This window comes from Hypanus sabinus, chromosome 25, assembly GCF_030144855.1.
Source record: "Hypanus sabinus isolate sHypSab1 chromosome 25, sHypSab1.hap1, whole genome shotgun sequence".
NCBI classification, from domain to species: domain Eukaryota; kingdom Metazoa; phylum Chordata; class Chondrichthyes; order Myliobatiformes; family Dasyatidae; genus Hypanus; species Hypanus sabinus.
In genome coordinates this window covers 19706306-19994663 of record NC_082730.1, presented here as the reverse complement: position 1 = coordinate 19994663, position 288358 = coordinate 19706306, and the positions used below count along the sequence as shown (strand labels likewise).

Genomic DNA, 288358 nt, shown 5'->3' with positions numbered 1-288358 from the left:
ATAAATTTGACCACAAAGTCATCAATTTCCATCATCCGGATCATTAGCTTATAACACGAAAAGAAGCAGTCCCAACACTAAACCCTACACAACACCACTTGTCAAGAGCAGTTAATCAGAAAAGGCCCCTTTATTCCCATTCTTTGCCTTCTGCCAGTCAGCCAATTTTCTGTCTACACCACTATCTTTACAGCAATACCCTAAACTCTTATCTTGTTTAGCAGCCTCATGTGCAGCACCATGTCAGAGGCTTTTTAAAATCCAAATAAACAACATTCACTGACTCTCCTTTGTCTATGCTACCTGTTATTTCCTCAAAGAACTCCAGCAGATTTTCCAGGCAAGATTTCCCCTTAAGGAAACCATGCTGACTGCACCTGAAATGTCGAACTGTACTCTTTTCCATTGATGCTGCCTGGCCTGCTGAGTTCCTCCAGCATTTCGTGTGAGGTGTTTGGATTTCCAGCATCTGCAGATTTTCCCTTGTTTATATTTTCATATTTTTGCCTCCTTTCTATTTACAACGTTTCATCCCTCTAGAATCAATCCGGAAACTAGTGATTTTTGAAAAATCTTACTATGCCTCCAGCACCTCTTTATGAACCTTGGGGTGCAGTCCATTTTCTCCTGCTGACTACCTACCTTCAAACCTCACAGCTTCCCAAGCACCTTTTCTTTAGCAATAGTGACTCCTCTCACTTCTGCCCCAGTTGGACATGCTGCTGATGTCTTCCACAGTGAAGATATTAAGGAAGAGAGTGTGCTGGAGCTTTTGGAAAGCAACAAGCTGGATAAGTCTCTGGGACCGGATGAGATCTACCCCAGGCCAATGTGGGAGGAGAGGGAGGAGATTGCTGAGCCTCTGGCGATGATCTTTGCATCATCAATGGGGACAGGAGAGGTTCCAGAGGACAGAAGGGTTGCAAATGTTGTTCCCTTGTTCAAGAATAGCCCAGGAAATTATAGACCAGTGAGTCTTACTTCAGTGGTTGGTAAACTGATGGAAAAGATCCTGAGAAGCAGGATTTATGAACATTTGGAGAGACATACAATGATTAGGAGTAGTCAGCATGGCTTTGTCAAGGGCAGGTCATGCCTGATTGAATTTTTTGAGGATGTGACTAAACACATTGATGAAGGAAGAGCAGTAGGTGTAGTGTATATGGATTTCAGCAAGGCATTTGATAAGGTTATTGAGAAAGGCATACAAGGCTTATTGAGAAAGTAAGGAGGCATGGGATTCAAGGGTACCTTGATTTGTGGATCCAGAATTGACTTGCTCACAGATGGCAAAGAGTGGCTGTAGACGGGTCACATTCTGCATGGAGGTCGGTGACCAGTGGTGTGCCTCTGCAATCTGTTCTGGGACCCCTTCTCTTCATGATTTTTATAAACGACCTGGATAAGGAAGTGGAGGGATGGGTTAGTAAATTTGCTGATGACACAAAGGTTAGGGGTGTTGTGAATAGGGTGGAAGGCTGACAGAGGTTACAGCAGGACATCAATAGGATGCAAAACTGGGCTGAGGAGTGGCAGATGGAGTTCAACCCAGATAAGTGTGAGGTGGTTCATTTTGGTAGGTCAAATATGATGGCAGAATATAGTATTAATGGTAAGACTCTTGGCAGTGTGAAGGATCAGAAGGATCTTGGGGTCCGAGTCCATAGGACACTCAAAGCTGCTGCGCAGGTTAACACTATGGTTAAGAAGGCATACAGTGTATCGGCCTTCATCAATTGTGAGATTGAGTTTAAGAACCAAGAGGTAATGTTGCAGCTATATAGGACCCTGTGGAGTACTGTGCTCAGTTCTGATCACCACACTAAAGGAAGGGTATGAAAAAAACTACAGAAAGGGTGCAGAGGAGATTTACAAGGATGTTACCTGGATTGGGGAGCATGCCTTATGGTTGAGTGAACTCGGCCTCTTCTCCTTGGAGCAGCAGAGGATGAAAGGTGACCTGATAGAGGTGTATAAGATGATGAGAGTCAATGATCATGCGGATAGTCAGAGGCTTTTCCCCAGGGCTGAAATGGCTAACATGAGGGGGCACAGTTTTATGGTATTTGGCAGTAGGTACAGAGGAGATGTCAGGGGTAAGTTTTTTTATGCAGAGAGTGGTCATTGTGTGGAATGGGCTGCCAGCAACGGTGGTGGAGGTGCATACGACAGGGTCTTTGTACACTACCTTTACTCAACAGTGATACCGATACATCCAGGTTTACCTTCCCCCCCTCCCCCAAACTGCAAGGTGAATTTTATTATATTATGACCACTGTCTCCTCAGGGTTCCTTTATCTTAAGCTCAACGTACATAGTCACCTACAGCTAAGGTCGTACTATTTCCCCAAGGATTATGAAGCTTCATGATCCTCAGGGAAGAATTCCATCCTATTTTAGCTCTATTTCAATTATGACTCTTTAGTCTGAAACTAAGCACAGCCACCTCCACAGTCCCTCCATCCCCAGTCTCTCAGGCTGCTGACTGAACTATTGAACCTTGAGTTCAAGCTATGCATTCCAGCCAAAGATCTAAATCAGCCTGGTCCTGCTTCTCATCCACCTCCTCTTGTCATGGTCAAGGGCAGCATTAGAAACTGTCTGAGAACAAGCAAAATATCCACCCACTCTCCCAGCATCTGGAAAACACCAGAGTGAAGCAGAAAGGAAAAACATCAAGCTCAGACTAAAATATCTGATCTTCAGAAAAAAAATCACAGCGCAACTCAGCAGCATAGAGGAAAGCAGCAGTGACCCAGGTTCGATTCCCATCACTGTCTGTAAGCAGTTTGTGTGTTCTGCTCGTGACCACATAGGTTTCCCCAGGTGCTCTGCTTTCCTCCTACATTCCAAAGATGTCGTTTGAAGGTTAATTGGTCATATGGGTTTGATTGGGTGGTGCAGGCCTGTTATCACGCTGTATCTCTAAATAAAATAAATAAGTAAAACTCTTTTGGGAAGAAACTAACTTGTCCCACACATTCTGCTTTCTCAGCAGGAGAACATCAGCGTGCATTTCCATTCAATTGTCGTCCATCACATTCCCCAGGAAGAATGCAGGCTTGCAATACTTCTCCCTCCATCTTGCCTACCCCAGCCTTGCCACCGAGTGCACTTTGAAATCCTACTTTCTTCATTCCAGCAACCCCCTCCCCCCATAATAGACCATATAAAATGAGAAAAGCCTCTCTTCCCTTTCCTTAACTCGTGCCCCACAACATTTCTCAATAGTCAGTAGTTTACTGGGTTGGGAATTCAGAGGAACTGGACTCAAATCTTGAAAACCATGCTGAATTTTAACAAGAGATGGATAGCTTGCAGCAAAGCAGTGGGAGGAGAGAGAGAGAGAGAGAGAGAGAGAGAGAGTGGGAGGAGAGAGAGTGGGAGGAGAGAGAGAGAGAGAGAGAGAGAGAGAGAGAGAGAGAGAGAGAGAGAGAGATCTTTGACACAGTAATTTTCTGCAAACAGAGCCATGTCAAACTAGCCAATTCCATTTTCATTGAGGCTGTTTGAGGGGTTAAGCACTGGAGGAGGTAAAGGCACCATTCCCTTCCCACTATATTACAATCACATGGTAGGGTGAAAAGTCAGCACTGCATGGTGGGCTGAACGCCCTGTACTGTGCTCTAATATTCTATGCTCTATTTACTTTATTCAGGGGACAAGATATTTCTTATCTGAAACATGGTGTCTCTGACACCATCAGTGACACACTGGGATCCTCAAACTATGGAGTTGTATTGAACCTCTAAACTACTGATTCATATCTGTGAATTACTCAACTAAGACACAATGGACAAATAGCCAATACACACAATAGTATTGTGTCCAGTTCTGGTCAGCTTATTATAGGAATGACATGGAAGTTTTAGAGAGGGTGCAGTGGATTAGCAATCGTGTCCCTTGAGAATTGGTTGAGCAAGCTAAGGCTTTTCTCTTTGGAGAGAAGCAGGATGAGAGGAGACTTGGCAAAGATGTACAAGATGGTAAGAGATATAGATTGTGCAGTCTGCCAGATAACTTTTTCTCCACTGAGGAAATGGCTAATGCAAGGGAACATAACTTTAAGGTGTTTGGAGGGAAATACAGGGGGCATCTGAAGTCATTTCTTTACACAGAGAGTGGTGGGTGTGTGGAGTGCACTACCAAGGGTGGTGATTGAGGCAGATACATTGGGGACATTTAAGAAACTCTTAGATATCACATGGATCAAAGAAAAATGGGGGGTTACGTGGAAGGGAGGTGATAGTTTGGAGTACATTAAAGCCTCAGCACAACAGCATGGGCTGAAGGGCCTGTACTGTGCTATACGGTATGTCCTGAAACAAAGCCATCAGGTTATAATAGCAACAAATGTGAGCACATAACTTTTGATGAATCACCTTAAATTTAAACCAAATGACCTCACTGAGCTCGATCCCGTAGTCTGGTGAGATGCGGAACCATTCTCTCTCCATGACCTTTGGCTCTCTGACTGTCTGTAGAGCCCTGCGTCTAAAAGCCAGACAGCGTTTTTTTGGTGTCTGTGTCTCCTTTTCTTCGAAGCCGGACTGTACTGTCGACACTCAGTCCAAACAATTTACTTCTAGTCTCGGGAGCAGAGGCAGGCAATTTGACCTGGTGATGAACCCCCCAGTGAGTTCAGGCATATAGGATTGGAGCTGGCTGGAATGTCAGGTTATCTTGCGTTGTATGTGGTGTGAGAGGGTTCGGATGCACTGTCTGAATATGTGGTAAATACCGGCCTGACTAGTTATCCGACAGATTAAACGGTTCTAACATCCTACGTCTTTAAAACAGGACAATGTCCTGGGACGCTTCAGAGGCACCTAACAAGCAGAAACAGTGGTAACTAGCCAAAGAAGCTAGAATTTAAGGAACTTCTTGGAGAAGAGGAAGTAATAAAACGATAGGCTAAAAGATTTGGGAAGGCAATTCTGGAATTCTGGAATCCAAGACCGTGGCTGCTGAAGGCACAGTCAGGAGATCAAAGAAGACAGAATGCACAGTGACAGGGAAATGAAGGAATGCAGAAACCTTGGAGACTTGCAGGGCTGGAGGGAATTACAAAGATGGGAATTTGTAATGCCAAGCAAGGATTTTGCCCCAAGAATGAGAACTTAATACACTTATGTTGCTTTATTAGATTGGTCACAGTAAATCAGACCATCTGCACTTTAGGAAGAAGTTCCCCTCTATCCCTGCTTGCAGCACTGAATGTGTTTTAAAATTGCAGATGCACTTCCAAAATCCAGTTTCATTTGCAGCCCCCTGCAGCTGAAGTTTTAACACCACCGTCCAGGAATAATTTCTAAATACTTTTGTAACTCTATGCTGTGCATCATGAAAAATCTCTGTGATCCTTTAAAGCCCCAAGGACTAATTGTAGTTTCAGGCCAATCAGAGTTTAATTGTCCAATTAAAGAATTCTGTATTCTGCAGCAGAGTTTACACTTCTAGATGTTCATCAGGGGCAGCTATAAAGTGAGCCTAACATCTGGGTTCACATAACAAGCGGGACTGCTGTGTCATCACACCTACAGTCGAATGACTGCGGCAAGAAAGCTGTGCAACCTGGATCAGTAACAACTGCAGTGTGGCACGTGGCATCTCCTTTGTGATATGGATTGCCATGTCCAGCAAATCTTCTGCAATACCACATCTGGCCCAGGAAATTTGGAACACAGTCTGTTTATGTGATATGAACACAGAACATAGCGCAGTGTAGGCCCTTCCGCCCACAATATTGTGCCGACATTTTAACCTACTGTAACATCAATCTAACCCCTTCCTTCCTACGTTGCCCTCATTTGTTCTGTTATCCGTGTGCCTACCTAAAAGTTTCTTAAATCTCCCTATCGTATCTACAACCACTGCAAGGCATTTCATGCATTCACCAGCCTTTATGTAAAGAACTTATCTCTGATATCTACCCTATACTTTCCTCCAATCTCTTTAAAATTACACCCCCTGGTATGAGGGGGACCGACATCTGATATCTGGAGATTAGCATCTGCAGCCAGAAACCTGAGGGTGAACGTCTCGTGCATGATCTTTCGATTTGTCACCTGCATTGTAAAACTTGGAGAACCTTATCAGGGGTAAAAAATTTTCCAGAGAAGTATCTGTGGTGTGATATCTGGGGGACACGTGAACACACAAGATTGCATATTCTTTCCAGCTAAGCTCCCTAGTGACTTCTCATGATCAAACAACTAATTCTGAGGTGAACAACTATTTGATGTGTGAATGAGACCTTGGTGGTGATTGCAAACATACAGGAGGTGTAGCTGGAGACAGCTATGGAGGCTAAGCAACTTAAAGCAGAAGATGATAAGTTCTTGATTAGCACAAGAGTCTAGGACCCGAGGCCACAGCTTCAGAATAGAAGGGGGTCCCTTTAGAACAGAGATAAGGAGGAATTTCTTTAGCCAGAGGGTGATGAATCTGTGGAATTCACTGCCACAGGCTGGTGTGGAGGTCAAGTCATTGGGCATATTTAAACCGGAGGTTGATTGGTTCTGGATTTGTAATGGGTGTCAAAGATTAAAGGGGGAAGACAAGGGATTGGGGTTGAGAAGGAAAATAGATGAGCCCTGATCGAATGGCAGAGCAAACACAATGAGCTGAATGGGGTGATTCTGTTCCTGTCAGTGTGCCCAACTCATTCTAATACAGAAATGTCTTACATTAACTTGTCACAGATTTATACACCATCCCTCTTGGGACATACTGGCATCAATTGAAATGTTGTTACATTCCTCAATGGCATTATCCAGGGATTGAAACTAGTAATAAGAGTGTTAGATATCAGGCATTTCAAACTGAGACAAAACCATACTTTAAAGAGTCTAAACGACATGACCCCATAAGGAAGTCATTACGAGTGATAATCAAGGCCAAGAATTCCCTTCAGGTTAACTAACTTGTAAATCAAAGCACACAATTTTAAATCGCTTGCATCATACTGAGAAAATGAATAACAGTGAAACAAGAAAGAGCTTGGTGTTGCCACGGGAGAACAGTACCCATTCGATACTGAAAGACCTGGGTGGTGTGGACAGGGAGAGAATATTTTGTCAGTAGGTGAGTTCTGGATTTGAGGGCATGGCCTCAGAATTAAGGGATGTCCCTTGAAAACAGAGATGAGGAGGAGTTTTTTCCAGCTAGAATGGAGAATCTGTGGAATTTGTTGCAACACTCGCAAATTTCTACAGATGAACCGGGGAGAGCTGCATCACCATGGGGGTGGGGGGGGGTGTGGCTTCTCCACAGGATAGAAATTGGCTGCAGAGAGTTGTAAACTTAGTCAGCTCCATCATGGGCACTAGCCTCTGTAGTATCCAGAACAACTTCAGGGAGCGGTGCCTCAAAAAGGTGGCATCCGTCAATAAGGACCCCCACTACCTAGGTCATGCCTTGTTCTCATTGCTACCATCAGGAAGGAGGTGCAGGAGGCTGAAGGCTCACACTCAACAATCAAGAACAGCTTCTTCCCCACTAGCATTCAATTTCTAAATGGATATTGAACTCATGAACACTACCTCACTACTTTTCAATTTCTATTTTTGCACTACTTGTTTAATTTAACTAGTTAATATATAATTACTGTAATTCATGTATTTTCCCTTTTATTATGGATTTCATTGTACTGCTGCCGCAAGAACAATAAATTTCATGACATATGCCGTTGATATTAAACCTGATTCTGATTCTGACCAGTGGGCTGTGGAGACCAAGTCACTGGCCATACTTGAGGCAGAGACTGACAGGCTCTTGGTTGGTAAGGGGGGTGGGTAATAGAAGGAGGCCATTTGGCCCATTGAGTCTATTCCAGCACAGACTAAACATTTCAATTCCATGTCCCCACTTATTTTTCTGTAACATATTCCCTGATGTAGGGTGACTTATACCCTCAGTTCTCCTACCATCTAATTAAATTACAGGCAATTTATAGAAGACAATTAATCAAACAACCAGCATTGCTTTGGGATGTAACAGGTAGCCAGAGCACTTAAAAAGAAACCAACAAGGTCACAAGGACATCATGAAAACTCCACCATCAACACCCGAGGTCAGAATCGAACCCAGGTCCCTAGAGTGGCTCCACTATGCTATTCGTCAAACATCCAACACTCCTGAGAGAATTCTGAGAGATACATAAGCTCATTTCTAGGATAGCTATACTTTTTACACAATATAACATCTGTTACTGAAAGTACTGTGGTCAAAGCAATCAAGTTTGGCCACTTTTTTTTAACAACCCCACACTGCACTGTGGGAATAGGCAAACAAGCTGTGCCAACTACATATATATTTTAAGAAATTCTTGATGAGCAAATATAACAATTTGTCAGAAAGATTATTTTCCTAGCCAAAGATCCAGCAATTAAAACAGAGCTATATATTTTTTTACCCTATTGTTCTTTGGTGTGGGAAGCTGAGATGCCAATCTTGTGTCCTGTATTTGTTCTAATACAAAGCAAACTCCATCAGTTTTGTCTGACAGCCTTGCAGAAATTTGTGGAATTCTGTCTGCTTCATTTCGATGCCTCAGTTTCCTGAGCTCCCTCTCCTGTGAGCCACATTCCTGCCATTCCTGGGCTCCATTAACACTGCTCAGGAGCTGGAAAGGAATGTTTATCGCTTTCAATTTGTTACAGCCACTTACTGCTCTGGGACTAAGTAGCATGTGATCCATTTCTGTGATGATTGAAAGGCAGATTAGGAAAGGAAATGGCTACCTCATGTGAAGGGCTGAAGTATTTAACCCTTTACTATTCCCCAGTCACCAAGGAAAGCATTTCCCACTTTTTTGGGGGTATTTTTAAATAGTATAAAATTAAACTATAACCATAACAGCATGCATTTTAAAGGAATAACATCTTTATGCATAGAAGATGTTTAATAGACATACGAGATACTGGAAATCCAGAGTACCACACACACATTGCTGGAAGAACTCTGCAGGTGAGGCAGCATCTATGGAGCGGAATAAACAGTTGGCGTTCTGGGACCAGATGTCCTGTGGAAGGGTCTCAGAGTGAAATGTCACCGTTTAACTCCTCTCCACGGATGCTGCCTCACCTGCTGAGCTCCTCCAGCATTTTTGGGTGTGTTACTTTAGACCTCCAGTATCTGCAGTCTCTCGTGTGTCTGGTTATGGAAAGAAACATTTAGCACATCTCATTTTACCTACTTGCCAAACATTTGCAAGAGGACACTATTTGCAATGAAATGTCTCACCAACAGGCCTTTGTGCTTGTCCTTAGGGAATGACCAGGAAAGGGTTTTGTTCTGGACAATGAATGACTCATGGCTTCAGTACTTCAGTTAACCTTAATTACTCAGTGACAAAATTTGCTGCATTCTAACCTAACATTGAGAATACAGCAATATTATCCTGGTGCAATCCTTTAAGAGATCACATTCAATAACCCACAGGCTCTGCAAGTTCTACTAGTTACTGAACCCTTGAATCTGTAGCTCAAGATCGTCATCTTCTCAGGTAAAGATTCTTGATAAAGATTAGCTTTATTTGTCATGTATACATCAAAACATACAGAAAAATGTGTTGGCTTGCGTCAATGGCCAAAACAGAGGATTGTGCTGGGTGCAACCCACAAGTATCGCTAACGTAGCATGCCCACAAACCACTAACCCTAACCCTAGTCATACATCTCTGGAACGTAGGTGGAAGCTGGAGTACCTGGAGGAAACCCACGTGGTCATGGAGAGAATGTGCAAACTCCTTACAGGCAGCGGTGGGAATCAGTCCTGACTGGTGATCGCTGGCGCTGTAAAGTGATTGGACTAGCCTCTTTGTTACTGTGTTGTCCATCATTTAAAAAGGTTAACTCCAACCTAAACTGAAACAGCCTGACTGAAAGATAATGAAGCAAGAATCTGCTGGAAGAACCCAAAGTTTATTGCAGCATCTGCCATCTCTTATGTCTCATGAAAGATAATGAAAGTAGACTTAATAGCAGTTGCAGAAAAGAATTGGATATGTCTGATGTGACACTCAACTGATCTCATATTTTTATCTTTGAGATATAAATGGGGGGATGGGTGTTCAAATCTCTCACTTGGTATCAGCTCAAAGATCGAAGCTTAGGTTGACCAAGCCAGTGGTTTTCTCCTTGGAACAAAGGAGGATGAGAAGTGACTCGATAGAGGTGATAAGAGACATAGATCGTGTGGAAAGCCAGAGAAAGACTTTTTCCTAAACTGAAAATTGTTAATACGAGGGGGCATAATTTTACACCACTGGAGGTAAGTATGGGGGGGGGGAACATCAGAAGTAAGTTTTTTTTTAACATAAGGAGAGATGGATGTGTGGAACAGGCGGCTAGATGTGGTTATAGAGGCAGGGACACTAAGAAACTCTTAGATAGGCAAATAGATGATAGATAAATGGAGGACTATGTGGGAGGGAAGACAAAGATCTTAAGAGTAGTTTAAGGGGGGAGCACAACATTGTGGGATGAAGGGCCTGTACTGTGCTGTAATGTTCTATGCTTGCAGTAGAAACAAATATATTCAAAAAATAAAAAGATTGTGCTGCAATGCTAGGAAAGTTCAAAGTATATTTATTATCTAAGTAGATATTCCAAATACAACTCTGAGATTCGTCTTCCTGCAGATGCCATGAAACAAAGTAACACATGGAACCCATTCAAAGGAAACATCAAACAGCCAATGCACAAGGAAAGAACAAATTGCGCAAATAGCAAAAAGCGATTGAACAACACAGAGAATATCAAACATCAAACCAGGAGTCCAGGGGTCTTCAAGTTAGTGCAGTTCTGCACTGCCGCGCTAGCTGACTGCAGGCTGCAGAGCCAGTCTTTTCTGGAGCACCCCAGACTGTGTTGAAGCGCTCCAATCAAACTGCTCAAAACAGCAAAACAAAAGTATCCAGAAGCTCATGCAACAAGAACCTCAGAGTCCCCCAGAACGAGTCCACAGCCACGAACCGCGACAATCAATCTTTGCAATATGGAACTCAAGACTCCTGTAGTTTAACAGCTAGCGAGCGGGAGAGCAGGACTGGTCGAACACAGACAAACACCCACCTACCCTCTGCTCTCATCCTCAGCGATTTCAACCTCGCTCGGCCTTTCAATCGGCAAGAAGCATTGGAGCTGATCGGGAACCTCCAGGCCGCACACTCCGCTCCCAACCTCAGCCAACTCCCTTGGAGTGAGCAAAGCACTAGATCACTCAAATGGCTCAAAAGCACAACCTCAGGACATAAATCACAGGCTCCAATCAGTTTAGAAGTAGAAACCTATTTGAAAGAAGAAGAAGTGGAAGGTAGGAGGTGTTGTGGATAATGAGGTGGATTTTCAAAGCTTGCAGGGAGATTTATGCCGGTTAGAAGAATGGGCTGAACGTTGGCAGATGGAGTTTAATGCTGAGAAGTGTGAGGTTCTACATTTTGGCAGGAATAATCCAAATAGAACATACAGAGTAAATGGTAGGGCATTGAGGAATGCAGAGGAACAGAGAGATCTAGGAATAACTGTGCATAGTTCCCTGAAAGTGGAGTCTCATGTAGATAGGGTGGTGAAGAGGGCTTTTGGAACGCTGGCCTTTATAAATCAAAGCATTGAGTACAGAAGTTGGGATGTAATGCTAAAGTTGTACAAGGCATTGGTAAGGCCAAATTTGGAATATTGTGTGCAGTTCTGGTCACCGAATTATAGGAAAGATATCAATAAATTAGAGAGAGTGCAGAGACGATTTACTAGGATGTTACCTGGGTTTCAGCAATTAAGTTACAGAGAAAGGTTGAACAAGTTAGGTCTCTATTCATTGGAGCGTAGAAGGTTGAGGGGGGATTTGATCGAGGTATTTAAAATTTTGAGAGGGATAGATAGAGTTGACGTGAACAGGCTGTTTCCATTGAGAGTAGGGGAGATTCAAACTAGAGGACATGATTTGAGAGTTAGGGGGCAGAAGTTTAAGGGAAACACGAGGGGGTATTTCTTTACTCAAAGAGTGATAGCTGTGTGGAATGAGCTTCCTGTAGAAGTAGTAGAGGCCAGTTCAGTTGTGTCATTTAAGGTAAAATTGGATAGGTATATGGACAGGAAAGGAGTGGAGGGTTATGGGCTGAATGCGGGTAGGTGGGACTAGGTGAGATTAAGGGTTCGGCACGGACTAGGAGGGCCAAGATGGCCTGATTCCGTGCTGTGATTGTTATATGGTTATATAAGTAAAAGGAGTAGTTTCGTGAACAGCTTGAAGGTCAAGGTGCCTTCTGAGAAGATCAGAATAAGGGGCCATCAATTAAATGTGGCTGCTGGAAAACACCAATAAGTTGCCAGCAGCCCTGTGGAGGAACAATGGCTGGGTTCAGTATACCACCTTCTCGTCCTGTCCCTGCTCTAAGGGAGCCAGTTGTGGGTGCTCAAGATGAAACTGAATACACTTTTCAATAATTCTGTTAATTATTTTAATGCACTTCTGTTGCTTTTAAATGCTTCTGATCATCAGCAACATTTACAGACTGGAAAGCACAATGTGCGCGCAAAGATCATTGAGCTGATCGTACAGTTAGCACTCTCTGAGATTTCTTCATTGTTCATGGAGCGGTCATACTGGCAAAGCCATGGAGTTCAGAGGTCACATGGGTGTAAAGTCCAGAGGGATCAAGCAGAAGGTAAGGGAAAAGCTCGGGATGGATCAAGGATGATCTCAATCAAATTCACCGATATAACCAAGAGGAGATTAAGAAAAATCCTTTTAATTCAGGGAGCAGAAGCAAATTATAATCTACTTCAGTGATAAACAGCATTGACAAGATTCTGTTGAGAAGAAAAGGGACAGAAGGTCATCTCGTTAGGATCAGAATCAGAATCAGGTTTAATATCGCCAGCATATGAAATTTGTTGTCTTGGCAGTGGCAGTACTATGAAATACATAATGATAGAGAAGAAACTGTGAATTACAGTAAGTACAAGTATTAAATAGTTAAACAAGTAGTGCAAAAATACAAATGAAAAGTAGTGAGGTAGCGCTCATGAATTCAATGTCCATTCAGAAATTGGATGGGAGAGGGGAAGAAGCTGTTCCTGATCATTGAGTATGTGCTTTTAGGCTTCTGTACCTTCCTCCTACTGGTAACAATGAGAAAAGGCATGACCTGGGTGATGGGGGTCCTTAATGATGGATGCCACTTTTTTGAATCAGCCCTCCTTGAAGACTTCCTGGTTACTACGGAGACCAGTGCCCGTAATAGAGCTGACTGAGCTCACAACTCTCTGCAGCATATTTTGCTCCTGTGTAATAGCTTCATCCCCCACCCCCATACCAGACAGTGATGCAGCCAGTAAGAATGCTTTTCACAAACATCCGTAAAAATTTGAGTGTGTCATAGGTGCCAAACCAAATAGAACATAGAACATAGAATAGTACAGCACATTACAGGCCCTTTGGCCCACAACATTGTGCCAACCCTCAAACCCTGCCTCCCATATAAACCCCCACCTTAAATTCCTCCATATACCTATCTAGTAGTCTCTTAAATTCCACTAGCGTATCTGCCTCCACCACTGACTCAGGCAGTGCATTCCATGCACCAACCACTCTCTGAGTAAAAAACCTTCCTCTAATATCCCCTCTTGAACTTCCCTCCCCTTACCTTAAAGCCATGTCCTCTTGTATTGAGTAGTGGTATCCTGGGGAAGAGGCGCTGGCTGTCCACTCTATCTATTCCTCTTAATCTTGTTACTAGATGTTACTAAATCGCCTGAAACTCTTGATGAAATATAGCCACTGTCATGCCTTCTCGTAGCTGCATCGATATGCTGGATCCAGGTTAGATCCTTAGAGATAGTGATTCCAGGAACCTGAAATTGCTCACTCTTTCCTTTTCTGATCCCTGGTGTGCATTCCCTCATTTTCCCCTTTCTAATGTCCACAATCAGTTCTTTGATTGTGATCAAAGAGTGAATGGGGTTGGTTTTAAGAAACACAATTGGAACAACGTTCACTGGTTCTGGCTGTAAATTCTGTGCAGGTAAGGACACCAAAACAAAGCAATAAAGAAAGATCAACATTGACCTCAACTGTCCTCTTTAGTAATGTCTAATCAAAAACTTTCACTTTCTACTGCACCTTATTGGTCTTCATCTGGCAACGTTCTTCAAGTTGCTTGATAAGGTATTCAAAATAACAAGGCAATGTTTGATGCAAATACTGAATTATTTTATTCATGGGCTCTTATCTCTGGGAACTGCTGACAAGTTTGAGCATATGACTGTTTCATGGCAGTAACCAGCTCTTTTAGGGTCATTGTTCTGAGCTGGGCCATCTCTGAGCAGGAAGTTCTGAGACTCTGATCAAAAGGACTCATTTCAATGTCATTTTTATCTCCTAAAATCAAAATAGGTCACATTTTAAAATATAATGAGTACTGCTCCCTTTATTTAATTACTGTTTGCCTCATGGGTGTTAGTGCTGGGAATTGAAACAATCTCATTTCAAGCGTCCTGTCAGCATTGACAAAGCCTGGAGCCAATGTAGAGGAAAAACCTGCATATCTGCAGTGCTTTCAAGCTCACAGATTGTGCCAGAGCACTCTGCAGACAATGAGTTCCCTTTGAAATGTAGCCTCTGATATAAAGCAACGCTGCAAGCTCCCAGGAATGTCATAATAACCAGAGAGTCATTCAACCAGGTAATTGTTATTGCACCCAACTTGGCCATTCAGCCTAATAAATCTTTTACTGATGCTGGCTTCTGGATAAATATTGGTTGAAATACCATAGAGTCTTACAACATGGGAACAGGGCCTTCAGCCCAACTGGTCCCAGCTCACCAAGGTGTCCTTTCAAGCTAATCTTTTTTTGCCAGCATTTTGAGGCCTCCATCAGTCAGGGTCAGCTATGGATGTTGTGTCCCAGCTGTCTACATATGCAGGCCAGGGCACTACTATTCGCAGAGCGAGCTGTTACCCGTGAAGCAAGCTCCCCCTCTCCACGCATCTGATGAACCCGAAAGAACTGCAGTTGGGCACCAGCAGCACTGGGGGAGCTACCAGGTTCATTGAACTCAACGTAGGGCCGCCTTAGGGACTCCAGCCCCGGATTTTCCCCTCTGGATTTACTCCCGAAGCCTTCCCCATGAGAGGGTTTAGCTGCAAGGCAGCGGAGGTTGGAGATCAGAGTTTTCCTTCCTCTAGAAGAGCTGCCAACCATGGCTGATGAGCTCCATCTGCCCAAAGCCACTTGCTTTCAGGCACCAGTAACCTGCCTTTGCCCCTTCTCCTGTCAGTCAAAAAGGTTCCACTGGGCTTAGGAGCTAAGTCACACGTGAAGGCCAGCAGGTGGACTTGGTTGTCAGAGGCTATTTGAGTCACATGCCATTGGGGGCATTTAGTAGATAGTGGGAGCCTATCCCCACTACCACCCTTGGCTACAACAACCTTAAGAACTGAAAATTTGTCACAGTTTGGCCCATAACTTTTTAAACCTTTCCAACTGTATTTGAAAAGTTGTTATTGTGCCTACCTCAAGCTCTTCCTCTGGGAGCTCATTCCACATATATACCACCCTCCATGTAAAATGTTGCCCCTCAAGTTTCTATTAAATCTCTCCCCCTCACCTTAAATCAATGCCCTCTTCTTGATACCCCAACCCTGGGAAATAGACTGAGTGCATTCACCCTACCTATGATGTTACACACCTCCCTGTAAGATCTCCTCTCAGTCTCCCAAGCTCTGAAAATAAAGTCCTAACCTGCCCACACTCTCTGTAGAACTCAGTCCCTCAGGTCCTGACAACATTCTTGGAAATATTTTCTGCCCCCATTTCCAATTTAATAGCACCTTTCCTATAGCAAGGTGAACAAAACTGAACAGAGCACTCCAAGAGTGGTCTCACCCATATCTTGTATAACTGCAATATGACCTCCCAACATCACCTCTCTGTACTGTGACCGGCCAAGGCCAGCACACCAAAAGCCTTCTTCACCATCCTGACTAGGTGAGACTCCATCTTTGGGGAACTATGCACCCGAACCCCAAAGTCCCTCTGCTCCACCGGAGTGAATTCTCCTCCAAGATAATGCCATGCAATATTTTACATCCAGCTGAGAGGAGAAATGGACCTCTCCCTCAGTACTGCACAGCGTAATTAGCTTAAGTTAATGTGCAATGCGATTATGCTTCAGCTGTAGGCTGTAAGCTTCAGGTCCAAGCTCGGAAGAGAATTCAGAAGACTACTTTTCTACCTCCCACAAGAGCTCTTCTGAATGAGGCTGCCAAATTAGTGGAATACTTAAGGTTGTGAGTTCACCCCACAGCAGCACTAAGTATGCTTCAGATGCCTATCTGATGAGACACTAGGCTTGCTCAAGTGGATCCAAGGCAGCGATTTCAAAGAAGAACAAGGAGTTTCTCACTGATGTCCTGGCTAAGTTTTATCTCTTCACAAACCACTAAAAGTCAGATTACCTGGTCATTATCTCATTGCTCCTTCTGCGCCCTGACAGGGCATAAATAGAAGAGTGACCGCACTTCAAAAGCAGTTAATTGGCCAGAAAGCATTTTGGGCTTATCTGTGGCGATGAAACAAAAGCTGTTCTTTCTTCTCCTGTCTTTTTAGGCTCTGGTGACATGGCTGGGTTTGAACCTGTGTTCCAGAGATGAGAGGGAAGCATTTACATTGATGCCTTCAATCCCTCAGCGTGCTCCCCTTTAACCTTCTGACTGCAGTTACGTTCCTTTAACAACAACAAAAGAAGGAATGGTAGCATAGTGGTTAGCTTTTTGCCAATACAGCAACAGTGACCCGGATTCAATTCTGCCACAGTTTGTAAGGAGTTTTTACGCTCATCCCGTGACTGTGTGGGCTTCCTCCCCTTGATCTGGATTCCACCCACAGTCCAGAGACGTACAGTTAAGTAGGTTAATTGATCATGAGCAGAAGAGATTCCGCAGATGCTGCAAATTCAGAGAACAAACACAAAATGATGGAAGGTCTCAGCAGGTCAGACAGCATCTATAGAAAGAAATAAATGGTCAACATTTCAGGCCAAGATCCTTCACCGGGACTGCCAGACATAATTACACAGCACGGAGTCACTGGGTCACTGGAAGAGCCTGTTACTAAATAAATCAAACCTAGCAAAAGGCAGGACTATCATATTTTACTAGAGAGGTCAGAATTTCAGATGTAAAGTATTGCTGAAACCCCAAACAATAACTTACATAAATCAGATGTTACATTGCAAATGTTATTTAAAGTATGTGTAAAGTGAAGCGCATTGGGAAATTCTTGTGGGATACATTAAGGCGACATTTCCATAATAATTTATCACCTCTCTCTCAATCATCCCACATTTACTGGCAATTATATGGTCACTGTTATTCAAATAAAGGTTCAAAGCCCAAAATAGTTTAAGATGGCACCCATGAATCTGAGAAACTTCTGGCTGGTAGCCAACGAGACAATGAAAACAACTAAATACTTTGATGATGACTCTTTTTCTGGTAAATGATCTCCACAAACAATAGCCTGTAACTTTCCTTTGGACTTGGAGGCAATTTGATGTGGCAGAACCGAGGCGAGGTGAGGCAGTGGGCCTGTCGCCGAGAGCAAGGAAGACCTGAGATTTAAGCGCTGTGCTGAATTGGAAAGGTCAAGTGCAGGCCGAATAGAACTGGTGGGGCTCAGGCCGCAGAGTGTACCGAAGCAACTGAGCCCGATGTTTGGACGATGACTTTAGCTCCGGACTGGATTGCAAAGGTCAGAGTGTTGGGGCCTGAGGCAAAGGGCAGGCCGGTTCAGCTCACTTCTCCATGACGTTGTGCTGAACAATGGATCTGTGGGCAGGACTCTCTTTGTGGATTTCAATTGAGAACACAATTCCATTGCACTTATTGTTTGCTGATTTGTTTTTTTCCTCTCTGCACATTCAGTGTCCAATGGTCTTTTTTAAAAAAATCCGTTCCTTTGGGTTTCTTTGATTTGTGGCTGCCTGTTAGGAGACCAATCTCAAGGCTGCATATTGTATACATACTTCGATAATAAATGTACAGGTACTTTGAACTTTGTTTCTCTTTCAGCAGACGCTGTCTCACCTGCTGAATGTTTCCAGCATTTGCTGTTTTTATTTCAAATTTTCAACACCTGCAGTTTTGCTCTTTGATTTCTATTTACATGGTCACTAACGCTACCTCAGCGATAATATGGCTGAAATCAAAAGCAAACATTAGAGCAGCTTATCCGGGTATTTAATGACACTGCAGATGAAATATACCCTGATAAAGGAACTTCTCCAAGGATCGTCACCTCGTGAGTTTCGAAAATCCAGAGAGCGATGCCATTTTGAGATCAGCCATTTGGCACTGAACTCCTGGTAGGGTCACCCTTGGCGGTTAGGTCAAGGGGAAGGTTCTAAGCGAAAAGCAATCCAACCAAGACCTCAGTGGTGGAGATGGCAGAAGATGATGACACATCACAGCAGTGGTGAAGGTGGAGGAAGGCTGCAGAAGTGAAGGCTCCCTAATTGTCTTGTGTTCCATGCCACTGGAGCCTGACCCTAATCTGTCAAGGACTGTGTGGTGGCTGCTCGTGCATCAGCCTTCCCACATTAAACAAAGTCACACACAATCGTTCTCCATTAAGGGAATCTACCCTAACTTCTCAGAACATGTGGATCCTGGATCGATGTGATCTAACAGCCACCTGAGGACTTTTCAATACTCACCCCTTTTGGAGAACATCCTACTCAACTCGAGTGATTGTGTTCCTGCTTCTACTGCATATGATATATAGGAACAGTCATTCAGCTCTTTGAGCCTCTCATTCTTTCAGTGAGGTTGGACTGACTGTTTGTAACTTCATCCACTTGGTACATTCGCATGTCTTGCTTCCATGCATTTTATGCATTTATCAAATCTATTAATTTTTGATTGATTGATTGAGCCAGAATCAGATTCCTTTCATAGGAAACAGATGTTCAAATCTGCCAACCTGTGCTTTAAGAACTGCTTCCTAATTTCTTCCTCATAAAGCCTGGTTTAGATTTTAATCCCTTTTGCTCTGGACCCTCCTTCAGTCAAAAAGCTTTTTCTACCAAGTCAATTCCTTTCGTTGCCTTAAAATTCTCAATCAAATCATACCTTAATCTTCAGTAAATCCGGGGAATGCCAAACAAATATGTGTAATAATCTAACTATGGATTTCTGATAGAGAGGATCAATGTCAAGATTAGTGTCTTGAAAGGGAAGAGTATTGAATGAGAATCATTGTTCTGAAGGAAGATTGTCTGTCTCCACTGTTGCAGGAGGTTCATCATAGGACAGTGACCAATGATATAACTGATGAGGAAGCAATAATCCAGTAGGGTTGCTAAAATCTTAAACATCACTTTCTGATTTCTCTTTTCATATGATAACCTTTTAAGTTAACCATAAATCACCTTTATTGCGCACACGTTTTTTACAAGGCCTAGCAATTCCTCCTTCATCTCGATCGCTGTACCTCCTTTCGTGTTTGAGTACATGACAGGAACCCATCAAAAGTGCACTATCGATACGTATTTTTAATAGTTTAGATTTTTCCTCAGGCTTTTGTTTCCTCATGGTTTTCTGCCAATCATGTCTGAGTGAAATATTGCTGGGTGTACCTACTTCTTGAATTACAAAGCTAGCTACTTGTTATCATAACTCTTATAAGCTTATAATTAGAGTCAAATTTGAATTGTTGGCTCTTTGGGACCTTGACACTCCATTTAAACTACTGACTAGCTTTGCTAGTATCAACATTTTTTTATTATCTGTTACTGGATTTCACGCAATAGTGGCAACTCTCTGTACACTCAGGTGGTCTCACTTTAGGTACATTAGTGGAAATACCTAAGCAGCCAATCACGTGGCAACAACTCAAAGCATAAAAGCATGCAGACAAGGTTAAGAGGTTCAGTTGTTGTTCAGACTAAACATCTGAATGGGAAAGTGACCTAAGTGATTTAGATCCTGCAATGATTGTTGGTGCCAGACTGGGTGGTTTTGAGTACCTCAGAAACCACTGACCTCCTAGGATTTTTATTCATAACAGTCTCTAGCATTCAGAGAATAGTGCAAAAAGCAAAAAAAAAAAAATCCATTCTGTGGGCAAAAATGTTTTGTTAATGAGAGAGGTCAGAGGAGAATGACCATACTGGTTGAAGCAGGCAGGAAAACGACAGTAACACAAATAATCACAGATCACAACTGTGGTGTGCAGAAGAGCATCTCTGAATGCACAACATGTTGAACCTTGAAGTGTATTGGGCTGCAACAGCAGAAATCCACAAACATACATTCAGTCACAAAATGCTGGTGGAACGCAACAGGTCAAGCAGTATCTATAGAGAGAAGCGCTGTTAACGTTTCGGGCCGAGACCCTTAAGGGCACCAGGACTGGGTCTTGTCCCGAAACGTCGACAGCGCTTCTCCCTATTGATGCTGCCTGACCTGCTGCGTTCCACCAGCATTTTGTGTGTGTTGCTTGAATTTCCAGCATCTGCAGATTTCCTCGTGTTTGCAACATGCCTACAAGTGGCTACTTTATTAGGTACAGGAGATCCTGATGAAGGGTCTTGGCCAGTCGAAAACATCGACTGCTTACCCCTTTCCATGGATGCTGCCTGGCCTACTGAGTTCCTCCATCATTTTGTATATGTTGCCATAATTGAGAAATAAAGAATGATTCAGATGAATAAAGTTGAAGCAGGCGGTGATGTTGTGTGCAATTTGGCTCAGCCCTGGGCAATACGCCTACATTATCCTGCTGCCTCCAAACAGATGGCGGAGAAACACAGGCTGTGGTGTTCTGCAAATAATAATCTCCCCTTCATAAGCAACACACAGAAAATGCTGAAGGAGCTCAGCCTGCCAGGCAGCATCTATGGAAAAAAGTACAGTTGCTGTACAGACGGGTCTTGGCGCGAAATGTCAACTGTACTTTTTTCCAAAGATGCTTCCTAGCCTGCTGAGCTCCTCCAGCATTTTGTGTGAGCTCCTTGGATTTCCAGCATCTGCAGATTTTCTCTCCCTTCTGATTTCTCTCCTTCATATGTCTCAGTGAGTGTATTTGTATCTCTGAACGCACAATACATCAAACCTTGAAATGGATGAGTCACGGCAGAAGGCCACAAACATAAACTGAGTGGCCCCTTTATTAAGTACAGAGCATAACCAATAATGTGGCCATGGAGTGTCTATTGTCTATCCACGTGCAGGAGGGCTTTCTCCATGAATCCTGGTGGAGGTAGGATGCAAAAGGAATTCCAGGATATGGATGAAGAAGTAACGCAATAAATAGCTTAGTCAGTATGGTGCTCTGCTTAGAGGTGGTTTCCATAGCGTTTGATCTTTCCTCCAGGCTCAGGATAAGAGACTCCTGACGTGACCATGACAACCTGCAAGTCAGTATCGATGAAGCATGCTAACACTGAAGTCAACTGCAGTTTGAATGTATACACCCAGTGGCCCCTTTATTAGATGTGTCCGGTACCTAATAATGTGGCCATAGAATGTGTGTGTCTATCTCTCTCACTGGCCTCAACTTGGCCTTTGCTCTGAAGTTGAAAAGAGCCCAGAGACTTTTGTTCATGAAGTTAAGTTTTAACATTTCAAAGTTCAAAGTAAATTTATTACCAAAGCACATATACATTTTCTTGCGGGCATTCACAGTAGAACAAAGAAATACAATAGAATCAGTGAGAAACTACCCACAAAGACTGACAAACAACCAACGTGCAAATACAAATAAATAATAAATAATACTGAGAACATGAGTTCCTGGGAGTAAGGGTTGGACACTGTCCACATCCTACAAATATTGCAAATGAGCACCACAAATATTCCAAGTAATATTTCAAAATAATTTATTTTATTTAGAGACGCAGTGCAAAAAGGCCCTTCTGGCCCAATGAGTCACACCACTGACAGCCTGTCTATTTAACTCCAGTCTCATCGCAGGACAATTTACGATGCCCAATTAACCTAGTAACCAGCGCTTCTTTGTACTGTGGGAGGAAGCCAGAGCACGTAGAGGAGACAGACGTGGTCAGAGAGAGAATGTACAATCTTCTTACAGACGGTGGTGGCATTAAACTCTGAACCACCCTCAGCTGTAATAGCGTCGTGCTAACTGCTACACTACCATGGCGCCACATGTCGTGAGATCATCTTCAGCAAAGAAATAGTTAACCTGCTCCACCAGGTGTACAAAATACTTCATTTTAACTCATTATCAAAACAACTTTCAGTGAAGTGCATCTCATCCACGCTGGAACATGCCTCTCAGTGCTTTTATCAGTTGATTCATCCCTTGTGACATGTGCATGTGATGCCACCGACTGACAGGCTAAGGAGGTATGCCTCATCACTCTGAACTTCAAGACGTACAATCATTGACCAAATCTTAAGTGAAGAATGTGCAGCTGTGAGTCTCCCTTTGCCCGACCTCACACGGCTGGGTGACCACTCTCAAACATCTCAAAGCAACTCCTTTGAACTTAAGCTGCAACCTCCAAACTTAGATGGTGTCTGACTCACAAAGACCAGGTGGGAGCATGTTTTACACTCTGCAATGAGTCAACGTCCATTGCGTTAGAAAAGAGGAATCTTTGCAAAGTTGCACCTTTTAAAACAATGAAGGAAATCAGACAGAATTAGTGATAAACAATAACATGTCTTGCTATTTATCTAGATGTTGTACAAGTTGGTTACCAACTGTCTGATTTTTCTTTTACAGAACAGTCTGGTTGCTAAGGTGCAGTGTTTGGAAATTACTGGAACTAACTTTAAATTCCAAGTGCTCCCCCTTCCCACCTCTGCCCGGCATACTGATTGATGGCTCTGTGCCTGTACTCGCTGGAATTTAGAAGAATGGGGGGTGGGGGCGATCTCATTGAAACCTATCAAATATTGAAAGGCCTAGATAGAGTGGAGGTGTCTCCTACTGTGGGTGATTCTCGGACCAGAAGGCACAGCTTCAGAGTAGAAGGATGTCACTTTAGAACAGAGGTGAGCCGGAATTTCTTTAGCCAGAGGGTGGTGAATCTGTGGAATTCATTGCCGCAGATGACTGCAGAGGTCAAGTCATTAAGTATACTCAAAGTGGAAGTTGTTAGATTCTTAGAAGGGATGTCGAAGGTTTTGGGGAGAAGGCAGGAGAATAGGATTGAGAGGGAAAATAAAGCAGCCGTGATGGAATAGTGGAGCCGATTCAATGGACCAAATGGCTCATCTCTGCTTCTATGCCTTATGGTAAAACCTAGCTGGGATCATTTACCCAGTAGAGCAGAGGTTCCCAACCTGGAGTCCATGAACCCCTCGGTTAATTTTATGACTCCAGGGCATAAAAAATGCTGCAAGCCCCTGCATTAGAGACTAGTCAGCACACTGTACCCCACAACTGTTGGCATCCTTGTTGTCCTGCAATGTGTAGCAGTACATTTATTTACAGAACTAACAGAAGCTTTTCACCAGAACAAACTTAGAATTAAGTTTGGTGTGCTGCATTCTGAATAGAAGATGATGCCTGGGTTTAGGATTAAATTTCCAGAATGACACTCTTCCTTTGCTCACTCTTAGCCCCAAGTATTTGTTTTACAATTAACTTTCCAAAGTAGATTGAGGTCCATTCACACTCCGCCGTATTTCGCACTTTCTGATCCAGTCCACAGTGAAATCTTTCTGCTTTCTCATCTTAACTTTCTACTTCATACCAACCAAAGTGATGGAGGCTATGTAGACCAGTCCATGGTCAAAGCCTTCCTCATTATACTCCCAACTCTTCCTCCGCTACACTGACGATGACATTGGCACTGCTTCATGCACTCATGCTGAGCTTGTCACTTTTATCAACTTTGCCCTGACCTTCCACCCTGATCTTAAATTCACTGGGCCATCTCTAGCACCTCCCTATCCTTTCTTGATCTTTCGTCTTCATCTCTGGAAACAAACTGTCAACCAACACCTTTTATAAAACTATCGATTCCCACAGCTATCTTCTTTCCCATCTTCCCTCCCCATCTCCAGGAAAAATGCTATTCCCTTTTCTCAATTTCCTTGCCAGTATGTGGCCTTCTGTTCCAGGACATCAGAGATGTCCTCCTCCTCCAAAGAACAGGGTTTCCCTCCCTCGACTATTGATGCTACCCTCATCCGCACCTCCTACATTTCCCACACACCCACGTTTACCCCATCTTCTCACCACCTTAAGAATGGCAGTTCCTCTTGTCCTTTCCTGTCACCCCATCAGACCCCATATTCAATACATTATCCTCTGCAACCTCCGCCATCTCCAAATTGATCCTACCACTAAACATACCTTTACCTCCCCCCACCCCTCTGCGCTTTCCTCAGGGATCATCCTCTCTGCGATTCCCCTGTCCATTCGTCCCTCCCAGTACTTAGCACTGCAGGCGGCCTAAGTGCTCCACGTGTCCACACACCTCCTCCCTCACCTCCATTCATGGGCCCCCAGATGGTCCTTCCAAGTGAGGCAACACTCTGCCTGTGAATGTGTGGGGTCATCTATCATGAAAGGTGCTCCCGGTGCAGCCTCCTCTACATTGGTGAGACCCATGGTTATCTGGTGGATCATTTCATCAAGCATCCCCACACCAATCGCCACAGGTGAGACTTTCCAGTGGCCAAACATTTTAATTCCAATTCCCATTAATGTTCCAAGGTGTCAGTTCATGGCCTCTTCTTGGACCAAGCTGGAGGAGGAACACGTTATATTCCTTCCGGGTACCCTCCAATTGATGGTATGATTATATGGCTAACAGGTAGGAGTTTAAGAAGGAAATTAGGAGAGTCAGATGGGGCCTTGGCGAGCAGGATTAAGGAAAACCCCAAGGCATTCTACAAGTATGTGAAGAGCAAGAGGATAAGATGCGAAAGAATAGGACCTATCAAATGTGACAGTGGGGAAGTGTGTATGGAACCGGAGGAAATAGCAGAGGTACTTAATGAATACTTTACTTCAGTTTCACTATGGAAAAGGATCTTGGTGATTGTAGTGATGACTTGCAGTGGACTGAAAAGCTTGATCATGTAGATATTAAGAAAGAGGATGTGCTGGAGCTTTTGGAAAGCATCTTTGGATCAGTCGTAGGGACCAGATGAGATGTACCCCAGGCTACTGTGGGACGCGAAGAAGGAGATTGCTGAGCCTTTGGCTTTGCATCATCAATGGGGACAGGAGAGGTTCTGGAAGATTGGAGGGTTGTGGATGTTGCTCCTTTATTCAAGGGGGTAGAGATAGCCCAGGAAATTATAGATCACTGAGTCTTCCTTCAGTGGTTGGTAAGTTGATGGAGATCCTGAGAGGCAGGATTTATGAACATTTGGAGAGACATAATATGATTAGGAACAGTCAGCATGGCTTTGTCAACGACAGGTCACGCCTTACGAGACTGATTGAATTTTTTGAGGATGTGACTAAACACATTGATGAGGGAAGAGCAGTAGAAGTAGTGTAAATGGATTTCAGCAAGGCATTTGATAAGGTGCTCCAAGGCTTATTGAGAAAATAAGGAGGCATGGGATCCAAGGGGTCATTGCTTTGCGGATCCAGATCTGGCTTGCCCACAGAAGGCAAAGAGTGGTTGTAGACGGGTCATATTCTGCATGGAGGTCAGTGATCTGTGATCAGCCTCAGGGATCTGTTCCAGGACCCCTACTCTTCATGATTTTTATAAATGACCCAGATGAAGAAGTAGAGGGATGGGTTAGTAAGTTTGCTGATGACACAAAGGTTGGAGGTGTTGTGGATAGTGTGGAGGGCTGTCGGAGGTTACAGCGGGACATTGATAGGATAAAAAACTGGGTTCAGAAGTGGCAGATGGAGTTCAACCCAGATAAGTGTGAGGCAGTTCATTTTGGTGGGTCAAATATGATGGCAGAATATAGTATTAATGGCAAAACTCTTGGCAGTGTGGAGGATCGGAGGGATCTTGGGGTCTGAGTCCATCGGATGCACAAAGCAGCTGCGTAAGTCGACTCTGTGGGTAAGAAGGCATACGGTGCATTGGCCTTCATCAACCGTGGGATTGAGTTCAAGAGCCGAGAGGTAACGTTGCAGCTATATAGGACCCTGGTCAGACCCCACTTGGTGTACTGTGCTCATTTCTGGTTGCCTTACTACAGGAAGGATGTGGAAACCATAGAAAGGGTGCAGATCCTTGTAAATCTCTTACAAGGATTGGGGAGCATGCCTTATGAAAACAGGTTGAGTAAACTCGGCCTTTTCTCCTTAGAGTGACGGAGAATGAGAGGTGACCTGATAGAGGTGTACAAGACGATGAGAGGCATTGATCCTGTGGATAGTCAGAGACTTTTACCCAGGGCTAAAATGGCTGCCACAAGAGGGCACAGGTTTAAGGTGCTGGGGAGTAGGTACAGAGGAGATGTCAGGGGTAAGTTTTTTTTAAAACAGAGAGTGGTGAGTGCGTTGAATGGGCTGCTGGCAACGGTGGTGGAGGCGGATACGGTAGGGTCTTTTAAGAGACTTTTGGATAGGTTCATGGAGCTTAGAAAAATAGGGGGCTATGGGTAACCCTAGTGATTTCTAAGGTAGGGACATGTTCGGCACAATCTTGTGGGCTGAAGGGCCTGTATTGTGATGTAGGTTTTGTATGTTTCTATGTTTCTAAGGGTCTCAGCCCAAAACCTGACTATCTATTCAGTTCCATAAATTCCACCAGACCTGCTGAGGTCCTCCAGCATTTTGTGTGTGTTGTTCAGGAATTGTTAATCTTTGTGGAAACATTGAATAAAGCTGCAAAAGTAACCAATCACAAATTAACAGAAAGACTCTGCCCGCTTTTTGTTTTATTTTTATCCAGTCTGAGTTGTATGCATTATTTATGATGTCACAGTGTTGCTAAGTCACTCAAACTCACATCTTTCAACAATTTCATTTTGGGCTGACATATAAATACCAGATCCAGTTTTTAGTCCCACTCTGCACCATCTATCACTCACATACCCAACAACAGGGTCGAGGAACTCACTTCATTGAGAATGAAGCCAATGATTTAACAGCTCCTACCCAGCAACTCCTTCCTTTTCCATCCCCCAACACGGAACCACCTCTTCCTCTGGTTCCTTCCCTACTTTGCTGTCAATCATTATAAATACCAGTCCCAGGAATGAAGGGTCAGCGTAGGATGAGTGTTTGAAGGCCCTGGGCCTGTACTCGCTGGAGTTTAGAAGATTGAGTGGGAATCTATGACCAGATAGCACAGCTTCAAAATAGAAGGACATTTCTTTGGAACAGAGCTGAGGAGGAACTTCTTTAGGCAGAGGGCGGTGAATCATTGGAATTCATTACCAAGGACGACTGTGGAGGCAGAATTTGATAGGTTTTTGATTAGTCAGGGCATCAAAGGTGACAGGGAGAAAGCAGAATGCAGTTGAGAGGGATGATATATTGGCCATGAGGAAATTGTGGAACAGACTTGATGGGCTGAATGGCCTAATTTGCTCTCAAGTCTTATGGTCTCATCATGGTTGATTGATTTTTCATCTCAGCTGCATTGTCCTGCCTTTTTCCAGTAATGGTGACACCCTTACTAACCTCACCTCCCTCTGATGGGAACATCAAAGTCATATCCAACACTGCCCTTACAGAATGTTGACACACTGATTACCAATCAGAAATATAAAATCAAGGGTGCTGAACACCATTACAGTAGATTTCACAGGTCTTCTCACCACAGTGGATAAAAGAAACGAGTTCTAAAATTAAACCAGGCTGCTGGCCAAATCTTTTAAACCCACACCACAACGTATTTTCTTAAATATTTTCAGTGAGGATTAACGTGACATAAACTTGCCACACTTTGTGTTCAGTAGTGCATTATATCTTGCAGACATATGCAGCCACAAAGCATTTTTAGCATCAGAGCTGGAAGTTGCTGGTAGTTCAGCTGTTGAGGGACTTCCTCCCTCCTCTCCATTAAATAGATTTCCCAGGACCTTTGTATCCAATTCAAGTACTGTACACCCTAGGATGAAAGCAGTCTTGGAAGTGAGGAACACATGGAACAGAAACTGCCCAATAAAATACATGAACCGATTCTTTCTTTTAAATCTGCTCTCCAAAATAAACAAAAGCTAATAAATGGAACATTCCTTTCATAATGTGGCAACATAAAAGGCACTTGTGTGGCACGGTTCATGGTCTCAGAATACTCCCAAAGTATTTCACAGACAATGAAGTTCTTCACAAATGTGACCGTTCTTTGAAACGCTATAATTATTAAATAATGTGCTGGTTGGAAGACGACCAGGGACCAGAGCAGCCTGGAGAACTTCCGTGCTCTCATTTCATTAGAGTTCCAGGATGACTTGCATCCACTCAAAAGGTATGGCATCATCTTGATTTAACTTTAATCCAAAAGAATGATACCTCCAATAGGCTCCTGACAGAAATGGAGCAGAACCTTCGAGACAGAGTTTGTGTGCTCATCTCGAGTGAGACTCCAACCTACAAGCTTCTTTCTTGGATTCAAGCTGCAATGTCACTAACGTACCTCACTTTAACCTATCGAGTCATCCAAAGTCCAAAGAGGAAGGGACAGGGTTAATGCCAAGAGATTGTTTTATCCAAGGCGGCATTCTCAACTTAACCTCGAGGTAACGGACATGGCTGCAGGTATACGCAGAGTCACGAAATTGTAAAGTGCAGGAGCAGACTATCTGGCCGACTACAGACCTCTGCACTAATCTATAGCAATACGATTTATCCGCAATGGGTCCAAGTCTTCTGTGCACTGGCAATCCAAGTTCCTGTCTAGCAACTTCTTAAATGTAAAAGCATACTTCTTGCTGCCTTAGTAAAGCAGCCAGCATAATCGAATCAGACCTCACCCACATGGACATTTCCTCTTCTCTCTTGTCCCACTGGGCAGAAAAAAAAGCCCGAAAGCACGTACCAAGGGCAGCTTCTACCGCACAGCTAGTTAATTGATTAGTGGTTTCCTAGTACAATAGCTAGGCTCTTTTTATTAGATTGTTTAATATATAATTTTTAAAAACACATTTATTTTAGTTTAACTTTTGTATATAATTAAGAACATATTATATTTTAATTTTTAAGTTTTTAATTTAGCTTCTAATTGATAAAAATGTAGTTTGTTTTATTTTTTAAATTAAAAAATTTATTTCTTATTGTGGTTTATTATTTATTATGAATTCAGTGTGCTGTTCCATAAAATTAGAAATTTCACATCATAAACACTGAGATTCTGCAGATGCTGGAAACCCAAAGCAACACATGCAAAATGGGGGAGGAATTCTGCAGCTGATTCTGATTCCCATAATCGAACTCGATGGGATCTTGAGCTTTATCCTTTACCTACACTGCACTTTCCCTGGATTCTGTCTTGTTACTAGCATATCCTTCTCTGCCAAGGATCTATGCTGTCAAAGTGACACACACAAAATCCTGAATGAATTCACAGGTCAGACAGCAGCTATGGAAATATAGAGACAGCCGATGTTTTGGTCTGAGACCCTTCTTCGGGACTGAAAATGATGGGCAAAGATGCCAGAACCCTTTTCTGATCGTACGTGTCCTTCCTTTCACTAAGTACTTTGTTCAACAATTTTAGTGAACCGTCAGGCATTATCACCAGGCCTCTCATCCTATTACTTCAAGCACCAAAGTGTGATTGATGTCCTCACCTAATTTCTTGACATCACACATTGAACTCTATCTGCTGCTTGCCTCGTTTTCAATTTAGCCCCTTAGATTATAAGTTATTCAATACTATATAATGTTTAAGCATTGCACTGAGTCCTTTAATGACCTACTGGGTTCTTGAACTGTCAAAACATAAGTAGTTTTGTTTTTTTTTTAAAGTTATACCTTGTGCCCAATGCTATAAATCTCTTTTTCTTCTGTCTTTTATGACAAGCATTTTCAAACTGGAATGATAGAAATGCAAGATAGCACTGCCAAGATTTGCAGAATCCATTTAACAAGCAGACCACAGTTCTATTTTCATTAGTCCAAGTGTCGGAGGAGATAAACTGGGTGGATCTGAGGCGTAGATTTACAGCTCTGAAGTCCACTCTGTTTTGCTGCTGTGTTTCATGAGAAATATGGCTTTCTCAAAGGGCTCAGTGAATGGTGACTATGATGCAATAAGGAACTGTTTGAACAATGGAAGTTTCACGTTGAAAATCAATTCAATGCTGTGTGAAGGACTTTACACGACTACGTGAGTTTTAGAGCAAGTTAATTCCTTCAGCAGTATCTTACTGTCATAATGCAGGAAACAGGCTTGCCGATCTGTGAGGAGCAAGATCCCACAATTAGAACCAGTATCAAATCTTGAGTCAAGTATGATGATTTTCTAAGGCAGGAGTTCCCAGATTTTTTCATTCTATGGAGCCTTTCCATTAACTGAGGGGTCTGTGGACCCCAGGTTGGGAATCCCTCTTAAGACCATAAAATCATAAGACATAGGAGCAGAATTAGTCCATTCAGCCCATCGAGCCTGCTCTACCATTCCATTATGGCTGATCCCGGATCCCACTCAACCCCATACACCTGCCTTCTCGCCATATCCTTTGATATCTCTAAGGGTTTGTCTATTGGTGGGTCCTCAGGTGGCTATAGAAGCCATTCAGAGATCCACAAATTCTGGTGCAGTGTGAACAAACAGAAATGGGGGCTGTGGTCGGGTCTTTTGATTGTTCAGTCTCTCCTTTTATAGCTGCCACTTGTCCTCTGTGGCAAGCAGAGGTCGTTCTCATGTAGCGCAGCTCCCACTTCCTCCAGGTGTATTCACTGAGTGAAATCTCTTCCCAGTTTTCAGATGTCAGGTTGAATTTCTTCACACTGATTTTCATGTTACCTTTGAAGCGTTTTCTTTGCCCACGAGGGGCTCACTGACCTTCCTTCAACTGGGAGAGAAGAGTCTGTCTGGGGAGACAAAGAACGGGTCATAGTTACTTTAAGATGCCAACTGAGGGATAAATATCATCTGGGATCAATTCCCCTGCCCTTCAGCAGAATCATTACAAAGAAAAGGTGGTTTCACATCTCATCCAGAAAGCAGCACGTCTAATAGTTCAGCATTCCCATAGTCCTGACCAAGGAAGTTCAAGGGAATTGCACCCTCCACTACCAAATATGCCATGTTGAACTTTGAACTTCTTCACCTGGATAGCGGTAAGTACCTGCAATGCACTGACTGAGAGAATGGTTGAAGTTGGGTGGCTGACACCATTGAAGAAGTTTCTAGGTGAGCAGATGAGTTGCCTGAGTATAGAGGGCTGCGGGCCAATATCTGAGTGATGGGTTAATAGAGAAGAGTGCCCAAAAGTCAGTGTGGGTGAGTTGGACCAAATGGCCTGTTTTCTTGATGTAACATATTTCATCCAAAACAAGGCACATCCAACATTCTCGCACTACTGCCCATGGAGTTCAAAGGAATTGCACTGGGTTTCTGATTTGGCACCCTTCAAGCACCATGCATCCAACATTACAAATTAACTAAGCAAATATCACGAAGGAATGAGGAACCAAATTTGATTATTTCTCTTCCCTAACCCAGGGTGCTAACACTAGATGACAAGAAGTCTACTGACCAAATAATTAAAATAAAAAACCTTCCTGGAATGCACACTGTAGAGCTGATGTTAACTGACGTATTGTTCCATTGTTTGTGGAATTCCTGAAAAGAGCATCAAATATCAGCAGTCACTGCGTAAGTATCACCATGGCTCCAACCCTCTGCTTCTCCCTGCTTCGCTTCAGTTTGTTCTGCTCTTGATCCTTCTTCAATTAGCAAGCCTCAGAAATGGAGAACAAGATTATTCTCTGTTAATAAGTCTGCCCAAGGGTTAAGTATCTATTACGTAATTGTTTTTAATTGCTGCTTGAACCAGAAAAGCAAATCTAGATTTGTTTACAAAGAATACAATCGATCGTGTGTAGATTCCTGAGGCATAGTCTGCCTCTGCTTTCTCTGTGGAGTACCAAATCTGCTGGAGGTGAACTGTCTAAATTTCACTAATTAAACAGCTGAGGGTTTCTGACTCCACGTTGTCTGAGATGATGTTCCTGCACTGAAGTGAAATTACATCTTAATAAAGTTGTCAGTGCTGATTGGTCAAGTTCCAATAAATTTAATTCTCACGTCCAATACAGAAACCCCAGACTCATGCCACTGGTCATTTATCTCAGTGATGCCCAACCGGCACTGCCTCATGGGAAAATAGTCAGGCTTCTCATTGTCAGTCCAATGGTTTTATTTGCTAAGTGGTTTGGGCCATCGTGAGAGATCATCAGCTATCATTTTAGGGCCTTTTGGTATTAATACAAAAAGGAAGCAAAAATGTTGCCTTTCTCCACATGTTCATTATTAGAACATAGGAACAGTACGATGCAAGAGCAGACCCTTCTCCCCATCATAATGCCTAATGAAATCTCTTCTGCCTGCAGAAGGTTCATTCCCTACAAACTAGTCAGCTCCATCATGGGTACTAGGGTCTGTAGAGTCCAAGACATCTTCAGGGAGAAGTGCTTTAGGTAGGCAGTGTCCATCATTAAGGACCCCCACCATCCAGGCCATGCCCTCTTCTCAGGTAGGAGGTACAGAAGCCTGAAGGCACACACTCAGCGATTCAGGAACAGCTTCTTCCCCTCCGCCATCCAATCCCTAAATGGACATTGAACCCACGAACACTACTTCAATTTACTTATTTCAAATTTGATTTTGCACTATTTATTTTTAACTTAATTATATAATATACATGTATATAATTACTGTAATTCAGTTTTTTTCTATATTTAACATGTATTGCATTGTACTGCTGTTGCAAAGTTAACAAATTTGATGACATATGCCAATGATATTAAACCTGATTCTGATTCTGTTTTATGTGTCTACCCAAGACCCTTTTCATCACCACTATTATAACTCAGAATCAGGTTTATTATCACCAGCATGTGTTGTGAAATTTGTTAATTTAGCAGTAGCAGTTCAATGCACTATATAATATAGAAGAAAAAATAATAATAGGTAAATCAATTATATATATTGAATAGATTAGAAATTGTGCAAAAAAACAGAAATAATGTATAATTGGACACTCAATGCTGCTGCATGTTGACTCTGTGCTTAAGAAGGCATATGGTGCATTGGCCTTCATCAACCATGGGATTAAGTTTAAGAGCCGAGAGGTAATGTTGCAGCTATATAGGACCCTGGTCAGACCCCACTTAGAGTACTGTGCTCAGTTCTGGTCACCTCACTACAGGAAGGAAGTGGAAATTATAGAAAGGGTGCAGAGGAGATTTACAAGGATATTGCCTGGATTGGGGAGCATGCCTTATAAGAATAGTTTGAGTGAACTCAGCCTTATCTCCTTGGAACAGCGGAGGATGAGAGATGACCTGATGGAGGTGTGTAAGATGATGAGAGGCATTGATCGTGCGGATAGTCAGAGGCTTTTTCCCAGGGCTGAAATGCCTAACATGAGAGGGCACAGATTTACTGTGCTTGGAAGGAGGTATGGAGGAGATGTCAGGGGTAAGTACTTTACATAGAGAATGGTGAGTGAGTAGAATGAGCTGCTGGCAACGCTGGTGGAGGGGGATACAATAGGGTCCTTTAAGAGACTCCAGGTTAGGTAGATTGAGCTTTGAAAAATGGAGGGCTATGGATAACCCCAGGTAATTTCTAAAGTAAGTAGAAAAGGCTTGTGAGAAAAGGGCATGCCCTGGGTGCTGGAGGTCCTTAATAAAGGACACTGCCTTTCTGAGACACTGCTCCTTGAAGGTATCCTAAGTACTTTATAGGCTAGTACCCAAGATGGAGCTGACTAGATTTAACACCCTCTGCAGCTTCTTCCGGTCCTGTGCAGAAGCACCACCACACTGCACCCCCCCCCCACCCCCCCACATACCAGACGGCGTCAGAATGCTCTTCACGGTACATCTATAGAAGTTTTTGAGTGTTTTTGTTGACATACCAAACCTCTTCAAACTCCTAATGAAGTACAGTCACTGTTTTGCCTTCTTTATAACTGCATCAATATGTTGGGACCAGGTTAGATCCTTAGAGATCTTGACACCCAGGAACTTGAAACTGTGTACTCTGTCCACTTCTGATCCCTCTATGAGGATTGGTATGCGTTCCTTCATTTTACCCTTCCTGAAGTCCATAATCAGCTCTTTCATTTACTGACGTTGAATGCCAGGTCGTTGCTGTGGCACCACTCCTCCAGTTGGCCTATCACACTCCTATAAGTCCTCTCGTCACCAGCTGAGATTCTGCCAACAATGGTTGTATCGTCAGCAAATTTATTGGCACTATTAGCACCCTGTTCCTATTCATTTCCTTTAAACATTACCCCCCTCACATTAAAAGCGTGTCCTTTAATATTTGAGATTTCTACCCTGAGGGAGAAATGACTGACTGCCCAACCTATCTTTACGTCAAAAGCCAATTACATCCATTCTTACAGTGTATCATGATGTAAGTGAGAGTGGGGTTGGCGTGTGGAAGGAACTTTATGATTGGCAAGTGTAGTGTAGGGGTTGCCCCAATGGGAATAGAATCAGGGATGGAAGGGAGTAGGTTCTGAGGGTTTAAACTGCTGCATTGCCCAATAACACCTGTAGTGTTATTAAATTCAACTCAAACTATCCAGCAGCAGAAAAAAAATGGAGAAGTAACAGCTTAGTGATCTCATTGACCATGCAAGAACTTCTGCAAACTCAAACGTAAACAATCCCATCAGGGAGGGGGCTACGTAGCATCCATGCCGGGACCACCAGACTCAAGACCATTTACCTTCCGCAAACAGTAAGGCTGTTCAACACCTCCACCCACTAACATGCACCCCACCCCACCCATACCCAACCACCACTACAGTATCATTTCCTGACAGTCACCTTATGTACAGACACTCCCATGACTAGCATCAACTTTTGGATGTACAAATAATCCATCTATTTTAGCTATGCTATGTATTTATATTTATTGTGTTTTTTAGTATGATTGTGTTCTTTATCTTTTGTGTTGCATCAGATCTGGAGTAACAATTATTTGTTCTCCTTTACACTTGCATACTGGAAATGACATTAAAAAAATCTTAATTTTTTTTTGAGTGATTTTACCTTCTATTTCCTTAATCCTAAACAACCTTTGTAGTTTTTTTAATTATTAAATCGATGCGACAAGGAGATTTTTACAAAGCCAGGATTTATTGCTCATTCCACAATGCTATCTAAAGATTAATGATTAGCTTCCTTTACCACATGTACATCGAAACATCGCAGCATGCAGTGTTTGTGTCAGTCACCAGCATAGTCTGAGGATTGTTGTGGCGAACTACATATACCTGTCTGGACACACCCCCTGCTGACTGCTCCTGTGGCTCCTCCTACAGACCCCGGTATAAAGGCGATTGAGGTCTGAGCCCGGGCTCTCTGTCTCCAGGATGTAGTATGGTGGTCAACCACTGCTTGTTCCTTCTTCCAGTCAATAAAAGCCGATATCTCACCTTCACATCTCAGAGAGAGTTATTGATGGTGCATCAATTGTGCTGGGCATCCCACAGGTTTTCCCTTGCTTCTGGTGCCAACATAGCGTGCCCACAACTCACTAACCCCCAACTTGGACACCTTTGGAATGTGGGAGAAAACAGGAGCTCCTGGAGGAAATTATCTCTGGGAAAATGTACGAATTCTTTTCACACAGCAACAGGAATTGAATCCTGATCGCTGCAATCACTACACTAATTATTACACTGCCATGCCACCCAGTGAGGCTTTTGACCCAAAGACAATGAGAAGAAGGTGATAGATTTCAAAATCAGGAGGGAAGGAGAATCTGCAAGTGATGGTGTCCCCCTAGTCCTGCTGCCCTTGTCCTTCTTGGGAACAGTGAACAGCCTAGAGAAGTATCTGGAGTTCATTTTGCAGATGGAATGCATTGTAGCCATAGTGGAGCAAAGGAATGTGTGGAATAATGGATGAGTTACCAATCAAGCAGGCTGCTTTGTCCTAGATGGTGTCAAGATTCTCGAGTATTGTTGTAATTGTTCTCATTCAGTGAAGATTACTCCGTCATATGTCTGACCTATATCTAGTCAATGGCGGAAAGGTTTGGAGGGGGTCAGGCGGTACGTCACTCACCACAGGAGTCCTGGCTTTGACCTGCTCTTATTGCCACAGAGTTTATGACTTCCCAGAAGGTTGATCATGGAGTTCTCACTCATGGTAGTAAGTTAAATGTCATGGGGCAAGACTAGACTCTCTCTTGTTGAATATACCCACTAAAACATCTGTGTGGCAAAAAGTTGCCTAAAAGGAAAGGCAACAATGAAGTGGCTTTCACAATGTCCAGAAAATGATCTACAAACAACTAATTTGTGAAGCCCAGTCTCCATTGTATTGCAGGGAGGAGTAGTTCTGACAGAATCTTAAGAATTGAAAGGCCTAGAAAGAGCATGTGTGAAGAGAATGCTTCCATTAGTGGGAGAGTCTCAGACCAGAGGGCACAGCCTTAGAATACAAGGACATCACTTTAGAACAGAGTTGAGGAAGAATTTCATTATCCAGAAGGTGGTGAATGTTTAGAAATTATTGCCACAGAAGGCAATGGAAGTCAAGCTACTGGGTATATTTAAAGTGAGGTTGGTAGGTGCTGTGATGGAAAATAACTGGTTCTTTGAGTCTCAACAGTAGAGGCCTGGACACAGCAGTTTTGATAATAAGGAATTTACTTACAAAGGGAAGTCGGGTCAACACAAGCAACTACAATCCACAGGAAGCGGTGTGGGGACAGGGTACAGTTACACAAACAAAAACAAGGGAAAAGCACTAAGACAGCTATCCCTCTTGACCTTGGATAGCTACGGCTCCCTTACCAGGGCAAACGATAGACCTTCCCAAACATAAATCAATGCACTTACCTTCAATGAGGTGGTCTGTAAGAGAGACTGAGCCAGGCACAAGTCTCACCTTTTTTAGCATGGGGCCGGGTGTGATAATCCAATTAAGGTGACCAATAATCTAGGTGTGCGTTGATTAGTTGGGAGGGACCAAATGTTGATTGGCATGTGGTGTGTCCTCCGACCGGCCAGGTGGCGGTGAGCCTATCATGTGGCCGGTATCTCTGGATACACTAGGTACTTAATTAGGAAGGACATTAAAAGTTATAAGGAGAGGGTTGTAATTGTCAGGGAAAATAAGTCAGCCATGATCAAATGGTGGAGCAGACTTGATGTGGCAAATGGCCTAATTCAGCTTCTATGTCTTATGGTGAAATAAAAATTCATCGTTGATAGAGCTGTTTTTCCATGTGGGGGCTGGGGGAGCAGTGAGTGCTGGCTGAAGTATCAGAAACTGTGTTCAGGTCATTGTATGGAGCTTACTGACCTAAATTTTGGGTTGGGGTGGAGTTGGGGTACAGGATGACCATTCCCTGATTTCCCCCTACTTCGACCTGTTGAACCCATCGAACTTTATTTAGCGATGTTGGTGGAGGATAAATTCTGGCCAGGATTTATCCTTACCCAACACTGAAGGATATTTCTCAAGCACCCAAAAAGCAATGTACAACCAGAGTCCGAGCTTCCCCAGTATTCCACAAGTTGTCCATTTGGAGAATGAACGTTGGTGAAGATTGGATCCAAGGGCTTCTAAATCAATGATGAGATTACTAACAACGCTTGTACGAGACCAGAGCAAGATCCAGTTCTCCAGTTCATATGCAACTAGGTCGATGGATGTCTGTATGCAGAGGCCTGTTGTGAACACGAAGTGCACTTTGCTTTAATGAGAGCTAATCCCCTCCAATGGTCAATACCTGATTTTGTTCCCCTTCTTGATTTGAGCACTTTCATTGTAGACCATGTGCACTGAAACCCTGTTTCAGTTGTCTCTGCAGCAAATAATCTTACAACCTGTGGAAACTGATAACAAACTTCAAAATTCACAGAAATCACGTGTTGTTTTTTTCCAGTGTTAGTGATTTAAGGGGTTGTGAAATTCCATGAGTCATCTTAACTGACTAAGCCATTCGACAGGGTAACATTGGGCCGGAGTCAACCATGAGTAATGCAATGAGAAAGAATGTCATATTGTTTATTACCAGCTAGAAGGTGAAAGAAGTTGGAACTCAGCCTCATAATCAGATATTTTTCTGTTTTGCTCCTTCCTCTCACTTCCAGGACGTGGCATCCTTCCTGACGTACGTAACATGGCCGTCAGTTCTACATTTGGCAAGTATTAGCTTGCTAGTTTAGACAATTTGTGTGTCAGCTTTCAACCAAGTGAGAGTGCGAGGTTGGGTCAGAACATCAGCTGTCTCCACTAACATACATTCACTATGTGGAGAGAGTCCGGAAGAGGTTCACGAGAATGATGCTGGAAATGAAGGGGTTAAGGTATGAGCACCGTTTGATCACCCTGGGCATGTACTCACTCTAGTTTAGAAAAATGCGTGGCGGGACATCTCATTGAAATCTATTGAGTACTGAAAGTCCCAGATAGAGTGGACTTGGAGAAAATGTTTAACATAGTGGGAGAGTCTAGGAGAGAGGGCACAGCCTCAGAATACAAGCACATCCCTTTCGAACAGACATGAAGAGGGATTTCTTTAGCCAGAGGGTGGTGAATCTGTGGAATTCATCACTACAGATGGCTGTGGAGGTCAAATCATCGAGTATATTTAAAGTGGGGGTTGATAGGTGCTTGGTTAGTAAGTGCATCATAGGTTATGGGGAGAAGGCAGGGGATTGGGGTTGAGAGGGATAATAAATCAGCTATGATGGAATGTGGAGCAAATGGGCCAAATAGTCTAGTTCTGCTCCTCTGTCTACACAATATAGCACAGCAAGATGGTCTGTCCATTGCCCTACAGTACATAATGATGCTGTTAAGTCTCCCATATCACTACCATTTACATTACCTCCAAGGAAACTAATTACTTTAGTTGTCAAAATTATTTTATTTGTTTTACTTTCAACAATTTTGTTGAAGGTTGGAAAAAGCTGATGCCATTTACACCCTTACACAAAAGGACTCTAAAACTAACAACTTTAAATTTAAATCTAACGGGAGTCTTGGAGAAACAGAGTGGTTAGAACGTGGAAGTCATTACCACCAGGGCTAGTTGACCTTAAGGTTGTTATAGCCAGGGGTGGTAATGGAGAGAAGATCCCATCACCTATTAATTGCTGCCAAGGTTGTGCACCTCAGATAGCCTCTGTCAATCAAGCTTAGCTCTTGGCCTTCACATGTGGCTTCACTACTGAGCCCAGCAGAACCATTTCTACTGACAGGGATTACTGGCACCTTAAAATCAGTTGCTTTGGTCAGACGGGGCTCGTCAGCCGTGGTTGGCAGCTCATCTCGGAGAAGGAAAACTCAGATCTCAATCCTCCGCTCCTTGCGGTTATACCCACTGATGAAGGTTTCAGGAGTAAACCGTAAAAGAAAAACCAGGAGCTGGAGTCCCTACGGCAGTTGTACATCGAGTTCGATGCTGACTGGGAACTCCTGCGATACAGCTGGTGCCAAACTGTATTGATCAGACCTGCCGTTCCTTTGCATTCATCAGTTGCATGGAGAAGAGGGGCTTGCTACATGGTCAAGAGCTTGCTCTCCATATCGTACTGCCCAGGCTGGCATATCTAGACAGCTAGGACTGGTCAACTCTGACCGACGGAGGCAAAAAATCATACATGCATTAATGAGAATTAAGGTAAAGGCATGAATCTTCTTATCCTTCTTTCCCCTTTCCCTTCATGAAGAACTTCTGAGAAACATGGATCAGTTGGAAAAATAATGTAAAAGTGCTATCTATTACCATTATATACATATACACATAAATAAATAAAGGGGTGGCAGGGTGGAGTTATGTCTCTGCCAGAGGTGGTGTAAGACACTCCTTCCCTCTGCTAGCCTGCAGGTCACCCTTGGGCAAGGTATGGCAACAGATTAGCCCCCCAATCAGAGTCACATGAAGCCAGAGAAGCAGGTGGTGGATGACTGTGAGCGTAGCCGGTGCATTTCCCAAGTCCTGCTTATGTGACCACTGACGCCAGGCGGACAATCTCTGAATAGTACAGAGATTGATAACGCCTGGTGGGTTCGCATGCTTTGTAAAGACACTGTCCAGAAGAAGGCAATGGCAAACCACTTCTGTAGAAAAATTTGCCAAGAACAATCATGGTCAAGACTGTGACCGCCCACGTCATATGGCAGAGCATGTAACAAATGAACTAATTTTGCAAAAGCTTTTGTGCAATGGATGACGTCTTTTTTATCCGTCTCCAGTTTTCTTCTGCATACAATCTCCATTGTGTTAGTCATGGTATGGAACTGGAATTGATTTATTATTGTCATGTACTGAGATACAGTGAAAAGCTTACATTGCATACTGTTCATATAGATCCTATCATTACATAGTGCATTGAGGCATAACAATAACAATGCAGAATAAAATGTAAAACAACAGGGAAAGAGCAGTGCAGGTAAACATTAAGGTAGAAGACAATGACGAGCTAGATTGTGAGCTCAAGATTCAATCTTATTGTACTAGGGAAACATTTAATAGTCTTATATCAGCAGGATAGAAGTTGTTATTGAGCCTGGTGTTACATCCCTTCATGCTTTTGTAACTTCAGCCTGGTAGAAGGGAGAGAGAGAGAGAGAGAGAGAGAGAGAGAGAATGTCAGGGGTGGGTGGAATCTTGGATTAAGCTGGCTGCTTTACTGAGGCAGCGAGAACTGTAAAGAGAAGCTGTACGAAGTGTAGGCAGCATGATCAATACTGATCCAGTTTTGTTACATGTGGGCTGCTAATATGACTACGCATCTCCATGCCGAATTCAGGATTCCTTTCGTAGATCACAGCCATGGGTCAGGAGCTTCCTCCCAGCAGAGCACCTAACAGTGCAAACTGTTGTAATTAACAATAGACATAGTATTTATGGCCCAGAAAGATCACAAAGGGTTCACATCTCTTCCTAGTATATTCCCAAGTGATGACGACACGTGAACTGGGTGGCCCCAGGAGCTGGCGTATCTGCTTCCTTGATCTTTCAGACAGGTAGCAGCGATTTGGAAGATGCACTGAAGCCCATCAATGGAAGAGCCTACAAAAAGTGGTGAATACAGTCCAACCCACCATTGAGCACATCTACAAGATCATTCGGGTTATGGTCTCGTTGTGCTGCTTCCATCAGGTACAGAAGCCAAAGGTCCCACACCACCAGGTTCAGGAACAGTTATAGAAACATAGAAAATAGGTGCAGGAGTAGGCCCTTTGGCCCTTCGAGCCTGCACCGCCATTCAGTATGATCATGGCTGATCATCCAACTCAGAACCCTGTACCTGCTTTCTCTCCATACCCCTGATCCCTTTAGCCACAAGGGCCATATCTAACTTCCTCTTAAATATAGCCAATGAACTGGCCTCAACTGTTTCCTGTGGCAGAGAATTCCACAGATTCACCACTCTCTGTGTGAAGAAGTTTTTCCTCATCTCGGTCCTAAAAGGCTTCCCCTTTATCCTTAAACTGTGACCCCTCGTTCTGGACTTCCCCAACATCGGGAACAATCTTCCTGCATCTGGCCTGTCCAATCCCTTTAGAATTTTATAAGTTTCAATAAGATCCCCCCTCAATCTTCTAAATTCCAGTGAGTATAAGCCTAGTCGATCCAGTCTTTCTTCATATGAAAGACCTGCGATCCCAGGAATCAATCTGGTGAACCTTCTCTGTACTCCCTCTATGGCAAGAATGTCTTTCCTCAGATTAGGGGACCAAAACTGCACACAATACTCTAGGTGCGGTCTCACCAAGGCCTTGTACAACTGCAGTAGAACCTCCCTGCTCCTGTACTCAAGTCCTTTTGCTATGAATGCCAACATACCATTTGCCTTTTTCACCACCTGCTGTACCTGCATGCCCACCTTCAATGACTGGTGTACAATGACAACCAGGTCTCGTTGCATCTCCCCTTTTCCTAATCGGCACTGTTCAGATAATAATCTGTTTTCCTGTTCTTGCAACCAAAGTGGATAACATCACGTTTATCCACATTAAATTGCATCTGCCATGAATTTGCCCACTCACCTAACCTATCCAAGTCACCCTGCATCCTCTTAGCATCCTCCTCACAGCTAACACCGCTGCCCAGCTTCATGTTGTTATGAATGTACCACAGCTCTGAGGGGCCGAAGGGTGCGGGGTAGCCCCCCTCCTTTGTGAGAATCGCAAGATCATTATTGATTTGGGTCAGGAGACCCAGGAAATGAGAGAGAGACGTGCAGGATGTCACGTTTTTACCCCCCCCCCCCCCCACAATAGCGATGTAAAGCTATGGGACATGGCCATTGTCTCCGGAAGACCAAGTTGTGTATTGAGTACTGTACTATTCATTGAAGCCCCTCAGGGGATGACCAGAGTGGGCTGGTTGAGGGATTGCATCATCCCAACCTGATTGACATCTGAGACCCCGTGAGGAAGTATAAAAGAGGGTCTGGGGAACAACCCCTTCAGACGCACCAGAAGAAACGCTAGCGATCCCGTAATAGCGGGAAGCCATTTGAAGGAAGCCACATGCGTTTGGTTCCCTTGCCTGGTGGCTGGTGGCTGGTACCACGGAAAACGACTTGGAACTAACAACGGGGAACCAACTCCCCCCGACTCAACGGATTGGCCTCATAAAAGACCCGGGCAAGTTTAAAACCGTCTCTCTTAAACCCAAAGAGCTGCAGCTTGAAAGGACAGTGACTTTTATCTTTCCATCGGACAATACAATATCCCCTAGACAAACAATAGAGCTATTGCTTAATTGATTACTATTATACCCGCGTTTTTTAGATTGAGTATTGACGACATATATTATCTGAATGTCTGTATTAATCTTCTTTTATGCCGCTTTATAAATAAAGACTTTTAAAAATAGTACCATCAGACTTCAACGGACCTCTCTATCTTTGCTGGTAAGTGATCCAGTTACAGGAATTTCATAACAGTGTCATCCGCAAACTTGGAGATGCTGCATTTAATTCCCTTGTCTAAATCATTAATATACATTGTAAACAACTGGGGTCCTGGCACTGAGCCTTGCGGTGCCCCACTAGTCACTGCCTGCCATTCTGAAAAGGTCCTGTTTATTCCCACTCTTTGCTTCCTATCTGCCAACCAATTCTCTATTCACATCAATACCATACCCCTAATACCATGTGCTTTAAGTTTGCACACTAATCTTCTGTGTGGGACCTTGTCAAAAGCCTTTTGAAAATCTAAATATACCACATCCACTGGCTCTCCCCTATGCACTCTACTAGTTACATCTTCAAAAAATTCTATAAGATTTGTCAGACATGGTTTTCCTTTCACAAATCCATGCTGACTTTGTCCGATATTTCACCTCTTTCTAAATGTGCTGTTATCACATCTTTGATAACCGACTCTAGCATTTTCACCACCACCGATGTCAGACTAACCAGTCTATAATTCCCTGGTTTCTCTCTCCCTCTTTTAAAAAGTGGGCTTACATTAGCCACCCTCCAATCCTCAGGAACTAATCCAGAATCTAAGGAGCTTTGAAAAATTAACACTAATGTATCCACTATTTCTTGGGCTACTTCCTTAAGCACTCTGGGATGCAGACCATCTGGCCCTGGGGATTTATCTGCCTTTAATCCCTTCAATTTACCTAACACCACTTCCCTACTAACATGTATTTCCCACAGTTCCTCCATCTCACTAGACCATCGGTCCCTTACTATTTCTGGAAGATTATTTATGTCCTCCTTAGTGAAGACAGAACCAAAGTCGTTATTCAATTGGTCTGCCATGTCTTTGTTCCCTATGATCAATTCACCTGTTTCTGACTGTAAAGGACCTACATTTGTCTTGACCAATCTTTTTCTTTTCACATATCTATAAAAGCTTTTATAGTCAGTTTTTATGTTCCCTGCCAGCTTTCTCTCAATCTTTTTTCCCTTTCCTAATTAAGCCCTTTGTCCTCCTCTGCTGGTCTCTGAATTTCTCCCAGTCCTCAGGTGTGCCGCTTTTTTTTTGCTAATTTATATGTTTCTTCTTTGGACTTGATACTATCCCTAATTTCCCTTGTCAGCCACGGGTGCACTACCTTTCCTAGTTTATTATTTTGCCAAACTGGGATGAACAATTGTTGTAGTTCATCCATGCAATCTTTAAATGCTTGCCATTGTATATCCACCATCAACTCTTGAAATATCATTTGCCAGTCTATCTTAACTAATTCACGTCTCATACCTTCAAAGTTACCCTTCTTTAAGTTCAGAACCTTTGTTTCTGAATTAACTATGTCACTCTCCATCTTAATGAAGAATTCCACCATATTATGGTCACTCTTACCCAAGGGGTCTCGCACAACAAGATTGCTAACTAACCCTTCCTCATTGCTCAATACCCAATCTAGAATGGCCTGCTCTCTAGTTGGTTCCTCAACATGTTGGTTCAGAAAACCATCTCGCATACATTCCAAGAAATCCTCTTCCTCAGCACCCTTACCAATTTGGTTCACCCAATCTATATGTAGATTGAAGTCACCCATTATAACTACTGTTCCTTTATTGCACACATCTCTAATTTCCTGTTTAATGCCATCCCCAACCTCACTACTACTGTTAGGTGGCCCATACACAACTCCCACCAGCATTTTCTGCCCCTTAGTGTTATGCAGCTCTACCCATATTGATTCCACATCCTCCAGGCTAATGTCCTTCCTTTCTATTGCGTTAATCTCCTCTCTAACCAGCAATGCTACCCCACCTCCTTTTCTTTCCCGTCTATCCCTCCTGAATATTGAATATCCCTGGATGTTGAGGTCCCATCCTTGGTCACCCTAGAGCCATGTCTCTGTGATCCCAACTATATCATATTCATTAATAATTATCTGCACATTCAATTCATCCACCTTGTTACGAATGCTCTTCGCATTGACACACAAAGTCTTCAGGCTTGTTTTTACAACACTCTTAGCCCTTATACAATTATGTTGAAAAGTGGCTCTTTTTGCTTTTTGCCTTGGATTTGCCTGCCTGCCACTTTTACTTTTCACCTTACTACTTTTTGCTTCTACCCTCATTTTACACCCCTGTCTCTCTGCACTTGTTCCCATCCCCCTGCCACATTAGTTTAAAGCCTCCTGAACAGCAGTAGCAAACGCTTCCCCTAGGACATTGGTTCCCATCCAGCCCAGGTGCAGACCATCCTGTTTATACCGGTCCCACCTCCCCCAGAACTGGTTCCAATACCCCAGAAATTTGAATCCCTCCCCCTTGCACCATTTTTCAAGCCATGTATTCATCTGAAATATCCTCCTATTTCTACTCTGACTAGCACATGGCACTGGTAGTAATCCAGAGATTATTACCTTTGTGGTCCTACTTTTTAGTTCATCTCCTAACTCCCTAAATTCAACTTGTAGGACCTCATCCCATTTTTTACCTATATCGTTGGTACCTATGTGCATCACGACCACTGGCTGTTCACCTTCCCATTCCAGAATGTCCTGCAGCTGCTCAGAGATATCCTTGACCCTTGCACCAGGGAGGCAACATACCATCCTGGAGTCTCATTTGCAGCCACAGAAACACCTATCTATTCCCCTTACAATTGAATCCCCTATCACTATAGCTCTCCCACTCCCTTTCCTTCCCTCCTGTGCCACAGAGCCACCCGTGGTGCAATGAACTCAGCTGCTGCTGCCTTCCCCTGATGAGACATCTCCCCCAACAGTATCCAAAACAGTATATCTGTTTAGGAGGGAGATGACCTCAGGGAACTCCTGCACTACCTGCCTACTGCTACACCGTCTAGTGGTCACCCCTTCCCTTTCTGCCTGTGTAGCCTTTACCTGCGGTGTGGCCAACTCACTGAACGTGCTATTCACAACTTTCTCAGCATCGCAGATGCTCCAGTATGAATCCAATCGCAGCTCCAGACACTCAATGCGGTCTGCCAGAAGCTGCAGTTGGACACACTTCCTGCACACAGTCATCAGGGACACTGGAAGTATCCCTGATTTCCCACATGCTGCAGGATGAACAAACCACGGGGCCAATCTCAGCTGCCATGACCTACCCAATACTTGCCTCAACTTTTGAAACTTTCTCCTTTGAAAGGAACTTACCCAGCCTTACCTCACTTGGAGTGAAGCTCATCCTCAGCCTCTTCTCATCCTGACCTCAATTGCCCAATCAGCTGCTTTCTGCTGAGTCAGAGCTATTCAAATCTTGATTGTCTAATCAACGGCTTTCTGCTGAGCTATTCAAATCTTGATTGACTTGATTGCACAGTCCAACTGCCAAAACTGCCAGAATCTCTCGAGTCAAAGCCTCAAATCTCCACTCCATCACTGTTATTACACTTCAACCACCGGGTTTCTAAACCAGCATGGATAACTTCACTCACCTCAACATTGAACTGATTCCACAACCTATGGATTCACTTTAAAGGCCTCTATAACCCATGTCCTCAGTGTTATTTATCTATCTATCTATCCACCTATCTATCGATCTATCTATCTATTTATTTATCTGCCTAACTATCCATCTATTTATTTATCTAGCTATTTATTATTTTCATTTGTAATGACGCCTTCTTTTGCTCATTGGTTGTCTGTCCATCTTCAATTGTGTGCAGTTTTTCATTGATTCTGTTGAGTTTCGTTGTATCTACTGTGAATGCCCACAAGGAAATGAACGTCAGTGTTTTATGTGCTGACATATGCGTAATTTGATAATAATATTCACTGGACGTGGACTGCTTTCCTCATTCAAAAGACCCTTCTAAGCCACTGAGCATGTCCAAAAGAATGAAAGCATTACACCTTTCTCTTTCTAGAATTCAATGTTATTGAAATCAGGAAATCAAATTTCAAATGTACACACATCTTCTGCTCAAGTGCCTGGGGACAAATTTCTAGGTACTGATTGCTCATAATTTTGTTGCTTCTTGTGGGGTCTTACTGGGTGAAGATTGCCTGCCAGTTTTTTTCAGCTTTAGAGCAGTTGCAACACTTGCTTGGCTACAAAGCAGATGATCAAATCTGGTGGGATTGAGGGGCTGTGACAACTTGCGAGTCCTTTCCTTTTGGCACATGTATACTTACTTCCTCTGCTCCCTGCAGAGAACACTTTAACAGGATCAAAGACAACATGTCCGCGGGATTGATCTCTGCTTGTACGGAATCCTCCTTACTACTGTTCCCAAAGATGCGCCATGATGGGTTGCAGATTTGCATCAGTCCTTGGTGGGAAACAAACTGGGCAAATTAATCAAAGGTGGCTTTTGAAATACTCTAGTGATGTTGATGAAATCTTGGAATTTCAGTTGACGAGAATGTCACCTGCCCCACCTATCATGACATCTTTGACTGAGTTATATTTCTGTGGCTTCCTGTTACGCACAGAGTAAGCTACAGTAAATGACCTACACCCTAGCCTTTAACCCAGTTGTTCCCTCATGAAAAACACAACAGAAATATCACAAACAAGAGAAAACCTGCAGATGCTGGAAATACAAACAACACACACAAAATGCTGGAGGAGCTCAGCAGGCCAGGCAGCTCCTATGGAAAAAAGTACAGTCGATGTTTCAGGCTGAGCCCCTTCAGCAGGACTGCAGTAAAAAAGATGAGAAGGTCAGAATAAGAAGGTGGGGTAGAAGAGGAAAAAACATAAGGTGACAGGTGAAACAGAGAGGGGAAGGGTGTGAAGTAAAGAGCTGGGAAGCTGATTGGTGAAAGTGATACAGGGTTGGAGAAGGGGGAATCTGATAGGAGAGGACAGAAGGCCACGGAAGAAAGAAAAAGAGGAGGACCAGAGGGAGGTGATGGGCAGGTAAGGGGATAAGGTGAGAGAGGGAAAAGGGAATGGGGAATGGTGAAGGGAGTGGGCATTACCAGAAGTTTGAGAAATCAGTGTCCATGCCACCAGGTTGGAGGCTCCTCCAACTTGAGCGTGCCCTCATCGCGACAGTAGCGGAGGCCATGGACTGACAAGGTGGAATGGGAATGGGAATTGGAATTAAAATAGGTGGCCTCTAAGTGATCCCACTTCTTCCGGCAGACGGAGTGTAGGTGTTTGGTGAAGCAGTCTTCCAATCTACGTTGGGTCTCACCAGAGGCCTCAATGGGAGCATTAGACACAGTAAATGATCCCAACAGAGTCACAGATGAAGAGTTGCATCACCTGGAAGGACTCTTTGGGGCCCTGAATAGTAGTGAGGGTGGTGGTGTAGGGGCAGTGGTAGTACTTGTTCTGCTTGCAAGGATAAGTGCCAGGAGGGTGACCCTCCAGTAGGAGGGATGAATGGGCAAGGGAGTCACAGGGAAGTGATCCCTGTGGAAAGCAGAAAGTGGGGGATGGGAGGGAAAGATGTGCTTGGTGGGGGGATCCTGTGGGAGATGTGCTGGTCAGGAGGCTGGTGGGGTGGTAGGTGAGGACAAAAGGAACCCTGTCCCTAGTGGGGTGGCAGGAGGATGGGGTGAGGGCAGACGTGTACAAAATGGAAGAGATACAGTTGAGGGCAGCATTGATGGGTGGAGGAAGGGAAGCCCCTTTCTTTGAAGAAGAAGAAGGGCAACTCCTCTGTTCTGGAACAAGAAGCCTTGTCTTGAGAGGAGATAGGGTGGAGATGGAGGGTTGAGAGGAGGGAATGGCAATTTTACAAGAAACAGGGTGTGAAGAGGTATGGTTCAGTTAGCTGTGAGAGTCTGTGGGTTCATAATAGACATCAGTAGATAAGCTGTCTCCAGGGATAGAGTGGGAGAGATCAAGAAAGGGAAGGGAAGTGGACCAGGTACTTTGCTTTTCAGCCAATGGCCTTGGCTTTCCTGAAATAGGCACTGAATGTCTACAGAATCTTTTCTAAGCTCTTATTTTCTAATTGATTCTGCAATCCTAGTAATAGTTTCTCAATCTTTTCCCAGTTGTGAATCGTGGTCCAGGCTGCCATTCTGTGTATTTTAATGAAACAAAATAAACTTTAACAAGTATTTACAAGAATAAACCATTCAAAGCCATTTCATCCTTCCATTCATAGACAGTATTAAGTGTTAAATTACGTAGTTTAAAGCCAGTAGGACTGTTGCCATCCACGTGGCCCCTTGAGTTGGTGTGTCAGTACAATAATCGAGGGCTTTCTCACACAAGCCAGCCCCTCCCTGAGCAGTAGCACAAGAAATCTACCGTGTGGTCATCCTCCAATGAACGTTTGTAATGGCAGCATGAAACTTCAGTGTGTCCCTCACCATGTACTCCTGCAACTAGGAATGTGTAGGTAGGCAGTATTCCTTCCTGGGCATCTCAAAGCCCCACAACATGCAGGAAGCATCACTTTGCCCACACAGTGGCCACTTTATTGGCCACACTTGCTCGTTAATGCAAGTATCTAAGCAGCCAACTACATGGCAGCAACTCAATGCATAAAAGCATGCAGACATGGTCAAGAGGTCCAGTTGTTGTTCAGACCAAACATCATGTAGGGAAGAAATGTGATCTAAGTGACTTTGAGAGTGGATTGGTTGTTGGTGCCAGACAGGGTGGTTTGAGTATCTCAGAAATTGCTGATCTCCTGGGATTTTCATGCACAACTGTCTCTGGAGTTGACAGAGAATAGTACAAGAAACAAAAATACATCCAGTGAGTGGCTGCTCTGTGGGTCTAATATGCCTTGTTAACGAGAGAGGTCAGAGAAGAATAGCCAGATTGGTTCAGAATGAGGTTTATTATCACTGGCATATGTTGTGAAATTTGTTAACTTAGCAGCAACAATACAATGCAATACATGATAATATAGAAAGAAAAAATAAATATGTAAATCAATATGTATATTAATTAAAAATAGTGCAAAAGCAAAAATAATACATATTAAAAAAGTGAGGTAGTGTTGATGAGTTCAATGTCCATTTAGGAACCGTATGGCAGAGGTCAGAGGAGAATGTCCAGACTGGTTCAGGATCAGAACCAGTGGTTCCGGAATCACTGAGTGTGTGCCTTCAGACTTCTGTACCTCCTTCCTGATGGTAACGTTGAGAAGCGGGAATGCCCTGGGTGTTGGGGTCCTTAGTAATGGACGTTTGCCTTTCTGTGACACCGCTCCTTGAAGATGTCTTGAATATTACAGAGACTAGTACCCATGATGGAGCTGATTAATTTTACAACTTTCTGTAGCTTCTTTCAGTCCTGTGCAGTATCCACCCCCCCCCCCCTCCCTACACTGGACAGTGATGCAGCCTGTCAGAATGCTCTCCACGGTACATCAATAGAAGTCTGCAGTGTTTTAGTTGATAAACCAAATCTCTTCAAACTCCTAAGGAAGTATAGCCACCATCTTGCCTTCTCTATAGCTGCACCGATGTGTAGGGACAAAATTAGATTCTCAGAGGTCTTGACATGCAGGAACATGAAATTGTTCTCTCTCTCTCTCCACTTCTGCTCCCTCTATGAGGATTGGCTCGTGGTCCCTTGTATTACCCTTCCTGAAGTCCACAATCAGCTCTTTTGTCTTACTGACATTGAGTGTAATGTTAGTCTGTGACACCACTCAACAAGCTGGTATATCTCGCTCCTGTATGCCCTCTCATTTCCATCTGAGGTTCTGCCAACCATGGTTGTATCAGCAAACTTACAGATGGTATTTGAGCTATACCTAGCCACACAGTCATAGAGAGAGTAGAGCAGTGGGCTAAGCACACACCCCTGAGGTGCACCAGTGTTGATCATCAGCAAGGAGGAGATATTATCACCAATCTGCACAGACTGTAGTCTTCCAGTTAGGAAGCCAAGGATCCAATTGCAGGCAGACAGGACAGTTGCAGTAACTCAAATAATCATGCATAACAACAGTGGTGTGTGAAAGAGCATCTCTGAACACACAACACATTGAAGCTTGATGTGGATGGGCTACAACAGCAGAAGACCACGAACATACACTCAGTGGCCACTTCATTAGGCACAGGAGCTACTCAATAAGGTGGCCACTGAGTGTAATTTCAAATACTGAGAAACAAACACCAGTCCACGTACCTCGGGTGTTCTTCAAGTACTTACACCATACACCCAGGAAGGCAGGCTGGGCCCCATCAAACATTGGTGCATCTGATGGTGTGAATCTTTCTCAGCACTAAGCAGGTTAACTGGAGCTGAGATTCTAAAGTGGGACTTGAACTCACAATCATTGTGGTTGAGAGACAGTGCTACACAGTGAGTCAAAGCAAAGACCTGAAGACTCTGGGTCACGTTGGCTCAGCACCTTACCAAACTGAGCTTGGGCAGTGACTGCTCAAGGGCTGCACAGTATTCAGCTCCAGTCGCCAGTGGATCTCAAGTGAACTTTAATTAGATTATCAATAAAATCTTCCAGGTTCAAAGTTCAGAGTACATTTATTATACCTGATGCACCATCAATAACTCACTCTGAGACATAAAGGTGAGATATCGGCTTTTATTGACTGGAAGAAGGAACAAGCAGTGAGTGACCACCATACTACATCCTGTAGACTAAGAGGCCGGGCTCAGGCCTTGATGGCCTTTATACAGGGGTCTGTGGGAGGAGCCACAGGAGCAGTCAGCAGGGGGCGTGTCCAGACAGGTATATGTAGTTCACCACAATACCACCCTGAGATTCATCTCCCACTAGGCAGCCAAAAAACAAAGAAACCTAAAAGAACCCATTAAAAAAAAGAAGGCAGCCGAACACCCTGTGAGCAGAGAAAAAAAAAAACAAATCGTGCAAACAACTAATGCAAGCAAATCGCATTCTGAACTAAAGTCCACAAAGAAATTCAATTCACAGACTCTTAGTTCAGTGCAGAGCCGAGGAAACGTTGCAGAGTCGAGGAAACGTCACAGAGCAATGAGCGGAACTGGCCTGTCCCTTGCCTCGGGCCCTGACACCCTGACCCTTGCAATCTGACCAACGCCTAAATCATCATCAAAACGTAGGGTTCAGTCACTTCAATACGCTCAGGGGCCTGGTCCCCACCGGCTCGATTCATCCTGTACCCAACCTTTCCATTTTGGCCCAGCTATTAAATCGGTTAAACCTCGGGTCTTCCTCGCTCTTGGCAACGAGCTCACTACTTCACCTCACCTCAGTTCTACCACATCAAATTGCCTCCAAGTCCAGAGGAAAGTTACACGCTATTGCTCGTGATGATCGGTTACCAGAAAAGGAACGATTAACAAGGTATTTAGTTATTTTCTTTGTCTTATCGGCCACCAGCTGGAAGTGTCTGGGATTCACCAGTGCCGTCTTAAACCAGATTCAATCATCTAAGTTAGCTTACAGGCACTGGAGCAAATTGTAAGCACTATGAGCACAAGAGATTCTACAGATACTAGAATCCAGAGCTACACACAAAAAGCTGGAGAAACTCAACAGGTCAGGCAGTATCTATGAAGGTAAATAAACCCTGATGAAGGGTCTTGTCCTGAAACATCAACTCGATAGTAAGCAGCATGAGTGAATTTTGTCAACTCATTGAAACCAGCGAACTAAAACCTGGAACCAACTTGTGAGATGCTGCCCTCTCCTGCATCTCCTCCATTTCCTGGACATCCACACTCATCCCATCTTCCCACTGTCTTTACAGGGATAGAGTTCCTCTTGGCCTCATCTACCAACCCATGACCCTCTGTATCCAACATATCATTCTCTGCAAATTCTGTCATATTCAATGAGTACCAAACACATCTTTACCTACACACCCCCCACACCTCTCTCTCTCTCTCTCCCTCTCTGCTTTCAATAGTGATTGCTCCTTTCATGATTCCTGTGTCATTCGGCCCTCTCTACTAATCTCCCTCCTGGCACATAATCCTGCATAATCCTGATACATCTGCCCATTCTCCTCCCCCCCATCCCCATTCAGGGCCCCAAACAGTTCTTCCAGGTGAGTCAACACTTCACCTGCAAATCTGTTGAGATAATCTATTGTATTGATGCTCCCAAAGTGGCCTCCTCTACATTGTTGAGAACTGATGTAAATTGGGGGACTGCTATGTCAAATACATCTGCTCCATCCACCAAAAGCGGAATTTCACGGTGGTCAAACTTCTTAATTTCCCCATTCCCGTTCTGACATGTCGGTGCATGGCCTCCTCTTTTGCCACAATGAAGCCACTCACAGGTTAGAGGATCAGCACCTCATATTTCATCTAGGCAACCTCCAATCTGATGGTGTGAAAAATTTATTTCTCCTTCTGGTAATATTTTTTCCCTCCCTCTTCTTCTGGCCTCTCACATCGTCTGCTCATCTGCCTATCGCCTCCCCAGTGGACATCCTTCTTCCGTTTCTCCCCTGATCCATTCCCCTCTCCTATCAGATTCTACCCTCTCCAGCCATTTATGTTTTCCAGCTTCACCTATCACCTCCTAGCCAATCCTCCATTCCCTCCCACCTCTTTTATTCTGGCGTCTCCCCCCTTCCTTTCCAGTCCTGAAGAAGGGTCTAGGTCCAAAACGTCAACTGTTCATTTCCATGGATACAGCCTGACCTGCTAAAAATTGGGCACTTCCACAACCTCTGGATATGTCTCAATGTGTTGTACAATGAATTGGTTCTAGTGTAGTTACTGTTTTCAGGGAGGTATTGTAGGCACAGCAGGTTCATTAAAACATGAATGTCATAATGACCAGATAAACTGGTGCTTGTTGACAAATGAATTTGTGCATAGCATCCTGACAGAAGCTGACAAAGGAGGGAAACTGAAAAACCTGGATCATTGCTTCGAGAAGAAATTGGACAATTACACTTAACTAAAACAAGGATCTCAGCGGGTCAGGCAGCATCTACGCAGGCAGAGTGGTAGCCCATGTTTCAGGTCAACACCCTGTACCATGACTGCCCATTTCAGGGGATGGCGAGTCAACTGAAGGTGTCAAATTGCAGCCCCACCAGAGTTTAGGAAAGACTTGAGACAACAAAAGATAAAAAATATCGCAAAGCATCCGAGGACAAAGTCAACCATGACTCTTTTGTAAGAGGAAGGCAGCAAACTCACAGACTTCGTCAGCTCATGAAATCTCATCAATGTTAGACTGATGGAATTCTTATAAGGGCTGTAAGGTTATGAGTAAGATCATTTACAAGTAAGTAACACTTTAGTGCAAGAGTAAATCGGACGACTGCGAGAACCTCCTATATTGTTAATTAGGATCAGCTCTATTTCTAGCTGATTAAAGTGTTGAACAAGATTGTAAAAAACCAGGGTGAGAGCAGAAAGTGAGCGATGATGTCTAGCGCTGTTTGCCTGTGTTTGACCAGTCTCCCTCTCCCACTCGCTGGTTGCTGCCGGAGTCTTGGGCATTGGGCAGGGCTTGATTGGCATGGATAGGATTGGACTCATTTTTAGAAGATTCTTCAGTTCACATCAAATGTGTTTCTGGTTTTTGGCTACTCATTTTTTACAGCTATTTTGCACAATCTTGATCAGGGTGGACTTGCTCTACGGCCTGTAGTCAACATCTGACATAGCGCTAAATTGAACTAAATTAAACTTCACTGAACACTCCGAGACTGTTTCAGGGACTCTGTGTTTGATATTTACTATTCTATGTGTTATTCACTCATTTTTGCTGTTTACACGATTTGATCTTTTTTTGTATGTTGGATGTTTGATATTTTCTTTGAATGGGTTCCATGGTATTTCTTAGTTTCATGGCTGCCTGTGGGAAGACGTAGTTTGGGGTTGTATACTGCATGCATACTTTGATAGGAAATGTACTTTGACAATGGCTTATCTTCCACCTCCCATTCCATATAATTCCCATTTTCCTATATTCTTCTTTCGCCATATCATTGGGATGCCACGGTTCTGTAAAGGTTAGCACAATGCTTTACAGTACAGGCAACTCGGTATCAAATCCCACTGTTACCTGCAAGGAATTTGCACGTTCTCTCCTTGACCACATGCATTTCCTCCATGTGCTCCGATTTCCTCCCACAGTCCAAAGGCACACCATTTGGAAGGTTAATTGGGCATTGTAGATTGTTCCATGATTAAGCTTGGATTAAATCGGTGGTTGCCGGGCAACGTGGTTCGAAGGGCTAGAAGGGCCCATTCTGTGTCGTATCTAAGTAAGTAATACATAAATAAATATTACTACTTTTGAGACCATACTTTGAGCAAAGCAGGCAATGGCCGCATTTCAAAACAAAAAGGACATTGAGTTGGTGCAGCTGGAAGATGTGAGATACTTGTTATCTAAATGTAAACTGCTCAGACCAGGTCTAACCCATAACCCATCATTTGGCCTTGGTCAAAGTAACTTCCATTCATCATGTTAGACATTGGGGTACAAACTTTAAGAAGCTTCAGTTCTGTGAACAACATTATCCGCACAGAACTAGTCATAATACGATACAAAGACACAAAAGTCTGCAGATGCTGGAATCTGGAGCAACGAATAAGTTGCTGGAGAAAGTAAGCAGGGAAATGGACAGTCAATGGTTTGGATTGGGACCTTTCATTCCAGACCATTGACTGAGGGTACACGGGCCCAAGGTTGGGAACCCCGATCTAAAGGGAAATATAAAAATAAGGATTAGATTTATTTGTCATGTGTACATCAAACCATAATAAAGTGAAGTACATCACTTGCATCAAATCAAATCTGAGAGTTGTAACGGAGCAGCCTACAAGTGTTACTACATCTCACAGCGAGCTCACAACTTTTAACCCTAACGGTATGTCTCTTGAATGTGGGAGGGGACTGGAGCACCCGGAGGAAACCCACATTGTCACGAGGAGATTACACAAACTCCTTACAAACTGTGGTGGGAATTGAACCCCGATCTTAGAGTCGGCACTCTAAAGTGCTCCAGTAGGTAGCCAGCAGAAAGAAGTGAAGGTAGAAGTTGGAGCAAGCGAGGAGGGCGATAGGCATTTAGAGGTGGGGAGGAGCGGACGTGGCAGCAAGAGCTGGGAAGTAATAGCGTCATGGCTCACAGTGTCAGTGATCCATGTTCGTTCCTGCCGTTGCCTGTAATGAGTTCGTGTGTTCTCCCCTAAACTGCATGGATTTCCTCTGGGGGCTGTGGATCTGTCGCACACTCCAAAGACATACACAGTGGTAGGCTAATTGGTCTCATGGGTGCCACTGGGTGGTGCAGGCTCATTGGGCCGGAAAGGCCTGTTCGGCACTATCTCTAAGTAATGATAAATAATGAGCTGAAGTAAAAACAGCATCATAATTCAGAGAACTCAGGGAGGATGGCAGAGAAACATAAAGGAAGGAGGGTATGTTATTCTTTCACTAGTCTTGAAGCATGTTCCTGGGTGGGGAGAGATTTGCTGTGGAAATAACCAAACTACATCAAACTAGAATTGGTTGACGCTAATTCCTGGTGTCATTTTGACAGCACAAAAATTCAAGCACAAATTGAAAATGAAATCATGCAAGGGCATTATTTAAAAAAAATTGATATCTTGGTGTATTAGCTTTGTAGTAAAGTGACTCTGAAGAAAGGGGATGGAATTTTAGTGTTTCACTCTTTCCTTTTATCTAAAGCCCTCAAGTTTTATATTCAGTGAAGATCTGCAACTGCAAATCCATTTAATCTATTTGCTTCTTTTTATTCCGCAGAGACAATCAGAAAGGAGACTGAGCAGAACCCTGAGCTTTCAGAAGAAATGCATGCACAAAATCCCAAGGATAAGCTCATAAGCTGCACAGATAAAGGGAAAGGAGGCTGCGACGTGGGCTGAATGAGGTGACCTGCCGCCACGATTACCGATGCAGTGGTGCGTATCACCACAATCTCACAGCTGGCTGACTGTGGGTTGCTGAGCTTAACACTGCTTGCCAGTGTTGGGGAGGGGGTGAAGATGAAATCACTCGGTGCTCTGATACTTTGACTCCATCAAAGTGGGTTGCTACTGAAAAAGAAGAGGGCAGTGGAAAGAGATCACTAACAGCAAGCTTCAAAAGCTGTTCTCTCCTCCTCTTTCGGGCTTTCCCTCCTCTTACATGGTTACTTGCCAGTAAGCATTATCCAATCTCTACTTCATTTATCCCACAGCACGTCCTGCAGCCCAGCCATTAGCAACACATCACACAGCCGAACATGCTTCTAACTTTGTTCCACTGCTCCCATCAACCTGTTTGGTGTCATCCTACCACAGATATTCCCTTTGTTCTCCCCAACAATCCTCCACCTTCTCTGTAACTGAAAACTAATGTTTTTCTCTCCCACGATTCTGACCAAGTGTCCTTATTTGAAACCTTAATTGTCCCTTTTTCCACAGATACTGTTCCAGTATTCCCAGCATGTTCTGTTTTTATTTTGGGTTTCCAGCATCTGCAGTTTTTTAATATATCCCACCTTCTTTTCCCAAAACTGGAGATGAAAGCTGTCTCAACTGAGGCCAAAGACTGGACAGATAATGATAATTATGGATGAACATAGACTGGATTAAATGAATTTGGGTAGAGTACTGTGCAAAAGTCTTAGACACATTAAGCTAGGGTGCCTTCATGTGTAATTTCATGTGTTGCACTGTATTGTTGCCACAAAAAACCCTCAAATTTTATGAGTGATATTGTGAGTGATGATAAGCCTGATTCTGATATGGGTCTCTATGGTGGACTGAAAGGGGATGGGGAGAGGGGAATCATGGTTGGGAAAAGGGGAAGGGAGAGGGGAGGGAGTGGGAAGCACCAGGGCGACATTCTGTAACGATCAATAAAACAATTGTTTGGAATCCAATGACCTTGCCTGGTGTCTGAGGGCTGGGGTTGAATGCACCCACGCCACCCCCCTCGCCCTGGTACAGTACTCCTCTGCTACCTGTCCCTTATCCCTCCCGCAGCACTCCGTCCTCACCATTCCCAACATACTTTACTCCCACCAGATTTACAAACCTGCTCTTCGCTCCACATTGACAATCCAGTACTGTACAAAGGCCTTAGGCTCCCGAGCTATAGATATGTTTCTCAGACCTGTACACAATTCTGTATACTGTACATCTTTCACACCTTCAAGCAATCACAAACTCAACAAGCTTTCATCTATTACCTGGAACTACTAAAACAAGAATTAAATGTTGTCTCATTAGAGTAAGCTAAAGGATTGCTGTTCTTTTTATACTAATAAAACAAGGAATCAAGGGTGAGCACAACATGGTGGGCAGAAGAGCCTGTTATGTGCAGTAGATTTCCATGTTTCTACACCTACGATAAATAAACGTAATAACAGGGGCTCTGAAAATTGCTCCCACATTAACCGGACATCCATTTTACCGAATACCATACAGGCACCAAATCTACTGGGAGAGATTTGCAAAGCTTACTTTCTTAAAATTGATGTCCCACAGGAGAAAGCCGATTATTTCTTGAAGAAAGTTGCCTAGCTCATCCTTTCACTGTTTCCTAAGATACATCTGAATCAAGATTCTCAGTAAAATCACTGTAAATACTCCTGCAGGAAATGTGGCAACTGATTTGTATCCAGGACCTCTCTAATAGCCATGCAACATTTGACCAGATAATATAGATAAGCAATAAATATGATTTATTACTTATTTAAACAATAAGTGAATATTGAAGAAAATAATCAGTAAGTGGTAAACAGCAGTTAACAGAACATTGTCACAGCTCAGGGTGTCAGAGCTGAGAGTTCAATTCGCAGTGCCCTCTGGAAGGAGTTCGTATGTTCTCCCCGTGATTGTGTGGGTTTTCTCCGGGTGCTTCAGCTTCCTTTCACAGTCCAAAGACATATCAGTTGGTAGGCTAATTGGCCATTGTAAATTGTACTGTGACTGATTGGTTTCAAAGGACAATGCGTGATGATCATCATCAACACAAGGCTGGGTGGAAGGTATGGAGATCCGGAGATGTCCAGTCATCAAGTACCCCCTCTCGGACTCACCGTTGTTACCCAAAGGAAAGCTTATGAAGCAATACATTTGGCACCAGCTTGGCTGCAGGAGCTGCCAGAAGGATGTTCCATGACATCCAGCCACCTTAGGGACTGCACTCCGGAATTGCCATTTGGGTTTACTCCCATAACCTTCGTCTATCGAGGCTGCCAACAAGGCTGTGGGGGCTATTTACCCATAGCTGGGCATCTGGTTCATGAGCACCAAAGTGTGTCCACTCACCAGCGGGCCTGCATGCTACTTGTGCAGGGGCCAAGCCACCGACTTAACCTGTACTATGGTTAAATTGGTGGGTTGCTAGGCAGCACTGCTTGGTGGGCTGGAAGGCCCTGTTCCGGGCTGTATCTCTAAATAAATAAATAAATAAATACACACATAAATAAATAAATTGGAGACAGTGCAGAACAGATAAACAGGAAAGCTGCCTGCATTGGTGAGCCTGTGTTATAAAGAGAAATTAGATGAGCTGGGACTGTTTTCCCCGGAGCACAGGAGTCTGAGCAGTTTGTAAACCATTTATATAATAATGATTTAGAATAATAAACTGTTATAATTTATGAAATAAAGGTTTATGAATGGATAAGCAGTTCATATAATTTTATATACCACCTTATAGTCATTTCCAAACTATGAGAGACACAGACAGCAAATTGTCGCAGCATTTTTCCCAGATTAGAGGGCAGAGGTTTAGAATGAGAGGGGGAAGTGTTAAAGAGGATCTGAGCTGCAAGATTTTCAACACAGAGGTGGGTGAGTGTATGGAACAAACTGCCAGAGAAGGTGGAAGAGGCAGGTATGATTATAACATTTATAAGGCATTGTGAGAGGTAATGGGCAGGAAAGATGAAAAGGGATATGGGCCACATACAGTATCTAGGCCTGGCATAAATAGGGATCTTGGTTAGCATGGACAAGATGGCTGAAGGGGCTTTTTCTGGGCTATATAATTCTACAATTCTGTCTGGAAGTTTGCCAGTATGTCAAGACAGTGGCAAAATCTCCCCTGTTTGTCTGTGAGACAATGCTTTGGGATCTTGTCCATTCATCCTGGAGACCAGGATGTTTGACACATCGCCTGGAAGCACTTTGTCATTTCTCATAAACACAAGAAAGTCTGCCGATGCTGGAAGTCCAAAGCAACACACACAAAATGCTGGAGGAACTCAGCGGGTCAGGTCTCTGCCCAAAGCGCCAGCTGCTTATTCATTTCCATTGATGCTGCCTGTTCTGCTGAGTTCCTCCAGCGTTTTGTGGGTGTTCTGTCTGTTCTCAGCCTGGCTTCGACGGCCATGTCCTAGAGTGGACATGGCGTTCAATGCCGACACAGAGTTAGGAGAGAGATCATGAGGGCCACAGCCTGCGCTGTACGTGGTCAAGAACATTGCCGGCACTCACCAGCAGTGGAACAGTACGCTTTGGCATGTGGGACGTCCAAGCCAGCAGTACTAAGAATTACAACGATATCGAGAGCTGCTGTTTCACCCAGAGAGCAGTTTGAAAGTGAGCTCTTCCAACACAACGTGTTGCTGAAGTCAGCAGAGTCATCAGTGAGGCAAAAGCACCCAATGATGGACTGAGCCCTGATGAATGGTCTCGACTCAGGACATTCCTCTCCCTAGACGCTGCCTGATCTGCTGAGTTCCTCCAGCACTGTATGTGTGCTGCTCTGAGTTTTTCAGCATCTGTGGAATCGCCTGTGTTTGCAGCCGTTCAATGCTATGCCTCTGCGAACACCCTGTGAAAGCAGAGTGGAGAAAATCATTTTGAGCATCAGCTCGTTCCCTTCCAAGTTTTGCTGCAGAACCGTTCAACCACGATGTTGTCAGGGGATTCAGACTAGTTTCAGCCTGAGTGATTCTAATTCAGAGCTGGAACTGTACAGGGAGAGGAGCAGGTGTTCACTCGCTATTCAGCCAACCCACCCCTTGGTTCCCTTGGTGCACAGAACGTCACCCAGGGCAAAGATGTCACTTCCCTTCGTGCAAAGTTCAATTGTTTATCCTGCAATCTGTGCATCAGTGCGGGGCTGTGTTCCTCTCTGACAGGGAACAATCCCATTGTGAAGAGCTGTGACTACTCTCCTCCCCTCCCTGACCCTGGTCCTATTGACGAGCGCTGCCATCTCATTGGGTGGCCCTTGTAAAAGACTGAGAAAGAAACAAAAAGCGATTGCATCTCTCTCAATGTCCCCTTCTACTCACTGCCTCAAGCTCACTGAATTACATCACCAAGGACCCCCGCACTATCTAGGCGATGTTCTCTTCCTACTGCTGCCATCGGGAAGAAGGCACAGGAGCCATAGGTCCCACACCAGCAGGTTCAGGAATAGTTATTACCCTTCAGCCATCAGGCTTCTGAACCAGCGTGAATAATTTCACTCACCTCAACACTGAACTGATTCCACAACCCGTGCGCTCACTTTCAAGGACTCAACAACTCATGTTCTCGGAATCATTTATTTACTTATTTTTATTATGATTATGCTTTCTTTGCATTTGTACAGTCTGTCTTTTGCACATTGGTTGTTTGTCAGTCTTTGAGTGTAGTACTTCATTGATTCTGTTGTTCTACTGTGAATGCCTGCAAGAAAATGAATCTGGGTGACGTACGGTGACATTTATATACTTTGATAATAAATATACTTTGGACTTTGAAGGTACAGAAAGCACTCAGCACATCAACGTTGGAGGTAACGTTCCCCGTGAGGAGTCTGGCACTCTGATATTTATTCCATCCGAGCCCTAGTCCCAATTTCCTAAAGCAAACAGCCTTTGCCCATCTGACAGCAGATGGGGAGTCCATTTACTGCAGCCAACAGTAGATCCTTTCACCAGGATGTGGTTGCCACTGGTGTGGTGGTGGTGGCAAGCTGCCTTCCTGATGTCCTTGTGGTGAGAGAGCTCCCACGATGATTTTGGGTGAAAAGTTCAGAAAGTTGACCTGGGAACAATGAGAGACCAGCGGCCCATTTCCAAGGCAGGATAAAGTCTGGTGCTGTATCAGGGTGTGAGTTGTTATTTTTCTTTCAGTTGAACATCCCTTTATTTGCTTGCATTTTAACATCCATACACATGTAATTATTCAGTGACCTTTTCCAGGAATGATGGTACAGTTGCTTCTGTATTTTTCTAGAAGCTTCTTAGTTTCAAGTACAGGTGTCATGACCCTTGAATCTGGCTATTTTATAACTTAATTATTATCACTGGAATTTGGGGTTATCTCAAGTCTGGTATGAGATGACCACAACTACTTTTTAGTCTGGTCTTTTTCTTCATTCTCTTGACGCTTCTTCTTTGCTCTTGTAACATTTAATCAAACAGTCGTAAGCAACAATTTTATGCTTCGTTCTTGACTCCCAAATAAGCTTTGGATCGCAAAAGCGTCAGAATCCAAACAGTGGTGACTCTGCACTACTCATTATTTCTTCATTATAATTTTATTCCGCAGTGTTACTTTACCTTGTATGACCTCGGTGCACTGCTGTGATGAAATGATTTCTGTAGACGGTATGCAAAGCAAGTTTTCCACTGTACCTCAGAACATGTAACAGTCACAAGCCGATTCCAATTCTAAATAACTACTGCCCTTGTCCAGTAGTAAGTGAATGGTTGTGACAGAGATTAAGTTGCCAGTCTTAAAGTATTCTGGGCTAATAGTAAAGAGATCTGAATTCAAATCCCACTACAGCAGCTGTGATATACAAATTCAGATGAATAATCTGGATTTTGGGAAAAAAATAACACCTAAAAACTACCAGATTATTGTAAAATCCCAACCTTTCTCTAATCTTAAAATAACATTCCCTTTGCCTCTGACATTCTTATCCAAAGAAATGTTCCTTCCAAGTTCATCTTATCAAAAGTTTGTATCATTTTAAACAGCAGTTAGATCACCCTTTAATCTTCTAAACCTGAAGGAAGTTTACGTTACCATAATTAAACCCCCAAGACCCAGAATACTTCTTTAATGATTTTTCTGAGCGCTGCAGTAAGTAGCACTGGAGAAAAATCAGAAGGATTTTTTAAAAAGATATCAAATTGCAAGTTTTCTTTGAAGACTTTGATTCTTGGTAATGAAATGATTGGAGAGGCGGCTGGGACGGGCAGCTTGTCTGGGCAAGCAGTTGGAGTTTGTCACAGATGCCAACACCATCTAGTGGGCGAGGCTGTGTACATGGAGAGAACAGACAGTCTTTTCAGACGTGGATCCCTCACTCTGGCTCAGCTCCAGGGCCCACAGACAGCCCTGTGTCTGCTCCTGACTATTGACGCACTAGCACACTAACTTGTCAATTTGGAATCCTTGATTTTGGAGCACGTGATCTGGGATGCTGAATGAGCCCATTAAAAATTCAAAAACACAAACCCAACAAAAATTCTAGAGGTGGGAGTAGGGTAAAATTCTTTCATCTGTGACAGCAACAAGTATTAGAAAAAACAGTTAAATCCTTTGATAAAACAGATGAAGGAAGGCACTCATACAAACCTCTTGTGCTGGTTACTAATGTTATACATGGGCCTTAGAATTCAACTTTTATTTGTTAATAATTATCATAAATAAACTGACATATTTATTTTAGCCATTTGTATATATATATATATATATTTTTTTTTACTACCATACTGAATTTTAAAAATTGAAATTAGGAGTATGGACTGATAGTTATCAATATCAGTATACTATTAAACATCTGAATATATTATTTACCAAAATAAGTAATAAATATACATAAATCAACACTATAAATCTCAGTGGTTTTAAACCTATGTGGTCTTCATCAGCTACTTTGTAAAATACAAACAAGTCCTCCTCATTCTGCTCAGTCCATAACCTATGCACTCATTTTCAAGGATGGTACAACTCATGTTCTCAGTGTTATTTATTCACTTATTTATTATTTGTTTGGTGTCTGCACAGCTTGTCTTCTTTTGGGTGTTGGGATGGAGATACATCTCTACCAAAGGAGGTGTAAGGTGCTTCCCTCTACTAACCAACAGGTCACCTTTGGGCAAGGGGTAGCACCTGCTTAGCCCCCTGATCAAGGTCACGTGAAGCTATGGGAGCAGGTGATGGATGGTTGTATGGGCAGCTGGTGCATATCACAAGTCCTGGCTATGCCACCACTGACGCTAGGAGGACAATTTCTGAAGAGTACCGGTAGTGGCTGGAGTCAGCCATCTTGTGAAGACACTGGCCTGATGAAGACAGTGGCAAACCTCTTCTGTAACACTTGACAAGAACAATCATAGCCAAGGAATGACCATGGTCGCCCATGTCATACGACACAGCACTTAACGAACAACTTCTTTTGCACTGGGTTGTTTGTCAGTCTTTGTGAGTAGTTTGACATTGATTCTATTGCATTTCTTTGTGAATACCTGCAAGAAAATGAATCTCAGGCTAGTATATGGTGACATATTCTGTATTTATTTTGAACATTGAACTTGGCTTCATTTTAGATTTGTATAATAGTGCTATTTACTAGTGAATTCCACTCACTATTAATGGAAGCATTTATTTATTTCTTTCCAGGGGAGAATTAGAAGTGATATTTAATGATAACAATTGAATTCTATTTACTGATCCCTGATAAACAGCTTCGTCCTTATTCACTAAATGAGACATTAATCGGAAATCTCACCAAGGACGAGTATTAATATTTATGACCTGCAATGAGTGAATTTCTCCGAGAGAACTTTGTTTTAATTATATGTCATTTTAAATTTCAGTTCCATTCAGTTGAAAGCACTGAGGTTAAAGGTTATGGGTTCAAGTCCCACTCCAGAGCTTAAGCAACTTGGCAGACACTTCTCCACACATCAAGTATGTTCTGTTCTGACAATGGAAATATTTTTGGATAAGATATTAACTTGAGACTCTGTTTGCCTACCCACAAAATTCAAAAAACAACAGTGGGATAATTATATCCAGTGTCCTAGCTGATATTTATACCTGAAAACAGAACTAAAATAGAAATTCATGTTCACATATTTAGTCATTATCGCATTGCTGATGGTGGGAGCTTGATGTGCGCACATTGGCTGCTGTGTTTGTTACATCATCACAGTGAGTGTACACCAACTGTAAAAAATTTGCTGTAAAGTGCTTTGGGATGATGTGAACAATGCCCTATAAAAGGCGAACGAGTTTTTCTTTCTCAACCCAGTGTTCTCGCTATCCTCATTTCGACAATTTTCGAGACGTTGTACCAGATGCCTTGTCCCCTGGGCCCACCTTACTTTTCCTCAGCCAGCCACAGCACACTTAGCTGAAGAGATTTTGGATGTACGCCATTGTTCTGTGCCACGAAGCATTGCCTTAATGAGAGTGCTCCAACGCATCTCAAATCATTGTTGGCCTGGCAACGAGAAACACCCACAACTCTGCGTACATTAAAGCTGAAACCTGCGTCTTTTCTAAGGATAGGGTTTAGACAAAAACCCATGGAGTATCTTGAATCCCACTCTTCTTGACTAGAAGTTGTCATGTAATTCAGGTTATTTTAAGTGCTAACGTCCCAGTTCCTATGGTATCCACCTTGTTTAACCACATGACATATTTGCGCCAAAAGCAAGGTGGCACCAGCACAGTCCTTGGACAGTATTGGTTGTTGATGCAAAATGACCCAGTCCACCGTATGTTTCGATGTACAAATGAGAAAGAAATCAGATCTTTTTGGAGAATTTTTGTCCCTGTCACACCTCACTATCAGGTGTGCCCAACGAGGGTCACCAGTTGGGAATAAAAAACAGATGGTAAGCCACAACGGTACGTTAGTGCAAGGGGTTTTATTTAGTGTCAGGTGAAAAAAAAATCAGCCCCAAAGTTGTGAAGAAAAATAAAACTATTACAAAGAGAGTGAAAACAAACATGTACAAAAAATTTACAAATATAGACAGGCTTTCTCCACAACATACCTTAATGTTCCAGTAGAACTATTCACCATCTGTCAAATCCAACCCCCACACCTTGGCTCAGGTGGGGGCACCGGTTGCTGGGAGGGAGCACCTGTGTTGGTCCTGCACACCTGGGGGCCCAGATAACAGAGAGCACCGGGGTCCCAGTGGTGGAAGTGGCACTCCTGGGCTTCTGCTTTCCGAGAGGACTGGAGACGCTATGAACCTTGGAGCCCCTGACACGGTGGGTGCTCCTGGGTCAACACTTGTCTCTGGTGGCAAGCCTCTGATCAGGCTGGTACGTAGCTCACGGAACTCCGGCAGAGGTATTTCTTCCTGGCAGCTCTGACATCCCCACAAACATCCCCGGCTCTTCAGAAGGACCCTGACGGGCATTGGGCCATTCATCTGGGGCCACGTACTCTTCCTCAGACTCTACTGTGTCCCACCATCCGTCCTCATGGGGCTCCATCCTTGGAGCAACTCTGACCTTCAATGAGCGCAACCCAGCTCTTTTCGACAGTACCAATTTTGACCACGTAGTAACAAGCACAAGTTATTAATTACAGTGCGCATGACAGTGTTTACAATCTAAGAAGTACTTAAATGTTTGTAAAGTCCATTGAGGACATCTTGAGGTCAGTAGAAATACCATATAAATGCTAGTCCTTTATTTCTGATGGAAAATTTAACTGATTATCTTAAATCTGTTAAATGGTTTCCTTCAATTTTTGTCTGAATAATTAATTGCTTGGTTGACTAATATCACATAGCGTGACTTCTGCACAATTGTGGGAACAGGGATGAAAGAGCTTGCTGCTGCACCCATAAACCATTAAACATCCTAATCTGTGAGTGACACTGGGGCGGGGGAAAGAGAACAATGCACCAGTCCCTGGAATTCACCTCCCTTATCTGTGTCAGACCAAAAATGTATTGCTCCAAGCAGAAATCCACAAGCTCCTTACTCGGCCGAACAGTCCTGGAATCCGAGAATTTACTTGGACTATTGCATTCAGTTCTGCTCGCTTCGTTATAAGAAGGATGTGGAAGCTTTAGAGAGAGTGCCGAGGAGATTTACCAGGATGCTGCCAGAATTAGAGAGCCTAAGTTGTGGGTAGGTTGTGTGGGACAGGGCATTTTCCTTTGGGGAGAAGGAGGATGAGAGGTGGTGTACATTGATCCAGTGGACAGCCGGAGACATTTTCCCAAGTCTGAGGTGACTAATAAAGGGAGACAAAACTTTAAGGGGTTTAGGGATTGAATTACCTTCTCCAGCTTCTGTTTCGTATCTTAATAGCCTGTAATATCTCTGCATACCTGTCTATATAAGACCCAACTCCCGAGACAGGGTTTTGGCCCAAAACGTTAACAACTCCTTCCCCTACAAATGTGTTTCGACTCACCAAGTTCCTTCAATGGGTCATTTGTTGCTCCAGAATCCAGTATCTGCAGTCTCTCATGTCTCACTGTTATAAAGACTTTTGGATTCCTTTAATACTAACTCTCACTTTCTCTCTTTGTCCTTTTTTTTTGCCTTGGCTTTCTACTTACCATCTTTAGCATAATATCCAATTAAACAATATGATACTGACTAGATAATTCAGGTTTTGTTTTAGTGATGCTGATCGAGAGTTTAACATTGGCATGCACAATATGGATAATCCTCAGAATCAGGATCAGGTTTAATATCGCTGGCATATGTCATGAAATTTGTTGTTATGAGGCAGCAGTACATTGTAGTACATAATAAAAAAGCTGTAAATTACAGTAAGTATTTTTATTAGAAATGTTAAATAAGTAGTGTAGAAAGAGGAAAAAAAAGTAGTGAGGTCATGTTCATGGGTTCAATGTACATTCAGGAATCAGATGGCAGAGGAGAAGAAGCCGTTCCTGAATCGTTGAGTGTGTACCTTCTGGCTCCTGTACCTCCTCCCTCTGTGATGGGGGTCTTTAATGCTGGATGCTGTCTTTTTGAGGCATCGCTCCTTGAAGATGTCCTGGATGCTGGGGAGGTGAGAGCCTTGCTTTTCAAAGTAGTAAACACAAGAGTTGCAGATGCTGGAAATCTCACCTCTTCTCTTCTCACCCGTCCATCACCTCCTTCTGGTGCCCCTCCTCTTTCCTTTCTCCCATGGTCCAGTGTTCTCTCCTATCAGATTCTTTCTTTTCCAGTCCTTTATCTCTTCCACTTTCACCTCCCAGCTTCTCACCTCATCCCATTCCCCTACCCACCCTCCTTCCCCTTCCCCTGGTCTCACACATCACCTGCCAACTTATACTCCTTCTTGTTCTGACTTCTGTCCCCTTCCTTTCCAGACCTGATGAAGGATCTCAGCCTGAAACATTGACTGTTTAATCCCTTCCATTGATGCTGCCTGACTTGTTGAGTTCCTCCAGCATTTTGTGCATGTTCTTCAAAGTAGTGCTGTGGGATCTTCCAGATGAATGTACAGGCATGGTATGCAGATGGTACTACAATAGGAGGCATTGCAGACAGTGTAGAAGGTTATTAAAAATTACAGGGCAACCTTGATCAGCCAGGTATGTGGGCTGAAGACTGGCAAGTGGCTTCTAACCCTGATAAAGGTGACGTATTGTGTTTTGGGAGATCAGTCCAGGGTAGGACTTAGACAGTGAATGGTGAGACTTTGGGGAGTATTACAGAACAGAGGTGTACCAGTGTATCGTTGACTGAAAGCTACAGGTAAACAGGGTAGCGGGGTGACACTCACAACATTGTCCTTCAGTCAAGGGCACTGACTATAGGACCATTATATTAATACAAGACATAGGTGATGCTGCACTAGGACTATTTTGTTGGAGTCTCTCAGAGTCACCCTGTTATTGAAGAGATGTCACTAACCTAAAGAGAATGCAAACAGACAGGGTGACAGAATATTCTTTTTCCCAGGAAAAAGAGGGCATAGGTGTAAGATCAAAAGAGAGATTTAAAATGGACAGCTTCTTTGCAGGAAGGTTGGTGCATATTTGAAATGAACTGCCAGGAATAATGGTCAAGGCAGGCATGTTACCAACATTTAAGAGCCCTCTGCAGTACAGTGCAAAAGTCTTAGGCACTCTACCTATAGGTATGTGCCTAAGAGTTTTGCACAGTACTGAACTCAATACATTGATAGGAGAGGTTTAGTGTGTTTCGGGGCAAAAGTGACTAGCAGGCTGGGCAACACAGTCACTGTGGATGAGTTAGACTGAAGGACCTGTTTCCATGCTGCATGGCTCGATAGGCAGAAGAGGCCTCACGTTTGACTCCTAATCGGAAAAGCAACACCTTCAGCAGTGCAGCGCTCACTCAGTACTCATGTGGGAAGGGCAGTCTGGATTTTTGTCCTGAACTACCTGGATTTGGGGCTCGGACCCACAAGTTTCGGAGGAGTAAGTGCTACCCACTAGAGACACACTGGGCAATAGAAAACGGATGATAATTGAGCAGGTAATTACAGGGTAAAGAGACAATTGCTGGATTAAACACAACCGGAGTACATTAATAAAATAAAAAGCTCCTTTCATTCCAGGTCCTGAAAGAAGAAACCTGTGCATTCCATTCCAACCGCTGCCCAACACCCAATACCTTCCCAGGGTCAAACATGTTACAAGAACACCCGGCTTTGAATGGAAGCCGAATACCTTTGATCAATCTAATCCTTTCTTGTTACAGAAACAGACGTGGTATTTCACCACTGTCCCGCCCACTGTCTAAGCTACTTTTTTCAAAAATCATTTTGAGACACGCGCTACCACTGCCTTCTCTCTTTGATCAGAGGAAGAAAGAATCTGGATTTCTGGGGCTGGATTATATTTAATAGAGATCCGGTGTGCAAGTCAGATACCAGGCACCTTGTTAGGTCTGGACTGGGCATCTTAAATAACAACCCATAAAGCAGCCAATCACTGAGCAAGAGATATTGGTTCATTCCAAGTGCCTCAGAACTTTCCTATTATCCACCTGATCGTAGTTATAACTACCATTCTCTCTAAACTGCGCGTCTGTGCAGTAATTGAATGCTCCCGCACACATACCCTTTGTTGAATTTTCTTTTATATAAGTTAATATAATTTGAACATGTTAATATAATTTTGAAATTATGCCAATACAATTTTGAAATCTATGCTAATGTGTTTGTGAAATACCTTGTAATTAATTATAGGTTAATGAATATAATCCACAAATTCTCTAAATATTAAACATACCACAACCTTTACTTTGATATATTGTAGAGCTTCAACATACTTACATTGCCAGTATTTCAACTTACAAGATTGTTACAAATTGTAACAATTAACACAGAATGGAAGTCAGTAGCTCATTGTTAATAAACTGCTGGCCCTTTGAATGCTGACGCTACCTAATCAAAACATTTTATTTTTGCCATTGTGCCTGTCAGTTGTTGTAACTGTCTGATGTCGTTTCTTTGTGTTGTGAGTTGTAGTTTGCATTTGATTGACGTGCATGTTACAAAAATAACATTTAAAGTGCCGCCCATTTAAAGGCCATGTAAACATTTCCTGCTCAGAGCAATAGCTGGTCCATGAAGCTGTAAAAATAAGTTAGAAGGAATGTTGGTTGTAATTGTATATCAAAATTGATTGGTAGACTTTGGATATAAGGTATCTTTTCTTGGACCACTGACATGAGCAACTAGTAAGAAACTAATTCATGCGGTGACCTGTTCATCATCTCTCAGAGGAAGTTACTAGTCACACCTTAAGGTTTTATACTAAGTGTCCAGGGAGGCTTATTGAAATCATTCTTTGTGATCTTAAAGGAAAGACCTAAGGATTTTATTTAGAGATACAGCATGGTAACAGGCCCTTCTGGCTCAATGAGCCTGTGCTGTCCAGTTGCATCCATTTGACCAACTAACTCATCAACTCGCACGCTTTTTTTGGAATGTGAGAGGAAACTGAAGCACCCAGAGGAACCCCACACCCAGTTAAGAGAAGAACGAACAAACTGCTTACAGACAGCGGTGGGAATTGAACAAGGGTGCTGCAATGGTGCTACACTAATCACTACTCTACTGCCATTGTCTGTGGTTCACAAGACACAACGCAACACTGCAGCAAGAGTTGCGGCACAAGTAGGAAGGCCTCCACCTCAAAAGATGTAAACTTCCATGACAGTTCTACTGAGAGCTATAAGTCCTCACGCTGTATCTGCCACATTCTAGAGGCTGAATCAGAATCAGGTTTAGTATCACTGACATACATGTTTCTTGAAATTTGTTGTTTTGCGAAAGCAGTACAGTGTAATACATAAAATACACTCTAAATTACAATAAGAAATCCATATTGAAAACTATTGTTAGTAGTGCAAGGAGAGCAAAAGTAGTTGAAAGTAAGTTTATTATCAAAGTACATATATGTCACCATATACAACCCTGAGATTCTTTTTCTTGCAGACATAATAAATCTATAGAATAATAACAGGATTAATGAAAGACCACCCTTAGCTTGGGTGTTCTATTAGTGTGCAAAAGACAAGAGACTGTGCAAATACAAAAGATAAAAAAGAAAGAATAATAATAAATAAATAAGCAATAAATATTGAGAACATGAGATGCAGAGCCCTTGAGAGTGAATCTTTTGGTTTTGGGAACATTTCAATAATGGGGCAAGTGAAGTTGAGTGAAGTTATCGCCTTTGGTTCAAGAGCCTGATGGCTGAGGGGTAGTAACTCTTCCTGAACTTGGTGGTGTGAGGTAGTGTTCATATTCTGATGGTGGAGGGGAAGAAGCTATTCTTAAAACATTGAGTGTGAAGTTGAGTGTACACATTGAGCCATCTGTTGTATTCCAGACTTAATTCTCCCTGTATAGTTTCTTCAGCCTCCTCCCCACCCACCCCTCGCTAGCTCACTTAATTGACCGTCAATCAAAAGCCCGTATTAAATAATGGAGAAAACTCAGGCACAAGATTGCGATTACTGAGACACCCTACTTACAAAGAAGTTACATTCCTGTTCACAAGTCAGAACAGGTTCTTAATGCCAATGTTTTAAACCAACAGTAACATAGAAGTGATGACAATATCCTGGTGTATAAATACCTGCAATAATTCAGGTACTTTATCAAGCATAAACAAGATAATAATAACACATAATCCTATTGTAAGTAATTTTGGGCCCATATCTAAGGAATGTGCTGGCATTGAAGAGGGCCTAGGGGAGGCTTATGAGAATAATGTATGAGGAGTGTTTGATGCTCTGGCCTATCCTCACTGGAATTTAGAAGACTGAGGGAGAATCGCATTGAAACCTATCGAATATTGAAAGGCCTAGATTGAGTGGACATGGAGAGGACATTTTCTATAGTAGGGGAGTCTAGGACCAGAGAACAGAAATTCAGAGTTAAAGAACATCCCGTTAGAATAGAGATGTGAAGGAACTTCTTTAGCCAAAGGGTGGTGAATCTATGGAATTCGTTGCCAGAGACAGTGGAGTTCGATAGGTTCTTGATTAGTAAAGGCATCAAAGATTAGAAGGCAGTAGAATGGAGTTGAGAGGGAAATTAAATCAACCACGATGGAATGGCAAACTCAGTGAGCCAAATGACCTAACTCTGCCCTTATGGTCTTATTCATCTGAGGGCTTATCGTTTGTTTATTTATTTACTGAGATACCACGTGGAATACGCCCTTCCATCCCTTCAAGCTTTGCCACCCAGCAGACCCCCCTTTTAACCCTAGCCTAATCACGGGAAAACTTACAATGACTGATTAACCTGCTAGCATATCTCTGGACTGTGGAAGGAAACCCGAGCACCTGAAAGAAACTCACACAACCATGGAGAGAATGTACAGACTCTGTAAAGACAGTGATCGGGAATTGAACTGGGTTGCTGGTACTGTAAATCTTTGCACTAATCACTGTGCCACCGTGCTGCCCCAAATGAGAAGATTCTTCATTAAATGTTGATGACAAGGATGGTGCAAAAGGTGGGTAAATGAAGTTTCATGAGACTTACCCGCTAATTCACACCTAGTAGTGGTGGTTGACTTCGGTCATGTTGGTTTATTATAGGGTCAGAGAGATACAACATGGATAAAAGGTCATTCATACACTAATCTTACTTTAAACGACATTCCGATCAATAACCACCAAAGTCTACCCCTCAGTACAGTAGTCAATTAACCTACCAACATACTGTACATATTTTGGGACATGGTAGGAAACATCTTTACTTCCTTAGGAGTTTGCAAAGATTCGGGATGGCATCTAAAAATTTGACAAAATTCTATAGATGTGTGGTGGAGAGTTTATTGACTAGCTCCGTCACAGCCTGGTATGGAAAGACCAATGCCCTTGAATGGAAAATCCTACAAAATGTGGTGGATACGGCAGAGCCATCCCCACCACTGAGCACATCTACATGGAGCACTGTCACAGGAAAGCAGCGTCCATCATCGGGGAACTCCACCAGTCAGGACATGTGCTCTTCTCACTGCTGCCATCAGAAAGAAGGCACAGAGCTCAGCACTCACACGACCAGGTTCAGGAACAGTTACTACCCCTCAGCTATCAGACTCTAGGACCAAGCGGGATAACAACACTCAACTTCACCTGCCCCATTCTTAAAATGTTCCCAGAACTAATAGAGTCACTTTCAAGGACTCTTCATCTCATGCTCTCGATATTTACTGTTTATTTATTCATTATTGTTATTTCTTCTTCTCGTATTTGCAAGTTTGTTGTCTTCTATGCTTTGGTTAAATGCTCAAGTTGGGTGGTTTTTCATTGATACCATTATGGGTTAGTATTCTAGAGATTTCTTGAGTATGCCTACAAGAAAATGAATTCAGGGTTTTATATGGTGACATATACGTACTTTGATAATAAGTTTACTTTGAGGGTTGAACTAGAACACACTGGGGAAACCCATGCAGTCACAATGACCACAGGTAAATTCCACACAAATAACGGAGATCAGAAATGAACCTGGGTTACTGAAGCTAAGGGGCAGCAACACTACCAGCTACCCCACTCTGACGCTGTTATGTCCACTTTCATTTCAAGGATCAAACATCAACTTTATTCAGCATATGCTGTACATTTACATGTCCTGGGAAACTACTGCAGTTGGTTGGTGCAACATACAACAGAAAACAATATTCAACAATTATACAGAATATGTCCATGTTTCCTCAAGGTAAATTACCACTTAATTCACACTTACATGTGTCCAATATTGTTTATTGTCTATTTATGTGTTTTGTTCTATGTTCTATGTGTGTTTGGGTGCTTTTGATTTGTTTTATAGCTGGGCCAGTACATTATTGTGGGCTGAATGGTCAGTTCCTGTGCTGTGCTGTTCTATTCTATGTTCTATGTAGAGATAAAGTGAGTAATAGGACTTTCTGGCCCAATGAGTTACACCGCCCGGCAACCTACTTAGTTAACATGACAATTTACACTAACCAATTAACTTGCCAGCTGGTCTGTCTTTGGAGATTGGGAGGAAACCCATGTGATCACAGGAAGGACGTACAAACTTCTTACAGCCAACACCAGAATTGAACTCCGAAGTCTGACGGCCCAAGCTGTAATTGCGTTGCGCTAAGCGCTGTGCTACCATGGCGCCATTTTTAGAGTAAGAAATGCAGTGATATAAGATGGAGAGACCTTGCAACACAACACCAGAGACACCGATATTGGATCTTTCTATGGCGTTTTGTAATGGCTTCTTGCAGGCAGCCGTTAATATGTGTAAGCATTCCAAATGCAGAATGTTTGTACAGTGGGGAGAGCGTATACTCTCTCTCAAAAATGTCCTGCACCCTTTATACCCATCAATCAAACCTTCCAACCAATTGCAGCCCAAATCTAGATCAGCGTTAGCGCTGGTGAAAGGTCATTGCCCCGAAATATTAACCATTTCTCTCCCCACGAATGAGCATTTCTATTTTATTTTCAGCATTACGAAATCTGCAGTCTTTTGCTTTTGTGTCTGGATAGGGATTGCATACTGAAACTGGGAGTAAACTATGAACATAGCTGTCACTGTAATTGATGTAGATTAAGCCAGAGAAATATTGTACCCAAAACCTGCAATGCTGGAAAAACTTGAGGGGCGACTAATGGCTCTGGACCCATATTCACTTGAATTCAGAAGAATGATGGGGGATTCCCATTGAAACCTATCAAATGTTGAAAGGTCTCGATAAAGTAGATTTGGAGAGAATGCTTCCTATGGTGGGGAGTCTAAGGTCAGGGTACACAGCCTCAGAATGGAGGGACGACCTTTTAGAACGGAGATGAGGAGGAATCTGTTTCGCCAGAACGTGAATATGTGGAACTCGCTGCAGAGGCCAAGTCACCGGGTATATTTCAGGCAGAGGATGATAGATTCTTGATTAGTCAGGGCATGAAGGGATAGGGGGGAGAAGGCAGGAGATTGGGGCTAAGTAGAAAATGAATCAACTATGATGAAATGGCAGAGCAAACTCAATGGGCCAAATGGCCTAATTCTGCTCCGATATATCATGGTCCTATGGTCTTACCGCAGGATACACTTTTATTTTTAGGATACTTATAAACCATACTCACAGACAACCGCTTGCTGCCTCTGCTGCTTTGAGTGTATGTTAATGCCATTGGTATGAGTCACATTCAAATTTGAAAGGCTTCCAACATTGCCTGTTCCTACACATCCTGTGCCCACCGTGGATAAATAATCATGGGAAAGCTTTAAGCTTTAATTTCCAATTAAAATGGAGTACCATATATGGTGTGACTCCTGTACTTCCCTCCTGTTCATACTTGTTCACAATGGTTTAGTTTCTCTGCCAGGTATTGATGAGATTACCAGGAACATTGTTTCAGAGGCACAGAGAAATACAGTGAGGGGCAGACACCTCAGCCCACTCAGTCCATCAATCATCTACTTAATTTCATTTTCTCACCAACTTCCGACAGCTTCGAATATTACACCTGCACATCAGGTGCAATTTACCTTGACCAATAAATCTAATCATCCACATCATTGGGATGTTAGGAGGAAGCTAGAGCACCTGGAGGAGACACACAGTCAGAAGAGCGTGCAGACTCCACACAAACAATACCCTGGATCAGGATTGAAATCAGGTCTCTGACACGACCAGCTGCCCCACTCTCCGCTTTGCCTTGGAGAGCTTTTGATTCCTCTTGCCTACACTCTGTATTCCAACACCGTGTGCCTCAATCCTCCAGTTTGGCGTTCACCAATAACTTCAAAGCAAACAGAATTTGGAACCAGAGATTAAATGCAGGCAAGCACAGGCTATCAGATCATTAATAGGATCTCATCGAAGATAAGAAAAGCATAATCTCTCGAGGGTTTACAGTGTGGATCATTAGGAGCTAAGAAATAAAAAGCTTGGTTTCTACTTTTAATGCAGAGTAAGATTCTGTCACATGGTAAAGTCTGTGGTTTCCCAGGAGTGTTTCCTCTCATGCTGTGTTCTTCTTGCATGGAAAGATTTTTTTTAATTTATTTTGAGATAGCAGGTCCTTCTGGCCTAATTACATCCATGTAACCAATTAACCTGCTAACCTGTACACCTTTGGAATATGGGAGGAAACCCACGTGGTCTCGGGAAGAATGTACTAACTTCTTGCAGACAGGACCGGGAATTGAACCTAGGTTGCCGGCACTGTGGTAGAATATTGCTACTGTGCTCTCCGGAAAGAGAATGAGCCTCGGTCTGTGTGCGTCATCTCTGCCATCACTAAAACCCAGCAGCCAGCCGCCTCGCTGCCTATAGAGCAGGTGATTCACAACCGTTCTCTGCTGCCACACACAGGCCCTGCTATTGTCACATTGCAAATCCCACACAGTCACGGTGCCTTCCTACACAGCCAGCAGCTATTCTCTACAACGGCATAGTAAAAAATCTTAGAAACTAACACTGGACACATTGAGCATCAAGGACATGGGAGGCAGAAATCCGACATTGGGGATATGCACTTAAGGTGAGTGTGGAGATATGTGGGGTATGTGAGATATGTGGAGCTGGCTGCCAGGGATAACAGTGGAAGCCGATATGATAAGGGCATTTAAGAGGTTGTTAGACAGATGTATGAATATGCTGGGATGGATGGAGGTAGATCATGTGCAGGCAGAAGAGATTTAGTTCAATTCAACATTGGGTTCGTTGCAGACATTATGGGACTAAGGACCAGATCCTGCGCCCTAGAGAAGCCATGACAGAACTGAAAGGCAGGGCAGGCTTGAAGGGTCAAATAGTCCACTTCTCCTCCTGTTTTTTTGTACTTATATCCCAAAGCACTCTGTCTGTGTCCACCAGATGTAAATGGAGTCGGGAATAAAAAGCTGTTGGAAAGTCACAGGCGAGGAAGCTTAGACGGGAGCAGACTCACAGTGCCCTGATGAAAGGTCTCAGCCTGAAGTGTCAACAGTTTATTTCTCTCCAGGGATGAGACCTGACCTGCTGAGTTCCTCCAGCATTTTATGTGTGAGTCTCATATAGTGTTTAACTACCAGCAAGGGTTAAATTACCCTTTTCCAGCCTTCCCTTACCCCTCCATCTCGAGGATTTCAGTGAAAGAGAAAGGATTCTGCAATGAATCATGTTTTCAGAGTTACGACTGGCTTGATATGACAATTGCTCTGTACGGCACCACAAAATAATTGTAGAGAGTTGTGGCACATCACAGGAAACAGCCTGCCCTCTTATGGACTTTTCCAGCATTATGCCCAGCCTGGACACTCTCTCTTCTCCTCTTTCCCAGTAGGCAGAAGATACAAAAGCCTGAAAACGTGTACCACCAAGTTCAAGGGCAGCTTCTGTCCCACTAATATCAGGCTCTTGAATGGTAAGATGGACTCTGGCCTCACAAGCAGCCTCACTGCGATTTTACTGTTTACCTGCACTATACTTTCCTGCAGCTTTTACACTTTATTTTGCATTACTGTTATAACACAGTACATTACAGCACAGTACAAGCCCTTTGGCCCAAGATGTTGTGCCGACCTTTTAACCTACTCTAAGATCAATCTAACTCTTCCCTCCCACATAGCCCTCCATTTATCTATCATCCATGTGCCTATCTAAGATGCCCTTAAATTACCCTAATGTATCTGTCTCCACCACCACTCCAGGCAATTCAAACCATTCACTTACCACTCTCTGCTAAAAAATTTACTGCTGACATTCACCTCCTCCCATAGATTCCTTCAATCACCTTAAAATTATGCCCCCTTGTTGTCCTGAGAAAAAGTGTCTGGCTGCCAACTCAATCTATACCTCTTATCATCTTGTACACAATTATAATTATTGTTGTTTTACCTTATTCTAGCTGAAGGCACTGTGTAATGATATGATTTGTATGAACTAGTATGCAAGACAAGCTTTTCCTTGTATCATGGTACATGTGTCAAAAACAAACCAATTATACTGTTGACATCGGCTTTCAATGCCAGATCTGATCAACGTAGGCTACAAACTTCTACAGATGCACGGTGGAGAGAATTCACTGACTGTGCCGTGCCCTGGTTTGGAAATAGCGATGCCCAAGAATGGAAAAAGCCTACAAAAAGGTAGTAGAGCCCAGTCCATCACAGGAAAAGTCCTCCCCACCATTAAACACATCTACAAGGAAGCTTCATCCATCATCAAAGAACCCCACCACCCAGGCCACGCTCTCTTGTCGCGGCTGCCATCGGAAAGGAGGAACGAAAGCCTCAGGTCCCACACCACCAGGTTAAGGAACAGCTATCACCCTTCAACCACCAGGCTCCTGAACCAGCGTCTTCAACTTCACTCATTTCAACTCTGAACTGATTCCACAGCCCCGTGGAACACACACACACACAATGCTGGAGGAACTCAGCAGGCCGGGCAGCATCGATGGAAAAGAATAAACAGTCAACGTTTCGGGCCGAGACCCTTCTGCAGGACCTACGGACTCACTTTCAAGGACTCTACAACTCGTGTTCTCGGTATTATTTTATTTCTATATTTATTTATTGTTTGTTTTATTTTGTATTTGCCGTTTGCCTTCTTTTGCACACTGGTTATTTGTCAGTCTTTGTGTGTAGATTTTCATTGATTCTATTGTACTTCATTGCTCTACTGTGAATGCCCTCAAGAAAATGAATCTCAGGGCTGTATATAGTAACATATATGTATTTTAATAATAAATTTACTTTGAACTTTGATGTAAGCTCGCTTATTACCCTGGAAGGCCAGACTTAAATCTCTTCAGGAGGAAGTGGTCTCAGGAGCTCTTCCCCAGGATTTACAGGAGAATAACTTGTCTGGATTTTCAGTTAATGCACTGGTGTAAAGCATTGTTTACAGGCTCTTTTATACCCCCCCCCCCCCGGATGTCAGTGGAAATTAACGTCTCGAGCGTGATTCAGGAGAGAAATCCGAGAAGTAAAAAGGGCTAAATTCTTGCAAGCGGAAACTCAGCCAGAGTGAGTTATTAAAAGGACACCAGTTCAGGGAGATCAGCGAGACCACATGCATGAGATCAGACACAGTCTGTGCCAGCTGTCCAGAACTCTAGCTCCACACCAGGCAGAGCCAGATCTGTGGCTAACCATGGCAACCTCTCAGCAAGACATCAGAGGCGTGAGGAATGTCAACGATCCCTCAGAACGCTGAATGTCAAGCCACCCAAGGCCTTAGGAATGCAGCTGCCTTTCAGAAGTTGCTTTTGTGTGGTTCTCGCTGGCTATGCAGGTGTATTAAGCAAACACACGCAAAGCTTGTGCCTGGAGATGGGAGCGAGTGCAGAGCATTTTTTTACCTTTTGACTTGCTTTAACTCCACGTTAACCTCCAGAAAGAATGCATTGTCGATTTTGGCAATAAATTACTCTGGGCACAGGAGCTGACATTTAAATTCTTTCAAACAACACCTTCTCACTACAGCCTCTTGCTAAGCCTTGCTAACGTGTTCTTCAGGTCACTGAGTTATACAGTCATAGTCATACAAGATGGAAGCTGGGCCCTCAGTCCATTTCGACCCGGAATCACTCTGAACCTTGTTCCTGCCCAAAACGGGGGCCAGCTCTGTAGCCCTGCCATTAGCGCGACGGTATGACAGCTTGGGGCTTTGGAGTTCGGAGCTGAATTGTGGCATCCTCCGTGAGGAGTTTGCACGTGCTCCCCGTGAACGTGTGGGTTTCCTCCCGCAGTCCAATGACGTAGTGGTGAGTAGGTTAATTGGTCATTGTAAATTGTCCTGTGATTAGACTAGGGTTAAATAGGTGGGTTGCTGGGCAGTTTGGCTGGAAGGGCTTATTCTCCAAATATAAATAAGTAAATATTTGTTAATGCACTTGCCTCAACCAATTCCTCTGGCATATACATACCACATTCTGGGAAAATGATTGCCCCCTCACCTTAAACCTATTCCCTCCAGAACTTGATTCCCTCACCCTGGGTGCATATTCACCCTATCCATGCTTCTCCTGACTTTATGCACCTCTATAAGATCACCCTTCGTTCTCCTATGCTCCAAGGAAGACTCCCACTGGCCACGGGTTTAGTGAACAGAGAAGATCCTCGAGTCTGTCTCCAGTTTCAGCCAGGATATTGTGACAATTGACCTCAGCTCCACTGGGATAGAGATCCAGCCAGGGTCCACCCTCTGGATATCAGCTCCTCATGAAGGCTCTGCGTTGAACTTGGCACCATGGATCACATTTAGCTGCATTAGGTTCTTGGGGGTGGAGGAGGTGGGTAGTGAGTATTCATCCTTGAGTAGAAATGAAGATTGATTAGTACGTTCCAACAGGAGGGAGAATCCATTCTGTCTGCAAATGAAAGTGTACTAGACATAAAGAAATAGGAGTTCAAATCAATCCCACCACAGTCTTGATTCTTTTAACATCTGCAGCCTCTTACAGCCCCCCCAGAAGTCTTCCCCTCTCCAGCTCAAGCTTTCAGTAGACATAAATCGTCCCTCTGTCATGCCTTCAACATCAAGGAACAGTTCCGGAATTTCTTTCCTAAATCTCTCCGTCTGCCTGTCTCTCCCCATTAACACTCATTCCTAACCAAGGTTCTTAAGTGAGTCAAATTCTTCCATAAAGCCCACTGGGAGACTTCAGATCAGGTCAGAATCTAGTTTAACATCATCGACATATGTTGTGAAATTTGTTAACATTACGGCAGCAGTACAATGATATACAGAATAAACAAATACAGAGAACAAAACAAAACAGAATTACATTCAGTTTATATGTGTCCATTAATAGCTAAGTTAAAATAAGTAATGCAAAGGACAGAAATAAAGTAGTGAGGTAGTATTCATGGGTTCACTGTCCATTTAGAAATCGGTTGGCAGAGGAGGAGAAGCTATTCCTGAATCATTGAGTGTGTGCCTTCAGGCTCCTGTACCTCCTTCCCAATGGTAACGGTGTGAAGAGGGCGTGGCCTGGGTGGTGGGGGTCCTTAATGATGGACGTCACCTTCCTAAATCACTGCTCCTTGAACAGTGTGTTAACGACACTCTCCAAGTTAGCACTGTCATTCCTGTACTGTTCTACCAGAATTATATCTTCTCTTTGATACTGAGATTTAAGAGAAAAGTCAGAGAATGGTTTAATACAGGGGGCCACTGAGACTATCAAGACTGCGCTGGTTCTATTAAAGGGATATTAATTAGCTCCATAGGTCTACAATACTACATGCTGTTTTGCACTATTTAATTCTCACTATAACCTATTAATTTTTTATGTATAGCACTGTACTGCTGCCACAAAAGAAAATTTACAGCATATGTTAGTGACAATAAACCTGATTCTGATCCTGTCAGTATTTTCCCCATCAAACGGTTGAAGGCCCCCAACGACTCTGCTACAACCACCCTGTCTAAAGTCAACTCCCCAATCTGAGCTATTTAAAAATTCATGCGGAGGCTACACTGCAGTGGACAAGAAGTCTCTACAGGCGGTCAAAACTGCCTGCCGCATCACCGGAGTCAGCCTACGTACTGTCCAGGACATATATACAGAAAGGTGCCGGAAACGGGCCAGTAACATCGTGGAGGATCCAACCTATCATGGACTGTTTGTCCCACTCCCACCACGGAGGAGGCTATGTAGCATCCATGCCAGGACCACCGGACTCAAAAGCAGTCTCTTGCTGCAAGCAGCAAGGAGGATAAACACCTCCTCCAGGTAACCCACCCCTCCACATTACCCAGCCACCGCTATTGCATCATTTCTTGTCCGTCACCTTATGAACAGACACTAGTGTCACTTTATGGACATGCAATCAATCTATGTATAGTGTGTAAGCTATTTCATGCATTTATATTAATTGTGCTTTTTACTATTATTCTGTTCTTTATCTCATTGAGGTTTTTTTTGTGCTGCGTCAGAGCCAAGTAGTAATCATTTCGTACTCCTTGCATTTGTGTCTTGGAGGTGACATTAAAGAATCTTGAATCTTAGAAGATTAGCTTTATTTGTCACATGTACGTAGAAACAAGCAGGGAAAGGTGTCAGTTTTCATCAACGACTGAGGTTCTGGCTGTGGGGGCAGCCTGTCGTGTTGCCTTGCTTCTGGCGCCAAAGTAGCTTGCCCACAACTTACTAATGCTAATGTCTTTCTGGATAGGAGAGGGAACCGGAACAGCTGGAGGAAGCACACATGATCATGAGGATCATACAACCTTCTCCCAGACAGCGGTGGGAATTGAACACCAATCGCGATCGCTGGCACTGTAGAGCATTACGTTCACTACTACACTACCACGCTGCCTCTATATCTACCCATTGTACTACATCTGCGTCTCTGGTTCCTGTGCCAGCAACTTCTGGGCTCCAGCTTTCAAGTTCAAGCTTACCAATTTGACCTCTGCTTAGAGAGTTCAAATTCCAAGACAGCTCTGTCAGATCCGCAGAAAGAAATTTTAAACATTCATGTAGAAGGTTGCTCCATAACTTGAAGAGTGCTTGCTCAGAATGTCTCACGTTAGCCTTCTTTTGGTCGTAGCTTTTCACGTCAGTCATATTGTTAGGGTGTCACCTTCGAGTATCCAAAAGTCTTATTAGTTCTGTTCATTTATACATGCAGACCTCACGGGGCAGAGGTCACTATGATAGTTCTTTTTGGGGAATTATGGGTGGAACAAGATGGCGATGATGTGGCCATGGTAGCAATGCTGGGTGAGTACACGTCATGAGTTCATTTTGGTGTTTGCTCTTTGATGGGCATGTCCTTACTATGAACACTGGCAGCTCTTCTGTCCAAGATGGGAGCTTTCTCTCTCATTCTTCTGTCCTGCTCTAAAAACCAGAGCAGATGGTGGACACCCATGCGAGAGACTCACAGAGAGACTGTGCAGTCTTCAGAGCCGGATTGAATCCAGATTATTGGCACTGTGAGGCAGTAGTTTCACAAACTGTGCCACCCGAATCAGACAACATGTTAGCCTTTTCCGCAAGAGAATTTGAGCCCTAGAACAAAGACATCTTAGCTAATTAGAGAACACAAAATACTCTGCAGATGCTGGGGTCAAAGCAACATGCACAACATACTGGAGGAACTCAGCAGGTCGGGCAGCATCTGTGGAAACAAACAGTTAACGTTTCGGGCCAAGTCCTGACGAAAGGTCTCGGCCCGAAATGTTGACTGTTCGTTTCTGTGGATGCTGCCCGACCGGCTTAGCTAATTGGAGTTCTGATGAGACCACATCTGGAGCATTAAGTGTGGTCTCCCTACCTATGGACTTCCGATGGAGGAAGTGTAATGAGAGAGTACGCTGGATGGATTCCAGGGACTGCATGTTCATTATAAGCAGAGGAAGTAACCAGACAAGACCCATACTGTCTTGAGATTGGACTATGTCATTGAAATATATAAAACAAAGATGACATTCCTCCAGGATGGGATGTCTGGATAAAATAGTCACAGTCCCATGATAAAAGCCAAACCATTCAGGATGAGATGAGCACAAATTTCTTCAAACAGAAGGTAGCAAATCTTTAGAATTCTCTACCCATGAGGGCTCTGGAGGCACAGAGTATATCCCCATATATATGACATTACAGGGATTCGATGCCAGTGATATTAAACCTGATTCTGATTTTGATGGTGGTAGTGCTACAAAACAGCGCTGAAGCTGAGCAGCCAGGATCTAATGGAGTGGGAAGATAACTTGAGGAGCTAAATAGCCTTCTGTCATCTGCATTTTTTATATTCTTATATCCCAGCAAAAGAAGTGTCACACAGAAGTCTAAATGTTCCTATTCTTCTCGCAATTATTGGTGATGGACTGGTGAACTGTTGTCACATGTACTGAGATACAGTGAAAAGCTTTGTTCATACAGATCAAATCATTCCAAGGTGCATTGGGGTAGAGCAAGGTAAAACAATAACAATGCAGAATAGGATGCAAAAGCTACAGAGAAGATGCAGTACAGATTACCAAGCAGATTGAGGTAGATTTTGAGGTCAAGAGGCCAACCAAAACATAAAGCAATAGCAGTTCAAAAATCAGTCCCACCACAGACTTGAACAAGAGAAACTCTGCAGATGCTGGAAATCCAAGCAACACCCACAAAATGCTGGAGGAAAAGATGGAAATGGAAGATGTGTTAAATAGCAGAGAAAAGGGAGGGGCAGAGAGGGCAAAAAGGGATTCCATGGTAGGGTGGAGACTAAAAGACATTGGGTGACACAAATTGTGGGTGCTGTCGGCTGAAATTGGGAAGGAAGGAGATATTAATAGGAGGAGCTAGATGAATCCTGATGATAGAATATCAATCCAAAATTCTGTTTTGTTTTCCACAGTTCAAAGTTCAAAGTAAATTTATTATCAAAGTACATCTATGTCACCATATACTACCCCGTGATTTATTTTCAATCAGCATTCACAGTAGAACAAAGAAATATAATAGAATCAATGAAAAACTACAGACAAAGACTGACAACCAATGTGCAAAAGAAATCAAACTGTGCAAATACAGAAAATAATAGTAATAAATAATACTGAGAACACGAGTTGTAGAGCACTTGAAAGTGATTCTACAGGTTAAGGAATCAGTTCAGTGTTGTGGTGAGTGAAGTTGGGTTTTGTTGGTATTCTCTGTTTTTACTTCAGGTTTCTGTCATCTGCAGTATTTTGTGAAGGTTAACTGTTTCTCTGGCTCACATTGCGTCAGAGTTCAAAAGTACTGGAAAGTCTGTCACACTCACGTGCTGCTATCAATAGTAACACTGCGCTCATAAATAAGGGTCAGGCACTTAAACCAACTGATGCACAGCTTTCAGCAAGGCAATTTCTGTGCTTGTTTTCAAAATACTACGTCACCCAGGAAACTTAGTGGAATTTAAAACATCTCCCTATTGTACTACCAACAAATGGTCCAATGGAACAGGGAGGTATCACACACAGTCCCTGTAAACAGAGGTTATATATGGGCCCATGGAGAGTGTTGTGCACAGTTGAGCGGTTCTCAAAACCTTGCCCCCACCCCTCCAACCCCCAGCAGGCTCATCAGGATTTCTCCTTCTGTTTCATTGCAGCTGAGGTCATTCATCGTGACACCACTCTCAGTAGGTCCTCCCACTGACTGTGAATTTAGCCGCACAAAGACTTAAAAAATTCTTTACATAACTGCCTGTTAAAAAAAGGTAAAATCAGAGGGTTTCATGTCGTGCTGAAAGAAAAATTCTTAATAATTTATTCCATACTTTGAAATACTTTCATGTCAGAGATTTGAGTCGTGTAATCTGATGAGTATCAGTTCTGATCTCTGGTTCTCTCTCTCTCTCTCTCCATCTTTCTCTCTCTCCCTCTCTTTATATATCTATCCATCTACCTCCCTCTCTCCATCTACAGCATCTAATTCTCCATCCTTCTTTTTTTCTGTCCCTGTCTCCTATTAGATTTGCTTTCTTTCTATCCCCTCTCTTTTTCCACTCTCTACTTTTGTTTCTGTTTCTCTTTGCGCTCCTTTCTGCTCACTGCTCTTTGAATCTCTTTCTTTCCTCTCCATCCTATGCCATCACTTTCTCTCTTCTCATTCTCTCTCTCACCTATTTCCTTTCTTCCTGTGTTTCTTCCCTTTCCTGTCTGCTCCCCTTTAGTACGTCCCTCTTTCCTCCCTCAAATTTCCCATCTCTACCCTCCTTCCTGTGGTCTCTATCATCTCTTTTATGACCTCAGCTCCCCTTCCCTCTCCTTTCCCACTGTATCAATTGCTCATATATTGCCTCATCCACATCTAGAAACACATTAGCACGTTCGAAGTAAATTTTATCATAGAAACATAGAAAACCTACAGCACAATGCAGGTCCTTCGGCCCACAAAGCTGTGCCAAACATGTCCTTACCTGAGAAATTACCTAGGGTTACCCATAACCCTCTATTTTTCTGAGCTCCATGTACCTGTCCAGGAGTGTCTTAAAAGACCCCATTGTATCTGCCTCCACCACCGTCGCTAGCAGCCCATTCCACACACTCACTCTCCCAGTGAAAAAACTTACCCCTGACATCTCCTCTGTACTTACTTCCAAGCACCTTAAAACTGTGCCCTCTCGTGTTAGCTATTTCAGCCCTGGGGAAAAATAGAAGTATCAAAGTACATATATGTAACCATATACAACTCTGGGATTTATTTTCTTGCGGGCATACTCAATAATTCTATAGCATAGTAACCATAACAGAATCAATGAAAACGCCCAACGAGGGTGTTCAACCAGATTGCAGAAGACAATAAATGGTGCAAGTACAAATAGAAGGAATAATAATAAAAAAAATAATCAATAAATATAAAGAACATGAGAAGAAGAGTCCTTGAAAGCAAGTCCATTGGTTGTGGGGCATTTCCATGATGGGGCAAGTGAAGTTGAGCACCGGACTTCGAGGCGAGTGGTCCCGGGTTAGAATCCGGCCAGCTCCTTGCACGCTTTCCATCCGTGCTGGTTTGAGTGTCGAGCTGGCAACTCGGCCTCGTAAAAAGCAGACATATACTGAAGAAATGGCAAGTTTGCCACCTGATGCGACACAAGGCGTGGAGAGGAACGAAAAAGAACTGCCCTTGCCCCTTCTCCTGTCAGTAGAACGGTTCCACCAGGCCAGGAGCTGGACTTGGTAGTCAGAGGCTATTTGAGTCACAATTCTCACTACCTCCCCCAGTGATAACAAACCTTAAGGCCTGTTTCCATTGCTGTATCTCTAAAAAAAACTGAAGTGACAGAGAGAAGGTTAGTGCGCAGTTCACCAGAGCATTAACACGTGGAGTCCCTCTGTAGCTCCCCTTTGGTTCCCACACATGTTGGCTGGGCAATTGCCAGCAAAGATTTAACAGTACTAATGCTCATATTAACTCTAAATCCCCAGGTATTAGCACCAGGGTGCGAGATCTCAGGCAAAAGGGCTCTGGGTAAGAGATTAGGTAATCAGAAATGGACAGGGCATGCTGGACTGAAACTACCCTGTTGAATCACCTCAGATGTATCAACAAGCTTATCAAAGACAGGCAGGTTTTCAGTTGTTGTGCTGAGGGTCAATATTAGCATCAATCATTTTCCCCATGTTATATGTAATCTTTGTTTGTGACTTTGCACCTTTGGCAGACACTACATCTCCCTCTGGCCAAAGGTTCACAGATTCCCTGCTATCAATTTGTGCAGCTGTCAACAAACATTCACGGTTTGTGCAGGGTAATAAAGTAATTCTGGCCCATCTCCAGGGGAAATACTTGTAAAATCCTTTGATATCTTAGGATCTCATGATAGCTTCTCCTTGAGATCTTTTGTCCTATTTCTTACCAAGAAAATACACAAAGAAATGAGGACAGGCATGAAGTGATAAGCAAGACAAATGTTCAAAGCAAAAGGAGAGAAGAGATAAGCTTTATTTGTCACATACACATCAAAACATTGAAACATACAGTGAAATGCATTGTTTGTGTCACACAGCTGGGGGATGTGTTCGGGGGGCAGCCCACAAGTTTTGAATTTAGCTTCTGGTGCCAACATAACATGCTAATGACTTAACAACCCTAACCTGTACGTCTTTAGAATGTGGGAAGAAACTGCAGCACTTGGAGGACACTCATATGGCCACGGTGGAACATAGAAACTCCTTAAAGACAGCGGCAGAAATTGAACCCCAATCACTTAACACTGGTGCTGCAAGATGTTACGCTAACCGCTATGCTGTGTGCGTGAGAGAAAGTGAGAGAATGAATGATTGATTATCAGAACACAAGTGAATCTTTGAATGGGTAAAGTGAAAAGGGTGAAAACAGATAAATGAGTAAATGAGCAGGTCAGGTAACAACTGTGGAAAGGGAAAATGAGTTAGTGTTTCAGGTAAAAAGATGAGGGGATTTCTTTATCTATATCTGAGAGGTGTTCAAATTCTTCCAAAATAGTGTCATGAGCTGAATTTAGTTTTGAAGATTTGTGGAGCCGTGTTGTTAGAGTCTGTGAAAGTGACCACGAAAGCTGTGGAGTTGTAGTCCAAACCCACCTGGTTCGCTAAATCCAATAGTGAAGGAAGGTTGCCACATTCCCTCATTCTGCTCCAGTCTCCACATCTGAACGACTGAGCACATTTGTCCGTGAAGCTCTGAGAAGGACTGCCGGATATCCTGGCTTTTGCCTCTGTCCCTAAGCTTCCTCCCGAAATGCCGGCTGGAAAACTGGCCTTCCCATGATGGCGGCCCTTTGCCAGGTCCACAGTGAGCTGCTGGAGAATGTGAGAAGTTTCTAAAATCGTGACAAGCGTACTTAGGGTAAATGCACATAGTCTTTGCCCTGGGGTTGGGGAATCAAGGTGAGAGGGGAAAGATTTAACAGGAACCTGAGAAGAACTTTTACTCACAGTGGGTGGTGCATATATGAAATGAGCTGCAAGAGGAAGTGGTTGAGGCAGGAATTGCCAAAGACTTTTCTTGGCTCCTCTTGGCTTTCCTAATCCCTTTCTTGAGTTATTTTCTGGATTCTTTAACGTCCTCAAGGGCTCAGTTTGTTCTTAGCATCCTTAACCTTACGTACAATGTGCTTCCTTTTCCTTGAATAAATTCACCATCTCCCCCGGCGTGCAAGGTCCCCTTACTTTGTCATCCTCGTCCTTGATGCTTACTGGAACATGCCTGTCCTGTATTCTGCGCAATTGGTTTTTAAGCATCCCCAACATGTTAGATGTGGACTTGCCCAAAAACAGCTGCTCCCAATGAACTCTTCCAAGATCCTGCCTAATATTCTCGTAATTTTCCCTACTCCAATTTAATACTCCCCCATAAGGTCCATACACATCTATAGCAATCTTAAAAATTAAGGAGTTATGATTGCTGCTCCCTAACTGTTCTCTCAATGAAAGGTCAATCACCTGGCTAGGCTTATTACCCAATACCATGACATTCTCCTGGGGGTTGTCTATCGGTGGGTCCTCAGCTGGCTGTAGAGGCCTATCGAGGATCCACATACTCTGGTGCAGTGTGGGCAAAAGCAAGCGGTGTCTGTGGTTCAGTCTTCAGGTTACTTGGTCTCTCTTTCCACAGCTGCCACATGGCGTCTGTGGCACAGTGGAGGTGGTTCTCATGTAGCGCAGCTCCCTTTGAACAGATTCCCTCCAGGTGTACCCAGCAAGTGCAATCTCTTCCTAGTTTTCGAATGCAATGTTGAAGTTCTTCAGGTTGATTTTGATGCTGTCTTTGAAGCATTTTCTTTACTCACCGGGGCACTGCTGACCTTCCATAAGACCATAAGACAAAGGAGCAAAAGTCGGCCATTTGGTCCATCGAGTCTGCTCTGCCATTTCATCATGACCTTCCTTCAACTGGGAGTAAAGGATCTGTTTAGGGAGACATGATTTAAGCATCCCAATGACATGACTTATCCATCAGAGTTGATACTGCTTTATTGTAGCAGAGATGCTGTTCATGTTGACTACCTTTTGTATGCTATGTGTTAGTGCATCTGTCAAATATCAGCTCCAATATGGCCCCTCCTCTCACTGGACTATCTACATATTGATTTAAGAAACCTATCTGGATGCACCAAACAAATTCTGACCCGTCCAAACCTTTTATACCAAGGTGGTTCCAGTCAACATCACAGAAGTTGAAGTCTCCCACTAAATCAACCCTGTTGTGTTTACACTTTCCCTCGCCTGGCAGCATATCTGTTCAGAATCAGAATCAGGTTTATTATCACTGGCATGTGTCATGAAATTTGTTAACTTAGCGGCAGCAGTTCAATGCAATACATAATATAGAAGAAGAAAAAACAAATAAAAATAATAATAATAATAATAATAAATAAGTAAATCAATTACAGTATGTGTATATTGAATAGATTGAAAATCGTGCAAAAAGCATTAATTATATATATTAAAGAAGTGAGGTAGTGTCACGTGTTCAATGTCCATTTAGGAATTGGATGGCAGAGGGGAATAACTTGTTCCTGAATCGCTGAATGTGTGCCTTCAGTCTTCTGAACCTCCTACCTGGGTGCTGGGGGTCCTTAATAATGGACACTGCTTTTCTGAGACACTGTTCCTTGAAGATGTCCTGGGTATTTTGTAGGCTAGTATCCAAGATGGAGCTGACTAAATTTACAATCCACAACAGCTTCTTTCAGTCAGGTGCTGTAGCAACACCACCCCCGCCCCCTCCCCAATACCAGACAGTGATGCAGCCTGTCAGAATGCTCTCCATGGTATGTCTATAGAAGTTTTTGAGTGTTTTTGTTGACAAATCAAATCTCTTCAAATTCCTAATGAAGTATAGACCCTGCCTTGGACCAGGTTAGGTCCTCCGAGATCATGACACCCAGGAACTTGAAACTACTTACTCTCTCCACTTCTGATCCCTCTTTGAGGATTGGTATGTGTTCCTTCATCTTACCCTTTCTGAAGTCCAAAATCAGTTCTTTCATCTTACTAACGTTGAGTGAAAGGTTGTTGCTTTGACACCACTCCTCTAGTTGGCATTTCTTGCTCCCGTATACCCTCTCGTTTCCATCTGAGATTCTACCAACAATGGTTGTATCATCAGCAAATTTAAAGGTGGTGTTTGAGCAATGCCTAGCCACACAGTCATGGGTATAGAAAGAGTAGAGCAGTGGGCTAAGTACACACCCCTGAGGTGCACCAGAGTTGATCATCAGCGAGGAGGAGATGTTACCACTGATCTGCACAGATTGTGGTCTTCCGGTTAGGAAGTGGAGGATCCAATTGCAGATGGAGGTACAGAGGCCCAGGTTTTGTAACTTCTCAATCAGGATTGTAGGAAAGATGGTGTTAAATGCTGAGTTGTAGTCAATGAACAGCATCCTGACATAGGTGTTTGTATTGTCCAGGTGGTCTAAGGCCATGTGAAGAGCCATCGAGATTGCATTGACCTATTAAGGCAACAGGCAAATTACAATGAGTCTAGGTCCTTGCTGAGGCAGGAGTTTACTCTAGTCATGACTAACCTCTCAAACATCTCATCAATGAGTGCTACCAGGTGATAGTCATTAAGGCAGCTCATGGTATTCTTCTTCCTCAGTATCCTGGTGGCTAACGGGTGTGGGGGGGAGGGAGGGATCAGCAATATAAATACATCAAAGTGATTGCACCTTCCTGATTTTTGATTTCCACCCATATACAGTAAAGTTTAAAGTCTTAGGCACATATACACAGACAGGGAGCCTAAGACTTTTGCTCAGTACTGTAGTAATTTTATGTATTGCACTGTACTGCAACAGCTATATATAAAAAAATTCATGACATATGTGAGCGATGATAAACCTGATTCTGATATGGTTTCTATCACAGACTGAGAGTGGGAAGGAGGCAGGGAAAGGGGTATCTTGGTTGGGGAAAGGGGAAGGGAGAGGGAAGGGAGCAGGAAGCACCACAGAGACAGAAAGACATTCTGTAATGATCAATAAGCCAATTGTTCAGAATCAAATGATCTTGCCTGGTGGTTCAGGTTGGGTGTGCCAACACTCACACCATCTCCCCATTCCTGACACTCCTTCTCTGCCTCACTATGTCCATTATTTTGCCCTGCCTGTTCTTACTGGCCATGAGGTCTGCCTACCCTTTAATCCCCCCACTTTCTGATCTGGTGCTTTGGCTCTCAAATGCTCTAATAAAAACAGAAAATATTAAAAACTCGGCAGATGAGTCAAGCCAGCACATCTATAAAATAGATAAGTTTTGAAGCTCTGTCTGACTTGTTTACAACTGAGGATGAATTCCATTCCTGTCCCAACATGTAGAGAGGTCTACTCGTCTTAATGCAGTCAACACAATGCTTTTTCATTTATGGAGCACCCACACTCTGCCTCCACCCTGAGGTTTAATAATCTGTCTTTCAAAAGTTTATGGATAAATAAGGGTGGAGTAAAAGTGAATACCTTGGTATCAGGTTTTGGTAGAATGAGCTTATTAGGATTCATCCCAACCTGCCAATTCAACCAACAACACCTAGGAACCACCAGATCTCCCTGTTTCTGGGTCCATTTTTAAAAGATGTGCCCCCCGCATTTATTTTGGTTATTCTTTTTCTTCATTCCAAAATATGACAATTCACATTTCTCAGCTTTAATCTGCATCTGCCACCTCTCCACCCAATCACACCAATCTATGCTTTGCACCTTTTGCAAATTGTGGCTAAACCACACAAGTGCAAATCGTTAATGCTAAGATCAGTGTGACCTTAATACAGACCCTGGGGATCTTCACTGTCCACTTCCATTAAGTCAGAAAAAAAATACCCCCCCTCCCATTGTTCCCCTCTGTTCCCAGTTATGTCGCCAGTTTTCCATCCAAGCTGCTGGCTTGCTATTTTTTTCTTCATGGTTTTTAGTCTCATTTAGTAGCTGCATGAATAGTACCTTACCAAATGCCTTCGACAAAAGGTGAATGGCATCAAATAACAAAACATATCCAGGTTGTTGGGAGGCAACTTTCATGTGGGATTTCTCATATATAGATTTACTCTGTTTCTTTTGTGTTTGTATAATTGCATTTAAGCTGTAGATGCGTTATACATCATTAGTGTTTAAAATGCATGTATATATCTTAAGCATGTATAAAAGTCCTTAAGACCATAAGGTATTAGAGCAGAATTAGGCCATTTGGCCCATCAAGTCTGTTCTGCCATTTCATCATGCCATTTCATCCAATTTTCCTCTCAGTCCCAATCACCTGCCTTCTACTCATATCCCTTCATGCCCTGACTAATCAAGAATCTATCAACCTCTACCTTAAATATACATATGTATTTGATGGATTTGATTTTGTAAACTTTATATGTATTAAATATCTACAATACTTTAGTGTACAGTCTTACTTTTAGTACTTTTAGTACGGTCCATTCTGATTAATTGGGCCATTAGTTAATCGAGGCAGCTGTTTACTTGGGACAACTCCTAAAGAACAAAAACTAATGAAGAAAAAAGCCAGAATTCCCTTTCCTTATTTTTGGACATGCTATAACTTAATTGGAACAGTTTCCAGCCAGCATAATTTGCACTGTGGAGTAGATGACGTTGTTCCGTTAAGGTCACCCTGCATCTACAGAGGCTGCAGTGTATTCCTTGATTAAGGAATGATAAATTAGCCATAGGAACAGTGTGTGTGTGTGTGTGTGTGTGTGTGTGTGTGTGTGTGTGTGTGTGTGTGTGTGTGTGTGTGTGTGTGTGTGTGTGTGTGTGTCTGTGTCTGTGTGTGTCTGTGTGTGTGTGTGTGTGTGTGTGTGTCTGTGTGTGTCTGTGTGTGTGTGTGAGTGTGTGTGTGTGTGTGTTCACACATGTGAGAGCTCAAAAATGAAAAGGGACCTAAGTAGAACAATTGAATAAAGAACTATCGGGACTCAATAGGTCAGAGTGTTTCTCTGTGTCACTCAGTGTCTTTACTTATTTATTTGTTTGTTTGTTTGTTTATTTATTATCGGTATGCCACATGGAGTAGGCTCTTCCGGCCCTTTGAGCCATCCAACCACCCAATTTATCCCGAGCCTAATCACTGGACAATTTACGATGACCAACCAACGCGTCTTTGGACTGTGGGAGGAAACCGGAGCACTGGGAGGAAATGCAGACAATCTCAGGGAGAACCAATAAACTCCTTTTGGGCAGCAGCAGGAATTGAAGCCGGGTTGCTGGTCTTGTAAAGTGTTGTGCTAATCTCTGTGCTACTGAGCCTCCCTAATGACGTGAAGCGAAGATAGCCAAATTAGAGAAAACACCTTAGTCAGGCTACACTCTACCCACCTACAAAAACAAGCAATGGTGCATAAATGCACACGTCAGATTTAATTTCCTTAATTGTTGCCTTTTGCAGTTCTTGCAGAATGAGAAGCAGGAAGGGAGGGGATTATGTGTAACTGAGCTGTGAAGATGAGAGCATGGTTTGGCAACATCTGCAGGCTGTTTGCCAAGAACTGGCATCAATTAGGATTAAGCACCATTCTCAGTTCTGTCTGTCCTGGATAACATGGCTGGAACAGAGCAATATTAACTTCACACACCAGCTTGTTAACAACACCAGCAAAAATCAGGTTCCAGGTCATTATACAATGACAAGTCCCATGGTATCAGTGTCAAATGCTAGAGGGCAAAGATTTAAGATAAAAGGGGAAAGTTTTAAGTTGTACGGGTATATATTTTATACAGAGAGCAGTAGGCACCCGGAATGAGCTGTCAGGAGCAATGATGAAATTATTACAGACTCGGGAACACTCAGGGTATGGAGGAACATGGATCACGTGCAGTCAGAAGGGATTAGTTTAAATTGGTCTCATGGTTGGCACAGAAATCATGCGACAAAGAGCCTGCTCCTGTACTATATTGTTCTATGATCTATGTACAGCTGCTGACAGCTTTACTCATCACTATGTTTCATGATTTGATTTATCAAACTTCATTGTACAAACTCAAGTTCCTTTTTTACTAACTTAATTCCATTTGAAACAGTTCTCAGCAAGTCTATAAGATGAGGAATTCCATCGTGGACAGACTGAGCGATTAGCTTTAATTCCTTCCAAATGAGCGAAATCTTCACGGAAGAAGTTACCGATATCATATCCCAGGTTCTTCCTCCACATAATTGTCAGGCTGTGTGGGCCCCACTGATTTTCACCATTACTGTTGGAAGTTATACTCAAGGGCAGCATCCAGGACAAAGCAGCCTGCTTGATTGGCACCCTCCCCATCACACAGACCATTTGTTTTGTGTACCGCTGGAATTCCATGGCTGAAAGATACCATCTACAAAGTATGGAGCAGAGTACTCACCCAGGTGGGTAGGAGGATACTGGCTGGGATGATGACAGAGCAGAGGTGGCTGAAGTTTCTGGGAATAGTTCACAAGGCCCAGTAGATATGTCTCACAGAAGAAGTTGTTCTCAAAGGGCAGGGGTAGGCAACTATAGCTGACAAGGGAAGTTAGGGACTGCATAAAAGCCCAGGAAAGGGCATATAAAGTCACAAAAGTGGGAAGTTGGATGATTGGGAAGGTTTTAAAATCGAACAAAAGGCAACTAAAAAAGCTATAAGAAGGGAAAAGTTTAAATATGAGGACAAACTAGCCAATAATATAAAGCAGGATACCAGAAGTTTTTTCCAGTTATATGAAGAGGAAAGGGAGGCAATAGTTGATACTGGACCACGGTAAAATGATGCTAGTGAGGAATGATGCACCATCAATAACTCACTCTGAGACGTAAGGCGAGATATCGGCTTTTATTGACTGGAAGAAGGAACAAGCAGTGGTTGACCACCATACTACATCCTGGAGACTGAGAGCCCGGGCTCAGGCCTCAATCGCCTTTATACAGGGGTCTGTGGGAGGAGCCACAGGAGCAGTCTGCAGGGGGCGTGTCCAGACAGGTATAAGTAGTTCACCACAAGGAAGCAATGGAGGGCAAAGAAATGGCAGATGAACTCAATGAGTTCTTTGCATCAATGTTCAGTATGTTCAGTATGTGCCAGAAATTAATGAGTGTCAGGGAGCAGGAGTGAGTGCCATTGCTACTACAAAGAAAAAAATGTCAGGCAAACTGAAAGGTCTTAAGGTGGAAATGTCACCTGGACCAGATGGACTACATCCCAGAGTCCTGAGAGAAGTTGCTGAAGAGATAACGGGTGCATTGGTCATGATCTTTCAAGAATCACTTAATTCTGGCATGGTCCCGGAGGAGTGAAAAATCGCAAATATCACTCCACTCTTTAAGAAGGGAGGAAGGCAAAAGAAAGAAAATTATAGACCAGTTTGCCTAAACTAAGTGGTTGGAAAACTATTAGAGTCAACTATTAAGAATGACATTTCGGGGTACTTGGAGAAATCTTGCCTGACAAATCTTTTTGAGTTCTTCAAGGAAGTAACAAGCTGTGTGGACAAAGGAGAGGGAGTGGATGTCATTTGCTTGGATTTTCGGGAGGCATTTGACAAGGTGCCATACATGAGGTTGCTTAAGAAGATAAAATCCTATGGTGTTTTAGGAAAGAGACTGGCATGGATAGGGGAATGGCTGACAGCCAGAAGGCAGCGAGTGGGAATAAAGGGGCCTTTTCTGGTTGGCTGCCGGTGACTAGTGATGTTCCTCAGGGGTCAGTATTGGGACCACTACTTTTCACATTGTTTGTCAATGATTTGGATAATGCAACTGATGGCTTTGTGGCAAAGTTTACAGATGACAGAAAGAGAGATGGAGGGGTAGCTAGTGCTGTGGAAACAATGTGATTGCAGCAGGACTTAGACAAAGAATGGGCAAAAAAGTGGCAGATGGAATATAGTGTTGGGAAATGTACAATAATGCATTTCAATAAAAGGAACAATTGTGCGGGCTATTATCTAAATAGGGAGGAGGTTCAAACATCAGAGGTGCAGAGGGACTTAGGAGTCCTCGTGCAAGACTCCCAAAAGGTTAATTTATAGGCCAAGTCTATGTTAAAGAAGGCTTATGTAATGTTGGCATTTATTTCAAGGGGAATAGAATATAAAAGCAAGGAAATAATGCTGAGCCTTTATAAGACACTAGTCAGACTGCGTTTGAAATATTGTCAACAGTTTTGGGCCCCATATCTCAGAAAGGGTGTGTTGTCATTAGAGTGAGTCCAGAGAATGTTCACGAGGATGATTCTGGGAATGAAGGGGTTAACATATGAGGAGCGTTTGGCAGCTTTGGGCCTGTACTGAGTGGAATTTAGAAGAATGCAGAGGAATCTCATTGAAACCTATCCAATGTTGAAAGGACCAGATAGGGTGGATGTAGAGAGAATGTTTCCTATGGTGGGGGGATCCAGAACCAGAGAGCAAAGCCTCAAAATCAAAGAACGGAGCTATGGAGGAATCTTTTTAGCCAGAGATTAGTCATCTGTGGAACACTCTATCACAGACTGCAGTGGTCACCAAGTCCATGGGTATATTTAAGGTGGAAGTTGATTGTTTCCTGATTGGTCAGGGCATCAGAGGATTTGACGAGAAGGAGAGTGTATGGGGTTGAAGGGATCTGGGATCAGCCATGATGGAATAGCAGTGCAGACTCAATGGCTGAAGGGCCTAATTCTGCTCCTGTATCTTACGGTCTTCGAATCATTCCCACTGCTCCAATAACATCTCTCAGATCTGTAACCTCTATCACTTAGACTCATGGGAACACCTCTTACCTATAGGTCACTTCCAACTCTGACATGAACTTCTTCCCCCCATCCCCTTCCTTCCCAGCACAGGTCTCGGCCCAAGACATCGAGTGCTTATTCCTCCCCATAGATGCTGCCCGGCTTGCTGAGTTCCTCCAGCATTTTGTGTGAAATGCTGGCATTGCCAGTGATGCTGAGATCTTGGAAAAATGAATAATTTTTTCTAAAAAGGAGTAATGTTGACCTACCTCCAGCATCAGCTCATGACATTGGTCCAATGACTTACTTACAATCATTTTTATCCTTTAGTAGGTTATGAGTTTAAAAACCGATTACCTGTTGATTAGACAAACATGAGGAAATCTGCAGATGCTGGAAATTCTATGTCCCATTCCCATTCTGATATGTCTATCCGTGGCCTCCTCTACTGTCAAGATGAAGCCACACTCAGGTTGGAGGAACAACACCTTATATACCGGCTGGGTAGCCTCCAACCTGATGGCATGAACATTGACTTCTCTAACTTCTGTTAATGCCCCTCCTCCCTTTCTTACCCCATCCCTGATATATTTAGCTTTTCTCCCCCTCCTCCTTTTCTTCTCCCTTTCTGCCCATCACTTTGCCTGTTCTCCATTTCCCTCTGGTGCTCTCCTCCCCCTTTCTTTCTCCCTAGGCCTCCCGTCCCATGATCCTTTCCCTTCTCCAGCTCTGTGTCCCTTTTACCAATCACCTTTCCAGCTCTCAGCTTCACCCCACCCCCAATGATCTTCTCCTATCATTTCGCATTTTCCCCTCCCCCTCCTACTTGCAAATCTCTTACTATCTTTCCTTTCAGTTAATCCTGACGAAGGATCTCGGCCCGAAATGTTGACAGCGCTTCTCCCTATAGATGCTGCTTGACCTGCTGCGTTCCACCAGCATTTTGTGTGTGTGTTACCTGTCGATTATCTCATTGCTATTAATGGGAGGTTGCCGTTCACAAAATGGCTGCGGTATTTCCTACATGACAACTGTGACCCAGAATTATTACGACACAAAAATGGCTATTCAGCCTATCATATCTATGCAAGGAGCTAGTAGACCTTCTGTAAATTGTATGTTCCACTCCCTTGCTATTTCCCTGAGGATTATTTTTCCCTTAATCCCTTATGAAAATCCTGATTGGCTCTGTTTCTGTCACCTTTATAAGCAATGAGTTCCAGATAATGACTACTCTATATTCAAAATACATTGCCTCATAAACCTCCTGCAGTATGCCCCAAAGTTTTAAATCTGTGCCTATTAACAGAACCCACAGCGCCAGTGATCACCGATTGAGGTTCAATTCCCACCGCTGACTGTGAGGAGATTATTCGCTCTTCCTATGACCGGGTGCTCCAGTTTCCTCCCACGTCCCAAACATGTTCGAGCCAGGGTTAGTCAGTTGTGAGCATGGTCCTTTGGTGCTGCAAATATGGCCACACCTGGGGGCTGTCCTCAGCACATTCTAGATGCAAAAGATGTATTTCACTGTATGTTCCGATGTGCATGTGACAAATTAAGCTAACCTCTTCACCCTCCTACGATCCCAGCCCCAACCATGTCACTTAAGTTGCTGTGAAACTCTTTGGATATCTTAAGGTCAGAAAGAGCACCATACAAAAGCAGGGTCTATCTCCCTTTCTTTACTTTCCTCAGCTTTCGTGCTCCCTCTGCATAATCAGTTTAATCCATCTACAGGTAGATCTGTCACGGGCATAACTCCTAGATGTTTTGACTATTCCTGTTGGTACCTGAGCCCATTTCGAGTGCAATTTCACGGCTTTCGTAGTGAAAGGAATGTTTATCCCAAACGAGAGATGTGGAATGAGAAGCAGCCGTGTTTATCCGAGTGTGACAGATCAGAATCACACAGCTGTGGGATGTTTTGCTCCCTGTGTTTGTGTGTGTGTGTGTGTGTGTGTGTGTGTGTGAAAACTGAATAATTCACACAGAATCTATCCCCTGATGTTTTGACACACTTCTGCCTTGGGGAGGGCAAGTGGGAGCAAGAAATTAAATCTCCACCAAGTCATGTGCATTGTTTACCATCTCCCCATTGATTGCTCACATCACTCATCAGAGCCTGTTTTGGAATATCTGTGCAGATAACGCCAGGCTTAGACAGCCCAGCTTTATCTGATTGACAAGTATCTGCATCCACAATCCAAGATCAAAAAAAGCATGACAGGAATCTGTTCCTAGGATGAAATGCTTTCTTTAACTGAGTACATAATCATATGATCAAAACAGCTCAGGCCAGCTCCATGAAATAGTACTTTGCAGGGAAATGAAATGCAAAATATCACAAACAGCAACGAGATCCTCAACATATGCTCAGTGGTCACTTTATTAGGTACACTTGTATGCCAATAAAAGTATCTAATCAGCCAGTTCTGGGGCAGCAACTCAATGCATAAAAGCATGGCCAAGGGGTCTAGCTATTGTGCGGACCAAACATCAGAATGGGGAAGAAACGTGATCTAAGTGACTTTGAGAGTGGATTGGTTGTTGGTGCCAGACGGGGTGGTTTGAGTATCTCAGAAGCTGCTGATCTCCTAGAATCTTCATGCACAATCTCTAGAGCTTACAGAGAATGGTGCAAAAAAAAAACACAAAAAAACATCCAGTGAGCAGCAGTCCTGTGGGTTATAATGCCTTGTTAATGAGAGGAGAATGACCAGACTGGCTTAAGCTGGCAGGAAGGTGACAGTAACACAATTAACCACACATTACAATGGTAGAGCTCAGAAGAACATCTCAGAACGCATGTGGCAAATCTTGAAGTGGGGGGGCTAGAGCCGCAGATGACCACGAACAGACACTCAGTGGCCACCTTATTAAGTGCAAGAGGTATCTAATAAAGTAGTTCATGGAGCAGATTGCCCTTTTCAATGAGGCATTCTATAAACGCTGAAATCAACTGTTCAATAAATTCACAGTCACAAGCGAGTTAGAAGGTATAAATATGATTGAAAGAATACAGAGAAAATGTACAGGATGTCGTCAGGACTCGAGGACCTGAGTTACAGGGAAAGGTTGAATAGGTTCGGACTTCATTCCCTGGTAAATGGAACTGAATTGACTTTATTCCTGACATCTTTCACATACATGAGGAGTAAAAATCTTTGTTACATCTCCATCTATATGTGCCTTGTGCAATCATAGTAATTTGTAATAATTTATAATAAATAGAACAGTCAATGTAATATAGAGTACACTCAGTCTGATGGCCTGGTGGAAGAAGCTGTCCCGGAGCCCGTTGGTCCTGGTTTTTATGCTGTGGTACCGTTTCCTGGATGGTAGCAGCTGGGATAGATTGTGGTTGGGATGACTTGGGTCCCCAATGATCCTACGGGCCCCTTTTACACACCTGTCCTTGTAAATGTCCTGAATCATGGGATGTTCACAACTACAGATGTGCTGGGCTGTCCGCATCACTTTCTGCAGAGTCCTGCAATTAAGAAAGGCACAGTTCCCATACCAGGCAGTGGGGCAACCAGTCAGGATGCTCTCAATTGTGCCCCTGTAGAAAGTTCTTGGGATTTGGGGGCCCATACCAAGCTTCCTCAAATGTCTGAGGTGAAAGAGACACTGTTGTGCCTTTTTGATTACACAGCTGGTGTGTACAGACCACATGAGGTCCTCGGTGATGTGGATGCCTAGGAACTTGAAGCTGCTCACCCTCTCAACCCCAGATCCATTGATGTCAATAGGAATTAGTCTGTCTCCATCCCTCCTGTAGTCCACAACCAGCTCCTTTGTTTTTGCGACATTGAGGGAGAGGTTGTTTTCTTGACACCACAGTGTCAGTGAGATGACTTCTTCCCTGCAGGCTATCTCATTATTGTTTGAGATAAGGCCGGTTGGCAAATTTAATTAGCAGATTAGAGCTGTGGGTGGTGATACAATCATAGGTATACAGGGAGTAAAGGAGGGGACTCAGTATGCAGCCCTGAGGGGCTACTGTATTGAGAGTCAGAGGGTTGGAGGTGAGGGAGCCCACTCGTAGAACCTGCTGGTGATCTGACATGAAGTCCGGGATCCAGCTGCACAAGGCAGGGTGAAGGCTGAGGACTCTGGGCTCCTTGTCGAGCCTGGATGGAACTATGGTGTTAAATGCTGAACTGTAGTCCAAGAACAGGGAGAATGAGGGGAGATTTGATAGAGGTATACAAAATTATGATGGGTATAGACAGGGTAAATGCAAGCAAACTGTTTCCACTGAGGTTAGGTGAACTAGAACTGGAGGTCGTGGCTTAAGGGTGAAAGGTGAAATGTTTAAGGGGAACATGAGGGGGAACTTCTTCACTCGGTGAGAGTGTGGAATGATCTGCCTGCAGAAATGGTGGATGTGGGTTCGATTTCAACATTTAAGAGGAATTTGGATAGGTAGAGGATGGGAGGGGCATGGGGGGGGCTATGGTCCGGTTGCAGATCGATGGGACTAGGCAGATTAGCAGTTCAGAATGGACTAGATGGGCTGAAGGTCCTGTTTCTGTGCTGTAGTGTTCTATGACATTGACTGTACAGTGCAGAAGGTGGCATTTTGTCCCATTATGTCCACACCAGCTCTCCACCAAAAGAATTCACCTGTTCCGCCACATGGCTCCCTTTCTGTGGTCTTGCAAACTTTTCCTTGTCCTTTACTTACCCATTTCTCACAGATCATAGTGGAAGCTGCCTTCACCACATCTGCAGGCAGCTCACGCCAGATGTCAACCAGTCGAGACACTTCGCCGGTGCTTCTCCCTACAGATGCTGCCTGGCCTGCTGTGTTCCACCAGCATTTTGTGTGCGTTGCTTGAATTTCTAGCATCTGCAAATTTCCATGTGTTTATGCTCTTAATTCTTTTCACTTTTATTCAACACGTGTGACATCTCATCCAAGATCCCCCTCTTACCCCACCAATGGAAACAGTCTCCCACTATCCATTCTGTCCAGATCCTTCTTTAGTTTGTATACAGATCTCCCTTCAGTCCTCTCGATCAATTAATCTGACCACCCATTCTAGTTAGCCACCTCACCCCCTCTAACTGTAATCACCCCCATATAAAAACTCTAAACTACTTTTTATTATGTTGTTTACATTGCAACTACTTGCTGGTATTTATATACATTTTATTCCATATTCATATTTTACATGTAACTTTGCTTTTTATATAATTCTTTTTCTCATAATTGTTGAAACACCTTCTAGCTACTGCTCTAACCTATCACCTTCTAGCTAACCTCTTTCCGCGACCCCCCCCCCCACCTTTTTATTCTGTTGACTTCTCCTTTCCTTTCCAATCCTGATGAATGGTCTTGGCCCAAAAGTCGAGCTTATACGTTTCCATAGATGCTGCCTGATCTGCTGAGTTCCTCTAACATTTTACAGTGCCTATAAAAAGCATTCATTCACCCTGCCCCCTGGAAGTTTTCATGTTTTATTGTTTAACAACATTGAATCACAGTGATGAAGGGTTTCGGCCCAAACCATCGTCACTACCTCTTCCCATAGATGCTGTCTGGCCTGCTGAGTTCTACCAGCATTTTGTGTTTTTATTTATTTCCCGCATCTGCAGATTCACTTGTGTTGCCTTTGAATCAGTGGATTTAATTTGACTTTTTTAACACTGATCAACAGAATAAGATTCTTTTGTGTCAAAGTGAAAACAAATCTCTACAAAGTAATCTAAGTTAATTACAAATATAAAACACAAAATAATTGATTGCATAAGTATTCATCCCCTTCAAGTCAGTATTTAGTAGATGCACCTTTTGCAGCAACTACAGCCTTGAGTCTGTGTGGATTGGTCTCTATCAGCTTTGCACATCTGGACACTGCAATTTCCCCCCAATTTTTCTTTACAAAACTGCTCAAGCTCTGCCAGATTGCATGGGGATCATGAGTGACCAGCCCTTTTCAAATCCAGCCACAAATTCTCAATTGGATTGAGGTCTGAGCTCTGACTTGGCCACCCCAGGACATTAACTTTGTTGTTTTTAAACCATTCCTGTTAGTTTTGGTTTTATGCTTGGAGTTAGTGGCTTGCTGGAGAACAAATCTCCCAAGTCACATTCCTCTTGCAAACTGCATCAGGTTTCCCTCCAGAATTTCCCTCAATTCTGCTGCATTCATTTTACCCTCTACCTTCAAAAGGCCTCCAGGGCCTGCTGCAGTGAAGCATCCCGACAGCATGATGCAACCATCACCATGCTTCACGGTAGAGCTGGTGTGTTTTTGATAATGTGCAGTGCTTGGCTTATGCCAAACGAAGCATTTAGTGTGATGGCCAAAAAGCTCAATTTTGGTTTCATCAGAGCATTGAACCTTCTTCCAGCTGATTTCAGTGTTCCCCACATGCCTTTCGAAAAACTCGAGCCAAGATCTCATGTGAGTTTTTTTTCCACAGTGGTTTTCTCTTTGCCACTCTCCCATAAAGTTGTGCTGCTGAAGCACCCGGGCAACAGTTGTATGCGCAGTCTCTCCCATCTCAGCCGCTGAAGCTTGTAACTCCTCCAGAGTTGGCACAGTTCTCTTGGTGGCCTCCCTCACTAGTCCCCTTCTTGCACAGTCACTCAGTTTTTGAGGATGGCCTGCTCTAGGCAGATTTACAGCTGTGTCATATTCTTCCATTTCTGAATGATTGACTTAACTGTACTCCAAGGGATATTCAGCGACTTAGAAATTTTCTTGTATCCATCTCCTGAAGTTTTTTTCAATAATCTTTTTCCAGAGTTGCTTGGAGTATCATTTTGTCTTCCTGGTGTATTTTTTGCTTGGATGCTGACTCACCAGCAGTTGGACTTTTCAGATAGAGGTGTATTTTTACTACAATCAATTGAAACACCTTGACTGCACATGGGTCTCCAAAAACAGATCTCCATTTAACTAATTATGTGACTTGAAAAACCAACTGGCTGCACCAGTGATGATTTGGTGTGTCATCTTAAAGGAGGCTAAATACTTATGCTATCAATTATTTTGTGTTTTATATTTGTTATATGTTGTAAAACATGAAAACTTCCGGGGGAGGGGGGGCGTGAATATTTTTATAGGCTGTTTATGAGATTTGTTGTATGTTGTAATTTATTTTGTTGTTTATCACACCAACACATCACAGCAAATTCCTAATACTTTTAAAAGTATATAGCGAATAAAACTGATCTTTGATCCTTTCCGCATTCTCCTCTGGTCTCCCATACCAAGTCTTGCCTTTCTTTTCTTTCTTTTTTCTGCTCTTCCACATTCTCTGCTTTATGAATTGCGTAGAAACAATTAACTGTCTAACTTCTTATTTTCCAGTCAGTACAAAAGCCCACTGACTAGCTGTTCCTCCCTCCATAGATGCTGTTTGACCTACTGTGTGCTACCAGCATTTGTTCTTGTTATTTAATGATTCATCAGTTAATTGGTTTTAATAATATGAGTGGGCACAATTTTAAGGTGATTAGAGGAAAGTACAGGGAGGATATAACAGTTTTTTTTAAAAAAAACATGGAATGGTGGGTGCATGGCACACTCTGCCAAGAGTGGTGGGAGAGGCAGAGTGGTGGGTGCATGGCACACTCTGCCAAGAGTGGTGGGAGAGGCAGAGTGGTGGGTGCATGGCACACTCTGCCAAGAGTGGTGGGAGAGGCAGAGTGGTGGGTGCATGGCACACTCTGCCAAGAGTGGTGGGAGAGGCAGAGTGGTGGGTGCATGGCACACTCTGCCAAGAGTGGTGGGAGAGGCAGAGTGGTGGGTGCATGGCACACTCTGCCAAGAGTGGTGGGAGAGGCAGAGTGGTGGGTGCATGGCACACTCTGCCAAGAGTGGTGGGAGAGGCAGAGTGGTGGGTGCATGGTACAGGTTGGGGTTAGGGAGTTGTGGGCACGTGATATTGGCCAGGCAACACTTGCAAGCTACCTCCAGCACAACCCTTGCTGATCTGTTTTGGAGTAGCTCAACGCATTTTGATATACATGACAAGTAAAGCTAATCCTTATCTTTTAGCAAGCTCCAGCAGCGATATGATAGTTAGCAGATAAACCGTTTCAGGTATACGAATTCCCAATTGGAGAGTCCTCTGAAATTTTTAGCTGTGGGTGACTTAACTTCAGTTGGGAAGGCAGATGGGTTCTTTGAGGGTCAACGAGGACCAGGGAAGAGAAGACAAGAGAGAATCGGGGAACAGGAGATCATCGGACGGGCACAGGTTGTGGGCGTGAGAGGAGGGACAAAAGACTGGAGTAAGAGATGCGAGAGCCCCAGCACCCCATGTCTGGTGTGTTCCAGTAGCAGGAAGACACTGTGAGCTCTTCAGTTCCTACATGTCGTACAGGTGAGTGAGAAAGCCAGCCGCCTGCGTTCCCACACTTATCACACAGAGTCTGAACCGCACAAAGTCTGCCTGGAGGCAACCCGTAATTAATACACATGAGAAGCACTCCCCTAACAAAGGGACATGGGGGGTGGGGGTAGTGGTCATGAGTGAGATCGGAACAGTTAGCGTAGCAGAAAATTGCAGCTAATATTTGTTTCAAAGATACTCAAATTCAGCAGCTTTTGATCATTGTCAACTCCTCACAGGTACCACGTTGTGGTGTTGGGCTTGAAATACATTTCAGAATCAGAATCAGGCTTATTATCACTGACACGTCATGAAATTTGTTGTATTGAGGCAGTATAGTGCAGTACATGTATTAAAAAGTCAGTATATATAAAAACTAAAAAGAGCAAGAAGAGCAAAATAGTGAAGCAGTTTTCACAGACCGTTCAGAAATCAGATAGCACGGGGAGGAAGCTGTTTCTAAAATGTTCAGTGTGCATCTTCAGGCTGCTGTATCTCCTCCCTGATGGTAGAGTGAGAAGAGGGCATGTCCTGAACAGTGAGACTCCTTCATGATAGATACTGCCTGTCTGAGGCATCGCCATCTGAAGATGTCGTCAGTGCCCGGGGAGGCTCGTGCTCATGATCGAGCTGGCCGAGTTTACAATTTCCTGCCACTTTTTCCGATCTCTGTGCATTGGAGCTTCCACACCAGACGTTGGTGTAACCAGTGATGCACCATCAATAACTCACTCTGAGACGTAAAGGCGAGATATCGGCTTTTATTGACTGGAAGAAGGAACAAGCAGTGGTTGACCACCATACTACATCCTGGAGACAGAGAGGCCAGGCTCAGGCCTCGATCGCCTTTATACAGGGGTCTGTGGGAGGAGCCACAGGAGCAGTCAGCAGGGGGCGTGTCCAGACAGGTATATGTAGCTCGCCACAACCAGTCAGGATGCTCTCCGCGGTACAGGACCTTGACAGAGACAGGTGCGCAAAAAGGTCCCGAAGGATCATTGGGGACCCAAATCACCCCAACCAGCTGCTGCCGTTCGGGAAACAATACCGCAGCGTTAAAGCCAGGACCAGCAGGCTCTGGGACAGCATCTTCCACCAGTCTATCAGACTGATTAATTCACTGATACAACTGTATTTTTGTGTTATATTGACTGTCCTGTTATACATACTATTTATCATAAATCACTATAAATTGCCCATTGTACATTTAGGTGGAGACATCACGTAAAGATTTTTCCTCCTCATGAAGGGTGTAATAAGGTCAATTCAATTCAAGATCTGTAGAAATGTGCTGGAGTCTTTGGTGTCATACCAAATCTCCTCAAGCTCTAAATGAAATATGGCTACTGGCATGACTTCTTCATAATTGCAAAAAAATGTGTTGGGCCCAGGACAGATCTTCCGAGGTGTTGATACCCAGAAGCAGCTTGCCCTCTCCACTAATGACCCTTTGATGAGAACTGCTGTGTGTTCTCAATATGCAGAGATCAGATGTGGCTTAATGTCAGCAGTTCATTTTGCTCCTGCGTCTCTGAGCTGATGCCCCAGGCTGTGACTCTATCAAAGGAAACTGACTAAAGGGCTACCAATCTGCCATTCTACCTGCAATTATTCCAGGCCATGACAAAGTACTCACTTTGTTGAGGGTTTATTCTGCAATATTTTCTGTTTCTCAGCGCTGTGACGGGAACTCTTTGCATCAAGACCATGTGGTGAAGATTATTATTCAAAACTTTTGACTTGTTCTGAAACTCTTAGCAAAGTTAAAGTCAAATTTATTGCCATATGTACGAGGTCATCACATTGAAAGGAACAATCCTTATATCACAGTATTACTCTAACGGTAGTAGCAGCAAAGTAATTCTTCACATCATCAGGCTGTGAAGAAGCTCTGGAAATTTCTTACCCCTCTCTTCCTCTGCAGAAGCGATGGAGCCTCTCCTATAGTGAAGATTTTACACTGTTGATGCGCTGGAGGCGACGGCTGTTGTTCACTTCATCCAGTGAACTGAATCCACATTCTGCCGAAGTCTGTTCGAGTGAGTCTGTCTGGGTGCTTGTTTGTCTGACCATGTGTCTCTGTGTGTCAGTCTGTATGTATCTCCGTAGATGAGTGTCTGAAAACTTCTCAATGTGAATGTGTCTTTCTGCCTGCCTCTGTGCGTGTCTGTCTGACTGAGTGTCTCTGTGTCTGTCTGACCAAGTGTCTGTGTCTGTCTGACTGAGTGTCTGTGTCTGTCTGTCTGTCTGTCTGTCTGACCGAGTGTCTCTGTGTCTGTCTGTCTGACCGAGTGTCTCAGTGTGTGTCTCTCTGATTGTCTCAGTGTCTGTCTGACCAAGTGTCTGTGTCTGTTTGTTCGAGTGTCTCAGTGTCTGTCTGACCGAGTGTCTCAGTGTGTGTCTCTCTGATCGTCTCAGTGTCTGACCGAGTATCTGAGTGTCTGTCTGACCGTGTGTCTGACAGAGTGTCTGTCTGACCGAATGTCTCAGTGTGTGTCTCTCTGATTGTTTGTGTCTGCCTGACCGAATGTCTGTGTCTGTCTGACCGAGTGTCTGTGTCTGTCTGACCAAGTGTCTCAGTGTCTGTCTGACTGAGTGTCTCAGTGTGTGTCTATCCATGTGTCTGTCTGACCACATGTGAGTGCGCGTGTGTGTCTCTGTCTGTCTGTATCTCCATGGATGTGTGTCTCAGTGTGTGTCTGAGTGACATTCATATATGTCACCTTCACAAAGGTATATTTGTAACTTTTCCCTCACCTCATTTTGAATTGAAGTCCTCGTAACTTTCCTGTGAGAAATGGGAGGGATCTTTCATTATTAGCCCCAGTTTGAAAGCAACTTAAACACTGGAACCTATCTCGACCAGTGCAGGACAGCAAAAATACACAGTCCCACCGAAAGAACTCTGGAATATTCAGCTGCAGCCTGCAGCTACATTATACTGTAAGAGTGTTTACTAGTCAAAGCCTATTATTAGCTACAACAGGAAATGAGCTTTTATGGCATAACTACCTTCCACAAAAATTGTTCAAAAACTTGTGATCGCTCATTATAGAAGTTAGCAACATTCCACTTCCTAATGGATGGGACCTTTCTGTGGGCACCAGCAATAATAGACCTTGTGGTGGCCTAATTTGACATCCAATGGTACTTCTACAGTCATAATTCAATCCCAAGTGCAGATTGCATTGTATGGAAACTCCAGACGGCTGCAATGGAGAATGCTGTGAAGCCTGCATGGGTTATCCATGGAGAGAGATTTCTCCTGCAGCTGGTCCATTGGGAGGTGCATTGAGATCCCTTCACAAACAGCTGTGTGCTGTCAAATAAATACCTGCCCTAGAGTTTTGTAAATGTCATCAGTGCACCTGCCTCTACCACTTCCTCTGGCAGCTCATTTCATATACCCTCCGCCCTCTGCGTGATTTATGTTGCCCCACAGGTTCCCAGTATACGGGGAAGAAGAATGCTGGGATTTCAGTTGGCTTTCTGATAAAAGACCTCTCGTTGTTTTATAGATGCTATCCGACCTGCTTGCAAAATAGGATGCAACAGTTTTTTTTAACTGCGGGCTGGGGCAGGAGGATTGAGTAGACTCCTGGCACAACATCCAAACGCCAAATCGGACGGCACTTTCAGAGAACATCCATTTAAGGATTGCCTGTTCTGAGCGCAGGACAGTACAAAGGAAGATCCGTTAGAGTTCATCTCAGTAGTGCTGCAGTTGGAGGCATCTAAAAATCAGTCAGAAGTTCACAGTGAAATCCTTAGGAAAGAACCCTGAGGTACAGTCCAACTCAGTGCACATAAACACGCTGAATGGGAAAGTCTAGGAATTTTTCTTGTGTTTGGCAATACCCCTTTCAGAGAATGCTTTTTCAAACATTCGCAAGTGTTGGGTACTTGAAGGTAATTAATGAAATTAACCAGAGTAATTCAGCATCTGCCTCTGTAGTTTTCCCTTCCTTTCACCTGTCTCTTCCTTCACTCCCAGTGAAATACTTATTAATCTGATAGAAATACACAGTGGCCACTTTATTGGGTGTACCTGTACACCTGCTCATGAATGCAAATATCTAATCATGTGGCAGCAATTCGATGCATAAAAGCATGCTGACATGGTCAAGAGGTTCAGTTGTTGTTCAGGCCGAACATCAAAATGGGGAAGAAATGTGATCAAAGTGACTTTGACCACGGAATGATTTTTGGTGCCGGATGGGGTGCTTTGAATATCTCAGTGACAGCTGATCCGCTGGCATTTCATGCACAACAGCCTCTAGAGTAAACAGTGAAATAAATAAAAGATACATCCAGTGAGTGGTAGTTCTGTGGGCGAAAATACACTGTTAATGAGAGAAGTCAGTGGAGAATGGCCAGACTGATTCAGGCTGACTGGAAGGTGACAGTGCGTCAAATAACCACACATTATAACAGTGGCAAGGAGGAGAAGAGCTAGAAAATGTGGCGCCAGAGGTTTTTGTAGACCTAGGTGACTTCTTCCAGTTCATGCGCAAAATTGCTTATTCTTCTTTTCTCACGGCTTCCTTTTAGTTTCAAGGTGGCTGGGGTCCTGTCAGAGTCTGCGATCTACAGCTGAGCTCAGGCTGTGGTTCTCCACGAGCAGTGTGTTCTTGGACTGGCTTTGCAGCCTGGCGTTTCAATATCTCCAGGAGCAGCTTGGAAGGCGTGCGCCTTCGGCTTTGTGGACGACCCGATTCTTCACCGTTTTCGCCGACTGAAGCATGGCGGGAGAGCGAAGCATCGAGTGCCCCTGCGCTCGAGCAATTTTCTCTGTCTCTCTTTTTGATGACGTCAGTCCTCAGTCTGAGGGAGGCTCAGAGAAGCGACGCAGAAGATTGTAACAGGGAGCTGCTGGTCTCCGCTCTAGTTGCTACAGGAGTGATCTCTCGCTCCCTCGCTAGAACGAGAGAGCCTGTCTGAGATACCAACATGCTGGGTTTATGGACTATAGTTTTTGATGGACTCTTGATCAAGGTTTCTTTGGGGGCTTTTGCTATTACTTACATGATGAGGTGGGACGGGGGGGGTTGATGCTTTTGTTGGTGCAGGGAGGGGGAAGGAGAGGGCTGATAGTTCTTCTGCTAGTGCGTGGGAGGGGGAAGGGGGCTTCGAGGTCTTATAGTTTCTGTCATTCATTTTTTGGGGTTTTCTGTTTCCAGGATGTCTGCAAAGAGTAAGAATTTCAGGTTGTGTACCGTATACGTACTCTGATATCAAATTGAACCATTTGAATCATTTGCAGAAGGTCACCTCTCCTGCACAACAGGTTGAACTTTGAAGTGGATGGGCTACAGAAGACGAACATACATTCAGGGGCCACTTTATTAGGTACGAGAGGTATCATGTTCAAGTTTCAAGGTTGTTTTAATGTCATTTCCTGTTCACAAATGTAATAATTGTTATTCTGGATCTGATGCAATACAAAAAAATACAAAAGCTTTAAAAAAGAATTAAATTAAAAAACACAATAATTATAAATATAGATAGCCTATATACATATATTGATTGTATAAAGTGACGCTAGGCTGTACGTTTGGTGACTGACAGGAAACACGTAACAAAGCAGTGGTGGAGTTAGTGGGAGGAGGTATTGATCAGCCTGACTGCTTGGGGTAGGTGGATTTACTAATGCCGCATGTGTTTGTAGAACTTGTGAACTTTGCATGAGTAAAGTAAGCACAATTCAGGGTGGGGATGGAGTGATGGCAAGCATTGCACAACGTTTTGGAAGAGGCTGACCAGCAGCTTCCCGTAATGCTGTCCACACTCTGCACTGATAAGGGCTTTCACAGGAAGCCATGGGGAATTTAAAGCCTGTGACATTCCAAACCACAGAGGTCATCTTCACCAGACGGGGAAGGGGGTTGGTGGTGATTGCTCAGGACCGTCTGAGTTTAGGCTGGGATACAATGTTACAACATCGGAGAAGCCATATATGACATATTTTACAGAACTGGCCCCACTTAAAACTTAACCCACATGACCTCTATGAGGGTGTCACTCAGTCCGCTGAAAATAAGGGTTAAAAAACAGCTAGAGGAACAAATGCATCTAAAATCATAAACTACAGAATTGTTTTGAATGGGAACATCAAAAAGGATATGACAGTGGGGTTCATTACCAGAAATCCCAGAGAAATTTGAAAACTTGAAAGAAACAGGGAAATTATGTTAAATGTGCACGGAATTTAGATTAATATGTAAGTGTGCTCTCCACAGGCGAGAAAGATACTGAGTGGATTCCAGAGAACATTTTTAAGTATGATATCAGAACAGAGAGGCTTGCGTGGTGGAAACACTAGATGAACTGGGTTTTTTTTAAGGATTGTGATTTAAAAGAGGCTTTTTAAGGAATTGACAGGGTAGACGTGCCCTGCATGAAAATAGAGGCTGAAGTGACGCCATGAGAAGGAGACATATGCCAGTAACATTTGGGGCCACAAGGGAATGATTTTAATGTATGTGTAGCGATAAAACCTTTTGGTACATAGACTGAGTGATTCCTCAGTCAACTGCAGTGTTTTTTTCACTCCCCAGGCCTCCTCCCCCACCGCCATCCTTTCTGTGTAGAATCACTTGAGTCAAGAATGAAGTTCTCCTCCAGGGTTGCTCCCTTAATGGAGAGTGCCTGTGTGTGACTTTGCTTAGCGTGGGGAGGCTGAAGCATGGGCAGCCACCACAGGTCCTTCACAGATCAGGGTCAGGGTCCTACAATATGAAATACAAGACATCTAGGGATCCCCCACGTTCACTGCTGTTGTGTTGCGTCATCAACTTTTTCCAACTCCACCATTAATGCTTTGGTTGGATGGCTCTTTAATCGGAACCTTCCCCTTGACCTTACCACCAGGAGCTAAGCACCAGATGGCTAAACTCCAGGCGGTATCACTCTCGGGATCTTTGGAACTCACAAACTTTTCCCATCATGACAAGGAGATGACAGGATCAGCAAATTTGCTGATGATACAAAGATTGGAGGTATAGTGGACAATGAGGAAGGTTTTCAAAGCTTGCAGAGGGATCTGGACCAGCTGGAAAAATGGGCTGTAAAATGGCAGATGGAGTTTAATACAGACAAGTGTGAGGTATTGCACTTTGGAAGGAAAAACCAAGGTAGAACATACAAGGTAAATGGTAGGGCACTGAGGAGTGCAGTAGAACAGAGGGATCTGGGAATACAGATACATAATTCCCTAAAAGTGGTGTTGCAGGTAGATTGGGTAGTATAGAGCTTTTGATACATTGGCCTTTATAAATCAAAGTACTGAGTATAAGAGTTGGAATGTGATGGTGAGGTTATATAAGGCATTGTTGAGGCCGAACTTGAAGTATCATCTGCAGTTTTGGTCACTGAATTACAGGAAGGATATTAATAAGGTTGAAAGAGTGCAGAGAAGGTTTACAAGGATGTTGCCCAGACTTGAGAAACTGAGTTACGGAGAAAGGTTGAATAGGTTAGGACTTTATTCCCCAGATCGTAGAAGAATGAGGGGAGATTTGATAGAGGTATATAAAATTATGATGGGTATAGATAGAGTGAATACAAGCAGGCTTTTTCCACTAAGGCTCGGGGAGAGAAAAAACCAGAGGACATTGGTTAAAGGTGAAGTGGGAAAAGTTTAAAGGGAACATTAGGGGGGGCTTCTTCACGCAGAGAGTGGTGGGATTGTGGAATGAGCTGCCAGTTGATGTGGTAAATGCGGCTCACTTTTAACATTGAAGAAAAACTTGGACAGGTACATGGATGAGAGGTGTATGGAGGGATATGGTCCAGGTGCAGGTCAGTGGGACTAGGCTGAAAAATGGTTCGGCACAGCCAAGAAGGGCCAAAAGGCCTGTTTCTGTGCTGTAATGTTCTATGATCATCAGTGAAGATCTGTGTCATAACCAACCAGAAGTCCATCCCTAATCACAAGCAAATCTTTCATTGAAGACATGAATTGTCTGTTTTTCTTAAATGTATAAATAACTCAACTTGTGTCATAAATCATTCTTAATATGTACACATTCTGACTCTCAGATCTAATTTACTGTTATGCATTTACTGTCTACCATAACAAACGACCACAGAGCCTTCTGGTCAATTATACGCTCATATTTGGGTAGTCCACTCACAAATTTGCAAATAGAGATTCAGTATTAACTTTCAGTTGTTACACAAATTATCATCCATCATCTCAATTGACTCACTACATTGTAATTTAATCACTACCATTATCAGACACCAAAGGGAAAAATAGTCTGATTTTTATCAGGAAAAATCCATTTGGACTCACCAGAAAGTATCAAAATACTCAGCATGTTTAGCAGCGTTAATGGAGAGACTCTACCTGATCTACTAAATACTTCTAACCCTGGAGTGTTTTTATTTCAGCTTTCCAAAATCTGCAAGCTTTTATTCGATTTTCTATTTGTGTTTATTATGAACAGAGCTTTTTGTAATCCAGGCTAGAAAGGTTTACAAGGATGATACCAGAACAAAGATATTACACCAAATCTCCCCACCATCAAGGACATCTCCAGAAGGTAATACCTCAAGAACATGAGATCCATCATTAAGGAGCTTTACCATCCAGGACATGCCCTCTTCTCATTATTAGCATCAGCAAGGAGGTACAGAAGCCTGAAGACACACACACTATATTTTAGAAACAGCCTCTTCCCCAGTGCCATCAGATTTCTCAATGGATCTTGAATCCATGAACACTACCTCACTATTTCCCCTCTTTTTACAATACTTCTTATTTGTTATCGTAACTTACAGATACAACACAATAGGTTTTATGATGTATAACAATAATAATAAACTTGATTCTGTTTGGGGGCCATTTTTTTATATATTGAATGTGACTTAATTGAGGCATTTATGAAAATAACTGGAATAGATAGGATAGAAATAGCCTGAATTATAATAGAAGCAGAAGTGACACATAAAAGGATAAATGACTGCATTTAGGGCTTCCCCCTAACCGACTCGGAAAAACTGGGTCACCCTTGTGTATTTAGCTACCTTCCCTATAAATGCTATTTGTGTAGCAGCATAATTGGGTTCAAAATCCTCTCCGTACCCTAGTTAAAAAAATATCCTTTGGAATTCACTACTTATTTTGTCATACGTTGATGAAATCATGACTTTCTGGATTTGAACTTTCAGACAAATTACATTAATCTTAAGATTTTAGTCCTTGTTCTTCTGCAGTTTCACGTTTTTGATTTTGTCCATTTCCAATGTCTTACCACACACAGCCACTGGCAAAATTTCAACTGTGTCCAGATAAAGCTCCCCTTCCCTCCCTCCCGCTGTCCTAGCTGTCTACATGATATGCAAGCCACGGCCATACAGTTTGAAGAGCAGCAGGCTCCCCCACAGCTGATGAATCCAAAGAAACAGGAGTGTCAGTCAGCTTTGAATTCAATGTAAGACTGCCTTAGGGACTCTAGCTCTGGATTTTCCCTCAGGTTTTCTCCCAAAGCCTTCCCCGTAAGTGGGTATAATTGCAAGGCAATGGACGTACGAGATCAGAGATTTCCTTCCAGATGAGCTGCAAAATGCAGCCGACAAGCCCCATCTCCCTGAAGCCACCAGTAACCTGCCTTCGCCCATTCTCCTTCCAGGTTCTTTAAGGTAGTCATTGCTGAGGGAGTGGGGGTAGTGGGGTTAAGCTCCCACTACCTATTAAATGCTCCTAATGGGTGCCTCTCAGATATCCTCTGACAATCATGTCCAGCTCCTTCACATGTACCCTGGCTACTAATCCTGGCAAAACCACTTCTACTGTCACCAGAGGGCAATAAGATTTAGAGGCAGAATTAGACAATTTGCCCATCATCATCTGACATTCCATCATGGCTGATATATTATCCCTCTCATCCCCGTTTTGCTGCCTTCTCCCAGTAGACTTTCAACCCTTACTAATCAAGAACCCACCAACCTCAGCTTTAAATATACTGAATGACTTGGCCTCCACAGCTGTCTATGACAATGTTGATAGGTTCATGACAGGTTCACCACCCCTTGCTAAAGAAATTCCTTCTCATCTGTTTTAAAAGGACATTCTTATGTTCTGATGCTCTGCCCATTGGTCTTGGACTCCTGCATTTGAAGCATCCTCACCACATCCATTCTTTCACTATTAGATAGATTTCAATGGGATTCCCCGTCGTCCTTCTAAACTCCTTTGAGTGCGGGCACAGAGCCATGAAACACTCCCCAAATGTTAACCCCATCATCCCTGGGATTATTCTCATGAACCTCCTCTGGACCCTCTCCAATACCAGCACGTCCGTTCTTAGATATGGGGCCTAGTCACCTGTGCTACTGTATTCCCATATGGTTTGGTCCCAACTATTTGTTTCAGGTGAAACATTTCCACTAGATTAGAAGGTGCTATATAATTGCCAGCTGTTATTGCCCCATGAAGGATATCATTCAAGCAAGCACAAAGTCTTCACAAGAGAGAGGGCCAATGAACCTGACACTCTCTACCAGCACACACAGAGCATGGATATTTTAAGCATGGCCATATTTAGTTTACAGATCACTGCATTGAATTATTGCTACGCAGGCTCAAGCATTATCTGGGACAGTCTGTCCCGCTGGCTGTTCTGGTTTCCTGCTGATCATAAATTCTAAGAAGAATTCAGTAACAAGGCCAAATTCTGAAAAAATATCATTGCTTTCACCTTTCAACAATACTTTTTCTAAACTACTTCATTTCTTCATAGTTCCCAAAGCAGGTAGAGTGAACCACTGTTGTGATATTTTACCATTTCTCTGAAATTCCCCCGATTTCTCTATGGTTGTACTTGTGCCAGTGTGAAGACTCACTGATTTTCCAAAAAGGAACCTGCATCCTTTTTCCCTGTTCGGTACATTAGAAAAGGCAGTCAGCCATTTGGTGCCTTCGCTCTCTGCTCCTACTCCACTGACTGATCTATACCTTAGCTCTGCTTGCCCACCAGGCCACCTGATCTAACAACAAACCACCAACAGATGTAATAGGTACATTTAATGGCAGAGTAATGTTTACAATATACATCAACATTCAATTCTTCATATCAATTTGTTTTCTTCACTTCCTTGCAGCTAACAGGGGATTCGTCTATAGACACAGGAGACTCTGCAGATGTTGGAAATCCAGAGCAATGCACACAAAATACTGGAGGAACTCAGCAGGTCAGGCAGCATCTAGGGTCCCAGCCCGAAATGTTGATTGCTTATTCCCCTACTGACCTGCCAAGTTCCTCCAGTATTCTCTGTGTGTGTGTATATTGATCTACAGACAGTGCAGCTCAAGTGACCATTCCCCGTAAACAAATCTGACGACGAGTGTAGACAGCTTAACTCCAGAAGGCATCACAAAACTGAAACCCCCTAGCTCACTTCTTTCCCTCTCTCCTGACCCAGGGCCTCAGAATCATTTGCAGATGTCACATTGTAATCTTGATCAAAGGCAACACACACAAAACGCTGGAGGAACTCAGCAGGTCAGGCAGCATCTATGGAAATGAATCAACAGGTGACATTTCGGGCTGAGCCCCTTCTTCAGGACTCCTTCATGTTCCTTGGATTCAAAAAGCTTGCAGTTGAAAGGACCTGTCTTCATTAAGCATTCTTCATCAGCTGCTGAGATTCCAATGTACTTTAAACCCAGACAGATCTATATATTTTTAATGTAGTCATTTCTATAGCATGACAATCAGCTTGTTTACAAAAACATAGTACTTAGGAGCAAAATTAGGCTATTCAGCCCATTGAGTCTGTTCCTTCAATTTTATAGCATGTTTTTATAATGCTGTTTGAGGGGTGAGCTCTCCAATTTTTAATGGTATCATAGGATCCAGTACATCCACCCAAGCTCATTGTCTTAATGCTTCCATTAAGGGCTAGTGCTCCAGTGACCCGGGTTAATCCTGACCTCCTGAAGGTGTGGAGTTTGCACACCCTTGCGATGGCTGTGTAGATTACCTGCAGTCCCTTCCCACGTCCCAAAGGCGTGTCGGTGTGCTGATGCAGGGCTTTGACCCAAAATGCTGACAAATTTCTCCCCCACCCACCCCAGATGCTGCTTGGCCCACTGGGATAATTTGGCCCCCTCCAGATTTTTTTTTGTTGGTCACTGTACGTTGCTCCTTCCAGTTGAATATCGTGTGTGGTGAGGCAGGGTGGGTGGGTGTGTTTTGTACAGTTGCGGAAGGTGAAGGGAGAATAAAATGCAATTATTGTAAGGAGATGTTTGATGGGCCAAAGAGCCTGTTTCCATGTTCTGTGACACTTTTAACCTCTGGAGAACATATAGCTAGAGGACCTAATCTCTCCTTATATGATAAATCCCACCATTCCAGCAATCACTCTTTCCATTGTTACGTACCCCATAACTGGGTCACTTACCAGCAAAGATAGAGAGGTCAGTTGAAGTCTGATGGTACTATTTTTAACAGTATTTATTGATAAAAATACATATACAAAAATAATATCAATGCAAACATACAGATAATATACGTCGTCAATACCGAATCTAAAAGTGCGGGTATAATAATAATCAATAAGAAATAGCTCTATCGTTGTCTAGGGGATAATGTATTGTCCGATGGAAATATAAAAGTCACTCAAGTTCATTCAGGCTGCAGCTTTTGGTTGGAGAAAGACAGATTTTTAGAACTTGCCAGTTTTTCCTTTTTATGATGTCAATCCTTCGAAATGTCGTTGGTGGTGATCTCTTCTTTAGCTAAAATGTCTTCCGTGGTAAGGCCCCAATCCCAGGCAATGGGGAAGGACACACGTGGGCCCTCCACTGGCTGTCGCTATTAAATGCTGTCACGAGATTTCCAGCATTTCTCCTGGTGCGTCTGAAGGGGTTGTTCCCCAGACCCTCTTTTATCCTTACTCACGGGGTCTCAGATGTCAATCAGGTTGGGATGATGCCATCCCCCAACCAGCCCACGTTGCTCATTCCTTGACGGCTTCGATGAATAGCACCGTGCTCAATACACAATTCCATCTCCAAGAGACAATGGCCATTTCCCGCGGCTTTGTATCACTGAGGGGCCAGGACATTCCAAACCCCTTGTGGATTCTGCGTGTCTTTCTCTCATTTCCTGGGTCTCCTGACCTGAATTAATAGCGATCTTGTGATTCTCAAAAAGGAGGGGGCTACTTTGTACCCTTCGGCCCCTCAGAGTTGGGGCACAGGCGTAACACCCCCTTTCTTCAACGCGTTTTTATCATCAGTAAAAACAAAGTAATACAGAGTCTTACAGGATTTTAGAATCTAACACAATACAAAAGTTTTTTTTTCACTACAGAGTAATACAGTTATACATTCAATTCAGCATTTAAACAGTTAACGATCACATTGTCACTTCCTTTAATATCTTAACATCTTGTACCTTATTAAAGTCTTGTAGCATCAGAATCCAATTTAATAACCACCTATTTTTTTTTATTTTCTTTCCTTCATCAAACAAAAACTAAAGAGTTGTGATCTTAGCTTACGCGTATACTACAAAAGTTCATGCAAAATACTAATCTTTATGTTACTTTCAAACTTAACAGTCAAGCTTCCATGGGGGGGGGGGGTTGTCTTTATTATTCACATGCTTTGTCGAAATCCCTTAAAACCGGCTTCTGCTATTTAAAAATGGCGTCCCATTAACCCTCGCCTCTTTTCTGGTTAATTCCCACGTGGTGAGCTTGTGCACCCTGGCGAAATAGGCTTTCGCCCGTTCCTTTCATAGGAGTTATTTTGCCAACAATGTGTTCCAACCTTAGACAATTTTCCGAATTTCCACACAATTCTTTAATTTTACGCAAGGCGCTAGTTTTCTCTTCAGGACCTTTCAGGTGAATAGTTCTCAATGCCAGCGATCCCTCTTTGTTCAAACAGCATTTCAAATTCTGCGGTTTCACACCACACTCTGGAATAACAATAGTGTGTGGGGCCCCTTTACCTTCCAACTCAACCTGTAATTGATTCACAGGCAGCGCAGTACCAAGCCATTGTCTCTGTATCCTGGTTGCTGCTTCTGACATCAGTCCAGCCTTTAAATTTTCTTCATTCAATTTGGGAACTACACATTTCCCTTTTCCTTCAATAATAATATTCACCTCACCACCTGTTATCTCCTCACTAACTTTTAACACACCTTCGAGCACCTGGGAGCTCTCACTTCCCACTATTACCAAGTTTAACCCTTTCTTCACTGAGCCAAGTCCATCTGACCCACAAGGACTGCATTCCTTTTCAACTGAATCAAATACCTCAGACTTTTTCTGAGCTCCATTACTAGGTTCATACCACGTGCATCCATATCTTGGACACACTCAAATGGGACATTTGCCTCTTCCAGGCTTTCAATACCCGTACCCGGTCCAAATTCTAAATTCCCCTGATCCTCCCAGCTACTCTCTGGGCAACTACCTTCCGGAGTAAACTCAACCCCGCGGGCTGAAACAACCTCATCTGCCAACCCAGCAGACTTCTTCAAGGCAAGGGCACCCTTTTCATCTAGGACTGCCCTCATTTCATTATCGGGAACACCTTTAGAATTTTCAAGTTCTTCAAACAGTTCTGCCAAACCAGACAGATCATCCATGTCCAACTCTGGACCTTTTAACAGCTCTATCTGTTTCTCATCTTTATTTCGTGCCTCTAGAACTTTTCTCCTCGCTAAGGGCAGGTCTACCTCCTCTCCCTTACTCTCTTTCACTTTACTACTCTTCGTTTTACCCCCTTCTAAACCCTCGTGGTACAGGGTCGGTAAAAACGTCTCGATACTGGCCGAATTTAAACTGCTCTCGTTCTCAGATGCCTTTCTCGACATGCTGCGAGTGATTGCGCATGCCGGATAGATCTTGGAATCTAGGGGCGGGACCTCCACCGGCTGTCTCGTCAGCATCATTGCTGACCAAACCTTACCACCGGCTAAATCATTACCCAGAAGGATGTCTGCGTCAGTTCTCGGGGATTCTGATCACACCCCCATTTCAACTGGTCCAGATACCAGCTCACAATTCATAATGATCCTATGCAAAGGCACTGTTTCTGTCCCTTTTCCTATTCTTTTCACAGCTACCATTCCCGTCTTGTGACCAAAATCCAGTACCTTACTGTTAATCAATGACAGTTCAGTGCCTGTCTCTCTCCAGATCAGCACGGGAACTGGTGGGTCTCCCTCTCTCACAGACATGGTTCCGTTTGACATACAAGTCTCAGACCCTTCTCGTACTCTGTCTACCCGGGGCTCTCTTGTCGATTTACTGATTACCACAACACATCCGATAGGGACTGCAGCTTTCCCTTTTCCTGCCTCCTTCCTCGGAGCAAAGCACCTAGATGCAATATGTCCCCCCTTTCCACAATTAAAACAGGTCAAGCCCGGAAATCTCTGGTCATCTTGCCTCTCCTCCCCAATCTTACCACTAGCTCCCGGCAGGACCTCTGCCTCAGCCGGCGGGCTTTCTCTATCGTTCCCACGGTCTCTCTGGTAACTTTTATTCGAGGAAAACTTTGTCTTGTGGGTTAGGGCATATTCATCTGTGAACCTAGCAAATTCGGCTTCTCATTCAAATACATCCGGATATCCTCCGAAACACCACATTTAAATTCCTCAATCAGAATTAACTCCCTGAGACACCAAAAATCCTCTTCCACTGTTTCTGCTGTACACCAACGATCCAAGAGCACACCTTTCTCATAGGCAAACTCGGTATATGTCTGATTCCACCCTTCCTTTAAATTTCTGAACTTTTGTCTATACGCTTCAGGTACCAATTCATAACTCCGGAGAATGGCCGCTTTTACTTTGTCATAATTCTCCGCCTTTTCCTCCTCCATGGACAACGCCGCATATGCCCGTTGTCCTTCCCTTTTAACACACTTTGTAACAACGCCACCCACTGCTCTTTGGGCCACTTCTGATTCACTGCCACCTTTTCAAAAAGCAAGAAATAACTATCAACATCCGTCTCCTCGAATGGAGGTACTAACCTCAACTCCTGACTAACATTAAACCGCTCCTCTCGGTCTGACCCTTGAGCTCTTCGCTCTTGCCTTAACTTCTCCATATCCAAGTCATGTTGCCTCTGTTTCTCTGCCTCCCTTTCCTTCTTGGCTCTTTCCTTTTCTTTTTCAGCTGCTTCCAGCTGTTTTAACTGAATTTCATGCTCTTTTTGCTTCTCAGCTCTGTACTGCTCTTTTTTCACCTCTATCTCCTTTAGCTGGAGCGCATGATCCCTTTGCTTGTCAGCCCTTTCTTTCTCCTTCTCAGCTCTTTCCTTTTCTCTCTTGGCTCTTTCTTTGTTTCTCCTTCTCAGCTGCTTCCAGCTGCTTTAATTTAATTTCATGTTCCAACCTTAATTTCTCCAACTCTAACTGAGCTGTCCCACTAGCTGGTACCTTTTCAGGGATATTTTCCAATACCTCAGCTGCAAACACATTCTTCCCGATATAATACTGAGTTATGGCCCTTCGCACCTCCTGCTTTCTCATTGACAACCTCACCTCTGCGAGGTTTAGTCCTTTCGCCATATTTATCAAGTCCAATTTGGTGGCCGCCTCTAGCGCCTCCAGAGTCGGGTTTTCTATCGGGTTTTTATCCATGTCCATCTTTGCTGGTTTCCCGTCTGGCTACCTGTGTACCAGATCCAAGTTTGGACTTACAAGCCCGATTCACTGGCCTCTCAATTTGGTGTCAAATCCTGGATGAGCCCCCAAGTTATACGTTGTCAATACTGAATCTAAAAGTGCGGGTATAATAATAATCAATAAGAAATAACCTCTATCATTGTCTAGGGGATAATGTATTGTCCGATGGAAATATAAAAGTCACTCAAGTTCATTCAGGCTGCAGCCTTTGGTTGGATTTTTAGAACTTGCCAGCTTTTCCTTTTTATGATGTCGATCCTTTGAAATGTCGTTGGTGGTGGTGTCTCCTTTTAGCTAAAGCCGTTCTTCCATGGTAAGGCCCCAATCCCAGGCAATGGGGAAGGACACACGTGGGCCCTCCACTGGCTGTCGCTATTAAATGCTGTCACAGGATTTCTAGCATTTCTCCTGGTGCGTCTGAAGGGGTTGTTCCCCAGACCCTCTTTTATCCTTACTCACGGGGTCTCAGATGTCAATCAGGTTGGGATGATGCCATCCGTCAACCAGCCCACGTTGCTCATTCCTTGACGGCTTCGATGAATAGCACCGTGCTCAATACACAATTCCATCTCCAAGACACAATGGCCATTTCCCGCGGCTTTGTATCACTGAGGGGCCAGGACATTCCAAACCCCTTGTGGATTCTGCGTGTCTTTCTCTCATTTCCTGGGTCTCCTGACCTGAACTAATAGCGATCTTGCGATTATCAAAAAGGAGGGGGCTACTTTGTACCCTTCGGCCCCTCAGAGATGGGGCACAGGCGTAACACCATAGTAAGTGCTGCAGTCTCTGCATGCAGCTTGTAGCAAACACATGGAGATGGAAATCCGAAATGCAGAGTGATCTTGTCTGCAGATCCACGAGTCAGCTGGAGGCCAGACATCCTATCTGGAGTTAGAGGTCTATGTTTGTCAGGGGTGGGATCAAGGTTTTTCCTCACTGGTGCTGTTTTGTCACTTTGCATGTCCTGCTACTGTTCTGCCAAACATAGTGGGCACGCCACAGGTGGAGCCCGAATACGTGGTGACTCTTGCGGGCTTCCCCCAGCACGTCCTCGGTCGCTAATGCAAACGATGCCATTTGCTCTGTGTTCTGATGTACATGTGATGAATAAATCTGAATCTGACCTTACCCAAACTGCAGACCATGAGCTAAGTTGTCACCATCCTTCACTGCCTCCCGGTCAAGGGCTGGGGCTTTCGGGAATGATCTGCGAGAGAAACAAGAGACTTGGAGAAAATGCTGGAACCCTGGTACATATCGGTTATGATTTAATTCAATATCAGGACGAGTGGGATTAACGGTCTCTAGTGTGGTACAGAGCCACTCAGCTCTGAGTGTGTATCAGTCACTCAGAGAGCAGGGCCAACAATCCCACTCTCCGCTCTCCCTATCCTGCAGTCTTTTAACCTTTCACTGGAGAAAGGGATGAAGATGTAAGGTGACCGATGGACTTTCGCTCAGTGAATTTCAAATAATAATCACTCGCTACAGAAAAATCCAGTTATCTCTGTTGATGAAGGAGTCCAGATGAAGGGTCTCAACACGAAACATTCACTTATCTCTTTCCTTAGATGCTGTCTGATCAGAGCTCCCCCAAGCATTTTGTGTGTGTCAATCTGGAGTTAAAGCATCTACAGAATCTCCTGGGTTTAGTTATCCAGTTATCTCTCCCATCTTATGGTATTTTTTATGTCATGCACATTACTACTGCTGCAAAACAACCAATTTTGCGACGAACACGAGGAAATCTGCAGATGCTGGAAATTCAAACAACAACACGCACAAAATGCCGGTGGAACGCCGCAGGCCAGGCAGCATCTATAGGGAGAAGCACTGTCGACGTTTCGGGCCGAGACCCTTCGTCAGGACTAATCGAAAGGAAAGATAGTAATTTTGCGACAGTCAGCCAGTGTCCTTTCCCAAGGTGGCAATGGCTAATACAAGGGGGCATAATTTTAAGGTGATTGGAGGATATGGGGGTTGTTTGAGGCACGTTCTTTACATAGAGGTGGGTGGGTAAAATGCACTGCCATAGGAGGTGGTAGAGGCAGATACATTAGGAATGTTTAAGGGACTCTTAAGATAGGCACATGGATGGAAGAAAAATGAAGGGCTCTGTGGGAGGGAAGGGTTAGATTGATCTTAGAGTAGATTGAAAGATTAGCACAACATCGTGGGCCAAAAGGCCTGTAAGTGTTATACTGTTCTATGTTCTGTGTGTCAGTATAAATAAACCTAATTCTGATTCTGTTCTCATGCAATTACAAAACCATGTGCCTTATGGTTCTTTCAAGAATTGAAAACAGTTTCCCTTTATTTATCTAACTTTTCATGATCTTAAACACCTCTGTTAAATCTGTTCCAGGAGAACAGCCCTGGCTTCTACGCACAGAACAGTAATCACACATTCCTGGAAACATTCTAGTCAATCTCTTATTTATTAAAAGTTCCTATTTATTGACTGTGCAAGAGACAAGTTTGAGGCTGGTTTTCATTCTAAATTCCTTTGAAATTTTCTGAGCAGTATTGCCAATGTCACACACATGCAATGTGACTCCTGCCCAGGAACCGCTTCTGTCAAAAGATTAAAGCCTACCTTTTAAAAAAGTATTTCAAGTTTTGAACTCGCAAAATTCACTTGTTAACATACAGGAGGAATTTTTCTACAATTAACCTGCCAGCAGAATGACAGGAATGCAAGACTTCAAAGTAATAATCTTTAAGAATGCAATTTTATTACTAGGCCATTAATTATACAACCATTTCTCCGGCTCGAGTTAATTTTACCTCTGCTGGATCCAATTGCCCTTTTCCTAGTCCTAGTCTATAGACAGCACCTCCTAGTGGCGCTAGAGAGTAGTGCTGTATTGGCTTTGCAGTTAGGCCACAGATTGTTTCAAGTTCTGGGAACAATACTTATGGAAGGACATGAACATCCGAGACAAGCTGCACAGGAGGTCCATAGCAGTGATATTAGGGAAGAGCAATCACAGTACTGATGCTGCAAAGCTTCTCCATATTTCACTACCTCATTATTTATGCTCACTTTTTGCACTGATTATTTAATTTTTTAATGTACACTTGGAGGCCACTTTATTAGGAACAGGGGAGGAACCAGTGTGGTCTCCTGCTGCTGTAGCACATTCACTTCAAGGTTCGACGTGTTTTGCATTCAGTGGTGCTCTTCTGCACCACATGTTTATTTGAGTTACTGTCAGCGTGAACCAGCCTGGCTATTCTCCTCTGACATTTCTCATTGACAAGGTGTTTTTGCCAACAGAACTGCTGCTCACTTTTTTTTGCACTATTCTCTGTAAATTCTAGAGACTGCTGTGCATGAAAATCCCAAGAGTCAGCTGTTTCTGAGATACTCAAACCCACCCCAAGTGTCACCGACAATTATTTCACAGTCAAAGTCACATTTCTTCCCCATTCAGATGTTTGGTCTGAATAATAACTGAATTTCTTGACCATGCCTGCATGCTTTAATGCATTGAGTTGTTGCTGCATGATTGGCTAATGAGATATTTGCATTAACAAGCAGGTATACAGGTGTACCTAATAAAGTGGCCACTGAGTATGTATCTATTATTTATTGTACATTTTATGTATTGCACTGCATTGCTGCCACAGAACTACAAATTTCATGATATGTCAGTGATAATAAACCTGATTCTGATGGCATGAAGGGGAAATTATATTGAAAGATTCAAAATTAGTAGACAAGTAAAATGCATACAGATCAGCAGCTCATTCACCAATGTGTACTTTAGCGTGTACTTCTGACACATTTCTCAGAAGGTACTGCAAGCAACAGACACAGTCCAGGATACCAAATATTTGCATTTAGGTGCCTGTTTTTCTGCTCTTCAACCCTTACAAAGACTTTACACCCAATAAAGTACTTTGGAAATGTAGACCCTGTGTCAATGCAGGAAATATGGCAGCCAATATTTGCATACAACAAACCCCTCAACCAGATAATGATCAATGCTGGCTGAGGGTTAAATATTTGGCAGGACTTGCAAGCCCAAGTGTTTCTCCGCACACTCAAACCATAATCATGGTACGCCAGTAGTAAGGCAGGGATATTTAGACAATGCGGGAAGATAGCATGGATCTTGTGATGATTGTATTAAAAGTAAATTTAATCCCCTGCTTGTTGTCTGTGTGGAGTTTTCACATCCTCCCTGTGACTGGGTGGATTTCCTCTGGTGAGGCTCAGCTTCCTCCCAAATACCAAAGGTATGCAGCTTGGTCACTGTAAAATCCCCTTAATGTATTGATAAGTAGCAGAATCTGGGCAGACTTGATGAGAATATGGGGAGAATAAATCAGAATTAATGCAAAAGAATGATTAATGGCCACTTTCGAGTTGATGGGTGAAGGACCTGATTCCCTGCTTTAACCATCTTTGACATGAGGGGTACTTCTTATTGAGAGGCTGGGAAGAGTGAGAAACAAGCTGCCAGTGGCCTCTACTTCCTTGGAAGTTTGTGAAGATTCAGCATGACATCTAAAACTTTGACAAACCTCTGTGTGGTGTGTTGGAGAGTATATTGACTGCTTGCATCACAGCCTGGTATGGAAGCATTACTGCCCTTGAGTGGAAACTCCTACAGAAAATAGTGGATATGGCTCAGTCCATCAGGAGTAAAGCCTTCCCTTCCACTGAGCACATCTACATGGAGCACTGCTGCAGAGAGTCATCAGGCACCCCCGCTACCCAGGTCTGCCCTCTTCTCAATGCTGCCATCAGGAAGAAGATTCAGAAGCCTCAGGATTCACACTACCAGGTCAGGAACATTTATTACCCCTCAACCATCAGACTCTTGAACCAGTGAGGATAACTTCACTTGCTCCATCACTGATCTGTTCCCACACCCTGTGTACACTCTTTTAAGGACTCTTCATCTCATGTTTATCAATAGAGATTTATTGCTTATTTATTTTTAAATAGTTTTTTTCTCTTTTGTATTTACACAGTTTGTTGCCTTTTGCACGTTTATTGTCTGTCCACTCTGCTGGGGTGTGGTCTTTAATTGATTCTATTTTGTTTTTTGGATTTACTTCGTCTGCCCACAAGAAAACAAATCTCATGGTTGTCTGTGGTGACATATACGGTATGTACTTTGATAATAAATTTACTTCGAACTGTGAAGGGCCTGTGATGTTTTCATACTGCTGTGATCTATGACTTGACAATCTCAGTAGACTCACATATCCTTGTTTAAAAAGTGGATTGCATTATTTTTGCAGCCACCTGAATAGACAAATAGGATCTTAGTTGAAAGTTTCTACCCAACTAGTCTACCAACGGGGCAGGAGCCCATCAAAATTACCTTTGAATTCGATTTGTATCATTCAAGCCTCTGGAGCAGAGAATGAACCCATAATTTTTTGCATCAGAAGCGAGAGTATTGTCACTGATCCATGGCTGATGTCAAAAGTCTTTAGCTGGGCATTGGCAGGAAAGGAAAATCATGGCACAAAATTTTGTTTAAGATTCCTGTGGCTTGAGGCATGCAGCAGAAAAGGACAGATTGCACATTTGGTGTCAGAGTATTTATATTGCGCAATTCCCTGTGGCAGGAGTGCAAAGAATCTATCTGGAAAAGTTGAATCAGTGAATAGATTTAATATTTTTTCCTTGAATTTTGTATTTTTGGAATTATTGCACAACAGTCCATCAAAATTGCACAAGGCCCAAATACTTTGTCAGTTACTCAAAAACAGTAGAATTCAATGTGTTTTGATCACAGTGCTGGACATTGCAGAGGTAAAAGGTCAAAGAGAGTGCTGGGATTTTTAAAGGCCATTTCTGGGAATACATTCTCAACTACGCATCATCAATTAAAAATTTTAAAAGAGCCAAGACTACAAGTAGTGCAGAACCTCTTAGAGTAGCTTGTGAGGTGATTGCCAAAGGTCTCATTCCATTCTTACTGTATTTAATTACCGCTGGACAGTAAACTGAAATGGAAGTCCTGGTTTACCTTTACTCTCCTTTATTCCAGGGTGTTAAGTATTCACCAGCGGAAAAACTGCACCTCAGCAAAGGCACCAGGTTAAATACTGTTTGACACGCAGAGTTTGTCCTGCGGTTTGTTATTTTGCTCCAGATTCCAGCATCTGAAGCTTCTTGTGCAACCTTGAACAGCAGAATTTTGTGCATATTTTTGGATGCCTCAGTGCATATTGCGAAATTCTCCTCAGTTTTTCATGCACTTTTTTTTCTCCTGGTGTAAAACAACAACAGACTCAGAGATCACAGGATTTGGCAGCGGTAGGACTTCCAAGATTACTGCTCTGAAAAACAACAGGTCTCACTTCCTCATGGAACCACTAATTTTCGCTAACCTTGTTTCTTCTGAATGCATGCTATTAAACAGTCAAGAATTTTCATCCTCATTTTCAGCGAAGATGATGCAATTCCAAATCCACTAACATCCACCATCTAAAACTGCTGAGTGCGTCAAGAAGGGAGTATTGCCAGCAAAATCCAGGGATGGAATAAAACAAGGTATAGAGGTTGCATATTGGATATTTGCAGTTAGGACCATGTTACCCCAGGACAGTATGCTGTTCCAAATAGCCAACACGCTAATTTTCATACATTTTTTAGGCACAAAGCTGATGAGAAGCAGAGGAGGAAATAAAAAGGTGCTGGTTGAGCTCAATGGTTCAGGCAGGAAGTGTAGGGAGATGGACAATCAACACTTTGGGTTACAAAGAACAGCACAACACAGTACAGATCCTTTGACCATGATGTATGCTGGCTTTTAAACCTACTCCAAGATCAATCTAATTCTTCTCTCCCACATAGCCCTCCACTTTTCTTTCACCCATGTCTCTATCTAAGAGTCTGTCAAATTCCCCTAACGTATCTGCCTTTGCCTAACGTATTTGGGTTGAGACTAATTATCTGGACTTCAAATGTTGATTGCCTTTTTCTCATCACAGATGCTGACTGATCTATAGAACTCCTCCAACAGCTCACTTTTTGCTCCAGATTCCAGCATCTGCTGTGTCTTTTGTCTCTATCAATGGAAATAAGTTGCTTTTAGGTTATTCCTTTCAAATCTCATGCTAAACTCGTTGATTTCTTTCGATCAGTGTCCAAGTGTTAATCCTAAATTTCTTTCAACTTTGGCAATGAATTCCCACAATTGTCTCAACCTTTTTAGAAAAAAATAAAGTGTCTGGTTTCATGTGGCACTTTTCACAATTTGGGTATGTTTCAACACTTTTACAGACAATACATTTCTTATAGAACATAGAAATCTACGGCACATTACAGGCCCTTTGGCCCAAAATGTTGTGCTGACCATGTAACCTACTCTAGAAACTGCCCATAATTCCTGAGTGCACAGCCCTCTGGTTTTCTAAGCTCCATGTAGCTATCTAAGAAGCTCTTAAAAGACCCTTTAGTATTTGCTTCCACCACTGCCAATGGCAGTGCATTCCACGAACCCAACACTCTCTGTGTGAAAAACTTACCCCTAACATCCCCTCGTTACCTATTTCCAAGCACCTTAAAACTATGCCCCCTTGTGTTAGCCATTTCAGCCCTGGCAAAAAGCCTCTGACTAGCCACACAATCAATGCCCCTCATTGTCTTATGCACCTCTATTAGGTCACCTCTCATCCTCCATTGCTACAAGGAGAAAAGGCCAAGTTCACTCAACCTATTTTCATAAGGTACGCCCTCCAATCCAGACAACATCTTTGTAAATCTCCTCTGCACTCTCTCTATAGTATCCACAACCTTCCTGTAGTGAATGACCTGAACTGAAAATGTAATGCAGAATTAGAGCACAATATCACACACAAATTTGTAAGCACATTTTTGATCTCTGTGCGTAAAAAGCTCCCCATCACCTACTCAAAAACAGCTACTCATTCATGGATTATAGACAAAATGATTTCTCCCAAAGGATCAGAATTAAAGTGCCTCACCCTACAATTTGTGCAAATCTCAGATTCCTCTACCAGTTTTAAATCTTGTACGGGTTGTCATCATTTGGCCAGACAGCCATCATCTTTTTGAGCACAATCTCATCAGTTCCATTTTTATCCACTGCGTCTTTGTTTTGTTGAGAGGATGATTCTAATTGAATTGAAACGAGAGATGTAATTAATATTTGATTTGACTGCTGCATATCCCTGTTTAGAATTTGTTTTAACCATCCTACTCATAAATGCAGTATTGAAGACTCAGGAGTCATTTGAGTAAGCTGTTTAAAAAAAGGTTAGATAAATTTGTTATATTTTCTGGTGATGGAATTAAAATGGGGTTATGATAACTATACTGTTCACCAATATAATATATTCAGTGGAACAACAGATTTCATAACAAGTCAGTAACCTGATTCTGATGAACTGATTTGAGAATTTTAAATTTTTTTTTACATATTTCTTTACTACACAGTGGCAAAGAAATCTCAGGTTCACTTCCCCTATGTTTATGCTGGATGAACAGAGCTTTGTCCAGAACGAACTGGACAGTTTTCAAAAGGATCTCCAAGGATGTGTGTGTAAAGTTGGGATTATGGAGAAAGTACCATCAGCCACAATCTAAAGCTCCCACTGACATCTCCTCATATCCTCTATTTTCATTAACTTGGTTACATGACAAAGCTCCTCTCTACTTGACATATCTTTATAATCCAGCAACACACACACACAAAGCTGAAGAAACTCAGCAGGCAGCGTCTATGGAGGGAAATGAACAGTCAACGTTTTGGACTCTTCATCGAGTCCTGAGGGGTTTGGACCTGAAAGATCATTTCCCCTCATAGAAACTGCCTGAACTTTTGAGTACCTCCAGAATTTTGCGTGTACTGCTCAAGATTTCCAGCATCCACAGAATATCTTATGTCTCCATCCTTAGAATTTCTCTCTTGCAGCCTGTTGGATATTGCTTCCAGTCCTGACAGACAGCAGTCTCAATTATAGTGAAATTTAGTTATTCAAACTTCAGTGTTTTTCTTATGATCTGTGTGTTTGTATAAGGAATTTTTATTTTGGGCAAAGGAAGTCTGGAATTTATATCTTTGACACAGTACTGAAAAGGGTATGCCATGTGACCAAACTTAAAGGCAAGTGTACCTATTTGAGCATTTTGTTCAAACAGCTGCACTGTTCCTCCTGCATTACTCTATTAATTTCAACTTACTTTGCCCAGTGACATGATAAAAGACCTTAAAAACCTTGAGGGCACTCTCCTGCAATTGTGAAAGAACTTCATTATTGTAACCCAAATATTAGAACAAATTGGTCTTTCATAACCTCAATTATCTGAGCAATCACATAAAGGAGCTTGGCCTCTACACCTTTTCATGGTAATGAATTCCACAGACACACCACCCTTGGGCTGAAGAAATTCCTCCTCATCTCAGTTTTCAAGGGATGTCCCTTTATTCTGAAACTGGGACCTCAGACTCTAGACAATCTTGCTAATGGAAACATCTCTCCAAATGTACTCAGTATTTGGATGGTTAAACACTGTGGAAAGAGGAAGAATTTTTTTTGGCTAAAATCCTTCTGAATAAATAATATAATTTGTGATGGATCCCTTCTACAGTGCAGCTGCAGTCAAAACTATTTCTATCACGGAAATACGTGATGAAAATCTTGCAGCTGTGACCCACAAACACTGGGAAATGGAAAAGACACACCCTTGGACTGTTTGCAGTGTGAAGGATGGACCCTACAGAGTGCAAATGACCTGACTATCCTGTAGCCTCCAGACAGAAAGTACACAAAGTTTCCTGTGAACTGGGTGTACACTTGGCTTGCCATAGAGATACCAGCATACAAGATGCAATTTATTTTTGCTGCTAAGGCACAAAGTGTACAAGCTGCGAACTATTCCCTGAGCAGCAGCTTGATCTTAGGGTAGTAGGTGGAGGAGGAGAACCCAAAACAACAAAGTTGATTATGAAATTAAAATCTGCGCTTCTTCCGCAAATTCGGAACCTGCCCCTTTCTCAGCTGAAAGGACATTTGATGTCCTCGTATCATCACCATTGATCATAAACCAGCTTCAGGAAAGGTGACATCTGATTTTGGCAACAACCTAAGAGTCATAGAAAAGAGCATCCTTAACCATCACCTTCCTGTGACCCAAACAATTCCAAGTCACAGACTGTGCACCTAATGGGGCAAGTGAAGTTGAGCAAAGTCATCTCTTCAATCGTCAGGCTCTTCATGAAAGACTTCACTCAATTTTACTTGGCCTGTCATTGAAATGTTCCCATAACGGATGGACTCACTTCTGGGGACTCTTCACATCATGTACTTTCAATATTTATTGCTCATTTGTTTATTATTCTTTTTGTATTTGCACAGTTTGTTGTCTTTTGCACACCAGCTGAATGCCCAAGATGGTGTGGTCTTTCATTGATTCTATTGTGGTTATTATTCCATTACAGATTTATTGAGTATGCCTACAAGAAAATGAATCTCAGGGTTGTATATGGTGACATATATATATTTGCTTTGATTTTAAATAACAAAATTATTTTGAACTTTTGAACCTGGTTTGGCACGGACTGGATGGGCTGAAGGACCTGTTGCTGTTCTGTAGTACTTTATGACTATGACCTTGATGGACAGAATCCAATATACACATCCTTTATATGACAACTTCCAAAAAAAAACTAATTGCAGGAAGCAGCATCACCACTTTTCATAGCCATGTCAAGCTTGCAAGCCCATCCACAATGTCAAGTATGCAGAAGCTTTCCTGCATTTGATGGCCCTCAGAAATTTGTCTCCATTCCATCTATTACATGAGGACATGCAAGTCATGGATAACTAATGGATTCACCATAGATCCAGTCCAAGTCTAGAGATAGGCTGTGTCATTCTCCAGTGTTCCTAATATTTCTTGCTCACTGACAACAAGCTTCTCACTGGAGAGAAGCTAGTCTAGAGAATGAATGGGAAACTGTTCAAGGTCTGTCAGTCTAATTTCAAACTGCAGTCCATCCTTGCATTGTTCCAAAGGAGGGGGTAACAGGAGAAGTGGAGAAAATAGATGAGATGATATCAACTATGGTAGAGGGATGATATGATTCAGGTAGAGGGAAGACATCTCAGAGTCATTGGTGTGGAAAGTAATAATTCCCACCTTTCTGTCTGCTGCAGATGGTAGGACTCTCAAAATACCAGAGGAATACATCCCCAAAATTTCTCAAATCCATCTGGCCCATCAAGTCTGCTCCACCATTTCATCATGGCTGATTCATTTCCCTCTCAGCTCCAGTCTCCCGACATCTTCCCCCATCTATTCATGCCCTAATAAAAAAAACCTATCAACCTCTGCCTTAAATATACCCCAAAACTTGGCCTCCACAGCCACCTGTGTCAATAAATTCCACAGACTCACCACTCTCTAGCTAAAGGAATTCCTCATCTCTGTTCTAAATGGGCATCTCTCTATTCAGAGCCTGAGTGTTCTGGTCTTTGACTTCTGCCCCATAGGAAACATGCTCTCCACATCCTCTCTCAAGGCTTTTCAGCATTCAATAGGTTTCAATGAGGTCCCCCTTCATTCTTCTGAACTCCAGCAAGCACAGGTCCAGAGCCATCAAATGCTCCTCCTATGATGAGCCTCTCAATTCCGCCATCATTTTCACGAACCTATATAGAATTCTATCCAATGTGAGTACATCTTTTCTTAGATAGGGAGCTCAGAGTACTCCAAATGAGGCCTCACCAGTGTCTGATACATCTTCAAAGTAAAATTTATTACCAGAAATCATACATGTCACCACAAACAGCTCTGAGATTCTTTTTCTGTGGGCATACTTAGCAAATCTATAGAAAAGTAACTGTAAACTGTAAACTGTAAAACTGTGCATATGCAAATATCAGTAAACAGTGATAAATAAAGAATATGAAATAACAATATAACAAGAGTCCTTAAATGAGTGTACCTATACCCTTTTTCTCCCCCAGAGCCTGATGGTTGAGGGGTAGTAACTGTTCTTGAACCTGGTGGCGGAGGTCCTGAGGAACCTTCACCCTTTATCTGATGGCAGCAGCAAGAAAAGAGCATGGCCTGGGTGGTGAGGACCTTTGGTATTGAATACTGCTTTTCTACGGCAATGTTTCAAGTAGATGCGCTCAAATGTTGGGAGCGCTTTACCCATGATGTACTGGGCTGAATCCACTACCTTGTTTTTATATTCTTGCCCCCTTGAAGTGAATGCTAACATTGTATTTGCCTTCCTCACCACCGACTCAACCCGCAAACTAACCTTTAGGGAATCCTGCACAAGGACTCTCAAGTCACTTTGCGCCTCAGTTTTGAATTTTCTCTCCATTTATAAAATAGCCAATACTTTTATTTCTTCTACTAAAGTGCACGACCATATACTTTCCTGCACTGTATTCCCACTGCCACTTCTTTGCCCATTCTCCTAACCTACGTAGGCCTTCTGAAGCTCTCTGCTCCTCAAAACTACTCGCCCTTCCTCCCATCTTTGTATCATTCACAAACATGGCCACAAAGCCATTAGTCACATCACCCAAATCACTGACATAAAATGTAAGAAGAAGCGGTCCCAACACAGAACCTAGTGGAATACCACTAGTCACCGACAACCAACCAGAACAGGCTCCCTTTATTCTGACTCTTTCCTCTAAGAGGACCATAACCCTGTCATGATTTGGAGGCATGCATACCTCAAAGACCCAGAGAGGTATGTTGGCTGGAGTCGGGGCTTTATGCTTTGGCTCTTGGTAGGGTCACCTCTGCCAAATGGGTCAAAGGGTAGAGGAGAGACTGAGTAGTTTACTAGTCTTCTAGGTTAGGGCGTTCAACTCAGGGCTTACAACCCTGACTGGTAAAACAGTATTGTTATGAAGCAGCAATGAAGAATCCTTCTACATCTGTGTGTGACAGTATTCCTGAGTCCCCACCTGGGACTTGCATAACTGACAGGAGTGAAAACCAAGAGGAAGCTACAGACACGATGAAAGAAGCCCTGAACACCGTCAGAGATAAAGGACCTTCATTGCTGCCCTAAACACCACTGGCATAATGAGCCACAAGATAAGAAGGTTCCCACTTTTTGTCTCCTGCCAATAAGCCAATGCTCTATCCATGGTAGTATCTTTTCTGTAATACCCTGGGTACTTTTCTTGTCAAGTGAACCAGTTCAAGGAGCATTACCCTAACAAACATCCTTCAGCACTGAGGCCACATCTTCAGCATGTACAAGCAAAGATATCTGAAACAGGCACTTCTCTTGTAATCACTGACATTGACCTTTATAGCACCTTCTCCAGATTGGGAGCATGTGAATGCATCCAGATTACCAGGGAAAAGAGTTCAAGGATGTTTTCAGCATCTGTCTTAAAAAAACACTAACGTGCTCACTAACTCACAGGAGGGTGTAGTCTGCTACCAATGAAGTTGGTAGAAAGAGCATCCAGGAAGGCAACAAGAATGTGCTTGGGTCAAGCAATGCAGGATGATATGCACCACAGCTCCCAAAAACCATCCACCCAAATATTTCCTTCCCCACCAGTAATAAAGTCTAAATATCCCATACAATTCCCACAGCCCGAAATGAAAGCCAACTTCAACTTAGAGTGTTTGTTTAGGATGGGACAAAACCTTACCACCCTTCTCACACCCTATAAAATGGGCCTTAAACCCTTTGACCTGCTTTTCTTCATTAGCTAAGCCAATAGTGCACATGGCTTCATGTTAAGTATTATTTTTAAAAACAGTGATTAAAGGGCTTTAGGACAATGAGTTCTAACCAATATTGTTGCTGTCAAGTGCACTCCTGCTGGGAAATAGATATTTGCACGACACACGTTTGAAAAAGGACTCAGGCATATCAAACAACATACACAAAATGCTGGTGGAACACAGCAGGCCAGGCAGCATCTATAAGGAGTAGCTCTCCATATTTCTCTCATCCAAGTATCTATCCAAGCATCTCTTATGTGCTGCAATTGAACACACATTCACCACTTCCTCTGGCAGCTCGTTCTACATTCACAGCACCTTGAGTGAAGTTCCCTCCTCAGGTTCCCCTTAAATATTTAATCTTTCACCCAAAGCCTATGATCTCTAATTGTAGTCTTACCCAACCTCAGGGGGGGAAAAGCCTACAGGTGTTTACCCTATCTATACCCCTCATAATTTTGTATATCTCAACAAGCAAAACAGGATTAGGATCTTGCATTGGTCTAACACTGTATCCCAACAGCAGCCCCAGGTGATGCAAAGTTGTCAACACATGCTCTGAACTAGATGATCTACATGAGATTAGCATTGGACTGGAAGTGGAGAAACATTGAAATGCTGAGGTTCAAAGCTGTAGAAATCCTGATAATCACTGAAACCCTGGCTGAAGGGTCTCCGCCTGAAATGTCAACTGTACTCTTTTTCCATAGATGTTGTCTGGCCTGCTGAAATCCTCCAGCATTTTGTGTGCATTGCTGGGATCTCCAACATCTGCAGATTGCTCTTGTTTGAAACGCTGATAAACGTTGTTATATTGACAGACTTTGAAGCCATCTCTGGAAAACAAGGAACATATTCAAACAATTAATGCCAAATTAATTTTAAGATTAATTTAATAATTAATCATTAATTTAAGATTAATTTTAGGACTGATAATCAGGATTAAGTTCATGCACAGTGATCACTGGGTGGCCTAAAAAAATGCAATACACCTTGTGCTCTACACCCTGATTACACCATTCTTATGACTCCACCAGACAAGTTTTCCTTAAAAAATAAAACTGAATACATATTCCATATACAGATAAGTCTTGAGTAGTTTGGGGCTTGTGGAAATGCATCAGTAGGAATTATTTTTGAGTAAAAAATATAATGCAACAAGTAAATGAAGGAAAACTATTTTAAATAGGTATAACCTCGAAATAATAGCATTGGAACTATTCCAATTGCTACATACTATTGACGTTTACACTAGAAATTCCTATAAGCACTACAGAAACAGTCTGAGAGTTTTTACAAGCTTCTTCCCTGGAGCTGGTGAGACAATAAAACATGAAGCAGGTACCTGACATGGATTAAGAGTCAACATACATTAAGGGTGTGTCAGTGCAAGTAATTAAATAATTCAATCAATAATGCACAATGGTATAACTTAACCTCAGGTTATCTCATTAAGTAACAAAATAAACTTTGGACCTTGTATCACATGAAGAGTATTGTGGTGGATTACAGTTAGTTTAACAGCTGAAGGAGTTATGTCTTCCATAGAATTAGCATTTGTTACACATAACCTTTAGGTTTCTATATTTTTAATGCAACACAGTGGACTTTGCCCTTCAATCAATAACACTGTCTCAAGGAAACATCGTGCAAGTTACACACATTTGCTGATGTGGGAGAGAACAACAAGTACAGGAAAATTGTTTGTACAGTATTAAGGCTAGACAGGCTTAATCTATATAGATAGATACTTTATTGATCCCAATGGAAATTCCAGTGTCACAGTAGCATTACAAGTGCACAGATATACAAATATTAGAAGTAAGAAAGAATAAAATACATTACCTCAGACTAACAGGGGGAGGCCATCACTTCCCTGGCTATAGGATGACTCACTTAAGCCTAATGACTGAGGGCAAAAATGACCTCACATAGTTGTTTTAGTCTATTGCTACAAGTGCTCCTTTGTTCAGGCGAAGTGACATGCAGAGGGTGAGAAACAATGTCCAGAGTTGCCAGGATTTTCCATAGGGTTCTTTGTTCTACCACACCTTCCAGTGTATCCAGTTCGACTTCTATAACAGAGCTGGCCTTTTTAATCAGTTTATCGAGCCTGTTGGCATCACCCATGTTGATGCCCTTGCCCCAGCACACCACCACATAGAAGATTGTACTGGCAACAACAGACTGGTAGAATATACGAAGGAGAGACATGCATACTCCAACAGACCCCAGTCTCCTCAGGAAGTAGAGGTGACTCTGGCCCTTCTTGTACATAGCCTTTGTGTTGGTGCTCCACTCAAGTCTGTCATCCAGGTGCACCCCCAAATTACTTGCAGGTCCTCACCACATCCTCACCATCGATAGCAACAGGGAACAATGCAGGCTTAGTCTTCCTAAAGTCCATCACCATCTCCTTTGTCATTTGCGCATTTGAATAGATGGTTTTGTACTTTTTACATGTTCACTAGTTTTAGCCAGTTTTGTATTAGTATACTTTTTATATGGAGGTTTTAATTGGTACTGGCGAGTATACTTAAAAGGAAGGGTCATAGGTTCTTAATTAGTAAAGAAGGGGGGCATAATTTTAAGGTGATAGTAAGAAAGTTTTGGGGGGATCGCAGAGGATTTTTTTTTCCACACACACACACACACACACACACACAGATGGGTGCATGAATTGTGTGCCAGGGTGGTGAGTCAGATACATTTGGGACATTTAAGAGACTCTTAGATGGGCACATGGATGATAGAAAAACAGAAGGCTATGTGGAAAGAAGGGTTAGATTAATCTCAGAGTAAGCTAAAAGGTCAGCAGAAGATAGGTGGGCTGAATTGGGCTGTAACTTTCTATGTTCTAAATCCTGCACTTCATAAATGTGTTCTATTACTTCATTTGTGCAACTGAAGCAAACTGTCTTGTAGTTCAATGTGAACAGCAAACTGATTTTAATACACACTTTGTCTTTGAATGGGATCAGCTATCACACTGCAGCCTTGCCTCAAAAGGGACATAACAGAGCTTTTCGGGTACGAAGTTAAACACAAGGAGGAAGTAGTTGAAAGGGAGTGTTTTTTCATTGAGATTTTAAATTAAAACAAATTAATTTCCTTGGCTGCAGTGAGTTTAAAATATAGCAGGTTATGCATTCTTCATGGTTCTCTATACTAGAAAGTGTCCATATATAACAGAAAGATACAACATTAGTCCAGCCAGAAAACTGATCATGCCTAATCTCTGTAATTTTTGCAGGGACAGAGAATCACTGGCATGGAGCAAAGGTCATTGAAATAAAGCAAACCACATTTTTCCACCACAGATTGGGGATGCACCTGAAATAAAATGTCACGTGACACTCAAATCCAGTATGACGTTCTCCTGGGGGGGGGGGGGGGGGGCTATTCCATTAATGAAGAACACCTGTGCGTGATATTAAGTGTGAAGGCTGATACATGGGCAGCCACCGCATGGTCTTTGACAGGTCAGGATAGTATGGAATGCATGACGACTGGGGGCCCTTCACTGCTGCAGCCTTCCTCCCACTTCACTGCCGTTACGATATGCCATCTTCTGCCAACTCCACTGTGGAGGTTTTAGTTGGATTCCTCTTTGTCTGGAACCTCACACTTGATTTAACCACTGTGGGTGACCCTACCAGGACCTACCAGACGCCATGGCTCTTGGGACCTCAGAAATTCACAAGCCTCTTCAGCACAACAAGGTGATGATCCTCTAAGAAGGAAATAAAATGTACCAACACCATCTCCTGTTCATGCTGATTGTGAGCTCTTTTCAACTGAGAATCGGGATCCAGTTCATAAGGCATAAAAGGTAAAAAATATAAAACATACCATTTGCAGGGAGCCATCCATTTTATTTCAGTTGAAAGACTGGTTTTCTTTCATACACTCATAAATAACTAACTCTGGTTAGTTACCAGAGACTCCTACTAACAAAATAAACTAGGCATTATATTGTGATCCATAACTTATTCTCTCTCCACATTAAGGTAAAATGTTAATAACACAAGTTGCAATCAATGGTAGACACGCTGCTCTTCCTCTGTTAGTGACACTGTTTAATATAAATAACATGACATTCAGAGAACCAGTGACATAACAGACCCCCGAAAATTGAAGGTCCACCAGTCTGCCACCGTATTAAGACAGCTTGCTTCAGTAAAATGGAGCAGTATCAGGACCTGTGCATTCAAACTCTTAGCCATGTTTTTTCATAGTATAGTCCAGTGCAACAATGATAATACAGTACAGCACACTGAGGCTATTCTCTCAAACCAGGATCGCTTACCTCCTGCATTTGCGCGCCAATGTAATAGCGCATTTCTTTTTGACAGATTACTACAAAGGTCTATTCTGCCCGTGTAAAGTGCTTGATGGTGCAAGAGCTGAAGATCCTCAAGGTCAGCTCCATTTAGGAAGTGGCAGTAAATTTCAAAGTACAATACTCTTAAATTTGAAAAGGTGAACAATCAACTTATTTGTCTAGCGGCTGATACTTGAGGAATGAATTCCATTATTATAGAGCAATTTTTAAAATCACATACGTGGGAAATATTTACAAGTTCACTAAGTGATGGCAGAAATCTTCCCCAACGTGGAATCATTTCTACAATGAAAACTTTGGTTTTTAACTTTGTGTCTAACAAACTTCATTATATAACTATCAACATGTGAAAATTTTAATGGCTGTGTCAAAATTGCAAATACAAAAGTTGTGAAATAGTATCCACCCAAAAGTTCTTAGATTTGCAATTACAACATGACACTTTTCCTGTTCACTTAGCTCTCACCCAGCTTCATAACCATATCCACGGCATACTATTTGCGGTGAAAATGTATTTGCATTTGAATTACTAGCATCATTTGCTGCTTCTGTGCAAAATTAGAATCACACACCAAATTACACAGACACTTTGATGCTTCGATGACGGACTTTACAACAACCTCTCATTTTCTGAAGTTTTATCACGAATCACTATTTTCTGAAAGATTCAAAACCAAATCCCAGTAACTAACTTAATCAGAAAGAGAAAATTGTGGAGTTTCCTGGAGAGAGTAGGTAAAATTTAGAACATACATGTTTTTATTGATTTTTCATTTTGAATATACTGTAGATTATTTTTCAAAGACATAAGGAGTATGTGAAAACCCATTAGAAAAGTGGGAAGGGTTGACATAAGAACAAATATACACTTACAAATTTAGAGGCTCATCAGGAATGAAATGATAAAATACAGATCTATTCTAATATTCCAATCACACTTCCTCATGCAGTTTGCCTGTGAATGTATATTCCACCCCTTCACTATTTTTCTGAAGCTATTAACATGCCAGACTGCAACTTATTCTTCACATTTTAAGGTTTCATGCCCCAGAATCTAACTTGTTTGTTCACTTCTGAGATGACTGACAGACCAGTATACTTTTTCCAAATTTTCTATTTCTGCTTCAGATTTCCATCATGCACAACAATTTACCAGGTAACTGGTTCATTGGTTTAAATATAATCATAAGGAATGTAACGTGAGGGGCTACGGACTAGACTCTTGGCACCTGAAGAGAAAGGAGAGATTTGCTAGTTTCAAACTAACAAAACCAAATACCAAGTTTTAAATCATGGTCCTTTAGGACTAGTAATTATTCACATGAATAAGTGGGTCAGTGATCATCTTATTTTATACAACCTACTTGTAATTCTTAGTTCCAGTAATCTATTGACTTGAACATTATTCTGAATTATTTTAATGTATTTCACTGATCACTGTCCCATGGTGTTGGGAATGATGGTAAATAGACCAAGCCATTCAAGCATAATCCAATCCATATTTTAAGTTTGTCCTTAAGTTTTCAATACAAATCCCTATGCCCATTATTGATGGAAACACCCAGGTAAACTTGTCATATTATAAACCTTCTTATCAGAAGTTTTTTTAATACCATTGTTGTCAGGAGGGCAATGGTATAGCATAGTTTACAAAATCAGCTTCCCTAATAAATGTACATCTGGGAAATAAAACTGGAAAAATAAACATTATAAATCTGTGTCAAGCAAATTAGAAAGTAAACACCCCTATATCATTTTATTTTTTTATATATTAAAAGATGTCTTGTTACACTGGAGATTTGAAAATGACCTTCATGCTGCACACTCCTACTTCCTCGTGATGTTCCCATACAGGAAAGCACATCCCTTCCTAAATGGTGAGAACTTCAACTGTGTTAACAGCATATTACCTTGCAATATCGCCCTTCCTGTTATACAAAGTGTATTACTGATGGATTAGTTAGATCCCGCTGACACCACATCCTCACACATTATACTAGCAGCAAATATGCTGTGATTAGGTTTAATTGCAATACAAGTACACTATTTAATTCCCATTTTCAAAAGTTTCTCTCTCTCTCTCTGCTTCCCTGCTTAACGTAGACTCTTTGCTTTGACGCAGTTTCACTCTCTACCTTGCTCAAGCGGTCCTTCTTGTGCACCAGGAATGCTGCTCAGTTGTGGATTTAGCCCAATGGAGCCTCACTCGACCTCAGCATGTGAACACATGCAGAAGTTGTTAAATATGGGTCAGCAGACAGAACCATATCTGATTTCCCTTCCCCAACTGAAGCCAATGTGTGTCTTCCTACCACCCTTGCCGCTACAATTTGACAAATAAATCTGGGACCTTCTCCTTTATTTGAGTCACGAGCAGTACTGTCTAATATATTTGCACAGTGAGCCTTCATAATAACCATGACCACAGCCCAGGCAGATTCCAGCAAATTACTTCCAATCCCATTGATTTTCAGGCCAGTGAGCCTATACATCTAGTTCCAGTAACTCTGGACTGTTAAATTAACATATCTTATCAAATTAGTACTCAGCTTGACAATGCCTTTTGTGCAAGATTGCATTTTCACAGTGCCCTTCATACAGATGAAGTAATAAAACTGTAGAAATACTTATAAAAATAAAGGAAACTCAGCAGACATCTTGCAAACTGAACTGTAAACTGCAATTTGATAGCAGGCAGAAAATTAGCTTTTCTAATGCTACTTAATGTCGGCTAGGATAGTAGGAAAACATCTCTACTTCCTCCTGAATGTGTGATATAAACTTGCTCATGCCCAGCAACATGAGCTGACAGGTCTTCAACAATGCCACACTGTCTCCATGTGCACTGACTCAAGTAACATTACTACCATCTTAACCACATCTGGCACTAGCAGACAGGCTGCATGTTCTAACTAAAGCAGAAAAGCAAGTGTTGAGATGTGGTAGTCTTTGGGAAATCTTCCCCCTGCATTCCATCTAACAGTTATTGATACTTACATCTCACTATCAATTATGTGATGGAGGAATCTTATCACAGCTGCCCTCCCTCACTCCATCCAATGTGCCATTGTACAAACAATGCTTGCTTCAAACACTCATTAGAATTGTGAGAGTCAGCATTAAACATCAATAAAACCATAGATCACCAGGATAGAAGATGTGAAATAGGGCAAATAAGTGACCTCCACATAGTTGGATGAGATTAAAATGGCAGAAGCACTTTCTTCACCAAATGTATGGCTGGTGGTTTGATTTAGAATCTGCTTACTTTTAATGAGAAACAGCCATGTGATTGTTCTGCAGCCCATTTTATGGCCTACACGTAATGATTTTGCTTGCTGTGTAGGTTTGTGCCACGATTTCCTTCTTACAGTGTTTCAACTGGACCTCTCCCTTACAGTGTTGCAGAGAGTTCCTCACTTCATGTTTATTGATATAAAATAAGCAATCCATTAAGGCATTTGTTCATCCTTTGTTCACAATGGTCTGTGAAAATAAGAGGATAAAGGAGTAGAAAGCAAAAAGGTGATCAACATTGATAAACATTTGATCTATCAGGTATTGTTTATTTAGTTGCTGCTTTGGGGAGGGAAATACTCTTCTGTTCTTCCTCCAAATGCTGCTTACAAATAAAAATATTTTTTAAAACAATGTCAAAGAAAAAGGTTGGAAAAAATCACTATGTTCTGATGAAGTTCTCGAGAGAAACACACACACACACACACCCCCCCCCCCCACCCCACCCTCCAACATACTCTTCAACAATATGGCATTGTTGCAGCATGGGAGAGGGATGGAATCTACCTTGTGCAATTTTAATATCTATCCCAACAAGTTCCTCTTGCTTTTAAGCACTGGATTCAGTATGGTCACAGGGCAAAGCCACTGCTTAGTTAACAGATCAAATGCTATGTATTAGTGGGGAGAACAAAGTGCAATAAACTATCGTACTTAAATGCATTTAAAAATGTAAATAATTTAATTAGTAGCATTTACCATGATGGTCTTAATTCCTAAAGACACACTCAAATGTTTTTCAACGTTATAAATGTACCTACTTCCTACTGAAGAGAGATCCTTAGACTTCCTACGTTCAATATTCCGTAATGCACCCGCTTACCATTTCATTTAGAGCCAGTGCACCACAGATCACTGGCAGCAGCAAACAAGTATATTGAGAAGAATGCAACGCTGGAAAATTTAAACTAAAAGAAATGGTCCATTGCAGGAGTAATGCATTGCCAAGAGCAGCTAAGAATTTTCCTCCAATATTCTAACCATTTCTTCATTGCAAACATTCCCAAATGAAATTTCCTTCACCGGTTACTTGAGCTGTCTAACAAAATTATCTCTGACAGTTCTCCACCAAGTGCCTTAGAAATTAACTTGAACGAGTTTCACAGATTGCTTCACATAAACAGGAATGTGCAATGTGATTAAGTTTAAGTGATTTTGCAAACCATTTTTGTTATATAATCGAATGTATATTAGTTATAATAAATATATAAGCACTCACGCAAACAATACATTTTCTCTCCCTGCTCCTCCCTCAAAAAAATTAAATATTTGTTATAAGTTAACAAGAAAACAAAAAAAAATACTGAAATGGTACAGTACAGTAAGAGCAATGTCTTCCTCATATTGCATTCCTTCATTGTTTGCATCAGTGTATGTGCAAACAATTTCTCAGACCCTTTTCGTTTAAAACCTTCTACAAAAAAGGAGTGGTTTGATCAGCTGTCTTCTGCCTTTTGTCTGGGCTTCATCTTGTCACAAATTGCACAGTTGCACGTGCCCATAAACTGAACATGTTTTCAATGAGAAGTGGCAAAGGCAGTGGACGAGAAGAGAAAATTAACAAGTTCCAAAAACCTTGTTTAAAAAAAAACTGCGCCATCCGCTGGTTATCAAATGTATCGAGATCAACTGGGCAACCAGATCTGTTCTGAGAAGTATACAATATTGTCCCATTGCTTCCACAGAGAAACAAGGAACAGCACTAGTAGTAGTGTGCTTAGAACCCGGAACCGTGTCTTCATGAGGGGAGTGATGAAGTTGGCAATAGTGGAGACGAACACCAATATGACAGCCATGAGTGCTAGGATGACATTGATGAATTTGCCCAGAAGTGCCCGTGCATTAGCGTTCTCCACACCTTCCAGCTGCACCACCTGCTGCTGTTGCTGCTGAAGTTCCAACTTGGTAATCCGGGTAAGACACGACTCCAGAGCTTCCTGTCGGAGACAAACAAAAGAGAATACAGTGAAGATCTATCCTGGGCCCAACATATTGATGCAGTTATAAAGAAGGTAGATTAGTGGCTACATTTCAGTAGGAGTTTGAGGAGATTCGATATGTCACCAAAGACAAAACAAGTTTCTAAAGATGTGCAGTGGAGAGCATTTTAACTGGTTGCATTACTGTCTGGTATGGAGGGACCATCACACAGGATTGGAAAAGGCTGTAGAGTGTTCTAATCTCAAACAGCTCCATCATGGGCACTAGCCTCTCCAGTACAGAGGAGTCTTCAAAAGGTGATGCCTCAAAAAGCAGCATTCATCATTAAAAACCCCCATTACCCAGACATGCTTTCTCCTTATTACAACCATCACAGAGGAGGTACAGAAGCCTGAAGAAACAGTCAATGTTTCAACAACAGCGTGTTCACCTCTGTCATCAGGCTTATGAACAGACCACGAACTAACCCATGAACCCTACCTCACTACTCCTGCTCTCTTATTGCACTACTGATTTAAATTCATTTCCTAATATATACTTCTTATTGTAATTTATAGCATTTTTAATGTATTGCACTGCACTGCTGCTGCAAAACAACAGATTTCACAACATATATTAGTAATATTAAACCTGATTCTGACTCAGTGAAGAGAGATTTTATGATTACTACGAGGCTAGACTGAACGAGGAATCCAATCCAAGATAGAATGGCTGCTGTGGAAAGCATCTTTGCTGCAAGGCTGGAACTGAGATGTAATCAGTACAAAGCAAAAGATGCACAGTACCATATTACAGAAATTAAGTTTAGGAAATAAATGAATTATAGATAATATATCTAAGATCATGAACAAAATGGATGGTCATTGTCGCAGACCGTTTCCTGGGGTAGGAGGGTGGTGGTACAGAGACAGAGACACACAGAGATACTGAGAAACACAGAGACAGGCAGAAAAGATATAAAGGGGATTGAGAGACAATTTTTTCCATTTGGAGTTTGCTGGGTATGTGGATGAGCTGCCAGAGGAAGTGATAGAAGCAGGGACAAATGCAAGAAATGAAAGACCTTTAGACTGGTATATAGATTGGAAATTTTGGGAACATTGGAAAGTCTTTGTATTACCAACACCCCTTATTTTGATGATTAGGCAATTTACAAGAAAAACAAAATTAGAAAACACAGCCTTGTTCATCACCAGCTTTTTAAAAAATCTTCAAACATTTAAGGAATCTCTAACGAATATAAAAATTAACCTTGCAATCTCATTCTAAATGACTTACGAATGGATGGAAAATGCAAATTTAACAATGAATTCTGGTTTGCAGAAACTCAAATCTTATTAACGTCCTCTTCGGCCCAGTTGATGGCAAGGAGAGAGGATACAAAACAAAAATATCTGCAAGTTTAAAAAAAAATGTGTATCCAGCAGTTTTGCTAAGATAAGTAAGCAATTTTTCTAGCTTCAGACCATTATTTGATTCCACTTTCCAATATCAATTAGAAGTTTGAAAATCAACCTGAAAATTTAGTCTGGAATGAATGGCGATTACAAAATTGGCAGAAGGAACTAACTGAAAATCTAAACTGGAAGCAAGAATAAAAAAGGATATTTAAGGATGGATAAAAGAAAGAAAATTACTTTGGCAGCTGTTAAACATCTGGGATGCAAAAAAACGCAAAAGATCTGCAGTCCTTGGAAAGGTTAAAGACTGAATTTGTGACTACAGTGTTGTGTGGTCAGTTGAAAATGTAAAGTAGCCTAGAATGAGTCAGAACTGGTTCAGACAGTTCAGGAATGTGTCTATTCAAGTATTGTCGCACTTATCGGGAACATCCTTGGTTGAACAATACATTTTGTAGTGCAAGATTATCTTGGATATACCGCATCAAAGCCTGTTTGAGCAAAAATTGATATGAACATCCTGAGCCTCCCTTACACCCACACACATTCACACCACAGACATTCTTCAGCTCTTATTTTCAACAATTTTTCACATCTAATTGCCTGACATATCTTATCTTAATTTGTGCCTACTGTCCCCCACCAACACCAGGTTTTATGTGGACACACAGTGCACAATCTAACTGAAAACAATTCTATCTGTAATTCTCCCTCCTGATAAAGAATGTACTACACAGGGAAATATAGAGATTAAATTCTACTTCCTTAATGCACACAACAGAGTTTATATTTTATAAGAACATTTGATGAAAAGCAAGCCTTCAGTTCCTCCTCCAGATAGACTACTATTGATCATATCTCAATTCCCATTCTCTGTCTTGGTTCCACATACCCAATGCCTCCATCCATCAATATCAATTTCACTAAGTGCTCAAATGCTGCACAACCTTAACAAGCTCTGGGAAGAGTGTTTCAAATTTTCAATAAATTTTATGTAAAGTGCTTCTTGACAGCTTGACATTAAATTTTAAGGTTTACGCTAATATTTTCTCAACACCCCAGGTATAGGTCCTCAACTCCTTTAATCATGATGAGCAACTCATTTAAACCTTTGATTTTCATACACACAAGAGAAGACAATTTTAGCTCATATAACCCTGCCTATCATAACTTCACCCTTTATAATGATAAGGCATTCAATAAGATTTTTTTTTATATTTGTGTCAATTCAAATGATTAGCTGAAATTACAATAAGGGATCTCCAATGAACATAGAGAAACATGCTTACATGAAACACACACCACAAAGAACTCCTGAGCACACGCACTGGCATTAGGATCATATTCTACTGTCATCCAACCATACTGAAAGGGTCTGCTCAGAGTCCTGGCACAGACTCAAATGTAGAGACAGCTCATTTGGGCCAGATTGCAAAGAACTCTTAAGCTTGTCAAGCTACATAACAAGTCAGGACCTGAAGGAAGCTGTGGGAGGCAATAAAAAAACTTGACACTCCAAATCATAAGTATAAGTGCATATTTGAAAAGCTCCAAAGCAATAAATAATATAGGAATGATGGAGTGTTTGCATGCACATATGCAGAAATAGTGAACAAAAGGAAATGAGGTGGAATGCAATAAATTAAGATAAAAGATAGAATAGTTTATAAATGAAATATGGCAACTGGTTTTACTAAGATTTCAACAAAGGGCTTTTCATTCCATGTGCAAACATATTACACATTGAAAGAACAGGGCTGTCAGTACTATCACAAAGTAATTTATGATATCGATTTCTGGGAAGAGATGGGTGTTCCATGATTGATTAGAATGGGCCCATTTCCTCTGGAGTTTAGAAAAACTAAAGGTGATGTCACTGATCTTGAAAGTACTTTAAAGGATATAAACTGAAAGGATATTTTTTCATTGCTGTAAGATAAAGGTTCAAACATGTTGGACTGAGGAGTACCTTTGCTCAGTGTACTAAATCTTTGGAATTCCCTTCACAGGGCAGTGTATTTTCCAGTCACCAGGTAAATTTAACACTATAATCAGCAGATATTTGAGATCATGAACTATTAAAATTAGAGAGATTAGTTGGAAAAGCAGAGAACCAGCAGAATCTATCACATGGCAATTCAAATCCAACTGCAATGTAGCTTTTTCCTGGCCCTATTCATTCTGCTTACACACTGCTCCAGAAGGAACGACTGAAGATCACATACTAAAGATAATGTCTCACATTAAAGAATCACATTTTAAGTGTGACTCTTCAAAAAAAAAAATCACCAGCAAAATTTACTGTCAAAATCCATCAATGAGATATGGATTTTGTTGGTGTATAGTGAAACAGATTCTAAAGTGATATATTCAGAAACACCTTAAAACTACTACAATTAATCTACATACATGGGGAGGGAGAAGTAAACAATGAGATCCGGAGATATGTACACCCATTAATGCCACTCAATAGATTGCTTTAAAAAAAAGGTAAGTTTGGTTCAGGGTTATGTGATGAACAAAGTGAAATCTATTTCCTGTTAAAGGGAACCTCACCATTAGAAAAATGTTTAAAATCTCCAAGGAGAATTTTAATTTTATTTAGAGATACAGCACAGTAACAGGCCCTTCTGGGCTTAAGAGTCCTTGGCGCTCAATTGCACTCACACAACCAAATTAACCTACCAACCTGTTTGCCTGTGGAATGTGGGAGGAAACCGCAGCACCCAGGTGGTCAAGAGGAGAACGTACAAACTCCTCACAGGCAGTGGCAGAATTGAACCCAAGTTGCAGGCACTATAATAACATTATGCTAACATCTACACTACTATGCTTCCCAATTGCAAATATATTCACCAACCAAATCTATTTCTTAGAAGGTGTACCTGGATATCTCTGGCTCTCTCATCCGACTGGTAAGCCACTTTTTCCTCCATACTGGCAAGTTCCTGTTTCAGGTTAGACATTTCATTTTGATGAAGCTCTGTCAGATCATTCAACTGCTCTTCTAGACGCTCATACCTGGACAAAAAGTTTAAAATTATTAATGTAACCAACCATGGTTTTCCATAGACAAGCGAACAATCAGTATTTTTAGTAGAAATTCTAACACATGGAAAGGATAAAAGATGATTTTAGGAAGCCCAGTTCTTCTATTTATAAAATATATGGACAACAGGACAAATTATGAACTCAGTACATTCCTATTTATCTCAGTGATTTTCCTGTTTGAATTATAACATGCTTATTTCTGGATTTTTTACAATGCCAGCAAACAATGCAACCAAGGGCAACATCTTCCTGACGGTTTAACAAAAATACTTCTTTCTCTTCTTTTGCATCTTTTTCTTTCAAATGTGGTTCTGCTACTGTTGAAGCCTATGATCTGCATTTGGTGGTGTGTTTTTGGGCTGATTGAGTGATCTAGTGCTTTGCAGTCTCCGAGCACGTTTGGTGAGGATTCAGGTGAAGTGTGCATCATCAAGGCCAAGACGCCAAGAGACAGGGTGCTAACCATTGAATGACTCCATTAAAAAAGGAAGATTGAAATCATTGAGGTGCAAGCAGAAGACAAGCATTTACCAGCACTGAATATCAGTCTCTTGCTTGCTGTTGCCAGAGGAAGGTGTCTCTTTCCCCCTCTTGCTCATTGCTTCCTGAGGAAGGACCATGAAGACCAGAAATAAGATCTCGACCTCGCTGACAATAAACACTGGTGCACTTCAAGGATGTGTGCTTAGCCCACTGCTCTACTCTCTCTCTACACCCATAACTGTGTGGCTAGACACCACTCAAATGGCAACTATAAATTTTCTGGCGATACAACTATTGTTAGCAGAATTTCAGATGGTGATGAGAGGACATACAGGAGTGAGATATATCAACTAGTTGAGTGGTATTGCAGCAAAACAATCTTGCACTCAACCTCAGTGAAACCAAAGAACTAATTGTTGACTTCAGAAAGGGCAAAATGAAGGTATACACACCAGTCCTCGTAGAGGGATCAGGAGTGGAAAGAGTGAGCAATTTCAAGTTCATGGTGTCAATATTTCTGAGGATCTAACCTGAATCCAACATATCGATGCAGCTACAAAGAAGGCAAGACAGCAGCTATATTGAGGAGATTTGGTATGTCAGCAAAGACACTTACAAATTTTTTTACAGATGTACCGTGGAGAGCATTCTTACTGGCTGCATCACAGTCTGGTATGGGGGGGGGCTAGAGGGACCATTGCACAGGATCGAAATAATCTGCAGAGATTTGTAAACTTAGTCAGCACCATCATGGGCACTAGCCTCCGTAACATCATCTTAAAGGAGCGATGCCTCAATGGCAGCGTCCATCATTAAGGACACCCTAATCTCAAGGTCATGCCTTTTTCTCATTGCTACCACCAGGAAGGAGGTACAGAAGCCTGAAGGCACACACTCAATGACTCCCATCTGCCATTCGACTTCTGAATGGACGTTGAACCTGTAAACACTACCTTACAACTTTTTTTTATTTCTATTTTTGCACTACTTATTTAACTATTTAATACATAAACTTACTATAACACGTTTTCCCCTCAATTATTATGTCTTGGGTTGTACTGCTGCCGCAAAGGCAACAAATTTCACGACAAATGCCAGTGATATTAAACTTGATTCTGATTCTGTTATCTCAGATTTGACCTTTTAAATATTGAATCCAGTAATTTCCCCCACATTTCTTGATACTATTGATCTTGTTTGTTTTCAGACTGAATAATTCACAGTACATTTATCATCCAAGTCTGTATGCAGTATACAACCGAGATTCGCCTTCCCACAGACAGCCATGAAACAAAGAAAACCATGAAACCCATTCAAAGAAAACCCCACCCCCATGTGTTAAAAAAACAAAATTGCAGAAACAGCAAAAAATGAGTGGAAAAACACAGAATATAAAATACAAAATTGAAAGAGTCTAGGCATACACGAGGAAATCTGCAGATGCTGGAAATTCAAACTACAACACACACAAAATGCTGGTGGAACACAGCAGGCCAGGCAGCATCTATAGGGAGAAGCGCTGTTGACGTTTCGGGCCGAGACCCTTCGTCAGGACTAACCGAAAGGAAAGATAGTAAGAGATTTGAAAGTAGTGGGGGGTGGGGGGGGGGAAATGCGAAATGATAGGAGAAGACTGGAGGGGGTGGCATGAAGCTAAGAGCTGGAAAGGTGATTGGCGAAAGTGATACAGAGCTGGAGAAGGGAAAGGATCATGGGAAGGGAGGCCTCAGGAGAAAGAAAGCGGGAGGGGAAGCACCAGAGGGAGATGGAGAACAGGCAAACAACTAAATATGTCAGTGATGGGGTAAGAAGGGGAGGAGGGGCATTAACGGAAGTTAGAGAAGTCAATGTTCATGCCATCAGGTTGGAGGCTACCCAGCCGATATATAAGGTGTTGTTCCTCCAACCTGAGTTTGGATTCATTTTGACAATAGAGGAGGCCATGGATAGACATATCAGAATGGGAATGGGACGTGGAATTAAAATGTGTGGCCACTGGGAGATCCTGCTTTTTCTGGCACACCGAGCGTAGGTGTTCAACAAAACGGTCTTGCAGTCTGCGTCAGGTCTCACCAAAATATAAAAAGCCACATTGGGAGCACCGGACACAGTATACCACACCAGCCGACTCATAGGTGAAGTGTCGCCTCACTAGAAGGACTGTCTGGGGCCCTGAATGGTGGTGAGGGAGGAAGAATAAGGGCAGGTGTAGCACTTGTTCCGTTTACAAGGGTAAGTGCCAGGAGGGAGATCAGTGGGAAGGGATGGGGGGGACGAGTGGACAAGGGAGTCGCGTAGGGGGCGATCCCTGCGAAAAGCAGAAGGGGGGGGGGAGGGAAAAATGTGTTTGGTAGTGGGATCCTGTTGGAGGTGGCGGAAGTTACGGAGAATTATACGTTGGACCTGGAGGCTGGTGAGGTGGTAGGTAAGGACAAGGGGAACCCTATCCCGAGTGGGGTGGCGGGTGGATGGGCTGAGGGCAGATGTGCGGGAAATGGGAGAGATGCATTTGAGAGCAGAGTTGATGGTGGATGAAGGGAAGCCCCTTTGTTTAAAAAAGGAAGACATCTCCTTTGTCCTGGAATGAAAAGCCTCATCCTGAGAGCAGATGCAGCGGAGACGGAGGAATTGTGAGAAGGGGATAGCATTTTTGCAAGAGACTGGGTGGGAAGAGGAATAGTCCAGGTAGCCGTGAGAGTAGATATCAGTAGATAAGCCGTCTCCAGAGATGGAGACAGAAAGATCAAGAAAGGGGAGGGAGGTGTCGGAAATGGACCAGGTAAATTTGAGGGCAGGGTGAAAGTTGGAGGCAAAGTTAAGGAAGTCGACGAGCTCAGCACGCGTGCAAGAGGCAGCGCCAATGCAGTCGTCGATGTAGCGAAGGAAAAGAGGGGGATGGATACCGGTATAGCCTTGGAACATGGTCTGTTCCACAAAGCCAACAAAAAGGCAGGCATAACTGGGACCCATACAGGTGCCCATGGCTACACCCTTGGTTTGGAGGAAGTGGGAGAAGCCAAAGGAGAAATTATTGAGAGTAAGAACTAATTCCGCTAGACAGAGGAGAGTGGTGGTAGAGGGGATTTGGTTAGGTCTGGAATCCAAAAAAAAACCGAAGAGCTTCGAGACCATCTCGGTGGGGGATGGAGGTATATAGGGACTGGACATCCATGGTGAAAATAAGACGGTGGGGGCCAGGGAACTTAAAATCATTGAAAAAATTCAAAGCATGAGATGTGTCACAAACATAGGTGGGAAGAGATTGAACAAGAGGGGATAAGACAGTGTCAAGGTATGCAGAAATGAGTTCAGTGGGGCAGGAGCAAGCTGAGACAATAGGTCTACCTGGACAGGCTGGTTTGTGGATCTTGGGTAGGAGGTAGAAACGGGAAGTGCGGGGTGTGGGAACTATGAGGTTGGTGGCAGAGGATGGGAGATCCCCAGAGCTGATAAGGCTGGTAATGGTATAGGAGACAATGGCCTGGTGCTCCTTAGTGGGGTCATGATCAAGGGGTAAATAAGAGGAGGTATCAGAGAGTTGTCGCTGTGCCTCGGCCAGGTAGAGGTCAGTACACCAGACAACAACAGCTCCCCCTTATCAGCAGGTTTTATAGTGAGGTTGGGATTGGTGCGGAGGGAGCGGAGAGCAGAGCGTTCGGAAGGAGTGAGGTTGGAATTGGAACAGGGTGTGGTGAAGTCAAGACGGTTGATATCCTGTCGGCAATTAGCAATAAAGACATCCAGAGCAGGCAGAAGACCACAGCGGGGTGTCCATGAAGAGGAGGAGGGTTGAACACGGGAGAAGGGATCATCGATGGGGGTAGGAGAGTCCTTGTCGAAGAAGTAAGCTCGGAGACGGAGCTGGTGGAAGAAGAGTTCAGCGTCATGGTGTACGCAGAACTCGCTGAGGTGTGGGCGAAGGGGGACAAAGCTGAGGCCCTTACTGAGGACAGAGCGCTCTGCCTCAGAGAATTGAAGGTCGGAGGGAATGATAAAGACCCGGCATGGGTGAGAGATGGGATCAGAGGGGGGAGGGAGGCTGGTAGTGTCAGTGGAGAGGGGAGGGTGGGGTCGAGAGGAAGGTGGAGCCTCTGAGGGCCCAGGAGCTGACGATGAGATCTGAGGGAGAGGGGATTGCACAGTGGTAGTGGGGGAAGGGGAGATGGGAGTCACAATCGCAGCATGTGAAGACCCGGCCTGGAGTTCAAGGCTAGAGTTGCAGTCGGTGGTTGCGCAATCGCTTTGAAGCTGTCCATGGTCATTGGAACCCGAGTTGATGGTGCTGGAATCCGGATTTTGAATATTCCCTGGGTCGCTGGGTCTAGGCATATTCAGTTCAGTTCAATCTAGCAGCATGTCATTCGTTACCAGCAGGTTGTCCCAATGAAATAGCAACAAAAAAATGGAGCGACCAGAAACCAGAAACACGTCATAATGTGAACTAGAGTCCAATCCACAAACCGCGTCAATTAAATTTTGCCCAAGAGCTAGGACTCGAGCACAATCCTCCAACAGCATCAAGCGAGAAGGGGAAAAAGAGTCCTCAAATGCAGGGACCTTCCTCCAGGAACTGCGAGCAAGAGACTGGTAGACAGCTCTGAAGACCTCCACCACCCATTCTTAGTTGGTGTTCTCTTCCACCATTAGTTTCAATAGTGGGAGAGGAAAGGTTCAGTTGAATCAGCCTAGGACCAGTGCCCAAGCAAGCAACCTAGGTTGCAGATAAGTCTGTCTATCAAACTATCAGGGAGAAGGGAGGAAATGAATCAGAGAGTACAGGAAGAGAATGGATAAAATGAGTATATTAGGAAGGCATAGAACCTACAAACACAAGAGTGTAGCAGCAATTTGAGTGAAACCGGGGATGACTGTTTAAAAACAACCATAACCTGGGATCAAATTAGCAGTAACTGTGTGGAATGAACTCATTATGTGCATAAGAGATGGTCAACTGGATCAGTATGGGGTGGAACCTGTGAGACTGGAAGCTATTTTATAGATTATGTATTAAGATTAACGGGCCTTGAGGAAAAATGATCATAAATTGATGGAATTTTCAAAAATATCAAAGTGATATAGCTTCGTTTAGAAACGTGGTTTTTGAACCTAAACTATGCAAATTAAGCAGGCAAGAGACATTAAGTAGCAAGATATTAAACAGCAACACATTTAAAGAATAAACAGAATTTATCTTTCAGGCTTAAAAACCTTAGAAAACTCATGGCTAACGAGAGAAGTTAGCCAAGAAAGTATTGGATTGAAAAGGCTTATAATATTGCAAAACAACAGTAAAAAGTGTGAACGTTGGGAAAATTTTAGATTTTAGTAAAGAAATTGATAACAGAGTGGACAGAAACAAACCCTGACTACAGAACCTTGAATGGATATATCAAATGAAAAAAGAAAAGTAAATGAGGTGGATAGAGGTGATTGAGACTGATAGAGGTGTACAAGATGATAAGATGTAAAGATAGAGTTCAGTGGTGGGGCAAGTCAAGTGAAGTTATTCCCACTGCTTCAAAAGCCTGTTGATTGAGGGGCAATAAATGTTCCTGAACCTGGTGGTATGGGTTCTGAGGCTCCTCTACCTTCTTCCAGATGGCAGCAGCGAGACGAGAGGATGGCCTGGGTCATTGGGGTCCTTGATGATGGATGCTGCTTTCCTGCGACAGACAGCTTTCAGTATACAGTAGATATGCTCAGTGGTGGGAGGGCTTTACCTGTAATGGACTCCACCGTATCCACTACATTTTGTAGACATTTCCATTCAAGTGTATTGGAGTTTCCATACTAGGATACGATGCAATCACTCACTATACTCTCCACCACACAGCTATAGAAGTTTGTCAAAGTTTTAAAGGTGATGCCTAATCAATGCAAACTTCTAAGGAAGTAGAGGTGCTGTTGTGCTTTCTTTGTAGTTGCTCTTACATGCTGGACCCAGGATGGATCCTCTGAAATGGTAACACTGAGCAATTTAAAGTTGTTGAGAAGATTGAATCAGGTTTATTATCACTGACATACTTCATGTTGTGAAATTTGTTGCTTTGTGGCCGCAGTCCAGGGCAAGACAAAAACTACAAGTTATAAAAATAAAAAATATAGGAGTACAAATGTTAAATAATGAAGTAGCATTCATAGACTATTCAGAAGTTTGATGGCAGAGGGCATGCACTAAATGGTGAGACTGGGTTGGTTAGGTGCAAGTGTTGGGGTTTCACCTACAGAAGAGAAAGGTAGATCTGGCATATAGAATGATAATGTTCTATAGAGACTGCCAGGAAATCTAGAGACAATGCTTTCGCTGTTGAAGTGTGCTGAGATCACAGTCTCAAGATGCATGGAGCCTGGGTGAGAAAACTTCTCATCTCAGTTCTGAATGGCCAACTAAGACTGTGAAGACTCAACCACTAAGAACATGTAAGACAGAAAGACTTCTGGATATTAAGATGCAAGAGCAAGGGACGAGTCGATATTTTCTGATTTAAGCACCAGGCTAGATTGAAAAGTAGGGGCATTGGAGACAGAGGCGAAGGATGGGCCAGCATTCAGCTCATTGCTCAGTTCACTCATCTCTGCACTGAAATGAAGCTGCGGCCTGCAACTAGCAGGGTCCTGGGCTGTCTGCAGCAATGACTGGCTTTGTGACAGTGGACTCTCGTTTGTGAACTTTAGCTCTCAGTGCTATTTATTTACTTTTTAACTATTTGCATGATTTCTTCATTTTTTGGGTTTCTTTGTGGCTGCCTTTCAGAAGGCTGGAAGGAGCTGAATCTCAAGGTTGTACATAGTATACATACTTCAATTATAAATGTACTTTGAACTTTGAAATCAAAGGATATGGTGTTAGCGCAAAAAAACATGAATCGTTTAACAGCACAAGAGGCTGAATCACCAACTCCTCTTGAGTACGAGTAGACCATGGTCATGTTTCTGTGCTTATATTTTCATTTAATACAAGTGAATGCATTATATCCAAGATTTGCAGATTAAAAGCCAAAACATAATGGATTCACATTATAACTTGCAATTCTCTGGAGTTTTGTATAGTAGTCAAAATACTTCATGGATCCAACTATCCTTAAATGACAGGTCAGAGTAAGGAGCTGTGCAAACCGTTGAGCTTTGAACTTCTGAGTTACCGGGACAGCACTCAGTATTAAGTGGCCAAATGGATTTTTAAAAGGTTTTTATAACATATTTAATAACATTAATATCCACTTTGGCACTGTACACAGCAACCATAAACTGTTTTGGACTGGCTATTGACCCAATATGATTAGATCCGGGGAATTGCTTCAAATTACGAACTAGATATGGGCCTCACAGGTGTCATTTGATAATAGCAACTCAATTGATGTTAACTTTTCATTTTTACAGTTGATACAGGTTTTATTTAAATAAGAAACTTTGCATGAGCTAATAAGCTGTTGCAAATTTATCCAAGTAGCTTTATTTGACTAAAATTAGGTCTATGATTATGTCAAAGTCATACACCACAGAAATCTGCTCATTAAGCTCACCACTTCCAACTGACCTCACTGACCATCTGTACAAATTCTTCTGCCCACATTAGGTCTATGTCCTTCTCTTCCTTGGCTATCTAACAGTCACATAGAATATAGAACATTATAGCACAGAACAGACCCTTCAGCTCATGATAGTGTGCTGACTTTTAATCTACTCCAGTATCAATCTAACTCCCCTCTCCAGCAGAGTCCTTCAATTTTCTTTCATAAGACCATAGACCACAAGATTTAAGAGCAGGAGTAGGCCATTTGGTCCATCGAGTCTGAGATTCAATCGTGGGCTGATCCAGTCATCCCCACTCCCCTGCTTTCACCCCATACCCTTTGATGCCCTGGCTAATCAAGAACCTATCTATCTCTGCCTTAAATACACCTAATGGCTTGGCCTCCTCAGCTGCTCATGGCAACAAATTCCACAGATTTACCACCCTCTAACTAAAGTAATTTCTCCGCATCTCAGTTCTAAACGGATGTCCTTCAATCCTGAAGTCGTGTCCTCTTGTCCTAGAATTCCCATTCTCCTGCCTTCTCTCCATAACCTTTTGTTGTATTTTGTAACTCCGGAATTTAATTGAAAGAAGAACACGAGAGCCCGGGAAAATGTGTCTACTTTGTTTTACCTTAGTGAACCTCTTACAAATGACATGATGGCGTAATGATGTATGCCACTTAAATACTTCTTTCATATAATCCATAATGAATTCTATAAACAAATAAAAAATGCTTAATCAAACAATATATTTACCGTATTATTCAAATAATACTGAAATATTAAGTACACAGCACTATACCATGCTACAAGTGTGTGTTTACATTTCTTAAATGCTTCTAATGTACCTGCCTCAGCACTCTCCAGCATCATGTTCCATCCACCCACCACACTGTGTGAAAACCTTAGCTGAGGGAATCAAATGGATACATTTAAAGGAAAACAAGATAAACAAATGAGAGAGAAGGAAGTCTTAAGTTATGTCAATGAAGTTAGAGGAATGGATAGGAAGAGGTTTAGAACATAGAAGACTGCAGCACACTACAGACCCCAAGGCCCACAACATTGTGCTAAACTACTCTGAGATCACAGCCCTCCATTTTCCCATCATCCATGCGTCTATCTAAGAATTCCTTAAATACCCATTTCTGCACTGGCTGTCCACTCAATCTATGCCTCATCACCTTGTACACCTCTATCAAGTCACCTCTCAACTTCCTTCACTCCAAAGAGAAAAGCTCGCTCAGCTACCTTCATAAGACATGCCCTTTAGTCCAGGCAGCTTCCTGGTAAATCTCCTCTGCACCTCCTTTAAAAGCTTCCACATTCTTCTTATAAAGAGGTGACCAGAACTGAATACAATATTCCAAGTGTGGTTTAATCAGAGTTTTATAGAGCTGCAATATCAGCTGATGGCTCTTGAACTCACTTACCTGACTAATGAAGGTCCACACACCATACGCCTTCTTAACGATTCTATCAACTTGCACGACAATTTTGAGGCACCTATGGACATGGATACCATGTCTCTTAAATATAGAGATTAGATATGAATCCACCACCTACCTTCTCCAGATATCCATCACTCTGTGTAAACTCTTTACCTTAAAATTCATTTCTCTCACCTTAAACCTATGCTCTTTTGTATTTGATACCCCCCTGCTATGAGAGCGAAAAAAAGATTCTATCTACCTAACCTACTGTATGCATAATTTCATCTATCAGGTTAACTCTCTGCCACCTTTGCTTCAGGGGGGAAAAGCCTACCCAATCTCAAAATTAAAGTTCAAAAGTTCAAAGTCAACTCCTTCAACCTCCTGGTGAACCACATTTAAACTCCCTCCAATATAACCACATCTTCCTGCATTGTGATGACCAGACTGAATACAGTTCTCCAAGTACAGTCTGACCAGTGGTTTGTAAAGTTACAACATAAACATCCCAACTTTTACATTCAGAAAACCATATGGCACAGAAACAGGCCCTTTACAGCCACATCGTCCATGCGAATCATGATGCCCATCTACACTGATTTCACTGACCTGCATTACGCCTGTATCTCTATTCCCCTTTCTTCTCTAATTATCGGTCCAAATTATTACTAAATATAATTGTGTATGTCTCTACTACATACTCGAGCTGCTTACTCCAGATAGCCACCTCCCTCTGGCTAAGAAATTTACCCTTCAGGTATCTTTTACCTCCCTTCTCACTTTAAGCTTGTGCCCACTGGTTTTAGACTCCCAGTCCTGGGAAAGAAGATTGAACATCCACCTTATCTACACCCACATAATTATATAATCCCCCAAGAGGTCACCCTACAGCTTTCTTCTTTCCAGTGAGAATAAACCAGGCTAAAAAAAATACTGTCCCAGGCAACATTCTGGTGAATCTCTTCTGTACTCTTTCTACATCCTTGCTGTAAGTGTGGCATCCAACCAAAGTATGACACAGTTGCAACATGACATTCCAATCCTCATACTCGATGGCTGTCTGTGAAGGTAAGCATGTAAAAACCTTCCTCAGCACCCCCACTTTCAGTCAGCTAGGGGCTTAAACCCAAGATCTCCCTGTACATTAACAATCCTAAGGCTCCTGCCACTTCCTCTGTATGTCACCAGAATTTGAATTTCCAATAAGCATGACCTCATTCTTGTTTGGATTAAGCTCAGTCCACTCAACTTATCTGATTTATATCCTGTTGAATTTTCAAACAAGCTTCCTTGATATCAACACCATTACTAATTTTGCTGTCATCTCTGAACTTAATAATAGTTCCTCCAACATTGGCACCCTAGTTGTCCATATTGATCACAAACAATAGGGGTCCCAGCCTCATCCCTGCTGTACTGGGGTCACAGACTTCCAATCACCATCCTCTGCCCGCCAATTACCAAGCCAATTTTGCATCCAATTAGTCAGCAGCACTTGGACCCCATGTACCTAATCTTCTGGATAGCCAACCATACAGGATCCTGTCTTGCTAAACTTCATATTGATAGCTGCTCTACCTTCATTTATCGTCTTACTTACATCCTCAAAATTAAACTACGAAATCGAAGGATTTTCCCCTACATTAACCATCTCTGATGAGGTCTCACATTTTTCCAAATGGAAATAAATCCTATCCTGAGAATTTTCTCCAGTAACTTCCCTACCACTAGTTTAAAGATCACCAGGCAGTAGTTGCCTGGCTTATCCCTGCTACCCTTACCTAACCTCCACCCTTAGCTAACTTCTAACCTCCTCACCATCAGCAAATGAAGATGCAAAAATCTTGACCAGGGGCCTCAGCCATTTTCTGTAACATTGATGGACAGATCTCATTTGGCCATGGGGACTTATTCACCATAAAGCATAACATGGAATGGATGGATAGCAAAATACAATTACAGAATTAAAACACACCTTCAGCAGACCAATTGGCATTCAGGAAAGAGAAATGGAACACAGTTAGTGTTGTTGATCTTCTACTGAAACCTGGAAACATTCAACATGGAAAAGAAAGGAAGCAAAGAATAAAGTGGAGAGTGGGAGCAATTAAATGAAGTGATGGTAATGCAAGGAAAAATGAAGTGGGGTGAGGGCAATGACAGGTTCAGAAGGAGTAGTTACAGATTGGCTGCAAATTGTTGTTGTGGAATAAAAAAAATTGACAGTTTGGTTTACTAGACACCTTGTGGGTCTGAATAGAATTTGTTCTATTAAAAGAATGGAGCCATAAAACTAAGAGTATTGTGTGCTCTTTGGCGTGCAATGCACACTAAAGCAGCTGATTAAAATCATGGTGGCACAAACTATGAAAACACATGGTGAACAGCTCCACCATCAGCCATTTCAAAGTATAACAAAAGTGACAAATTAAATCACCCAGTTCTCCTTCCTGCACAATCTGTAGTTCCTTGTCTCACTCCAACTTCCCCTCTTCTCTAAACACCAGCAAACATTTCCAAATTATTATTACAGAATAAATGTCCATTTGCACAATGGAACCAATTAGTATTGTCACCCAATCGTTTCATGTAAACCTGAAAATATCCTCTGTATGCCTATCCTATTCTCCTCTGATGTATCCTGACTGCCTCTGTTCCAAAGACCTTCACAGGCAATGAGCTCCAGCTCATAACCACCTCTTACAAATTTAAGCCTTTCCTTATAGTTCGGGTCTTGCTCTTATCATTTTGAATCTGACCAACATGGTTTTGAACCATCTGTTAATGTTCCAATCTAAACCTATAATTTTATATTATTCTGCCCTTGTTCTAGAGCTTCCCCATTTTCTTAAGCTAAGACAGATAGATAAACTCCAGTCCTGGCATAGTTGTAGTTTGAAGGCAGTTTCATTATTCACCAATGCTTTATACTACACAAGGAGCGGAGTAAAAAGCCAATACCTCTCTGTGTTCTCATGACAGGTAGATAGAAATACTGATTAAAATTCCTTCAACTTCTCACAAAGTGCTTTCAACTAAATGAAATGTACAAACAATAAAATGGCTAACCTGACGACAACGCGATAATAAGTAATCAAAAACAGCTGTGATCTCACAAGTAGGCAGTGAGATCTGGTAATTAGAAATAAAATAACAAACCAAATCAGGTGAAACATAACATATATACTAATGAAAATATCTAAAAGGACAAACTTAATTTTTAGGAGTCACAAATGGAACCCTTGGTTGAACCCCAACTGGAACTCCAGGGGATAGTGCCCCATTTTCCTTCAAGTTTGCTTACTTTGGTCTTCCTTTATTCAAAATTCAAGATTGTTTAATGTCTTTTCCAGTACACAAGTGCAAAGGAGAAAAAAAGTAATTGTTACACAAAAATACAACTGCAGATGCTGTGGATCAAAGAATACGTACACAATGCTGGAAGAACTCAGCAGGTCAGGCAGCATCCGTGAGAAAAGAGTAGCCAACGTTTGGGGCCGAGACCCTTCATCAGGAATGGGGGAAAGAGAGGGCCGAAGCCCAGTAATAGAGATAGGGAAGGGGGTAGGGCCTAGAGGTGCCAGGTGGAAAACCAATCAGAGAGATAAAGGGGGGAGGAGGAGGGGATAAGCATGAAAGAACTGCAGAGATAAAGAAGCAGAAAGTTGAAAGGGGAGAGAGGCAGAGAGGGACCTGGGATAGGGATAGGGGGAGGGGGAGGGAATTACCAGAAATTGGAGAATTCAATGTTCATACCACCAGGCTGGAGGCTACCCAGACAGTAGATGAGGTGTTGCTCCTCCAACCTGAGTTTGGCCTCATCATGGCAGTAGAGGAGGCCATGTTTGGACATATCTAGATGGGAATGAGAGACAGAATTGAAGTGGGTGGCAACCGGGAGGATCTATCTATTGTGACGGACGGAGCGTAGGTGCTCGACGAAGCGGTCCCCCAATCTGCGTCAGGACTCGCCGATGTAGAGGAGGCCGCACCAGGAGCACCGGATGCAAGATAACTCCAGCAGACCCGCAGGTGAAGTGTTGCCTCACTTGAAAGGACTGTCTGGGGCCTGGAATGGTGGGAAGGGGGGGAAGGTGTGGGGACAGGTATAGCATATGCGCTTGCAGGGATAAGTGCAAGGTGGTTGTTCTGTGGGGAGGGATGTGTGGACCAGGTAGTCGCGGAGGGAACTATCCCTGCGAAAAGCTGAGAGAGGTAGGGAGGGAAAGATGTGCTTGGTGGCAGATCCTGTTGAAGGTGGCAGAAGTTGTTGAATATAATATGTTGGATCCGGAAGCTGGTGCGCTGGCAGGTGAGGACAAGGGGAACCCTGTCCCTGTTGTGGTGACGGGAGGATGGGTTAAGGGCTGAAGTGCGGGAAGTGGAGGAGATGCGGGTGAGGGCATCTTTGATGATGCCAGAAGGGAAACCACGATCCTGAAAGAAAGAGGATATTTCCTGGAACAGAAAGCCTCATCTTGGGAGCAGATGCGGCGGAGACAGAGGAACTGGGAATAGGGAATTGGCACTTTTGCATTGGGTAGGGTGGGAAGAGGTATAGTCAAGATAGTTATGGGAGTCAGTGGGTTTGTAGAAGATGTCAGTGGATAGTCTGTCTCCAGAGATGAAGACCGAGAGATCAAGAAAGGGGAGAGAAGTGTCCGAGATGGACCAAGTGAATTTAAGGGCTGGGTGAAAGTTAGAGGCAAAGTTGATGAAATTGACGAGCTCAGCATGGGTGCTGGAAGCAGCACCAATGTAGTCGTCAATGTAGCGGAGGAAAAGTTGGGGAGTGGTGCCAGTATAGACTTGAAGCATAGACTGTTCCACATAACCCACAAAGAGGCAGGCATAGCTGGAGCCCATGCAAGTGCCCATGGCTACACCCTTGATCTGGAGAAAGTGGGAAGAACCAAAGGAGAAGTTATTGAGAGTAAGAACAAGCTCCGCCAACCGGAGGAGTGTGGTGGTGCTGGGGAACTGGTGGGGTCTGTTATCCAAAAAGTAGCGGAGGGCTTTGAGGCCTTCTTGATGGGGGATGGAGGTGTATAAGGATTGAACATCCATGGTAAAAATAAAGCGGTCGGGGCCAGGGAATTGGAAGTTATAAAAGTAATCGTTACTCTGAATCTGATGCAGCACAAAAAATACCCACAAAGATAAAGAACACAATAGTAACAGAAACACAATAAATATAAATCAGTAATATGGCTTTATATATAGTGTACATATTGATTGTATGTCCATAAAGTAACACTAGGCCGTAAACAATGTGACTGACAGGAAATGATGTATTGGTGGCTGGAGGTGTGGAGGGATGGGTTAGTGAGTGGTGGTGTTGATCAGCCTTACTGCTTGAGGAAAATAACTGTTTTTGAGTTTTGTGGTCCTGGCATGGATGCTGCGTAGCCTCCTCCCTGATGGGAGCTGGATAAACAGTCCACAAGCATGATGGGTGGGAACCTTCATGATGTTATTGGCCCTTTTCCAGCACTTTTCTATACATATGTCCTTAATGCAAGGTAGGCTGGTGCCAGTGATGTGTTGGGCTGTTTTTATTACCCACTACAGAGCCTTCCTGTCCGCTACAATGTAGTTTTCATACTATGCAATGATGTAGATTGTTAGGAATGTACTCCACTGCACATCTGTAAGATGACTTGAAAGAACATAGAACATGGGAAATTTACAGCACGTTACAGGCCCTTCGACCCACAATGTTCTGCTGACCATGTAAACTACTCTAGAGACTGCCTAGAATTTCCCTAGCATGTAGCCTTCTATTTTTCTAAGCCCCATGTACCTATCTAAGAGGCTCTTAAAAGACCCTGTTGCATCCTATTCCACCACCGCCACCAGCAGTGCATTCCACGCAACCACCACTATCTGTGTGAAAACTTACCCTTGACACCCCATTGGTACCCATTTCCACACACCTTAAAACCATGTCCCTTCATGTTAGCCACTTCAGCCCTGGGAAAAAGCCTCTAGCTATCCACACGATCAAGGCCCCTCATCATCTTATACACCGCTATCAGGTCATCTCTCAACCTCTGTCGCTCCAAGGAGAAAAGGCCAAGTACCCTCAACCTATTCTCATAAGGTACACCCTCCAACCCAGGCAACATCCTCATAAATCTCCTCTGCACTCTCTCTGTAATATCCATATCCTTCCTGTAGTGAAGTGAAAGTATACAGTAGATGCACATAGTCCAGCTGTCTTCAGCTTCCTTAGAAAGTAGAGAGGTTGGCCAGCTTTCCTGATTGTGTAGTATGTGTTCTACAACCATGAATGGTTGTGCAAGATGTGCACTCCCAGGAGTTTGAAACTTCCATTGCTATTCCGTGAAGTAAAGAAAGGTGTGAGTGATGAGAGTTCTTTTGAAGTCAATAACCATCTCCTTTGTCTTGCTGACCTTGAGGAAGAGGTTTTTTTTTTACCTGGCACCAGGTCTTGCATGCTTTCCCCTCCTCTCTGTAGACCATCTCATCATTGTTGGTGATGAGCCCCATCACCGTTGTGTCATCAGCGAACTAATGTGATTATTTGGGTGATTAGTTTTATATTGTCTAGTGCTTTTCTTATTTGAAGATACACAGTTTTCCTATTTCATGGAGCTGCCTGAAAATCTTCTTTATTATTTTTTCACATCATGTTCACTGGGCATTTTGCAGGAGTCTGTAAATGCAATTCTTAACAGGATTCATCAATGGACTGCTCCAATACTTTGCAGCCAAAAAACAGTTTAGTATTTTTTAAATTCAACTAGACTAGTTCATGTCCATGTTACATTTGGTTACAGTAAAGATTTTTGCAGGCTATAGGGCTTTTGTAACTTTATAGCACAATGAAGGACAATGGCCATTCCTTGGTTGGGCTGAGAGCACAGTCAAAGTTCAAAGTAACAATTATTATCAGACCACAAACATGTCACCACATACAATCCTGAGATTCATTTTCTGTGGGCATACTCAGCAAATTTATAGAATAACTAAACTGTACACATCAGGAACCGTAAACAAACTGTGTAAATGCAGATAATAAAATAAATAGCAATAAATAACAAGCATGAACTAACAAGATAAGAATCCTTAAATTAGTGTAGTTATCCCTTTTGTTCAAGAGCCTAATGGGGTAGTAACTGTTCTTGAAACTGGTGGTGCGAGTCCTGAGGCACTTGTACCTTCTACCTGTTGGCAGCAGTGAGAAAAGAGCGTGGCCTGGATGGCGAGGATCTTTGATGATGTATACTGATTTTCTATGGCAACTTTTCATGTAGATGTGCTCAATAGTTGAGAGGATTTTACCCATGATATACTAGGCTGAATCCACTACCTTTTGTAGGATTTTCTGCGCAAAGGCATTGGTGTTCCCATACAAGGCTGTAAATGCAGCCAGTAAACACACTTTCAACAAACAGCTTAGTTAGAATCAGTACTTTGCCCAGGTTAATTGCACTCATCTTTTTGTACTATCAGTCCAACCAGAAACATTAGAGCAGCAAAGTCAAGAACTATAGTGCCACCTTATGGTTCAATGTTAACAATGTTAGTGAACATTATATACTGTATTGCAAAATTCTAGTTAAGACTTTGCCCAGTTTATCCTTTTATTCTATGTAAGGGTGTCAGACACCAGTGAGAATGACTTAAATTCAGAATGACTCGAGACCAGAGGGCATCTTTTCTGAAGCTATGATACCCATATATAGTACTGTACAAAAGTCATAGGTACATACGTAAGTGATGATAAACCTGATTCTAATATGGGTTTCTATTGTGGACTGAGTGTGGGAAGTGGGCAGCAAGAGGGGAATCATGGTCGAGGAAAGGGGAAGGAAGAGAGGAGGGAATGGGAAGCACCAGAATGACATCGTGTAATGATCAATAAACCAATTGTTTGAAATCAAATGACCTTGCCTAGTGTCTCAGGACTGGGTGTCTCTGCACCCACACCACACCTCCCCGTCCCTGGAACTCCTCCTCTGCCTCCTATCCTGCACCCCTTCCTGTAGCATCCACCAACGTTGCCATTCCCAACATTCTTTGCCCCTGCCAGATTTACAAACTCGCTCTCTCCTCCAGTTTTATAAATATGGTACTGTGCAAAGGTCTTAGGCACCCTAGCTATATATATGTGCCTAAGACTTTTGCACAGGACTGTACTCATGTAATTCAACAGAAGCAACTGGATAATATTCATGAAGGAAAGCCAGTGGTAATTCCTCTTTACTCCCATTTGTTATGATAAATGTAGTACAAATATACTGCAGGTCCAAAGCTAAACTGATTATGTAGTGAAAGGGGTTCTTCAAATAAGAGAACAGCACCCATCCTTCGATCATACCGGATGATTACAAATTACCATCGAGAACAGTCATCATCCAAAATGAGACTGGAAAGAGTCTACTGATCTTAAAGAAAATTCCATCACAGTGCACGTAGACTAGAAGTATCAGGGTTGTAGTGAATGTAATAGGAATGAGCACAGTGACATATAGATACAGTATTTTGCTTCATTTTGAGATGTAAACCTTCTTTAGTATACTAAGGGGAGTCACAAGAAGGATAAAAAAATCTTTATGAAGAATATTACCAATTTTTATAACTCATGAAGATAACTCATTTATCTTGTAGTCAAACCACAACAACAATAATAATAATAATACCTGTATCGTTCTTCCTGCAAGCACTGTGTCATGTAGGCATAGTCTCTTTGTAGTTGCCCTTTCAAATCTTCCATTGCATCCTCTAAATGGGACTGACCATCTTTAATTTCGCGAAGTTCATCCAGGATAGTATCGAAATTGTTGTGATGACTATCCAACGTATTTGATTTTGGACTCCCCATGCCTCCAGCTCCTGCCCCAGAGTTACTACCAGCCGCAGAGCCAGAAGTGGCACTGGAACATTCATCCTCGCTTCCATACTTGGGACTTGATACTAATGTAGCACTGCCACTTAGAGTCCTGGTGGCCTCCTCCTGGTGTGACTCATCCATCGTGTCCTTCAAATGGGCAATGTTGTCAGCGCTGCCAAACTTGTTTCGTATCAGGCTTGCAAACTCCCTTGGTTTGGAAACTACAGCTGAGTGAGTGACTTGAGAAAGGCCAGATAATCCTCCCTTCACACCTTCCACTACACCCCCTCCAAATCCACTGATTCCAGCTCTGACATTGGCACCCACATCCTTCAGACCTTGCTGCATGTCCCGTAGAACATCCTTTGGCTGCCTCGAAAGACCATTTTGTTCTATCTCTGCAAAAGTTAATTTTTAATATGTATTTTATGCAGAAAGCAATATTTATAGCTTTAGCTTTTTAACTATTAAATGCTGATACATTGCCTTCTTATGCATCTTCAAGCTGCTCAACAACACAGTAAAAAGACACTTAGATAATTTGTTCATGGGCATTACTAATTCTACTCTCTAAACAGTGTTTGAAAGTTCAGATTAACATTCCAATGAAGCACTCTACATACATTCATACTTCCCCAAAAAAACAGTTGATAACCAACTTTAAATTAGTGATATAATTTAAACCATTCAGAATATAGAATAATTTTTGCAGCATGAGTAAAAACAATGATGCAAATTATCTCATTGCATTCAATTCTCTCTCTCTTCATTGTTCCAGAATCTTTTTTTTCTAATCCTTGATTGTATTTGCTATTGTTTTGTTTGAAATTCAGCATTATAAGGAAGATGAAATGAGTTTTAAAATTTCCCTAAAATTCTCTTGAGTTCAAAGTCTCAGTTTCAATTTTGCTGTATTACATTTCATTGTGGGTGGGGAATATAACCATACATCTAGGTTTAATTTTCCTATCTTCTGCTTTTTGTTTCCAGTGAATAGTTGGCAGCAGTGAAAACAAAACTGACTTCAAAACTGCGTGGAAATGTTGCATTCCACTCAATTGAATTTCAAGCTTTTAATCAAATGAAAGTCTAGAAAACATTTTTGCTACTATCTCATAAAAAGAGCATACTACTAATTTGAAAATAAAATCATAGAAGTTACCTAAGCTTTAAGAAAATCCATAAAGCAGAATATCCTAGGTATGACTTCTGGATTACAGTGACACAGGTGAGAGGGTAGAGGGTTGTTAACAGTCTTTTAACCATCAGGTGGATGCTATTCAAATCAACAAAGGCTCCAATTTACAATTACTAATGAGTAACACACACAAAATTGCTGCAGGAACACAGGTCAGGCAGCAACTTTGGAAACAAGTAAACTGTCGACATTTCAGGCTGAGACCCTTCTTCGGGATGCCAGGATAAAAAATGGGGGAGGGGAAAAGAGGCTACTTAAAAGCTGATCAGTGAAGCCAGGTGGATGGGAAAGGTCAAGGGTTGGAGAAGAAAGAATCTGATAGGAGAGGAGAGTGGATCATAGGAGAAGTGGAAGGAGGAGGGAGCCAGGGGAAGTAATCAATTGTGGAAACGACTAAGGATGGGATTTCTGTTTATGCATTACTCTGTTAAAAAAAGCCAACCAAATCTCACTATCCAGGCCACATTTTGGAAAAGGTAGTAGCATGACATGATTACATGCCAATGAGTCATTAGGAAGGGAAGAAGAGAAACCTGCTTAGGCGAAACAACATCCTAGAAGTATATTTGACAAGTTCCATCATGTTCTCTCTGACTTTAGATTTTCAAACAAAAAAATCTTTGGTATTTTGTTTGGATCCTTATTCATACTCAGTTGAAATCACCTTAATGAAATACCAGAAGTTACTACCTCTCTGATTAAAAGCGATGACATTTTTAATCTGCGATAATTTTGCATAAATTCCAGATGTTCTATTTTTTAACACTCTGACATAAATGTATTCCTTTTTTCTTAAATATGCTGTTATCTCAAGCTGATTCAAACTTGTGATCATGGAACATTACAACACAGGAACAGGCCCTTCAGCCCATCTAGTCCATACTGAACTATTATTCTACTAGTTCTATAAACTTGCAGCCAGACCTGGACCAGATGTTGTGCTGAACAACAATCCCCTTGGATCTTGAGCTCATGAGACCATTAGTTCAGACAGGACTGACACTGAAGCAATGAAGCTGTATACATCACAACACTTCTTACTTAATTTTTTTTATCATTTTTGAATATTTAGGTTAATCTACCTAGGGTCAGTCTGGTCAGGCTCATGCAGTTGACAGTGAACTACACCACCAAAATACATCAAAACCTATTTAACCACACTTGGCGTTACCTTTTAGCTTCCTGCGGTAGTGATCAAGCTTCTTGTGCAACTGGGAAATTGTCTGTGCCGATTTCTGGTTCTTCTTCTCAAAGACTTGCTTGATGCGGGAAGCTTGTTGCTTGTCTGCATTGTTTGCCAGTTTCAAGTACTCTGCAACATTTTCATCTCGGGCAGTCTGCTCGATTTTTATCTGCTCTGTGATTTTCAGGATCTTCTGATGAAGATGATCTATGGCAGCTTTTGTCTTATGAGGGTCTGGGGTGCCATCAGGCACTTCAAGGCTGATGTTGGTGTCTGAGCCTCCGTAGCTTGTGTTTGCTGGTAGGGTAAGTGAACTCACATCTCCCTTTTCAAGCTATAATGAAAGTAAAACTTTAATTAAAATAGCATGTAAAATTCACATTCTTCATTTCTTATAAAGGCTCAGAGGTCATTTCCTCCTTGAAAACTACAATTTAATTCCCAAGACATCCTAGCCTGGTTAACAACACCATTAATGCATGACCCAAGCCCAATTAGGTTCTTATACATGTTTCTAGGTTCTACATGAATACAATTTCCTGATGGTAACAAATCAAGAGGACCAACCAAGTCTAATTTCACTCTATATATTCAAGTCAGAAATATTTGGAGCTAACTGGCCCTCACAAGCAACATAAGAATTTACAGTAACACATTCCTATATAATCTTCTCTGTTCTTTTCCACTAAATTCACAAACTGTAAACTATATTGCCAATTTACATAAAATATAAACAGGCTGCCAATTCACTATGAAGCCCAACTAGCTGTACACAGAAAGGTCACCCTTTTTCACCCTTCACAAATCTTAGCTGTGGTGTTCCCCTAAGTACTCAACTGGAAAAGGGTGCTAAAACCACAGAAACCAAAGGAAAAAAACTCTATGATCCTCTTGTCTCTTGTTTAAGAACTGGACAACACAAAGTCAAGTTAATTTAGACACTTCATTCTGGCTAAGGTTCAAAATTCCAGTAGTTCCAATATGCATACACAAAATGCCACGTGAACCTGTTAAGTTGATGCTGCTAGTTGGCCATATCTTTACTTCTGTATTATAAATAAATCTTCTGTTTCCCCTCTCTTTGTTCTCCACCTCCCCCAACTATTTCATCCTCCAATATTAACACTAGGCATTAGCAAATTAAGACAAAAATTTGAAAGAATGTTGAAAACCTAGAACAGGCTACCATTTGCAAATGTTGAAGTAAACATGTTTTCAAGGCATACATTGAGAAATACCATGTGGGAGTAAAAGGATGTTTATATGCAGAACAATAGCGAAGACCTGTCAGGTCACCAGATTGTACTAAATCTTGCAAAGAAATCAAATGTGGTCAAGATCACTAATGAGCAGAAGTAGGAGCCAAAAATGTGGTCAATTTGTGATTAATTAATTGCACAAGGAAATTAAAGTTGCAAGTCCAAATAAACAACTCAATAAGTCACTTTTCTTCAGACCTTCATTTTCCTGAAAGCATAAATCTCAAGTGAATTCATTATTTCAAATTCATTCTTTCAATTTGCTTTCTGCAACTCTACAGGTCCTTGCTTCTCAGATCAGTATTTATTCAGTGATATTAAACAGAAGTTCCATGCAACCCCCAAGACAAGTTCTTAAAGGGATAATGAGGAAGTTAAAGGAGAATTTTCCTCGTTCAATATTTGTTTCATGGGCAATATTATTTTTAAAAAATTGTTTTGGACATTTTCTCAACATTGCTTCTGGGATAAAGTCTGTTTTTCAACATTAGAACAGTGGATATACTTTTAAGTACTTCATTGGTTTCAATGTGATTTAGGACCTCCTGACAATATAAAAGGTATCATTCTTTATTTTCAATCATTCCTAATCCCTTCTCTAGTAAAAGCTCAAATTTAAAATTTAATTTATGCTGACATTTAAACCTTGTGTTCTCAAGACAGCTTGTCTCCAAGCCCAACAATTCCCTGTAAACTATTTTCTCCCCACTTCCTTTGAAAAGCTCCTTAAAAATCATATAACAACTACAGCATGGAAACAGGCCATCTCAGCCCTTCGAGTTTGTGCTGAACACTTACCCTCACCTAGTCCCACTGACCTGCACTCAGTCCATAACTCTCCATTCCTTTCCTGTCCATATACCTATCCAATTTTTTTCCCAGTTTGGGTTTCAGTTTCTAAGAATCTTGGGGTGCTTTTCTATGTTAAAAGTGTTTTATCAATACAAGCTTGTTGCAAAGAAGTCATCGGCACTATACTCTCAGGGAAGTCACTTAGCATATGAACAAAAGAAACAGGAGCAGGAGTAGGCCATCTGGCCCATCAAGTCTGCTCCGTCATTCAATAAGATCATGGTAGATCTGGTCATGGACTCATCGCCACCTACTCACCTTTTCCCCGTAACCTTTAATCCCCCTACTATGCAAAGCCTTATGACTTCCCTGAGATGGAAAACTGTTTTACTAAACGTTCTTGTATTTGTTAAGTCACAGCAGTTTCACATCTGAGCAAAGTCCTTTCCGACAGGTGCATTACTCTGTACTGTATTAAAAAGATGTAAGTGCTTTGGGGACAAATAATACGCATAAGGTCTTGTGCAATGTATAGCATTACAGGTAGGAATTTTAAACTCAAGTAATACCTTTTATATCTCAATGTGCAAAACCATAAATTGAGGTTTGAAGAAATTCACTTGGGAATAAATGCTGTTTAACCATGTATTATATGGTGTGAGAACTCAAAACACCCTCATGGGCAAGAATCAAAAAAAGACCTAGAATTTTTGATCTATTAACCACTGAGGAACAAACTGAGTTGTGAGAATAGTTTCAATAGGATCAATTTAACATTAGTTTAAAACAAACCGAGTTATTCATATTGCTGTGACATAGATGTAATCTTTCAAGTGCAGTTTATTGTCATTCAACATGGACATGTATACCGCCAAATGAAACAGCATTCCTTTTAACCAAGGTGCAAATGACAGTACATATAACACACACACACAATACAAAGTAATACTACAATAAATAAATTAACAAATAATAAGGTGCATTCATGACACAAATTAAAAAGTAAGCAATATAACACTACTGGCGTACCATATGTGATAAGACCTGGATGGTGGCAGGGATTTCAGTAGTCTTACAGCCTGGGGGAGCGTGGGGGGCGGGGGAGCTGCTTCCCATCCCAACTTTCCTTGATCTCTGCTTGATGGTTAGGGGGTCAAAGAGATTGTTGCATGAATGGGAGAGATCACTGACAATACCAAGGGCCCTGTGTATGCAGTGCTCCGGATAAATATCTCTGAAGGGTGGAAGATGGATGTCTGGTGTGCTACAAAAATCACACGTTACTCACTGACTTTTGCTGATCTTCCAAAGCCTTCATAAATGTACAGCTTAAAGAGACTCTAGATTTGAAACAGTTTGTGGTAAGCTAAGGTAGTTGTGGTTTTCTACAGCCAGTTTTGCACACTTATAGATTTTAGTAGGCCCCTGACAAGCTCCATCATGGTAAAACCATCCAGGTGACTTGGCTGTTTGGATTCAGAATTGGCTCCCCAAGAGAAGACTGAGGGTAGTGGTTGATGAGTCTTACTCTGGCTGGAAGTCTGTGACTAGTAGTGTACTGCAAGGACTTCTGTTGTCTGTGATACAAGTTGATGAGTGGGTTAGTAAATTTGCAGAAGGCACAAAGACAGATGACATTATAGATAATGGAGAAGGATGCCAAATATACAACGAGGACATAGATCAGAGTAACACAGCATAGATATAGACTCTTCAACCTAAGTCATCCATACTGACTGTGTTGTCCACTGAACTGGTTCCATCTGCCCTCTAAAGCTCTCCAGTTCAGTTGCAAGTATGGGCAGAAAAATTGCAGATAGAATTTAATCTGGACAAGTCTGAGATATTGTACTTTAGGAGATCAAATGAAAGGGGGAAGTACACAACTAATGGCAGGATCTTTAACTGCATTGATGAACAGAAGGATCTTTGGCTTCAATTCCATAATCCCACTGAAAGTAGCCAGACAAGCTGGTAGATTAGTAAAGTGTATCCAATGCTTGCTTTTATTAAACAACTAAATGAGTGCAAGATTCAGGAAGTTATGTTGCATCTTTATAGATCTCTGGTTAGGTGCATCTGGAATATTGTACTCAGTTCTGATTGCCCTATTATACAGAGGATGTGGAGACTTTCAAGAGAGTCCACAAGAGGTTTACCAGGATATTGCCTGGATTAGAGGGTATGTGTAATAAGTAGAGGTTTAACAAACTTGTGTGTTCTGCTGAAGTGGGGGCTGATAGGAGACCTTACAGAAACTTATAATACTATGGGTATAGACAAAGTAGTCAACCAGTATCTTTCTCCCCATGGAGAAAATATCTAATACTAAATGGAACTTACTTAAGGCACAAGGGGCAAGTTCAAAGGACATGTGTGAGGCAAGCATTTTTGTGACATATAGAATGGTAGGTGCCTGGAATGTATTGCCTAGGGTGGGGGTGCTGGCAACCGATTGACAGATGATACAATAGCCACAGCTCTACACACCGTCCTTACACATCTGGAGAATAGGGATGTTCATGTGAGAATGCTGTTTTTGGACTACAGTTCAGCATTCAACACTATAATTCCCTCCAGGATCGACAAGAAGCTCAGAGATCTCGGCCTTCACTCTACCTTGTGTAGCCGATGCTTGGACTTAACTGTCAGATCGCCAGCAAGTGGTAACAGTGAGCGCCCTCACCCCTGACCCTCAATACAGGTGCCCCTCAGGAATGGGTACTAAACCCCCTCCTTTACTCTCTGTATACCCACCACCCACAACTCCAATCTGCTAATTAAATTTGCTGACAACACTACACTGATTGGCATAATCTCAAGTAATAATGAAGCAACCTGCAGAGAAGTCATCACCCTGACACAGTGGTGTCAAGAAAACAACCTCTCCCTCAATGTTGCAAAAACAAAGGAGCTGGTTGTGTACTGCAGGAGGAATGGAGACAGGCTAGCCCAGAGGTGGGCAAACTTTTTGACTTGTGGGCCACAAAGGGTTCTAAAATTTGACAGGGGGGCCGTACCAGGAGCAGATGGACGGAGTGTTTTGGTAATACACCTCATAAGAGAAAATAAAATATCATGGGATATGTAGAAAACATGTGCTTTAATTTCAATTGAAAATGAACAAATGCATTACAACAAAATATCTGTCTTTGAAGTCCCATGGTATTTAGCTATTTATTGAAATGACTTTTAAAACACTGAAAATTAAATGAATAAAATACAGCTTTTTTAAAAGTAACAGTTATTATTTTAAAGCACTGAAAATTCTGTTATCCTTCAAGATATTATCATCATCACTCTCCTCCTGACTGTCTTTATTTCAAAAACGGTAGGAGATGCAGGTCTACTTGTCCTGCTCCTTCTTATTCAATTGTCCCCTGTGCCAAAACTCAACAACGACCAGCACAAGGACAGAACAGTGACAGCGCGCCAGTATGCGGAGCGCGTTATTTGATCTGGAGCGCATTTTTTATTTTGAGAACGTACATGCACCTGCGCACTACTCATGTCTATCACTTAACAGAAATGACATGTAACATGCAAGGCTTATTGAAAAAAATATTTTCAAATGCATTTTTTACATAACACAACGAAGAAACTTATTTTTAATTTCAGTGGGAACAGTGTTGTTGGTCTCCCTTTTTAGCCAGCGCATCAAAGTCTGGATTTAGTTTTGTTGTGGCGATTCTCAGGATGGATCTGAGGTGTTGGTCAGTTAACTTGGATCTGTGGCTGGCTTTGTTGATGTTCATGGCGCTGAACGCCTCCACACAAATAGGTCGAGCTGAACAAAGAGTAAAGCGCAAATGTGGAGTAATACGTTGCACCTCAACAAAGGTCAATGTATATAGAGTGCGTTATCTATTGGGAAAACGCCAGAATTGCGGGGAAAAAACGTTAACAAGGTTTATTAATATAATTTCATCAAGTTCTGCGGGCCAGATTAAAAAGCTTAACGGGCCGCATATGGCCCCCGGGCCGTAGTTTGCCCATGCCTGGGCTAGCCCCTATTAACATCAATGGATTTGGGGTTGAGATGGTGAACAGCTTTAAGTTCCTTGGTATAAATATCACCTAGGATCTCATGAGGTCTGTACATACCAGCTGTGTGGTGAAAAAGACTCTTTCACCTCAGACAGTTGTTATGATCCCAGCCCCCTCCTTTGTGAGAATCGCAAGAGCACCCGTTTGGGGGGGGGGGGGGGTCAGTAGACCCAGGAAGTGAGAGAGAGAGAGAGAGAAACGTGCCAAATTGCACGTCCCACCTGGGATACAGAATAAGACGACAGCGACTATTGTCTCATGGAGACCACGTGAAAAGCCCTCGGGCAAGGTGGGCTGGTTGAGAGAGAGATTGCATCACCCCAACCTGATTGACTCCTGCGACCCCGTGAGGAAGTATAAAGGAGAGTCTCAGGGGGACAGCCCCCTCAGACGCACCAAGAAGACACGAGAGTGTTCCCACAGAAGGAAGCCACGTGCGTTAGATTCCGGGATTGGAATTTGTGGCTGGAATCACAGAAAACCGCTTTTAACTAACATCGGGGCGAGGAAACCAACGCTACCCCGATTTCACGGAAGATTCATCAAGACTCAACGTTCTTTCTCTTCTCCCCCAATCTCTCTCTCTCGATCGCCCCACGTGAAACCCAGCGATTTTCAAAGGGCTGAGGCCTGCAGACTTTCTGAGTGACTTTTATATTTCCAACGGACAATCTATTAACCCCTAGACATCAGCAGAGCTCACTTCTTAATGATGATTATTACTATACCCGCGCTTTAGATTGAGTGTTGACGATGTGCACTATCTTAATGTATGTATTAACCCTACTTTTGTGTCCCTTTATAAATAAAACGTTTGAAAATAGTGACATCAGACTTCAACGGACCTCTCTATCTTTGCTGCTAAGTTCCCCAGTTACGGGATTCATAACACAGTTGAAGTAGTTTGGTGTGGGCCTCCAAATCCCAAGAACTTTCTACAGGGGCACAGTTGAGAGCACCCTGGCCTGGTATGGGAACTGTACCTCCCTAATCGTACGACTGTGCAGAGAGTGGTGTGAACAGCCCAGCACATCTGTAGATGTGAACTTCCCACGATTCAGGTCATTTACAAAGACAGGTGTGTAAAAAGGGCCTGGAGGATCATTGGGGACCCAAGTCACCCCAAGCACAAACTGATCCAGCTGCTACTATCCAGGAAACTGTACCACAGCATAAAAGCCAGGACCAACAGGCTCCAGGACAGCTTCTTCCACCAGGCCATCAGACTGCTTAACTCACGCTGACACAACTGTATTTCTGTTGTACATACTATTTATTACAAATTACTACAAATTGCACATTCAGATGGAGATGTAACAACGATTTTTACACATGTACATGAAGAATGTAGATAATAAAGTCAATTCAAATATTATAAAGATGTTTAAGAAGTTCTTAGAGAGGGACATGAGAATACAGAAAATGGAGCATTATGGATCATGTGCAGGAGAAAGGACAATTTTATTTAGACGTCATAAGCTTAATTGGCTTGGCACCACAGCGTGGGCTGAAGGGCCTATTCCTGTGCTGTACTACTCTATGGTCTAAGATACTGTGGGATTACAACAGGGGAATATTATCATTCTTTAACTCAAAGAGCAATAAAACAGGAAAAAAGGGCTTTTGACCCAACTCATCCATGTGACCAAGTTGCCTGAGGTAATCCCATTTTCCTGTGATTGGTGTGATTCCCTCTAATCCTTTCCTATCCATGTTCCTGTCATAATTGTTATCACCTCTACCATTGCCTCTGAAAGATTATCCAATATAGCCACTGCCCTCTATGTAAAAGTTTCTCCTCAGATCTATTTTTCATCTTTTCTCTCTACTTTAAACCAATGACTCCGTTACCCTGGAGCAAAGAAGATGGTTATTCACCTTACCTATGCCCTCTCATGATTTTATAAATTTTTATAAGATCATCTTCTATAATCTAAGGAAAAATGTACTAACCAATCTAGCTTCTCCCAGGAACACAAGCCTTCCCACTTCTCCCACAAGCACAATACTTAAAAAAAAATTTGCACCCTTTACTGTGTAATAACATCCTTCCTACAGCAGGGTGAGCAGAGCCTTACTCATCTTAATGCAGCTATAAATTCGACATGAACCTGATTAGTCTCATTCAAATAACTTACACACACCTGCTTGTTAATATGAATACCCAATCAGCCAATCACCTGGCAGCAATTCAATGCATAAAAGCATACAGACATGGCCAAGAGGTTCAATTATCCTTCAGCCCAAACACCATAATGGGGAAGAAATGTGATCTAAATGACTTTGGTCATGGACTGCTGATATCAGTTGGTTTGAGTATCTCAGAAACTGCTGATCCCCTGGGATTTTCATGCACAATAGTCTCCAGAGTTTACAGAGAATGCTGTTGGGGAAAAATCCAATGAGCAGAGTTCTGTGGGTAAATATGCCTTGTTCATGAGAGAGTTCAGAGAAGTATGGCCAGATTGGTTCAAGCTGACAGGAAGGTGACAGTAATTCAAACAACCAAGCCTTATGACAGGGATGTGCAGAACAGCATCTCCGAATGAACGTTGAACTGGATGGACTATAGTAGAAGACGACCATGGACATACATAGTGGCCACTTTATTATGCACAGGAGGTACATAATAAAATGGCCACTGAGTGCAAATCATGGTCTTATCCCAAATGGAGAGAAAGCACAAATGGACAAAGTAACAGAACCTGCCAATGCCACAAAATCATTCCCCAGTCTCTATGAACAGGAAACAGCAGGAAGGAAGAAAAGCAAACAAAAACTCAGCAAAATGGGGAAGTTTCCTAATAAGCAAATAACAGAACAATTGGTTAAGATAAATGTGCCCAAAGAGGAAGATGACATTTGCAAATCCATGAATTACTAACCCGTACCAAATATCTTAAGGGTAAAGTGGAAGTCTAGGTCAGCAGGGCAAATGCACAACACATTTCTATTGAAGTGACACTGGTTGACTTCTGCACTGAGAGACTGCTCTTATTTGTACAAAACAGTTTATATCCCTTTCTTGATATCGAAGTATTTTGAAATGTAGTCACTGCTATAATTTAATAGAAGCAACAATTATGAACTTATTAGGTTCAAAGTTCAAAATTCAAACTACATTTATTATCAAAGTATGTACATCATACACAATTTTAAGATTCATGTCCTTACAGGTAGCCACAAAACAAATAAGCCCAATAGAACTCATTAAATCCATCACACACTCAATGTACACAAAAAAATCATTCTTTGATTGAATTGATTGCAGTGATTGCTTTCCAGAAGTATGATTAATTAAGTAGTTAGTAGTTTTGTTCGCTGCCAGTAAGTACTCACTGCGTTTCACCAGCACGATCTTAAACGAGAAAGGAGAGTTCAGCGGGTAGGAATGACATCATGACCATCTATTATTTTACATTGTCAGATCATTTATAAAGGTAACTATTGCTTCTGAAACAAGGGTCCAACACTACTTCCCTTTCTTAAATTGTTTCTTTGGATCACTTACATCTATCCAAGAGAGCAGCTCAAATTCACGTAATTGTGAACTGAAATGTTAGCCTAGATTTCTGTGCTCAAGCCTCTAGTAGTGTAGGAACTGAATTGTCTGCCTCAAAGGCAAGAGAATTACCAACTACGCCAAAATTGACTCAACAGTTTTTGCATCATCGGTAAGTGACTGACTTTCCAAAAAGTCTGAAACCCAATGGTTTATGTTGTGGCACCATGGGTGATAATACTCTAAATCTAACTGGTCTGCTTTAGGAGGTCAGTAATAGTAATAGTAGGAATTGATTTTACTAAATGGGATCTGCTTAATATTTACATATTGCAGACGTGGCTTACTTTGCTAATAATGAGAGCAGAGCATGCCTTATAAGCTTGTAGCATGGAAAGCTACATAAAGATGCTCTATAAAGATTTTAGCGCCATACTTTCATCTGAGGTTTCACACCAAGTCCCATGTTACATTTTTATCATAAATAATCTTTCATAACTTTACTAATCTTTCAATCGGTTGCTTCTTTCAGATAAGATTTTGCTCTGTCGTGGCAAAAGCAAATTCAGAAAATGGAAAGGAATGCCATCATAAACTTGCAATATCTACAGTAAAATTACAACATTGATATGTACCTGCACTGCACACCCTCTACCTGCCAGTGTACTCTGCATTGTTTTCTTTTTACTAAATGTAATTAGGCATGGCATGCTTTACCTGGATGGCATATAAAACAAACTTTTCACTACATCTTGGTACGTGATGATGATAAACCAACACCAATAAACAGTTCATGATCTTCAGTAATTCTTTCAAAATAATACCAATATTTGTACTCCATTAGCTTTGATCTAATGCATTTGTGTTAAGATCAATTATAATGTTTTCCATCTGGCCTGCAATGAATCTTCAAAAAAATTTATTTTACAAATATGCCCAAAACCTAGGGTATTTTCTAAATATTACAATCAGTCCACAAAAATAAACAAATTTTATAAAGAACAGGTTATATAAAGAATTACAACAATTATAAAGGCACTTTCAGAAATGTCAATCTAAGCACTCTTCTAAATCAGGGAGCTGCAGCTGAAGATACACGAAAAGACAAATTATAGGAAAACGAAGTATTGCTTTACCTTCGGTTTACTTGCATGAAACTTGTCCCTCCACATGATGAGACCTGGATGATGGTGCGCATACTCAGAATTTCCTTACAGCATGTGTGGCAGTGAAGTGTAATCTCAGTGTTCTTCAGGGCACATTAATGCCCATTACCAACAGCATGACTTCACCGACTTAAACGAGGAATCTAAACTCTCCACAAATTCAAGCTAGCTCTCTGTCACATGCATACCAGCTACTGGGAGCGCACAGATCTTCCTCATGTTGCAGAAGGTCAACAAATGAGGTACAATAGCAACAATCTGCTGAAAATGCACTTGTAAAGTACACAGGACAGCTGAAATGAGCTGTATTTCCCAATATTTACATCACACTTGCTTTAGTGCATATGGTTTAACAAACAGTAGTTGCATCAGAGTTAATTTCCTTTTCTATTCTGCTGAGTTTCAAATGTTTTTTTAAAAAATGTGCCGCCCTATAAAAACTGAAGTAACGAGACATGCAGCAGACACATATAGCTTTTGAAGTATTCCTTTCACCAAGTTCCTTATTGTTAGCTTGGACACAGCTTTTCTTTGAATTCATGTTATGAGGTAAGGCTTCAGAGGGCTCACTTTACCATATCGCTTTACATCAGCATTGTGCTTTGCTGAGGGCGTTTGTCACTGTTATTGTGATCCTGTGACAGGAAGCGGAGAGTTCATTTGTGTCTCTCTGCTTTAGAAACACTGCACCATGAGTGGGTAAAGATAATCATTGCAAAATATGACAAATTCTACAAATGTACACGACCATTTTGGGAACTCTTATTAGTGGTTCATATCGCAACATAAAATCAAGGAGTCAAAGAATTTGAAGGGTATATTTCAGAATTCATAATACTTCAAAAATAATTGGAATAAAATAAATGCAGATACTAGAAACAAAAAGCTTGAAATATTCAGCAGGCCAGATTGGACCTGTGGGAAGAGGCACAAAGCTAATATTTCAGGCGAAACACCCTTCAGCAGAACAAGGAAGGAGAAAAGGGAGCAGAGCATCACTTTATGGTGCTAGCCAATGAGTTCAATCCCTGCTGCTGCTTGTAAGAAGACTGTATGTTCTGCAGTTTCATCCGTGCGCACAGGTTTCCTCCCCCATTCCAAAGGGTCAGTAGGTTGTGTGCATGGTATGTTGGCGCCTGAAGCATGGTGACACTTCTGGGCTGCCCAGCACAACCCTTGCTGATTTGATGATGCAAACAACGCATTTCAATGTTTTGATGTGCATGCAACAAATAAAGTTAATCTTTGTTAAGCTACAGGGACAGCAAGAGCATCAACTCAGTAAAAAGCAATACATAATTTAGTGATTGAATAGTCACCTATTTCAGCTCCAGCGACTGGGCCGACGAGATCTACAGTGAGATCGAGCGGCCAGGAAGGTTGAACTGCAACACTCCATGGAGAGTGAGGGGCATGACAAGACACAGATGGCCATCCACTACAACTAACAAAGACCCTAGTTGTTCATACCACTGGACCTGGACTTCTGAGGTTGAGAGAATGGAACTGCCCCAGTGCAATGGCTTTTACACTCTAAAACTCTCCCACACAGGTTTCCTGTCATTGTTGGACATGATGGACAACCAATCACCACCATTTCAGAATTCTACCATCCACAATATTATCAAGTTATATACAAACTCCTGAGTAATCATATTGTTCGATTTAGTGCCAGTTTTCACTTCTTTTAGCTAAGTACTAGGAAATCTGATGTCAGCGTCTAAAATCCAAACAAGATCTATGTGACCTCATCACCAACTCCTTCCCTCCATTTTGTCAAGCTGAATCAAACCGCTGAAATCTGAGCTGGCTTTTCTGCAAAACATCTGCTTCAATTTAAAGATCACTCTTTTTCCCCCACTATGTGACATTCTGCTTGAATAACTACCTCACAAACCACTGTTGCCTCCAGGCTCAATTATCAAAACTCTTGTGTGGCCTCTCATTGTACACATTCCTTAAAAATTTTGCATCCAAAGTACAGTTGATCTACTTTCTTGCCTAAATCATTGACAATCACTCCTCTTGTGTGGCTGGGTGGATGGAACAGGATGTGGCAAGCTTGATCAAAGAAATTCATTTTTGTATTAGCCAGTCTCAGGTTAGGCCTCAGTTTCAATTGGTCGTCGGATTAAATTTCCTGGAGTTCGGGTTCTTTATTCAAAGCAGCACAGAATAGCGTAAATAGAAAAATTTGCCTTTGGAATTTGTTAGAAGTTCCATTACCCCATACACACAAAAAAACTTCAATCATCCAAGAAAAATTCCCCTTGACTACCAAAAACAGAGCTCCTAGTTATTCACTCCATGTTAGAAGGGCTTTATTTTATATAAAGTAGCATATGAATATTTAAATGATAGGTCCATGACTTATGACAATAGAGAAGGTGGCTACTCATCATGCCCATGCTGGCTTTCAGAAGATCACCGAGTTAGTTGTTCCAACATTTCTGGTGCCTCTTGCCACTTGATCAAGACCACCTTTGTATACATTTGGATCATCAATGTAATTACTCCACATCAGGTTGAAACAAAGGGTCATGGGCATTTACATATTCCATAGAGGGAATTTTTAAAAATCACTGAGAATACAGAGTAGCTTTTTTTAATGGTGAAGATCACTCTACCTAGTAGCTGGTATACAACAACTGTGCTACATTAAAATAAACCACTCACGGGCAACTTTCACTTTGTAATATGAAGATTCAGACCTGAAATACACCCCAACAGTGACAGAATGAAAGCTGCACTGGCAACATAGCTTGGCAACCTAAAGTTTTAACACCTGCAATGAGACATAAAAGGCATGAGGTGTTCAGTTTAAATAGCATGGAAAGGGTTACACATTTTTCTAAGAGCAAGCCAAAAATAAAATACAGGTCTGACTCTGTGAGATTCACTATCAAGATTTAAATAGTACAGTTGATGTTGAAAAGATCCTAGTGTACACCCCAAAATGACAACTCTCCCGAGCAAGTTCAACTCCAAAGGCATCCCTCCCATGATAGTCATTTAGCACAGCATCATCATAACAAGGACCCTTTTGTGTTAAAGGAACAAGCACAAAGTGTCACGTTAATACTTTCATTCAAATGCTGACAGATGTTAGATTATTTCATTACAGTATTTGAAATCATGAATGCAGGACTGACCGCTGCTAATCCCCATAAACTTGGGTCCAAAACATCAGTACACTAGGAGCATTGGTACAAGAAGATGAAAGCTCTCAAGGACTACACAAGGGATCCATAGTTAGAGGTCATTGCAGGTTAAAACTGTTCAATTGACTTTAAATACGGAGACAGAGGAATACAATTACCCAAATATTTTCTGGCTAATTGTGGGTCTTTGAATCAGGGGTCAGGAAATGAATGCCCCTCATCTGACATAAACAAACTCAGTGTGTAATGGTAGTTATGAGACGTACAAAATAAAGCCAATCCAGAAAAATACAGACAGCGGGTTACTTGCACTCATGGGGCAGTGCCAAATCAAAAAGAAAGTGGGTACACAACACTGTAGTCATTTGAAAATGTGGAAAATTAAAGGTCAGTAGATGAGAAAAGTAGTCAGATGGGGCAGGAGTTTGCAGAAGAGGGAAGAAGCAGCTTCAGGACAAGAACAGGATGGAGTTTAGCTTGGTGGGTAAAGAGAATATAGGATGCAGCAGAGGCAACTGACATTATGTTCTGCAACACAAACACGATGCTGGAGGAACTCAGCAGGCCAAGCAACATCTATGGAAAAGAGTACAGTAAAGAGTACAGTTACTGTACTCTTTACTCTTTACTGTACTCGGTTACTTTTCGACTGTACTCTTTTCCGTAGATGCTACCTGGCCTGCTGAGTTCCTCCAGCATTGTACATGTTGCTTGGATTTCCAGCGTCTGCAGATTTTCTCTTGTTTGTGATTATATTCTGTATCTTAGTATTGAACAACTTAAGGTGACTACTGGAGAAAAGAGAAAGATTGTTAAGGAGATGGAAAAGTACACCAAGCGAGTTCTCTTTAATTTCCAGGTCAATGCCACTGTTTTGGCAGAAAACAGCATTCTAACCAGTTCGGACAAGTTTGGCTCTGAAATTAGAATGGCAGCTATCAGCTAAAAGTATACCAGTACATAAGAAAATTAGGGTGGGTGATGCCTGGGACTTGACGTGAGACATGCAGGATTTAAAAGACAATGGGTCCATTCCGCAGATTCGGAGAATCTGGAGGATAACTAAATCTGCAGAGAACCCAATAACAGATGTGCTGCACGTTGTTAACGTGTCCTTCTCAAAGAATCTGGGTCAATCCACTTCTTGAAAATGCAAGAACTCCAACACAAGTATAAAACGGAGTTACATTTCTATTGTGTGATTAAAGGGCAATCCAAAACATGTTACAGCCATTTATGCAGTTTCAAAATGCAGAAACTAATGTAGTAAATGAAAATAAACACCCAACTTACAATCAGCAAGCAGTCAAACAAAAAAATGAAAATATTCAATTAATGCATTTTAGTAATGGCAGTTAATAGATGAATATTGGTCAGAGGTTGACCAGGAGCACTCCTCTGCATTCTGAGTGATAATGATGCAGAAGGGATTGGGTTAACCTTTCATCAGAAAGATGGCACCTTGCCCAACTCAAAACTTCCTTTGTACTTCACTGGAATAGATAATGTGCCTCTGAAAACTGAACTCATGACTCTCTGATCCCAGAGATGATGTACAATCACAGTGCTATAGCTTCTAAGGATGTACATTTTTCAGATGTCTTGTGATTTCCAATGCAAATTAAAATAATAAAAACATTACTTTTAGCAAAATAAATTAACACCCAAGCCTTAAATCTCTTCAGTGAAAAGTAAATAATCTTGAATACAATGGGATTTAACAGTCATTTGAGACACTTAGAAGAAAGTCAAAAAGAAGCCTTCAAATTATACTTTGGGACCTTCCATGCACCTTCAATCTTTAACGTTTTAGTTTCAGATATTCAGCATGACATTTCTCTTTATATCTATATTAAAATATATTCATAACCAAATTATATACAAAACTGTTACTGTGCTTATTTACATAAATCAGGACAAGCTAAAAGCCCCTTACAGAAAATATTACTAGTTTGTACTCTATGTACTTGCTGTTTAAGCACATTATTACTCAACTTACTACTGTACGAAGTTATCTAATATCTGAGGCTACTGCATAGACTCCTTCCATTCATACATTAAATAAAATCTTTCACACATCAAGATGTTCCTTCAGAAAACAAGGGAAAAAGATGAACCGTCCATTTATCAGATACCCTTGCCTCAACCCTAAGTGCTGTCCCAAATATTAAAATATTAACATGCATCACATTTAACTTTACTTTAATCTATTCAAATTGCTTCAGTATTGAGCTGCAGCTTCAATTGAATTAGTCTACACAGGGATAAAATTAGAGAAATTTCAAAACCTGAAGAATCAAAGATAAAATTAACAAAATCACTCAAAAATACACTGCCAACAAGAGTAAATCTGTAAATGCTGGACATCCTAAGCAACAGACACAAAATGCTGGAAAAACTCAGCAGGCCAGGCAGCATCTACGGAAAAGAGTAAACAGTCTATGTTCCAGGCCGAGACCCTTCATCAGGACATTGTTCCATTTTATAACACTTTAGGATTATGATGGGCAAAGTGACATTCAACACGGCAAATTAAATGAAGTTAAATTCTGTATCTCTCTCCATCATCCAAAATACTTTTCTGCCCATCTCTGGAGATGTACAGCAAATTAAAAACAGTACCATGATAATCTGGATTTACCGTGTTGCTGTGTGAAGGAAGAGTATTAACTGTATCCTGGTGACATCGGTCAGCTGTTAATGGAAGAGTCTCGTTCCCTGGCATGACTAATGCCTCAAAATTCTCTTTCTTCTTCCTGTGCCTTTCTCCCTTCTTTACTACATCACAGGCATTCAGAAATCAGACAGCTCTAGGTGCACCTTTTTGTGTGGATGATGATCACTGCAGCAGGAATGCTCTGATTGTCAAAGCAGCTACACTCTTCAAACAGATTACTTAGCACAGAATTAAATAAAATAGAAAGGAGCTGCTCGGAACTTGATTTATCTATTATCTTCAAGGGTTGCTCTACAATTACAAATTAACACAAAGGCTCTTGTTTTATGTATTTGATTTGTTTTGCAAAAGCTTCACATCATTAAATACAACAACAGCATTATTCTGTAATGATTATTTCTTGAGGGCAAACATCAACATTTCTCCAAGTTCCCTCTTCTCTTCTACTCCCCTGTCGAATTCATTTTCACTTTAGTGGTTCAGACCAAAGACCCGTAGCAAAAATGTCTCCTTCTTCCTTGGGAGCTGCACTACTTAGCCTACTGTACAGATGGATCCAGTGTGGGATTTCCATATCAAAATAGAACTAAAATTAAGCAGATCTGAAATTAAAAGGGAAATAATTTTACTGTTTCAGTCAGATAGTTCAAATATCTGAACATCTTGCACAAATTTCATTGTTAACACTGCGCTGATAAAATTACCTTCCATCTTTTCAATGGTTAAGAGAAAAGAAATTCTATCGAAGATTCTCTAGGAACAAGTAGTAAAATCAAAAATCACTGAGTAGCGTGAAGATTTATTCTGCAGTAAACATAATAATTATGTTAGAATTTTATACTATGTTTGAAAGTGGAAAAATCAAGGGCAAGTTTCCCTTGCAGATAACTGTTCAGTCTGAAGATGATGCCAGAGGAAGCAAACGAGAATGCAAGCCAAGTTCTCAATCTCCTAATTTTTCCATGGTGTTGAAAGAATTCTCAAAGCACTGGGCTACAATCGCAACAGCTTTTGTATCCTGTGTTAAACTCCAAGACATCCAGCAATCCTAATTGCTATCCAACATACACACTAACACTGAAACAAGTTGCCAACATGCCACAGCTGCTGGTAAATGGAATGCGACTTTCCCAACAAAATGAAGGGAATTAAAATGTTATAGAGTCATAGAAAAGTACAGCACAGAAACAGGCCCTACAGCCCATGCCAAACCTTTTAAACTGTCTACTCCCATCAACCTACACCAATACCATAGCCCTCCATACCACTACCATCCATGTACCCATCCAAACTTCTCTCAAACATTGAGATCGAGCTCACATGCATCACTTGTGCTGGCAGCTCTTTCCACACTCACAAACACCTGAATGAAGTTTCCCCCTCATATTCCCTTAGACTTTTCACCTTTCACCCTTATCCCATGAACTCTGGATGTAGTTCCACCCAACCTCAGTGGGAAAAGCCTGCTTGCATTTACCCTATCTATAACCTTCATAATCTTGTATACCTTTATCAAATCCTCAATTACAGGTAATATTAAATAACTAACAAGACACATTTAATACTGGAAATAGTTAAATATTGTTCACTAATATCCAAAGAGTTGAAAAAAATAAAACTGTTAAGTTTTAGAAACATGATTTGGAGGTTCACATCTCAGGAATCTAATACTGAATATGCAGTAAGCTATAAGCATCAAACAATGCATTTCTCAAACTGATTTCTTCAGAGCAATCTGCAGAATATATTTCAAGATCTTCTGTTTTAACTGAAGAGCTCAGTACCATGTTTATAGCTTCAATGCTGGGATCTACCTGTCAAAATGAAATGATTGAAAGGAGAAAATTACTCAGGAAATATCCTATCTTTTTTGTTCAGAAAGGTGTATGGATGGCATTTATAAAATTGACTGCTGCCAAAACTATTTATGAAATGTGAATTGCAAAGACAAGAAATAGTTGAGCTGCTTCAATCTGGTAATTACATAGCAAGTAGCAGTGCAAAAAACACATGAATTGACACATCTGTGGAGGTACTGCCACTAAGAGGATAGAAGTTAGATGGTTAAAAAAATAATTTTCATCTAATTACCTGATTAACATGATTCAACAATTATATGGTAGTGCGCAGACAAAATATTAAACTTCTTTTAAGATAATATTATCTGTATTTGCTGCATGCAAATCAAAACATCAAAACATAGAGGAACGTGTCGATTGCATCAATGACCAACACAGTCCATGGATGTGCTTGGGCAGCCCACAAGTGCCACCATGCTTCCCATGCCAACGTAGCATGCCCACAACTTACAAACCACTACCCATAGATTTTTTGAATGTGGCAGGAAATTGGAGCATCTGAAGCTAATATGCATAGTCACAGGGAGAATGTACAAAACCCTTACAGACAACAGCGGGAATCGAACCCTGATCAAGATCTCTCTCTAGAGCACAGTTGTAAAGCGTTTGCCTAACTGCTATGCTACAATACTGTCCTTTTGAGTGTTGCCATCAGCAATGATACACAGAGTAAAGTTACAAGAGCCAAAAAAAAGGGTAACAGGAAAATATTTTTTAGATAAGTAGCAGTCGGAGCTTTTCTTTGTGCAGAGCGAAATGCCTCAACCAGATAATCAAAATAGTGATTAAATTAAAAGAAAAAATGGGAGATGCACAGCCAATCAATCATCATCAGCAAAAGGAAAAACCAGTTGAATTTTTCTGGTAAATAGTGCTAGATGCCAATAAATATATCTCTTAATGCATTTAAAGCTATCCACAGTGATTGATCCTGACCTCTTTTGGACACGACCACACTTTAATAAATGCAGGTTAACTTGCACACACCTTTCTAAACAAATTAGACCATGATGGTTCCAAAGTTGTTTTAAACTTTCAATCAAAGTTCAAAGTAAATTTCATTATCAAAGTACACATGTCACCATATAAAACCCTGAGATTCATTTTCTTATGGGCATGCTCAGCAAATCAATAGAATAGTAACTAAAACAGGATCAATGAAAGATCAACCAGAATGCATAAGACAACAAACTGTGCAAATGCAGACATTAAAAAAAACAATAGATAATGAGAACATGAGATAATGAGATAAAGAGTCCTTAATAGTGAGATCATTGGTTGTGGGAACTTTCAATAATAGGACAAGTGAGTGTAATTATCCCCTTTTATTCAAGGGACTGATGATTGTTCTTGAACCTGTGGTGTGAGTCCTGATGCTCTTGTACCTTCGACTTCACGGCAGCAACACGAAGAGAGCACAGCCTGGGTGGTGGGGATCTCTGATGATGAATGCTGCTTTCCCAAGTATTGTTATTGCCAAAATAATGAAACAAAACAAACAAATCTGGAAATACTCAGTGGGTCATGCTACATGGTTAAAGAGAGGAACAACATTTCAATATACGAGATCAAGATCAGACAAAGCTAACACCAATGAAAACTCATTAATCTAAACAGTGATTTCATTTCTCACAGCCACAGAAGCTGCCTGTTCCACTGAACACTTCCAGTACTTTATCACATAAATGAACATAAACAAGATGTCAGGTGCTATATGTCAAGAAATCCCAATAACAACATATAATTTTTTTTTGGCAATTGAATGAGTTAAAATATCACGCTGTTTTAGTCTAGTGCAATAATTACTGAGTCAAGGTCAAAGATATTCACAGCGGTCTCAAAATAGAATAGGGAAAAAAAAATCACCAGGAGCAAAGTGTTTCTTCCCTGTTTGATGCTAGAATTAACACTGAAGGCAGTGCTGATTTCAGCATTAATGCAGGCTAGACCTAGAAAAAACACATTTAGTCTTATAGTCAGAGTCAGAGCTACTCAGCAAGGAAACAGGCCCTTTGACTGAACTCGCTCACACTGACCAAGATACACATTCATGCTAATCCTATTTTCCTGCATTTGGCTCATATCCTTTACTATCCAACCACCTGTCCAAATGCTTTCTAAATGCTGTGATTCTATCTGCTTCTACCAGCTCTTCTGGCAACTCATTTCATTTACCGTTACTTTCTGTTGAAAATTTGTCTCTTAGATCTCCTTGAAATAGTTCCCCTCGTACCTTTAAACCAATGTTGCCTCACTTACACTCTCCTACCCTAGGCAAATGACCAGAACAAACTTAGCCTATCAAAGCCAGTCATAATTTTATAAAACTCCTTAAGGTTACCCCTCAGCCTTTTCTGCTTCAGTATAAACAATCTTGGCCCATCCAAACTCTCATGGTAACTGAAGCTTTCTATTCCACAAAATACCCTGGCAATTATCTTCTGCACGCTCTTTCTACTATTGCCGTATACTTTCTACGGTGTAGTGGCCAGAGCTGCATACAATGTCACAAGTGGGGCCAAATAAATATTTTACAAAATGGCAACATGTCAGCCCAACTCTTATATTGAATACTCTAGTCTAGAAGTTCCCAACCTGGAATCCACAAAATCCTCTGTCAATGGATGGGATCTATGGTGCAAAAAAGACTGGGAACCCCTGCCCTAGGCGATGAAATCCATTCACCAACATTTTCAGGGAGCCGTGAACTTGTACTCCAAGGTCTCTCTCTATATCAGGGGTGGGCAAACTTTTTGACTTGTGGGCCACAAAGGGTTCTAAAATTTGACAGGGGGGCCGGACCAGGAGCAGATGGACGGAGTGTTTTGGTAATACACCTCATAAGAGAAAATAAAATATCATGGGATATGTAGAAAACATGTGCTTTAATTTCAATTGAAAATGAACAAATGCATTACAACAAAATATCTGTCTTTGAAGTCCCATGGTATTTAGCTATTTATTGAAATGACTTTTAAAACACTGAAAAGTAAATGAATAAAATACAGCTTTTTTTTAATAGTAACATTATTTTAAAGCACTGAAAATTCTGTTATCCTTCAAGATATTATCAGCATCACTCTCCTCCTGACTGTCTTTATTTCAAAAACAGTAGGAGATGCAGGTCTACTTGTCCTGCTCCTTCTTATTCAATTGTCCCCTGTGCCAAAACTCAACAACGACCAGCACAAAGACAGAACAGTGACAGCACGCCAGTATGCGGAGCACGTTATTTGATCTGGAGCGCATTTTTTATTTTGAGAACGTACATGCACCTGCGCACTACTCATGTCCATCACTTAACAGAAATGACATGAAACATGTAAGGCTTATTGAAAAAAATATTTTCAAATGCATTTTTTACATAACACAACAAAGAAACTTATTTTTAATTTCAGTGAGAACAGTGTTGTTGGTCTCCCTTTTTAGCCAGCGCATCAAAGTCTGGATTTAGTTTTGTTGTGGCGATTCTCAGGATGGATCTGAGGTGTTGGTCAGTTAACTTGGATCTGTGGCTGGCTTTGTTGATGTTCATGACGCTGAACGCCTGTTCACACAAATAGGTCGAGCCGAACAAAGAGTAAAGCGCAAATGTGGAGTAATACGCTGCACCTCAACAAAGGTTAATGTATATAGAGTGCGTCATCTATTGGGAAAACGCCAGAATTGCAGGGAAAAAACGTTAACAAGGTTTATTAATATAATTTCATCAAGTTCTGTGGGCCGGATTAAAAAGCTTAACGGGCCGCATATGGCCCGCAGGCCGTAGTTTACCCATGCCTGCTCTATATCAACACTTCTAAGGTCTCTGCTCTACAGCATCTCCACATCTGTTTAGTATTACATGAACCAAGATACATTACTTCACATTGTTCTGGATTAAATGCCAACTACCACCATCCACCCAACTACAGAAGGAATCTATATCCCTCCTGTATTCTTCAGCAAACTTCCTCACTATAGATAATTCCACCCTCTGAATCCGCCTACCATGTCAGAATCAAAATCAGGTTTAATATCACTGGCATATGTCGTGAAATTTGTTTGCGGCAATAGTCCATTGCTCTACATAATATAAAAATTATAAATTATATTCATAAGCATATATTAAATAAGTAAATTAAATTACATTATGTAAATCAATCTCTGGGAGTGAAGCATCACAGCCATTCATGATGTTAGGTTTTACTTTGTAGGAAGTAATGGTCTGCAAACTCTGCCAGAGCTGATGTGCGTCGATTCCACCTCTAAGCGTGTTTACTTTGTTTACTTCCTTGCCTTCAATTTTCTTTGTAACCCCTTCAAAAGAAAAATTCAACCCTGATGCTTAATTTTCCAAGCACAAAATCATGCCAACTCCCCTTAATCATTTCCTGTCTTTCCAACTGATAGTAATGCTAAGAAATTTTTCCAACAGTTTCCTTTCTACTGATGAAAGGCTCAGCGGCCTGTAATTTCCTAGCTTAACCCTACTGCCCCTCTTTAATATGGGTGCAAAACTACCCTCCAGTCTTCTGGTGCCACATCTTTTGCTAAAGATTATGCAAAGATCTGCATCAGAACATTAACCTGCACTCTATAATACCTTGAGGATGGATTCCATAAGGCACTAGGAACATCTCCATCTTAATATGAATCAATAAGTCTAACAGTTCCTCTTTCCTAATAGAGTGACGTTTCAAATCATCAGCCTTTGCTTCCACTAACTTTTGTCTAGATGTTGCCCAACTCGTGAATACTGACATGTAACACTCATTCAGGACACACACATATCTCCTAGATTTCTCTTTCGGTTTCTATTCTTTCCCATCATTTATTGTTGTCATTTACTATTTCTTAATGTCCTCACTCAGCAAACAAGGAGAAGCTGAAACTTACAACTATGACATAACTTTGCAAAAACAAAACAAAAAAAACCACTCAGTTCACAATATCCATGTTGTTTTTTGAAATCATCAAATCATTCCCACTCATGCTTCTCTGGCAATGATTTCTGATTCAATTCCCTTCTGAAAGTTAAAGCAAATCTGTATCTACCAGAATTTCAAGTAATGTATTCTAACTAATATTAATTCAATGCAAAAGCAGAAAAGAAATATTTCTTTTACATCTATTGGTACAGTGTATTCTAGTTAATTGGGCCATTGGTTAATCCGGACAGCTGTTTATTTGAGACAACTCAAAGAACAAAATCTAATCAAGAAAATTGCTACGATTCTCTTCATTTACTTGGGACACTATGCCATTTAATTGGGACAGGAGACTGTTACTGTTTCTAACTCGAATTTGTCATATGCACTTGTGTGACCATTAGCTGCAAGACTGAGCTTAGAGTGAGTCATTTTTAAATAGCATCAGTTGCATGTGTTTGTGTTTAAAAAGCCATACTTTTTGTCACTAACAGTTGTCAAGACATAAGCAATAAGACAGTTCAGAACAGTTCGGCTCACTGCATTCAGGCTTCAAGTTGCTGGAAACAGTTGGGAATGACAATGAAATGATAAGTTAGGAATTACGAAAAATTTGAAGGTATGACAATCATCTTGCATGTTACAATGAAAATGAAGATTTGGAGGCTGTTAGCACCAAAAGCATAACATGAAGGCAGTCCATTATCTGCTATAGGTTTCAGTAGGTATCTGCACTGATTTTGTCAATTTTCAGTCAATCAAAAGAACATGGCAGTGTGCACTGGATGAATTTCTCCGTCAATAGCTATTAGGAACTAACACCATTTTATTGTACTGTAATAGTATTGATAGTGTTCTAATTTGTTCTGCATTTCATTTAAATGCATAATTTGTTACTCAAGTAAATGGAGTTTGCCTTTTTTATACCTTTTCTTTTAAACTATTTCCATGAAACTTGGGGAAGCCACTTAATTGGGCCAAAATGTACTGGTCCCGTTGTATCCCAATTAACTAGAATCCACTGTACCTTGAATATGTATCCTCTCCCTATTGACACTCCTGCAGTAAAAGCAGTTTCTTTTTATTTTGTTATAATTAAGCTTCCTACATTCTTACCACGACTAGAGTTCAAAGATATTTCTACACCTATAAAACACATTGGGGCATCCTTAGACCATAGAAATTGCTTTATAGTTCACTTAAGTTTTCAATTCACTATTATTGTTCATAATGTTAAACACAGCCAAATTTCTCCATGCATTCTCCCCATGACCACATGGGTTTTCTCCAGGTTCTCCTGTTTTCTCGCTCAGTCCAAAGACATTCCGGTTGGTAGGTTAATTGATCGTTATAAATTGTCCCATGATTAGGTTAGGTTAAATCAGGGGTTGCTGGGCAGTGCAGCTCGAAGGGCTGGAAGGGCCTATTCTGCACTGTGTATCAATCAAACAAATAAGTAAATAAATAGAACTGCCTCTGTGTTAAGATAACGGATTTCAGCTTCCCTACTCCATTTAACTGATCAATGACCCCTGGTGACCATTTTAGCACATCCACATTGCGGTAGAACTGAGCAATACTATTGCCTCCTGATTTATATTGTTACTTTACAGAAGTCATTATGGAAAATGGTTTTTAAATCTATCCCCGATTTCCAACATGCTTTGAGCATGGAGCATATTATTAAAAAACTTAATGTACTGAACGCATGCTCAATCATTCAGTATCTAAATATCCAAATAAGAAAAATGTTATCTGACACATAGTTGTAGAAAACAAACAGCATTTTTGCACCATGAGATTGGATAATTATAAACTGCTGTCCTCATTAGCACACTGCCTTTATTCAGAGTCTGTCAGACAGCCAAACGAATGTGCATGCTAGTCTCTTGTAGATTTGGCTGACTGAGCAACGATCACCAAATACTCCCTTGCATGGTCTACAATGTTGGAGATGCACGTTGATATGCTTTATAAAAGTGTATTAGCTACTTTCTCAAATAAATTTAAATGGATGAATTCCAAAAATACTTTCATTTTTAAAACAGAAAGTAGAGAGAATGCCCCACAGCCAATCACAAAGAAATGAACAAACAGAATACATGGAGAGAGCTGTTTCACTCCTGAGAAGGGGAGAAAGAACTATCTTCTGTATTTCCAGTAAGTTGGTCAGTTATCAACTTAAATTGAATTTAAATGTTACGACGTGATTCTCAAGAATGCATCAACTCCCACACTATAAAGGAATTGGAAGGGATAGTTTGTCAAGTATGTAGAGTTCCCACCAGAGACAGTACAATACTGGATCTTCTCTTTGGGAATGAAACTAGGCAGGAAACTGAAGTGCGTGCAAAAGAACACTTTTGATCTAGTGATCATTTAGATTTTAACTGATTATGGAGAGTGATAGGACTGGTCCTTGGGTTGAGATTCTAAATCCTAAAGCCAATTTTGTTGGCATCAGAAAGGATCTGGCAGGTGTGGGTTGGGATACCAAAGAGATCTTGGTAAGTAGGAGGCTTTTAAAAGCGAAATGTTGAGAGTACGGAATATGAATGTTCCTGTTAGAATAAAATGTAGGGCTAAAATGCTTCAGAAACCTTGGTTACAAGGGAAAGAAAAAGGAGGCACATATCAGGGAGAGGCAGCCAGATCAAATGAGGTACTTAAGCATAAGAAGTGAAAGAGACCAGTTAAGAGAAATAGAGAAATCAGGCAGACTAAAAAAGGACATGAAGTTGCACAGGTAGACAGGGTGAAAGAGAATCCTAAGGGTTTCCATAGCTATATTAGAAGCAAAAGGATAACAAGGGACAAAATTGGTCCTCTTGATAATCTGCATGGTCATCCATGACATGAAGATGAAAGTGATGGGGAAATCTTAACTAAATTTTTGCATCAGTATTTACTCCGAAGACTCAGAAACTACAGAACTGAGGAAAAAAAGTAGTGAATTCATGGACTTATCAGGATTACAAGGAGGTAGTGCTGACTAACTTGGCATGAATTAGGGCGGAGAGATCCTCAAGGCCTGACAAGGTATCACCTCGGATCTTGTGAGAGGTTAGTCAGTGGACTGGTGGACAGCTATTATTTGTCATTTGTTAAAGAAAGGATCCGAGAATGAGCCAGGAAATTATAGCCCATACAGCCTGACATCACCTATGGGTAAATTATTGGAAGGCATTTGAATGGTCAGAATATGTAAATAGATAGGACTTGATTAGAGACAGTCAACATGCCCTTGCACATGGTAGGTCATGCCTAATCAATCTTATAGAGTTTTTCCAATGAGTTTACCAAGATGATTGATGAAGAAGACAGTGGATGCTGTCTACATGAACTTTAGGAAAGCTTTTGACAAGGTCCCACATGGGAGGCTGATGAAAAGCTTAAGCTGCTTGTATTTGAGATGAAGTAGCCAATTTGGATCTAACATCGGCTTAGCAGAAGCCACCAGAAGCCTGAGACAAGTGAAGTACAATGGGGATCTGTGCTGTATTTGCTGCTGTTTATCATCCATATTATTGATTTAGATGATAATGTGGTCAACTACATAAGCAAGTTTGTGGACACCAACACTGGGGGGCATAGCAGACAGAGAGGACAGCTATTAAAGCTTGCTGCATGATCTCAAGCAGCTGGGAAAATGGGCTGAAAAATTGCAGATGGAATTTGACACAGACAAGTGAGGTGTTGCACGCTGGAAGGACAAATCAAGATTAAGACTTACACAGTGAATGATAGGGCTCTGAGGTGTGACATAGAACCAAAGGACTTGGGAATACAGATTCCTAGCTCCTTGAACAGTCACCTGTAGTTAATCAAGGTTTTATATTAATTTTTAAATCAGTAAATAAAATAAATCCATGATGCAAGAGAACCCCACTCTTCCCAAATATGTTTCCACATTGACAACACTTCACAAAATACTATTGGCTATGTGTGCTGGCATATTGAAGACATAAACATACATTATCCCTTTGCCTCCATAGAGGCTGCTTGATTTTCTGAGTTCCTCCAGCAGTTGGTTGTTTTCTCCAGATTCCAGCATCTGCAGTCTCTTGCGCAACACACTAAAATGCTGGAAGATCTCAGCAGGCCAGGCAGCATCAATGAAGAAAATGAACAGTCGACATTTCAGGCTGACATCTTTCATCAGGATGAAGGATGATGATGGATCTTGGCTCAAAAAGTCGACTATTTATTTCCCTCCAAAGATGCTGCCAGATCCGTTTCCATGAACAACTGTCTTCTCCTATTGTATTCATTCTTCCTAAGTCCTTTATCTATCCCACCTATCATCTCCCATCTTATTACTTCAAGTCCCCTTCCCCCTCCCTTCACCTTCTTATTCTGGTTTCTTCCCCTTTCCTTTCCAGCCCTGATGAAGGGTCTTAGCATAAAAAGTTAACTGTTTATTCCCCTCCATAAATGCTATCTTGAGTTGCCAAGTTCCTCCTGCATTTTATGTGTGCTGTTCCAGATTTCCAGCATCTGCAGTCTCTCTTGCATTAGCAATCTCTTGTCCTTCTTTAACCTTAAACCATCTTCACCTATTTTGCAATTGATTGTCTATCCCATTTTTTAGAATGTTCATGCAATGCATACTTGAAAGAGATCAATAACTTATTCACTCTTGGTATTTACTGTTCTATGTAAACATGACTGAAAGCAATAAAATGAATTCTTATAATTTCTTTATGGGAAAAGTTCTTTGATGATTTGTTTTATGATCTTTGCAATTAACTACATACATGCTTGCTGCATAAAAGTTTACTAAATATTTCAGACTTTCCAACTAACGTAGACATTTTACAGAGTTCAGAGATCCTAATACCTCTCACATCCTTGCATCTTAATGGATAAATTCAGAGGTCTAAAATTATGGGGTCTCTGCAAAATCAAAATTACTGTATTAACTTTTCTTCCTCAACTGTGCTCCTAGGGCTGTGTCGTGACACTGAAACAGCAAATGTATGAATAATGCACAGAATGTTTTGAATTACTCTCAGAGAAAATGTTATACACAGAAGGAGGCCATTTTGCTAAATGACTCTCTTTGAAAGAGCAGGCCAGTGAGACCCTCCTACCCATTTCTTTCCCAGTGATCCATTTCTGTGCTGTATTACCTACATAAATGCTGTAAGGTGGTTAAGAGATGCTGGCATTAATAGAACTGAAGATGAAGAATTCATTACTGTAGTTGCGTATAGTGCAGATTCATATTGGAATAATACTCGTGCCCCATTTTAACATGGTTAAGTTTCATTTAAGTCTCCCAAGCAAACCTATGCTATAGTAGCCTCAGCATCTTGAAGCTTGCAATGAAAAAGGAAAAAAAATATTTCACGATAGTTGAACAATCTGCAGAAGCGTTTGATGTCCTAGGACCTAGCTTGTGTTTTAAATCATAAAGTATCTAAGGGAACAGCTATAAAAGTATTTGGATACATAGAGACTGATAAGAGATAGTTAACATGGCTTTGTGTGTGGTTGTGTCCAACCAATCTTAAGAGTTTTTTGAGTAAGTAACCAGGAAAGTTGATGAAGGCAGTGGATTTTGTCTACATGGACTTTAGCAAGGCCTTTGATAAGGTCCAACATGGGAGGTTGGTCCAAAAGGTTCAGTCACCTTGGCATACAAGATGAAGTAGCAACCTGGCTTCGTGGGAGAAGCCAGAGAGTGATACCAGATGGTTGTCTCTCTGACTGGAAGCCTGTAACTAACTGTGTGTTGCCGGGATTGTTGTTGTTTGCCTTCCATACAAACAATCTGGATGATAATGTGATGTACTGGATCAGATAATTTGCAATGACACGAAGATTGAGATGCATAGTGTACAATGGGGAAGGCAATCAAAGCTTCCTGTGGAATCTGGACTAGGTAGGAAAATGGACTGAGAAATGGCAGATGGAATTTAATACAGACAAGTGTGAGATGTTGCACTTTGGGGGGTAACACATGATTGAACTTGCATGCTGAAGGGGACGGCAATAAGGGGTAGAAGAGGGATCTCGTAAAGCAGATCCATAATTCATTGAAAGTGATGCCACTGGTAGATAGGATTGTAAAGGGAGGTTTTGGCACATAGGCTTTCATAAATCAAAGTATTGAGTACAGGAATGTAGTTGTTATCTTGAAGTTGTACAAACTTTAAGGCCTAATTTGAAATATTATTGAAGATTGAAAGAATACAGTGAAAACTTGCAAGGCTGTTGCCAGAACTTGAGGACCTGAGATAGAGCGAAAAGTTGAAAAGGTTAGGACTTTCTTCTCTACGGCTTAGAAGGTTGAGGGGAAATCTGATAGAGGTATTCATAATTATGATGAGTGCTAGGTTCATTTTTGGGTACAGAACAGGTAGCAATTAACTGAATGGACTTTGGCCACTAGCCTTCAGATTCAAATATACATGAAGATTAAACTAAAATGCAGACCACACAGACCAAGAAAGAGGCACTTAACTGATTGTCTACATATGCATGGATCCAATCAACATCCCATTTCATAGATATGACAGTAATATACACTTATTTTGGGTGTGATGGTAGGAAGATCTATACATTTTAAATTGTTAAAATGTGTAGTACAAGAGGGCACTGTAAATATGGATTTACTTGAATTGTCCTGAATGTTCTTTGATCTTTAGCACGTAAAATGTGTGTAGTGTTGGGCACAGGCAGACCTTCCCCATCTTCCCCCCACCTCCCGAAAGAGTCTTCATACGATGCCTGCCTGCTGTATCTTGTTTTGTTCAATAAGAGGCTGCTTCATACCTACTAATACTTTTCCCCAGTGACTTCCATTCATGCAAGGGGTATGGTTAAGGTAAATGCAAACAGGCTTTTTCCACTGAGGTTGGGTGAGACTAGATCATGGGTTAAGGGTGAAAGATGAAAAGTTTAAGGGGAACATCAGGAGGAATTTCTTCACTCCAAGGGTGGTGAGAGTGTGGAACAAGCTGCTAGTGGAAGTGGTGGATGCAGGTTTGTTTTTAACAGTTAAGAGAAATTTAGATAGGTACATGAATGGGAGGGGTTTGGACGGCTACAGTCCAGTGCTGGTTTATGGGACTTGGCAAATTATTAGTTTGGCATGGATTAGATTGATCAACAGACCTGTTTCTGTGCTGTAGTGTTCTATAACTCTACAATATCCAAGGTTTTTGAGAATAAATCAGTTTAAGTATTTAATGATACAAGTTTGTATACAAATCTTCCTAGTCACACCCAATAACACTGAAAACTCCCTATAGATGTGAAAAAAAAGACAGAAATCCCCAACAAATCCCCAAATAAATGTACAAAAACACTTTCTTGTCTTGGGAAAAAAAAGCCACAAGAGGAAAATCTGTAACTGCTTATCTTGCATAAACAATCTGTGTATGTTTCCCAACAAAAAGGCAGTATTCATCATTAAGGATTCTTTTTGCCCAGGACATACCTTCTTCTCATTTCTACCATTAAGGAGGAGGTACAGGAGCCTGAAAAGCCACAATTAAAGATTCAGGAACAGCTTCTTCCCCTCTGCCATCAGACCTCTGAATGGATAATGAACCCATTATCCATTACCTCACTATTTTTTTCCTTTTTTTGAGCACATCTACATGAAACACTGTCATAGGAAAACAGCATCCATCATCAAGGACACCGAACATTCATGTTCTCTTTTTGCTGCTGCCATCAGGAAGAAGGCACAAGAGCCTCAGGACTGACACCACCAGGTTCAGGAACAGTTACTAACCCCTCAACTATCAGGCTCTTGAACCAAAGGGGTAACCACCCAACATCACCTGCCCCATCACGGAAATGTTCCCACAACCAATAGACTCACTTTCAAGGACTTTCATCTCACGTTCTCCATATTTATTGTTTATTTGTTTTTTATTATTATTATTATTATTTCCTTATTTTGTATTTGCACAGCTTGTTGTCTTCTGCACCACGGCTGAACGCCCAAGTTGGGCAGTCATTCATTAATTCTGTTATGATTATTATTCTATAGAATTATTGACTATGCCCACAAGAAAATGAATCTCAGGGTTGTATAAGGTGACATGTATGTACTTTGATAATAATATTTCCTTTGAACTTTAGTTTTATATTCAATATCTTACTGTAATTTATAGTTTTTTAAATTACCTATTGCACTATACAATTGCTATAAAACAACAAATCTCACGTCAGTGATATTAAACCTAATTCTGAACGTTTAGTTGAGAATGTCAGAGATCCATATACCTGTAATTACAGTCGTGCATTTAGTATATGAATAAACTACTGATGTAAATAAATACAACTTCTGCATGTTAAACAAGTGAACAGCACAACAGATAAATCAGACTACAAAAGACTGAGATTCCCACAGGCACAGATTATGAATTTAAAATGGATTATCGCTTTCACAATTTTAAAGCAGATCCACTATTTAAAACAATACCACCGATTTAGTACCTTCAACCATAGCGTGAATTAATTGATATACTTCTCCAAGGTCACAGATACAATCGAGTTTAGTTTTACTTGATGTAGTGGGATAGGAGTTCAATTAACAATGTGTTGTTAATGCAAAACACTAGTGTATCTTACATAAGGCTGACTTAGCCATCAAGTCTCTTGTGACTGAAAAATGGCAGGCACTACCTCATAACTTCAATGTTATAAGTGAAGTACACATGTACATCTTTCATAAGAGTTCAGAAGAAAAACAGGACAAGCTTTAGTTAAAAAGCTTCACCAAGCAATCATTGTCTATTGTTACTTGAAATAGTTCAAGATCATCTTGCCTTGGCAGAAAAACTTCAGTGAGACTACCAACATTTCAACACATTAACAACTACAACTTTGGAATATGTGCATACAACATCCTGGTGTTGCAGCCAAATGATTGCTTTTACTGCATAACACAAGCCTCTCCATGATGTTCAGTACGGAAAGTGCAACATTGCGGAGTTTTCCCACCTTTTGCAGTAAGGAATCGAAACAAACATTCTATGCCAGTTTGCAAATCACACAGAGGATACATCATTATAGTCATAGAGTTCTACAGCACAGAAACAGACCCTTTGGTCTATCTACTCAGTGCTGTACTGTTACTCAGCTTAGTCCCACCCACTTGCATCCAAACCATAGCCATCTTTCACCCTTAACCTAGTCTCACCCAACCTCAGTGGAAAAGGCCTATTTGTATTATTATTCAATTCAATTGAGTGATGAAACTACAGTGGTCTTCACTAAATAAAAGTTTTTTGTATTTTTCAGAAAGAGGCAGAGAGTGGGTCTTCTTTAAAATTCATCCTCATTTCTCAAAGTGCTTTCATATTTTTTCCTTTATAATTTAACCATTAGTTATCTTATTGGGAATTGCATTCCTCAAGACCAATATATCCTTTATCGTGTTCCCAGATCTCCTCCTCCTGTTGAAAACGTGACCTAGATCTTTGTATAGTTGCAGCAAAACTTCTACCCCTTTGTATTTCAGTGATAAATAGACTGGAGAGCATTCTATCCCATTAAATGCTTTTTACGAGAGATCACATCCACTGTTCTCTCCTTTATAGATCTAAAGTGGTTGATATCAGATTTGCCATAATGAAATCCATTTGCCACAGTTTTGTCCATTTGTTTGATCTATTAATATGCCTTTATAATTCATTGTGTTCAGATGCACTGACTACAATGATGCTTTTCTTGATATCAGGTATAAATTATAAAAGAATAAACAAGCATTTTATATGTACAAGTCACAATTGGTAACAAACTACTGGGCAGAATGAATGGATGATAAAAATATCCGTTGATTATAAAAAAAGATGTGTATGAAGAATCAATTTAATCTCACTTACTAAACAATATCTTTTAAAGTACAGTGGAGCAAAATTTGACTATGGGAATAAAAATAAAAATTACATCAAGAAGATAAACAGCATTTTTGAGAGGAAAAACAACAATGAAATTGATCCCTCCATTTAAAATGAAGAAGCCGTTTCCAACTACCCAGGATCGAAGTTTCAGAACATTTTTTCACACCATTTGTAAACCAAACTATGCCACTGATGATAACAACATGGCTAGAAAAGCAAGACTTGTGAAGAATGCTAACAGATACAGTAATATTAAGAACTGAAAGTACTACATTTAGAAATTGTGCTGAAAAGCAGTCACACAATGAACTGTAATTGAGGCTGGCACTAACAAAGTCAGTCCCTTCACTCGCATTCACAGTTTCTGTATGAAGCTGCACAGTACCAGAGATAATGGCAAAATACACAAAAGATGCCATCAGAGTAGATTGAATTGTTGATAGCAATGACATGATAGAGAATGCACTAGAAATGAAACACATGAAACATATCTTACTGAAAGCCAGCAGAGCAGTGGAAACTTACTATCATGTGAAACTAAATCATAGAAACCAACAATGAGCACTTACAGTTCAGTCTGCAATGCTGCACAAACACCAAATCAGGGAACTTTTGTTTAAACCTATCTGGGCAATAAGTAATACTCACAAATGTTCCCAGCAGCGAATTAAGGAGAAAAAGTCTTGTGTCTGCAGAGGAATGCTCCATCCCCATTTGCCACCAAACACAAAGTATGGATCAAGTAAATAGCTGTACTGTGATTCTCAACATCATTGAGTGCGAAGCTCTCAACAAGAGGAATTCCTTCTGCCAGCAGCAGTTAAGGAAAATAAAAGAGGTTGATTTTCTCAAAGCTATAGTGTAACAGCTGATGAATACCACGGCTCATGCTGGTTTAAATAGGGCCATTTTTACAAAGCTTGAAAAACTGCACAGGCACCATCTGCAGCACTCTTCATTTTAAATACAAAACGCATTTAGAGTATATGAACAAACTAATTCCTACTTTCTACTTCAAGTTAATCTCAGCTACCATGATCGCAACAATGGCAATACTGCAATGCAAACCCAAATAAAAATGATCACACATTTGAAGCATGTGTAAGAAGTTCACTGTGACTATAGGAATGAAACGTGGCGCTACATAGTATCATCTTTTTATAGACAGGATGGCAATAAGGGAAAAAAATGGTGCAAATTGCAGCATTTTGCCTAGTTAGAATTAACTATAAATAACAAACAACATAAATTTTGACTAAGTCATTGTAAGTCAGAACAAGGCAAAGTGGTATTATACGTGATAGTGCAGCTAATGCATCATCATCAATACATTATGTATCTAACATATTCAGATTCCTAAAGTCCAATTTAAAACTAAATACTAATTGTTATAAATGTACGCTAGAAAATTTCAAAGCAGCATCAAATCACATGCTTCATTGTCCTTGGATTATGGTGACTCAGTTAAGCCCATGTGTGGGGCACAGTAGATCTTAAACAGCATGAAAGTGGCAGTATGTTTTGCTGATGGGATAATTCCCAATGTTTTTCCTATTTATGGCAGTCGAATTGGTCTATCAATAGTCAGATATTATGAAGAACAAAATGGCAACACCATCAAAAATAAATCTTTACATTCCACGTTCATATGAATTCAAAGTAATTTTTAATGTTGAAGTCCAAACTCCCACCATAATGCAGAAAACCACTAAACGCATTTTTATGGCCATTTTCTAATTTACTCTTCAAGTACAATGGTTTAGCCCAAATTTATGTTGTCTACTTCTTAAACTTTCTTCCAAGTTCATTTACAATACCTCGAATTATCAAAACATATGGCATTATGTTTTTCGTTAAGACTGGCCAAGAGATTTTTAAGATAACACACAAAACTATAGCAGACTTCTTTACAAACTGTGGCAAGTTCTCTATTTAATGACACATCAATTTATCTGGATATCAATACCCCTTCAGCAATGCAATTGGGGCCTGTGAAAGCAGACATTCATTTTTAATTGGCACCGAAAGTGACTTTCTAAGCAAGATTTATTTAAATGTTACATTGACACTTTACAGTGTCCAGTATCTCATAGGATTTCTTATCATATTTTACACATTCCTGAACAAACACAAGTAAATCACACGAAATAGTATTATTCAATTCAAAAGGATACTTCACTACTTTGCCTTGGCATATCATCCTGAAAAAAAAACTGTTAACTCCCCAAATATGTTTCAAGGTTTAGGACTTCAAAGTTCTGTTTTAGCGTACCACCTTCTCCTTATGCTCGCACACAAAAGCAGCAAGTAAATTGAACTTTAAAGAAATCAGAGGTCTCCACACCATGCCTCATGCCATCTGCACTGATCTTTACCTCGGGACTCCACACTTTCTACTGTTTTATGGTTGTAGCCTTATTGGTCATACAACAAACTTGCAATATGACCCAACCAGGCCAAAAGTGACTGTCACTCAAAGTGCCAGCTGAAGTCAGCCACGGAATCAAATCAGGCAATTAACATCATGGTGCTCTTTTCATTATCAGTGCAATTGTTCTGTCAGGTAGAATCACGATTATAGCGTTACTATACCGCACCTACTTGGCCAGGCTGACACAAATGAATTTAGGAAGAATTTCCAATAAAAGCCAGACCATGAAGGGTTCATCATGGATATGTCCTTCTCCTCCTGCCCCCACCACCACTCCACAACTGTTTACAAAACGCAAAGCACATTTGCTGCAATCAATCTACTAAAATTACACAGTCCTGACACGACTCGGGCATTTAACATAATTGTTCCTGGAGGATGGCGGGGGGGGGGGGTCTCATTTTTGTGGTGGGGAATAGAACATGAAGCAGGTGCATTACAATCACTGGGGAATTCATTCTCTGGGAATTTAAATAAATCAGCATCTTGCACGGGAAAATGCATAGGATATTAAGCAGGGCTGAAAACACTAGCCTTTTGCTGAATGTGAATTATGCAAAACATTCAGGAAACCTTTATGCTTTGTTATTTAAAAATTAAGTAAAAATAAATTGAAGCCCTACGCTCCACTAAACTACATGAATTCAGCAAAGGAGTTTATATATCACACCAAAAATTGTTAAAAGCACAGAATACTGAAAAGCTGAAATAATATTAACAAATGTGAAACAAGGAACAATATGAACATGCAAGTTATAAAGAGTAGTATGTTACTCAGTCCATTGGCTGAGCTTTATCATGTAATAAGATCAGGTCTGACCAACATCACAGATACAAGGTTTGAGCATTTAATTACTTGTAATAAAGGAGCATATACTTCAATATAAACACAGAAACATTTAAAGAATTAGTCAATGTATTCTGATGTTATCAGATGTCACACATTTATAGGATCCCCTTCAGCTATTAACTACTGACATACGCTCTGACTAAAAACATGAATATAATCCAGTATATTATATGAGGTATTTTATTAGGAACATCTGTTCATTAATGCAAATATCTAAATCAGCCAATCACATGGCAGCAACTAAATACATAAAAGGATGCAGATATGGTCAAGAAGTTCATTTGTTGTTCAGACCAAACATCAGAATATCAGAAGAAAAGTGATCTAAGTGACTTTGACCATGGAATGATTGTTGGTGCCAGACAGGGTGGTTTGAGTTTCTTAGAGATTGCTGATCACACACAACAACAGTCTCTGGAGTTTACAGTGAACAATGTAACAAACAAAAAAAAACATCCAGTGAGTGGCAGTTCTGTGGGCAAAAATGCCTTGTTAATGAGAGGTCAGAGGAGAATGGCCAGACTGGTTCAAACCAATAGGAAGGTGACAGCAACACAAATAACCATGCATTACAACAATGGTATGTAGGAAAACATCTTGAACACTTTGAACTTTGATTTGGATGGGCTGCTGCAGCAGAAGACCACAAACATAAACTCAGAGGCCACTTTATTAGCTATAGGAGGTACTTAATAAAGTAGCCACTGGTGTATATTAGTACACTATCAGTATTGTCTTGAATTATATGTAACATTTCTGGCCAATTCTAATACAAACCATGGCTAAAGGACAAACAGTTAACACTCCTCTATATTTACATGATACTCAATGAAATTGTTTTTTAAGTTTTCACAAGATCTCAGGCTCAATAGAGCAACTGTAATTCAGCTCTACTCTGCGTACAAGCAGAAATGATAACTAGTCTGCCTGTCTATGCATGAACACCAGAGCGGCTCAAAGACTTCCACTCTAGGCTTATTGGGCACAGCACATCTGTTGATCAATGTAGAAATAGAAAGCATATCCCAAATTGGAACAGAGATTAGTTTAACATATCAATAATAATTGGAACAAAATCTTACAGATATTGTAAACCCAAGCCTATATCCCCATGCCGGATAAATCCGTAACCGAAGCTTTTTCTCTTTGTTTTTACCCTCCGTCCACACTAAAACGGCATTTTCATCCCCCAAAAATGGAGCTTTTCAGAAACGCTTTCCAGGGTGGGTTATTTTTGAAAACGCTGCTCAGGCAGATCAGTGTGGACAGCGTAACCGGAGACTTTTGAAAACGCTATCAGACGGCAGCTATTTCATTGTTTTCTTGAACGCAACCTAACAATTTCAGAACAGACGGCAAAGAAACTGAAGCCAGAAGAGTTAGGAATGTACTTGCCAAATACTTTGACCCATAACTTACTGAATAAGTAAGTATACTGTACTCACTTTGCCTTGTTTTCTGTCCTTGCTTGTATGAAGGTGGTTTACCTATTTATGCAAGTACTTCTCTGACAATAGATGTGTAACAGCCTAATGTAACATTGTATGGAAATACAAGATAACACTGACGCAGACATGTTTTATATATTTAACAAGGTGCTTTATTAATACAACAGAGTTAGTCAGTTTTTCAATGTTCGTCGTCAGCTGGGTCATACTGTCATTGAACTCCCTGTCGGTTGCCGCCGCACACTCCAGTATTTGTATTTTTTCAGTTTTATGTTCTCTTGCGTGAGAGCCAACAGCTGTCCACCGTTTTAAGTTTTTCTAGTCTGTAACCACAGAAACGTGCACTTTTATGGCGAGATTCGACACCAAACATGTTGCTTGTTTTCGGTAGATGTGTCCTGCGATGCGCAGTAGGAAGAGATTCGCCGAAACCTCCGCTTCAGTGTGGGTAGAAATATTTTCAAAAACGCATCGTGTGGACGCCTATCATTTTTACACGAAACTGACGTTTTCAAAATTATCCGGTCTAGTGTGGATGTAGCCTAAAACATTAGTAGAAAATGCAGGAAATAGTCAGCAAGTCAGGCAGGATCTGTTGTAGTGATTCACATTAACATATCAGGTGGATGAAACTACATCGGAACATGGGCCTAAGACCACAACCTATAGACTCACTATCAACGATTCTACAACTGCTGTTCTCAGTATTATTTACCTGAGATACAGCGCAGAAAAGGCCCTCCCAGCCCTTCAAGCTGTGCTGCTCAGCAATCCCCAATTTAACCCTAGCCTAATCATGGGACAATTTACAAAGACCAATTAACCTAGCATCAGTACATCTTTGGACTGTAGGAAGAGACTGGAGCATGTAGAGGAAATCCACTTGGTCTCTGGGAGAATGCACAAATCCCTGACAGACAGTGGTGGGAATTGAACCCAGGTCGCTGGTACTGTAAATCATTATGTTAGTCACTACGCCACCACACCGCCCCAATTTATTTATCTGGTATTTGCACAGCATCTTCTTTTGTACACGGGTTGCCTGTCAGTCTCTGTGTGCGGTTTTTCATTGATTCTGATGTAATGTGAATGCCTCCAAGAAAATGAATCCTGGGCTAGAATATGGTGACATATGCATACTTTGAGAATAAATTAAATTTTTTTTTAAAAAAAACTTTGAGCTTGGTCTAAACCACACAGCAGAATTCTATTTATGGTTTAAAGGTTGAAGAACCCTGAAAAATCTCTGAACTCCAAAGGACAAAAAAAAAGTACATCTCAGAGGAAAATAGTTCGAGGAGGAGAGAATATATTGACAAAAGGAGATAAAGTAAGAGTGAATTATAAGGATCAGTAAAAATCAACTGGGCTGGAGGCTGAATCACTATTTAAAATTTATAAGATTTTGCATATTCATTGGTACATTGAGCCAAAAGTCATGTAAAAACCTATAATACCATAAATGCTAGCAATATGAAATAAAATACAAAATATTATAAATGGGATAGGCAGCATCTGCAGGAAAAGGAAAAGAATGTTTGAGGTCAGTGATCTTTGAATTTAACGCAGAAGATCAGAGAAAGAGGAAGGAAACTTGTATGATCTAGCTAGATTCAGAAGCTGTGACTGTGATCACCAGCTTTGGTAGATTCCAAATCAAAGACAAGAGGAGAAATAAAATATTTATGATGATCAATGGAATAAAAAAATAGAAATGCTGAACAGAATAACTTCATGGTGGGAATTCTTATAAACTAACTTTTTAAGCATCTTGGACTCCAGTCTGTGCATTTCCTTCTCTCTTCTGATAACACAATTTAACATTGCCAGCCCAACTCAAAAATCAGATTTATTATCACTACCTTATGAAATTTGGTTGTAGTTGCAGTATAGACACAAAATAACTATATATTACATAGTAAATAAACAGCATAGACACAATTAAATGAGGTAGTTTTCATAGGCTATTCAGAAATCTGATGGAGGAGTTAGAACTGTTCCTGAATCATTGAGAGTGGGCCTTTAGGCTCCTGCACCTACAACCCTAAGGTGGTAATGAGAAGAGGGCATGCCCCAGATGATGGGTATCCTTACTGATGCAGCTTTCTTGAGGGAATATCAGTTATGTCCTTGATGATGGGGAGGTCTGTCTGTACCTGTGATGAAGCTGGCTGACTCTATAACCCTCTGCAGCCTCTTGTGATCCTGTGCATTGGATCCTCTACACCAGGCTGTGTCGCAACTCATCAGAATGCTCACCATGGCACATTAATAAAGATTTGCAAGTCTTTGGTGACGTCCCAAATCTCCTCCAACTCCCAAAAAAAATGGAGCCATAGGCTAGTAGTGAACTTTAGTGGAAACTCCTAATCTCCGGCCCTAACGAATTATGCACTAAGAACCATAACGGAGTATTCACCCTTGAGTCATGCAGATAACTGCAAGAACTTTAAAAAAAAAGGTCGGGTTTTGAAGGCCAAAATTCTTAACAACAATGCTAGGGGTTTCCCTATTGTGCGGGTGAACTATGCGGGAATTAGCTTTGCGCTAATTCTAACAATGAACAGTTGCTTCACAGCTGAAAAATTCATAGATACCATAGCAATCTGTTAAAGCTTTTTCAAAAAAACTGGTGCCACTTCTAAAAAGTATGACAGAATGGTGATTTTACTGTGAAGACCATTTTAAACCGACAAGAGCAAAAACCTATTATTTGTTGCATTGCAAGCTATTTTAGAAATTGAACCAAATGTTCAGTTTCAAAGAAGCTCCAACACTTGGAAAAGTTTATTGGATTTGTGTTCAACATACCTACAAAGCCTCCATTGCATCATGCTGGGTAAATCAGTGCAGTGAAGGCTTTAATCCAATCTTCGATCAAATTAGTTCACCTCAGATTTAATTACATAAGAACAACTCAGCAACTCCATGCTAAATGTTGTTGTCTTATTTATTCATTCTTGGAATATCAACATCAGTATGGCTAGCATTTATTGAGCACCACTGTTTGCCCCAGAGAAAGTCGTATGGCCAGCTATCATTTCAGATGGTTGAGAGTCTGGAAACACCCAAGGTGGACGGACAGCAAGTTCCCTTCTTTGTGGGATACAAATGAACTACCCAAGTATTTTTTTGTCAAAGCATCTGGCAGCTTTGAAAATTAAGAACAAAATACTGGAAATCAGAACGAGTAATACTCATCAAGTCGATCAGCATTCATAAAGTTAACAGAACTCTTGTTTCAGGTTGAAAAGTGTACTGTATGGCCTACAGTATAATAAGGGACTACTTTATGTTTTAGTAACACGTCATTGAATGCGCTTTTAGACACCTATTGAGGATGCGCTTTTAGGCACCTATTGATCTGTACGTGTGTGCAGAGATCGCATTATGCCAGTAAAGAGCCATGAAACCTAGCTCCCGTCTCCAGCGTCTTTATTAATAGCATTGTTGTGTAACCAGCACAATCACAAACACATACACAACAAAAACCTTTAGTCAAAACCCTTAATAGTTAACATTAATCAATTTGCTTGGGGGTGGCTTTGTGAATTTGACCTCTTTGATAAAAGATGTGAAAAATATTCAGCAAATCAGGTGCTACCTATGCAAAAAGAAACTTTAATTGCATCAACTGAGATTAGGGGAAATTAGTGGAAATGACAATATATATTGGTGTTTGAAAAGGAACCTGGAGATCGAAACATGAAAATGTTCCTTCAATATGAGATGAAAAAGTAGCTTTAAGAAACAGGAACAGATGTCAAGTTACTTGTTTCCTCCCTTTTAAAAGATATTGATAGTAATATCGCAATTTTCCTAAAAATGGAAGATTAATGCACTTCAAATAAACAGGATATTTTCACTCGGGCTACATGTGTGGGGAATGGATGCAGCTCAGATGTGTAACATATCCATCATTAATCCTTTGTGTGATCAAATCCTCTTACAATGCTTTTGAGATTCATCCCCCAAGAATCAGTGGTTTGAAATAGATTGCTTATAATTGGCAAGCTGAATCATAAATAAGTTAGCTGTCACAAAGTTGAAAGCCGAATCAACAGTGTAGATAGTTGAACCACAACATCCTCAAATGGAGAGCTGAGCTCAGCTGCAAACGTCAAGCTACTTCCCAAAGAAACTGAGCTTTGAATCAGTCGAAAATAACTGCAAATAATGCTGGCTGGCTCTATTTCTCATTGCTGCAGAGCAAAAGGTAAAAATCTATCAGTAAACCGAAATTACCAAGTGCCCTTTCTCAGTGAAGTATTGCAAGAGTTGGCTCAGAACATATGGCAATCTTTATTTTTAAGAACATTTTCAGAATCAGAATCAAGTTTAATATTACCAGCATATGTCGTGAAATTTGTTGTTGTGCAGTAGCAGTACATTGCAATACAGAGTAATAAAAACTGAATATATAAAATATTATATATGTGTCAAAATGGTTTTTGTGATGTGTCTGGTGTGGTAGTGTAGTGGATAGCGTCTGTCACTCTCACTTTTAGTTTCCACTGCTGGCTAGCAGTCTTGCAAAATTAAGAGCTGAATATGAGAGTCTCTCCCTGCCAGTACACAGCCTCTCCAACAGCAAGCCTCATGTAGCGCCTCCTCGCTGACGGCACATGGAAACTGAACTCCTCTCGGACTCAGGCTGAACTACAGATGATGGGGAGGAGGTCTGGCCCCTGCACACATACGCTTGTGGGAGAGACGAAGGCTACGGGAGTAAACCCAGACAAGCAAATCTGGAGTGCAGCCCCTAAGGCAGCTGGACGTCATTGAAAATATTTCCTGCAGCTCCTACAGCCAAACTGGTGCCAAACTTATTGCTTCATAAGCTTTCCCTTGGACTATACTGCTGAGGCCGAGAGGGGTATCTTGATGACTGGGGAATCTCAGGATTTCCATACCTTCTGCCCAGGCTTGAGAGGATGATGATCATCACCCATTGTCCTTCGAGACAGATGGATACCAAAACTTCAGGAACTTCACACACCTTGGTAATTTGATGCACTGGATTGTGGAGAACTTCACATGTTTTAGCCTATCTATCCTTGTGGTTGACATATTGGACATTTCAGTGACTAGATTAGCGACAGTTAAAGCAGACTCCTTTGTAACCAACTCCATTAACTTGGAGAGCTATTGGCCTTGTGGGTAGGTGGTGAACATACTTATAGAAATTAGAAGGTGACCTTCACCAAAGAATACCTACCATCAAACTACAATATTCAAGCCAAATTCTGATTTGGCTGACTCTTCCACAATGTGGATAAAGACGGAACTCTGACTGAATGTCACACAAAGATGAACATGCTGTACATCGGCTAAATGACAGCGATCCATTAGAAAAGTAGATGATGAAAGCTGCCTCAAAGCCCATCTATGTCGCACATCTACAGTGATTTTATTATTCCACTTGGTTTTATTGTTCCTCTTCTTTAATCTTTAAGCCATGAATCTATTTATTCACATTCACCCTTTAAGATAACAGTTACTCATAACCACATACAAATAATTCAACTATTTTCACTTCAGTTATCTGTAAACTCATTCCAAGCTTGAAGTCACTAGAAGTCTGAAAATAAAACAATGAATTCTTCAAATACCATCTTCCATGATTCCTTTAAACTAATTTTACCCTCCAATTACCCATAATACCATTCAAATTATTTTGTCACTTTAAAAAAATTCTCAACTTGTGTGTGGCTGGTGAATGGAAACATTATTAGTAAGCCGCATAGCCTAAAGTAGCTAAAAATGGAACAAGACATTCTGCTGATGCTGGAAATCGTGCAACATGCACAAAATGCAGGAGGAACTCAGGTCGGGCAGGACTGATGGAAATAAACAGTTGACGTTTTGGGCTAAGACCCTTCATCGGGGCTGGAAAGCAAGGTGAAAGATGCCAGAATAAAAAAGTTGACATGAGGGGAAGGAGGCTGGCTAGAAGACAATAGTTGAAGCCAGGTAGAAAAGGTAAAGGACTGGAGAAGGAATCTGATAGGAGTACAGAGTGGACCATAAGAGAAAGGGAAGGAGGAGGTGCATTAAGGGGAGGTGATAGGCAGGAGAGAAGAGGTTAAGAGGCCAGAGTGGGGAATAGAAGAGGAGAGGGGGAGGGAAACTTTTTTTAAAAAAACCAGAAGAAAGTGGAACAAGTACTCCTTCAGTATGCTACTGCATTCATTGTAAAGAAGTGTTACTATTTTTGAGTTGCTGCTGTTTTGACTCTGGGCATTTATTCACCAAATGCTGGCATATGGCAATAAAAGCAGAATCCTATGACTGTTTTTCCTTCATTTGTTGAAACCTGGACTCTGTTTGCCAGACCAGTACTTATTGCCCATCTCTTGGCTGAGAAGGTGGGGGTTGAAACACATTCTTTAATGACTGCAGTCCTTCTTTATAAAAGAACTCCTACAATTCTGGGGGCAGTTTCAGGATTTTAATGCAACAATATGACACCTTCAGATTAGGAATTACACGCGAGTTGGAGGGGAACCCGCAAGTGATGAAGGTGTTCTATTAACTGGCTGTCCATTTCACCTAGTCCCTCAACACCACCTCTTTAGTAAAGAAAACACAGCAGTGTCTCAGCTTTGAGGAGATTGAGGCCAGTGAGGCTCCCCTCCCCACGACCCACCCCCCCAACCAATATTCTAAACAATTTTTTTTAAAAACAGGACCACCATCAAGAGTGGCCTGACCAGCTAGATCACTGTCTGATACAGAAATTGCAAGGCATCTGGCCACAAGACCCTACAAAAGGTTGCGAGGACTGCTGAGAGAATCATGCCAGACTCTCTTTCACCCATTTGAAATATTTACCAGTAGCCCTCTGATCCAGCCCACAATCTCTTTGATCACCTACCATCAGGCAAGAGTATCCATATCATTAGGTCAAATACTGTTTGGATGGGAAACAGCTTCTTCCCCCAGGTCGTAAGACTACTGCACCCAGGTCTCACCACATATTAAACTTGTGTCACAAATGAACCTTATTATTTGCCAATTTATTTTTGGTAATATTATTTATGAGTTATGTGCAAGTTTTATGCACTGTGTTGTGCAACTTGGTCTGGAGGAACTTTCTCTGGCTGCACACATGTATACTGTTGAAGTGAGGATATACTTAAACTTGATCCTCCTTGGAGGCCTAGGTTTTAAGATTTATACAGCTGCTAGCAGAGTAGTCTGAACATTTAGCTACAGTGCACTTTCAAGTGGTACAGATTGCAACCAGTGTGGACTGGTGGAGAAGGAAATGTATATTTAAAGTGGTGGATGTGATAACAATCAGGCAGACTACTTTGTCCAGGATGGTATTGTAGCGCCTCATTTCCTAGCATATCCGAACCGACTCACAATTAGATAGCCTACGGGGGTTTGCGAGCACAGAGCTTTGGAGCCTCTTCGCCATGGGGGGCCGGTTGACAGAGGCTTAAAAGTGAGGCTGAAGTTTTCGAATAAAGTTTTTCCTTCGACTGCAGTTACCGACTCCGTGTCGTAATTTTAGCGCTGCTTGTAGCACACCGCTACAATTGGTGACCCCGACGGTCCAAACGATTTTTGGACCAGAAATGACCGACGCCGCCTCTGTTCATGCGGTTTCGTTGAAACTGCCGGGTTTCTGGACACAGCGCCCGGACCTATGGTTCCAGCAAGCCGAAGCCCAATTCCACGTTCGCCGGATCACCTCAGAAGACACCCGCTACTACTACGTGGTGGGCTCCCTCGACCAGGACACAGCTGCCCAGGTCGCGGAGTTCGTACAGTCGCCCCCGGCAGACGGCAAGTACACGGAATTCAAAGCCCTGCTCCTCAGGACTTTCGGACTCTCACGGCGCGAGCGGGCTGCCCGTTTACTGCACCTGGATGGCTTGGGCGACAGACCTCCATCGGCTTTAATGAATGAGATGTTGTCTCTGGCCGAGGGACACACAGGCCTCATGTTTGAGCAGGCATTCCTGGAGCAGCTGCCCGAGGACATACGCCTGCTGCTGTCCGACGCGGATTTCAGTGACCCCCGGAAGGTGGCAGCCCGGGCGGACTTGCTGTGGAACGCCAAAAAGGTGAGCGGGGCGTCCATCGCACAGATCTCCCAACCACGCTCCCGGCAGCAAACCAGTCCAGGCCCGGCCGCAGAGCCCACTAACCCCCGGCCCAATGACCACTGGTGCTTCTACCACCAGCGGTGGGGCGCAGAAGCCCGCCGTTGCCGCCCGCCCTGCAAGTTCCCGGGAAACGCCAGGGCCAGCCGCCGCTGATGGCTACGGCGGCTGGCCATCGGGATAGCCTCCTGTATGTGTGGGATAGAAGGTCGGGACGCCGGTTTTTGGTCGATACTGGGGCTGAGATCAGCGTTTTACCTCCGACGAGTTACGACACCCGCAGCAGGGCACCGGGTCCCCCCCTGAGGGCCGTGAATGGCAGCACAGTAAGGACCTATGGCACCCGTCAGGTGCAGCTACTGTTCGGCCCCAGCCAGTTCACGTGGGACTTCACACTGGCCGCCGTAGCCCAACCGCTTCTGGGTGCGGATTTTTTGCGAGCTCACAGCCTGCTGGTTGACCTGCCCAGGAAGAGACTGGTACACGCCGAGACCTTTCAGACGTTCTCCCTGGGCGCGGCCCAGTTGCCAGCCCCTCACCTCGGCTCCATCACGCTGTCCGACAACGATTTCACCAGGGTCCTGGCGGAGTTCCCATCGGTTCTGGCGCCGCAGTTCACAGCAGCCATGCCCAGGCACGGCGTACAGCACCACATCCCGACACAGGGACCACCCCTCCATGCCCGTGCTCGGCGGCTTCCCCCGGACAAGCTCCGACTGGCGAAGGAGGAGTTCCAGAGAATGGAGGAATTGGGGATCGTCCGGCGGTCCGACAGCCCCTGGGCTTCCCCCCTGCACATGGTGCCCAAAGCGACAGGGGGCTGGAGACCGTGCGGCGACTACCGCAGGCTGAACGAGGCTACCACACCGGACCGCTACCCTGTGCCGCACATTCAGGACTTTGCGGCAAACCTGCACGGCGCCCGGATCTTCTCCAAGGTCGACCTTGTCCGAGGGTACCATCAAATCCCGATGCATCCTGACGACGTCCCCAAAACGGCTCTCATCACCCCGTTTGGCCTCTTCGAGTTCCTCCGCATGCCGTTCGGCCTGAAGAATGCCCCACAGACGTTCCAGCGGTTAATGGACGCGGTGGGACGGGACCTGGACTTCGCGTTCATCTATTTGGATGACATCCTCATAGCCAGCGGCAGTCGTCAGGAGCATCTGTCCCACCTCCGTCAACTCTGCGCCCGACTGAGTGAGTACGGTCTTACAATCAACCCTGCCAAATGCCAGTTCGGACTTGATACCATTGACTTCCTGGGCCACAGGATTACTAAAGACGGGGCAACCCCTCTGCCCGCTAAGGTAGATGCGGTCCGCCACTTCCCCCGACCCACCACGATCAAAGGCCTTCAGGAATTCGTAGGTATGGTCAATTTCTACCGCCCCTTCCTCCCTTCAGCTGCCCGGATCATGCGCCCCCTGTTCGCCCTGATGTCGGGTCCGAGCAAGAACATTACCTGGGACGAGGAGTCCGCCACCGCTTTCGTTCAAACGAAGGAAGCTTTGGCTGACGCCGCAATGCTAGTACATCCCAGAATGGACACCCCTACCGCCCTCACAGTGGACGCATCAAACACGGCAGTCGGTGGGGTGCTGGAGCAGCTCATCGCAGGTCGCTGGCAACCCCTGGCGTTTTTCAGCAAACACCTGCGGCCACCCGAGCTCAAGTACAGTGCTTTTGACCGGGAACTGTTGGCGCTCTACCTGGCAATCCGGCATTTCAGGTACTTCCTAGAAGGTCGGCCCTTCACCGCGTTCACGGACCACAAACCGCTTACCTTTGCGTTTACGAAAGCATCCGACCCCTGGTCATCCCGCCAGCAACGCCACCTGTCCTACATCTCTGAATACACAACGGATGTCCGGCACGTCTCGGGTAAGGACAATGTCGTGGCGGATGCGCTCTCTCGCCCTACCGTTCATGCCCTTTCCCAAGGGGTAGACTTTGAGGCACTGGCAGAGGCACAGCAGGTAGATGAGGAGATTCCGAGTTACAGGACTGCAGTCTCTGGTTTGCAGCTCCAGGACTTCCCCGTGGGCCCAGGTGAGAGGACCCTACTCTGTGACGTCGCCACCGGCCAGCCCCGTCTGGTCGTCCCCGCAGCCTGGCGGCGGCGACGTGTTTTCGACTCCATTCATAACTTGGCGCATCCCTCCATCCGGACAACTGTCCGGCTGGTTTCCAGCAGGTTCGTTTGGCACGGTCTCCGCAAACAGGTCAGTGAATGGGCCAGAACGTGCATGCACTGCCAGACGGCCAAGGTTCAGCGGCACACCAAAGCCCCACCGCAGCAGTTCCATCCCGCCCACCGGCGTTTCGACCACATTCATGTGGATATCGTGGGCCCCCTGCCAGTGTCGCGCGGAGCGCGTTACCTCCTGACTATCGTGGACCGGTTCACAAGATGGCCAGAGGCGGTCCCGCTCACCGACACCACCTCCGAATCTTGCGCCCGAGCCCTGCTCGCCACCTGGATATCCCGCTTTGGTGTACCAGCCCACATTACCTCCGACAGAGGCGCCCAGTTCACCTCCAGCCTGTGGTCAGCTATGGCCAGCCTTTTGGGGACTCAGCTGCACCATACCACTGCCTACCACCCACAGTCGAACGGGCTAGTGGAGCGTTTCCACCGTCACCTGAAGTCGGCCCTCATGGCCCGCCTGCGAGGAGCCAACTGGGCGGACGAGCTTCCCTGGGTCCTTCTCGGCATCCGCACAGCGCCCAAGGACGACCTGCACGCCTCGTCGGCCGAGTTGGTATACGGCGCGCCCCTGGCCGTCCCCGGGGAGTTCCTACCAGCCCCGAGGGGGCAAGAGGAAGAACCCGCTGCAGTCCTGGGCAGACTTCGCGAGAAGCTCGGTAACCTGGCCCCCATACCCACTTCACAGCATGGGCGGCACCCGACCTGCGTACCCAAAGACCTACGGAACTGTAAGTTTGTGTTTGTACGAAGGGGCGGGCATCGGCCACCGCTGCAGCGGCCATACGAGGGGCCGTTTACGGTGCTCCGGAACAACGGGTCCACGTTCGTGCTGGACGTTGGGGGGAAGGAGGAGGTTTTCACGGTGGACCGCCTCAAGCCGGCCCATGTGGACCTGGCGCAACCGGCCGAGTTTCCGGCGCCTCGGCGCAGAGGCCGACCTCCCAAGCAGGTTCTGGCCCAGGCTGTGGACATTGGGGGGTGTATCGCCGGTTCTGGGGGGGGGTTATGTAGCGCCTCATTTCCTAGCATATCCGAACCGACTCACAATTAGATAGCCTACGGGGGTTTGCGAGCACAGAGCTTTGGAGCCTCTTCGCCATGGGGGGCCGGTTGACAGAGGCTTAAAAGTGAGGCTGAAGTTTTCGAATAAAGTTTTTCCTTCGACTGCAGTTACCGACTCCGTGTCGTAATTTTAGCGCTGCTTGTAGCACACCGCTACAGTATAAAATTTCTTTTGAGAGATGTTGAATCCCCATCAAGCAAGCAAAAAATGTGTGCCTTTGGTTGGTGCTGCAGATGGGGGCAAGGCCCTGGGGTGTCATGAGCCAAGTCAATTGCTGCACATGCAACCATGGCACGTTGAGTTAAGATTCTCATCAAATGGTGACCCACAGGAGAACATGTTGCATGTACCTGGTCACAAGTTTACAGACTGTGACCAATATGATCAGAGGAATAACACCATGTAAGTTCAACATATCTCTTAATATCAAACTCTGTGTCAAAGAATCTAACACTGCAAGCCAAGATGAGCATTTTGTGTGTGTTGCTTGGATTTCCAGTATCTGCAGATTTTGTGTTTGTGATAAAAATAAGGATTTTTTAAAAAAAATGTGCATTACTGTCACACAGTGGTGCAGATGGACATACCAGTCTGCAGCTCAATCAACACGAGCCTTGAATGGATGTGAATTGTTTGCAACCTGCCAAAGATCAAAAAGTTTACCCAGGCACAGTTTTTCTTTTTCAATCTTCTTATTGAATTTTTCTAGACAAATAGAGTGGTCATAATAGTACAAACGGAGTGGGATCACATTGTTGGCAATTAATGCATGTGAGTAGAAACTACAGGTAACACCAAAATAATTGACCCCCTAAACTCTTAATATAGACAAGATACAAGGAAATAAAAAGATGGAAAAACCCCCCAAAAAAACAGTTTTTTAAAAACATTAGCAGTGATGAATTTTCAGAGATAACTTTTATTAAAGTGTTGGAAAATGATCTTGTTTAATAATAGAAATGACCGAGTGTTTCTGTGGAGCATATTTTGATAATGTTCAATTGGTTGCTGTGTACTTAGGAATCAATCAATGGATTCAGATGCCAATGTTCTGAATTCCTTTAGTGATGGCCATATATTTTGATCGATATATTATACATAATATATTGGAGTTAAGTAACTCCAATAAGGATAGTGACCACATTAACTTAGAAAACCTATAGCACAATACAGGCCCTTTGGCCCATAATGCTGTGTATTGCACTAGATGGAAAAACCATGCATCCCAACAGATGGCCATCCAAACTCACCCTATCCAAGACACATTTGTAGAAAGATACTGCATCACATTACGGCCAACCACATTTAAAAAAAACACTAACCTTCAGAATTATGTCTATCTTCATATGATAATGGAAAATTAGCCCAGAAGAACTTCATGGCCAGTTTCAATTCATTTTAATAGTTTAAAATAATTTAAGATTTAAAATATGCTCAGATAATATCAGAAACAGAAAACAGGTTATTGATTTCTACCCCAAGCTCAGCTACAAAGAGGGCAATTAAAACTTTCCAACAATTGAAATACACGAAGCACTCATGAAGGCCAATACTACGCTTGCATGAAAAAGCTTGTGAACCCTTTGCAATTACCTGGTTTTCTGCATTAGTTAGTTATAAAATGTGGTCTGATCTTAATCTAAGTCACAATAATAGACAAACACTACCCGCCTAAACTGATAACATACAAACTTTTGTACTTTTCATCAAACAAGAGAAAATCACAGATGCTGGAAATCCAGGCAACACACACAAAATGCTGGAGAAACTCAGCAGGCCAGGCAGCATCTATGGAAAAAAGATTTTCTTGATCTTTTCAAGGATTCTCAGTTCCTTGGCCACCATCATCTTATTTTCACTCTGCATCTCCATATCCCATCAGAAAGTTCTCAAAGCTCTCTGTTTCTTTCTGGTCACAAGACCCAACCAGTTCCCCTCCACACGACTCTGCTCCACCTAGTAGAACTTGTTTTCACTCTAAATAATTTCTTCTTTGGGCCCTCCCACTTCCTTCAAACAAAAGGGGTAGCCATGTGCATTTGCATGGGTCCTAGATATGCCTGCCTGTTTGTCAGCTACGTGGAACAGTTAATTTTCCACGCCTACATTGGTGAGCATCCCACACTTTTCCTACGCTACATTAATGACTGCATTGGTGCTGCTTCCTGTACCCATGCTGAACTTGCCACTTTCACTCACTTTGCCTCCAGCTTCCATCCTGTCCTCAAATTCACCTTGTTCATTTCTGATACTTCCCTTCCCCTTCTCGATCTCACTGTCTCGATCTCCAGAGTCATCTTATCTACCGATGTCTATTATAAACCAACAGGCTCTCTCAGCTACCTGGACTGTATCACCCTGCTACTTGTAAAAACACTATCCCCTTCTTTCATTTCCTCCATCTCCACCGCATCTGCTCTCAGGATGAGGCTTTTCATCCTAGAACGAAGAAGATGTCCTCCTTTTTCAAAGAAAGGGGCTTTCCTTCCTCCATCATTAATGCTGCCCTCAACCGCATCTCTTCCACTTCACGCATGCCTGCTCTTTACCCCGTCCTCCCGCCACCCTTCAAGGGGTAGGGTTCTTCTTGTCCTCACCTACCACCTTTTTCCTCCAAATAACGCAGTATGCATTTCTGCCAAATAGTTCAACTTTTGTCTTATCTGTACACAGAACATTGTCCCAGAAACATCGTGGAATGTCCAGGAGGAGGTCTTTTCCAAACTTAAGAAGTGCAGAGGGTAAAGGGGCAAACGGCGAGCGCGCAGGCGCAGTAGGTGGAGGGGTGACCTGGAGGCGCGCAGGCGCAGTCCGCGAACGAGGGGGCCACGCATGCGTGTTGCGGCATGGCGGGGGTGAAATTTAAAACGAAGAAGTGCAGCAATTTTTTTTTTAAGAGCAGTGGTTCCCTCTGTGGCCTCCTTCCATGAACACCATTCTCGTTCAATGTTTTTCTTGTAGTGGACACATGAACACAGATCTTAGCAAGTTTTAGAGATTTCTGCAGGTCTTTTGCTGTTACCCTTGGGTTTTTTTCACCTCCTTCAGCACTGCATGTTGTGCTCTTGGTGTGATCTCTGCAAGATGTCTACTCCTAGGGAGAGTAGCAACAGCACTGAGTTTCCTCCATTTGTCAATAATACTCAGGTCTTTAGAAATGCTCTTGTAGCCTTTTCCAGCTTCACACATCTCTACAATTGTTCTTCGGTTCTCTGAAAGATGTTTTGACCGAGGCATAGTGCAAATAAACAGATACTTCTTGAGAAGAGCAGACTCTGTCAGTAAACATACATACATAGGGCAGGGAACCTCTACAACCCACACCTCCAATCTCAACTCATTGATTGCAATACCTGACTCCAAATAGCTTTTGTAGAAGGCATTACCCCAGAGGTTCACATACTTTTTTGAACCTGGACTATAATTGTTTAAATGTTGTACTCCGTATTGACAAGAAGTAGTATAATTGTTTGTGTGTTATTAGCTTAGGCAGATTGTGTTTGTCTATTATTGTGACTTAGATGAAAATCAGACCCCTTTTTATGAGCAATTAATGCAGAAAACCAGGTAACTGCAAAGGCTTCACGAACTTTTTCTTGGAACTGCAAGTGCAACAGCTGCTCCATCCTGGCACAGGAGACAAGAGCAGAACACCCACTCCAAGTGTTGGTGATTCTCAGCCAACTTCTTCTCTGCCCTTAAAATAACAAGACCCCGCAGCAGAGAGTATCAAGGAATTTGCCTACAGAGCTCTGCCACATGAATGGAAATGTACTGCAATTTGAAGCAATCTGGAAACTTAACAGCATTTACACTACATAAACTAAGAAAAATCCAGACCAATATATACAAGTTAATTGTTATACACAAGGCAACGAATTGCATATACTACTGTACGTCACAAGAGGTCCCTATTGGCATGAAGATGTAAACTCTTCCCCCTTGTGGCTGGTAATGGATGCTGTTAAGTATCCTGAAGCAACCCAGGTTTAGATTCAAGCAGGCATGTGTTACAGGAGTGTTGTGCTTCTAGAAAATAGACTGAGTTCCATACCGAATCCTCTTTTTAATAGATGCTTCAAGAAACAAGAGTTGAAAAAACAAACAGCAAATTCTATTACTCTCCCACCCCCCCCCCCCCCCATAAATTCTGTCAATAAATTTTATTCCATACCTAAATATTTTGGGTAGTGATTTTCTGCAAGGGTGTATTTTCCATTACCTGAAAGGCTGCAATGCAGAGGTTGCCTATATGTCATGACAAATCACTGCCAAGCAATGTACAGATAATTTGCGGATAATTTAGGGCTTTAGCTGACTCACTTAAACATTTTCATACACCAGTATTTGGCCTTCTTCAAACTAATGAACTTTTATTTCAAAGTGTCAGCATCAACGAATTTTAGCTATATTGACAACTTTAGCTGGAGTTAATTCCAGATTTAAAAAAATCATGTCACTGCAGGATTTCCTCATTACTTTAGCTTTCAACATCCTTAATATCTGAGAAATGACTATGGAAGCTTATTTTTTGCTCTTTGACTACAGATTCAGAATAGCACCATGTAATGCTCTCTTGGTTTGACTCATTGAGAAGAAAATTATATACCAGTCTAAAATATCAGGAATTAACTACATACCATATTCCCAAATCTTTCTGTTATCAGCATAAAGGTGATTAGATTTGTGACCAGCATCATCCAGAATCTGAATTGCTGCAGAGCAGAGTTGCAGGTCAACAACGATGATCAGCAACACACACAAAATGCCGAAGGAACTCAGCAAGCCAGGCAGCATCTAGGAAGAGAGTACAGTTGACATTTGAAATGTCAACTTCACTCTTTTCTTAGATGCTGCCTACCCTGCTGATTTCCTCCAGCATCTTGTGTGCGTTGCTCGGATTTCCAGCAACTTCAGATTTTGTTAACAATTATCAGTAACTCACAAAAGCCACAATAGCCCTGAAGTGTGGACAGATTTGGCCTTGCAGATTCAGATCATTTGGATATGTACCTTTCCCCACTACTAGAGTCCAGAAGGAACAGATGTGATTACTGATGGTCCCAGAAACTATCCTGTACAAACTCCTGACCTGTCATCTGATTTGTCTGCTCTCAGCTGCTATTACATGGGGCAGTAGTTAGTGCGATGTTATTACAGTGTCATCTGTAAGATTGGGGTTCAATTCCTGCCACCGCTTGAGAGGAGTTTGTATATTCTCTCCGTATAGCATGGGTTTCCTCTCACATTCGAAAGCTGTACTATTAGGTTTAGTGAGTTGTGGGCATGCCATGTGGCCACTGGAAGTGTGGTGACGCTTGTGGGCTTCCCAGCACAACAATCCTTGCTGATTTGATTTAAGGCAAATGACACATTTCACTGTATGTTTCAACGTACATTTGATAAGTATGTTTCAATGTACATTTGATAAATATAACTCTTCATAAGTATCATGCAGATGTCAAATAACTTTTGCACTCCTGACACCAATCTCACCTTATCATTATTCCTAACCCTACAAGTTCTCTCACCATGCCTTCTGACACCCATGTTAAAATCCATCTTTTTGTAAACCCATTTGTCTGGTTTCATATCTCAATTCTTCCCTCTACAAAAAGGCTGCCCGGAAATATTGGGGCCACACTTGTAAGCAGGACCCAATGGAGGGAAATAAAACAGGTCCACATAGAGTATTTACCATTTGTGATCTCAGCCTTGAGTTATCATGAGTTGGATAGAAAAAAATCATCACATCATGTCCACTTGCACCAAGGCAAAATAACATGTGGGTATCATGCAACATAATGCTAACTAGTGGGACAGCCAAATAGTAGGCATTCTTAAAATCTATAAAATAAAATATGTTCAGGTATCTCTAATGTCACAGTGATGTTAGCAAATTATGGAGTAACAAGAATATATAGCTAACTATATGAATCCACTGTTAGAACCTTGTTGCCATTAATTCCATGAATATAGACACTCTGAAGTCAGTATTGCATTAAGAACAATTCCACCCTTAAACAAGCCCTCTAACAGAGTTCGGTGGAAGTAGACTGGGAATTTTAAGTTCCTTGATACCAAAAATCAGACAGGTTTACTCTCCTTGTTGCAGACCTAGCCAAATTCTGATTATTCATCAATAAAGTGCCCCAATCTAATCCTTTTAAGGTCATTTTCAAAAGGATAAGGCTAATGACAATTTTATGACTGTTAAATTCAGTGGAATGATACAATTACACTTCCTGATCCTTTAACCTAGAATCTATGAACAATAAACAGATTTCCCTTGAATGCACTTGGCTACTCATGATACAAAATTAATGCCACATGTAATGAAATGTATCATTTCCCCCTACCACCCTTTTGAAAAATAATTACACAGACAATACTCAGATTTTACAGAAATAACAATGCATCTTGCACATTTCAAGGGAAAGTGATAGTTACTTGCAGTTAACAAACAACAATAAACTTATCTTAAATTACAAAGTGCAACATATTTTAGATTTTCAACCCCAACTTCATTTCTAATCAACATTTCTAACAAACATACCTGTAAATAAACCATTTCTGTGGACCGTAATGCACAAAACCTTGAAGGTCCTGGAAATGATTTCCTCTGCACTCACTAACAGGAACCCATTCAGTACTACTCTAATTCCCTAGAACAGAGGGCTTATTGTTAAACCTGCATATCTATCTGAAACACAAAAGCTAATAGGCTCAGCAAGCCAAGAATAAAACGGAACAAATGCCCTGCAATAACCTCTGCCAAAGATGCATTGCGGGACTATGCAACTTAATCCCAAAGGGAAAAGGAAATGCTGTTTGATTCCTCGTGTTAATTCTGGTTGTAGAACTTGGGGGGTTCAGGCAGAAGCACAGAGTGAACCTGCTCTTCAATTTTTAATTTCTCTAGATACAATAAAATCCTCAGCCTATAACACCTACCAATTTGGGTTGTGGGTACATTCTACCAAGCCTGCAACCATCACTTCTCTATTCTTAGATTACATCCCATGTCTTTCATACACACAAAGGAAGCCAAAATACAAAAGCTGCAAGATTTCAGTAAGACTTATCCAATTTTTCCTAGACCTTTCACAAAGTTAACTCTTACACGTTTACAAAGCCTTAACTTTACGAGCAAACTCCGGATTTCAGTCATATGGGCATGAAGATAATTTTTTCATCCACACTCTGCAGCCGTACTAACTTTCTTCCAAACCATGCCCTTATCAAGGAGGAGAGGCTGACTGCATAAAGGGTAAATGGCAAAGATTTTAGGGAACTATTTCTCTCTGCCAAAGCTGCGTGCACCTCAGTACAGCTGAGATAACTTATCTGGCAGCTTCAATCAGTTTGTTATTTTTGATTTCATGTCAGAGGTTGTTGAATTGGGACCTGAATTGGAGGTATAAGCTCATAATCAAAAATGATGTCTCAGTGCACAGCATCACATTCAAGAAGTGCTATCCTGAGGTCTAATTTGTCACACAAAGTCATGACTAAACTTTGTTTGACTCAAGTTCACATACTCCTTTACCCAAAGTACAGCATGGTGGATTAATCATCATTCCATCATTAAGCGCAATAAAAACTAATCAATTGATATTGTTCTTATTATTATTGCCAGATCAGACTGGAAGAAAAGCAAACTTCCCAGCACAATTGATGTGCAGTAAGGGTCTCTTTTCTACACAACTTTTGCTTTTGACTTAAATGAGTAGCTAAACTGATATTACAATTGTATTGTTCATACTTTGGATACGTTTGCTTAATTTTTCCATTTTCTACCGCAGGACCTGGCTTGAATTGACAAAGAAACACAATTTTGAAAGGTGAGATTGCCGAAAAAATTCTGTAATCCAATGTTGGCAATGTTCCTGCAGATTACAATTTATTATTGATATCGATTCATCAGGTCCTGTGCATTTAAAGCCCATTGCTAAACTCTGTTGGCAGCTATTGGTGGTAAGATCTACATTTATTTGTTTATTCATTTATGGAGATACAGCACAAAATATCCCCTTCCAGCCCTTTGATCCACACCACCCAGCAAAGCCCTGATTTAACCTAAGCTAATCACAAGGCATTTTACAATGACCAACTAACATACCAACCAGTATGGCTTTGGACTGTGGGAGGAAATCAGAGCACCTGGAAGAAACCCACACAGTCACAGGAAGAACTCTTTGCAGACAGCAGTGGGAATTGAACCCAGGTTGCTGCTACAGCAACTGTGCTGTAAGTAGGATGGCAATGTGTGACACACATTGTCACTTTTATTCCTGATTTGAGCTGATCACAACGACTCTGTACTACATGGAGTAAACAAGTGTAAATACACTTGCAGAGAAACAAGATCAAGTGACATTCCCACTCACTATGCCACTAAGCAAACTCGCCTGGAAAGTTTCAGTGTATGGACACTGACATGATTAGACTTGTCTGTGAGATTCCCAATTGCTGAAGCGATCAACACTCACTTATTGTATTAAAAACAAGGGAGTGTCCACTTAGCAATGATTAAGAGGACTGTCAAAACCTATGAAGGAGTGTTAAAATAAGGAATTTGCAGATTCAAAAGTAACAAGCAGCAATGTGGGGAAGAGGGAATTGTGGGAGACTAGTAGTAGGGAAGTACAGAGAATTAAAAAAAGACAATAGAGTTGAGAAGCTATTGTTGGACTGTACCAAAATCATTTTAACCAAATATTAATTTTAGTGCTTTATGGGTTATCTGCAAGCTCTGCAGAGCACACTGCTGAATGATTAAACAATGCTCAAACAATGGCCTGACTCAGTTAGTTTTACTGCTCTCAGTATCCAATTCTGACATTCGATCCTTCTGACAAGCCGTATTCACTCACACTAATCAACAACTGCTTCTCAGGCTTATCCGTGCCAGAAGCACACTGCCACAGGGCAGTCTTCACCATCTCTGGAACAAGCCAACGAGAAAGGAATACTTTCTTGCAGTCCTGTGCACAAATACATTATTATTCAACTAAGTTGGTAGCTTTGAGCTGAGAGCTGTTGTCAAGGTCCAGCTTGACACTAGACCCCACTGCACCACATAGAAAACTGCTATTTTAACCTTAAACAAATGTACCATTTCCATATAAGAATAGAAATTTGTTACAAAACTGAAACAAACCATTGAGTTCCTAAATAAAGTGTCAGGAAATGCTCTAACAATGAATACATTTTTTTTAAAAACTGACATTAAAGCTCTGTCCACTGTGCCATTTCTCTCTCTCTAGCACCCAGTTAGTTTTACTGTCATTGTTTTCAATAACAAGTATTCCAAATACTTCAATTCTCTCTTGGGCCTTTATTGTTCTGCACATTAGGGACTTTTAAGAGATGCTTAGATAGGCACACAGATATGAGGGGAATGAAGGGATATGGACATTGTGTTAGCATAAGGGATAAGTTAAGTGGGCCATTCGATAACTAATTTATATGGTTCAACACAACATGGTGGGCCAAACTGCCTGTTCCTGTGCTGCAATATGTTCAAGGTAAAAAAAAGTAATTTGTCACAAAACTCAGCTGAATGAAATGTGTCAAATGGCTTAATTGAATTGCTTCATAAATCAAGTCAAGTCGCTTTTTATTGTCATTTCGACCATAAACTGCTGGTACAGTACACAGTAAAAACGAAACAACATTCTTCCAGGACCATGGTGTTACATGAAACAACACAAAACTACACTAAACTATGTGAGACAACTCAAGGCTACACTAGGCTATGTATAAACAACACAAAAACTACACTAGACTACAGACCTGCACCCGACTACATAAAGTACACAAAATAGTGCAGGGCAGTACAATAATTAATAAACAAGACAATAGGCACAGTAGAGGACAAATTTCAATATAATAATAAATGATGTAGATGTCAGACTAGACTCTAGGTATTAAGGAGTCTGGTGGCTTGAGGGAAGAAACTGTTGCACAGTCTGGCCGTGAGAGCCCGAATGCTTCAGTATCTTTTGCCAGATGGCAGGAGGGAGAACAGTTTGTATGAGGGGTGCGTGGGGTCTTTTTATTAATCCTGCTTTCTTACATATCATTAATACATTAAAGAATAAAATCTAATATGATCACCATCAAAAAACCATCTACATCTTTAAAATGCTATTTTATGCTGAAAATATTAAAGATACCAAAATGGATTTTTAAAAAATCAGAGGTCCTAGAGTCTCAGTTGCTATGTAAACACATTACAGTACAATAATCCCAGATACTCAACATCTGGAATTCAGAAATACACTGGGGATGTGTTTCTTCTTTTTGTCTATATATTTTATTACATTTGTTTTGTCAAAATACTTCACACCACTTTCTTCCAGAAACAGAAGATTAAGAGCAGTCAACATTTTCATGCCCAACCATCAATTATGACAAGGCACTCCAGGTTCATTCACCTATAGGAAAAGTCCTGACAGAGATGAAATGTAGCAGCTTTCAAGAAGCCCCAGTTTAGAATATTCGTCCTTTTTGATAATAGCCTTTACAACAAAATCAAGGTTCCTTGATCATCTCTCTTCAAATCAAGGTTCCTTGATCATACTCTTCCCAGGGCATCATGTCCTTGATCTTGTTACCTCCAGGAACCTGCACGTCTTTGTACAATAGGTCAAATTCTATGAAGAATATCATAAATTCCATGCCAAACTGTAAGCATATCCCCACATTAAGTGCCAGTAATTGTGGGATTCCTGAACACGCTTGCTTTAATGTTAGATAGCTCAATCTTATTAATGGCTCTTTGCTGGTGACTCTACAATAATACTCCAGCATTGCACTCCTCAAAGTTAAGGTCAGTTGAAGTTGGAATAATTCCACATCATTTACAGTGGGAAACTGTTTTGTACAGCATTTTATTCAGTATATATGCTGTTAGGGACTAATTGTTAGCGTGGTATGATCTTTTTTAAACTGTTCAGCTTAATTCAATATTTTCAAATGCTTTAGGATTTATCACTTTTTTCCAATAATTTCAACATATTTAAGTAGCTTTATAAAAAAAACTTCCAAAGCATTGAAAATATGCCTGTACATCAGAAATAGTTCAACTTTTGAAAGTTAGCTAATCTTACTAACAGTCATTTATCAGTTTTTTCTGCCATGAGTTTCACACACAGAACTTGTTCAAAACCCTCACATGAAGTTAATATACTGAAGACCCAACTGTATCACAGGGCCTTCAACATAAATATTTGGCTACCTTAGTCAAGTACTCACTGTGGAATGCACCTGCTATGAATTATAAATCCAAAGTCAGCAACAAACACCACTGGCTTGTCACTGACCTAAACCTCCAGGCAAGTTTCCAAAGCTCAAGCTGCAACAAACTGACAGCAAATAACTGCAACTTGGTCATATTTCCTTCATTCACGTTCCTTACTCGCTGAAAACCTCAGGCGATTTCTTTTTTCTTTCCACGTGCTTTCAAGTCACTTTCCCCTCACACGTTTATATATGGGGAGGGGCAAGAGTTAAATTAAACATGTCGTGCAAAAAAAAAGTAGTGAGGTAGTGTTCATGGGTTCAATGTCCATTCAGAAATCAGATGGCACAGGGGAAAAAGAAAACTGTTCCGATATCATTCGAGTCTGTGCCTTCAGGCTCCTGTAACTCCTTCCTAATGATGGGGATCCTTAATGATGGATGCCACTTTTTGTTCTTGCCTGAGATATTACCATACCAGAACTGAAATTGGTGTCAAGAGATGTGGTAATATTCTTCCTCAGAACAGGAAAGACGTTGCAAATAGCTTCAAAAAGTCATCCATAACCACTCAGGGTTAATCGATAGACTGAACAGAAAAAGGGAGTAGAAAACCAAGTTTCAATTTATAGAGGGCATTCCAGTATTTGAGGTAAATTGAAGTAATATTCACCTGCTTCCATAAGAAATTACACAATCCCAAAATAATCATTTAACAAAACCAGCTTTTCTCTCTTCTTTACAACCTTGACTGAGGATGATGACGACGACAGGTATGGCATTAAGGATCTGGCCCTTCATCTCAGCTGAGAAGAGTATAACAAGCTTTACTACTGTGATGCATACAGATTGATTCCACAAACTACCTCTCAATTTCTAAGACCAACCTTTATGGTTTTTCAAAATCCAAGACACTGACAATTGTCACTGTTGAGGTCAAGTTTTTCCACTTCTTTTTTTGAAAAGCTGATGACATTTTCTGCCCAGAAAGAGGATTTAACCATTCCTTATTTGGATGCCCAGATTCAACAGTGATTGGACATAAAGTGCATGCATATAATGGGAACATGCAACAGTAATTATAATCAGCTTACACTAACTCTGATAGTGGGAAGTGAGCCAGAAGGAAAAAATGCAAAATGAAAGACTGAGTAGAGGCAGCAAATGGATAACTCCGTGGATATAGCTTCAGAACAATTTAAGCCAAGGACATAGGTGTTTCTCTACCAATAACCTACCCAATAGTTTCAATTGGTTTCAGTAGAATACATAACTACTCAATTGCGATGCATCGAAACAATGTGGTGAAAATACATTTGCAAGTCTTTTGCTGCAAAAGAACACAATGAACAGGAAGTCAAAAAACCACTCAGCCTTGTTCTGCTATTCAATGAGATGAAATTTTATCAGCATAGAACTCAAAACTAATCTCTGAATTCACCACTTCTTGCTTTTCCCTTGTGCTTCAAAAAGGTTTCATTCACTGTCTTAGATATATTCAATGACTTGAATTGCTCTTTTGGGGAGGAGCTCTCTTGGAAAAAGCTTCCAAACAGTCATGACCCCAAGAGAAGGAATTTTTCAACACCCATCTTGCATGGGCAACCAATTGTTCCAATTAATCCTATTAGGTGAATGAAAACATCTCAAGCATTCATCCATGCCAAACTTATATGTTTCAATAAAATCACCTCTCATTCTTCTGTTGGAAGATTATTTTCGAACTGACATTCAAGAAGACCTTCAAAGCAGGAATTAGCCCTGTGCATCTGCTCTCCCATACTAGCATGCAAGTTCCTTAAACAGGAAGATCAAACCAAATCTGAATTCATCATTCCAGATGTCATTTCCAGCAAATTTGCTAACAAGACCCCACATTACTGGGGGCTTGACTTCCTAGAAAATAGTCCACATTTTGACTTTCTGTAATACAAATCTGCATCATCTGTATCAAAAAATCCAAGTTGCAAGAATATCATTTACTTACTTTTCCACCTCTTAAATCTCACAAGAGCAAATTTCTATTTAATACCCCTGAACTTTCGGTAGTGATTTGTGAATTTTGTAAGGTCAAATTTCTCTTACCCAAACTTCCATAATGAAGGAATCGCCTGTACAACATGCCAACATTAAAACTCTATTTCATTTGTAATAACAATCTACATATTAGCCTTCTGAATTGCTTGTAGAACCTGCATGCCAATCTTTTGTGTTTCATGCATCAAGCAGCAAAAAACCCATGTACTGTGACATTTTTTATTGTTATCCACTTACATAAATATTTAATTTTTCATTTTTGTTCCCATGTGGATATTGATCAAGATACAAAGAGCAAAGCAGATCTTGTGCTCGGACTGTAAAAACAGCTGGTTAATTCCTATCTGTTACACAGTGAGCAGCTCAGAGCACCCCATCTGCAGGAGGATTCACAGGCCTGACAAAAAAATACAACATGGGTAAATTTTCCATAATGATAGCTAGAGCCAATGAGTTAATTAAATATATAATTGGCTAAAGCAGTAGTATTACATTCCCTTACATCTATAGGGTAGAAAAATAACAAGTGGAATTGACTGGCTAGATGAAAATAAACTATTTCCATTAGTTGATAAATTTATGATTTGGGTATTGAAATTAAAAAGAACAAACAAGATTTTTGGAGTACAGTTCATAAATAGTTCAACAAAAAGCTCAGACTTGGAACGCACTCCCCAACAACAAACACCAATAAGTACTAAATTAATTTCTAAACCAAAACTCAGTGCTATATAAAAAAACTGAACAAGGCAAAGATGAGTAGATAGAACTTAGTCACATATCACTCTTGATTGCACTGAACAGCATACCAGATAAGGAGTTAGACAACTATAATTACAATTTTACTCAATCTTAAGTATTACCAAAATTCATGCCTTTAGACTGTACAATAACAGCACAATAAGGAGGGCAAGTTTAATTAAGCAGAGTCTCTAGGTCAATTTGCTTTTCTGAAAATATCTGCTACGGAGTATGTACACTTTTAGAGACAAGTTGTTAATATTCTAATCTGCTCATTACACTGTCCTAATGAAATTATATCGACCAGTAAAGCTAACTTATTTGTCTTTCTTCACAGGTGCTGCCTATGTAGTCTGTTTAATTTAAAAACTTCCACCATCTGATTACTTTTTGAAGTTTTGTTCATTTAAACTTTTCTTAAGAAAATAAAATACAGCTTACCTGAATGCTTTAGTACCTTCTCCTACCAGTAAGACTCATGAAACCCAAACTGTGTTCAATCATGCTGTTGGTACTGAGACAAAACACCTCTGCAGAACACAACTACAAGAACCGAGGGAAGACAACTAAAAGGACATTGAAGATAACTCTGTTCATCTCTTTTTGAGAGGAGATTTCAATCTCAGTTCAAGATTCAAAAACTTTATTGTCATTCTAACCGTACATCAGCTCTGCAGGGCAGAATGAGATAGCGTTTCCCAGGAGCAGTCCAATCATAACATAACAAACACAACACTAAATAATAAACATAACAATAGTAAAACACAACAGCCACATGTCAGTTAAAAACAAGTTGTAAGTGTCCAGTGCAAGTTAAAAGTGTCCAAAGCAGAGTCAGGTAGAGCAGCTACCTAGCAGTCTGACTGCCTGTGGGAGGAAGCTGTTTAGTAGCCTTGTGGTTTTAGTTTTGATGCTCCTGTAACGTTTACCTGATGGCAGAAGAACAAACAGTTCATGGAGAGAGTGTGAGGGGTCTTTATTGATGTACCGTGTCTTCTGGAGGCATCGATTCTGAAAGAGGTCTTGGATAGAAGGTAGGGAGACCCCAATAACCATCTCTGCTCCCCTAACCACCCTCTGCAAGGCTTTTTTGTCGGCAGCACTGCAGCTGGAGTACCAGGTTGTGATGCAAAAGGTCAGCACACTCTCAATCACGCCTCTGTAGAGCGTAGTTAATTTGTTAGTGGGGAGTGATGCTTGTTTAAGCTTCCTCAGAAAGTGCAATCTCTGCTGGGCTTGTTGCACAATCCCAGTGGTGTTCCTGGACCAGGTGAGATTGTCCGAGATCTGCACCCCAAAGAACTTGATGTTTTCCACCCTCTCCACTGTGGAGCCGCTGATGCTGAGGGGTGTGTGCTCAGGCTGAGACTGTCTGAAATCGACGATCATCTCCTTGGTTTTGGTGATATTAAACATCAAGTTGTTGTCACTGCACCAGCAGTGTTTGACATTGTTTCATTGTACATTGTTTCATCATTTTTGCTGATGAGCCCCACCACTGTGGTATCATCAGCAAATTTAATGATCAGGTTCTCCATGAATCTGGCTGCACAGTCATGTGTTAGCAGTATAAACAGCAATGGACTAAGCACACAGCCTTCTGGGGATCCAGTGCTCAGTGTGATGAAGTCAGAGATGATCCTGCCAACACGGACTGACTGTGGATATGCCAGGTAAGCTAACTATCAGGGACAAATCTCCTCAGTTTTTTTTTAAAAAGCACCATTAATTAAAATAAAATTAACTTTTACTATCATGTTTAATATACTCCAATATTTGAACTATAAGAGAGAGAAAACAAAACCCTCGCTCTGTTACAAGCAACATCACAAATCTCCCCCAGCCATTTCATAAATAACAGCTGTAGGATATAACAGACAATTACAAAATGATATAAATTGTGCTGGTGCATCCTTAAAATTTTACAACTGGTGAGAGATAAAAATGCCATCAAAATTAATATATTTAAAACCTCATTGCTTACATATCTCATCTTCCTAAAAGTAACAGATGACAGTACTTCCAAAGAACTTACAGTAAAAGGTTGTACAACATCAAGATCTACAATAACAAATTACCTTGTGGTCAACTGAGGGCAGTTTATGTGCAAACTATGCACTTCAGAGTCAAGAAAATAAATTTTAGGTATAGATTAGAATGTCCTGCAATAATTTTTACAAAATATCTCCACTACACCATAAAAATAATGCCCAGCATACTAATGTGGAATTGCATTCTTCCTGTCATGTGCAAACTTCTGCTGTACAAGATTGATTTTTTATTAAAAGACAAACAAGCATTTGTATTGCACCATTTAATATTCCACAGCCAATTAAGTGCTTTCTAAATGCAATCATTATATCTTTATATAGAAAAATGTGATGTAAAAGTCATGTTCAGCAGGTTCCCAGAAATGTCAATGCAGCAATGACCAAAGAACCGAGAAAAGTTGTCATTTCAGGAAATAAACCTTGGCTGGACATCAACTCCATGTTGCTATCCATGAGCTATCCATGTGTGTTGCAAGGTCATATGTTTCAAGATTTTCACCCGCTGATAACGATAAATAGCAAATACCTTCCCAAGGTGGAGGAAGCCCAGCGGAGTACATATGGATAGTGGGGTTCCCGTGTGCTTGTTAACTCTCCCTTCCAGACCTTACAAGTCACAGGGAGGTTCTGTGGAGCAGCTTCCACTGCTTCAAACTCGGAACAGTACCAACAATCATATACCATAATACGTCCGTGAAATGAAGAAAAGCAAACTGGGATCTTAATCAATAGATTCACCAAAAGGTCCAATCACAGTACCAAATGGACTCAAAGCCATGGCATTGCTTCAAACTTACTTACATCTTCCACACTGCAATTCTGCACCTTTCCTCCACTCCTCCCATCCCCACAATGACTGTGCATGTTTTCTGGGGAATGCCCTTCAAGTGAACTTCTTTGTCTGATGGCATCAGGTTTTACAATTGCTGATGGAAGTGCACTCAAAAAAAGGAGTATTCTATCACACTAACTCAGGCCTCAGATGTTGGAAAAGCTTTGCAGTAGAAAAGAGAACCGTGACAGAATAACCAGTTTGTTTTTTTCATGGTATACGCAAGGCTGGTCTGCTCAGTTCCATGATAATGACAAAGAATTCAGTGCTGATGAATGCCACTGAGTATGAAAGTGAGACTGTGAACCTATTTCACTGACACTGAAGTGCCATGACCATCATTTGCCACCCACCAGTCATCAACTTCATACTCTCCAGGGTTTGCAGTGCACAGACATGGACTGCTATCAGTGGACATGCAATCAGAAAAGAAAAGCATATGATCAATAGCAAGCATACTTACTGTTGACATGATGAAAGGAAAGTTATTAATGAAGATAAGTGAAGATGGCTGGATCAGAGAATCTACCTAGAGTAATTTTTGCAGCAGAGACAATAAGTGCATCCATCATGAGAGGTCCTCACTCAATAATACCACAATGGAGACACTCCCCAGTTCAGGGCAGTATAATGGGCAGTTACAGAAGCTGGTGCCTTAGAGAATGCAGACAGCACCTGCATCAATTCTGACTTGGGAGCTGTCTGTGTAGAGTTCCCACATTCTCCCTGTAACCACATGTGAGTTTCCACCTGAATGCTCCAGTTACCGCCCACAACCCAAACGTGCGGATTGATAGGTTAACAAGCTACTATTACATAACCCCCGCTTTATGTAGTAGTGGTGGTAGAATTTAGAGGGAGTTAATGAGAATGTGAGGAGAATAGTTAATGTAGGATGAGCGTAAACAGTTGGTTGGCCAAAAGACCAGTTTCCATGCAGTATTGCTCTCCGATTCCATCACTCAATACTACTGTCTTCATTTTTACTGAGTTCTTCACATCACACTTGATCAAGTCTCACTGATGTCAGGGCTGACATTCTGAACTCATCTTGGCCATTCAACTCTTCTCCTCCTGCAACCACCCCAATCACCACCCCCCACACTTATGCTCTCAACTAACCATTAATCCGAAAGCCCAAAGTGTTGACAGACACTGAACATACAGAAATGGGACACCTGGTTATTTTGCCCTCAACTACTGTACCCTTACCAACAGTTGCCTGGGATTCAAATCTATTTTTGTGTACACAACATCACTTGGCAGTTTTCCACATTGGCACGTAAACATTGGTGCTGAAGTTTATCTGAAGCAGGGTAAGTTGGACTACAGAACATCAAGGATGCTATGAGGATTTTTAGCTTTTGTTGTATCCAGGACACTGAGATATTTTCCCAATATTGAATGGAGTAAACAGAATTAAAAGATTTAGTTCTGCTTTGGAAAGAACGGTGATAGCAGAGTCAAATATCAACACGGCACTTTGGTTGCAGATGGCTATAATCACATCAGAATCATCTTTTCAAACACAAACAAATAATGCCTTGATATGAAGGCAGTCATTCTCATAAAGTAACGCACTAAACATTGTCTGCATGGCTGTAGCATAATCTGGAAATCATACTGGCAAAATCCAAACTGAGCATCATTGAACAGGTTATTCTGAGAAAAAAATAATCAGCATTTTATTGCAGTTTTTAAAAACAGTTTTGACTTGAGCTGAGCAATGCTTTTTTTTCCAAAAAGTCAAACAGAAAGTTGACAAAGCTTGAAGAAAATAAGATTGAATGCCCACATTGAAAAAGATAATTTCTGCAAAGTTGGAAGTGAGAGGGAAAAATTGAAATTAAAATCAATATTGAAGATCAATGTTTATTATATTAAGACCATGAAATTCATTTTATTTCATAATTCATGTTATATGAATATTTGGATTGTATAAAATGAGAAGTATTTAATCCAAGAACTCTAATTGTAATTCCTCCAATGTACTAATGTTACAAAAACAATTGCAATGAAACTACAACAGACATTCAAACAAAATTCTTCTAAATTAAGTGACTCATCATAATGCAAAGCTGTGTAGAGAAAGTGCTGAGTGGTCTTGACAAAAGACAATTCATAAAGTAGATTGCAAGAGCCAGCTAATTCCTAAATCTCTCTGCAAGTAACATCAACCAATCATCACCCACTCGTTTTATCCAACACAGTTGGATAGCATTATATCTCATTTAGATAATATCCTGTGCTCCACACAAAATTCAAGTTGGAACTGAACTATAACTCTAAATAATCACATAAAATCTCATCATCTGTCAGCAGGTATCAAGAGTTAGGCACTCAGTGATCACTTTATTAGGTACAGCAGTGAAACCCAGTGTGGCCTTCTTCTACTGTGGGGTTCAAGGATCAGCATGTTGTGCATTCAGAAATACTCATCATACCACTGTTGTAACACATGGTTATTTAAGTTACTGTTACTTTCCTGTCAGCTTGAACCAGTCTGGCTTATCGCATTAACAAACCATTTTCACCACTAAACTGCTACAGACTAGATGTTTTTTTTTTAATTTCTCACACCATTCTCTGCAAACCCCAAACTGGTGTGTATGAAAAGCCAAGGAGATCAACAATTTCTGAGATACTCACACCACCAACAATCATTCCGTGGTCAAAGTCACTGGTATCACATTTCTTCCCCATTTTGATATTCGGTCTGAACAACAACTGAATCTCTTCACCATGTTTGCATGCTTTTAATAATTCCACTGTTACCACATGATTGGCTGAATAGATATCTGTATTAATGAGCTAGTGTACAGGTGTACTGGCATTTACAGGATTCCCTGTGAATGCAGAGCAGTTTATATCGGCCAGAAACTTGTATCAAGAAGCATAAGAGGTGTATCTATTTGGGTTACCCACAGAAATTGGCAGTAGCAGAACTGCATTCACAACAGCCATCGGATTGACTTCGACAGCACAAAACTACTGTGTTGCACCAATGACTTTTGGGACATTGGTGAAGGAAGGCATTAAAACAAAACTAGAGAAAAAGAATTTTAACAAGGATGAAGGTCTTACTCCAAGTAAGAACTGCAATTTGATAGTAAACAAAGTGGGACAGCAGAAACCTGACTGGTTGAAGACTAACCATTCGGGGGGGGATGGACAACAGGAGTACAAATACCACCAGACTGGACATGCCCAGGCATCATCCCGCCCAGAAGATGGCAGAGTTTGAGATCAAAATGCCGGTTGGATTCAATACCTGTACCCCTGCTTGAAGCCCAAGAAGAGTTTATTCATCATAAACACTGTGAAAGCACTGGATTCTTTTTCAGTAGGCCATTAGGCCATGTAGTGACACTGTCCACTAGATGCAAGCAAACATGATGGGTTTCTGGGTCAATCCGCAGTGTTCTTGTTGAAAACTGCATGTAGAATTTACAGAGAAGGAATAAAAACACTTAAGACCATCTGTATTTTATCAGCGATTAACAGGTGTTTCCTCTTATGAAACACACAGCCACGTAGACTGCTTTCTCCTGTATCCATCAGTTAATAACAAATTCAAATGTTAATTTAAGCAGTGACTACTTTCTTATTTTTTGTTCCAATGACTCTTAGTCTAAGTGTGTAGTACCTAATGTTCCCCAGACACTAACGTGTAAGATTCAAATTACTAGTGCACTTACATTGAAGACTCAAAGTACACTGGATTCCAGCTAACATCAAATTACATTTTGTTAAAAAATACCCAGGAAATACATACAAGGCGCCGGAAACACAATGCATCAGATAATACACAAAATAAGGTACCTGTTCATTTCCATTCATCCTGTGAAATGCTTGGCATGATGCATTTGGTCAACTATAAGCATGCATTGCCATGTGCAGTTATGAAATGAAAAAAAAAATCCTACAGTGCCTTTCAGAATCTCAGCATGTCTTGAAATGCTTTATAACTAATAAAATAAGTCAGCGTTACAAATATGGGTGAAGAGGAAAGACACAGTTCATGCTGAATAAAAAAAAAATCAGGGAAAAATGTTATTATTTTTTCATTAGAAAAACAAGAATAGCCCAAGATAAATTTCACTTGTATATTTCCCACAGAAGTGTATTTACTGTCAAGTTGCAGTTTGCATGCAATCAGGATTTACAGCATTTTACGTGACCAAAATGACCCTAAATCTGCTTTAGCAATGCATTCCTGAAAGCAGAGCAGCAGACTCTAAAGCTGAACTTGGTTTTAGTAGGGTCAATAATGGTTGTCTGCAATCACAAAAGCCAGAATCTCTCACAGCACACTATCCAGGCTCTCCATAACATGTGGGGATTCAGAAAGGTATTAATAAGCAAGTAAGACTACAAGATGGCAGAAAGTACAAGGGAAAAAAAGTGAAGATTAAAACATCATAAACATCAAGCCCTAATCATGAAGAAGAGAGCAGAAATGTGAAAGGGACAACAGATTGTAGTTCAGAATGGCAATTTCTTGACAGAGAAATATTATCTGCAGTCAGATTCAGTTCATGGTCTGGCTGGCTACTAAACAAGCACTCAATTGAGGCAAAATAATTTTTGGACAAAAGGTTATGGTAATGGGATCACAGCATGTAAAGAAAACACATCCAGAGCAAAATGTTAAAAAGAACAAAGTAACATTGTGTAATGATAAATGGATACTTTTTATTAAAAATGGATCCCATGACTTCATTATGGTGAAAATGTGCATTCAAAAACAAGACCAATACAAAAATCCAAAATTAGCTTAGAAAAGATTCTGTGTTAAATTTGTATTCCCTGATGGTCTGTGTAAACTTTAAAATAGGCTATAACATTATGTGCAAAAATAGCTTCAGGAATTGTGTGAGGCAGAGGCATTCAACCGGAATGCAGAATGCGACATCCAACTTATTATCAGTCATCTGCAGTGCTGCAATAAATAAGTCAGAAAACCATCATCATGTGTTTCAAAATCATTTGTCACTCTAACAGAGCTAATGATAGCTAATACCTTGGATTGTACATCAATTTTTTTTTATTTAAGTATCTAATACCAACATGAAATGTCTTCTACATAAATAGCTGAATTTGGTCAAGGCACAACAATAAAATATTGTGGAAATGCTTCAAAGATTCCAAACTAGTTCCAATCACAACTAAATGGAACTGCCTATGCACTTCAGAGAACAACCCAACAGGCCTGATTAGCAGAGCAGAAGAAAATAAGAAGCTTGGGCTGTCTGCCTTCCACCATTTAGCTTGATCAGAACTGCTCTAAGCTAGCTTCATCTCCTCTTCTGTGCCACCACCTCTCAAAAGACATTTATTCCTCAATTTGATCAAGTATTTGTCCAGCTGTACTTCAAACAGTAATAACTTCCAGCACTCCCCAAGGTAAAGAATTCCAGAGGTTCACGAGTCTCTACAGGAAGAAATTTCTACTCCCAACATGAACCACTGTCAAGCCTCCTTAGAATCTCATATCTGAATTGGGACACTGCTCATTCTCCAGTCTCCAGAAATATAATCCCAAACTATTTAGGTTCTCTGGATAGGACCAACACTCTCATCCCAGGAATTAGCCCAATGAATCTCCTTTGCACTACTTCCAACGTTACTTTATTTTGTAAGGGGACCAAAACCATACGCAGTATCCTTGGCGAGGCCTCTCCTCACAACTGCAACTAAAGCTCCACATTTCTGAACTCCAGTCCCTTTGCAATGAAAGCAAAAATGAAATTTGCCTCCTTAACTACTCATTAGAGCTGGCAACTTGCATTTTGCGACTCATGCCGTAGAACACCCTCTGAAATTCACTCAATTGCAGTTTCTCTCTTAGGATAATAATCCCTCTTTTGATTCTGCTGGCTGTGTGAGCTTACATTGGGGAGGGTGCAGATGCAATTCACCAGAAAATTGGGATACTTAAGTTATGGGGAGAGACTGGACAGGCTGAGCTCATTTTCCCTCAAGTAAAACAGACTTTACTTGATCTGACAGAATTATACAAGATTTAAGGGTGGCACAAACAGGGAGGACAGTCTAAATCATTTTCCCCCTACTGCAGGTATCAAAAATGAGTATAGTAAGTAGGCAAGAGGAATAAGTTTTAAAGGAGATCTGTGGAGCAAGACTTTTTTTTAAAAAGACAGAGGTGATATCCAGTACACAATGCCAAAGGAGGTGGTGGAATCTGATACTATTCTATGCCTTGGAGGAATTTAGAATAAACAGGCAAAACACAGAAGAATACAGTCCTAATACAGGCAATTTGAATTGGTGTAGGTGACCAAAAAAGGTCAGCATGGACAGAATGTGGTGAAGAGCCCATTTCTGTGCAGACTGCCTCTGAGTCAGCTGATGGATATGAGGTCCCATCCCAGAATGTTCAGACAGCCTTGGGCAGTCGCTGCAGAGTTATTTTAAAACAGTTGAAGTACATTTAATTTCTTAAAATCTTTGAAATAAAAAAAATAAACTATTGGTAATTAAAGCACAAAGATGAAGTAAAATAAAGAAAAAAAATCTCCTTGGCTGCACTAATCTTTTTAATCAAAATTCCCAAACCCAACTGAAGTAATTATTTACTTATTACAAGCCTTGGCCATCAGAATGCCAAAGACCTGTGTACAAAATGTATCTGAATCTACAGTGTAGGGCTGTGTTCCATGGCTGAACCTCAGCTATTGTCATTCATTCATCACTTTAAAAAAAGGCAGCATCCAGATATGGTGTCCTCAATTTCTGTGTTCTAAAAATAAAAATTAAAAATGCTCAAAGTGCTTAGCAGGTGAAATCATGTGCATGGAAGGGAACCACAATCCAACATTTACAGTCATAAGCATCTGCAGTGGTACAAAAACAAATGGAGCAGTACAATAAACCTTGGGCTGCAAATATTAATATGGCCTGCATAGCAAAAATCAATATACCAATCAAGAATACATTAAATTACAAATTTAAGGGGATGATTATTTTAAGCAGTATGTTCTCTAGTCTGTTGACTTCTACCCTCAGACAAATGGTCTGCCAGAGCAAAGAGGTTAAAAGCTGATTGTGCAACTCTTTTGAATAATTCATCAGCACACTGGACACAATTACAGTTATTTAATAAACATGACTCAAGTAAAAATAGATTAATAATTAAAAATGAATGCATAACAAAAATGAGTTGTGGTTCATAGTAAGGAGTGTTAATTTACTTCCTTCAAAAGATTGACCACAAGCTATTCCCAAAACACAAACACTTTTCTCTGGACACACCCATGTACAAACAAGCTCCCTTAACGTTACTAAATTCAAAAGTTGGTGTACATATATGTGTTCATTTCTACGTATGGCAGAACTAACATTCACACACAAACACACACATACACACCAAATTGTTCTTTCTTCGAAGCTACTGCCATTCATTACAATACTGTGGAGGTACAGTGTACCATATCTGCTGACTTTTGTGCATTTTCTGACTTTGGAACAAAAATCTACTTACAAATGTTTGCACAAATGGAATCCGTCAGACATTAACCACAATTTTTCCACTTAATATTTTGTCCCTAAAACTGTATCGTACCACTGTATCGTTCGTTTACTTGCACTCCTAATTGCCTCTTCAATGTGATGATACTTTTCCAAAGAGACTGACAATCCTCAGAGAGTTGTTGCTTCACCTGCTGATCCAGGGATCTTCAACCAAAACTCAACAAGCTAAAGTTGCAATCATTTTTAAACAGGAGCAGACATCATGAAGGAAAGTTTGATTCTGAAAAGTAGGAGCGATTATATAACAATAGGAATTAAGATACCGACAGAAGAAAAGTTGCTGACAATAGGACTTGAATTGAAGAAAATACAGGAGAGGTCAAGGTAGAGTTTTAAATAGCATTAAATTAAAGAACTTCAATTTTGTTTCCAAATAGCTGGCCTTGGGAACAATTACGTTCTTGCTAAGTCATAGAACATTTAACATTACAGCACAGTTTCAGTCCACAATGTTGTTCCAACCTTTTAACCTACTGGAAGATTACTCTTAAATTCAGATCAGTTAGCGTTTGTTTAACTAATAAAGTAAAATCTGCTGAAACATTTTCACTGTACCTCGGTGCACGTGATAATAAATACACCTATTCTAACTCCTTTCTTAAGACAAGTAACCTGAATGAATCTCTCATTTACCTCAAATGTACCTCAGATACAGCAAGCTAACAGGCCTTTCCAGGCGTGCCACTCAATTACACCCATGTGCCTAACTGGCCTTCTAATCCATATGTTTTTGGAACGTGGGAGGAAACTGGACATCCTCAGAAAACCCAGACAGTCACAAGAAGGAAGTACAAACTCCTTGTAGACATTGGTGGAACTGAACCCAGGTCGCTGGTGTTGTCACAGTGTTATGCTGACCCTTATGCTATCATGCTATGATCAAGTGCAGAGTACAAAACTAGGTCGACTACAGTAATCAAAGTTAAGCCAACCTCAGAAAACTAAATGCAAGCAAAACCATCAATTCTTACGACATCAGAGTACTTATTATTCAACTATATTTAACATGATATTCACAGTTATACTTCATGAAAGTATTAAGTAAAAATGTATTAAAAATACATCCAACAAACTAATGCAAATATTAAAAGAAAAAATATATTGGACAATTTTCAGCCTTTTTCAGCAGTTTTGCAATTGTAATCCTAACGTCAGTGTCATCTCTACAAAATCAATAGTCATACACCACAGAAACTGGCTTTTCAACTCATCCTGACCATGGCACCCATAGAGGATCCTTACAAATGAAGACTAGACTCTACTGTGTGCCTTAAATGGGCATTTCTTTATAACCACATCAGGAATTCTCTTCAGAGCAAATAGCTTCCAAGGCAAACAAATAAAGTCACAACAAGCTACAGTTGAGACAAAAATAAGTATTGTATCAGGAAGTACACAGTACATTCTTTATTTTCACAGAGCCATTTGGTAGTGTCTTTTCATTTTCAGACAAATAAAAGCAGTCATAATTGAACTGTATTCTATAGATTACTGAAACTGGTTCACAAACTTTGAGATTTCAATCCTTGCCCTTGGACAATCTTAGATTTAATTGTCTCACCATTCATGGGTGTTTTGTAAGTTGTCAAGGCACTAATATCTGGAACTGCATCCTTAGAGAACTTTGGTTTGGTACCAGAATTACAGAAATATTTTTGCTACTGAGAAGCACCAAAATATATCAAAGTAAGTAAATAAAAATTGAAGTGTATCCATTAGTAGATACTGGGACTTAATACCAAAGGCTTGATCAAGGCAGCAATTTTTAATCAACTCTTTTGAGTCAAAAAAGGGCACCAAAGTTACATGAAGTTCTTGTGGTTTGACCCTAAAGTCTCAAGGAAGATGTGGTAACAAAGAAAATAAAACCCAGGATGTTCAAATTGCAGAAGTAGGAATTTCTCAAGTTTACATGTTTAGGAAGGAAGGAGTGAAAAAATGCAAAGACTTAAAATCTTTTTGCTCATCTTGGAACTGAGGACAAATGAACAAAATAGAAAATGCTCGATACACTCTGCAGATCAGGCAGTATCAGCACAAAGACCTTTCATCAAAATTAGGAAGCTTAATTTAAATTGTTATCAAGTAGGAGGTAGATGGATTGGTTCAAAAGAGAATGTCTTTCCAACAGGGTGAAGTCTAATTTCTCAAAAAAAAAACAGTAAATGGAGAGAACATATACACATCATTTCTTCATTTGGATAAATGTGGCTAATGAATGAAATCTTTGACAAAGACCTTCTATCTTCTCTTACTTTGAGCAAATTGACAATTAACAGTCAAAAGATATGTCTTTAGCAAAGATGTGGAAACTGCATGTTTTTAGAAGACTTTGCCAGAGGCTAAAATGCAGACAAGAGGGATGTCAGACAGAGCCACAAACACCACAGAAAAATGCAGTATAAAATAGCGCTGATTTTGGATTATAAAAATTGAAAACAGATTGATGGAATCCAATCCAGGAAACTAGTAAATTGGTGTATTATTGTCACAGATACCGAGGTACAGGGAGCAACTTGTTTTACATGGTGTTCACACAGTTCATTTCATTACAACAATACATTGAGGTAAACAGAATTTACATCTCAAAAAATGGAACAATTATAAGACAAGTAAAATAGAGAACTGCAAAGAGCAGTTTGCAATGAGATGCCTTGCTCCAGCACCATCTTGGATACCTGGCAAGCTCAAGGACGGAATGGCCAACTGTGTCAAAAGCTTCATTCAGGTCAAGGGGTCAAGGTGGTATATAACCTGTCACAATCATAAAGGACGTCTTCAAAGATTTCCAGCAATGTTGTTTGAGTACTTCAGCCAAGCCATCCTCCATAAGATGCACATGAAACCTGGAGACTTCTAGGTTCTTGAACTGGTTTTAAAATGTGACAAGAAATATGGTGATTGCTTCTGTGAAGAAGTGACAGCATCATATTTGAAGTAGAAGGAAACTGTGCTCAAGGACAGCAAATGATACATAATAACAAGAGAGGAACAAGAAACACATGTGATCAGTTCTTTCTTGGTACTGAGAAAGGAGGACCAGTATGTGAATCTCAAGGACAATGCAATTTCATGAAAGGCATGAAGGCGATACAAGTGAATTGAATAGGGTTTGTGACTAAGGCAAGGTGAACATTGGCCCATTAAACTGGGGAAAGGGATCAAAAGTAATAGAAATGGATAACTGAATAGTCTCAATCTAAATGACAAAAATCCACCTTTATTCCATCTAGAGAGCATAGGGACAAAGTATAATGCGCAAAAGATATTTTAGATTGAAGCATTTTCTGTTCATCAGGAAGAAATCTGCAACACATCCAAGCCTGTGAAAGAGACCATCCAAACTTTTAAAATTTTGGAATTTGAATTACTGAAAAGATCTACAGATTTTCAACAACCTGTGTCACATAGAAAATGATTTTCATCTATTCATCTTAATTTTCAACAAAATCCAAATGATTGGTCCTTTCATTTGTTAAACAAATTGTATTTAAGTTGCACATCCTGAATATAAAAAGACAAAATGCATTTAAGGTCTCACAGTGACAACTGGAAGAGCCAAAATAACAGTTTTCAGAACTTTTCAATGAAATTTGCAAAATCTTTCAAACTTTAACTTAAAAGCAATAGAGAACTAAAAACATGGTAAACCCAGGTTTCTCACATTGTACGACGTAGAGACATGCAAGTTGCAGCATTTACTTCCAATAGCCGAATTTTTCATCTCATCAGCAACTGAGCAGTTCCTCCTTCCTCTTCACTGGATAAATTCATGTTAAATCCTTGATTTTAAACAGTCCTGTTGTGCCTGCAGAATTATTTTGCCTTTTCTGAATAACAACTTTAAATGAATACATTGCAAAATGCAACCGCCTTTTACATGACTTTGGGTGGTTAACACCTTAAACTTCCATCTTCGGCTTCTTTTCCTTCCTCTGACATTGCACCCTAATACTGCCACCCACTTCCTGTCATAATCCCCCACCCCCCACAACCAGTACAAACAAACTAATAATTTTTTGAGGGGTAATGTATTTCCCAAATATTTATTCCTCCTTCCCCACCCCCCTCAATTTTGGACCTTGAGGAACACAAACAAAGTAATGAACAGCAGAATTGGTGTCACTTCACAACTAATGTTGACCTCATCTCCGTCTACTGCTCATTTCCTATCAGTGGTCACTCAACTGCAATCCATCACACAAAATAAACACCCACACACCAATTAATGTAACATATAGAAAACGTACATTATACACACACACACACACACACACACAAGTCTCTTGTACAGGAAGCAAATACACATTAATATTCCACTTTTCAGTGCTTGGAAACGGAAACTGACAATATTGATATCCTAGTTTGCACGTCACTGCCATTAACAATCCAAGTATCTTAAAATTAAAATCAAAATCTAAATTACTGTATTGGAAACACTCAACTGATCAGGCAGCATGTGTGGAAAGCAGTTAACATGTTCACAAAGGGGAAAGAAAAAAATAGGTTACTAAATGTAGGGGACTGAAATTGATGAAACAGGTATTTCTCTGATAGTTTGAGCCAGGATCGCCTAATGTAGCACTGAAGGGGCAGTTAAGATCTAGATTAAATTTTGTGTACATAGTGTATTATTGTATTGTAGTGCACCCCACTGCAAGGCCATGGGACATGCCCAGCAGGCCAGACAATAAAAAGAAAATAATATTTAAAATGAACCAAAATGCTAACAGACTAAAATGACCAGTTCTCATACAAAGTGAGGAAAGACTAATTCACCAAAAGCCAGAGGACTCTATATCTTGTCTTGCTGGCTACAATATGCCCAGACAGAAGGGGCATCCTCAAAATCGCATTGGGCTTCATTGTTATAGTGCAGCGGGCCTCAGATAGAAAGGTCAGAGTGCAAGGGGAGTGGTAAAGTGGCAGGCAACCCAGAAGCTTCTGATCACTCCAGTGCACTGAGCAGTGCTCTACAAATGTTTCAATAAGTTTAAAACAATTTCAAACAGGATTCACATTTTAAGTTTCCAAACCATCCATGGCAAGATTATGACAGCTACAAATTCAGCCTGCAACTAAAAATTCAGCATGCAACAACTGAAAAGTTCCAGTTAAAAGCTTCTTTAATTTTATAGAAGTTATAGAGGACATCAGCAAAGTATCTGGAACCTCACCCATACTTTTTTGCTAAACTGAAGATTATACTGTATTTAGGCATAGAATGAACTGCAATTTATTACAGGCAACGTTTTACTTTTCAGTAGATCATAAATAGCTGTGTACATCCTATTAGATGAAAGGACAGCAAAACCACCCTTTCATTTCAGTGACTATTTTTAACAAGTCTGGATAGAAACATAATAATCCCGTAGTTTACATAAACTATTAATGTAAATTTTCTCTAAAATAACAAATTGAAACCTACATTTTTACCTTTGAAAGATTTTTATTCTCACAAATAGCTTAGTCTGCCCTCTCATATTTGAGGATAAACTCCAACTGGGCCTGCTCTCTAATTTTCAGGTTAACCCCATCTTTCACTTGCATTCGAAACTTCTTTGAACAAATTTTGAACATCCCTTATTAAAGACTACTCCGACTGTTTTGTCACAGAAGGAAGTCCACACAGCTCAGGGCATCAATGCAATATGTTTTCAAGCAATTACTTACACCCATCCTTTACAGAACAAGACACCCACCCAGATTTATTTATTTATTGAGATACAGCATGGAATAGGCCTTTCCAGCCCAACCGCCAAGGCTCTGCCCTATGGGAGGGCAGCCACGCAATCAGACGCCCTGCCAGAGATGGTGGTAAAGACAGATACGTTAGGGGCGTTAAGAAACACTTTCCTATTACATGGATGGGAAAAATGGGGTGTGGGGGGGGGGGGGAAGAGTTAGATTGATCTTTGAATAGGTTAAAACGTCAGCGCCACGTTGTTGGCCGAGGGACCTGTACTACGCTGTAATTCTCTATGTTCTATGTTCTAAACACAGATGTATTATAATCTACTTAATTTTTACACTGCTATTAACAATGATCTGATTGGTGTACGATAATTAGCAGAATGGTATGGTAGGGTAGACATTAGCACAACGCTTTACAGTACCAGTAACCCAGGTTCAATCCCTGCCACTGTCTGTAAGGAGTTTGTACAGACAAAATATCGAGAATTTTCTTTATTAACATCAAAACTAACAATAATATCCAATGACCAATTAAGCTCACATTTTATTTAAACAAGTGTTATGTTATTATATTTTATGATGATCTCATCAGAATTGGGTTTATTATCACGAATATATATAATGAAATTTGTTATTTTGCAACAGTACGTAAAAATTACTCCAAGTTGCAAACAAATAGTACAAAAGAATGATAATGAGGCAGTTCAGAAATCTGGCTGTGGTGGGAAAGAAGCTGTTCTTAAAACATGAGTCCCTCGTGAAAATGTCCTCAGCGGAGAGGGTTGTGTCTACAATGGTGCTACCTGATTTACAATCCTCCGCAACCTCTTTTGATCCTGAATATTGGAGCCTACATACCAGGCTATTTTGCAACCAAGCAGAAGGCCCTTCATCACACAAATATAAACCTTTATAAGAGTACTTGGTGATATACCGAATCTTCTCAAACTCCTCATGAAGTATTGATGCTGGGGTGCCTTCTTTGTGATTGCAACAATATGTTGAGTCCAGGATAGATTGTATAAGATGCTGCCATCCAGGAACTTGAAGCTACTCACACTTTCCACCACTGACCCCTCAATGAGGACTGATGTGCGTTCTCCTGACTTCCATTTCCTGAAATCCATAATCAATTATTTAGCCTTGCTGACGTTGAGTGCAAGGTTGCCGTTATGACAGGACTCAACCAGCTGAATTAACTTACTTTTGAATGTCACCTCAATGGCATCTGAGATTCTGCCGATAGAAATGTCATCAATTTATAGATGGTGTGAGCTATGACCAGCCACACAGTCATGAGTATAGTAGTCCAATTTGTGGGAAATTGCTGATATAAAGTAACGAGATGCCAGTAATGTCACTGTGCAGTTGTTGAAATAGCTGTTATTTTTCCTTCAATCACCTCCTGTCAGGCTGTAAATGTTCTCCGCAGCAGTAATCACCATGAATTGTGTCAAATAAATGACTTAATTTCATGAACTTAAATGAAAAGCAAAAACTTAATTTGAACAGAAGTTAGACCAAAGTTAAAATGTATGAATGTATAAAAGAATGTGGACAGTCAAGAGGTTCAATTGTTGTTCAAACCAGGCATCAAAACGGGGAAGAGCAGTGATCCAAATGACTTTGACCGTGGATGATTGTTGGTGCCAGATGGAGTGGTTTAAACATCTCAACCTCCTGATCTCTTGGAATTTTCATACACAATGGTCTTTTGAGTTTCAACAGTGGTGTGAAAAACAAAAAATAAATCCAGTGTGCGGCAGTTCTGTGAGCGAAAACATTTTGTTAATGAGAAAGGTCAGAGGAAAATGCTTAGTCTGGTTTAAGTTGACAGGAAGGTGACAGTTACTCCAGTAACCATGCATTAGAGGTGTGCATAATAGCACCCCGAAATGCATAACATGTCGTTCTTTGAAGTGGATAGGCTACAGTACGGTCCTGTACCTAACAGAAAAGCCATCCAGTATACATCCAACACCATCGGATATTGCATTGTTCTCTTCAAATTTTAATCTGAACAATTTAGGAAGAGAATTATATGCATTTTGAAAGCTTGGTCAAGCTTTTTAAAAAAAAAGTCTTAACAATACACACATTTTCCCTTGGTGTCTCAACATTAGAGAATCAACACTTAATACCTTCAAATCAACCATTCTTCAGCCTGTTGAAGAGAGGACATCTCAAAAGTTAAACCACTCCACATTGCATGCCCATTTTGAATACAAGGAACTAGCTGGAGCAGGAGGCTATTCGGCCCCTCAAGCCTACTTTGCCATTTAACATGAACAAAGGTATTTGGCGGTGACATTGCCAACTCCTCTGTGTCAAATGTACATTAAGCCTGAACAGCCCACAGTTTTCAAAAATTTTCTTCCTTTTTAAACACAAGTAATGGTCTGCTTCCATGATACTCTAGAGATTTACCTTGCTTTACAATCGCAAATGGTGGAATAATTAAAATCAAAGAACACAGAGATCAAAGAGCTGCACAAAGTAACAGAATGGCATGACTGGGATGAGCAATGCCCTTGAAAGAAATTGAAAATTAAAATAGAAATAATCTAACGGTGGTACTGCAGGACCAGAAGCCAGTGGAAGTTCAGCAATCAAAAGAGACGAATTGAACTCGACGAGTTAATGTACAGCTCGTAGATTTTTGGAAAAGATCAATCAAGCATTGTGGCATGGTTAGGAAAATCAACCAGATTGACAAATGTCAAGTACAAGAACAGAGATTATCACAGGTATAAATGAGAGTGACGGGGACATGAGATAAAGCAGACATCGATTGAGAAATTACAGGTAGAAGCAGATCATCACGCTCCTGCAGATATGGTCAGAAAATTCAAAGGTACCTGCTTTGAGAACATTGTGATACATCCTCATACAGTTGACAGGATTAGACCTGAACTTAGTGGCTGTGAACTAAATTTGCAATTAAGATGAAAAATGGAGGGCTTTGATTTTCCCAATATGTTTCATGGAAGAAATTTCTGCTCATTTAGTTCTGGATGTCAGTTAAACAGTGTGAAAAGACACAACAAACTGCTTTAGCAAGGTCATGACAAAGCAAATCGGGATATCTTTAACTTACATGTGTAACTGTTTGTACTTAAAGATAAAAGACAAATGAGTGAAAATGGTAAAGAACTGAAAATCCATTCCTTCTATGTGCTATGCGCTAGGGAAATTCTAGGCAGATTGTTTGTAGTCTTTTGTTGCTGACGTAACACATGGTTATTTGAGGTACAGTCGCCTTCTAGTTTGGCTATTCGCTTCTGACCTCTAATTAACAAGGCACTTTCACCTACAGAACTGCCACTCACTGGATATTTTGTAATTTCGCACCATTCTCTGTAAACTCGAGACTCTTGTGTATGAAAACCCAGGAGATCAGCAGTTTCTGAGATTCTCAAACCACCCCATCTGGCACCAACAATCATTCCACCATCAAAGTCAATTTGATCACATTTCTTCCTCGTTCTAATGTTTAGCTTAAACAACAACTGAACCTCTTGACCATGTCTGCAAACTTATACATGTCAACTTGCTGCCATATGTGGATGTCTATATCACCATTTTTTCCTAAAGTAAGTGACACAAGTCATCTCCTATTACATATCCTACACATATAACATCCCTGTCAGTGACTTATTTATTCTACCCAGCTGGATTTGCATAATTAAGTTTCAATCATGCTTCCCCTACACCTAGCTCTTAGCTTTAATTTTCACCATTAAAGATTCAAAATTGTCTTCCACCTATAGCTGTAATAGCTAACATCCCATTATTTTTACCTGGAGCACGAATCATTACCCTTAAATATATTACTCTGGATGAGGCCCATATTAGTTGTCATATTTGAGCATAGATCCTCCAAGAGGACCACAACCTTGCGTACCCCAATGATACAGAGAGCTATGTTGGCTGGAGTCAGGGCTTTATGCTTTTGCTCTTGGTAGGGTCACCCATGCCAAACAGGTCAAAGGCTACAGGCTAGTCTAAGAGTGGTCCACTGGTCCTCCAGGTTTAATGGTTCAGCTCAGGGCTAACAAACCTGACTGCTAAAACAAAATTAATATGAAAACAGCAATGAAGAACCCTTCTACATCTGAGTGTGATGGCATTCCCAAGTCTCCACCCTGGACTTGCTGGACTGACAGTAATGAGTACCAACAGGAAGCTACCGACATGATGAAGGAAGCCCTGAACACTACCAGAGATGGAGGACCTTCACTGCTGCCCGAAAATGCCAGCGGTACAACAGGACATAAGTTGAGCATGGATCCCAATAAAATGTCCAGTCCTCAACCTACACTGGTAAAATCTTCTAAAATTTGTGTTTATTTTATATATATCTGTGCACTGGTAATGCTATTGTGACACTAATTTCCTTTGAGATCAATGAAGCATCTATTACTTGGTTCCAAAAATGGCTACTTACCACTTAAACAGGCAGCTTTTTTTTGACATGTTGAACATGATACAACAACTTCTGTTTGGAGGGCATATTGATTTGGTCCTGGCAAAGGTAATGCCTGAAAAAGTGGACAACCCAATGGTTGTGAGCTTACATGAACTGGAACAGCAATGGAGTTCCCTAAACAAGCAAAATACTGCAGAGGCAGGAACAGAAAATGTTGAAAATTCTAAGGAGACCAACAAGCATCTGCAGCAATAGATTTAATATTTTTATTAAAGGCCTTTCCGCCAAACTGCCTTGCCTCCGACAAAAGGCTTGATGCCTTCTGACCCAAAGTGTGTAACCAATTTTCTTGCTTTGATCTCTTTCCTCAACAACAGATGCTACAGCAGCATCTCTCAATAATTGTAGAGAGCACAAGATTTAGGCATACAGTCAGAGAAAGTAGGGAGAACATTAACAAATAACTAGTCAAGTCTGTAATTCTCTTTATGTCAGCAGAGATCATACCATTTCTATTAGCCTTAGCACTAGTTGATTTAAGGTTAAATTAGCCTGAAATTCATTCTCCTAAATGCTGACTTAAGAATGCTTCTGGAAAGTACCCTTGATGCCCAAAAGAGAAAACAGGGCACGAGAGCCGCCATGAAGAAACAGCTGCCAACTTTCAATCCCAGTCAATACAAGGTACACAAGGGCAGTTAACAAGTTCCCAGCATGAGTTAAAGAAGGGAATGTAGCAGCAGAACAGGAGTAAAATTAATAATTTCAAGCATTCCTTGCATTAGGAAACCAAGTACCAAATGGCTATCTGTGCTAGAGAAAGCCATAACTCAAAAATATCAGACAAAGATACTATTGCAGCAGCAACTTTCACATTGAAAGTCTGACAGATTGATTGAAGTACATTTACAAAGAATTTACCCAAAGAGAAAATACATATACATGGACTGTATTTTGCTCAAAATACAAGGTTTCCCCTCCCCCCATCACCAGGCAACTTACATACATCACTTCCAGATAGTAAATATTTCTGTTTCAGCATGTCATTACCCTCTAGAAAGATTTTTCTCCAGGATGGTAATTTATTATTTCACTGTTTGTACTCTTGTCTTTGCAGACATTAGAGATTATTCCAAAAAACCTTGCTGCTTGTGTACATCGTTTCTACAGTAAACCATGGTTTCATACACTTAAATTTTTCAACAGATTAAACACTGGCCATCTGAACTTCTCTTCATGAATTACAGGACTTAACAAGCAGAAAATGCAGGAACCTTACTTTCATCATGTATTCTTCAAGAATTGACAAGCCAATATATTTTATAATATTTGGTAAGTGTTCCATGGAAGTTCATGAAGTTTCAACTTTAATACACAATGTTCTCAATGGAATTTCAAAACTCTGGTATATGCAATATATAGATCTATAGGCACAAGCTTATTTGCACCTTTCTTTGTCTTTAGATCTACTACATTATCAAAATTATTTTGAACAAGACACTAGATAGGCTACTATTTGTCTGAGAAATTACAAATGTTTATTGGTGAAGCAGGTGCTTCATGATGAATATCTGAAGCAATGCACTGTAACAACATGGAAAGATGCAACAGCACCCTTAATATAATGATATACAAATTAAGACAATATTTGAAATCAGCTTCCAGATTGTTAAAGGAAAGAACCATTACTCCAAGTTCCATGTTTCTCCCATGTGTCAGCAATGCACAAAATTAAAGAAATTGGCAATGTTTCACCAAATTACATGCAAACATTCATTATGGACCCCTATACTCCTTCAAAATGCCATACCTTGATGATGATGTCAAAATGCACAGATCAACTTGCACATCCATGACTCTATGGCAACACAAACAAAACTGGTGTTTATCCCAGTGATTTTTTCACTGGATTTAAGACAAAAACAGACTCATAAACGCAGAAGCAACTTAAATTCATTTTTCACTTCACTTTCACTTTATTAATGTTGACTTCCCTGGTAAGAAAGAGTTTTCAATTCATTCAAGTTTGTGGCATTAAAAATTTCAAAGTTAAGGACATTTAAAAATAGTAACGACACACAAAAAAGCTAGAGGAACTCAGCAGGTTAGGCAGCATCTATGGAGATGGATAAAAAGTCAATGTTTCAAGCCGAAACCCTTCATCAGGACCAGTCCGAAATGTGAACTATTTATTGCTCTCCACAGATGCTATCCAGCCTGTTGAGTTCCTCCAGTATTTTGAGAGTGTTGCTCTGGATTTCCAGTATTGGCAGAACTTTGTGTTTAAAAATAGCACGATATCATGTGTTGCGAATTCCTGTTCATCAGCAAGGATAACAATGACTCCATTTCAAATGCTATTCATCAAGGTTTCTGTTGCAATCATTTGTAAAAATTATGAACTTCCATGCAACAACCACCTGCAGCCTACTAGCCTTGATATCAATTTCTACCTTGATGTCATCCCACCCAAATTCAATTTCACTGAAGTAAGGCATATTTTTTCGTTTGAGCTGATGATACGGCAATGCAAATTCTGCAGCAGTAAATTCTTCAAAATTCATTTTCATCTACTTTCAATACCATGATCAATTAATTTCAGCAATGTCATTATTCTTTTGACCCAACACTACTTACAATTCTGAGCAACTTCCTGTACTGGCAAGTTCCATTTGTTGAGCATTTAACCCAGATAAATTGTTAGAGAAAGGCCTCTAAGTAATGGTGTCATCTTAGAAATACCATCGTCAGCCTATCAGGGAAAATGAGAAAATAATTCGACACCAAGTAAAAATTGTTTCAAAAGAGAAACTCCCCATGCCTTGAGAAACAAGCCACTTTGCATGGCTCCTTAAGTGCAAACTCAGTCTTGCTTCTTTCATGAACCAAGTTAGGAGGATAGCATCATAAAAGAAACCAACTTTATTCTCAAAGGAGCCAGCTATTTTCCAACATATCTGACGGCTGGAAGCAGCTCAAAGAAACCCTACAGGATTCATAAAGCCCATGACCCAGAAATATTGCAAGAAAGATCCTTATCAGGAGTTATTGGCAATATCACAATAAATCCAAGACAACTGCAATCATTGATGGTATGAACACAAAAATACACACAAGGCTGCCCCATTATGAGCAACCTGTGAAAGTAAACCTATTACTGAAACAAGAGGTTCAACTTAATTTAATGTGTGCCATATACTGCATAGATAAAATCGATAATTGATATCTTGCTCCAACCACAGTATCTGAATCAATGGATACATGTGGAAAATCATAAGCTAGTGACATACATACAACAGTACAGAACAGGAATAGGGCCTTCAGCCCACAATGCAAACTAAATAAGCTAATGATGCTTACACTTCTGTTCACACTCATGTGCCCAAGAGCCTCTTCATCGTATCTGCCTCTTTTACTTTGGGTTGTATAGACTGTGGTGTCAGTTGAATGAACAAAATTGATAGCTTTGAGTAATGCATGAAGTGTCTTTGAACTAAAATGTTAACTCTGTTTTTCTTTCAACCCTTGAAGCCTGACCTGATGTGTATTTCCAGCACTTTTTTGTTACATTTCTAGCATTTGTAGTTTTTTTAATGCTGACTAATGCATCTTGCTTTGTGAAATGTCACGAACGATAGGATCATTTACTAATCTGCTTCTCACACTGAGAAGCTTTCAGATTTTATTTTCTGAAAGAATGCGTTCAAGGTTTCTTCGACCACCCTCCTCCTCAAGGATGAAACCTTGTCAAAACTAACTCCGGAAAGATCAATTTCAACAACTCTAATATTTCAGGTACATAACAAAGAATCCAGCTAGGATACAAATTTAATACTGGAATAACCAATGTGTTATTTGAACACATGGCCCAGAACTCAGATTCTTTTTGCCATTAACCTGCACTGAGGCAATTTACAGTAGATAATTAGCCTACTGGTGCATATTTAGGATACGAGAAGAAACCAAATAATGAGAGCAAATACAGTTGCAGAAGGAAAATGTGAAGTTCATAATGACAAGCACCCAGGTCCCTTAAACGGTTGATGCTACACTTGGTCCAATATTATACTGATGGAAAAGGCAATCACTCTCACTTCAGCTCTTTGGGCTGTGTGGAATCACAGCTTGCAAGGTCAGGAACCAAATGGGTCTTGGCAAAAATCTAACCTGGGAATCTGCAGCTATAATAATGGCGAGCAAGTCTTTTGATTAAACTGTCAATGACAGCTTCCACCATTTAACTTTGATGATTGACAGCAGATTAATTGGCAGTAACTAAGCAAACTGAATTTTTCCAGCTTTTTGTGAACAGGACAATGCTTTTCAATCTTCTTATAAAGTTTGTAATTTTTTTCTAATGATGAAAGAAAATTGATCGGTAGGAATAACATTAATTCTAATGCCTGTTTATTATTAACTACTAACAATTTCCAGTTTGTAATACCTTGTTTACGCAGCTTATTTACAGAAGTTATTTCAAGCATTGAGGTATGGACCACAATGAAAATAATACCCCATGCAGTATGTTGTAATTATCATGGTTTTTGTAACCACCTTGCAGTGTTGCAAGTATCTTACAACATGTTCAATTAGCTTATTGGCATTTTGAAATGGATGTGGAAAGTTAGTTTGCAATAAAAATATTTCAAGAGGAGAATATTTCTCCCCCAGATCGTGAGAGATTTTCTTCTGAATGAAACAGATATTACCTTTATAAGTACAAAGTCCAATTTATAAACTCACCCATCAAGCACTTAAACTTCATCACTACTTTTTCTGCCCCTTAAAAATCACTAATGACAACCTGGCTTTGTCCAAGCTTTCAGTTACTTTTCCTAATTATTCATTCCAAGACCTTAATCTCAGAGTTAGCATGGCAGTGCTCATGAGAAACCTCTTGAGACACAACAGATTGAATTGGAAATGCTAAATAAATGCTGGTTTAATTTTTAGACAAAATTAAATTGAACCAAATCAATAATCATTTTTAAACTTTCCTAATTTTAATTCAAGCACTGACAAACATTTTGCTCAGGTCACATCAGTCTCCAGTCAGAGCCCAGATGCACTTACCAAGACAAACCACAATTATTCCAGCACCGGAAGCTGTTACGAACAGCCATAGGAGCAAACAGTATCCAAGCTTTATGATACAAGGAAAACTACTTAGAAATAAATATAATAAGGCTAAGAGGAGATCCAGTATAGCAAATCATAACTGCTAAACATCAACAAATTTTTAAATACTGCCTGACCTTAAAAATTTATTATAAACAATAAATGATTCAAAATAACAAACCATTAAAAGTTATTTTCCTTGGAAACCCTTAATATTTACTTCCTAAATAATTTTGATTCCAATTATTAGACTCATTATCCAACCTCAGCTTAATTTTGACCTCATCCACTTAAGAGAATGGTGAACTTTGACAACACACAATCCTAATAAAAGAACAGATCAATTTGACTAATTCCCCAAAGCCATTCTACTTGGTGATATTGGAATTCAAAGATAGTCTTTACCTTGTCAGTGGTTCTTTCTGGCTCTTCTCCTGCTGCAATGTTAATATCACCGACAGTAACTGAGGTGTCTGTAGTGGATGATGACCTGGGCCTGTATTGATGCTGTTGCAGGATTGCAGTCAGTGAACTATCCTGAGGTGCTTTGCGCACAAGATGAGGACTTCCTTTCTGGGCTTCACTTGATCCACTTTTTGTTCGCCTGCTGCTGCTGTGGAGACTAGCTCCTCTCTTAATGGATGGTCTTGCCCGGATCTGCTGTAATACCCTGTTGAAGGCTGTGGGACGAGCAGGAAGATCATGAAGGGACACAGCATAGGACACGCGGTGCATTTCAGGAGATCGCTCCTTTTCATCGGCAGAGTCATGATCGGAGTAACCATAAGGATGGTGGCAGAGCTGGGATGTATCCTGCATACTCTGTTCACGCTCCCGAGACCGCTTTCGATGATGGAAAAGCTGCTTCAAACCATGTCCAAACATACCACCTGAACCACCTCCTTCCGATATTTGCTGGATTTTCTTAAAAGACAAAAAAAATAAAATGTCACTATTCAATCCCTTAGTCCTTAATGATACCACATATTCTGCTTCAAAGATCTTTCAAGCAGTTCCATGTCAAGCTTTCACCTCTTAGCATTTGATTAAAAAAGCTATGTATTATTTATGTCAAAAACAAATATAAATGATTTTGCTTCAGTCTATGTATAGCACCCTCGCCTCCAAGTCCAACGTTATCAGTCTGTTCGTGTCTGCAATAAAAAACCCTTTCATTGAAATTTTGTTTTCAATGAGTGGTACAGAATCAGAGTATAGACATTTCCAACCTAAAAGGAAAAGAAACACAAAATAAATGCAAGTTTTCATACAACTCCTCAATGTTAACAAGAGGAAATGGACAGGGGAAATCTACACAGATTTGTAAATAAATAAGAAAAGGCACTAAGCCAAGGAGCATTGCTTAACAGATATTACTTCTGCTGTTATAGTATCACACAATACAGAATCAGGTCCTTCTGTTTCGACTAAATAAGGATTTACATGAAAGTTACGCTAATCCCATTTTATTCTCCCCACGTTTGCATCAACTCCCCCAGCTCATACCTCGCACCTACAGGTTATTGCCAATTTCTTGTCGTTGACAGGAAACCAAAGGAAACTTCTGAGTTCACAGTTAGAACATACAAACTCCATGCAGAGAGAGATTAAGGTGAAAAATGGACCTGGTTTGCTTGAGCTGAGGCAGTTCTTTACGAGGTATTTAGAAGCACAATTTCAATGTGACCTTTTACCTTTTTCACCCAAATATACCTCACAATGCAGTCCAGTCAAAAGCACCCATTCAATTAACGTGCCCAAGCTGCTCTAATCTTTAATCTAAACCTTGGTTATGTACTATGTGCATCAATATGCTTGTGCATACTATTCAAACACAAGCAGTAGCTCAATCAAGCCCAAGCATGCTTTGATGACACACTTCAACAACAGTCATCCGACAATGATCAGAGACAGGAAAGGAGACCAGTCTTCCATTACACTGCCCTCCAGCATGATTGTTTCAAAGCGTGACTAAAATCCTGACTAATTATCATTGGGTTTACATATTTCACAATGCAGAGCATCCTCGCAGCAATGAAGTGAGATCTAAAGAATAGTCTAAACCTATAATGTTACAACACCATGGGATGGTTGCTATCTCAGAGTACAACTATGAATAGACAAGCTGAACATGAAGTCACAGAAATAAGGCCAGGACCACAAGGTCCATACCAATCCTCAAATCACTTCCATAGAAGTCAACAGTTTGACCCATAACTTGCGTTCACTGGAGACTTAAGTGCTCATCTAGATACTTACTAAAAGTACCTTCTTCTACTGCACAGGACCAAAAGTTGTAATTTTAGCTAGCTCCATCTTGGTTACTAGCCTCCAGAGTATCCAAGGTAGCTTCAAGGAATGGTGCCCTAGAAAGGTGATGTCCATTATTAAGGATACCTCCCACCCCAACACCCAGGGAATGCCCTCCTCTCATTGTTACCATCAGGAAGGAGGTCCAGAAGTCTGAAGGCACACACCCTCAGCGATTCAGGAAGTGTTTTCCTCTCTGCTATCTGATTTACATATATAAAATTTGTTTCTATACCATTTTTATATTTTTTATATATAAAAGTACACACACATTTACTGTAACTGCTTTACTTTTTTTTCTTTCTATATTACCATAGATTGTACTGCTCTACTAAGTCAACAAGTTTCATGACACATGCCAGTGATAATAAACCTGATTTTGAAAAAACCACCCTATAAGACAGTGCACTCTAGGTATCAATCTTCATGCTACATCTTAAGAGGTTTAGCCCTTTGAGGTCTTTTAAGATATTGCCCAAATCAATGCCTTCTAGTTTTTCCATTTATAACTTAGCAAAAGCAGAAATTAATAGCTATAAGATTGCACAGTCATTTTAATTTCCTATTTTGAAACTTGGCATAATAATAAACTTCGAGCAAATCGGTCTGTGGACAAGTTAATTGATAAGCCACAGTTTAAGTCACTAATATAGGAAATGCCCATTTGTTACCTTGCTAATTTGTTTGATCTTATTATTATTTTCTTCAAATAGAAAATCTTTTATCCCCTTAATGATACAACTATTGAACATAACGCCTAAATTAATAGTAACATAGGTCACCTCTGATCCACTCCCCGTGGTACGCAGAATATAATTACAGCAGCTATCACATTTAACCTCTGCATCTCCAGACCCAGAGGAATCATTGGTTACGCAGGGTAACACAATAGTAAGGTTGGTTGAAAGGAGCACACATTCAAAGGCTGAATGTTCACCTAATCTTAATACCCAAATACAAAATTACAGAAACATGAAACCATAGCAAAGCATAATTGCTACCAACTTTTAGAGACTGACCAATAACAAAAGCAAAACTGGATATTGACCACCTAACTGGGAGGGAGCAGGAGCCATTTTCAAATTGGAATACAATCAGGTTTGATATCACTGGCATATGTCCTGAAATTTGTTAACTTTGTGGCAGCAGTACAATGCAATACATAATAAATATACTTACTGTAATTCAGTTTTTTATACATGTATATTTTGTTAAATTAAAATAAGCAGTGCAAAAACAGAAACAAAAAAGTAATGAGGTAGTGTACATGGGTTCGAAGTCCATAGATGTCAGACAGGAAGAAGCTGTTCCAGAATCACTGGTATGAGTCTTCAGGATTCCGTACCTTCTTCCTGATGGTAACAATGAGAAGAGGGCAAGTCCCGGGTGGTGTGGGTCCTTAATGATGGATGCCACCTTTCTGAGGCACTGCCCCTTGAAGGTGTCTTGGATACTATGGAGGCTAGTACCCATTATCGAGCTGACTAACTTTATCACTCTCTGCAATTTACTTCGATCCCATGCAGTAGTGCCCCCTCTCCCCCTGCTCAGCATACCAGATAGTGATGCAGCTAGTCAGAATGGTCTCCACAGTACGTCTGTGGAAGTTTGAGTGTTTTAGGTGATAAACCAAATCCCCTCAGACTCCTAATAAAATATATCTGCCGTCTTGCCTTCTTTATAGCTGCATTGATATGTTGGATCCAGATTATATCCTCAGAAATATTGACACCCAGAAACTTCAGATTCAGATTCAGTTTATTGTTATTTAGAAACCACAAATGCAATGCAGTTAAAAAATGAGACAACGTTCCTCCAGAATGATATCACAAAATCATATGACAAAACAGACTACACCAGAAAATCCACATAACGTTTGGCAATCCCCAATCCAGAGTCCGGAGAGGCTGATGCGTATTAATATCGCGCTACCGTCTTAGCGCGTTCCCTGGAAAGGAGCTCCAAATCCACCAAACAAGACCAAAAACTAAAGCTACAAGACCTGCACAAAACCACATAGTTACAACAGTGCAAACAATAGCATAATTGATAAAAAAAAAACAGACCACGGGCACAGTAAAAATAGTCCAAAGATGTTAAAGGACTATAAGTTCAAAAGAAATCACCAGTTTCCTGAACACCTCCCTCTGCAACTGAATCCTAGACTTCCTGACTGGGAGATCTCAGTCAGTCCGGATCAGGAGCAGCATCTCCAACAAAATCACACTGAGCACGGGGGCTCCCCAGGGTTGTGTGCTCAGTCCACTGCTGTTCACTCTGCTGACCCACGACTGTGCTGTAACACACAGCTTGAACCGTATCATCAAGTTCGCCGATGACACCACCGTGGTGGGTCTTATCAGCAAGAACAACAAGTCAGCTTACAGAGAGGAGATGCAGCGGCTTACGGACTGGTGCAGAGCCAACAACCTGTCTCTGAATGTGAACAAAACAAAAGAGATGGTTGTCAACTTCAGGAGGGCACGGAGTGACCACTCCCCGTTGACCAACAACGGCTCCTAGGTAGAGATTGTAAAAAGCAACAAATTTCTTGGTGTTCACCTGACGGAGAATCTCACCTGGTCCCTCAACACCAGCTCCATAGCAAAGAAAGCTCAGCAGCGTCTCTACTTTTTGCGAAGACTAAGGGAAGTCCATCTCCCACCCCCCATCCTCATCACATTCTACAGGGGTTGTATTGACAGCGTCTGCCTGGTTCGGAAATTGTACCATCTCGGATTGCAAGACCCTGCAGCGGATAGAGAGGTCAGCTGAGAAGATCATCGGGGTCTCTCTTCCCGCCATCACGGACATTTACACTACACATTGCATCCGCAAAGGAAACAGCATTATGAAAGACCCCATGCACCCGTCATACAATCTCTTCTCCCTCCTGCCGTCTGGGAAAAGGCTCTGAAGCATTCGGGCTCTTACGACCAGACTATATAACAGTTTCTTCCCCCAAGCTATCAGACTCCTCAATACCCGAAGCCTGGACTGACACCTTGCCCTACTATCCTGTTTATTATTTATTGTAATGCCGGTACTGTTTTTGTGCACTTTATGCAGTTCAGTGTAGGTCTGTAGTCTAGTATAGCTTTCTCTGTGATTTTTTTTTTATTACGTAGTTCAGTCTAGTTTTTGTACTGTGTCATGTAAACCATGGTCCTGAAAAATGTTGTCTCATTTTTACTATGCACTGTACCAGCAGTTATGGTTGAAATGACAATAAAAGTTGACTTGACAAGTCCCCAGGGTCCTGACAGACTCATCATCCCACACCAGCGGCAGAAGGGAATACCCCCACTATGAACTTGCACGGCGCCGCCCAACTCAGCCTCGCAGACGCAGCACACAATGAGAGTTCCGTCGAACCCAGCCTCGCAGACGTAGCACACACCGAAAGCGACCTGACTGCAGTGGACTCCAAGTCCGTCGAACCTCCGAGCCGCCAACCATCCTCTCCGGCACAGCTTCTCCGAGCGCCATTCTCTGCCGAGCGTATTAAGACTGCCCCGCCAATTGCCATGCGACACCGAGGACTGGGGGCCTGTTCTTCCCAGCAGAGTCCCTGGACCCCACAGCAGCAGCAGCAATGAAGAAGGTCTTCCTGGAGATTTCCCGATGTTCCTCTGGGTTCCCACATCTGTTTTCAATCAATTATGATTGCGCACAGCACCCCACTTCACCGGAGTGGCCGCTGCAAGCTGCGTCGTGCCGCCATCTTGGAATACAAATTAGAATTTCACTGATCCAGTAACTTAATTAGTTATGTTAATGGAGTTCAACAAAGTGAACTTAAATCTCTGGAATCATAAGACTGACTAACATATACAATTTGACACTCTGTAACCCTTATACTTGGAACTCAAATATTTTAGCTTTATACTTAGATATACCATCTCAAACACATTGAATCATTAACCAAGATATTGGAACTCTATTCCTACAATAATTTCATCTTGTTTCTCTGGAGGGACTGAAACTTAAATGATTCTTAAAAGTTCAGAATAAATATATTATCAAAGTGCATGCGTGTCACCATATACAACCTTGAGATTCATTTTCCTGTAGACATTCTCAATAAATCTAATAACCATAATAGAATCAATGAAAGACCATACCAACTGGGTGTACAACAGTGTGCGAAAGACAACAAATTGTTCAAATATAAAAAGAAATGAATAATTAATAAATTATGAATAAATAACAAGAACATGAGGTGAAGAGCCTTTGAAAGTGAGTCCATAAGTTGTGTGAACATTTCAGTAGTGGAGCAAGTGAAATTGAATGAAGTTTTCCCCTTTGGTTCAAGAGCCTGATAGTTGAGAAGTAATAACTGTTCCTGAACCCAGTGGTGCAAGCTGTGAGGCTCTGTACCTTCTTCCTCATTGGAGCAGTGAGAAGAGAGCATATCCTGGGTGTTGGTGGTAGCTGACGATAGATGCTGCTTTCTTGTGACAACTCTGTGTAGGTGATAAGACTGGGCCATATCCACTACTTTTGTAGGACTTTTCGTTCAAGGGCATTGGTGTTTCTATATCAGGCTGTGATGCAGCCAGTTAACACACTCTCCACCATATATCTATAGAAGTTTGTCAAATTTCTGGATGTCATCCCAAATCTTCACAAACTGCAAAGGAAGTATAGGTATTATCATGCTTTCTTCATAATTGCACTTACGTGCTGGGCCCAGGACATATTGTCTGAAATGCTAACACCAAGGAATTTAAACTGGCCAGCCCTCTCCACCTCCATTCCCCCAATAAAGACTGGCTCATGAAACTTTCTCCATCCTGAAGTCAATAATCAGCTCCTTGGTGTTGCGGACATTGAGGAAGAGGCTATTGCTGTAGCACCATTCAGCCAGTTTTTCAGACTCCCTCCTACATGCTGATTCATCCTACAAAAATGGTGTCATCAGCAAACTTGAACATGGGATGGGAGCTGTGAATAACCACACAGTAAGTGTAAAGCAAGTACAACACACAGCACCTGTGCTGATGAAGATTATGGAGGAGATGTTGTTGCCAATCCAAACTGTCTGCAAGTGAGGAAATAGAGGATCCATTTGTACAAGGAGATATTGAGGCCAAGGTCTTGAAGCTTATTGACTAGCTTTGAGAAGGGGATAGTTTTTAATGCTGAGTTGCAGTCTATACAGAGCATCCTGAAATATGCATCTTTGCTGTCCAGATGTTCCAGGGTTGAGTGAAGAGCCAATGAGATGGCGTCAGCTGTGGACCTCTTGTTCTGGTAAGCATATTGGGATGGATTCTTTCCTTGGGTTCACCCTCCTGAAAGATGAAAGATCAAAATCACAGGGTCATTGGGGGCAATGCTTTGACGATCCATGCTTTGACGATCAAAGCGAGTATTGAAGGCACTGAGCTCACCTAGAAGCAAAGCCCTGTTTTCACCTGTGATGCTTGATTTCACTTTACAAAAGGTGATAGCATTCAAGTCCTGCCACAACTGTTGAGAATCCTTCACTGATTCAAATTTAGTCCGGAATTGACACATTACCCTTGAGATGGCTTTCTGGAGATCATACTTGGACCTCATGCAACTTCTTTGGTTGCCAGACCTGAGTGTATCTGACCTGGCCCTCAGCAGATTGTGGATCTCACTGTTCATCCAAGGTTTCTGGTTAGGGAAAACTGACAGACTTTGTGGGGACACACTCATCTGCAACTGTTTTTATAAAGTCTGGGACATGGTGTTCTCCTTCTGATCCACAGACAAGTTCTTGAACATGGCCCAGCTCACTGACTTGAAGCAATCCCATAGCTGTTCCTCTGTCCCCCATGACCACCTCACCTCTTTGTTCTCCTAATCTCTGGAACCTTGTTCTTTAGCCTCTGCCTGAATGCAAAGCAGAAGGAGAGCCAAATGATCAGATTTCCAAAAATGCAGTCTGGAGATAAAACAGAAGGAATTTCTTATCTTATTATGACAGTGGCCTAGTATGTGGGGATGTCTGGTGCTACAGGTTAAATATTGATAATAATTGGGCAGCGATTTCTTCACACGGACCTGGCTGAAATCCACTTATGATATGAAATGTGTCAGGATGAATTATCTCTTGCTTGGAGATGGCATCATGCAGTCTCTCAAGTGCTTGATTATAGTTGGTGAATGGTATTTAAACTGCAATCAGGATCATGGAGGAATACTCTGTTGGTAAATAGAATGGACAGCATTTGATTGTTTGATGCTCAAGGTCAGGCGAAACATAAATTTATCAAAACCACCACATCAGAGTACCACAGAGAGTTCATCATTAAACATACACCTCCATCTTTCATCTTCTTCAAATGAGCAGTTCAGTCCATCCTGTTATCACATGAAGCCTTCAGGTCTGATCGCCATATCCAAGCCATGTCTCAGTAAAACATAGAACACAACAATTTCTCATTTCCCTTCAATATTCCAATTATGTTCTCTGGTCCTCAATTTTGTTCTCTAGCGACTGCACATTTGCTAACAAGATGCTAGGTGGGGGGGGGGGGGTATAACAGGTATATTTAGAAGTATTGTATGTAGCCCACAGAACATCATTGTGGTTTACTGGTGCCTTCTTGCATGGAATACCATACTTTTAGATTTGAGGTTCAACAAACATCCTTCCCAAACCACACTTAACCACTTGCATTGTAGCATAAGTAGGTATTCAACTGAATTAATTGCTTATAGAATGATAAACTGATAGACTGTGGGTTGGAAGATATGTAGACGGCTGATGGTTAGAACCAGTCAGTTGTTCTTGGCAACTACAAAAATTAACATTAGAGAATCCAAAAAGGGATTAGTCAGATTTTATTTTAGACTGCCTTTCAATACCATTAAATTATGTCATAAAGTAGAATAAAATAATATTGCCAATTACTGAATTAATAAGAAAAAATGTTTTGGAAATTCAGTAGCACAACACACACAAAATGCTGGAGGAATTCAGCAGGCCAGGCAGACAGCATCTATGGAAAAGAGTAAACAGTCAATGTTTTGGGCCAAGACCTGATGCTGCCTGACCTGCTGAATTCCTCCAGTATTTTGTGTGTATTGCTTGGATTTCCAGCATCTGCAGATTTTCTCTTGTTTGTGATTTGGTAGCACATTTTCAGCTTGCGCTAAACTAAACTGATGTGGTAATTGAAGAAACCTAATTAAAATAACCTACTGGAACAAGAAAGAGCACAGCAACACTTTACAGGAACTCTATCCACCTGTAAGCATTTTCTTTACTGTCTAAAATGGCTTAATTTGAAACTTGGTAGTAATAAGTTCATCCTTAGATATACTTTTTCCCCCACATGCTTCAGCCAGTGCCTACATAATTGAAGAGCTTGCAAGCCAGTTTATCAATTGCTTTAGTAGAATTTTGATAATGCAATTAAGAAAGAATATACAATTACTTTAAGGATAGATTGCTGAATTGCTACAATACTCAGTCTACATTGTTTCTGCAGTAAATTTTGACAGAATGGCAACACACAATATGTGCCACACTTAAGTATGTCCACATGAACAAGTACCTGTACTGCTATTTCCATTACAGAGCATCAACCATCAAGGCCCTGGGAGCAAAATTCAAATAAGACCAATAATCTGCAAATTTGAACTACTGTTCCTAAAAGATGAATAGTTAATTAAACAATTTGAAATAAATAGTGCATGTAAATACTCATGAAGTCTATAAATATGTGATTGCCTCAACAATTCCTCATGGTTGTCTGACTTCACAGTTCAGTGCTACTAAGTAGCAGAGTAAATCACAGAGGATTGGATGATCTGGTGAGTTGGACTGCTATGACAGCCTCACCAAGGGCCTCCCTAAATTAAGGGTGCCATCCCAGAAGTTAATCAATTTGACTCAACTCAGACTCAAACAATTCAATCAAAACCCCTTCCATTTCACTCATCCCTCCCCATCCCCTGCAACTGTAGGAGATGCAACACTTGTCCCTATATTTCCTCCTACCTTGTTGATTGAGTTCAGTGCTCTCAACGTGACCTTCTCTATATCTGAAAGACCAAGCATAGACTGCTTTTCAAAGCATAAGGGTTCTCTCCACATTGGTTATCTTGAATCGCCACACCATTTTCCTTCTTCTTTTATTCTAACCTATCTAGTGTCTTAGCCCTCACCCATCTAGTTCTATCCGTCTTTCACATACACAGTCAACCCACTGGGCCTTCTATCCTTTCCTACAACTGATCCCATCTGTCCATTATTGCGCTCTCATCAGGATCCACATATTACCTTCCTTGCTTAGCAGATTCCACCATCCCAGCTGTCTTTGCTGTTTCCCAGCCTGTTTCAAATTCCATTGTTTTTTCCCCATGGTTCCATCAACAGTAACTATCAACTCCTTCTCACATGGCTCTTCATATTGCTTGCCAGCACCTGCCATAACTATCCCTCTCAGTTCCTTAAATACTATTTCCACCTCATTCTCGGTCCTACTGCAGGGTCAGGACCTGAAACATCAGTCATCCCTTCACCTTCAGAAATACTGCTTGAATCACTGAGATGTTCTTGCTATCTATTTTTTGCTACAATTGTATTTCTATCTCTAGACAACAGGATATCAATCAGTGGAATGAAGAATGAAATGATGAATGCCCACGATGCTTAGAGGTGGCAATACAAGTGTCTATAGCCAGGAACCCTCCACATTAATTTAGAACCCACATTACCTTTCTTCTTTCTTTTTCAATCTTTTTATTAAATTTCATATATAAAAAAAACAACACATAATAATGAACAGATTACAAATTCAATAAACTTGAAATTACATTAGTAATAGGATAATAATATCCTATTAAACATCAATCGACAAAAGGTACATAAATCAATCAAGTCTATATAAATATATATGAAAAAAAAAACAAAAATAATCATCGAAAAAAGAAAAAAAAAATTGAAATTATATATGAGAAAAAATATATATTGAAAAAAAAATACTAAACTAAACTAACATGGGCAATAATAGCACTTTATAAATATATAAAGGTGTCAAGAAAAGAACTCCGGAACTCCATACCTGAACAAGGATAAGTAGAGAAAAGGATCTGAAATAGGCCAAATTAATTCATATGAAAATGTCGAATAAATGGTCCCCAGGTTTCTTCAAATTTAATTGAAGAATCAAAGATAGTGCTTCTGATTTTTTCCAAACTCAAATAAGAAATGGTTTGGGAGAACCAGAACCCACATTACCAAAGGACCTCAGGACAAGTTGAATACTATTCATCACACATTTGTGCAGCTCCATTCCATACAGTATAAGACTTTGATAAAAAAGGAGTTTGAAAAAACCTCTGGATGGGAAAATTCAGTGCTAACCAGGAGTGGCATAGTTACACAGTAACTAGCCAAACCTGGAAATTGCTGCCAGGGAAGGTTGAATGAGAACAAGTGAAAGATTAACTAACTCGAACGTATCAATCTATGAAAATTACACAAAATGCAGAAGCTGAAAATCTGAAATAAAATCAAAAAGTGTTGGAGACACAAGGCAGCACCCATAGAAAGACAAAGGAGTTAATACTTCAGGTAATCAATTCTGTCAAAATTTGGAAAGAGAGTTAATAAATTAGTTTTGAACAGCAGAGAAGTTAAGGGATGGATATGATGAAACTATTCTTCCACTTATCTACTGTACTGGTACTCACAACATAGTTTCCTCCCCACTGGAGAAGCCAACCACAGATCTGGTGACCACCTCATTCAGTCCAGAGGACAAACCATACTGTTCCTTTGGATTCATCAGCTGCATGGAAAGGGGGACCTTGCTACATGGGAAACAGTTTGCTCTCCATATTGTACTGCCCTGGCTTGCATACCAACTTAACAAGATTCCAATGATGAATAGACAACTGATATACATTCCTGAAGCAATATTACATCCTGCATTTCAACTGTAAACCAAATAACCTGTTATGGAAAGCAAATTTCCAACAGTTATGCCATAACTGATAGAGTGATCAATAACTGTAGTCTTGCAACAGGCACTAATATTCATTATTCTATGGACTTCAATCATTGTTATGGTGGCCCACCCCTGCATATACTCAATAATCCCACTCGCCTGTCAATAAGATGGTTTTCACCAACAAAGATGTTCAGTGGAGAACTTGCAAATTATCTTGATCAACATGTATCAAAAGGAGCTTTGAGCATCTCATTCTCCTGTAATATCTTTGGGAACATGGCCAAATTGCAGTATTTTCACACACCCAAGACAGTCTTCATAAGACTGTATATACACAAAACAGCAAAAACAGAAGACAAACAAAGCCAAACAACTTCAAAATCAACACACTAAATCAAACCTCCGTCATCCTACCACACCCAGGCATTGATGCTGGTGAACAATTCAACTGTACAAGAAACAGGAAATTCCAAAAACAACACAATCCACAATCCATTTTGCACCCTTATCTATAAATTTCTGCCTTAAAAATATTTAGAGACACTGTTGTCAATGCTTGTTCAAAAAACTTCAAAGACTTAAGACCTTCTGAAAGAAACAAAATTGTATCTCATTGTTATAAATAGCAAAGCATCCATTTTTAAACAGTATACCTTAATTCTAGATTTGGTGTAAATAACCTCTCTAAATCCAACATATCAAGACCCCAAGGGATTCTATAGGTTTCAACCTAATCTCCTTTTACTCCTCTATTCTCTGGCTTAGCCTCCCTGCTGCATTGGCATACAAGCCTTCCACAAACAATTATTTGGAAACTCTCTACTACTTAAATTCACCACTTAAATATGCTTTCTTTGTTTTTCATGCCAAAAAAAAATATTCTCAAATTACGCTCCATTTGTTAGATCTTTGCTGACCCATTAATCTAGTCATATCAAAAGAACTGAAGATATTGGAAATAAGAAATAGAAACAGAAAACACTGGTATTATTCAACAGGTCAGGCTGCATCCGAGAAAAAGAGCTTGCCATCTGATGAAAAGTCTTAGACCTGAAACTTTAGCTCTGTTTCTGTTCCCACGGATGTAGCTTGACCTGCTGAGTATTTATAACCTTTTCTGTTTATTTCAGATTTTTGGCAACTGCACTTTAATTTCATTTTCACCTACTTATTGAATTCACGACCACTTCTCTTTCAAGAATACCTAACCAGAAGTTCTACTCTGCTCTCCAATGGTACTTCCGTTTGTCTCTCCTGTGTTCTTCGCCCTCGGCTGAGTCTGTTTCCCTGCTTATCTTTGATAACATATCTATATCCTTTGGTAGTTTCCTTATTATCACTGCACAACTTGAACAATTCCGCTTTGCATACATGAGGCTAAACATAGACAATTTTGATATGTAATGATAAGCAGATAGAATGAAGCACCAGGCAATGACCATCCCAAACACGAGTTTCTATATATCTTTTTTTTAAATCAGATGTCACATAAAAAGCAAGTCAAGGCAACTTAAAGTAGAAAACAAGGAGAGGAATTAAACTGTAATTCAATGTATATATTAGCACATTCAAGTTGCTGTAAACCAAGAACTTAAAGGGAGGAGGGCCACAGGAAATAACATTCAGGAATGTCTTTTAAGCACACATGGAAAAACATTACAAAAAGCTGTAAAATTTTATCCTTTTTAAACATATTTTGTTCAACAGGGACATTTCAACTTTTACCGTTGAGTTGTAACATGATGATTTTTGTTATTGAGCAAGCTCCCATTATATTCACATATAAATGAAGTTACACTATTCACAGCATCAAAGATAACCTGAGTTTTATTGAGATTGTGAATGTAGCTTGTAGAACAGAACAGTGTGGTGTAGTAACAGGGGCTTGGCTTTTGGTGTCTTTAACTCTGTTATTTCTGTCTGTACATGCCCCAAATCCCCCCTTCCCCATCCCTTACATATGTGTGTGTCTATCTAAAAGACTTAAACATTGTTGTACCTGCTCTCACCAGTACCCCTGGTAGAACATTCCAGGAACCTACCGCTGTGAGAAAAAAAATTGTCCCACATGTATCTTTTAACCCCCACCACCCCTCCGCCCTCCACTTACCGAAAATGCATGGCCCCTAATATTTGACATTTCTAACATGGAAGAAAGGTTCTGACCATCTGCCTTATCTATGCCTGTTATAATTTTATAAGCCTCTGTTAAATCTCTCTTCAGCCACTGAATCTCCAGAGAACACAAGTTTGTCCAACCTCTTCATAGAGCTTACATCCTCTAATTCAGGCAGCATCCTGGTTCTCCCCTGCACCCTTTTCCACTCTTCCTGTAAATGGGATGGCCAGAACTGTATACAGGACTTCAACTTAGCTGTCTATATGGCCTTATAAGTATAGATAAATCAATGTGCCCAGAAACAAACTGGAACATGATGGTAACAGTGAAGGATATTATTTCAGACATTTGACAAAACTATCTTGCATCTTTTTTCTTGATCTTAAAGTCAATCTTCCATCCTTCCCTCCAGTTCTTGAAGGAACATTCTCATACATAAATGCAATTCCCTCATGTCAGCATTCCATCCAGCATATTTCATCTCAGGCTGCAGATTCAGAAATACAATTCGACTCCAGTAAATTTACCAAGATGACGAAGTTTACCAGACAGGGAAAGAGGTTGCAGAAATGTTACAACAAGACAGAAAAACTGAGAAAGTGAGTAAGAAAACGGATAACGAAATTTAACTCTGACAAGTACGAAGTCCAAAATTAAACCAGTGCGAACTTACACAATAAATGGCAGGACCCTGCAGAATAAAGACACCTCAGGGTACAAAACGTAGATCCTACACATACAGCACATCTGGACATCTGAAGAGTATGTCTAGAATGCTTGCCTTCATTAGCCAAGCCACCAAGGAAAGAGCAGGGACATATTATTGCTGCTCAAAATATTGAATCAACTGCTCTTCAAGTATTGTGTGCAGTTCTGATCATTACACTATAGGAAAGATCTTATTAAGATGGATAGAGTGCAGAAATGATTCACAAGGATGCTGCCTGGATCTGAGTTATGTTAAGAGATTTTAGAAATTGGGTCTGTTTTCCCTGGAGCAATAGAAGCAACCATATGGAAATTTATAAAATTTAGAAAGGCATGAGGTCAATTTTCATAACATATGTCAATGATATCAAACCTGGTTCTGAATAGAGGATCTGTTTCCCAAAGAAGCAACATCTGAAACTGAAGGGAACAGGTGAAAGGTGGAAGGGAGGAGGTTTAAAAAGGAATATGAAGGGTAAACTTTTCGTGTCAGTAGTTGGTCTCCGGAATGAGCTGCCAATGGCACTGATAGAGGTACGAACAGTAACATTTAAGAGTGAACTGATCAGATACTTTATTTTTTATTTACTTATTGAGATACAGTGCAGAACAGGCCCCTTCAAGCCCTTTGAGGCACACCTCCCAGCAACCCCTGATTTAACCTTGCCCCAATCATGGGACAAGTTAAAATGACCAATTAACCTACCAACCAGAACATTTTTAGACTGTGGGAGGAAACTGGAGCACCCAGAGGAAACACACGCAATCATGGAGAGAATGTACAAATTCCTTACAGGCAGCAGCAGGAACTGAACTCAGATCAGCTGCTATGTAAAAATGCTGTGCTAACCACTAAGCTACTGTGCCGCCCCAAATTCAGATACTCAAATGAGTAAGGCAGAGAAATATTACATCAATGTAGTTAAGTGGGATTGGTTTAAACAGGCACAACACTCAAAGGTGTGATGGAGGGCTGACGTGGCTCTGACTTTCTTTTCAAAATAATGTAAAAAACACAGGTCAGCTGCACACTTGAGTAACCGCAGCTTATAATTTTATCAGGTCAGAACAAACAGGAAATTATTCATGTCAGCCTCCAGGCTTCACATATTACTGAGACACAACATAGGCAAACATTGAGTAAGAGCAAGGGGGAAGCATTTGTTTTTTTTAAATCTTTCCTCTTTCCTGCACCATCCAAAGACAAGCAATTGCCTTCAGTATTATGCCCATCACACCAGGTCACGCCTTGACCAACAGCACAAAAAATTCAATAGTAATCTAATTTTTAATTTCTTGTGGGAAAAGAGGGAAGCTTCAAGTTTTCCACAACCACACACCTCACTCTCAGCACCAGCACATAATTTGTTCTACATAACTGAGCTCAGAATCAGAAAACAATAAATCATAACTCCTTTTTAAACAGACGGATGAAGTCCAGGTGCAACGAGGCTGGTTCAAAATGAGTCAGCCAAGAAAGGAGGAGCAAAATTACTCAAAAGGAACCTTATTACCATGATACAAGAAGTGCATCAGCAAGACAAATCACAATAGAAAATGATCATATGACTAACGGGAAGGCACATCATGCGGACCAGACAATTAGCTGTCATTTGAAGCAAGTCAATTGTTTACACTTAACAAGTGCCTTTACATATGTGCAAGTATGTGGACTTATAGAAGCTAGTTCTAAGTCCCAAACAAAGTGCAGACTTGCCATGTTCAGTTCACAAAAGCAAGATATATCAGGCCAATAACTGCCCTATCTGTGCACTTTGAATCAAGACTAACAGAAGCATTTATGACTGTGGTCTCCACGCAGTGCTGACAATTGATGCAAACCATCAATATTCCTTAGTGGTAAGCTGACATTAAACTAGAAACTCTCAGCTTCATCCCTCATTGCTGTTTTGATCCAAACCAAAAACACAACTTCCAGCAGTTCAGAAATGAGCCAAGAATGATTGCCCAAGACAATAAAGAACAGTTTATAAGCAGTAGCCTAATTTCAGAAGTGAAGACACATGTAGTCTTAAATAAAAATTAACCAGATAGCTTCACAGAAATGTTTGATAAAAACATTGATAAGACAAAGAACATGGTAATACAATAATAACAGGGAGAAAGAGTACATACAAGGTCTAGCTTAAGCAATGATTAAGTCACCAGGCCAAGATAAAATGTATCCCACCCTCTTAACAAGAAGTAAATAATGCAGGCTATGACTATCACTTCCCAATTCTCTTGGCAATAGGTATGGGACAGAGGAATTAAAACAGTATTAATGTGTCACTGCTCAGAAACAAAAAAAACAATAATAGCCAGTCAATGAAACATTACAGGAGGGCATGCTGGAAAAAAAATGAGAGACTGTGCAAGCCAGTACTTAAAGGGAAATGAAAAGCTGACTAAATGTTAAAAAAACAGTATGGTAAGGATTTTGTAAAGCATTTGACAAGTCCTAAGTGGTAAACTGATCAAGAAAGTAACAGCCCATGATATCCAGGGTAAAGTTGTGATCAAGTCAAAGAACCAAGCTAAGTGAGAGAAAGGAAAGGATAACTATCAACAGTATTTTCTTCCGCTCAAAAGGATAATAAGCAGAGAAACAAAAATAAAAATAGAATATGCTGGAAATACTCAGTTGCTCAGGTAGCATCTGCAGAGAAACAAAGTTAACTTTTCTGGTACAAAGCACCTGGGCAGTCGATGGATCTCTGACTGATTGTGATTCAAGCATTTCTGTTTTTACCTCTACAAGCAGAATATCTGAAATAAAATCTCCTGATTATAGTCAGCAAGTTTCACAGCATCTGTAAAGAAACAGAATGAATGTTTCAGAAGTGTGACCTTTCACCAGAACAAGAAAACAAACCTGTTTTAGATTATAGAGAAAGGGCAAAAAATCAAAAAGGGAACATCTGCCATATAGTAGCGGTCAAGAATGATTGAATGCCACAGGTGATATTGGTGTTGGGTCAAAGAACAGAAGAAATTAAAAAGTGCAAGTGGATTTTTTCGTTAACTCCATGATTCATCAAGATCTACTAACACTGTGCCATTCTCTACAATCAGTAGTCAAAACTGCCCAACACATCACCTGCACCAGCCCACCTGACATCAAGGACAAAACAAACAGAAAGGTGCCAGAAGAGGGCCAGTAATATGATGAAGGACCCCACCAATCCTGCCCATGGACTATCTGTCCTACTCCCATCAGGGAGGAAGCTATATTGCATCTACACAAGGACCACGAAACTCAAAAATAGTTGCTTTCCCCAAGCAGAAAGGCTGATCAACACCTTAACCCACTATTTCACCCCTCCACACCCCCCCAACCACCACTAACTATTATATCATTTTCTGTCTATCACCTTAAGTGCAGAAACACCTATGCCAAGCATCACTTTATGGACATACAATCAATCTATGCATATAAATTATCTTTTCCTGCACCATACCAATATCCCTCAATTCTCTTAATACCAGATGGAGATGCAGAAAGTTTATTAATTGCAGCAAATCCATCTGGAGAAGAGGCAAATTGAAGGTGAAGAAAGAGAACAGATCAAAAGAAAAGATTTTAAAAATTTCGAAGTTAAATTTGGAAGTACAAGAAATCTAAAATGCAATATTTTTAAAATCAGAGGACATAAATGTAAGATAATTGACTTCAGGAGAAGGAAACCAAGATCCATAAGCTGGTCCTCGGAGGATCAGAGGTGGAGAGGGACAGCAATCTTAAATTCCTCAGTATCATTATGTCCTGGGCCCAGCACACAAGTGCAATTACAAAGAAAGGACAGAGGCACCTCCACTGCCTTAGGAACTTGTGAAGATTCGGCATGACATCTAACACTTTGACAGGCTTCTCTAGATGTGTAGTGGAGAGTATATTGATTGGCTGAAACAGAGCCTGATATGGGAAAACCAATGCCCTTGAATGGAAAATCCTACAAAAAGTAACAGATACAACCCAGTTCCAGACAGGTAAAATCCTCCCCACCATTGGGCATATCTACATAAAACACAGGAAAGCAGCATCCATCATCAGGGACCCAAACCGCCCAGAACATGCTCTCTTCTCACTACAGACATTAGGAAGGTACAAGAGCCTCAGGGCTCACACCATCAGGTTCAGGGACAGTTATAGTGGAGCTATAACATTTCTGAACCCCTGTAAAACATTCTCCATTTCTGCATAAATATGACCTAAAATGTGATCACGTATGTCCCAAAACTAGATAGAGAGAACCCAATTAAATAAATAACACAAAAAAAATACTTGATCATTTATTTATTGAGAAAAATGTTACAATATTACACATATTTGTCAGACAAAGTATGTAAACCTCTGCTTTCAGTACCTGGTATGGCACAGCAAAAACCTCAACCAAACATTTCCAGTAACTGCTGATCAGTCCTGCACATCAGCTTGGAGGAATTTTTAGGCCTCCTTACAAAATTGCTTCAACTCTGGGATGCTTGTGGGGTTCTCTGCATGAGTTCCTTGCTTCAGGTAATTCCACAACATTTCTATAAGATTAAGGTCAGGACTTTGACACAGCCAATCCAAAACTTTCTTCTTTTTAAACCATTCTGATGCCTTTCGGATCGTTGTCTTCTATTATCCAACTCCTATTAAGCTTCAAGTGACTGACTGCTACCCTGACACTCTCCTGTAAAATGTATTGATACAATTTTGAATTCATTGTTCCCTCAAGGATTTCAAGCTGTCCAAGCCCCAAGGCAGCAAATCAGCCCCAAACCATGATGCTCCTTCCAACATGATTCACTGCTGGGGTTAGGTTTGTGTTGGTGTGCAGTGCCCTTTATCCTCCAAACATAACAATGTGCAATTCTGCCAAAAAGTTCAACTTTTGTCTCATCTGTCCACAGAACAGTATCCCAGAAGCATCGTAGAATATCCAAGTGGTCTTTTGCAAACTTTAGATGTGTAGCAAGGTTTTTTTTTGGGGAGCAGCATTTTCCTCCATGGTGTCCTTTCACGAACACCATTCTTGATCAGTGTTTTTCTTATAGTGGACACATGAACAGAGACTTTAGCAAGTTCTAGAGATTTCTGCAGGCCTTTTGCTGTTGCCCTTGGATTCTTTTTCACCTCCTTTAGCATTGCACATTGTGCTCCTGCTGTGATCTTTGCAGGATGCCCACTGCTAGGGACAATGCAACAGTACTGAGTTTTCACCATTTCATGGACTTTTGTAGCCTTTTCCAGTTTCATGCATCTCTACAATTCTTCTTCTTTGGTCCTCAGAATGTTGTTTTGATCGAGGCATGGTGTACATAAATAGATCTTCCTTGAAAAGAGCAGGTTCTGTCTGTAACCTGACTTTGTGTGCCTTTTTCATAAGGCTGGAGACCTCTACAACCCACACCTCCAATCTTATCTCATTGATTGAAATACCCGACTCCAAATAGCTTTTGTCAAAGGCATCACCCCAGAGGTTCACATACTTTTGCCAAGAAATACATGTAATATTGGATCATTTTTCTCAATAAATAAATGAACAAGTATAACATTTTTTGTGTTATATATTTAATTGGGTTCTCTTTATCTGGTTTTAGGACATCGTGAAGAGCTGATCACATTTTAAGTCATTTATGCAGAAACAGAGAAAATTCTACAGGGTTCAAACTTTCTAACACCACTCCACTACCCCTCAAACATTCAGCTCTTGAATCAAAGGAATGACTTCACCTAACTTCATTTGCCCATCACTGAACTGTTCCCAAACCTATGGACTCATATACAAGTACTCTTCATCCCATGTTCTCGATATTTATTGCTTTTAATTTATTATTTCTTACTTCTTTCTTTTTCTATTTGCACAATTTGTTGTCTTCTGCACTCTGCTTGAAAGCCCAAGATAGTGTAGCTTTTCACTGATTTGTTACGGTTTTATTGAATATGCCCACAAGAAAATGAATTTCAAGGTTGTAGATGGTGGCATATATGTATTTTAATAAATTTACTTCGAACTTTTGAAATAAAAGATAGAGGAAAAGTTCCCTCACAGACCGTTGTGGTGACCAGGCATTTTAAACGCTTTAAAGTGGTTCATGCAAAAATCCACATCCAATTTAAACATTACCTGCATGACCACATGAAGAGCAGTGACACACAAGGCAACAGAATGAGACTAAGTGGGTGAACACTAAAAAGCTCCATTTTAGGCAGCATGAACAGAATGTTTTTTTTTAAAAACACACTGCAATTTTTTGTCTTATGATGCTTTTCTTTCATGAGAAGTCAGCTGCAGTCCAAAGACAAAGGGTGGACAATAAATGGTCAGAACAGTAAAGGCTCCAACTTTGGTTTTTATTACAGACACCATCTCTTAATTACTAGTTCCATGTCTCTCCCTTGAACTGAAATAAATGGTGAGATTCCTCCCTGGCATTACATATTAAAACAAGATTTTCTACATGAAATATTCCTGCACAACACAGTCCACAATTTCCTTAAATTTTCAGCATGTCTTCCTTGTAATACCCTATTACATGAACCAATCTATGTAGTGTGTGCCTGATTTGCTGACTGCTTTTGTAGCTGGCCCACTCTGCAAAATTTCAGTGGCTTGGATGTGGAGCAAAAGGGAAGTGAGATATATACCAAGGGCAAAACTGAACATAGAATATAAATTTTGAATGCAACCAAAAATCTATCTTCTTAATCAGGCAAACACATGAAGAATACACAGAGACCGTGACAGGTGGAGGAAGTACAGTAAAATATTTACAAAGCAGGCACTTCACTTGAGCACCACTCAGGATTAAAGGCAATATATTTATAATTCTCCAGGTCTCTGGATGGAATGACGACACTGAAGGACAAATGTTATTCCCTCATTTAAAACAGATTAAGGCCCAGCAACTACAGCCCAGACTGGTGGAAACTTGAGTAAAACAGAAGAAAACAGATAAAGTTAAGACAGCACAGATTTGTTCTGGCAAATCGTTTTAACTAATCTGATACTGTTTTGATGATGAAACAGACAATTGATTTAAGTAATACAGTGAAAGGAGTGTCTATGAATTTCTAGTAGGTTTTTGATGGGTGCAACTCAAATTCAAGCCAATGGAATAAGAGGGTTACTTACAGCATGGATACAAAGCTAGCCAAATAATGGACAACAGGGATCATGAATGTAAATTAGCCAATCCAGTCTACACCATGTCTATGTAAATACAATCCAGTTCATCTCATTCCACTGCTCTGAGCACAAAGATAATTTTCTTTCTGATACACATCTAACTCCCTTTACACTACAACTATATCTACCTTCACTTCAATATAGATCTTGCATACTCAATGTGCAAAACATTTTCATCTCATCTCTTTTGATTCTTCTGCCAATCACCTGCACCCTGGATAAATCTATCCAATTTATTCAAAATCTTCACAATTTTAAATACTTTTATCACTTTTTTTTTCAACCCTTTGTTTTTTTTTTAAAAAGGTAAAACAATTCCAGTTTCTCCTGTCTATCCATATAACTCGCACCTGGAATAATTTTACCTACAAGTAACACTCAGAATTGGATACTCTACTCCAGTTGTCGGGGGGGGGGGCCTTCAAATTCGTTGCCATTCAACCATATACATATATATCGTCAAACAAAACACTCTCTCAGAACAAGGTGCGCAACGCAGAACAAATAACTCACACATAACACAAAGTAATACAGTAGATGCCAGATAATTGGGCCATCAGTTAATCAGGGCAGCTGCTCATCTGAGGAAAACTCTTAAAGAACAAAACCTAATCAAGAAAGTAGCCAGGATTCCGTTGATTTATTTGGGACACCATGCCACTTAAATGGAACAGGAGACTATTGCTGAACAGTTTCCAACTAGCGTCAGTCGCATGCACTTTTATGACCATTAGACACTACACCCATGCTTAGAGCGAACAGTTTTTAAGTAGCATCAGCTGCATGTATCGGTGTTCAAAAAGAAGTGATTTTTGGTCACCGACAGTTGGCGAGAAATAAGCAATAAGACAATTCAGGACGGTCTCGCTCCCTGCAGTTTTAAGCATTCAAGCTTGGAAATGCCAAAATGAAAATGATTTCACTGCCAAAGGATTTCGGCACGAAACGTCAGATGTGCTTTTTTTTTAATCCCCCCCCATAGATGCTGCCTGGCCTGCTCGGTTCCTTCAGCATTTTGTGTGTTGCTCAGATTTTCAGCATCTGCAGATTTTCTCTTGTTTGTAATCTCACTATTTCAACAAGTCAGAAACCATGAAGAATTTGAAAGTATCTAGTCATCTTGAATGTTACAATGAAAATGAAGATTTGGAAGATGCAATCATCAAAAGCATTGTATGAAGGCAGCCCATTAGCTGCACTAGGCATCGGCACTAATTTTGTTCCTTTACAATTAATCAAATGAACACACCTCCAAGAGGACCACAATCTTGTCATGGTTTGGAGGCTTGCGTGCCTGAGTGACCCAGAGAGCTAAGCTGCCTAGAGTCAGGACTTTTTGGTAGGGTCACCCATGCCAAACATGTCAAAGGATAGAGGTAAGATTAAGAGTGGTCCACTGGTCTTCCAGATTCAGGGATTCAGCTCAGGGCTAACAACCCTGACTGGTCAAACAAAACTGTTACAGCAAAATCAAAGAAGAATCCTTCTACGTCTGTGTGTGACAGTATTCCTGATTCCCCATCTGGGACTGGCACATCTGACAGTAGAGAAAGCTGAGAGAAAGCAACTGTTACAATGAAGGAAGCCATAAAAATTGTCAAGATGGAGGATTTTCATTGCTGCTCTAAACACCAGCAGGTGTAATAGGCAGTAAGCAAGTGGGGGAAAAAAAACACAGCAGTCTACACTGGATGAATTCCTCCATTGTTAACTATTAGGAAATAATACACAAGTTTATAGTACTGTAGTAGTATAATTAATTTGTTCTCTCTTTCATTTAAACACATACTGTATTTTGTTACTCAGTTAAATGGTAATGGTCGATTTTAAATACCTTTTTAACTATTTCCATGGAACTTCGGCTAATTGAGGCAGCCACTAAATTGGGCTACAATGTACTGGTCCCGATGTGTCCCAATTAACCATAATCCACTGTATTACCACAAATAAAATAAATTCCAGGAGATTGACAGTTAGCATAAGGTGCATTTATGACAAGTTAAAAAGTAAACAGTATAACGCTACCAGCACTTCATACATAATGAGACCTGGGTGGAGGCAAGAGTTCAGTAGTCTCAATGCTAGGGAGATGACGTTTCCTATCCTAGTGGTACTTGTCCTAATGTTATGTTATCTCCTGCTTAATGGTAGTGGGTTAAAGAGATTATTGGGCGGATCATAGGGATCCTTGACAATAGTAAGGGCCCTGAATAAGCAGAGCTCCTGATAAGTATCTCAGATGGGTAGAAGAGAGACCCATGATCCTCTCAGCAGTCCATGCAATCCTTTGAAAATCTTGCAGTTTTTAAGATGTTTTATAAAGATTTATTATATCTTCCTTACTCTTGTATACTGTCCTACTGTTTATAAAGACAAGGATCATTCAGTCACGTTTTGAACTTGCTCTGCCAGTTGGAACAAACTATGCACACATAACATCAGATCCCGTCGATGAACTTTTAAAAGCCCTTTCTCATCACAGAAAGCAATTACATTCTCCACATCACACACAAAATGCTGGTGGAACGCAGCAGGCCAGGCAGCACTGTCGATGTCTCTTACTATCTTTCCTTTCAGTTAGTCCTGACGAAGGGTCTCGGCCCGAAACGTCATCAGTGCTTCTCCCTATAGATGCTGCCTGGCCTGCGGCGTTCCACCGGCATTTTGTGTGTGTTGCTTGAATTTCCGGCATCTGCAGATTTCCTCGTGTTTACATTCTCAACAATAATTTTCACGCACCAGTTAATGGTCCAGACTGCCTATGCCTCCTTGCTCTATTACCATCCACTTTACATTTTCTTAGGCCTACAGATTGGTGTCATCTAAAATAATTTAGAAATTGTTCCCTGCAAACTAAAGTCCAAATCATTAATATAATTTAAGAAAACTGATGCTAGTATGGACCCCTGTGGACACTACTTCATTCTGCTTAACTGACAAATGGTTTATTCTGTTTCCTGATGCTTCAGTAAACTTTGTGCCTAGGCTGCCACATATCACTTTATTCCATGGCCTTCAATCTGGATGACAAGGTCAGCTTGTGCCCCTTATCAAACACCTTTAGGAAATTCACATATACCAAAAATTTCAACACTTTGCAACAGCGCCTAAAAATAAACTATCATTTCAGTTTGGCGCAAGTTGCTTTAACAAATCAATCCCAGCTTTCATTTTTCAATCCAGAAATGCCCCAGTGACAGTTTCCAATTATTTTAATAACTTTCCCCACCACTAACTTAATTGGTCTCTCAAATGTTGGTTCATCCCTATACAACTTCTACAGAAAGGTGCAAGATCTGCAATTTTTCAATGTTCAGATGCCACCCTTGCAGCTATAGCCAACTGTTTCTCCCTACTCCAAAACCGAGGTGAAGGTGATTTGGAACATAGCATATAAAACCAGCATGTATTATTCATGTAAATTAAAAACACGGCTCATAAATTTTCTTTATATTACTGCTATCAATCCCCTTCACATAAATAACATTGAGATCAAGTGATGAGCTCCATTTATATATAAAAACGAGCAACAAAGTGCTATAACTGAATACTGTCAACACAAGGGGGCAATAACTATAGTAAATTAAATGGGAAGAGTTGACATTAAAAGGCTTAAACAAATTCATGAACCACACAACTGAAATATTACCCATTTATTTCCACAACCACAGTTGTAGGTCATGATTTTAAACTACTTTATACTTGAAAGAACAGTAAACCAAACTGGATTAGATTCTTGGATTTACAAAAAATTTTCATCTGATAGCTCTTCTCTGGGGATTATGGTTTTCATCTGACAATTAACCCCACTGTCTATCTTACACATGACTTAAGTAAGTGGACATAACCTCTCTGATCTACTATATCTTCAGTCAATATCTTTGAACCAACATCCCAACAGGATTTTCTGCATAATACTGTAAACCCTGACTTGATTTTTCATTCCATTGGCAGACAGACAGTGGTCAATTGCCCCACCCATATGACTGCTCAGCTGGAATTAAGCAACAGCATACATTACTACACTCATCACTGCAAACAAAGAATAATACCTCACAACAGAAAAATTCAAAATTAATTTCAACTTGTATCTTTCAGGGACTCTTTGCCCCTCCTTTGAAACCAATTGTTTAAACTCACTAGACCCTACTTGACCTTGCATTTCTATTCCAAAAAAAATGTACTTTGAATAAGCTCAATCACTAACTTGAAAACAATTTGAAATATAATCCATTCAAAAAAGTGAATACTAAATATTAAAAATTTTGGAATTTCGGAGTAGTGATGCCTAGTTCCATATCCACTGACCAATCCAAAATTGGGCACAACACTCCGTAATCTATTCTCTGTAAATGAATAAAATTTTGTTTAGAAATATGTTAAATCTGATAACAAACCAATATTTCCTTTCTTCACCTTAAAACTGCTTGATGAGTAATTTCCACATCATGTCAAACCACATGTGCGCTTTTCAACATTAACCTCATTTAAAACAGCAAGATAAAAAAAGTCAATGGAAATCTACAATCAAAAATGAAAAAAGTGCAGGAAACATACAGCAGATCAAGCAACACGCATGGGAAAGAAAGGAATACCCTACTCTTGAAAGATTCCCTTCCTACAAGAGCAGCCTGTCCTATTAGGCATTGCCAGGATATGTTGTACTTCAAGATTTAAAAATTCAAATAAACATACAAGTTTTAAAGCCACTACTGAGGGCTATAAGGAATCTTGAACAATCCAAGAACACAGGCAACATTTGGAGCCAAAAATACAAATTATTAAATCTAGATCAAAAGCAACATATCAGACACAAATACTGGGAATACTCAGCAGATCAGGCTGCATCTGCGGGAAGCGAAAAAGATCAACAATCCCAGCCGAGACCATCTTTTTCTCATTCGGACTGTGTTACTGGAAACTATGCCGATGGGAAAGAAGCAGCAGCGGTGTACTATACCTTTGAATCTTGAGTTTTGATGCTGCGGGTCGATGTTGGCAAAGAGAGCGATGGGCAGCCGACCTCTGAAGAAGCAACATCACGCTGCTGTCGAGCCGCAGCATCAGCGCCAGCCCCTGCCTTCACCCCCTGCTCTTCATCCAGGGGCAGCTCATCAGATTTACACCGCTTCATCTGCAACAAGGAGGGAAGAGGAGGAGGGCGGAGGGAGTGGGAGTTGGAATCGGAGGAGCAAGTGCTGGTGGCAGTGACTGGGATCTTCCTGTGTAAATTTGTCACCAACCCCAGTAGATGATGAAGAGAGCCCAGAGCAGGATAATATTTATAAGTAGCTTAATAACGTGCCCTTCCACTGGTCCCTCCCCATAAACCGTTGACGTTTACAGGAAAACATCCTGAATGGATAATTATATTATGACTGAGGGATAAAATTTGGATTCTCTCATAGCGACACCGCCTCTTCACATCAACCCCGTCCCCTCCTTAAAATCACCCCATGCGGATAAAATGAGCAGCGGCCAACGCAAATGGATCTACGAAGCCCGCAGGTTCAAATCAGCGCCGACAAAGAGCCGCAGCAGAAACCGCCATCGCCGAAGCTCAGGACGAGCCGCCGCTGCCTCACTCGGAGAACCAGCCTCGTCCGAGGGGGAGCAAGCGCCGCCCCCTTTTCTGCGCCTCCAACCAAACCTTCCCCCGGCGGGCCGGACGTGACGGAAGCGGGTGATGGCGAGGAGCCTGGGCCAATGGGCAGCGAGAGCCGGATGAGCAGGTGGGGGCGGGACTTGTGAGGCCACATTCAAGTTCGGTTGCGGCTTCGGCGGGGTGTGAATAGTAATGGCTGGAGAGGCAGCAGGCATGTCCAGACTGTTAGAGCGCCCCTGCATGGATCAGGTGGTTCGGTGCTATTGCTGGTGCATCTTTAAATCAGCACAAGGGCAATATTGCAGCTTCAGTATTTTTTTAAATGTTGCTTTAATTCTAAAGTGCTTCAACGACTTACATTCATTTCCAGCAAAAATCAGCTATTGTTTGTCACTTGCAGCCATGAAACAAGAGATGTCTTGAACTTTGTCACTAATCATTCTGTTCTTGAAACACCAAGGGCAGCTAAATTGACATTGTTAATAACAACAAAATATACATAGTCAAAGTCATATTTACATTAACGTCACCACCATTAAACTATTGCCCCGTGCATCACAACGAACAAAGAAAAAAGGATTATTCCGTGCCTC

General features: G+C 41.4%; 1 protein-coding gene and 2 long non-coding RNA genes across 3 annotated transcripts; 1 reads left to right on the top strand and 2 right to left on the bottom strand.

Moving 5' to 3' along the window:
* Positions 1–81856: 81856 nt before the first annotated feature.
* On the top strand, positions 81857–84824 carry LOC132381074 (uncharacterized). Its single transcript, XR_009507916.1, has 2 exons — positions 81857–81994; positions 82437–84824. It is a non-coding gene; the product is annotated as an uncharacterized LOC132381074 (long non-coding RNA).
* A 171-nt stretch (positions 84825–84995) lies between these two features.
* Positions 84996–108583, bottom strand: LOC132381073 (uncharacterized). Its single transcript, XR_009507915.1, has 3 exons — positions 107659–108583; positions 88306–89631; positions 84996–87013 (listed from the first exon to the last, which is right to left on the bottom strand). It is a non-coding gene; the product is annotated as an uncharacterized LOC132381073 (long non-coding RNA).
* Positions 108584–139826: 31243 nt separating this feature from the next.
* tmcc2 (transmembrane and coiled-coil domain family 2) lies at positions 139827–287773 on the bottom strand. The gene is made up of 6 exons (XM_059950251.1): positions 287121–287773; positions 260313–260831; positions 170833–171178; positions 168273–168861; positions 150004–150139; positions 139827–145714 (listed from the first exon to the last, which is right to left on the bottom strand). Exons 1-6 carry the CDS (start codon positions 287292–287294, stop codon positions 145403–145405), a joined length of 2076 nt encoding a protein of 691 aa, XP_059806234.1. The 5' UTR covers positions 287295–287773; the 3' UTR covers positions 139827–145402.
* Between the last annotated feature and the right edge of the window lie 585 nt (positions 287774–288358).

Excerpts from the sequence above, each read along its gene's own strand:
- tmcc2 (XM_059950251.1), bottom strand. The coding sequence starts at position 287,294 with ATGAAGCGGTGTAAATCTGATGAGCTGCCCCTGGATGAAGAGCAGGGG. Across the intron at positions 260,832-287,120 it reads TCAAAACTCAAGATTCAAAG|AAAATCCAGCAAATATCGGA; the intron begins GTATAGTACACC and ends TTGTCTTTTAAG. Across the intron at positions 145,715-150,003 it reads AGAGAGCCAGAGATATCCAG|GAAGCTCTGGAGTCGTGTCT; the intron begins GTACACCTTCTA and ends TGTCTCCGACAG.